Genomic DNA, 273,175 nt, shown 5'->3' on the forward strand with positions numbered 1-273,175 from the left:
CCTCATCCTCCTTAGGTCCGGGTCTCTGCCCCAAGTGCTCAGCGCTGGGGACGAGCGAGCACGATAGGAGCAGTGTGGCTTAATGGCAAGAGCAGGGGCCTGGGAGTCAGGAGGACCTGGGTTCTAATCCTGACTCTGCCACTTGTCTGCTGGGTGATCTTGGGCAAGCCACTTCACTTCTCTGTGCCTCAGTTCCTCATCAGTAAAACGGGGGTGAGTGCGCGCCCCGTGGGGGGTCAGGTACGGTGTCCAACCTGATTGACTTGCTTCTAACCCAGCGTTTAGAACAGTGTTTGGCACACAGTGCTTACCACCTACCGTAGTGACGATTATTACGACTGGTAAAATCGTGCTTGTGGGCTTTGGGGGGTTTTTTCTTTGACGGTAAGGACGGGAAGCAGCTTGGTCTAGTGGATGGGACCCGGGACCCGGGAGTCAAAAAGACCTGGGTTCTAATCCATTTGCCTGCTTAGTGATCCCGGGCAAGTCACTTCGCTTCTCAGTGCCTCAGTTCGCGCACCTGTAGAATGGGGATTGAATACCCGTTCTCCCCCCTACTGTGACTGTGAACCCCAGGTGAGCGTGATCCTCCTGTTTCTACACCAGAGCCGGGAACTGTGCTTGGCACATAGTAAGCGCTCAACAGATGTCTGCTGCGGCACCTTGGGCAAGTGGCCTGACTTTCCTGCGCTTCCGTTACCTCATCCGTAAAATGGGAATTGAGACTGTGAGCCCCACTCGGGACTGGGACTGTGTCTAACTGGATTAGCTTCTATCTACCCCAGAGCCTCGTAATAGGAGGTGTTTACCCAGTACAATAATTATCGTCACAACCCAGGAGTTGGTAGGCGTGGTTCCTGCCCTCAACTTTAGTCTGACGGATGAGGCGGACGTTCGGAAAAATCACCCAGAGGCTTGGCATCTATGACCTCTCCACCTTGGAGTGCTATGAGGATCGAAGGAGAGGAATGATGGGCAAGTCCCTTTCCCAAAAACAAGGCATGATCATTATCTCCACAGAATTATGAGCGTATTCAATTGCTCCTCTCACCACACAGCGGAGCCAATAACCGGGCTCGCCCTTGTGCCCGTCGGGAAGTTCCGAATGGGAGATCGCTCTCTAATAACCACTATAATTAGGGACCGCGCCATTCCATCGTATTTATCGAGTGCTTGCTGCGTACGAACCACTGTACCAAGTCCAACCTGATCGGTCTATTCCCCTACCTAGTAAAGGGCTTGGCCCGGCCTTAAATGCCCCAATTTTTAGGGGGTTTGGAGGGAGGGTGTCTGTTGAGGAAGCGGTGTGCTCTAGTGGATAAAACACATGCCTAGACGGGTGCCGGTCGTCTGCTGTGTGAGCATGGGCAAGCCACTTCACTTCTCCGTTGCCTCAGTCACCTCGTGTGTAAAACGGATTTTTAAAAAACCGTGAACCCCAAGTGGGACACGGACCGTGTTCGGCTTGATTGCCTCGCACCCGCCTCGGGGCTTTAGAACGGTGCCTGGCCCACAGTAAGCACTTAAATAAAACCATGAAACAGAACGAAAAAAACAGAAGCAGCAGGGCCGGCGCTAAGAACATAGGCAGCCCTGCCACGCGCCTGCCGGATGCCTTGGGTAAGTCACTTCTTTGTGTCCCTTTCCCCATTGGTAAAATGGGGATTTAATACCTGTCCTCCTTTCCCTTAGATTGGGAGCCCCCATGTGGGATGGGGATCGTGTATCTACCCCAGCGCATGGTAAGCACTTAACCAATGCCAGTTATTAACAGGGAGCACAAAGTTAGTTCTCCTTGCACCTGGGGGCTAATGAGCTGCTTGTGTGAGGCTCCTGGGTAACTCCCCCCCCCCCCCCCCAAACTGCAAGTCTTTCTTTAGCCGAGGAGTTCCGTGCCTGGGCTGGGCTTCCCAATCCTTCCCGTTCCCACACCTGGCGATCTTTCGCCGGCAGCGCCGCCCGCAGAGGGCCAGAGCGGAACCTAAGGCCACCACACCTTCTGGGCCCCAACCTGGCTCCCACCCAGCAGGGACGCAGAAAAGCAGTCTCGCGCGGCGGCTGTCGGCGATCCGTCCGGCCCCACCCTCTGCTGTCCGCCCCGCACCATGGTGTGGAGGAGATCCCGGCTCTCCCTCGAGCAGCCCATCCCCGCTCCGCCCCCCCCCCCCCCCGCCGGGACGCGGGAGCGTCAGTCACCCCGACGGGTTCACTCGGTGGGGCTCACTCCCGGTGCGGAACCCCCCCGGCCGGCCCCCTGCGTCCCCCACGCGCCCCGGGGTGCCAACCCCTCGGGCACCCGGGGCTTCGCGCGGCTCAGAGCGTCTCCCTCTCATCCGGGGTCCCGGTCTACCCCCCGGCAGAGCGACGCCGAAGCCGCTCTTCATCGGAGGCAGGTTTTAAGGACGACAGACGATTTACACGGATCGAAGAGGACTCTGATTCGCCGATGACACAAACGACGCAAATACACTCTTCTCCCCGACGACGTTTCGGAACACCGGGCGGCCCGAGACGACACGCTGCACGTTGTGAGGCGGGGTGGGGGCGCTCCCCGGTGCCAAGTCACAATTTCCGTCCAGTTTCTCAAGTTAAGGCTCTATTATAAATACTACTCTCGAGCAGCTCGTTGGCTATCATTAGCCCCATTTTAAATAAACAAAAGGGAGTTTGTTTTCTTGGCAGTTGGGAGCGAGGGCTCGCGGAAGGGTCCTCTGCCGGGGTCGGGCAGCCCCCCCGCTTCCGGCCCCGGAGGCGCGACCGGCCTCGGGGGGGGCCGGGGAGGGGCGGCTCCGACCCAGGCCAAGGGGGTAGCGACGGCCAGCTCACCTCACGCCCGTCGGCCTCCGCGGTGACCCGCGGCTGCCTGCGGGCCGGCGTGAGGGGGGAGCTCATCTGTCCGAGAGCACGATCCGATCCCCTGGGGTGGAAGGTCAAACCGGACTCGGACAGGATTTATAATTTAACCGGGAGAGCGAGAGAGACACACACACGGACACGCAGGAACACAGAGACAGAGAGACTGAGACACCTCAATGTGAGGTCTCCCCGCAGCGCTGAACCCCCTTGGCGGCTCTTCTTCTACGGCTTGGGCTTCACCCAGTACTCGCGGTACATCGAGTAGACCATTCCTAGAGCAAAGAGAAGAAGGGCCACGTTGGAGCGAAGCGGCACGGTGCAGCGGACGGAGCCCGGGGCACGGGAGTCGGAAGGTCGCGGGCTCTATCTCCGGCTCCACCGCTTGTCTGCTGTGCGACCCCGGGCAAGTCACTTAACTTCTCGGTGCTTCAGTTACCTCATCTGGAAAATGGGGCTCGGGACTGTGTCCGACCTGATTTGCTTGTATCCACCCCAGCGCTCAGTACAGTGCCTGGCACACGGAAAGCGCTTAACAAATATTATTATTATTTTTATTACTGGTCAGATGGACACTAGTTGGGGGGGAAGGGGAGAGAGGGGAAGAACCGGGGGGGGTGAGAAGCAGCTCAGCCTAGTGACCCGCAAGTCTGACCATCTGGATTCCAATCCCTGCTCCGCCACTCGCTTGTATCCGTGTGACCTCGGGTAGATCATTCGACTTCTCTGTGCTTCGGTTTTCTCGTCTGTAAAACGGGGACTCGATACCTGTTCCTCCTCCCACTTAGGCTTTGAGGCCCGTAGGGGACCGGGACTGTGTCCAACCTGATGACCTTCTATCTACCGAGTGCTCAGCCCAGTGGGTGGCACCTACTAAGCATGTAACGGCGACCACCGCGATTCTTAGTAGTATTAGATGGCTAGCGGGGGGGGGGACGGGGGGGGGGACGGGCCGGTCGCGCGAGTTTACCGAGGGTCATGGCGCCGACGACGAACCCCTGGGCGGCCACTCGCATGTGGATCAGGTGGACGGACATCTTGGTGTTCCCTCTGCTCTTCAGCTTGTAGAGGCCGTACGCCACCACCGCCATGCAGCCTGCTATCCCTGGACGGTCGAGAGCCAACGGAGCGTGAGGGCGGGTGCCCGGGGGAGCCGGCCCTCCCCGCCACCCACCGTGGGCCGACCGGGGGATCCTCCCGCTCTGGCTCCCGCGTGGGCCCGGAGACGGGGAAATGCGGGGAGGCCCTCCGACCTGAGCGACGGCTCCCCCGGCGCCCTCCCGTGTTTCCCCGGGCACTGCGGCGCCCAGGGGGTCGCCGGGATGGGGGCAACTGCCTCATCCTGTGAATCCACAGCCTCAGGGGCAGTTGGGCACAGGTGGCCCACACCTGGCTGGCTTTGGCGCAAACTCCAGGGAGGCGGTGGGGCCTAGTGGAAGGAGGCTGTATCTAGCCTCGGCTCTGCCGCTCGCCCGCCGCGGGGCCTCGGCCACGCCGTTTATCTACTCTGGGCCTCGGTTTCCTCCTCTGTCCCCTCCCCTCCCTCTCAGATTATCAGCCGCCCTTAGGACGGGGACCGTGCCCAATCCGATCCCGTCTCCCCGCACCGGAGATCAGCACCGGTACCGGTGGGTGCTGAATGAGGCCATCGCCGTTCTCGCTGCCAGCCGAGGGGCCGGCGGCCCCTCTCCCGCCTCGGCGGCCACCGGGCACTTACCCACGGGTACAAAGGGGGCCTCTTTCGCTTTGCGGATCAGTTTGGAGCCCTGGTCCTCGTCAGACTGGTAGGAAGAAAGGGCGACGTCTGCGTTGGACGACATGGTGGCTGGATCCTCCTAAACCAACATCAAAGGGGCCGGGGTCAGCCACCAGCCCAATTTGGGTTTCCAGAGACCGGTGGCGTTGCGGGGGTTTCCTGGACTGAGGCAAACGAGGAGCCCCACGGACACCGGTTCTGGGAACCACTTTCCTAGAAGAACATCCCAGGAGAGATGGCCTTTCGGGGCCCACCGGTGAGCCGGCTGCCAGGGGTGGGGGGATCACTTGAAGCCGCGCCCGCGACGCACTGCTTCCCAACCGGTTCGGCCCCCCTCCGACAGTCAGGAACCGGAGGAGAGACGCGCCCACAGAAGCGGTAGCAAATCTGGGCCGTTTCCACCCCTGTCAAGGCTTTGCCGCCCGCTTCCCCTCCTAGCCCCGACCCGCTACCCGACGGGCCCCGACCGCCTCCCGTGGTCCGAGGATGGCGCGGACGGTGCCCCCCCGAGAGGGCCTCGGAAAATCCCAATGACCACGTGAAGGCCAGAACAGGTGCACGCCCTCGTGGAGAAGGCGCGGGAGCCAAGGGGCCTGGGTTTTGCCCTGGGCCTGCCGGGTGACCTCGGGCAAGTCATTTAGCCTCTTCGGGCCTCAGTCCGTCAATCCTATTGATTGAGCATTCGGCGTGCAGAGCAGCGTACCGAGTGCTTAGGGGAGTCCAACAGTACAGGATAACAGACGCGTTCCCTGCCGACCTGCTCCTCGGCGCAATGTGGGTAAGACCCCCGTCGGCCCTCCCTCTTAGACTGGGGGTGCCGAGGGGGGACAGGACTGTGTCCCACTTGCTTATCCGGGCTAGCCGAGCGGGATGAAAACTGATTCCAGAATCCTCTCCCTTCAGCCGCCCTGCTCCCAGTGGAGGCTTGGCGAGGACCTGACTTCCTTTAGATGGACCGGGAGACGTCGTCCGTCCCAGTTGGGCAGGGGGCCTGTTCCTTGCTCCAAAGGGACGAGCCCATCTCCCCCCTACGGGCCGCCGCCGAGGTTCCACGCCCGCTCTGCCACCGGTCGGTGTTGCGCTGACCGTCTGAAGCCGCGATTTCTTGAGACCAAACCACCAGGGGCTCCAGGCCGGTGTCGGAGGCCATGCCCAACCGGGTTCTCCTTGGCCCCGACCCACGATGCCCCCCGGCCTTATCTCTCCGGTCCCCCCTTTCCTCTGTACTAAACCACCTTCCGCCTCTCTCCCCGCCTCCGATCCCGGACCTCCACTCTTGTACGTGGCCTGTACCCCAGCCTGCCAGGGGGCGTGGGTCAGGGCCGGCTCGCCCTCCCAACAGAACCCCCGGTGCTCGGCAGGGCACCGGTCGGTCGGCAATGGGGAACTGCTCCCTGTGCCCCACGGAGAGATAGCGCCCATCCCTTTTGGCATATTCACCCCCTCCGCGCCAGGGGGACCGATTCTCATCCCAAGCCCGGGGTGGTTTTGGGCCGCGGTGAGCCCCCTTCATACCCGGGTGCGGCCGCGAGCGGGCAGGGAGGCGGCCCGGTGAAGCAATGTTACCTTTACCCAACACTCCCTTCTGCTACCCTCCCCTTCCTCCTCCCTGGGTCCGATGAGTAATGCGTACAGTCGGTCGAGCGAGCGGGGTGAGGTGCCCGTTTCCTGCCCGGCCTTGGGCAGATGCGTGGGGTGGAAATAAGGTAAGACTGTGAGCCCTGTGTGGGGCGGGGACTGTGTCCAACCCCATCGCCTTGTATCTACCCCAGCACTCGGGACAATGCCCGGCACGCAGTACGCGTTTAACCACCATTATTATCGTGCGACCCGGCCTCTGAGGAAGGGACTCCAGCCTCATCTGGTCCTGACTTGCCCAAGGTCAGATGGCCCGGTGCCAGAGGGTGGAGGCTTCAGGTTCGAAATAGCGAAGCAGCAGGGCCTAGTGGAAAGAGCCCGGGCCCTGCGAGTCAGAGGCCCTGGGTTCTAATCCACTTGTTTGCTGTGTGACCTTGGGTGAGTCACTTCACTTCTCTGGGCCTCAGTTACCTCATTTGTAAATGGGGATTAAAGCGGTGAGCCCCAGGTGGGTTAGGGACCGTGCCCAACCTGAACATCTTGCATCTGCCGCAGGGGTTAGCACAGAGCTGGGCACCTAGTAACTTTTTAATAAACCCCATTTAAAAAAAAAAATACCACCCTCTGAGACTGAGGGCTGGGGAAGAGATCGGGCTCAACTCTGGGGCGTCAGAACACAAGCTGTCTTCGGGATAAGGCCACCCACCGTCCGCAGGGGTGAGTGGTCCAAGACCGCTGCCCGCTGGCATTCTCGGCACCATCGAGACCGTTGTTTTGGGCTTCGATGCCGAGTCGGACCACGATGTCTCAGTGGCTTGGGTTCTCCCGTCCCAGAGAAACTATTAATAATAACAACGGTAATTCTGGTATTTGTTAAACGCTTACTACGTGCCAGGCACCGTCCTAAGCACTGGGGTGGACAGAAGCAAATCGGGTTGGACACAGTCCCCGTCCCCGAAGGGGCTCAGTCTTTATCCCCACTTTGCAGATGAGGGAACTGAAGCGCCTTGCCCACGGCCATGCAGCAGACAAGTGGTGGAGCTGGGATTAAAACCCCATGACCTTGTGGCTACCAGGCCCTTGGTCTATTCACTACACACGCTGACCCTCCCATGACCCGGGGCACCGGCTTCCTAAAGACGGCCACACCTAACAAAGGCAGAGCAGAAAGATCCTCCGCAAAAATCACAAAGTGACCAACCGTAGCAGAGGACGCGCGCACTCAGCCCCTTAAGTCGGCCAGGGTGAAATTAGGGGCCATTCTGAGGTCACCTGGACAGTGAAAATCGTTCAAAAACCCCCCCCCCCAAAAAACCCTAAAACAATTTTTATTTAAAAGCAGCGAGGCAGAGTAGAAAAACCATGGCCAAGGAGTCGGTATACCTGGGTTCTGATACCGGCTGGGCCACTTGTCTGCTGTGACCTTGGGCAGGCCACCTAACTTCTCTGGGCCTCAGTTTCCCCATCTGGAAAATGGAGATCATACCTGCTCTTTCCCCAAGACTATGAACTCATTATGGGCCGGGCCCATAATGATTTGTACTGTCCCGACCGCTCGGTACAGTGCTCCGCACACGGTAGGTGCTCAATAAATGCCACTGACTGATTGATTAGAAGACTGTGAACCCCTTGTGGGACACGGATTGTGTCCACCATTTTTACGAGATATTCTTCCCTTTTACGAGATATTCTTCCCCTTGACTCTATTTATTGCCACTGCTCTTGTCTGTCTCCCCCGATCAGACCGTAAGCCCCTCAAACGGCAGGGACCGTCTCTATCTGTTGCCGACTTGTTCATTCCAAGCGCTTAGTACAGTGCTCTGCACATAGTAAGCGCTCAATAAATACTACTGAATGAGTGAATGAACACCCCGATCACCTTGAGCACCTCGGCGCCTAGTATAGCGTCTGGCAAAGAGTACGCACTTAAACCTGGCAATAATTGCTATCATTACCTGACCCTCACCTAAAAACCTCTGGGCTATAATCAGGAAAAGTCACCTAAGTCTAGTTACAGGCTTTGCAACTCCTTCGGGCCGCAATCCCCCGGTGCCTCCCGCTGGGAAGCAATAATAATTATTATTATTAATGAAAACGATGGCAATTGTTGAGCTCTTGCAATGTGCAAAGCCCTGTTCCGAGCGCCGCAGAGGCTACAAGGCCATCCGGTTGTGCCCCGTTTTCCGGATGAGGAAACTGAGGCACAGAGAAGTTGCGGGGGGGGGGGAGGGGGAAGGCGGGAGAGGCGGTTATTTCGGTCAGAGAAGGGCCAGGCCCCGGGGAGCGGAGGCTTCTGGGAAATAGTGGTCAAGGCATCCGGCCCCACCTGGGGGGGCCGCCTTATGGCTTCGTCCCCCTCCCCGCCCGTCACCTTCCCCCTCGACCCCCGCCACCTTCCCTTCAACCTCCCCTCGGCGGGGCTCAGCGGTCAGAGTCAGGGGTCATGAGTGCGAATCCACTTGACAGCTGTGCGACGGTGGGCGAGTCGCTTCCCTTCTCTGGGCCTCAGTTCCCTCATCTGTCAAAGGGGGGGGGGATAAAGCCTCACCTGATGACCGCCCCCCCCCCGGCGCTCAGAACAGGGCTGTGCACGTGCTAAGCGCTTAACAAATACCAACATTATTAAGTCCGCACCGACCGGTCCTTTTTTCCGCCCCCGCCCGCTTATCCGCGGCCTACCCCATCACCGTCCGGCCTGGGAGGGTGGGGAGGGGTGTTGGGGGAGGGTCCCCTCTCCCCCCCCACCCCCTTTCGCCCTCCGCCCGCTCACCGGCGCTGAAAGGAGAGCACAACGCGCAGCACAGGACGGTCACCGGCTTCTGCTCGTCGCTAGGCCCGCACCCGGCTCCCTCCCCTCCCCCCTCCCGCCCGCTGACGTCACGAGGGCGGAGTCCCCGTCCGGGAATGTCAATCACCGCCAGGGGAGCGGGGGGAGGGGGAGACGTCGAGCTCGACCAATGAGGAGAGGGCGCCTCGGGGGTGGGCGGGGACGCGCGCTAGTGCGCCTGCGCGCTGGGCGGGGGGGGAGAGGCGGCACTTCGGGCCCCTCGGCCATCGTGCGCATGCGCCGCTCGGGCGGGCCTGAGGCCTCAGGGAGGCCCCTGTCGGTCCTAGTAATAATAATAATAATGTTGGTATTTGTTAAGCGCTTACTCTGTGCCGAGCACTGTTCTAAGCGCTGGGGTAGACATAGGGGAATCGGGTTGTCCCACGTGGGGCTCACAGTCTTCATCCCCATTTTACAGAGGAGGGAACTGAGGCCCAGAGAAGTGAAGTGACTCGCCCACAGTCACACAGCCGACAAGTGGCAGAGCTGGGATTCGAATTCATGAGTCCTGACTCCAAAGCCCGTGCTCTTTCCACTGAGCCACGCTGAGTAATAATGTTGGTATTTGTTAAGCGCTTACTCTGTGCCGAGCACTGTTCTAAGCGCTGGGGGAGATCCGGGGGCATCGGGTGGTCCCACGTGAGGCTCCCAGTTAATCCCCATTCGACAGATGAGGGAACTGAGGCCCAGAGAAGGGAAGTTACTTAATAATGTTGGTATTTGTTAAGCGCTTACTCTGTGCAGAGCACTGTTCTAAGCTCTGGGGGGAGATCCTAGGGGCATCAGGTTGTCCCACGGGAGGCTCCCAGTCTTCATCCCCATTTTACAGATGAGGGAACTGAGGCCCAGAGAAGGGAAGTGACTTGTCCACAGTCACCCAGCTGACAAGTGGCAGAGCCGGGAGTAGAACTCATGACCTCTGACTCCGAAGCCCAGGCTCTTTTCCACCGAGCCACGCTGCTTGTGGTATTTGTTAAGTGCTTACTATGTGCGGAGCACCGTTCTAAGCGCTGGGGGAGATCCAGGGGCATCAGGTTGTCCCACGTGAGGCTCCCAGTTAATCCCCATTTTACAGATGAGGTCACTGAGGCCCAGAGAAGCAAAGTGACTCGCCCACAGTCACACAGCTGACAAGTGGCACAGTTGGGATTCGAACCCATGACCTCTGACTCCCAAGCCCTCTTTCCACTGAGCCACGCTGCTTCTCAAAATTTGGGTGGCCTGGGCAACGGTGCCTTTTCGTCGCCCTTGGGTCATTCATTCATTCAGTAGTATTTATTGAGCGCTTACTATGTGCAGAGCCCTGGACTGAGCGCTTGGAATGGACAGATCGGCAACAGATAGAGACAGTCCCTGCCCTTTGTCGGGCTTACGGTCTAATCGGGGGAGACGGGCAGACGAGATCACTTAGGTGATGGAGCGTGGCATTTGCCGTTTCCGACTGTCCGAGATTTCCGACCGCTGTCAGTGACCCCCACAGTTGCTTTGTTGAACGTTATCGTCAGAGTCATTGACGTTTTGGCCTTTCAAAGCAACGGGTGTTCTTTCCGAATAAGCCCCTTCCCCTGGCCGATTTCCAGTTTAACCTCACACGGGGGTCGCCCATCTAAGAGTGGTGTCTCTGTAGGAAAATTCCCCATCGTGAGGCCCATTTTAGTGGAAATGCGTCCTTCTCGATCCATCACTTGTATTGATTGAGCGCATACTGTGTGCCGAGCACTGTATTAAGTGCTTAGGAGAGTACGGTGTAATAGATTTCATGTTCCCTGCCCACAGGGAGCTTACGAGCTACACAAAAGTAATGGAAAATCTGAGCTCCTGGTCAGAAGTTGAGGGGAAAAGGGTGCTGCCCTGGGCCCCGGTGGAAGGAGCAAAGGAGACCCCCAGTTCTTAATAATAACAGTAATAATAATTATGGTTTTTGTTAAGCGCTTACTACGTGCCAGGCACTGTACCAGGTGCTGGGGTGGATACAAGCCGATTTGTTTCGTTCTGTTTTGCTCTGCCGTCTGTCTCCCCCGATTAGACTGTGAGCCCGTCATTGGGCAGGGATGACCTCTGTTGCCAAATTGTCCATTCCAAGCGCTTAGTCCAGTGCTCTGCACCTAGTAAGCGCTCAATAAATATTATTGAATGAACGAAAGAAAGGTTGGGCTGACCGTCTCGATCCCCATTTTACAGATGAGGGAATGAGGCACAGAGAAGCTACGCGATTTGCCAAGGTCACGGAGCAGACAGGTGGCGGGGCCGGGATTAGAACCCATGACCTTCTGACTCCCGAGCTCTAGCCATTTTGCCACGCTGCCTCTTATCATCATCTCTGCCCCTGTTCTGCCGGGTGACCTGGGGCAAGTCACTCAGCCTCTCTGAGGCTGCGTTTCCCTCTCTTTCAGTCAGGGTGAGATCCCTGCCCTCCCCGCCTTTGAGACTCCGAGTCCCTTGGAAGATGGAGTCGAAATCCGATCAGACTCCCCAGCGCTCAGCACGGTGCTCGGCCCGGACCAAGCGCCCTGTTCGCGTTTCGCTATAAGAATGAGACCAAGGCCAAACGGTGCAAGGCGGAATGTTCATCGCACGGGAGAAAGTCCCGTCGGAGAACACACCCGCACGCCCTTTGACGCCGCTTTGTCGGCAGAGGGTCGAGCTGCGGTTGTGGGATTCTAGAAGCTGAGCTGCTCTGTACCTTTAAGGGGTCCCCCTCCCTCTCGTCCCCCCCGCAACCCCCCGCCTCAAGCTCTCCCAAGTCTCCGAACAGTTGGAGATGTCCCCGGCCGGGTTGAACACTTAGCCAAGGACTCGCTCCCAAGCCCCGTCTGAACATTCTGATCCCTTTTCCAGCCAGAACACGAGATCGGCGTGTGGGATCTTGCCACGGGGAGCGCGTTCCCACAGCCCCCGCACCGACCCCTCCTCCGCTGACCTCGACCCCGTCCCACGGGAACTCGGGTGTCCCGGGACGAGTCCCAGCTCCACCGCCGCCGGGGTCCTTTGAGCTTTGATCTCTTTCTGGATGAAAGGCCATCCGCCCAGCTGGCCAGGGGCCCCTCGGCTACAGCTTCCTTAGTGACTTTGGGCGTCTACTCAGCGCCCGGTAGGGGTGACGGGCGAGCCGAGAGCTGAGGGGATGCAGGGTGGAGCCCCCCGGGGCTCTCGGGGGAAGGGCCTCGGAGAGCGGGGGTCTCAGCCCCCCGTCGGGAAAAAGGGAGCTTGTTGAACACTGGAGCGGACATACCCTATCTCACCTTGGCTTCACGGACTCTGTCCTCTCCTGGTTCTCCTCTTACCTCTCTGGCCGATCATTCTCGGTCTCCTTCGCTGGAGCCTCCTCCCCCTCCCATCCTTTAACTGTTGGAGTTCCTCAAGGGTCAGTTCTCGGCCCTCTTCTGTTCTCCATTTACACTCACTCCCTCGGTGAACTCATCCGCTCTCACGGCTTCGACTACCATCTCTACGCAGATGACACGCGGATCTACATCTCCGCCCCGTCCTCTCCCCCTCCCTTCGGGCTCGCATCTCCTCCCGCCTCCGGGACGTCTCCATCTGGATGTCGGCCCGCCACCTAAAACTCAACACGAGCGAGACCGAGCTCCTCATCTTCCCTCCCAAACCCGGTCCTCTCCCAGACTTCTCTATCACCGCACGACCATCCTTCCCGTCTCTCGGGCCCGCGATCTCGGTGTCATCTTTGACTCGTCCCTCTCGTTCACCCCACGCGTCCTATCCGTTACCGAGACCTGCCGGTTTCACCTCTACGATATCGCCAAGATCCGCCCTCTCCTCTCCACCCGAACGGCTACCTTACTATTACGGGCTCTCGTTATATCCCGGCTAGACTACCGTGTCGGCCTTCTCTCCGACCTCCCTTCCTCCTCTCTCTCCCCGCTCCGGTCTATTCTTCACTCCGCTGCCCGGCTCATCTTCCCGCAGAGACGATCTGGGCCTGTCACTCCCCTTCTTAAACGACTCCAGTGGTTGCCCATCGACCTCCGCTCCGAACAAAAACTCCTCACTCTAGGCTTCGAGGCTCTCCGTCACCTCGCCCCTTCCTACCTCTCCTCCCTTCTCTCTCTCTACCGCCCACCCCGCACGCTCCGCTCCTCCGCCGCCCGCCTCCTCGCCGTCCCTCGGTCTCGCCCATCCCGCCGTCGACCCCCGGGTCGCGTCCTCCCGCGGTCCCGGAACGCCCTCCCGCCTCACCTCCGCCAAACCGATTCTCTTTCCCTCTTCGAAACCCTACTTAAAAATCACCTCCTCCAAGAGGCGTTCCCAGACCGAGCTCCTCTTCCCCCTCTACTCCCTCTGCCATCCCCCCTTTACCTCTCCGCAGCTAGAGCCTCATTTTCCCCTTTTCCCTCTGCTCCTCCACCTCTCCCTTCCCATCCCCACGGCACCGTACTTGTCCGCTCGACTGTTTATATTTTCGTTACCCTATTTATTTTGTTAATGAATTGTACATCGCCTCGATTCTATTTAGTCGCCATCGTTTTTACGAGATGTTCTTCCCCTCGACGCTGTTTATCGCCATCGTTCTCGTCCGTCCGTCTCCCCCGATTAGACCGTAAGCCCGTCAAACGGCGGGGACCGTCTCTATCTGTTGCCGACTTGTTCATCCCAAGCGCTTAGTACAGTGCTCTGCACATAGTAAGCGCTCAATAAATACTATTGAATGAATGAATGACACTAGGGGAGACCAGATCAGACGCAGTCCCTGCCCACCTTGGGACTGGCCTCCCGGCGCGTCACCAGGCTTACGGCTCCGTCGATCAATCGATGGTCTGTACGCGTGTTGTCTACAGAGAGAGCACTGTACTGAGTGCTTGGGAGAGGTGAGAATGATACGGTCCTACCTGCTGGCCTCTGGGCTGGTCCAGCCACCTATTTCCATTCGAGGCCAGAGTTTCGGAGGCCTCTAGGGCTTCCCGCTGAAGACGGAGGCAGCGAGGCCCGGGAAGGAGAATGCTGGAGGGAGTCAGGAGGCCGGGTCTCATCGGCTTGCTCTGAGACCTCGTTCATTCATTCAATAGTATTCATCGAGCGCTTACTGTGTGCAGAGCACTGGACTAAGCGCTTGGAATGGACAAGTCGGCAACGGAGACAGTCCCTGCCCTTTGACGGGCTTACGGCCTAATCGGGGGAGACGGACAGACAAGAACAATGGCAATAAATAGAATCAAGGGGAAGAACATCTCATAAAAACAGTGGCAAATAGAATCAGGGTGATGTACATCTCATTAAACAAAATAAACAAAATAAATAGGGTGATGAAGATATATACAGTCGAGCGGACGAGTACAGTGCCGAGGGGGTGGGACGGGAGAGGGGGAGGAGGAGAGGGAAACGGGGGAGAAGAGGGTTTACAGCCCAGCAGAGACACTCCCGGTCCTGGGGGGAGCGCACCCAATATTCCATCGCCCGAGGAGTGAGGTGCTCTTTGCAGGTATCCCCTCGCCTGTCCGTCTCATCTCCCCCCACCACTTTCCCGCGCCGACCCGGCCCCTTCCCCTCCCCGGCACATGGGGCCTGGTCCCGGGACTTGGCCCATGAGCGATGCAATTGGGGAAGACCCCCTGGGGGAGTTGGCTCTCCAAGGGAGAGGCCCGCATTGGCCAAGTCAAGGGTCAGGGGTGTGTTTGGGCGTGTTCCAGGCAGGACCGTGGCGGGCGCCGTGGTGTTGGCTCCAGTCACGTTCCCTGGGGTGGAGGCTGCCGGCCTCTTGGGCCTCCCTCCCCGCCTCCCTCCCTTGCTTCTCCTTGACTTTTTTTTATGGTATTTGTTAAGCATTTACAGTGTGCCAGAAACTGTACCAAGTACTGAAGAAGATACAAGTTAGGTTGGACACAGTTCCTGTCGCACGTGGGGCTCACGGTCCTTATCCCCATTTGACAGAGGAGGTAACTGAGGCCCAGAGAAGTGATTCGCCCATGGTCACACGGCAGACGAGTGGCGGAGCCGGAATGAGAATCCAGGTCCTTCTGACTCCCAGGCCCGGAATCTCTCCACTGGGCCGCGCTGACTTGTATCTGAGTTGTCATCCGTCAGAGAGGCGTCGCGGACCGCCAACCTGACTGTCCGGAGGCAAGCCCTCCGGGAGCGGGGAGCGTGGGGGCTCCGACCGGAGACGGATGGCCTGTGAGCCGCTCGAGGCCCCAGGCTACGTGTGGACTCTGCCCGCTCTGTTACTCTTAACAGACCCTCTCTTCTTAATTGGCCGGCCCGATTAAGTCAGTCCTCGCCGGTTCCCAGCCCGCCTCCTGCCCGCCTCCCGAGAGCGGCAGGGATGTGAGAGGACGAGGACCGTGGCCGAGCCGGAGGGCGGGACGAGCTGATGCCTCGAGGTCCCGCGTGGTTCTGATAAAGCCACCGCCGGCTCCTTGGCTCGTCCTCCAGGCTGTAATATCCTCGTGGGCAGGGAACGTGTCTGCCGACTCTTTTTTTTTTTTTATGGTGTTTAAGTGCTTACTATGTGCCAGGCACTGAATTAAGTGCTGGGGCTAATCTGAAATGGGGATTAAGGCTCTGACTCCTATGTGGAACAGGGACTGTAGCCATCCAACCCGATTTGCTTGTATCCGTCCCAGAGCTTAGTACAGCGCCTGGCATATAGTAAGCATTGAACAAATACTACAGTAATAATTATTATTATTCAGCTCAGGGCTCTCCCCTCGAGGGCCCGTCGTCACCCAGAAGCTTTCGGCCAAGTCTCCGGTCCTTCACCGAGAGAGATTGTCGGCCGCCCGAGGGGGGACTTGGAGGAGAGGTTACTTTGCGGCCGCCGACCCAAGAGGCCAAGCCCCTCCGCCAGGCAAGACTCGTGGATCTCGGCCTCAGAGGAGGGAACAAGCCAGGAGGCGTGGCGGGCCGAGAGCGAGAGCTCCCTTCTCTCTCGTCGTCGTCTCGACGGTGAGCGGCACCCCTAGAAGAAGTTGGTATTTGTTAAGCGCTTACTATGTGCAGAGCACTGTTCTAAGCGCTGGGGTAGATACGGGGTCATCAGGTTGTCCCACGCGAGGCTCCCAGTCTTCATCCCCATTGGACAGATGAGGGAGCTGAGGCCCAGAGAAGTGAAGCGACTCGCCCACAGTCACCCAGCTGACAAGGGGCAGAGCCGGGATTCGAACCCACGACCTCTGACTCCCAAGCCCGGGCTCTTTCCACTGAGCCACGCCGCTCCTCTAAGAGAGGGGCCACCCGGCGAGCCCGCCCGGAGGCCTGGGAGGCAGTGGCCAGGGGAGAGGGGAGTTGCCTTTTACGGCCAAGCTCCGAGTTTGGCCATAAAGGCAATGGGCAACTGGGGCAAAGGGAGCGAGGCGAGGCGAGGGAGCGGCCGAATCTGTCCAGGTGGACTTGGTCGGTCAGCCTGCGCTCGCACGGCCGCGCCTAGATAAGGGATCGGGGTGAAGGTCACCCCGGATCCAGAAGGGAACAACAAGGGGGTGGGGGTGAAATCTTCAGGACCCCGGAGGGCCAAGTGGGGCGCGCTAGCTTGGGTAGGGTGAGGCCTGGATGGCCCCCCGCTCTTCATCTAATAATGTTGGTATTTGTTAAGCGCTTACCATGTGCCGAGCACTGTTCTAAGCGCTGCGGTAGACACAGGGGAATCGGGTTGTCCCACGTGGGGCTCACGGTCTTCATCCCCATTTTACAGATGAGGTCACTGAGGCACTGAGAGGTGAAGTGACTCGCCCAAAGTCACCCAGCTGACGAGTGGCCGAGCCGGGATTCGAACCCGTGACCTCTGACTCCAGAGCCCGTGCTCTTTCCGCCGAGCCACGCTGCATCTGTAAAATGGAGCTTCAATACCCGTTCTCCCTCCCCCTCAGACCGGGACCCCCATGCGGGATCGGGCCTGTGAGCTCATTGTGAGCTACCCACTCTGTTGTCTGGTACTCCCCCAAGCAGCGTGGCTCAGTGGAAAGAGCACGGGCTCGGGAGTCAGAGGTCGTGAGTTCGAATCCCGGCTCTGCCCCTTGTCAGCTGTGTGACTGTGGGCAAGCCACTTGACTTCTCTGTGCCTCAGTGACCTCATCTGTAAAACGGGGATTAACTGGGAGCCTCACGTGGGACGACCCGACGACCCCGGGTCCCCCCCAGCGCTTAGAACGGTGCTCGGCACGTAGTAAGCGCTTAACAAAAATACCAACACTTAGCACAGTGCTGTGCATGCAGTAAGCACTCAGTAAATACAGTTGATTGATTTGACCTTGATTACCGTGTGTCTCTTCCAGTGCTTACGATCCTTGCTAAGTGAGAGCGCAGTACCGGAATGATGATTACTACCAGTCAGCCGATCAATTATATTTGATTGGTATATTTATAGCACCGCTTGCTGTGCAGGGCCCTGAACTAAGCAGTGGGGAGAGCACAGGGTACTTAAAAGAGCAGCGTGGCTTAGTGGATAGAGCCCGGGCTTGGGAGTCGGAGGTGGTGGGTTCTGATCCCGGCTCCGCCACTTATCGTCTGTGTGACCCTGGGCGAGTCACTTCACTGGGCCTCAGTTACCCTATCTGTAAAATGGGGATTAAGACTGTGAGCCCCACGTGGGACAGCCTGATGACCTTGTATCTACCCCAGCGCCTAGAACAGTGCTTGGCGCATAGCAAGAGCTTAACAAATACCATCATCATCATTAGTAGTAGTAATAATACAATTGAGGTGAAAGACTCAGTACCTCCCCTCCGGGAGCTTGCGGTCTAACAGGGCGACGGGCACAGGAATGATCTGGAGGTAGGAGGAAGAAGGGAATGGAGAGACGGGCAGGTGGGCCGCTCGGCCGTGAAATGATGGAGCCCGGGGAGCCGATGCAAACGAAAGCTCTGCGGGGGTCCGGATGGGGGTGGGTGAGAGCCGAGATGCTGAGAGGGAGAAGGACCTCAACCAAGGAAGGCCTCCCAGAGGCGGGGGGGGGGGGGCTTTTAGGAGGCTTCACAGACGGGGAGAGGCGGGATCTGGCACGTTCGAAGGAGGTGGGAGTTCCAGGCTGGGGGACTGCGGGAGGAGCAGGAGAGCCGGGGAGGGGACGGAGAATGCGAGCCCATAATAATAATAATAACTGGTATTTATTAAGCGCTCACTACGTGCCAGGCATTGTACTAAGCGCCGGGTTGGATACGAGCAAATTGGGTTGGACACGGTCCCCGTCCCACGTGGGGCCCACGGTCTCAATCCCCGTTTGACGGCCTCGGTTCCCTCATCTGGAAAATGGGGATTGGGATTGTGAGCCCCACGTGGGACGGGGACTTTGTCAACCCGATTTGCTTCTCTCCACCCCAGCCATTAGTACAGTGGCTGGCACACAGTAAGGGCTGAACAAATGCTACACTTATTAGCATTAGTATTATTATTATTATTATTATTATTATTAGAGGGCAGCAGAGGGCAGCAGAGGATGGTGGAAGGCAGCCTGGGGGGAAGCAGAGGGTGACGGCAATTCCTGGAATGAAGCGGGCACCTGACGGGAGGATTTTTGAACTCCGTTGGTCGACGCAGGGGAGGAAACCAATCGGTCGTATTTATGGAGGGCTTAACCGTGTGCAGAGCACTGTACTGGGCACCTGGGAGAGTACAGCACAACAGAATTAGCGGACCCGTTCCCTGCTCATAGCGAGCTCACAGTCTAAGGGGGGAGACAGACATTAATAGGAATGAATAAGTAGTTTATAGTCAGTGATTTAAAGATGGGTACATCTAAGTGCTGTGGGTTTGGGGGTGGGGCGAAGGCCAGCGTCCAAAGGACAGGGGTCGAAGTACACAGATTACGTAAAGGGTGAGCCGGGGAAAAGAAGGCTTCACTGGGGAAGGCCTCTTGGTGACGTTAATAAAGCTCTGAAAGAGGAGAGGGTGGCGGTCTGGCGTATTTGGAGGGAGAGGGAGTTCCAGGCTAGGGGGAGGATGTGGGAAAGGGGTCGGCGACGAGATATTCGAGATCGGGGGCACGGTGGGTAAGCTGGCACAAGAGGAGCGGAGTGTGCGGGCTGGACTGTAGTCAGGAAAACCGTTTGCCCCTTTTGTTTCTTTTGCACCTTAGCCATATCGGGCCTTCTCTCGGCCCGGAGCTCTCTCCCTTCCCCCCTCACCGTCCACCCCCCTTCCCCAAGGCTCACCCCGCCCGCAAAGCCTCCCGAAAGCCAACCCCTCTCCGGGAGGTGCCGTGTCCCCGTGGAAGCATGCCCTCTCCGTTTCCCTCAGCAAACCGGCCCTCCCAGCCCCTTTTCCTATTGGACGCCATCTCTGGTGTGGCGTTCTCCCCCTTGAGACCCTGAGCGGGAGCACCGGGATCACGTCCTTTACAGTAGCAGTTTTCTGCAATCTAAGGACGCGCTGGGGTGGAATGAGGCAGGGATGTCTGGGCTGGGGGGCCTTGTCTGGGGGACGCCCCCAGGGGACCGTGAACCTCCTCCTCTAGGGAGGGAGTCTGGGGCCGGGAAAAGGATTGAAAACAGATTCGCCGGAATAGGTGCACTAAAGGGCTTTTCAAGCACTTCTCTTCCTCCTCCCCTCTTCCCCACTGCAGTGGACAGTCAATCTAGAAAGCTGGTTTCCCCACCTTAATAATAATAATAATAATGATGTCGGTATTTGTTAAGCGCTTACTATGTGCAGAGCACCGTTCTAAGCGCTGGGGTAGCTATAGGGTAATCAGGCTGTCCCACGCGAGGCTCACAGTTAATCCCCATTTTACAGATGAGGCAACTGAGGCACAGAGAAGTGAAGTGACTTGCCTAAGGTCACACAGCTGACAAGTGGCAGAGCCGGGAGTCGAACTCATGACCTCTGACCCCGAAGCCCAGGCTCTTTTCCACTGAGCCACGCTGCTTCCCACCTTCACTACCTCTCCCCCACATCGGCTCCCACGGCTACACATCTGTGACAGCCTAATATTTAATAATAATGTTGGTGTCTGTTAAGCGCTTACTATGTGCCGAGCACCGTTCTAAGCGCTGGGGTAGACACAGGGGAATCAGGTTGTCCCACATGGGGCTCACAGTCTTAATCCCCATTTTACAGATGGGGTAACTGAGGCACCGAGAAGTTAAGTGACTCGCCCAAAGTCACACAGCTGACAAGTGGCCGAGCCGGGATTTGAACCCGTGACCTCTGACTCCAAAGCCCGTGCGCTTTCCACTGAGCCACGCTGCTTCTCTGTATGCTAATATTTGCATACTTACTTCCTCCTGCCCCACATAGCAGTTGATTTTCCTGCCCGCCTCCCCCATTAGACCCGAAGCTCCTCAAGGACACAGATCAGGTCCGCTCACTTACCCAATCGTATTCTCCCAAGTGCTCATTCCGGTGTTCGGCACCCAGTAAGCGCTCACTTCTTTATTATCGATTAATTGATTGATTGAATTGAGCCGGGGCCCTAGAGAGAAATCTTTCGGGGGTGGGGGGGGATCATCCTACGGACATGCGGCCGAGGGGCTTGGCTCCGTCCTCGTTGCCCCGACCCCCTTGCGTCCCGAGAGGGGAGAATCCCTCCTCCTCTTGTGGATGACCCCAGCTAGCTGGGGTGCGGGCAGACCGGCTGGAGAGTCCTTCACAGGTCTCACTCGAATCCCACCTGCTGCGCCTCCAATCCGTCTCTTCCTCCTCTGTCCCTTGTGGGTAAAGGCCGTGCTGCTTATCAATCGGAGGTATTTACTGAGCGCTTACCGTGTGTGCAGGGTATTGTAGTAAACAGTTGGGAGAGTACGATATCAGTCAATCAGTAGGTCATATTTTTTGAGCGCTTACAGTGTGCAAGACTACGCATGTGGGAGAATACGATGCAAAAATACGTTTCCCCGCCCACAATAAGCTTAGAGGGAGACAGATGGTAATTTAAATAAATAAATTACAGATGTGGATATAAGGGCTGTGGGGCTGTTTGGGGGGTGGGGGGGAATAAAGAGAGCAAGTCAGGGTGATTGAGGAAGGGAGCGGGAGAAGAGAAGAGGAAATGAAGGCTCAGTCGGGGAAAGCCTCTTGGAGGAGATGTGTCTTCAATCAGGCTTTGAATGCGGGGAGAGCAACTGTCAGGTAGGAAAAGGGAGAGGGTTCCCAGCCAGAGGCAGGATGTGGGCAAGAAGTTGGCGACGAGATAGACGAGATCGAGGTAACAGCGAGAAGATCGGCATTAGGGGAGCCAAGCGTGCAGGCTGGGATGTAGTTGGAGAGTAACGAGGGGAGGTAGGCAGGGGCAAGCTGACTGAATGCCTTAAAGCCGCCGGTAAGGCGTTTTTCTTAGATGCGGAGGTGGATGGGCAACGGCCGGAGGCCTTTGGGGGCGGGAGCTGACACGTCCTGAACGTGTTTGTGGAAAAATGATCCGGACAGCAGAGTGAAGTACGGACCGGAGTGGGCAGAGGCAGGAGGCTGGGAAGAGGCTGATGCCCGAATCAAGGCTGGGTCGGCTAAATACTTGGATTAAGATGGTAGCCGTTCGGATGGCGGGGAAAGGGCAGATTTTAGCCGGGTCGTGAAGGGTGTCTACAGTAATAATAATGATGATGGTAATTGTTAAGCGCTTACTATGTGCCAGGCGCTGTTCTAAGCACTGCCGGGGAGATAGCAGGTAGTCAGGCTGTCCCAGGTGGGACTCACAGTCTTAATCCCCATTTTACAGATGAGGTAACTGAGGCACAGAGAAGTTAAGTGACTTGCCCAAAGTCACACAGCTGACAAGCGGCGGAGCCGGGATTAGAACCCATGCCCTCTGACTCCCAAGCCCGGGCTCTTTCCACTGAGCCACGCTGCTTCTCAGTGGAGTTGGTAGGCACAATCCCTCCCTATAAGAAACTTCCAGTCTAGCTGAAGCTCCGGGGGTGGATGGAATAGCTCCCGAGGCTCTTCTCCGGCCCCTTCTCCTCCCCCTCCGTATCCAACGGGCCACCGCTCTCCCCACCTTTAAAACCCTCCTAAAATCTCCCCCCCTTGAGACCGTAAGTTCGTTGTGGGCGGGGAATGTGTCCGTTCATTGTGATATTGAAGCTTTTAGCACAGTGCTCCGCACACAGTAAGCGCTCGGGAAATTCCGATGGAATGAATGAATCGCATCTTCCCTAAGAGGCCTTCCCTGACCAGCCCCTCATTTCCCCTCCTTCCTCTCCCTTTTTGCCTCACCTATGCAGCGTGGCTCAGTGGAAAGAGCCCGGGCTTGGGAGTCCGAGGTCATGAGTTCGAATCCCGGCCCTGCCGCTTGTCAGCTGTGTGACTGTGGGCGAGTCACTTAACTTCTCTGTGCCTCAGTGACCTCATCTGTAAAATGGGGATTAACTGTGAGCCTCACGTGGGACGACCCGATTACCCTGTATCTACCCCAGCGCTTAGAAGAGTGCTCGGCACATAGTAAGCGCTTAACAGATACCAACATTATTATTTCCTACGCACTCGCGTCGGTCCCCTCGAAGCGCCGGATGTTCACCCCACCCTCAGTTCCACAGCACTTAGGTCCGTGTCCGTAAATTATATTCATGTCTGTCTCCCCTTCTAGGCGGTAAGCTCCTGGGGGGCAGGGAACGTGTCTACCAGGTCTGTCGTGTTGTACTCTCCCGAGAGGTTAGTACGGTGCTCTGCACACAGTTAGCGCTCAGTAATACCGCCGACCGATCCGGAGCTCCTCCGTGATCCGTGACGAGAGGCTGCGGGGTGTAGTGGATGGGGCGCGGGCCTGGGAGTCAGAAGGTCGTGGGTTCTAATCCCAGCTCCGCCACTTCATCCGTCCTTTCAGTCGTATCTATTGAGCGCTTAACGTTGCCACTCGTCTGCCCCGTGACCGTGGGCGAGTCACTTCACTTCCCTGTGCCTCGGCTCATCTGGAAAGTAGGGATCGAGACCGTGGGGCCCACGAGGGACAGGGACTGTGTCCAACCCGATCTGCTCGTATCCACCCCAGCGCTTACTACTTGCCAAGCACCGTAGTAAGTGCTTAACGAATACCACAATGACGATGCTGACGGTGATGTCAAATGAAGAAACTGAGGCCCAGAAAAGTTAAATGACTTGCCTGAGGTCACAGGACAGGCGAGTGGAGAAGCCAGAATTAGAACCCAGGTCCTCTAACTCGCGGCCCCGGACTCTGGTCATTAGTCCACACTGCTCTCCAGCTCACGGTGCAACGGTACATTTTCCTCCTGCCCTTTTCCTCCCGGCCCGAAAGGGGAGCGGGGGGAGGGTGTTAACGGTCCGGGCTGTCACACAGGGAACTCCCTTTACGTGACTGCGAACTGAAGCCAACCCTATGGTCTCCCGCCTCCGCACCCGTGGTGCAGTCACTGACATCCGCTCTTCCTCCTCCTCCTCCTCCTCTTCCGCTCCTCCCTCACTCCCTCTTGTTCATGCATTCATTCATTCATTCAGTCGTAATGACTGAGCGCTTACCGTGTACAGAGAACTGAATTAAGCACTTGAGAGGGGACGGTACGACTATGAACAGACACATTCTCTGCCCACAATGAGCTCACAGTCTAGACTGGGGGAGGCGGAGAGAAATACAAATAAATGGGTTACAGAGATGGACATAAGTGTTGTGGGACTGGGGGTGGGGTCGGGGTGGGGAGAGCCAAGGGAATAAGTCAGGGGGATGCAGAAGGGAGTGGGAGAAGAGGAAAGGAAAGGAGGAGCTCAGTCTGGGAAGGCCTCACGGAGGAGATGGGGCCTTCGATAAGGCTTTAAAGTCGGGGAGAACCGTTGTCGGATTTGAGGAGGGAGGGCGATCCAGACCACACAACCTGGCCGTTAGCCAGCAGTAACCAGGGGGCTGATGGAGGGTAGGGAGTTCCGGGCTCCCCTCATGCCCTCTCAGCCCCACAGCCTTATCTGTAATTGATTTATATTAATGTCTGTCTTCCCTCTAGACTGTAAGCTCGTCGTGAGCAGGGAATGTGTCTGTTCTATTGTTCTGCCGGACCCTCCGAAGCGCTTAGTAAAGGGCTCTGCTCACACAGTAAGTGCTCAATAAATATGATCGACCGACCGACTGACTGCGGCCTCCTGCTGGCCTCCCACACTCTGGGCTGTCGTCGTAGTGAGGGGAGCTGGGGGGCCCGGCCCCCCCAGCTCCAGGATCAGCTACTGTGAGACCCTGTTGGCTCTTTTTTGGGTGCTGCTATGTCCATGACCCCCTCCCCACCCTCCCCCCCGGCATCTAGTGGGAGGGGAGAAGGTGGGGAGGAGGAGGATTGACCTTGTCACCCTAAACTGGGGAGCAGCGTGGCCTAGTAGAATCTAATACCCCCAGTGTTTAGCACAGAGTTAATCAGAACAGTCACAGGCCTGTCCGGTAGGGGACTGTCAGTCTAAATGGGGCTTGGGAGGGAAGTGTACAGTGAAGCAGCGGGGCTTAGTGGAAAGACGCCGGGCCGGGGATTAGAGGACTGGTTTCTAATCCTGGCTTTGCCACTTGTTTGCTGTGTGACCTTGGGCTAGTCGTTTGACTTTTGCAGGCCTCTGTTCCTCCTCTGTAAAATGGGGGTTAAGTACTCGTTTCGCCTCCCCCTTAGACTGCGAGCCACATGTGGAGGCGGGACGGTGTCCAGTCTGCTTATCTTGTATCCTCCCGAGAATTTAGTCGAGTGTTTGGCACATAATGAGCACTTGAATTCCACAACGATGATGAGTCGGAGCCTGTGGGGACTGGACACGGGCACTGGCTCTGGCCTGCGGTGTTTCCTCCTCTGTACACTGTAATAATAATATTGATGGTATTTGCTAAGCGCTCACTGTGTGCCGAGAGCTGTTCTAAGCGCTGGGGCGGATACAGGGTGATCGGGTTGTCCCCCGTGGGGCTCACGGTCTAAATTCCCGTTTTCCAGATGAGTTAACTGAGGCCCAGAGAAGTCAAGTGACTTGCCCAAAGTCACCCAGCTGATCAGCGGCGGAGCCGGGATTAGAACCCATGACCTCTGACTCCCAAGCCCGGGCTCTTTCCACTAAGCCACGCTGCTTCACTGTATACTTTGCTTCCCTCCCAAGCCCCATTTAGACCGAAAGTCCCCTTCCGGACAGGACTGTGACTGTTCTGATTAACTCTGTGCTAAACACTGGGGGTGTTAGATTCCCACAGATCCCTTAGTTTGTAAAATTTATTACGTTGCATCTATTGCCGGGCTCTGGGCTCTGCCCAGGAGTCCCACAGCCTGGCTCCTTCTCCTCACAGGAGAGAAGAGTCCTTGGAGAAGATTCCCATAGTTTTCCCCACCCCGTCCATCAGGGCCCCAAAGGTGAACTCCGGGGTGGACGCCGGACCCCGACAGGTAGCCCGGGGGTCTGACAGGTAGCCCGGGGTCGAGGGAGCCGGAGTTGGGTGGGGCGGGGCGGGGGGGGGAGAAGTGGCCCGCTCCTGACTCATACTTTAGAATTGGCCGGCTTCGCCATGCGGCCCTCCCGTCACCCAGGCCGGGACGGCTCTCCCTGGTTCTGGGGGAGGGGTCTGGCTGGAGCCAGAGGGGGACCAGGGCGTCCCCTGCACACCCCCAGTCTGGCGCTCGGTCAGGAAGAGCGGAAGCTCCGCCGTCTATCAGTGCAGCTGTCTACTCCCGGCCAACCTTCCGGCCGCCCCTCCCGCTCCGAACGGGGCCTTGTCATCCCCTAGAAGCCCGTGACAGACGGTTTCCTTCAGCGCCGCGGGCGAGGCAGGTGGCCGACAGCCTAGGGTGAGTTTTTCCTTTTACTCTCCCTCAGTCGGCCCGGCAGCCCCCTCCCCTGTCCCCACTGGGTTATGCTGGGCTGGGTTGGACTCTCCAGGGGAGGGAGGGCCCAAAATGGGAAGGGGCTTGTCTTTTCTGTCTAAGTAGGGGGGATGGCGGCCCCTCCCCTCCTCCGGGTCGGCGGCCCCCGTCTCCGTCCTCTCTCCCAGGCCGGTTGAGGGGCACCGGAGGGGTGGTCCGCCGGATCCCCTCGGGCCTCCGAGCCGTCCTCCGCCTTCCCACCCCCCGACAGCACCCCAGGGTCGGGCTCGACCCGCCTTCCCTCTCGCTTGGGCCCGCCCTTCCCACTCACTGCCCCACAGAACGTGGTCACTGGGTGTGGGCGGTGGGCATCGAGGGGCTCCTTCTGGGGCACCGGTCACATCCCGGCCGTGCTGCAAGCTCACCCTGGGGGCTGCACCTCCCCGTCGAGCCTCTGGTGGAAAGAGTCCCGTTAGGCCCGGCCCCAAAGTGGAAACTCCTGGGGCTTCCCAGGCTCCCTCTCCCTGTCCCTAACTCACTGGCTGTGGCCTGGCAAATCGCTGCTTCTCTCCGCCCCCTCCCCTTCCTCCGGCCCCTGCTCTGGCGGGCTGAAGGCGGAGGGGGAGCTGCTGCTAATGGAGAGGAGCGCTTCCCCGGGTGCCGCCGAACTGCGGGTGGGCCCGAGTCCAGTGGAGGCTGGGTCCAGAACGATGTCAGTTTCTCATCTGTCCGGTGCCGGGGCCTGGCTCTGCTTAAACGTCCGGTCTCCCCCCGCCCCGCGGATGGTGGAGAGGGCAAGGGGACGACCCGCTATGGGCATCGAGGGGTTTTCCCCTCACGTCGGTCCAGCCCAGATTGCTCCCAGCCCCCAGGGCGAGGGGAAGGGGATGCCACCCCAGCCTGAAAAATAGCAGTGGGAGCGACTCGGGTAGGCAGAGATAGCAGTTTGGATCCCCTCTGCCTGGCTCCCCTGGGGTGGGTGGGTGCCGGGGGTGACAATATAACAGACACGTTCCCCGCCCGCGACGAGTTTCTAGTCTAGAGGGGAGACAGACATTAATATAAATCATGAAATTATGGATGTGTACCTAAGTGCCGCGGGGTTGGGGCCAGGTGGGAGATGAAGAAAGGGAGCACGTCAGGGCGACGCAGGAGGAAGTGAGGGAAGAGGAAAGGAGGGCTGAGTCAGGGAAGACCTCTTGGAGGAGATGGGTCTTCGGTAAGGCTTTGAGGGGGGAGAGAGTCTTTGTGTGCTGTCTACCCCCACACCACCCCCGTGCCCCCCTTTAGGGAGCAGTTCTGGTCTTAGCAGCTCTCGGGGGGGGCCGTCTCCTTGGAACGGATGGGCGCGGGGTCTTACGGTAGCTGCCTTCACCGGCCTGGGCATCCCGAGGATGAACTGAGGAAATCCCGGCAGGATGGTTTTCCTCTGCTCTGGGACTGGCTCCCCATCCCAGACCGACCGAGGCCGAGGGGTCCGAGCCCCCCGGCCCGGCCAGACCCCCGAGCCTGGAGAAGAGACCCGGGACTCAGAGCTCCCTCTGCCCCGGGCCCCGGCTCCATCGGGGGCCGTGCGGTGCCCCTAGCCCGCCCCCGCTCAGTCCTGGACCCCCCGAACCCTTCCTCCCTGTCCAGACGGCAGCGGTGGCACATCCGGTGATTCTCCAGGGTCGGGGATGTTCACGCCGGCCTCGCCGCCCGCCTCCTCCCCCACCATCGGCTCCGAGAATTCCAGCCTCTACGACTACTACTATACACTGGACGAGATCGCGCCGTTCCTGCCCTGCCGGAAGGATGCCGTGCGGGCCTTCGGCGGGGTCTTCATGCCCACGCTCTTTTCCCTGGTGTCTGTGTCCGGGACGGTCGGGAACCTACTGCTGCTGGGGGCCCTGGTCAGATCCTCCCACCCCAGGGGCAGTGCCGAGGTGTACCTGCTTCACCTGGCCACCTGCAACCTCCTCTTGGCCCTCACCCTCCCGTTCTGGGCCGTCCAGGCGGCCCACGGCTGGACGTTTGGCGGCGTCCTCTGTTGCGCCGTGAGCGCCGCCTACACGGCCTCCTTCTATGGCGGCGTCTTCTTCGTCGTCTGCCTGAGCCTGGATGCCTCCCTGGGGGTGGCCCACGGCGGCCGGCGGTCCCGGCCCGGGAGCCTCCTCCTCTGCGGCGCTGTGTGGGGGGTGGCGGCCGGCCTGGCGTTGCCGGACCTGGCCTTCGCCCGCGTGCGGGAGGACCCGGGAGGCCGGCGCAGCTGTGAGCACGATTACGGCCTTGGCGGGGTCTCCTGGAGGTGGGGCCTCCAGGTCCTGCAGAACGTCCTGGGCTTCCTCTTCCCGCTCCTGTGCCTGCTGGCCTTCTGCGGCCGCTTGAGCCGCGCCCTGGCCACGCTGAGAGCCCCGGGACGTTGGCGGGCCCTGGGGACGGCGGCCGCCCCGGTGGCCGCATTCTTTGTGTTCTGGTGCCCCTACAACCTGGCCCTGTTCCTGCACTCGCTGCAGGACCTGCAGGTGATCGTGGACTGCGCGTCCAGCCGGAGCCTGGACTACGCCCTGCAGGTGACCGAGAGCCTGGCTTTCACCCACTGCAGCTTCACGCCCGTCCTGTACGCCCTCCTGAGCCGCCGCCTCCGGGCACGCCTGGGCGGGGTGTGCCGGACCGTCTGCCCGAAGGCCCAGAAAGCCCCCAGCCCCTCACGGTCCGAAGGGTCGGCCGGCGGGGAGACCACCCTGGAGGACCTGGTGTAGGGCCGGGAGCCCCGAGCGGGCCACCACCCCTGGGCCATCCCCGAGCCCCCACCCAAAGCACACACCTGGCGGACCCTCCTCTCCCCGGTTGGTTTGGGTGGGGCGGCGGGAAGTACCGGCGCTGCCCGGTGGGAGCTCGTCACCGGCGCGGCCTTCCGGCGCTGCAGGTTGTCCCAGAGCCGGCCTGCGGGCACGTGCGCTCGTCTGCCAAGACGGGGCTCCGTCCGGGCCGGGGCCGCGGCGGGTAGCGGGGCGCGCTGGAGGGGGCCTTCCTCGGGGTGCCATAGGCCACACTGCTTCTTGTTGCGGTCCCCTCCCCCAAGATGACGGGCTGCGGGAAGTGGGGGACTCCGGGGAGAAGGTGTTGTCATTTATGTGATTGATTGTCCTTGCCCCGGGCCAGGACCAGGTGTGAGCCAGGGAGGGTCGGGCAGGTGTGTGTCCTATATGCTCCAGGCTCACCTCTCTGTCTGTCTCTTTCTCTCTTCCTCTCTCTCACTGGCTCTGGCAGGGAGGCCATTCCCACCTTGGGGGATGTGGGATGTTCTTCCTGCCTTCCAGAGAGCTCGAGTCAAAACAAGTCTTCCAAGGACACAACGCCCACATATTAATTTGGAAATCTCTGCCCGCAAGTGACCTTTCTCTCCTGGGCTGATGTCCTGCTCTGAGTTTACTGATGGGGATCTGCTCCAGGCGGCAGCCCGACCAGGAGGGAGTGGGGCAGGGCAGACTCAGAATTGCCGTTCCCCAAATCTCACCCACCAGGACGAGGGGCCCCCACCGGAGCCGAAGGCCTCAGGTTCAGACCCTACCGGGAAGCGTTTCCCGGTGAGGAACCGGTTCCCGTGGAGGAGCATCGGTGCTGGGCCACAGGGGGAGTCAAGAATGAGAGGGGGCAGTCATGGGTGTGGGACGGTCTGCCCTGGCTCGTAGGGTCACTAGAGGAGAGTCAGGAATGGAGAGGGGACAGTCAGGAACAGAGAGGGGAGAGAGTCGGGTCGGGGGGTGGGGGTTGGAAGGTCCGTGCTAGGTCACTGGGGATAGGTCACTGGGGAACAGTCAGGGGTGACGCTTCTTGCTGGGTCACTGGGAGATTCAAAGGTATTGGATGGTCCATGCTGAGTCTCTGGGGGAAAGTCAGGGAAATAAAAGGAGTGTTGGTCGGGCCACGCTTGTTCACTGGCTGAGAGTCGGGTGTGTTGGATGGTCCGTGCTGGGCCACTGAGGAAGATACAGGGACAGAGAGGGATCCGACGGTCCGTGCTGCATCACCAAGGGAGAGAGGGTTGGAGAGGCAGGAGTCAGGGGCGTTGGATGGTGTGTGCTGGGTCACTGGGGGAAAGCGAGGGATGGAGAGACGAGAGCGAGGGGCGGCGGAAGGTCCGTCCTGGGTCAGTGGGGGAGAGTCAGGGATGGAGTGGGCCAAGTTGGGTGGGGGTTAGTCTGTGCCGGGTCACTGGGGAGGAGCAGTGTGGCCTAGTGAAAGGAGCACGGGCCTGGAAGTCAAAGGACCTGAATTCTCAGCTCTGCCACTTGTCTGCTGTGTGACCTTGGGCAGGTCCCTTTGCTTCTCTGTGCCTCAGTTTCCTCATATGTGAAAAGGGGCTTATGACCGTGAGCCCCATTTGGGACGGGGACTGGGTCCAACCCGATTAGTTTGTGTCTACTCCAGCGCTCAGCACAGTGCCTAACACCTGGTAAGCACCTAACCAATACCATAAAAACGGGGGGAGAACGAGGGGTGGAGTGAGGAGAGTGGGATGCTCTGTGCCGAGGCACTGGGGGAGAGTGAGGGGTGGAGAGGGGAGAGTCAGGGTGTGGGGCGGTCCATTCGTCCCTAATAAAGTGAACCGGTGGCCAGGAGGGGGGCCGATCAACATCCCTGGAGGGGCGAGCCACGGGGCCCAGCTCGGCCACCCGAGTTCTGCGGAGGGATTCCCCTCTGGGAGCTCTCCCCCTCCGGAGGATTCATTTCCCGTTGACTCGGGTTGACCCCAAAATTCAGTCCCGATTCTCTGCCCTCTCCCACCTGCACCCTGCGCATAGCCTTCCCTCCCTGCCTCAACTGGACCGGGACAGTGTCCCATCCCAGGCAGCCCCCTCCTGCAGGAAAACTGCCCCGACCCTCGGGGAGAGATTGGAACTTGTGGCCTCGTGGTCAGTGCGGGGAGGGGGGAGGCCCGGGTTCTAGTCCCAGCTCTGCCCCCGGCCTGCTGGGTGACCTGGGCCAAGTCACTCAGCCACGTGCGGCCTCAGATTCCTCCTCTCCTCGGCGGAGATGAGATGGAAGGTGAGCCCCGGTGAGGATGGGTGGTGGCTCCGTCCTCGTAACCTTGTATCTTATTGTGTTGAATAAATGCCTCGATTATTACTGGATCTTCAAAGCCCCTGAGCCCAAACCCGCCTTTTCTCTCCTCCCCGTTGGCTCGTGCCTGGGTCAGCACGGAAGGGATTGATTTCCCATACAAACCTCCCTTGGCCGGGTCCGTCCCCTAGGGAGCCTTGGAATTGCTGTGCCCGCCGCCCTGAGGCCCGGCCCCCGGGGCCCTGCTGCCAGACCCGGACCCCGAGCCCACGGGGCGGGGCGGGGGGCACCTGGCCCGTGGGGTTGGGAGGGGGTCCGGGTCCTAGCGGCTCTCGGAGGCTCAGGACACTCACCCCCCGGAGAGCCTGCCGGCAGTGATTTTTCCAGGGGCCTGAGGCCTTTGGATTGGGCGGGCAGGCTGTGGGTACCGATGTTGGCGAGGCGGGTTTTGGTCTTCGATGGATTCCCAACCTTTCCATCAGGGTGGCGGCCCTCCTGGCTGTAGTAGGCCAGCCTCAGAGCTCGGGGAGTGGGGGGGGGGGGTCCCCCTGCAGCCTACGCCCGCCAGGGCTTTTGGAGGCCGGCAGTAGGCGGAGGGTCCCCCGGGGACTTTGCAGCGGGAGCAGGAAGGAATCCCGTGCAGTGATTTTATGCAACAGCCGGTCACTCGACCCCCCGTGCACACCCCTTCCCCTTCGCCCTTCTTCTCGGCCCCGCTCCCTTCCCCTCTGGGTCTGGCTGGGCAGCCCACAGATGACCGGGGCGTGGGGGGTGGGGGGTGGGGCTCGATCTGTTTGGCCTTGGGGGACAGGAGAGGGGCGGGGTGGGCCTTGCCTCTCAAGCCCCTTCTTGGTTTGGGTCGGCGAGGGCAGGTCTGGTTTTTGGAAGGGCAGAGTAGGGAAGGGGAGGAGGCCCCCGAGGTTTGGCAACCCAGCAACCCCATTTTAGCTCCAGATTCCAACCCTCTCCCTCCCCGCGTGACTTTTGATCAGAACCACTCAGAAGGGGAATGATGTTCCCTGCCAAGAGATCATCGAACCAGCACGCCCCTTGACTCTGTCGCTCCCTCCTCCCCGCTGCTACCAAACAGAGAGTCTCTCTGTGCTTCGGTGTTGCCCCGCTCTGACCTGAGCCCTTCTTCCCTGCTTGGATCACCTCCGCTCTCCTCTCCCCAGCGATCCAATAGCAAACCCCACACTTCTGCCATCTGTATCTGACGGGGTGGTGTGCCCAGGCATGGAAGAGACTCACAAGGAGACTGCTGCTCCTACATTCATTTGTAACTGAGAGTGGAAAAAACCCAGCATGGATGAGGAATCGTTAGATTCGGCAGTAAGCGCTCAAGCGGGCCGTAGGCGGGCCGCCCCTGTTGGGCGGAAGCTTCTTGAAGGCAGGAACTTCGGCTCGGTACCCGGTTGTGTGTGTATGGTGTGTTTTGTGGGGACCCCAGGCACACAGCCCAGGGCTGTGTACACAGTAGGAGCTCAGGAAATACCACCCCCCGGGAGGAGGAGGATGGGGAGGAGGAGAGAAGGGAGGACAATCAGAGGCTGTGCTATCGGAAGGCAGCCGGAGGTCATTTAATCCATCCCACTGTCCCCACTCCAGCGCCGGGAAGGGGCCCCGGTGCCGAGCGTCTGACCCTGGTTAACGACGGGAGGAAGCCCGGGGAATGCCCGTCAGCGGCGGGCAGGTCGACGTCGCGCCGGGAGGCCCAAGACACGGCTCGCTCTCCCTCCACCGTACCCCTGGCTCTCCCGCCGGGTCCCTCCCGCTCACCCGCCGGTCTCCTCCGCCAGGCGGCGGCGAGGTCCCCTCGTCTAAAAGCGTGGCCGGTAGCGGAAGGGCACGTCGGCGGAGGGTTGCATGATGCCGAAGCCCCAGCGGCTCTTGTCGAAGTGGGGGATCTCGGTGTCGGGGTCCTCCAGCTCCAAGTCGAAGTGGGCCACCATGAGGAAGATGAACAGCTTTACCTCGTTGGTGGCGAAGTAGCGGCCGGGGCATATGGACACGCCGGCCCCCCAGGGCATGCTGTAGTACTTGACCCGCTTGCCGTGCTTAAAGAAATCCACCTTGCGGCTGCCTTCGGCGTTGAGGAAGCGGTCGTACTTGAAGGCGTGGGGCTCGGGGTGGATCTCCGGGTCCAGCTGGACGGCCACGTGGGGGAAGAGCGCCAGGCGGTCGCCCCGGCGGAGGGCGAAGGATCGTCCGTTGGCCATGTCCAGGGTCATGTCCTGCAGGACGGAGCGGATGAGGATGGGCCCGGCGGTCAGGCGCAGGGTCTCCTCCAAGACGCTGTCCAGCACGGGGGTCCGCTGCAACATGCTGTGGGTCACCTGGAACAGGGAACCCCCGCCCTGCCAGCCCGCCTCGCGGAGCACGCCATCCACCTCGGCCCGCACGGCCCTCAGCGCCTCCGGGTGCTTGAGGAGGTAGAACAGGGCCCAGAAGGAGGCCGGGCCCGTGTTGCCCTGCGAGGCCCACAGCAACATGAAGTTGAAACGACCCAACATGCTACCGGGAGTGCCCAGCTCGGTCAGCCTGCGCTGCTGGTCCCCTAACCAGTGGCTCTTGTTGGCCCACTTCTCCATCTTCTGGTACTCCAGCAGGTCCCAGAAGTGGTGCTTGAGCTGCTCGACCTGGGCCTTCTCCCACGGGGTTAGGACGGAGTAGGCGAGCCGGGGGAAGAAGCTGTCGTACTTGCGGAATTTGTAGAAGGTGCTGTCCAGCTGGGGCCCGACCCCGGTCTCCTCCTCGTAGCCGAACAGGGACAGGTAGCCGGCACGGAAGACCAGGCTGTAACTGAAATGGAAGAGCTCGTCGTGCCGCCAGCCGGCCGCTCCGGGGCCGTCCCGCCGGGGCAGGACCTTGGCCAGATTCTCCATCATGACCTGCGTCATGTGCTCCAGCCCCTGGCCCATGAGGTGTTTGACGCTGGCGTTCAGGATGATGGAGTGGTCCTCCGAAGGGCCTCGGTAGCCGAAGACGTGGAAGACCAGCTCCCGGGCGAAGAGCTCGAAGTCCAGCCGGCTGCGGCGCTCCTTGACCAGGGCCCCGAAGGAGAGCGGGTCCAAGACGAAGGTGAAGTAGCGGCCGCCGATGAGCACCGTGAAGATGTCGCCGTGCCGCCTCTTCATCCGGCTCAAGAAGGAGACCGAGTCGCGCCGGAAGTCGAGAGCGTGGCCCAGCCAGGGCACCAGGCCCCGGTCCAGGGGCGGCTCGCCGGGCCTGCGGCGGCGGAAGACCCCCAGGAGGTGCAGGGCCCCGAGGAGCCCCAGGACCAACGCACTGAGCACCACCGGCCACAGCGCCATCGCCGCCTCCTCTCCCGCCCCTCAGGCCCCGCCGCCGCCCGAAAGCAGCCCGTCTGTGGACCAGAGGTGGCCTTCCGCCTCTCCGGGTGGCGGGGGCTGGGAGTGATCGAGGCTTCGGGCCCGGGGAGGGGGGGCTGCCGTCGGGCTGGGGGTCGAGACCCGGCGCCCCGTCGGCCGAGCGAGATCACTCCGGCCAGAGAAGATCTGAAGCCGCGACTGACCTACCGGCTGGCTGATTTATGATCCTCCCTCCTCCCGCCCCCTCCCCTCCCTGCCGCTTTCCCAGCGGGGGCGGCGTCCTTCCCCAATTGCTCCATTCTCTCCTGGCTCTGTGCCTTCACTTACATCCGTCTCTCCTCTGCCCTCCACCCGGGGCCTTCTTCTCGTCCCACTGCCTCTTCCTCAGCTCCAGAGGCCCGGGCTGCCCGACACCCCTCAGTCCGGCCACCTTCCCCGCCTCCGCCTTCATCCGCGGCCTGGCCTCTCCCCGCCCTGCCGCAAGCCCACAGCACCCGGGAGCGGGGCTGCTTTGAGCACCAGTCTTGCATCTGGGGGGGTTTCCGTGGCCCCGCCCGCTCAGGGCCGGCCCTACAGTTGATCATTCGATAGGGTGTTTATCGAGTGCTCACTCTGTGCAGAGCACAGAGAAGCAGCGTGGCTTAGTGGAAAGAGCCCAGGCTTGGGAGTCAGAGGTCGTGGGTTCTGATCCCGACTCCACCACTTGCCAGCTGTGTGATTTGGGGCAAGTCACTTCGCTTCTCTGGGCCTCAGTGACCTCATCTGTAAAATGGGGATGAAGACCTTGAGCCCCACGTGAGACAACCCGAAGACCCTGTATCTATCCCAACGCTTAGAACGGTGCTCGGCACATAGTAAGTGCCATCATCGTCATTGTCGTCGTCGTTATTGAAGTGTTTGGGAAAGTCTGATACAGCAGAGCTGGTAGACGCGCTCCCTGCCCGCGAGGAGCTAACAGTCTGCAAGGGGAGGTAGACATTATGGCTAGGAGCAATTGTAGCCACTTTTTTTGCCGCTGCTGTGTGACCTTGAGCAAGTCACTTAGCTTCTCTGTACCTCAGTTCCCTAACCTGTAAAATGGGGATTTAGACTGTGAGCCCCATGTAGGACAGGGACTTGTGTCCAACCCGATTAGCCTGTATCTACGCCAGGGCTCAATACGGGGCCTGGCGTTCATTCATTAGTATTTATTGAACTCTCACTGTTTGCAGAGCACCCTACTAAGCACTTAGAAGAGTACAGGATAACAGTAAACTGACACGTTCTCTGCCCATAGTGGGGGAGACATTAACATTAACAGACGAAATCACAGATAGGGACCGTAATTGCTGTGGGCCCGGGAACGGGGGTGAACGAAGGGGGCAAATCAGGTTGACAGAGGAGGGAGTGGGAGAAGAGGAAAAGGGGGCTTAAGGAAGGCCTCTTGGAGAAGATGTGCTGCAGGAGGGAGAGGGAGGAGAGGAAGAGGGGGCTTAGGGAAGGCTACTTGGAGAAGATGTGCTTTCAGTAAGGCTTTTAAGTGCGGGGACAGTAATCGTCTCAGTAAATCCTTACTAAGCCCTTGTCTGACGCATAATAAACCCTTAAAATCCCACTGAAAAACATCAAGAAGTGGACATGAGTGGGACTGGGGTGAATATTAAAGGGCCTTATGGGATCACAGTCAAGAGCATAGGTGAAGCAGAGGGGAGGACCGGTTAGGGCAAAAGAAGACTTGGGGAAGGCCTCTTGGAGGAGATGTGCTTTTAGGAGGGTTTTGTAGGTTGCGAGAGCGGTGGACTGTCGGATGTTAAAGGGGAGGGAGTTCCAGGCAAGAGGGAGGATACGGGCGAGGGGTGGGTGGTGAGATAGACGAGATGGAGGTGCGGTGAGTAGGTTGGCGTTAGAGGAGCAGAGTCTAGAAGGGAGGGAGCTGGTTGAGTGCCTTCGAGTTGCTGGTAAGGAATTTCTTTGTGCTGCTGAGGTGGATGGGCAACCCAAGAGGTCCCTGAGGAGATGTGGACTGACAGTTTTGTAGAAAAATGACCCCGGGCAGCACGAGTGAAGTATGGACCGGAGCGGGGAGAGGCAGGAGGCAGGGAGGTCAGCGAGGAGGCTGACGCAACGGCCGAGGCGGGCAGCGGGGCTCCGACGAGAGCTCGGATCCTCGTGTCGGTCATCTGGCTGGAGAGGAGCGGGTGGATTCTAGAGCTTTCGTGAAGGTGGGACCGAAAGGACCGCTGACGACCTCCTCCCCGGACGACGGTCCGGCCCGGCTGGTGACTTGCTTGACCCACCCGCCGACCCACTTCTACAGGAAGCCGGGAACACTTGCGAGCCGGGCTCTGGGGCTGATCCATCAATAGCGGTGTTTACGAAATGCTTAGCGAACTCCAGAACATCTTCTCCCGTTGGAGAAATGCCCGCACAGCCCCATTGGCTAGCTCCCTAGCTCCCGGCCCCGACATCTCCCGGCCCGGTCCATCTCCCGGCCTCGCCGGTTGGGAGGGCGCGGGGGAGTTGGGGAGCTGTCCTTTCCTCAGGCAGACTTTCTCCACTAGCCCCCGCGCACCCAAACCCATCAACCCGGTGGACCCCCTTGAGGTGAGTGAATCGCCATCCCCTCCTGAGGGGAGGCCCAAGGGGTCTCGCTCTTTGGTGTGCTCATCCCGGCTCTGCTGTGTGACCTTGGGAGAGTTACTCCGCTTCTCTGTGCCTCAGTTCCCTCATCTGTAAAACGGTGATTGAGTCTGTGAGCCCATGCGGGACAGGGACCGGGTTCAACCGGGCTTGCTCGTATCCACCCGAGTGCTTCATACGGTGCCTGGCGCACAGTAAGCGCTTAACAAATACCGTAATTATTCAGACGCCATCGGGGTCCAGAGACTGGGCGCGGGAGAGGCAGGAGAAGATGACGTCTGAATATTCTGGGACTCCCGTCCCTGAGAGCAGCCTGCCCCAGGCCCCCGGCCCCTGGCAGCCTGACCCCTGGAAGGGAGGAAGCCACTGGCCCTCGTGGTGAACGCCGCCAGCCCCCAGAGCTGAAACCCCTAGCCACACGGGATGGTGGGTGCTTGGTGGCTCGGCACCTGGAGCGGGGCGGGGGTCGAATTAGCGGTGACCACCGCGGCCCGTGAGCACCACGTGGGACAGGCTCAGTGTCTGCCGGGGCTCGTTGGCTGCAGCCCGGTGCTGGCCAGTGGCCGCTCGCGGCCTGGCGGGGTCTCGATCGTCTCGCCCCCCCCCCCCCCCACTTTTTGGAGAAGCAACGGGCCCGAGGGCCCCACCGGCCCCCTCGGCCGAGCCTGAGGACCGTAACGGTTGTGGTATTTGTAAAGCATTCACCATGTGCCAAGCACCGTACGCGATGATCAGATTGGACACGGTTCCTTCCTCTGGTGAGGTCGGCTCACAGCGGGAAGGGAGAGCGGGTATCTGATCCCTGTTTTCCAGATGAGAAAACTGAGGTCCAGTTCCCCGGTGGGATCCGGGGCCAGCTGCTGGGAACAGCTGAGCTGGAACGATATCGGCTGGGGGAGGTTTGGCAACCACCCCCAACAGCCACTTCCCTGGCGGACCCGGTCGCAGGTCGACGCCCGCCCCCCACCCTCTTCCGCCTCCCCATCTATCTTCCCCCCCCCAACTGCAAAAAGGTCGTGGGACAGGGGAGCCGCGGGCCAGTCCGAGAATCCATTTCCCGCCTGACTTGTGCTCAGACGGGAAGGAAGGGAGGGATGGGAAGGGATTGGATGGGGCGGGGTCTCCTCTCAAAGAAACGACCCCCAAGGAATGTGAGCCCGAAGGGAGTGGGGAGGTGCTGACCCTTCGATTCCGGGCTCTGGGGCTTGGGGCTCAGAACCCGAGGGGTGGGACAGGAGGTGGAGGAGGAGGAAGGGTCACTGCCCCGGCCCGGAGGGGCCACCGGCCTCGGGGTCGGGGCGTATCTGTCACAATCTCGGCCCCCTGCAAACACCGTCCCTCGCCTCCCCGGTGGGCTGCGAGGCTCCGACCAGCTCACCCAGCCGGGCGGCCTATCCGCTCCTTTCGGTCGCCCGCTAGGCCCGGGCACCCCCTGCGGGCCTTGGAACGCTGTGCCCCATGCCCCCGCGGGCCTCGGAACACTGTGCTCTCTTCGTTGCAGCTAGGTAACCTTCCTGCTGTTCCTCACGCTGGACCCTCCCTCCTCCATCCTCCAGTCTGGAAGTCTCCGCCTCCCCGCTGCAGCCCCCAGGATCTGGCCTTCCGCTGCAGTTGCCCTACGGGACGCACGTGACCCACTGCCCTCTTTAACCTTCGCCTAGGCTGCTTCTCCTCTCCCTTTCTGTGGGTGTATTTCTGTTGATCCTTCTTTCCCTGGGGCAAGGGTGTCTCTGAGGGTGCCAGGGCAGCTGAGCCATACCTCACCCCCGCATACCCCTGGGCAGCCCCATCCAGCGTGGCCTGGGCTTTGCAATGAATGGGGCAGCTTCCTCGTACGGTAGGGGATCCCCGGGGACAAGAGCTTCGGCAGAAGCGGGCGTCCTTTCCGCGGTCCAGCCGAGGGGTCTTCTGGCCACCGCTCGTCTGCCCGGGCGGGGCACGGACCCAGTTCCCCCCGGCCGGGCCTCTGGGACCGGGGCGCTGGGCTCACCACCGTGCGTATGCGCGAGCACGACGTCCTTCCTCCCTCACTGGCCGTCCGGGCGGGAGGAGCCGCTCCCTCCTGCCTGGCCCCCGGGCGCGCCTCTTTCCCGGCTCCCAGAGGCGGGAGGAGAGGCGGAAGGAGCCGGCCCCGGCCCACGGCCCTTCGGGAGGCGCATCCCGTCGGGCACTCGCCCCTGGCCACCATCTACGCCGGGGTGGCCCCGGCCTGGCCCGGGAACTCTTCCCCCGGGGACCCCCACCAGCTCGGGCTGTCGATGACTCGATGCCAGGTGAGCCCAGCCGACGGCAGGGGAGGAGGACCGGAGCGACCGGGTGGATAGATCACGGGTCTGGGAGACAGGAGGGCCTGGGTTCTGATCCCGGCTCCGCCACTCATCTGCCGGGTGACCTCGGGCGAGTCGCTTCACTTCTCTGGGCCTCGGCTACCTCCTCTGTAAAATGGGGATTAAGGATCGAGCCCTATAACGATCTGTAAAGTGCTTACTGTTTGCCTGGCACTACGAGACAACTGGGATGGACACGATCCATGTGGGACGAGGGGGCCTGGGATATAAAAAATACCCTAAAAAAGAGGATCTGGGAAGATAGATGGGGTGAGGAAATTGAGGGGAAAAGACCTTAACTTGGCCTTAACTTGCCAGGATCCTAATGGGAGAGGGAAGGAGTGGTGATGGCGAAAGCAGTAGCCGTGGCGACGGTGATATTAACTAAGTGCCGTGTGCGTGTCTCCGCGTGCGCGTGCAGAACCCTGTTGCTGAGCGCCGGGAAGGAAAGGCTTGATCGCGAATTTGGCGCGGCGGGCCAGCGCTGCGCGGGGAGGGGAGCGCTCAGCGGGACGAGCTGCCGGGGAAGGAGCTGGGGAGTCCGTGCCCCCGGAGGGACTGTCGAGGAGGCAGGCGGAGAACCGGTCAACGCTTGACCCGCTCAGCGCTAGGGAGGCCGCGGCCAGGGCCCGCTTCCCCAGGACACCGGGGAAGCCCCCGGAGCCGTCCGGGGCACTGCTGGGTAACGGGCAGACCGCCGGGTGACTGGCCTCCGCCGGCCGTGGTGACTGGGGCCCGAGGTGTGCCCCGAGGTGCCCGCCGGGCCTAACGGGGCCCAGGGCACCACTGGGGACCGGGAACCCCCGCCCGGGGCGGAGCGGGGAGAGAGGCTCCCTGCATCCAGTGTGGCCGGAGGGGGCGGGGGCTTGTTTTCCAGCCCGCTGCCTCTCTCCGCACCCTGGGCTCCTCTCCTAACGTGGCCGACGGAGCCGAGGCCTCCCCGGGGGCCCTCGCCCCCGGCGTCGGTCGACGCTTCCGGTCGAGCCGACCCGGGGCCATCCGTCCCCGCCTCGTGGGTTGGCGCCCGCCCGCCAGGTGCCCACCCGGCCCGGATCGTCCGGGTGCCGCCTCCGCCGCCTCCCCCTCTCCGGGTCCCACACCCCAAGCCCCTCCCACCGCCCGCCGGGTCCCGGGACCAACCCCGGCCGGGTCGGTCGCCACTCCCTCCCTCCCTCCCCGCCCCCCGACCATCCCCCCCCCAGCACACACGCACAGACTGCGGTTCACTCCGATACAGGCCTGTTTATTTTACGAAACCGAATAACTCCAGGTCAGGAGGTTCAGGGCCGTTCAAAGTGTGTGCGAGGGAGAAAGACCGCACGTGTTGGGCCCGAGACCCAACGCCTGCCACGGCTCCCGGCGGCCCTCGGCGGTGGTGGGGGAGGGGGGGGCATCGCCCGAGGAGGTCGAGCCCTCACTTCCCCTTGTGGGCCGATAACGGAAACCCCCCGGTCTCTGGAACGCCCACCGTGGCCGCCGACGGATGGAAACTGGGATTCTTTACTGGCAGGGGGCGGGGGTGAGGAGGGGTGGTGGCCCTCGAGGGCAGCAGGCCGGAATCTCCCCCGACACACATTTACAAACCAGCCGGCCCGCCCCGGTCCCGGCCGCTCTCTGAAATCTGCCTCCGGTCCGGCCCTCAGTGGACGACGGCCAGGTTGTGCTTCTTGTAGAGCAGAGCCCGCTTCTTCTCCCGCTCCCTGACGAAGGCCCGGAGCCGTCTCGTCGGGAAAGCCACCGGTGGCCGCCGGCCGGGCTCCGCGCCCTCCTCGGCCAGCCACGGGCAGCGGAGACAGCTGGGCACGCAGGGCCTGCCCCTGGACCCGGGCCGGGGAGAGGGCCGTTAGGGAGCCGTAGAACAAGGACTGGGCCTGCTCTCCCGGGCCCACCCCCCTGGGGTGTTCCCACCCGGACCCCTCTCCCCACTTTCCCCAGACCCCCTCGCTGTGCCAGGGGAACCAGACGGGACGCTCCGGGGACGCCTCGGCGTCACCGGCTGCCCTCCTGGCCGCCGGGAGATCCCGCCCTCGGCCGGCTGGCCCGAACCCCGGCGCTCTCTGAGCTGGGGATCCTCCCGGCCTGAGCTCTGGCCCCGCGGGGCCCCGGCAGGTGTCTGCCTGTGGACTGTAGATCCTCTAGATTGTGAGCTCAGCGGGGTGGGGAATGTGTCTGTTATATCGTGGTGTGGTCCCCTCCCCAAGCGCCCCCGGTAATCGCTCGATAGATAGGATCGACCGATCGATGGACTGCCTGTCCGGCAGGGGTGGGGGCATCTCCTCTTACCAGGGGTTGGCGGAGAGGGTGCTCTGCAGGAAGGCCACGGCCCCCCCGGACAGGCCGGCGTAGCAGCGGCTCAGCCGGATCTTCCTTCTCCTCAGGCCCTTCTGCAGGTCGCACAGCAGCTCGTCGCCAACGGGGTAGGCGGCGCTCAGCCTGGGCGGACACCACGGCGTTGTCCGGGGGGGTCTCCGTGGGGGGCGCCCCTCCCAACCCCCCAAGAGGCCCCATCTCCCCCCCCGCCCCGCCGCCGTACCCCGTCTCCCCCGGCCCCCCATCCCGGCATCCCCGCAGAGGGCGAGCGACTCGGGGAGGACCCCGAGGCGGAACCGGGCCTCGGCCAGCGGGGAAGACCCGGAGTCCTTCCCCGGGGACCTTCTCCCCCGGGGCCTCGGGGCTAAGGCGTGTACGCGGGGGTCAGGGGGCGCTCACATGATGAAAGCCGTCACTCCCACGGCCCAGACGTCGGTCTGCGGGATCGCCCCTTGGCCCTCCAGGAGTTCGGGAGCTGGGAGATGCGGAGAGAGAGCCGGAGTCGGGGGTGGACTCGGGCTGGGGTGAGAGGTCTCGGGGGGACGGAACCCCGCCTCGCCGTCCGCGGAGCGTCCGCGGGCCGGGCCGGACTCACCCATGGTCTCTACGTAGTCCTTGAACTTCTCGGTGGGCGTGACCCCGCCTTCCGTGAGGAACTGGGCGTTGCCGAAGTCCAGGATCTTCAGCAGGTTGTACTCGGTGACCATCATGTTCTCGGACCGCAGGTCGAGATGCAGGATGCCGTGGGCGTGGAGGAAGTCCACGGCGCTGAGGATCTGCCACAGGTAGTCCTTCACCTCCTCCTCCGAGTACGTCGCCCTGGGCGGCGGAAAGGTCCCGCTGGAACCGGCTCCGTGGGACCTTCGCGCCCGGGCACCCCCCCCGCGGGCCTTAACGGTGCTGTGCCGGATGCCTCCCCGCGGGCCTCGGGACGCCGTGCCGGACGGTCCCGCGCGCCTCGGGGCCCCGGGCCGGGTGCCCCCCGTGTGCCTCAGAGAGAGCGTCGCTCTGGGACCCCCCCGTTGCCTCCCAGCGCTAGAGGTCTCCCCTGTGCTTCGCAGTCGTTTGCCGGCTGGGTGCCGGGCGCCCAAGAGGCACTGATTTCATATTCCTGTGACCACTGACTGTGATATCCGTTAAGAGCTTACCGGGTGCCCGGCGTCGTTCTAAGCGCTGAGGGAGATAGGAGGTAACGGTCGGGTGCTGTCCCGGCCTCACCCGGGGCTCACGGTGTACGGGGCAGGGAGAACGGATACCGGATCCCCGTCTTATAGATGAGGATGAGGCCAGAGGAGTCAAGCGACCGGCCCAAGGCCTCACGGCGGGCCGGTGGCAGAGCTGAGACGCGAAGCCAAGCCCCCCGGCCGGTACGGATGCCAGCTGCGCCTTGGGCAGCTGGCCCGGGACCCCGGGGGGGGGGGGCGGGGGGGAGGGCGGGCTCACCTCTGGGCCAAGCAGTGGAGCAGCTCCGGACCGGCACACAGCTCCAGGACGAGAACCAGGTGGCGCGGGCTGATGTAGGCCCCGTGCAGCCGCGCGATGTTGGCGTGGCGGACGCCCTTCAGGACCTCGTACTCTCGGACGGCGGCCAGCCTGTCCTCCGGCCGGTAGGGGATGATCTTGGCTGCCAGGGCCTGGCCGCTGGCCCTCTCCCGGCACTGCCTCACCACGCTGAAGCGGCCTCTGGAGGGAGGGGCGGGGGCAGGAGGGGGCGCCCGCTGAGGCCGGGGGACCCCACGCGCCGCCGTCGGCCCCCGCCGCCGTCCCCAGCCCGGGTTCGACAGAAGGCTCGGGTGCCCCCGTTTCACTTCCGACGGGGTCGCCTCGGGACGGTTTAGCTCAGGTTCGACTTGTTCCCCGAAAACCGCCGTCCTCGGGCCCCATCCCGGCCGGCCCCTTAACCTCGGGCACGTCCGCTCCTCTGCCGGAGCAAAAATCCCTGGCCCTGCCTGGGAAGCCCGCTTGCCGGGTAGACTTTCCCGTCTACTCTTCCCTCCTCCTTCCGGTCCCTCGGTGCTCGATGCCGGAAGCACACCACGGGCCCCGCTCGCCGCAGGGCGCGGGGGAGGCGGGCTTCTGGATAAAACCGGACGGGGGTCGGTCTCCCATCTGCTCTGGGGTGCCGGGGGGGGGGTCGGGAGCAGAGGGGCGTGCGTGTGTTTGCACGCGCGTTTGTGCCCGGGCGGCGCCCTCCTCACCTCCGGATGGCGGTCTGGAAGGCATAGGTTTGGTGGGCAGAGAGAGGCGACGGACTGGGCGTCTGTTTCCTGGACTCTTCATCCCCCCTGTCCTCCTTCCCCCCCTCTGTGGGGGTGGCGGCCCCCGGGAACATCTCGGCGATGGCTGATGGCCCTGGGAGGCGGGAAGGGGCGGGGAGACGTCCGGTCTCGGAACCCGCCCGTCCGGCCCACTGACGGCCGACCGTTCGGGATCGGTGCCCCGTGGGGGCGGGAGCCACGATGACCGTCTCGGCCCCGAGAGCCGTGAGGTGGGATATCCAGTGGCACGGGGAGGGGGCGGGCCTCTTCCTCCTCCCCTCCCCTCCCGTTGTCCCCGGCCCCCCGGGGTGGGGCAGGCTCCCCTCTTCCCCGGAAATCCTGAGCCCTCCTGCCAACCAGCCTCAAAAGTCCTGGAGCGGAGTCAGGAGGGCCCCGGCGGGGTCCCTCCTCCGCGACCCCGGGGACGGGCCTCACCCAGCCAGTCGGACTCCCCGATCAGGACCTCATCCGTCGCGCCGCTGTACGGGCCCATCCCGGCCTTGCTGACGCAGGCCGTCCGGAAGGCGTAGGCCACGCCCGGCGAGAGGCCGCCCGCCTGGTAGCAGCAGTCGGAGATGTCGGAGGCCAGGGCGGTCCACTCCCCGCCTGGGCGGCGGGCGAGAAGCGGATCCTGAAGTCCCCGGGCGGGCTGCCGACCTCGCCCGCGCCGGGGAAACCTCCCCCCCGCCTCCCGCGTCCGCCCCGGCTCTGGGGAAACGGGCCCGGGAGCCGCTCGGGGGGCAGGGCCGGGGGGCGAGCCGCGGGGGCCGGCCAGAGTCCCGTGTGGCCCGGGTAGGCGATCAGCGGGGGGCCTTCCAGGTAGTCCCCCATTTGACCGATAGCCCGGGAGCGGGTGGGAGGGAGGTCAGCCCTCAGGGTGGGCGCCCGGAAGCCCCCCGTGGGGCTGAAGGTGGCTCCGAGGTTGGGAGACTCGGGTGTGGAGGAGCGGGGGTGACGGCACCCGGGCTGGTACCTTGGGCCCTGCACTGCACGATGTAGGTCACCGGCGGGTGGGACTCGGCGGGTTTCCAGACGAGCAGCACGCCGCGCTCCTGCACCTCGCCCACGTCGGGCCGCGGGGGCGCGCCGGGGATCTCTGTCGTCGACGGGCGGGGCAGCGGGTCAGGGGCGCCGCCAGGAAGGGGCGCCGGACCCCCCGCCTCCCCCAGCTCCGCCTCGGCACACCGTGGGCGCGGGGGGCTCCTCACCCGGGAGGTGCCCCCGACCGGGCCCACCCCACAAACGCCCCGCACACTCGCCTGCCTGCCGCACGACACCCGTGCTGGACGCCGATCCCAGGGCGTTGGACACGGAGCAGGTGTAGACCCCGAGGTCTTCGGGGCCCACCACCAGGATGGTCAGGAGCTGGAAGTTCTTCAGCGTGGATGAGATCAGGACCCGGCCGCCCGTCGGAACGGGCGTCCCGTCTGGGGAGGGGAGGGGTCGGAGGTCGGGTCACTGTCGGGCCAGGGGGCGGGGCCCGACTGGGTTGTGGATCGTCTGCGGCAGACGGCTAAACTCTCGACCGGGGGCTGCCTTCCCCGTGGCCTTCTCTCGGGCCGGGGGTGCCGACGGCCCTCTCGGACCCGTCGCCGTCTCTCCCGTCACCCGGAGCGGTCCCGGACCGCCCCACCCGACCCAGGCCCCCCCGCCAACGGGACCTCATTCCCTTCCCCGGCTCATCTCGCCTCTGCCTCGGGTCAGTCCCTCTGGTCGCCCCACAGGCGACCAGAGGGCGAGCCGCCCGGCGGCTCGGTCCCGCCTCGGTGACACGTGGGGCCCGGGCTCCCGCCCTACGCCAGGAGGGGCGAACCCCAAGCCGTCCCCACGGGCCCTGGCGCGCGCCGCCGGCGATGGGATCGCGGGGCGGTATTCGGTGCCCGTCTCGGTCCCGGCAAGACTCGTCTGGGGAACGGGGGGGTGGGGGGGGGGGGGGGCGGGGCGGCCGGGGCGGGAGGGGGCGCGAGTGGGAAAGTAACAGGCGAGTCGGAAGGACGTTGCCGTCTGCACCCGGTGGGTGCTCTGGCGTGGGCACCTTTGAACCAGTGGGCCTGGGCGGCGGGGCGGGCGGAGACTTGGCAGGTCAGAGTCACGGACTGGCCCAGCACGACCGTCTCATCCCCGAGCTCCTTCACGAACGACGGCGCTGGAAGAGAGAGCCAGCGGTAGGCGCGGGGGCGGGAGAGGGAGTGGGCAGCCGCCGCGACGGGCATCCCGGGCCCCCGCGTCCGATGCCAGCCGACCGTCGGCCTGCCCGGCGGACCTTGCAGAGCGGACGGGGCCCCGGGAAACAGATGGCCCCCGGAAGGAGGCGGTGGCTGGTCCGCGCCTCCCGCCGTTTCCCCGTCCTCTGCAGAAACCCACCTGGGGCCGGAGGGGAGGGGGTGCCACCCCGCCGCCCACCAGTCCGGGGTCAGCGGTTCCGGTCCCGGGGCGGGGCCACCGGGGGCCGGAGCTCGGGGGGCCGGGGACGGGCGGGTCGTGGGCGCGGACTCGAGGGATGACCCAGGGCGACGGGCCCGGGCCACCGCTCACCTCGATCTTGGCTCTTGAGGCCAGAGAGTCCGAGCGGCGCGAGCCCCCGTTTCCGCCGTGACTCCGCCTCGCCCTCGGGACCTGCTTCGGAGACGCCAGAGTCAGCTGATGTTCCCGGGAGGGGAGGGGTGGGGTGGGGTGGGCGGGGGTCCGGGTCCCGCCCGGGGACTGGGGGCGGGGCGGGGTGGGGGTTAATCACCGGAGGGAACAGCGGGGGCCGTCGAGGGCCGGCGACTGGCTCCCCTGCCCGCCCCTCTGGCCCAGGTGGGACGCGCCTACCTCCTCTCCGCCCTCTGAGGATCCTGGAGATGTGGGCCACGGATGCTTTCACCTTCTCCTTCAGGCCAGGCCCGGCCCCGGGGGCCCCGTCCTCGTCCTCGTCCTCGTCCAGGGGCCCGTACCACCCCGGGCAGCCGAGGAGCCCGGGCGGGGAGGGCCTCCTCCTCTTCCTCCGCTCGGCGGGCTCCGGGCCCCCGACCGCCCCCGACTCCTCTCCCGCCGTCTCCGCCTCGGAGGCTTCGGCCGACTCCGGACCCGCGGGCCGCGGAGGGGCCCGGGGGGCCGCGGGGCCTGTCTCCCACGGGTCGGGCTCGGCCCCCTCGTCCTCCGGCCCCTCCCCGGCGGCGGCCCGGGGGACCCTCCTGTAGATGAGGAACTCGAAGGGGAGGTACTTGATGTCGTAGAGGTCGGACAGCTTCAGGTAGGCCGGGTCCACCTCGGAGATGTCCAGCGACTCGGTGTCGCCCGAGGCCGGGGAGCTGCCAGCCGGGGCGAGGCCCGAGAGGTCTGTGATGTGCACCAGGGACACCTCCGAGCCGCGGCCCAAGTCCTCCCACGAGGCGAACTCTCCCGAGCCACCGAGGCCGGCCCCCAAGGCCGCCCCGCCGAACGTCACCTGGGCGGCCCTGGCCTCGGCCACCCACGGCACGTAGCCTCCGAGGGCCGCGGATGGGCGGCGGCTCCCCCATGCCGCCCGGAGGACGGGCGGCCACCTCGGGTCCGTCCGGGCCGCCGCCTCGCCCCGCGTGGCCTCTGCGCCGCTTTCGGAGTGGCCGTGCTCAGAGCTGGACCCCGGGGAGCCCGGGGGGGCGGTGGCTCCCGGGAGGGAGGACCCCGCCTCGCCGGTCACGGACGGCCGTGGCTTCTTGCTGTCGGACGCGTCTCCCGTCGGCGCGGCCGAGGGGGCCGAACCGGACTGGGGCGGGGAGGACCGCAGAACGCCGGGCAGGAAGGGGTTGGCTCTCTTGCGGGGCCCCTCCGGGCGCTCCCCCGGCCGGACCGCGGCCCGGGATCCGGCGGCCCCCGCCGTGGGGCCGGGGAGAGGGTTTGAGCCGCCGGGGGCTTCGTCCCCAGAGTCCTCCGGGATGGAGGCCATGAAGAGCCCGCCCTCCGGCCGGGCGGACCCATAGAGGCCGGGGCCCCGGAGCAGGCCCGTCCGCTCCTCGCGCCACGGTTCCGCGCCCGGGCCGGCCGGCGTCTCGGCCGCCCGGGGGGCGCCCCCGTCCCGGGGCTCGGGGGAGAACCGGTCCCGCGGCCGGTCCGTACGGCTGCCCTCTGGGGCTGCCGGGGTCGGGGTTAGGGGTCGGGCCCCCTCCCGGGGGCCCTCCCCCGGCGACAGAAACGGGTTGGACTCCGCCCGGCCGCCCGCCCGGCCCGACCCCGAGGCTGCCTGAGGGCGGGGGTCCCCTCGGGCTTCTCGGCTCGGCGAGGCCCCGGGAAGCGGGGGCTTGGCCGCCGGAGACCCGCCCTCCCGCCGCCCGTCCGTCCCCGGGAAGGGGCCGGCGGTCCGTGGCTCGTGGTCATCGAGCGAGCGGCTGCGGCCGGGGCCGAGAGAGGGGGGCCCCGGCAGCCTGAGGGCCGACTCGAAGGAGGGCGCCTTGGTCAGCGCGCCGGCCTGGCCCCCGGCCCCTCTCCGGCCGTCCCCGCCGCCGGCCTCCTCCGCCTCCATCTCGAGGTGCTCGAGGAGAGGCTCCCGCAGGCCGCGCAGGGTCCCTTGGGAGTACCGGCCCCGCAGCAGGCTCTGCCGGGCACGCTCCAGGTGCCGCCTCGAGTCCCGCTCCGGGCTCTCGCCCGCCTCGCTGAAGAAGGTGCTCTGGATGACGCTGCCCCGGGGCACGCAGCCCGAGGGGAGAGGGCGGGGGCCCCCGTGCTCCCCGGCCTCGGCGCCCTCGGCGGCCCTCCCCGCCGGGCCGGCCGCTCCCTCGCCGGCGGTCGCCTCCGGGGCCCCGGCCTGCTCCTCGGGGAGGCTCGGGGAGGCCCGGAGGGGGCCGCCGCGGGGCGAGGGCCGTCCCGGCGACGCGGGCGGCTCCCCGGCCCGGGCGTAGCCGGCGAGCTCGTCGTCGGACAGGGAGCTGCCGGTGGAGCGGCTGTCCTCTCGGACCAGGTGGCGCGAGACCCCCAGGGACGGGCTGTCGGGGGCTCCCTGCAGGAGCTCGGGGATGGACCTCATGACCAGGACGGACTTGTAGCTCATCAGGGAGCGCTGGAGGGAGAGCGGCCGGGGGTGAAACCACGGCCCGGGCCCCCGGGGAACGGGGCGGGCGCGCGGGCCAGCGGAGAGAGGGGGCTCCCGGCGGAAACGAGGGGCGGGCCCCTCACCTGCCACCGGCTGCGGGCCACGGTGAACTTGAGCTGCTTGGTGTCGATGAAGCGGGCCTCTTCCGCGGGGACGTTCTCCTGGAGGGCCGAACCCCATCCCGGCCGTGAAGCCCCGCCCCACCCCACCTCCGCGGACCCTGTGGCGCGAGACCGGGACCCCCGCCGCCCACCCGGCCCGGCCCGCGCCCCGGGAGGAGGAGACGTCGCGGCTCATCGTTGGGGTCCCCCACCTGGGGCTTCCGAACCGAACCGCTCCGAGGACCAACCCCCCCCCCCGCCCCGCACATGGCGCCCTGCTCTGGGCGGGGGTAAGGGGAGAAGGCAAGTGAAATGACTCACTGCAAACCACGGGTGGGCAATGCACTGGGCAGCATCGGGTCTCTCCCTGCCAATCAAATCAGAGACCCCCCCATCGTCCCCGCACCGGGTGACCGGGTCACCTGCCAACCAAGGGAGGCCCGGGAGGGCCGAGACGCCAACGCCGCCGGAGTGGGGGGCGGCGTCCGGGTTACTGGGGCCGGGCGGAGGGGCGGCCACGGCCCGGTTCGGGGGCGGAGGGTTCGGGCAGCAAGTGGGGATTGGGGGAGTAGGGGTGGGAAGACCTCCCGCCCCCCCCCCCACCAGCCGCCCCCAAGCTTCCGGGAAGGAGAGGGGAGCTCTCCGTCCGCGGGCACACTCACCGGGGCACCAGGCGGAAGATCCCTCGGAGGAAGTCCTTGGCGGCTGGGCTCAGGTGGGCGGCACTCGGGCCGGCCCAGGAGATCTTCCCCTGCCGCACGTTCAGCAGGGTGGCCCGGTCACTCTCCCCGGCGAACGGCGATGTGCAGGTCAGGCTGGACCGGCCGGACAGAGGACAGGGAGGCGCTGCTGACCCCACGCCGCCCCAGGGCTCCAGCGGGGAAGCGGGGGAGGGAGGCAGAGCGGGGCGCACCCCGCTCCCCGCCCGGGGGACGGCCAGCTCCCGTTGCTTCTCTTTAGGCGCGGGCATTGGCGGTCCCTCCCGTGGGGCCTCAGAAGCCCCCAGCCCACCCTCCCCTGCCCGGGCAGACTCCCAGAACGGACCCTCTTCAGGAGACCGTGCTGCCTCGGTTTCTTCATCGGTAAAATGGGCCGAATAGTCCCCGCCTCCCCAGAGGTGGAGGGGGACCGAGTGAGGTCTCTGAAGTCCAAGCGTCGCTCTGGGAGCACACAAGCTCGTCTACGTTCGGGGGCGGCCGTGACCACGGTGGGCGTTAAGGGGGGGACTAGGGTGGGCGGGGCAGTGGCCGGGGCCGGTGAGGTGACGGACGAGGGCGGACGGGAACTGGCCCGGTTACCTTAGGTAGGCGATGGCACCGACGGCCCTGTGGGGAAGCGCAACGGGAGTCAGTGAGCGCAGGCCCCTCACGGCGCCGGCCGGGACGCCCGCCCACGCCAACCCCTCCGGGGTGGAGCCCGCAGTCCCGTCCGCAGCCCTTCTCCGGTCCGCTGGCTGGAGGATGGGCCGCGCTCCGGCTCCCCGCCCGCCGGGCCTCCCCACGGGAGCGGGGATCGGGACCGTGTCCCATCCCGCTCCCTCTCCCTCCCCACCCCGACCGGGCGCCCGGCACGGGATGTGGGTATACGTGTGTTGTTTTCTGTGTGCCCTGTCTCCCTGACGGACTGGCAGCTCTCCAAGGAGTCCCTCGGCCGGACTTTAACCTCCACCCTGCTCGGGTTTGGGGGTCCCGCTCGGTGGGTCTTAAGTATGAAATAGGTCCCGCTGCCAGGATAGCGGCCTGGGAGGCCTTCCTCCCGCTTTCCCCGGCCGATGGCTTCCGGCGCGTGAGGGGGCCGCGTCCCCGCCTCCCCGCGCCCCTCCGTCCACCCCTCGGGGGGCTCCTCACCAGATGTCGGAGGCAGCGGACACGGGGTTCTGCGCGACGATCTCCGGGGAGACGAACTCGGGAGCCCCGAACTGGCTGTACTGCGGCTCGGGGCCCGTGACCTTCTGGGCCAAGCCGAAGTCGCAGATCTTGAGGTCCTCGCGGCCGGGGTGCACCATGAGGATGTTCGGAGGCTGGCCGGACGGGACCGGGCACCGGGGGGGGCGGGTTAGAGGCCTCCGTGCCCGCGTCCGGCGGGCCTCGGGCACCCGGACCCCGTTCCCGAGCGCCCGGTTGGGATTTCGGGGTGACGCCCGCCCCGCTCCCTCCACCCGAGCAACGTCCCCCACCCCCGGCTCGGCTCCCGGGGCCTGGGCTCTGAGGAGGTACCTTGATGTCCAGGTGGAGGACGGCGTTGGCATGCAGGTACCGGAGCCCCTCCAAGATCTGCTTGATGTACACTTTCACCTGGAAGGAAGCACGAGGCCAGGGTGGGGCCGTCTCATCCCACCGTGCAGGGGAGGAGGCCGAGGTCCGGGCAGGGTGGGGGAAGGAGAGGAGCCACTGGCTCGCGGTCCCCCGGAGGACCGGAGCCCCACGCGCCGTCTCCGGAGCGGGGATGGGTCGCTCACCTCGGCTTCCGTCACCACGTTCTTCTGGAACAGACGGTCCAGCAGCTCCTCGGTGCAGCAGCTGGCACGAAGTCAAGGACAGGCGGGCCACCACGAGCGCCCATCCCGACTCAGTCTACCCTCGCCACTGCCGTCCGCCAGTGAAAGCATTTTGCGGAGCGCGGGGCGCCGCGACGAGCGCTTCGAAAAGCGGCCCAGAAACCCGACCGGCACCCCCACCGACACCCCCCGCCCCCCCGGTTGCCACCGCCAGCCCGGCCCCGGGGTTCGGGGACGGGGGGAGGGTGGACGGGAAGGCAGGAGGGCAGGATACAGCTCCAGGATCAGAACCAGGGTCTTCTTGGTCTCAAAGTCATCCAGCAAGCGGGTGATGCGAGGGTGGTCCAGGGGGGCGAGGACGGCCCTCTCGCGGTAGGCCTGGTCCCGCGTCCGGCTCCGCAGGGGGAGGAACTTGGCCGCGCAGGCCACCCCGTTCCCCTTGTGCGTCACTCGCCTCACGAAGCCGAACGCGCCCCTGGACCCCGGACCCGGCGCCGTCAGTCCGGCCGGGACGGTCGGGAGGGCCCGCGCTCGCCGCCGTGGGTCCCCTTCCCCCGCCCGGCCTCCCCGAGCCCCCTCACCTGCCGATCTCCTCCTGGACTTCGTAAAAGGAATGGAGCTTCCTCCGGGAACTCTGCTGCCCGGCCCCCGGGCCGGGTTCTCCTGGAGCAAACGAGATGGAAGGGGGAGTTGCACTCGGGGAGGAACCCCCCCCCACCCCCGACCCCCGACTACGGAAAGCCTGCTGTGCCGGCCCTGAGGCCCCTAGAGGCCCCTGGAGGCGAGGGCCTGGAGCAAAATGGGGGCTGTCTCTCCTGGTCTAGGAGAGGCAGGGTGGGGACCCACCTGGGGGTCCACCCGTCTTCTCACCCCCATGGACCAACAGTTCCGCTTTGCAGGCCACCTCGCCGCCCGAGTTTCTGGCCAGGCAGGTGTAGACGCCGCTGTCTTGTGGGGTGACACCGCTCAGGGTGAGAGTGTAGACGAGGCCCTCCTTCTTCTGGAGTGCCCTGGCACTGTCCGTCAGCAGATCGTTGTCCTGAAGCAGACGGGAGGTGACAGGAAACGCGCTTTCAGAAACAGCGCTGGGAGGGAGGGAGGGAGAACGGGACTCTGTTCCTCAACATCCTTTAACTGTTTTCCTTTAACTGTTGGAGTTCCTCAAGGGTCAGTTCTCGGCCCTCTTCTGTTCTCCGTTTACACTCACTCCCTCGGTGAACTCATCCGCTCTCACGGCTTCGACTACCATCTCTACGCAGATGACACGCGGATCTACATCTCCGCCCCTGTCCTCTCCCCCTCCCTTCGGGCTCGCATCTCCTCCCGCCTCCGGGACGTCTCCGCCTGGATGTCGGCCCGCCACCTAAAACTCAACACGAGCGAGACCGAGCTCCTCATCTTCCCTCCCAAACCCGGTCCTCTCCCAGACTTCTCTATCACCGTGGATGGCACGACCGTCCTTCCCGTCTCTCGGGCCCGCGATCTCGGTGTCATCCTTGACTCGTCCCTCTCGTTCACCCCACGCGTCCTATCCGTTACCGAGACCTGCCGGTTTCACCTCTACGATATCGCCAAGATCCGCCCTCTCCTCTCCACCCGAACGGTTACCTTACTATTACGGGCTCTCGTTATATCCCGGCTAGACTACCGTGTCGGCCTTCTCTCCGACCTCCCTTCCTCCTCTCTCGCCCCGCTCCGGTCTATTCTTCACTCCGCTGCCCGGCTCATCTTCCCGCAGAGACGATCTGGGCCTGTCACTCCCCTTCTTAAACGACTCCAGTGGTTGCCCGTCGACCTCCGCTCCGAACAAAAACTCCTCACTCTAGGCTTCGAGGCTCTCCGTCACCTCGCCCCTTCCTACCTCTCCTCCCTTCTCTCTCTCTACCGCCCACCCCGCACGCTCCGCTCCTCCGCCGCCCGCCTCCTCGCCGTCCCTCGGTCTCGCCCATCCCGCCGTCGACCCCCGGGTCGCGTCCTCCCGCGGTCCCGGAACGCCCTCCCTCCTCACCTCCGCCAAACCGATTCTCTTTCCCTCTTCGAAACCCTACTTAAAAATCACCTCCTCCAAGAGGCGTTCCCAGACCGAGCTCCTCTTCCCCCTCTACTCCCTCTGCCATCCCCCCTTTACCTCTCCGCAGCTAGAGCCTCATTTTCCCCTTTTCCCTCTGCTCCTCCACCTCTCCCTTCCCATCCCCACGGCACCGTACTCGTCCGCCCGACTGTATATATTTTCGTTACCCTATTTATTTTGTTAATGAATTGTACATCGCCTCGATTCTATTTAGTCGCCATCGTTTTTACGAGATGTTCTTCCCCTCGACGCTGTTTATCGCCATCGTTCTCGTCCGTCCGTCTCCCCCGATCAGACCGTAAGCCCGTCAAACGGCAGGGACCGTCTCTATCTGTTGCCGACTTGTTCATCCCAAGCGCTTAGTACAGTGCTCTGCACATAGTAAGCGCTCAATAAATACTATTGAATGAATGAATGAACGTCCAGAAGAGGAAGCGAAGGCCCTGAGTAGGGGGTGGGACTTGCCCGAGGTCAGGCGGCAGGCCCCGGGCTCCTGACTCCTGGGTTATTTCAGCCCTGGGACCCGAACCCGGGGCCAGCCGCGCCAGGGACGTCTCCGAACACCCAAAGCCGGTGCGGCGGGAGGCTCGGGGCCGGGGGGGCCGGTCGACCCGCCGGGCTGTGTGATCGTGGGTGAGCCGCTCCACCTCTCTGGGCGGGGCCCGGACCTCGCCCCACGGTGGCCGGCCGCCGACCGAGGACTCTCACGCATCACCGTGGGACCCCGGCCGCCGCCACCCCCCCCCCCCCCCAAGGAGCCTCCGGTTTAGGAGGAGAGGAGGCGGGGCCGGGACTGGGGCCGGATGGGAGCCCCCCGGGCCAGGGCTGCTTGGGGTTTGGAACCCCCTGGGGTCCGTCCTCCGGCCCGTTGCTCTGGGAGAGGACTCTCCCGGGGGGCGGCTTCTGCCCCCACCTTGAACCAGGCCACCGTCGGCTGGGGGTTCCCCTCGATGACCGTCCGGAATGTGGCCGGCTCCCCGGCGCGGGCCTTCAGGTCCTCGATGGTCACCTGCACGTAGGGAGGGACTGGCCGGGGAGAGAGGGGGCAGGTTGGCACGGCAGACCCCGCGCCAGGCTACGCCGGCACAGGGCCTCGCTGAGCACGTCTCGGTTAGCGTCGGGGAGGTCGGCCCGGCCTGGCGCACCTAGGGCCGGGACCGCCCTGTGGCACTGACCGCTTTCATCCCAGGCTGTGTGAGCGTTCGGGGTCACCCTTGCCTCGGGGAGTGCCAGGGGCCCCTCCTTGTGTTTCCCAAGAGCCACAGGGCCGGGGGTGGGGGGTGGTCGGGGAGAGGGGCGCATGGCCGGGGATGATGGTGCCGCCTCGGGACCCGGCTGGGCGGAACTTTGGACCGGTACCCTGCCTGAGACCCAGGTTCTGTGCCGGGCTGTGGGGCGCTCCCCCCGCTGCGAGGCTCAGCCCGGCCCCCGAGCAGACCTGTGAGAGGCGAGAGGCGGTGGTCCCGGGAAGCTGGGGCAAGGGAGGCCGAGGAGGTGCCCGATCCTCCCTCACCCCCTCCCTCGGGGTCCAGCCAGGCGGGCGGCGTGGGGCGGGAGTCGCGGGCCTCGCCCGGGCTGGGTCCTCCGGCCGCCGGAAACAGGCGGGTCCTCTGCACCGTCTCCACGTACACTTGGCTCTGGATATCCCAGATCACCTCGGCCTCGTTCCGAGCGGCCTGAGCCACCCCTCGCACCCTGCGCAAGGAGACGCGTGGCGCGGTCATCCCAGCAGTGCGGGGTGGGAACGGGGAGAAACTGAGGCGGGCCGCCTGCCTCGGGGGGGTGAACCCTCTGGGGCTGGAGGACAGACTGGACCACCCCCTCCCCCACCCCGATCGGCAGCCCGCGGGGCTGTCCCCTCGGGCCCTGCCTCAACCGTCCGGTGCCTCCCCCTTCTCCCCACCGGCCCTGTCCTGCCTCCCCGGCCCCCCCCGCCCCGGGCCGGCTGTTTAGGGCGCCGGCGTCCGAGGACGGCCGGGGAAGGCCAAGCAGCGGCGACGGGAGCGGTGGTGTCGGTGCTGTCAGCAGCGGGCCCAAGGGGAGGCCTAGGCCTCCTAACCGGGGAGATTTTTCACAGAGCGTCGCCGGGCGGGAGGAGCTGGGGGAGTGGGTGGCGGGGGCCCCCCGCGGACACCCCGGTCCCCCCAGGCCCGGACCCCGGCGCTCCGAAGTCCCCTCCCGCCCCGGCGCCGCCGGTCCTTACCGGATGGGGACGACGCGCTCCTGGGTCTTGGCGTCCGCCGTCGCCGCCTCCTTCTGCGTCCCGGTGGTCCCGTCCTCGCCCGGGCCCCGGCCCGAGCCGGACGGCGCCTCTCCTGGCGGAGAACACGGAGGGGGTCCTGTCAGGGCGGCGCCGGGAGGGCCGGGGGAAATACGTCCACGGAGACCCCCCGGCGCCCGCCCAGCCCTGCCCGAGACGGAGCCGTCCCTGCCTGAAGGATCCACGGGGTCTGAGGGGCCGAAGGCTCATTGGGCTGGGGTGGGGCGGGGGCCGCTCAGGCCACCCCCCCGCCTCCACGCGGGAAGCGGTTTGGAGACTGGGCGGTCGCGGCCCTCCAGGAAGTGAGGTGTGAAATTGTCTCTCCCCCGGCACCCCCGACCCCCAACCTGGGCTTTGGGTCCTGCGATTCTTCCCGTCCAAAGCACCGTTGCTTAGTGGCTAGACCACGGGCCTCAGGCGTCAGAAGGACCTGGATTCTAATCCCGGCTCCTCCGCCTGTCTTCTGTATGACCTCGGCCAAGTCACTTAACTTCTCTGGGCTTCAGTTACCTCATCTGCAAAATGGGGATTAAGAGTTTGAGCCCCATGTGGGACAGGGACTCTGTCCAACCCGATCTGGTAGCTACCTTGTGTCTGTCCCAGAGCTCGGGACAGTGCTTGGCACACGGTAAGCACTTGGCGAGTACCACAGTCATCATCATTATTATCATTAAGGGCCGTTTCAGGCCGGAGCAGGCGGGTAGGCTGGGCCGGCCAGGGCCGGGAGAAGGGGAGAGCTGAGAGTTGCGGCTCTTTGCTGAGGAGGGAGGCCAGTGGGAGGGGACCCGCCCTGGCGGAAAAGCCCAGGACCCCCCGGGGGAACCTGACAGAGCGTCAGGGCGCTGAGGTCGAGGCACGCTGGTGAGTGAGGACGGCTGCCAGGGAACAGCCGAGAACCCCGAATCCCAGACCACGGATCCCGCCTCGCCCCACGCGGCCTCGCCCGTGCTCGGGCCCGCCTTGACCCCCTCGGCTGTCCCGGTCACCGTTCGGCTTTCCCGAAACGCGTCGGGACCCTGGGGACGGCGGTGGCAGTCAGGGGGGGGGGGGTTGGGGGGAAAGAGGGGACGTGACGCTCTTCGGCCCTTCTGCCGCCGCGGCCCCGTCTTAGCCGTCGGGGCGTTTGGCGAGAGCAGAGCTCACGACCCGGCAAGGGCTGGCGAAATGGGGCCCACGGGGTGTCTGCCGTGGCTCTGTTCGCTGCCCTCGGGCGGACCCCGATTGCGCACGGTGCGGTTCGGGGAGTGGGGATGACTCCACGGAGATCCTCCCCGCCGCAGGATAAGTGCCGCCTCGGGCGGGCCACGCGTCGGGCCGGGGCAGAGGCCTTCTGGCCGGCGGCCACTGGGCGAGGAGGGGATGGCCGGCGGGACGCTAAGCGGGCCTTCCGCCCACCCCCGCGGAGACCGCCTCTCCAGTCTTAGCGCCACCCCCGCCTCCAGGGACGCGACTCCCAGGCCGCTCTGTGCTCGGCCCGAGTCCCGCCCCCCGGGCCCTTACCAGTAATGGGACCTGGCCTTGAGGGAGGCCAGGGTCCCCGAAGCCCCTCCGAGCCCGGCCACAGTCCGAGACCCCCGGCCCCTGCCGACTCCCAGAAGCCGTGGGGGCTCCACCCCGGGCGGCCCAACCTGGACCGGGGTCGCGAGGCCGGTGCCGGCGGGGGTTGGGGAGGGGTCGCCAACCTCACGCCCCCCCCTTCTCTTCTTCTCCCTCCACCCCCCCTTCCTCCCACTGCCTCTTTGCTCCCCCCCGCCCGGCCCCCACCCCAACCCTGCGGTCTCTTCCACGTCAAGAGGCGGAACCCGCTCCCAGCCCCCAGCCGCCGCCACCGCCCTCCGGCCCCCTCCGGCCCGATCCGTTCCCAGCCCCTCGGGTAGCCGCGTGACCCTGGGGACCGTAACCGAGGCCCGCTGGGAACCGCCCGTGTCTGGGGGGGGCGCGGGAGGCGGGGATGGGACGGCGGTCCGGGAGCAGTGTCGGACGACACGGACCCGAACGAAACGTGGGCGACTCGGGCGGCTTCTCCCGGCCCGGCCGGAGCCGGCCGGGGCTTTGCGGGGACGGCGTCCCCCTCCCCCAGCCCCTAGTCCCCCCTCCCGCCCCCCTCAGGGCTGTCGGGGCCTTGAGGCCGCCGGAGCCCTTCTACCGACTCCGCCGGTGTCTCCCAAGCGCCCGGGGCCAGAGCGTCTCCCACAAGCGTGCAGTCGGGACGGGCCGCCGACGGATCGACGGAAGGTTGGAATGGGACATCTAGGCGGGGGCAGACAAGGGTGAGGGAGGTAGGATGGACAGAAGCCCTTCGGAGCACGGGGCGCCGGGAGGCGAACGAGGCCAGGATGGGGGAGGCTCAGCACCCCGTCCGCAGCAGGGATGGGAGACTGCAGGGAGCGGCTTTAAATCCTTCTCGCTGCGGTTCAGGTCCGTCACCGGGCAAGCCCCCACCCCAGCCGGAGGGGCTTTTGGTTTGGGGAGGATCGGGGGAGGGGGGGCCGGCCCGTTCAACGGCCGCGCCGACCCCCCCCCGCCCAGTCCCCGAGGCCGCCGGTTGCTCTGCGGGGGAGGGAGCACGGGAAGGAGCAGGCGCAGGCGGGAGACCACGGACCAAGGCGTTTATTGGAACGGGAACCAACATCTCGGCGCACGTCCTCGCTACGGAGTCTCTGTCTCTCTCCCTCTGCCCTCCCGCCCCGGCCGCCGCCGCCATAGCCTATGCCGCCCCCTTCCCCGCCCCGTCGCCCGCGGCCTCCGGCCCGTTCGGAAACGCGGGCCGGGGCCTCCGGCAGCGGGACCGCACGGCGCGTCTCCCACCTCCCCGTCGTCGTCCCCGCCCGCCTCCCCGCCGTCAGGAGTCGCCGCCGGCCCCAACCCCTACCCGCTCTGGGCCCGCCGGGCCCGCGCCCCCAGCCGCCCCCACGCGCCGGGCAGGTGGGCCCGGACCCCGCTTCCCAGCTGGGCTCGGCAGTCCCGACGCCGGTGGGAGAGGGGGGACGGGGGCCACCAGACCCAAGTTCACCACAGATACCGTAGCCCGACTCTGACCGCGGCAGGCTAGCTGCTGTCCAGCTGGGTCGGACGCACGTACGCAAGTGTGGGGAGATACACACACACACACACACACACACACACACACACAGAGCCCACGGGCGGAAGCGGCCATCTCGTCACAGGGTGACCCGGTCGGTGGCCATAGGAGAAGAGGGGATTCGGTATGTCTGCGGTGCTTTCTCCCCGACGGTTCGATGGCCAGCTGGGAACGCCGTCCCGGAGCGGGGATCGGTCCGTGGTGGGGGCCGGGCAAGCATCTGGATGGCTCCGGGGTGTCTCGATGGAGGAGGTCTGGGGGGCGGGTACCGGGGAGATGGGTAAGCTGGTCCCCAAGGGACAGGCGAGGTGCTGAGGTCCCAAGGGGTCAGACCGAGGCCCTCCACTGGCTGCTGCCCCCTCGGCTCCCCTGGGCCCGGGAGGTCCCTTCCCCGGCCCGGCCCGGCCCGGCCCGGAATGACGTGCGCCGTCCCCGCCTCCGCTGCCCTGTTTCGTCCCGCCTGGTCCGTCCGTGGCCCCTTGCGGCCCTCAGTTTTGGGCGGGGCCTCTCTCGTCAGGGTCGAGTTGCACGGTGACCGTCTCGCCGACCGTCCCGTAGCCGACCGTCTGGGTGGAGAGTTCTGTCTTGAAGCTGGTTCGGCCGCTGTCCGCCGGGCGCCGGACCCCGGTGCGGAAGGACAGCTGGGTCTGGACCGCCGGGCCCGCCCCGGGGCCCGGGCCGCTCACACGGATGGAGACGTGGCCCGGCCCCCCGGCCTCCGCCGGGAACGCGGCTCCGGTGAGGGGCCGGCCGGGGCGGCCCGTCGGGGCCGGCCGGGGCCTCGGCCGCCCCACGTTGAGCAAGACGGGCCGTCCGACGGCGGCCTCGTTCACCTCGGTCTGCAGCACGGAGATCTCACGGGGCCGGTCCTCGGGAACGGCGGCGGCGGCCGCCCCGTCCCCGCGGCCGAAGGTCTCCCCCTCGCCGGGGACGTAATCCTCGAGGTCGGCCAGCGTGAGCGCCTGGCCGTCGCCGTGCGTCAGGATCTTGGGGTCGCGGTGACCCGGGGGCCCGGCCGCCTCACTCTCGCCGCCCTCTTCCGCCGCTGGGCCGTCTTCCCGCTCCACTTCTGGCCATCCCGGACCACAAGACTCCCCGGCGCCGCCTTCCTCCTCTCCCGGCTCGGGACCCGTCCCGGGGCCCGCCGGGGTCGGGCGGACGCTGCCCACCTCGAACTGGAAGACCAGGGGCGGGCCCAGGCCGGTGGCGGGACACCCCGGCTCGGGGTCGTCCACCGGGGCTTCTCCCAGCTTCCCGTCGAGGTCAGCGAGGCCCTCGGGGGCCGGGGGCCAGGCGCCGGGGCCCACCAGCTTGTTGTTAGAATTGTTGGTGTTGGGGTCCCCCTCGGGCGGTCGCCGGGCCCCGGCGGGCGTGACCACGCCCGAGCCCAGACCGTCCCTCTCCGGCCGGGACGGCGAGGCGCTCCGGGACCCGGCCGGGGACTTGCTCACTCGAAGCTCGATGATCTCCTCAACTTCCACCCACCGGGGCGTCTGCCGGGCCCCGGGCGCCACGCCCTGGGGCTCCCCGACCGGCGTGACCAGGACCGTGGGCACCACGGCCTCCCTCGTGGGCTCGGGTCTCGGGCTTGGCTGCCGAGCCCCGGGCGGGCAGCGGAGGGCCGACGGGGGCGGGCCGGGCCTCGGGGAGCGGGAGGGAGACTTGCCCGGCGAGGGTCGCCGCCTTCCCCTCTGGCTCTTCACCACCGTGGTGACGGTCTCCTCTCTGGCGGTGAGAACGTGGGGGGGCGGGAGGGGACGCGTCTTGGGGTGGGGCCGGAGGTGGGGCCCCTCCCCCCCGGCCGCTCGCCCCCCAGCCCCGCGCTACAGGGTTAGTCTGGTGAGCGTCAGCCTCCGGGGCGCGTTCGCGAGCCCGCACACACGCACACGCCTACCCACACGTGCCCGAATTAGACGGTTAAGACCCCCGGTGAAGATGGCAGCAGCACCACGGCCCTGGGGAGCTCAGCTCGGGTTGATCCCCAACGCTCCCGAGCGGGGACCTCCCCCGCCCCGCCCGAGACCGTGGGGTGGGTCCGGGGCCAGTCTCGGGGGGCCGGACACCCCCTCGGAGTGTCTGCCGCAGCCCGGGCCCGCACCGTGTACCCAGCGTGGCCTGGGGACGAGGGGAGTGGGGCGGCCCAGGGAGCTCCCCGGAACCCTGTGCGATGGCAGGGCCGGCGGGGGGGGGGGGGGGGGGAGGGCGGCACCCACCTCGGAGCCGCGGGCCTTGAGTTTTCTAATGTCGGCTCCACCCTGGGTGACTGCAAGGACAGGGGTGAGTCACTGGGCCTGGCGAGCTGCCCGGGAGGTCCAGTGGCCCAGCCCGGGAGCCTGGAAGCCTCATTTCCTGCCCTGAGAGGCCCCCGAGGGAAAGGGTCCAGCTCCGGTCTGCCGATGACCTTTCCGGGCCAAGCCCGGGGCCGCCGCCGGCCGCGCCTGTGCCTGCGCCTGTCCAGGGTTTGGCGGCAGAGACCGGAATTAAAACCGTGGGCTCCGTTCGGCGCTTACCGTGCGCTAAATAATGCGGTAAGCGCCCGGGTTGACGCAAGGCCTCCGGGTCGGACCCGGGCCCCGCCTCTCAAGGGGAAGCCGAAGGACAGAGCAGTGAGGTAACCGAGCCGGGGTGACCCGGGCCTTGCGACGCCCCGGGGGCCGCACGGTTTCTCGGGCAGCCCGCCGGATGCCGCCCACCTGCGGGCCCTCCAGGTCTCCCCGCTGGTCGGGGCTGTCCAGGCCAGGGCACGCCGAGTCCCCGGTGGCTTTCACCCTCGTGCCCCCTTGCCACCCCGACCGGGAATCTGTGAATTCCCCCCTTGGCCCGAAATCCCCATTTCCCAGACCAGCCCCCCAACCCCCACCCCACCCCACCAGTCCCACCAGATGGGACCGGGGAAAGGGGAGTCTCCCTCACCCACAAGAGCGTAAGATCAGGCCCCCAACCGCGGCTCCCACTGCGGGCCGGGGGGGGGGGGGGACGACACACCACGTTGGGCCGATCGGCGCCGGGGCGCTTGACCCGTGCCCTCGTGGCCCCCCCGCGGCCCGCAGCGGGCCTCCAGGGGAGAACCACGCCGCTGACGCGGGCCACCCCGGGAAAGCCGGGCGGGGGCGGGAGGAGACCCACCTCCCCGCCGCCTGGCCGGCCGGAACCCGCACCCACGGACGCTGGCCGGGCCTCGGTCCTCGGGGGTGACCCGAGTCGGCCGCCACCCTTAGGTCTGAGGTCAGAGGGCTGCCCGAGACCTCCCGGGACGACAGGGAGAAAGACGGCGGCGGAGGGCAGACCGAAGCCCTCCGGGGACCCTGGGCGGGGTGGGGGGCGGGGGGCGCGAGCGTGGGCAGAGCAGGCAGCGGGCAGGCGAGCAAAGCACACGGCAGACTGGTTACCGGCCATGCGGGAGCAGCGGGGCACAGCACACGGGTTCAGCGGGGGCCGGGCCAGCACTTACATGATGATGGTTTTCTTGGGCACCTTAGTGTCTTGCTCGGTGACTACAAAGGAAACAGTAGGAACAGCGGGGGTTACGGCCACGCCGGGGACGGGCTGGGCTCGGGCCCGGGAACCTTGGAGGGGGAGTCCGCGGGCTCTCGTCGGCGCCCGCCGCTTCCCCCGGGCCCACGGCCTGGCCTGCGGGTTCTCCCTCCGCCCTCGGGGAGTGGGTGGGGGGGTCCGCCCTGGCCCCAGGGAGCGGAGAGCTGTACTGGGGTCACTGAGGGGGAGGAGCTGGGGCCCAGAGGGGAACGAGGAAGATCACCACTTGCCGCCATCATCATCATGGGAGGAGGAGCTGGGAGAAGCGGACAGAGCGTAGGTGCATCGTGCCTACATACACAGACGTAAGCAAGCGTACGCGCACAGGGAGACGTAGGCGGGCCACCCGTTCGGCGGGTGCCGGCACATGAAGCGCTGAAGGGGCGGATGTGCCGAGCCGGGCTCTGCGCCGGGCGTCCACGGCGGGCAGGCTGAGCTGGGATCGACCCCGGGCCGGTCACGCCGTTGGCGCTCTCTGAGACACACGACCGGTGCCCCCCCCACCTCCGTCCAATTTGAAATCGCGTTTTAGCGTTCTTGGGGCAGCCTGGGGTGGGCGCGGTGGGCCAGAGGAGGACGGTCCGGTCCGGCCCGTGCCGGGCAGCTCCCGGCCAGCCCCACGCCGCGACCGCGGTCCGCCCGCCCGGCCCCGGGCTCGGCAAGCACGAGGGCAGGGCGCCGCCAGCAATGGCGCGGAAACGGGGAAGGGCCAGCCGCGGGCCTGGGGGGCTCTTGGCTGGTTATGATAATAATAATAATGGTGATATTTGCTAAGCGCTCCCTATGTGCAAAGCACTGTTCTGAGCGCTGGGAGGACCCACGTGGGGCTCACAATTTTAATCCCCATTTTACACGTGAGGTCGCTGAAGCCCCGAGGAGTTAAGTGACTCGCCCCAAGTCACACAGCTGGCAAGGGGCGGGGCCGGGATAAGAACCCACGACCTCTGACTCCCAAGCCCGGGCTCTTTCCACTGAGCCACGCTGTCTCACTTATTACGCTTCACTCGGTTAGGCGGTCTGGCCGGCATCTGCGGGGCAGCAAGTGGGCCCACCCGCCCGGGGGCCGGGCGGGGAGGACCGGGGCGGGGTCAAGCCCAGGGCACCCCCACTGTCGCACCCACAGCTGCCGCGGAGGAGTGGCGGGAAGCTTTAGGCTGGCACGGGCCTCGCGTGCAGTTGGCGGAGCTCCCAAAGCAACAGGGATCACCTCCCCCCACCACACGCATACACACACCCACCCACGACACCCCCCTCCCGCCCCCCGCCACCACCACGACCCGCCGCCTCCAAGCCCCGGCCCGCTCGCCCGAGAACGGAGATGTCTAGAAACCCTGTCGGGCCCTTAAGGGCAGGGTGGCATAACGGCCCCACTTGGGGACAGGCACCAGGGACTCAGAGCACGTGCCCTCGGTTGGGTCCACGCCTCTGATCTCGGCCCTCTCCGGCCCTCTCCGGAGGTTCTGAGGCCCGAGGACGCCCGGCGCCCACCTTGAGGGATCGGGGGTCTCCCCGGTCCCCCCCCGGCGCCCCCCACAGCTCCGTCGGAGCTCAGGAGAGGAAGGCCCGGCGAGCGCGCGACGACGGCCGGAGGGTGGCCGGGACGGCGCGCGACATCGGTGGGGACCCCCGAGATGGACGGCGCAGGCCCCTCCCCGCCCCCACGCGGGTGAAACCGTTCTCAGCCCCCGGCCCCGTACGCCCTCCCCCCGAGCGGCCCACCGTTCCACCCACCGGTGGCCGGCCGGGACGGCTCGGGCCGCACGGACCCCGCCCCCCCCCCGGGCCCCGGGGAGCGGCGGCGGTGCCGGGGTCGGGGTGAGACGCCCGAAGGTCTCGGGCTCCAACGCGGCCCCGGACTGTCGCCGCTCGCTGCGGCCGCACCGCTCCGGGCACCGGGGAACCGGCCCCGGGCCGGAGGCCCCCAGGTCACGCCTCAGTTTCCACCCCGAGGACCGTCCGTGGCACGGTTCTGCCGGCGGGAGAGGAATTTACCGACCAGAGGCGGCCCGACGTTCGCTACAGGGCGGCCGCTCCGGGTGGGCGGGACCCTGCCCCCGAGGGGCGCTCAGTACCCATCCGGGAGCTTGGGCCCGACTGGCCCGGGCTCTTCTCCCTGACCCGGAATCCTCCACCAGACACCCCACCGACAGTCCCCAGGCAGATCCACCCATCAGTTCGACCGAATCTCTTGACAACCACGTGCTCGGTGCTCCCTTCCCGGGTTCTCCGGCCCTGTTCCGCGACCGTGTTCTCCCCGTTCCCTACCCGGTTTACGCCCATGACTACTCCCCCCCCTAGAGTGGGGGGCCTCTTGCCCCTTCCGCCTTTGCAGGAACGTCCGTCCCGTCTCCCGGCCCGTCTTGCCCCCTGGCCTGCGTCTGCCTGCCTGCCTGTCTTGTGACAGCAGAACAGGGTAGAAGGGCAAGGAGGAAGCCATCCCAGTGGGCACGCTGAGGACGGAGTGTGGTGGAAAGAACTGAAGATCATCGGACTATCGACGCTGCCATTTCAGGGTCGGCCTTGTCGTCCGACCAGCCTAGAGTTCTGGCTCCAACAGCCCGTCCGACACCCTGACTGTTCTCCGGTGACCGAGCGCGGACCATCCGACCCCCGGTTCCCCGCGAGGACCCAGCACGGACCAACCGACACCCCGACGCTCCCCCCGAGGCCCGGTACGCATGGTCCGACACCCCCGACTCTCTTTCAGTGACCCACCGTGGACCATCCCCCGCCCTCGGCCCTCCCTGGATCTCCCCGAAGCTCTCGCCGCCCGCCCGGCCCCCCGTGGCAGGGGTGATCTTTCCTGCCGCGGTTTCCGAACCCACTACCCTCCAACTCCCAGGATCCTCACCCTGGCGGGGAAGGGCGGAGTTTAGAGACCAGCGGTGTCCCTCGATATACCACCTCCTCCCAGAAGCCCCCTTAGTCGGGCCCTAGGCGTCCGTGGAGCTGCGTGACCCCAAGCCTCCGGGCCCCGTGCGGGGATGACCAGTCCCTTGGCTGCCCCGGGCCGCACGATGCCAACCCAACCGGCGTCCACCCCGGGCGGGCCGCCGGCACAGATCAGGCAGACCCGGTGGCCGTGGACCTCGGGAGCAGGGGGCGGTGGGGGGGGGGGGGGGGACTCCTACCTTCTACGGTGACGGCCCGCCGGTCTCCCCTCCTCTCCTGGGCCGGCAGCACCGCGCCCTGCCTGCACAGCTCCGCTCCGCTCCGGGCCGACCCGAGCCTGTTCACCAGCTGCGGGGAACGGCGCCGGGGCGGTCAGCCTCCGGGCCCCGGCCCCCCGCCCCCCAGCCCCCGGCCGAGAACACCGCACATCTCCCGGCCCGCCCGGCGGCACCAGGCATACGCGTTACCCAACGGGCAACGCGCCTACCGCGGGTAACACGATGGCTTCCTAAGGACACCGGAAGAGACTGGCTGTGGCCCCCGGCCCAGAACTGAGACCGGATTACAGGGGGATGACCCTGACCCGGCCCCCCGACCCCCTCCCGAGTGCCCGTGAGTGCCCTCGGGGTTTGATTCGAGATGGGGGTCGGTCGGCTGGCTGAAATCCACACCGTCCCGGAGGGCGTCTCCCAAGCGGCCACCCTGCCCCGCGGACCCTTCGCTGCCCCTCCTCCGGCCCTGGAGCGGACCAGCGGGTGCTGGCGGGAGCCGGAGAGGCCGGAGAGCTTGAGGTAGCGGGGCCGGGCCAACTCTTCCAACTCCCGGTCGGGATCTGAGCCCCTGCCTGCACCTGTCTCTCCCTGTCACTACTCCCCCCGGGTATGGTAGAGCGCTCGGCCCCGAATGGGCGCTAAGGACACCCTGCTGCTGCTAACGCTAACTAGGAGTGCGGGTTGCCCCCGTGGGACAGGGAGCACAGAGCGAGGGACGAGGGGAGGCCCGGTGACGGCTCCTCTGACCGGCCAGCTGATCCCGGGAGCCCTTCTCCCACCCCCAGATTGGGACTCTGGGCGTCGGGAACATCGGGAACTCCCGGGACGCCCGCGGCCGTCGGCGAGCCTACCCCCTCGGAGCACGGGAGGCCCGGGTCGCTCACCTCACACTCGTAGCGCCCCAGGTCGGCCTCGGCCGCCTCGGTGACCACCAGCACCGCCACGCCGCTCCGCGGTTCACTGAACGCCTGGTGCTTGGTGCTCTCGGTCAGCAAGGCCCCGTCCTTGTACCACCTGCGGGGAGGCCCGTGAGGCCGGGTGCCCGCCCTATCCTCCCAACCCACTGCCTCTTCGGCCTCGTCGGCCCTCCTCCGCCATCGCACCCCGGTGTGCCCGGGCCCCCGCCCCCCCTTACCCCCGGGGAGCACCTGCCTCACGCTCCCCACTCGGTAACTCCTCGGGACGCCTCCCCACCCTGTCCTCCCCCAGCCTGTACTTTTACTCTGGGGCCCTGATTCCCCCAGCTAGACCGTCAGCTCCACGAGGGCGGGAGCTGTGTCTACTGACTCTACTGTTCTCCCCTCGGCGCTCAGCCCGGTGTCCCGCTGTCGGCCCGGTGAGGGCGGGGGCCGTGTCTGTCAACTCTGTGGTTCCCCTTCCGGCCCCCGGTTGATAATAATAACGTCGGTATCCGTTAAGCGCTTACTACGTGCCGAGCACCGTTCTAAGCGCCGGGGTAGACGCGGGGGAATCGGGTTGTCCCACGTGGGGCTCACGGTCTTAATCCCCCTTTCACAGATGAGGTGACGGAGGCACAGAGAAGTTAAGTGACTCGCCCGCAGTCACACAGCTGACGAGTGGCGGAGCAGGGATTCGAACCCGTGACCTCCGACTCCAGAGCCCGTGCTCTTTCCACTGAGCCACGCTGCTTCTCGTGCTTCCCAATTCAGTGCTGGGGTCACGGTAGGCCCTCAGCACGTCCTCTACTGATTGGTAGGCGGGAGCACGGGGTCACCATTCCTGCTTCGTCCAGGGCCGGCTGGATGGCGGACCACCCCCTCTGACTGGTGGGGGGTGGGGGGGGGTCGGGCGCCAACCTGTCAGAGAAGCCGACTTAGAAGCAGTGTGGCCTAGTGGATACAGCCCGGGCCTGGGAGTCAGAAGGATCTGTGTTCTAATCCCGCGTCTTGGACAAGTCACTTCACGTCTCTGGGGCTCATTGACCTCATCTGTAAAATGGGGTTTAAGAGTTTGAGCCCCAGGTGGGACACGGACCGTGTCCAACCTGATTACGTTGTATCTACCCCAGCGTTTAGAACGGGACCTGGGACCCAGTAAGCACTTGACAAATACCTGTAAAGCACCTGACAAATACTGATAAAAAGAAAAGGAAAGATAAAGGGCCTTTTGGATCTCTAGGTCCTGCCTCCATGGGGCTCACGGAGCAATCGATCCACCAGCGGCGTTTACTGAGCGCCTACTGTACGCAGAGAGGACAGGACAGTTCAACAGAGTCGGCAGACCCCTTCCCCGCCCGTGGCGAGCCGTCAGTCTAGTCTAGCAGGTGCGGGGGCCGGGGGCGGGCGGTTTACGAAAGGGACCGGGACCCGTGGTCGCGGCCCTCGAGGAGCTGGCGGGCTGAGAGGGCGCTGGATGGGTGGCGCCCCCAGCTTTGGCTCGGGAGGAGTCCCCGTCACTGACCGGATCTGGGGGACGGGGGCTCCCTCGACGGTACAGGTGAACTGCGCGTCCTCCCCCTCCACCAGCAGGGCGTTGCGGAGCTGGTGCACGAACCTCGGGGGTACTGAAAGCCAAGGAGGGGCAGCCGTGAGCGACGGGGGGCACCCGCGTCGGGTGGGATGGGGCGAGGGCTGGGGGTGACTGCCTCCCTGCGGATCAGAGGGACCCGGGCGGCTGGGGCAGCGGGAGAGAGGTGGGTCAGGTACGAGGCGGGCCTTCCTGACCACTAAGTCTGGACCTGCTCCCGGGGCCCGCTGGGCAGGGGGTGGCTGGGGGTGGGGAGGGTTGGGCAAAGTTGGTCGGGAGGCCTCTGCCTGCCTCGGCCCCGGGGGGCCGAGAGCCCGTCTGGACCAGCGAGGGGTACCCCGGGGCCGTCCGGCCCCCTTCCCGGCCGCGGCGGCGATGCCCGACCTTGGACGAGGATCTTCCCGAGGGAGCTGGCGTTGCCGGCCGCGCTGGCCGCGAAGCACATGTACTGGCCCGAGTCCACGCCCGCCAGGTTGTCGAGGATCAGGGTGCAGGAGCCGTCCGGGTCCTCGATGACGATGTGGTGAGGGTCCACCTCCACGGGCTTCCCGTCTGCGGGAGGGGAGAGAGCCGGGCCACGTGCCCGTCGCTCGGGGAGGGCCGAGGAGGTGGGCCACGGAGTGGGCGGCGAGGGAAGGGGAGGGGGTCCCGGGCCAAACGGCCGCGGCGAGCGGGGGCAGGCGCGCCGGGCCTCGGTGGGGGTCGTGGGGGTCGGGACCGCCGGCCCCCGAGGGTGAGCGGGCCCGGCCCCGGCTCCTACCTTTGTACCAGCTGATGATGGGCTTCGGGGTCCCAGTCACCCGGCAGGCCAGCTTGACCGTCTCGCCCAACTCGGCCGTGCAGTCGGCCAGCTCTTCCTCGAAGTCCGGGGCCCCTGGGGCAAGACGGGGGAGGGGAAGGGGGAGATCACCATTTCCCCGGGGCCCGGGGGTGGGGGGAGGGGGGGAACCGGGTCAGACAAGGTCACGCCCTGCCCCAGCCTGCCTGTCACCCGGCCGGGCTTGGCCCGAGGCGGGCCTGTGACCTCTGTAGCCTGAGGGAGAGGCAGGGATGACACCCGAGAGGAAGCGCTCATCCATCGTCCTCTTTTCCCAAGGCCGTAGGAGCCCCTGTTCCTCCTGGATGACACTGGCTACTGATGGACGGGTTGCTTATTGAGCACCCGCTGGGGGCACAGCGCTGGACTGAACGCTAAGGAGCGGGCCTCGGACCTGACTTTCCGGATCTCATTTTGCGTCGCTCTTCCGGCTGTGGAAATGCTTGCAAGGGGTCCCTCGGATGGGGGCCACGGTGCCCCTGCCCCCCGCACAGGGTCGGTGCCGGGCCGCCGCCGTCGGCCAGTTCGGCCCGAGACGGGAACGGGCGGGCCAAGAGACTCTTCCCCGCCCGGCCCACCCCGAGAGAGGGGACCCCGCGGCCGGGGCGGGGGTTGCCGGTTGCCCCCCCAGCCCCCCGGGGCGGCCCCCCCGCGCTCACTCCAGACGGGCAGCGCCAGACGCTGCTGGATGCCGCAGATCTCCTTCACCCAGGAGTTCTTGACGATGAGCGTGCGCGCCTGCAGCAGGTACTTGCGGACCGAGTCGTCCCGCTCGTGCCAGACCTCGAAGGCCCGGTCGTCCCCCTCCACCTGGTCGTTCACGTCCACGTTGCTGAGCTGCGGGGGGGGGGGGGGGGGGGAAACGGGAGTCGGCTCTCGGGGGCCCGGACGCCGGGGCGTCTATCACCCGGCCCCGCTCGGGCAGGGACCGGGAGGGACGGGCCCGAGTGCCAGCGCGGGAGCCCTCGGCGAGAGCCGGGCAGGACTTCCGGGACGGGCGGGAGAGGGGGTTCCCCCCATCTGTTTCTCCGGAGGGCTCGGGTGCTGCCCCGCCCCCACGGAGCTGCACCGGGGGGACGTGTGGTCGTGGGAGGGGGCCGAGGGGCCGGACGGATGGACGGGGTGACCCCCGGGGCGAAACGGCCGCTCTCGCGCCCGCTTTCTCGCTGCCACGTATGGGCTGGGTGAGCAGGGGAGAACAGGCCCCTGACGCTCATCCCCAGGGATCGATGGGCAACCTACTGTGCCAGGGGCCAGCCCGAGGTGAGGGGTGAGGCGGGCCAGGCCGGGGGCCGGGGGCGCGGGGAGGGTGAGTCAGAGGAGCGGCGTGGGCTGGGGAGGGCGGGAGGCAGAGGGCGCGGAGGCGGGGGCGGGCGCGCGGCCGGGCACCTTCATCATGTTTCGGAAGACGTAGCCGTAGGCGTCGGTCTTGGAGTCGCGCTTGGGCTTGCAGATGACCAGGTGGTTGGGGAAGAGGAAGACGTGCCGCTTGTGTCCTTTCCAGGGCATCCTGGCCCCCGGCGCCCCCTCCCACACGATGAACTGGCCCTGCGGGAGGGGACGGGACACAGAGGACGCTCGCGGCTCTGGGCGAGCGGGCGAGGAGCCGCCGCCGGTGAGGGGGAGGGGGACGGATCCAACTGATCCAACCGGGCGAGTCCACGCGTGCACAGTACGGGGCCATTCGAGCCGGGGCCTGGGGAGAGCGGAGTTCCCGCCCTGGGCCTTTATGGAAGCGGGTATCCCGCCCCGGTGCCCGGGCAGAGAGCTGGTTGGCCGCTGGCCGTTGGGGAGCGTCGGATGGGGCGACGGTCCCCGTCGCTCGTCCTCCCCGACACCCCAGCTTCCATTTTGAGAGGGCGGGAGGGCAGGGGTAGGAGGAAACTGAGGCCCAGAGAGGTCCAGGGGCGGGTTGGGGCTCCAAACTGGGTCTCGGGATGCCCCCAGCCTCAGGCCTCACCCACTAGGCCCCACTGCCTCCGTTGAGGACGGATTTCTTCGGCCACCCCGTCTTCACCCGGGCCGACTCGAATGCCCCCTGGGTTGGACGGCGAGCCCGGGACCGCCCCCGCCCCCACCGGCCCGGGCCCGACGGAGCAACCTGGCGAATGGGCTCTCCCAGGGCCTCCAGGGTGCCGGGGTAGTTCTCCATGAGCGACACGTGCAGGCTGTTCTCGGCTCTCTGCGAGAGGGCCGAGACCACGGCGTAGGCCTGCTCCAGCAGGGCGCAGTTCTGCCCGTTCCTCGCCTTGTTCCGGATCAGCTCCTGGGAAGGGCGGCGGTGGGCCGGGGTGGGGCGGACGCGGGCTCCCCACCCCGCCCCCGGCCCTCCCTGGGGGCCACGGCAGTCCCGGGGGCCCCTCCCGGGGACCGGGGGCCCACGACCCCCTCTTGCGGCGAGGGCCCCGGACCGGCCTCCCTTGGAAGTGGGAGGGGCGTAGAGCGGGTGCTCCCGCGGGGCAGGGGACGAGGTACCGGGTTCCTTCTGGAGCACCCGAGCACCTAGCACAGCGGACCACCCGCAGCGGGTGCCTGGTCCACGCCGCCGAGACGGCGGGGGCCGGGGGAAGCCGCTCTCCCGTCTCCCCGCCGGCCGCCTGGTGCCCCTGCCCGTCTGGTCCCCGCCCCGACCGGGTCCCCGCGCCGCTCACCTTGAGGACGGTCTGGTAGTGTTGGATGCGCAGGACGGGTCTCTCCAGGTAATGCTGCAGGGGCGGCGGCGGCGGCCGCGAGGGGTCGGCCCCGCCCGGCGTCTGCAATGGGAGCCCCGAGGTGCCGTGTGGGGAGGGGCCCGGAGCGGGCGGGGACGGACGGGCCCCCGGCCCCCCGCCCGCCGTCCCGGGCCGGCGGCGCCCACCTTGTAGAAGTCCTGCACGGCCTTGCTGACCACCACGGACTCGGCCTGCACCCGGCCCACCAGGAACTCGATGTACTTGCCGAACTCGGCCTCGTTGCGGATGAAGCAGGCGGCCACGTCGTCGTCCGTTTCGCACGCTCGCAGCTCCCGCAGGAAGTGACTGCCGGGAGAGCGGGGGCCGGGGGAGTTGGGGGAGGGGAAGGGGGTCCTCAGAAGGGCCCGAGCCCCGCCGGTCCGGCCCCGGCGGCGGACGCGGAGACAGGGGCTCGGGCGGAGCCGGCGGCCCGGGGTCGGGGAGGCGGTGCCGACGGGCGCTCCGGAGGGAGTCGCCGCCGGGGAGGAGGGGCGAGGCTCATCCCCGGGCCCGGCTCGGTGTGTGGCCCCTGGGAGGCGCTCAGCGCAGCCCACCGGCTCCCGGCACGGCCCACGGGCTGCCTGTCCTCCCGGAGCTCCCGGCACCGACGTGCCCGGTCGGGGCGGGGCAGGAGGGGGACCGGAGATAGGACGGGAAGCCGGGGGCCGTGCGGAACGGCCAAACCCATCCCCTCCCGGCCCCGCGGCCCCTCGCTCTCCCGATCCCTGGGACCCTCTGCGACCCCATCCCGGTGGACCGGCGGGTGCCGGGGACGGCCGTCGGCCGGACACGGATTCGCGATGCTGGGAATTAGTCAGGGAGGGCCTCCCGGAGGAGGGGGGGGGGCTGCCCCGACGGTGGGGAGAGCCGGGCTCCGGCGGGGTGAAGTGGGAAGGGACCACCCAGCTGGGGGATTCCCCCTTTCTCCAATTATCGCTCGGGGTGGGCCGCGTCCCGGACCCCGGCGGTCCCCGGCGCCCGCCGGTGCGGGGGGAGGCGGAGCTGGCCGACGTCTGTCCTCTCCAGGGCGGATTCGCCGTTCAGTGGGGGACACGGAGCTGAGCACCCCGACCCGCGGTGACCCTCCGGCCCCGGGGAGGGGCTCGGCCCGTGTGTGTGGGGGGGGGTGGGGCGCGGTCTAGGTCGGGGAGGGGCAGTGGAGGGTTCGGGGGAGGGGCGGGGCGCGCCTACTCCGAGTGGAAGCGTCCGATGTCGCCGACGTTCCTGAAGATGACGTGCTTCTGGCTGGCGACGGCGGCCGGGGCCGCGGGGCTGCCCTCCAGCCGCCGCACGTGGTGCCTCTGCAGGAACTGCAGGTCGCTCACGAAGTCCTCCTCCGAGCTCAGCAGCTCCCGGACGATGCCGCTGCGGGCGGGGGCGGCCGAGCCGTCGGGGTCCGGGGAGCCGCCCGCACGCGCCGAGGAGAAGGGGGCGCTCCCCCCGGCCCCCGCGCCCCCCGGCACCTTCCCCTCGCCGGCCCCTCCCCCCGCCTCACTCACCTCAGCTTCTTCTTGTACTCGTCTTCCGAGACGGCCTCCCCGGTCGTTTCCGGGACCTCGGGCGCCCCCCACTCGGGCGCGAGCTGGCGGGACGGAGAGTGAAGCGGTGAGGGGTTTACCGAACCGCAGATGCGGCTCAGGCGGAGCGGCTCCCCCGTTCTCAAGCTGTGCCCCTTCCCCGGTGTCGCCGCCGGGCCCCGGCGGACCTCTCGGGGAGGGTCCGCCGCCAGGGACCTGACGTCGGAGGGGACGGGGAGGACCGGTGGTAGGGTCGGCGGCGGGGTGGTCAGAGACATCCCGCTAGGTGGGCCCGGCCCTCGGGGAGCTTACCGTCGTCTCCTAGTTCTACCTCGTGTCCCGGGCGGCCAGCGCTCTACCCGCGGCCCAGCGCCCGGCACGGTGTTCTGCACGAGCGGGCGCCAGTCCGGCGCTCCGCGCGCAGGAGGCCCTCAACCACTGAATGGCAACTAGTGTCGAGGAAGGGAGCGCGGTTTTGCGGCAGAGGGCCGGGGCCTCGGGAAGAGGCTGTCCCCGGGAAGATCACACCCGTGGCCTCCCCGCCATCCCACCGCCTCCCGGCCCCGGAGCAGCAGGCCGCACCTTGAGTCTCTTGTCCAGGTACGCCGGGGACACCCAGCCCTGCCTGGAGGGGCCGGACTTGGTGGGCTTGGTGCGCACCAGCCACCGGAGCGGGTGGGCCGAGTCCAGGACCTCCACGTACTGCCCTGCCTTCAGGGCGATGGCGTCGCGCTCCGCCCCCAAGGGCTGGTGGTCCGCGGTCACCGTGTAGATGTCGAAGATCTGCGGGGGCCGGGGAGCCGGGGGACGGGGGCGGCTTCGGACGGCTGGCGGGGAGGCTCCGGCCCGCCCGCCCGCCCTCCCGCCGCCCCGGCCCCGGGGTCGCCGCGTAGACCGCCCCGGCCCCGAGCCCTCACCTCTCCCCTGGCGTCCCCGTCCTCGGACTCGGACGAGGACTCGTGGACGCTGGACGAGGGCCGGGAGCGTCCGTGCCGGGGGGTGGCGGAGGGGGTCTTGGACTCTTCGTCGCTCTCCCCGCCGGGGATCTGCAGGGTGGCTGCAACGGAGCCCAGCGCGGCGGTCGCGGCGGCCCACCGAGCGGGACGGCCGCTCGGCCCGCGGACGTGGGAACCCGAGGTCCCCTGGGCGTTTCCCTCCCCTCCCCGGCGGTACCTGGGCCTGTCGGCCCCGCCCCCCCCCCCCCCGGGCTCACCCTGCGAGATCTTGGCAGATACCATCTCCGTGATCTGGGAGGTGAGCCGCTGGAGGAACTCCTCCGTCCCGACCGCCGCCAGGGACACGTGGCTTCCGGCCGTGGCCTCCGCGGACCCTGGGCGGGCGAGAATGCCCCCCGTGGGGGTCTCCGGAGGGGTCCCGGGGAGCAGAGGCGGCCAGCCCGCCCCTCTGCCATCCTCGGGGGACGGGCCTCCCGTCTCCCCTCGGGCCCCGACTCCGTCCCCTCCTCTCCTATCTCCTGTCTCCCGTGAAGCGCGGGGCCTGGGAGCTTGGAGCCTCCGCACGCACGGAGGACGGGGCCTGAGGACGAGGCTCTGGGGCAGGGCGGAGGTGACCGGGGGAGGGGCGCCTGCCGGCCCTGCCCAGAATCGTACGGGTCTTTCCCGGTGTCCGGCGACAGCTGCCCGTCTCCAGGAAGGGGAAAGGAAGTGGCACCTCCGGGCAGGTCACCACCTAGATGGGGAAACGTCCACTCGGGAGCCTGGGGCCCCACGAGATACAGAGCGAATTATCGTCCTCATCAGCCTGCCCAACCCAGGGTCCACTGTGACCCACCGGGTCTTCCTCCTCTGCATTTCTTCTTCGGATTGAGAGGGCAATATGGGGGTTCTATTTCACTGGGCCAATCTAACCCACCTTCACCCGCCGAGGAGAGGCGGATCCCGTGCGGTGGCCACGGCCGCGACGAGCCGAGCCGTCCCTCTACCCGAGCTCCGGCGGGCAGGGGGATCGGGCCCCTGAGATGGGGCAACGACTCTCTAGGGCTGAACTCCACTGGCCAGAGCACAGGTGTCCCGTTTCCCCCCCCCCCCCCCGCCGTGTCCCGTCCCGGGCCCACCCCCCGCCCGGGTCGACCGGCCCGGACGTGACCCCCGTCGCTCACCCCCTCCTCGCTTTTGTCCGTCGGAATCCTTCACGGCAGAGGTGCCCGAGGCCTGGACCGAGATGGTGCTGGCCCTGCGGGCGGGGAGAGGGTGGGGGATGGGGAGGTTACTGCCGCGGGGGAGGGTCTCAGCCCCACCCCCTCCCCTCATCAATCATCACCCAGTCCAGGTTTTATGGCGTCACTTGGGGCGCCCGGGGGCCCAGCACTTAGGGGCTCAGGGGCAAATTGGAACCACAGAGAAACCCCTCTCGGGAAGATGGGAGATCCTGGGTTCCGGCCCCTGCTCCGCCCTGGTCTGTCAGGTGACCCCGGGCAAGTCATTCAACCTCTCTGGGCCTCCCTCCGCCCCTCCGTACGCCGGGGAGGAGATCCCTCGCCCTCCCACGGGGCGCATAACGGGTGGACCCTGTCAGATCCCGACCGGGTGAGCTGGGGCGGTCGCGGCCCGCCCTGGCCCTCCCTTGGGATCGACTCTGCCCGGGGGCGGGGGCCGCGGGTGGGCTGGGGGCGGCATCCCCGGGGGTGAGTCCGGCCCGAGCTCCGACTGACCCTTGGAGCAGCGTGGAGATCAAGGCTTCCTTCACCTTCTCGCTTCCCAAGCGCTCCGGCCCTGCGGGGAGGCGGCGAGCGTCGGTTCGGTGTGGGGGGCGGACAGTGACATAACCACGGTCACCACGGGGCCGCCTGGGACCACCCGGGGCCATGCTGAAAGCGGGGCGGGGGGGCGGGGGGGATGGGGGTGCGTGTCCAGCTGGAGGGCGGATAGGAGGCCGATAGCAGGCAGCCATCCGCAGGTTGGGCGGGAGGGGGGGGACGGGCAGGGGAGGTCAGCGGGGGCCTCCGGCGGTCCGCCCACTCACCTTCCAGGACGTTGAGCCTGGCGGAGCAGACGGCCTGCCCGGCCTCGTTGGTGGCGATGCAGGTGTAGGAGCCGCGGTGCCGGCTGCCCACGTCGAGGAGGACCAGGCTGTGGTGCAGGTTGGAGCCGGCCACCTTGTAGCCCGGCGTGTCCGGCCCGATCCACTGGACGTCCTCGTTGGCTTCTTCCTTCAGCCAGTTGACCGTCGGGGGTGGGTGCCCTGGGGAAGCGGCGGGGACGGGAGACACGGGGAGAGGAGGGAGTCCGGGGTCTCGGCCTTCGCTCCTTGCGACGGCAGCCCCGCGTCCTCCCTCGCCACTCCAATGGGGGTCTGGGCGTGGCCGGGCGATCCGGGGGCTCTGGCCCCCACCGCCCACCCCGGCCCAATTCCTAATTTACAATAAAAGAGCCCCGATTCGGGCGTCGTAGCTGACGGTGCTAGACTTCAGAATATACAGTCACGGTGCCGTTAGCTCGTTGCGGGCAGGGAACGTGCTTGTCGCCTCTGTGGTGCTGTTCTCTCCCAAGCGCTCAGTACAGTGCCCTGCACATAGTCAGTGCTCAGTAAATGCCACCGACTGATTTAACGTGGACTCACAGGCTTTCTGCGGATTCCGCCCGCAGATGTGGAGATTGTGATTTTTAGTTTAAAATCACCTCCTTTTAAGCTTCGAACGGCCACCCTATCTATTCCCTCTAGCGGGCACATCGCCTACATCAACGATGAATGTACCTGGATTTTACTTTCAGCTGGTTCCCCCGCCCGACCCCCGACCCCCGACCCACCTCCACATCCCAGCCTGAGCTGTAACCCCGGAAGCCCTGACGCTGAGTCCGGCCCCGCCCCGGCGGGCGGGGAATGGGCGTCACGTTCCCGTCGCTCCCTCCCTCCCGCGCTCCCCGCGAGCCCCCGCCGGTGGCTCCCCGCAGGGAGCCGAAGGCGCGGCTGACGCCCCCCCCCCCCCGAATCTCCGGCCTGTGCGGGGGCCGGGGCCGGGGTGGACAACGGACGACTGATGGGGCGGGGAGAGAGTGCCCGCCCCCGGCCGCTGGAGAGGAGCTTCTGGGCCCCCACCCCCGGGGACCCCTCTCCCGACCCTCACGGGCCCCGGCTACCTTCCACCTTGACGGAGAAGGTGATGCTGGATCCCGCCTTGACTTCCCTATCGGTGAATCTCTCCAGGAACCTGGGCGGCACCGACTGCTCCTGAGCGTCTGGGGAGTGTGGGGGTCGGAGAGTGTGGTCCGGGCTGGCGGGCGGAGACGGGGACCCTCCCCCTCCTCAGTCACCTGGCGCCTCTCACCTCTGTCCGCTGTCTCCTCCGGTTCTTCGGGGCCTGGAGGAAACCGAAACCCCGAAGGATTAAGACACCCCGGGCCGGGGAGGCCCTGGCCCCACCTGGGGCTCCCTCTGCCAGATTTTGATGCCCCATCATGGCCCGGGCCCTCCCGAAAGCCCGTCTCCAGGAGGCCCACCGCGATTCATTCTCGACACCTTGACCTCCGTCCCGTTGGCTGGCCTGAATAAGTCACTGGACCTTCCCGGGCCTGAAAGGGGATTCGATCCCTGCTCGCTCTCCCTTCCTCCCTCTTAGACCGTCCCTGGTCTGATGACTTTCCATCCGGGCCGGCCTAAGGTCCGACGCTTAGCATCGAGTGGGGGCTCAATACGGCCCCCTTTCCCAAGACCATCTGCTCACACCGCTCATCCCTTCGATCCTTAGGAGGCAGAGGGACGAAAGTCCGCAAAGGGCCACGCTCGGGACGGGAGAGGCCGGTCGGCCAGCTCCGGGGATACGGCTCCGTCTAGGCCGCCGGCCCCGGGGACCCGCCCGCAAGCTTCCGAAACAGAGCCCCGCCGACCGTTGCCCCGACCTCGGGGGTCACCGCCTCCCCGGCCCCTTCCCCGGGCCGACGGGCACCCACCCCGGACGAGCAGCCGTGCGGACGAGTAGGCGGAGCCCGCGGCGTTGCGGACGTAGGCCGAGTACTCGCCGGCGTCCTCTCGGCGGACGTTCAGGACCTCCAGGCAGTGCAGGGTCTTCTTGCTGCTCGGGCGGAGCCGGTCCGAGGGGCGGAGCGGCTGCCCGTCCTTGAACCAGGACAGGCGGGGCGCCGGGAACCCTGGGACGACAGGCCGAGACAGAGAGCGGGTCCCCGTGGGGCCCGCGCGGCCCGGCGGGGGGCGCGCGGGGTTTCGTGTCGGGAGGCGGCCGCCCGGCCCCCACGCCCGCTGAGTGGGCTCCGCTTCCTCTCCCCTCGCCCCTCCGACCCGGGCCGCGGGCCCGTGACCTATCCGCGAGGCTGAGCTGACCCCACCGCCCCCCCCCCCGGCTCCCTCCGCCGATTTTCGACCTCTGCCCTGAAGGACGGCGCTAGGGACGAAGCCGCGAGGGCTAGACTGCCGGCTCCTCGAGGGCGGGGATGGGGTCTCCCGGCTCGCCGCCGCGCTCCCGAGCCGCATCCTCACCCTTCACTTTGAGCTGGAACTTGGCCAGGCGAGTGCCGGGGGCCACCAGGACGTCCCGGAGCTCCTCCAGGACCTGGGGCAGCTGCCCCTCCTCGGCCGTCGACTCCACGCCCTCCTGCTCGCGGCTGGCCGGGCCGTCCGGGGGCAAAAGGAACGGGAAGGGGAGTCAGCTCCCGGGGCGGAGTCGGGGACGGGCTGGGCATTCCCACCCCTCCCCCGGGGGGGCGGCCCGGCCCGCGGACCCCGGCGCCCCCAGGCCGGGACTGGGGTCGGTGCCCCGGCGGGCGCCCGCACGGCGCTCCAGACCCCGCGGGCACTCAGCTCAGCGGGCACTCCGACTGACCGCTGGGCAAGGGGCCGCTGCCCCACCCCCGGGACTACTCCCCACACCACGCCGGCCGGGCGAGCGGCTGAGTCACCTGGAGACGTAGCCCTGGGCGCTGAAATAGGACGAGGTCTCGGTGGCGTCCGCCGCCGTGTCGTATTCGGTGCTCGTCACTGTTGGGAGGGAACGAAGCCCGAGGGTCTCGCGTCCCGGCCCCCTCCTCTCCGCCCCCGACGGAGTCCCGGCCGGCCGGACCACGCCGGGGAGATTTTGAGGGGGGTCTAGGTTTGGGGTTTTCCACCCGAGGCCCTCCCGCCCATCACCCCGCCCTCCGCTCCTCCCTCCAACCCCCCGGGCCCCGCCGGTCACTGACGGTCGACCCGCAGCTCGGCCTTGGTGGAGGCCACGCCCACGCTGTTCTCGGCCAGGCAGCGGTACACGCCCATGTCGGCGGGCACCACGGCGGTGATGATGAGCTGGTGGCAGCCCTGCTGGTCCTCGTTGATCATGTAGTGGTCGTCCTCCTCCAGCTGCCGCCCGTCCTTGAACCAGCGCACGCTGGGGGCCGGGCTGCCCGCCACCACGCAGTCGAAGCTGACCGGGTAGCCGTCCTGCACCTCCTGGTTCCTCAGCTCCGTCACGAAGGCCGGGGCTGGGCCGGGACCCGGGGAGAAGAGCGTCGGGGCGGGGAGGCGGCCGGCGGCGGCGGCACATCCGTCCCGCCCCTTTCCCCCCACCCCCGCCTCCCACCTCCTCCACCGAGCCTTCCCCGCCTCCTCTCCCAGCCCCCCGAGCCGACACCGGGCCTCGTGGGCCGACCGCCCCCGACCCTGGCCCTCGGGTCCGCCGGGGTCCGCTCGGGGATCGGTCTGCCCCCTTCCGCTACTAAAGACCGCCACGTCCGCATCCCTCCCTTTCCCGGCGGGCAGGGAACGGCTCGCTCGACGGTTCTGCACCTGCTAGGCACCCGGCCCCACGGGTGCTCATTACGGGCCGGGCCCGCCCCCGCTCCTAGGGCCGGGGCCGTCTGCTCTCCCTCCTCTCTCTCCCCTTCCGCCCCCCCACCGCGCCGCTCCCTCCTCCACGGCGGCCCACCTGTATCGGAGGTCGGGGGCGGTGAGCCCCGAGGGGCGGCGGCGGCGGCGGGGGCGGCCACCTTGGCGATGCGCACCTCCACGGCGCCGGACGGCCCCCGCTCCCGCACGTCCAGGTCCAGGCGGACGCCCAGGGTGGCGAACGTCTCCCGGAAGCGGGCGGATGCCTGGTGGGCCTCGGCCGCGGACTCGAAGCGCAGGTAGATGTGGCCGTCGTCCTCGCGGTAGGTCCGGCGGTCGGCGGCCCCCGCCGGGCCGCCCTCGTCGGCGCTGACGAACGGCTCCTCGTCGGTCGCCGGCTCCCCGTCGGCCGCCGGCTCCCCGCCGGCCGCCGGCTCCCCGCCGGCCGCGTCCGCGCGGAACAGCCGGCGCAGCCGCCGCGCCGCCCGGCGGATGGCGTCGTCCACCTCGCTCCCGGACGAGCTCTCGGCCTCGCTCTCGGACCCGGCCGCTCCGGGCGCCGCCACGGCCACCCGGGCGCTGTGGCTGACCAGCCCGAAGCGGTTGGAGGCCTCGCAGGTGTAGCGGCCGGCGTCCCGCTCTTCGAGCCGGGCCACGTGCAAGGAGCAGGTGCCGTCGGCCAGGCGGTCCAGGCGGCAGCGGGGCCCGGCCGTCAGCTCGGCCCCGTCCTTCAGCCAGCGGACCCGGGCCTCCGTCTTGCTCAGGACCACGCAGGCCAGGCGCAGGCCGGCCCCCGGCGGCCCCCGGAAGTCCCGGAACGTCTCCCGGAACGCGGGGCGCTCCTGCTGCCTCATCTCCTTCCTCACCTTGTAGCCCTTGAACGCCGCCTGGATCCTGACCGCCGCCTGGTCCGTCGTCGACGCGTCTTCCGGGGCCTCCCCGGCCGGGGGCCCCTCGGGGGGCGCCCGGCCCTTCCCGGCCTTCTTGAGGTAGGTGATGAGGGAGGGGGTCCCGGCCCGCGACTCGTCGTCGGAGCTGGTCAGGGAGAAGTCGGCCTCGCCGGAGCGGGCCAGCTCGTCGGTGGTGGAGTAGCCCTCGGACAGGTCCGGGGCGGGCGCCCCCCCGGCCCGCTGCTGCCGCCTCAGCCGCTCGTCCTCCTCGGGCAGCTCGCTGATGGAGTCCAGCGTCGGCTCGCGGCTCATTCGGCGTTTTTTGGCCAGGGCCTCCCAGAGCAGGTGCAGGTCGCCCTCCTGGGCCGCCTCCGGAGGCAGACCGGGCTGCCGCTGGCCGTCCGTCGGGGCCTCCTCCGCCGGGGACAGTGCCACTGCGGAGACACCCGGGGCCGGACGCCCACGGATACCGCTGCGGGCCGGGCTCTCTCGGGCCGGGGGCGGGGGAGAGGAGCGGGGCGGTGGGGGCCCGGAGTAGACAGGGGATGAGGACCCCCGAGGGCCTCGGCCTGCCCCTCCACAGTTGGGATTAGCGGCCGAACCTCCCTGAGCCTCGGTCTGCCCTCGTCCACTCCCTGACTTCCAGGAAGCCCCATGAGACCGGGAGGAGGTGGAGGAGGCCGGGGCCCACCGGCCCCGGAGAGACTCCGAGGGCCCGGCCGGGACTCGGGGCGCCTCGGGGTGGTCGGGAGGGTCGGCGGTCTCCTCGGAGGAGTCGGGGGCTCCTTGGGGACCGGGGACAGAGGGGCGGAAGGGGGGGTCCTGGACGGGGCAGGGTGGCGTGCGCCCGCAAGGCCCTCCCTCGGGGCCGGACTCGGCTCCGGAGGGAGGGGGGTCCACGAGTCCCCCCGGGGCCGCTCCGCGCAACCCCGCTGACGGGGGACCTCCCGGGCTCCTACCGTCCAGGGGGCGGCCCCGGTGGGGGGGGAGGACGTGCCCGCCCCCGCCCTGCCGTACCTTCAAAGGTGGCCGGGGCCGCCGGGGCCCCGCCGGCCACAGGAGCGCAGGTGTAGGTTCCCTGGTCCTCGGCTGCGAAGCCCTGGATGATGAGCGTCCGGGCCGCCCCCCGGGAGACGACCTGGAAGCGCCCGCCGGGCTGGATGGACTCCTGCCCCCGGTGCCAGGCTACCGCCTGGCTCTCGCTGCCCACTTCGCACGCCAGACGCACCTCCTCCCCGACCTGCACCGACTGGCTCACGGGGGCCCCGACGGCCAGCTGCGGGGGCTCTGTGGGGGCCGGGAGCGGGTCAGTCTGGACCGGGGGCCGGGACCGGGTCGGCCCACCCCCACCCCGGCGCCCCGGCGACCGGAGCCCAGAGTCGCCTCCACCCTCCAGCCGGGCCGCCCGAGGGCCGCCCCCCGGTCTGCGGACCTGCCGCCCCAGACTGCGCCCGGGAGGCGTCCGCCGCAGCGCTTTCTGCCCAATTCCATGCTCTGGACCCCGTACGGGCCTAGCACGGCGCTCTCCCCTCAACGGGTGCCGAATACGGCGCTCTGCGCAGCGCAGGTGCTCGGTACTCGGTCCCGTGGAGGCCCCCGGCTATCTCGCCTCCACCCCGGTCCGGCACCCGAGAGAACGAGCCCGAGGCCCTTCCGGGGGTCGCCCCGAGGCCGAGTTCCCGGGGGAGCAGCGGCGCCGGGGGGAAACCGGGGCTCACCGAGCTTCACGGTCTGGGGCAGGTGGACGGGCTCGCCCGATCCGGCGGCGGTGACGGCCGAGACGCGGAAGCGGTAGACCTCGCCGGGCGTCAGGTCTTCGGCCGTAAATTCGGGACCCCGGACTAGGTCGGCGTGGCACGGCTGCCAGCTGCTTCCCGCCACCGTCCTCTCCACCCTGTAGCCCAGCAGGGCGGCGCCGCCAGTACTGGCGGGCGGGGTCCAGGACAGTGTCACCGAGCGGCCAGTCTGGTCCACCACCTCGGCCTCTTCGGGGGGCTCGGGGAGCCCTTTGGGGGCTTGTCGGGGGGCGGGGAGAAACGGGGGATGAGACTCCCGGCAGCTTCCTGCAGGGGTCCGGTAAACCCCCCCGCGCCCGCGCACCCCGGCCTCGCGGACCCACGACCCACTCCGGCCCCGCCAGCCCAGCCCCTCCCCTTCCCGGCCCGCTCCCTGAGCTATGAGGGGGAGGGGGGTCTTCCTGGGTGCCGTCAGGGTGTCTCAGCTGGTACGACCGCTCTTCCCCCCCCCGACTCAGACCTTCCGGGCTGCAATCGGGCCCCCCCCCCCCCCCGGGGAACCGTGGGCTCAAGAAAGGGCGGGAGGTAAGTGGGGGCCGGGGGCTGGACGGAATGACCCCATGAGGTCGTTTCTGCCCCGAAGGCTTAGCGGAAAGAGCCCGGGCTTGGGAGTCAGAGGTCGTGGGTTCTGATCCCGGCTCCGCCTCTTGTCTACTGAGTGACCTTAGGCAAGTCGCTTCACTTCTCTGTGCCTCAGTTACCTCATCTGTAAAAATGGGGATTAAAAAATGTGAGCCCCACGTGGGGCAAGCTGATTACCCAGGATCCACCCCAGCGCTTAGAACAGTGCTCGGCACAGAGTAAGCCGCTTAACAAATACCATCGTTATTATTATTATTATTAGAGAAGCAGCGTGGCTCAGTGGAAAGAGCCCGGGCTTGGGAGTCAGAGGTCGTGGGTTCGAAGCCCGGCTCTGCCACTTGTCAGCTGTGGGACTGTGGGTAAGTCACTTCACTTCTCGGTGCCTCAGTGACCTCATCCGTAAAATGGGGATTAACTGTGAGCCTCACATGGGACAACCTGATGACCCCGTAGCTACCCCAGTGCTTAGAACAGCGCTCCGCCCGTAGTAGGCGCTTAACAAATACCAACGTTATTATTATTATTATTATTGTTACATCGGCCGGGTTTCCCCCGACCGGACCCGGGTGCCCGCTCGCGCCCTTCTGGCCGCAGGCCCGATCCCTCTCCCGGCGCGTACCGAGGACGGAGAGGCGGGCCGTGGCCACCGCCTCCCGGGCGGCGAAGGTCACCTCCCCAGCGTGGTGGTCCTGGGCCCGCCTGAGGGTCAGCGTGTAGCGGGGCCCGTCTGCCGTCAGCGCCCAATCCGGGCCGGGCTGCACCTCTGCCCCGTTCAGGTACCACGTGACCTCACCGGCGGGCACCGGCTCGCTGAGCTGGCAGCCGAAGGTCGCGCTGTCTCCGGCCCGGACCTCTGCGTCGCGCGGAGGCCGCACCAACTCCAGGCGCCATCCTGTGGCCCACGGTGCCCAGAAAGACCGTGTCGGGCCGGGGGCGGTCAGCTTCCTTCCCCGGATTGTGAGCTGCCCGCCCGGTCCGACCCCGCTGCCTCCCAGCTCAACGGTGCGCAGCGAGCGCCCCTCCGGCCCGCTCCCCACCGGCCCCCTCCCCAGTGCCGGGTTTGTCTCCCTGCGGGCGGGAGGGGGTCTCCGGCTCGCCCGCCCGGGGGGGCCCGGGAAGGCGGACCGCCCCCAGCAGCCGCTCGGTGAACGCCTTCTCGATGAGACCCCCCCCGCGGGCTGCCCGGAGCCCGTCCCGGGAAATCTGGGCGTCCGCATGGTCAACGGGAGCCGCGGGGTCGGGGGAGGGGGACGCACGTCGAGGCGGCCGGCGGGGCACGTGGGGCGTCTGGGTCCGAGGCCCGGCGGCCGCCCGCCCCCCGCGGACTGCCCCCCGCCCCGCGCTCTGCGCCGAAGCCCTCCCCTTCCCCCGGCGGTCCCCGACCGGTCACCTTTCACGGTCAGGCTGGCGGACGAGGCGACGTGGCCGGCGGCGAAGGTGACGGTGGCGCGGCGGGGCCGGGGGGCCAGGTTCTTCAGCAGCAGCACGTGCCGGCGCCCTTCCTCGAAGTAGACCATCTCCACGTCGGCGGCGGTGCTGAGGGGCTGACCGTCCATGAGCCAGTTGTGGCCGGACACCTCGGGCTGGGCCAGCAGGCACTCGAACAGCGCCTCGCCGCCCTCCGGGGCCTCCACGTCCTCCAGAGCCCGGACCACCGCGTTCTGGGCTGAGGGCACGGGACAGAGACCCAGGCAGTCAGTCAATCCTATTTATTAGCAACAGTAACAAGAATAATGATAACCGTGGTATTTGTTGAGCGCTTGCTACATGCCAGGCACTGGACTAAGCGCTGGGGGAGATATAAGGTGGTTGGGTCGGACCCGGTCCCTGTCCCACACTGAAGGTCGCCCTCGTGATCCCCATTTTACAGACGAGGCCCAGAGAAGTGAAGTGACTTGCCCAAGGTGACAGAGCTGACGCGGCAGAGCCGGGATCGGTACCCAGGCCCTTCTGGCTCCCTCGCCCGTGCTCTAACCACTGAGGCGCGTCGCTCCTCTGGAGCGGGCAGCTGGGTTGCCCCTGGGGCGCCCGCTGACCTGGAACCCACGAGTCCGTTTTCCTCCCCCTCGCCCCGCTGCTCGGACCCTCCTCCGGCTCCCCCGGGAGCCCCTCAACCTCTGGCCCCAGAACGACCCCCACGGCGCTCAAGAGGACCGCCCCATCTCCCCGGGGGTTGACCCGGCACTCCCCCGCCCCCCGCGCGGCCGCCCCTCACCCCGGACCGTGAGCGTGGCCTGCACCCTGGTGCCGCCGGCTTCGCAGCAATAGAGGCCGCCGTCCCGGGGCAGCACGGGGCTGATGGTCAGCCTGGCCACGTTCCAGTCCTGCTCGATCCTGACGCGCTTTCCGTCGGCGGCCACCTCCCGCTCGTTGACCTTCCACGTGGCCCGCACGGGCCGGGAGTACTGGCAGATCAGCTCGGCCGTGCCGTCCTCCGCCACCGTCAGATCCCGCATGGCGCTGACCACCTCGACGGCCGGATCTGTTTGCAGAGGCGGCGGGAGGACGCGGGTTAGCGGTGGGTGGCCGGGCGCCGGGTCCGAGCTCGGCGGGCGGGCCGGGCGAGGGGCGGCACACGGCGGGCGCAAGCTCGGGGGGCCGGGGAGGTGCTGCATCAGAAGCCGGCGGGGAAGGCACTGAGGGGCTGGGGGGACGGCGGACTCGGAGGACTCGGGCCGGCTCGCCGGGGGGGGGGGGGGGGTCGCGCCGCTCCTCTAGTGCCAGCTACTCACTGCCCCTCCCTCTCGTCTACCTCGCCACCAACCCCTCGCCCGCATCCTGCCTCTGGCCTGGAGCTCCCTCCCCCTTCACATCCCACCTCTCCCCCCACCTTTCAAAACCCTCCGGAAATCACACCTCCTCCAAGAGGCCTTCCCCGACTAAGCCCTCGTTTGCCCTCCTCCCTCTCCCTCGTGCGTCGTGGATGCACCGGAGTCTGTTCCCCTTAAGCACTTGGCTAAAGGGCCTCCCATCCGGCCAGCCGGCGTCTCCTTTCCCGGGAGCCGGGCTCCCCCGAGGCCGACCAGAGCTGCTCGTGGCCCGAGCCCTGGGGGACGGTCTCTCGCTGCCGTGGGTGGGTAGAGGGCTCAGGCCCCCGCTCCTCCCATCCCACCGGGTCCTCTCTGGCTCAGCCCCCCGGGTGTGTGCAGGAAGCTGGCAGCAGATACCCGGGTCAGCTGCTCGCTCCTCTGTGGCCGGCTCAGACCCGCCCAGCCGTGCACACGGCAGGGGCTCCGCGTATACCACCGGCGGGTCTAGATCTGGGCCGAGCCCGAGCCTCCTCTCTGGCAGAGATTCTGAGCGTCCAGCCTGGCACGTGGCTGGCGGAGGTGGGGGCAGTCCGGTCCGGCTGAGACCGCCGGGGGCGGGGAAGGTGACGGTGAATCTGTTTGACAACCAGAAGACCGCCTTGCCCGTTCCCCCACCCCGCTGGCATCTCGCCCACTCGCCAACTTGGATCCAGACAGAAACTTAAAACAGAAACTCGTCATCAGCGACTTTAAAGCGCTCCATCAGTTCACCCCCCCCCCCCCCAGAGCCCAGCCCGCGTGCCTCGCTCTGACGCCAACCTACTCACCGTACCTCCATCTCGTCTATCTCACCGCCGACCTCTTGCCCCCGTCCTGCCTTCCGGCCTGGAATTCCTTCCCTCTTTGCATCTGCCAGACCATGACTCTCTCCACCTTCAAAGCCTTGATGAGGGCACATCTCCCGTGAGAGGCCTTCCCTGACTCCTCGGGCGGGACTTCTGCGCCCGCTGCCTCCGCTTCCTCTCCCCCATCTCCTTTCTCGACCCTCCGTCCCCCGGCTTCTGCCCGGAGACCGCGCTCTTCGAGGTGGACGACGCCCTCCTTCTCGCCCGACCTGGCGGACTGTGTCCCGTCCAAATTCTCCTCGCCCTCTCGGTTGCCTTGGACACTGTAAGACCTCCCGTTTTCCCTGGAAATGCTATCCGACCTCAGCTTGCCCGACACTATAATAATAATAATAATATTGTTGGTATTTGGTAAGCGCTTACTATGTGCCGAGCACCGTTCTAAGCGCTGGGGTAGATACAGGGTCCTCGGGTCGTCCCACGTGAGGCTCACAGTTGATCCCCATTTTACAGATGAGGGAACTGAGGCACAGAGAAGTTAAGTGACTCGCCCACAGTCGCACAGCTGACAAGTGGCAGAGTAGGGATTCGAACTCATGACCTCGGACTCCCAAGCCGGTGCTCTTTCCACTGAGCCACGCTGCTTCACTATCCTCTCCTGGTTCTCCTCCCATCTCTCCGGCCGCTCCTTCGCAGTCTCTTTCGTGGGCTCCTCCTCTGCCTCCCACGCCTTCAACGGAGGGGGCACCCCTCGCGCCTCAGTTCTGGGTCTCTACTTTTAGGCTCCGTCCACGCCCACTGTCTCCGAGGACTCTTCCGCTCTCACGGCTTCAACTGCCATCTCTTCATGTGGATGATTCCCACATCTCCCTCTCCAGCCCTGACCTCTGTCCTTCTCCGCAGTCTCTCATTTCCTCCCGTCTTGGGGCCATCTCTACTTGGTTGTTCCGCTGACATCTCAAACTAAACATGTTCGAAACAGAACTCGTCTTCCTTCCCTGACCTCTCGTCTTTCCTGTCACTCTAGACAACACCACCATCCTCCCCGACTCAGAGAAGCCCGTAACCACGGCATTATTCTGGACTCCCATCGTCCAATCCCCATAATCGGTCAATCCATCACCAAATCCCGTCGGGTCTTTCTTCCACACCTCTAGAATCTGCCTTTTCCCTTCCATCCGCACTGCCGTCACGAGACCAAGCATTTATTAATAACACCGATTATTATTATAGCATTTGTCAATCGCATACCGTGTCAAGCACCGTTCTAAGCACCGGAGTAGAGACAAGTTCGTCAGGTCAGACACAGTCCTCTCCCCTACATGGGCCCGACCTCTACTGAATCCCCGTTTTACGGTTGAGGAAACTGAGGCACCAAGAAGTGAAATGATTTGCCCAAGCTCACCCAGCAAACAAGCGGCAGAGCCAGGATTAGGAACCGGTCCTCCGACTCCCAGACGAGTGCTTTCTTCCACTAGGTCACACGTATCTAGACCCGACTCCCGCTTCGGGTCCCGACCCCTCGGGCCTCTACCCTCTCCGGTCCATACTTCTGCTGCCCGGGTTATTTTTTCTAAAAGACCCTTCTGTGCATTCCCCCCACAGCCAACCTCCAGTGGTCACCCATCCCCCTCCACATCCAGCAGAAATAAGTCCACCTCCTCCAGGAGGCCCTTCCGGAACGCCCCCCCCCGGCCAGGTCACAGCCGGCCCACGGCCGGTTGAACCCTCGGGGACCGCCGGCTCCACCTCTCCACTCACACGGCCCACGGACGATTTAGGAAGGAGGGAAGGGAGACACTGACTCAATCTCTAGATCTTTTTCCATCCCCTCTCTTCTACCGGGCCGATCGATTTGAGCGTCCGTCTCTCCCGCTGGACTGTCGGTAACTTGAGGGCGGGGAACCCACCTGCTAACCCCTTTGGACACTCCAAGGGCACGGTACAGTGCTTGGCACACAGTAGGTGCGCCGTCAATGCTACCGACTGACAGTTGGACCCATTTCCCAGGCAGGGCACCCGGCCTCCAGGAGGAGCGGGGGCGGGGGGGCTGTTGGGGAGGGTTCCGCAGGCCCTGGACTTCCCGGGGGAAAGGGGCCGGGGGCCAGCTCTGGGCAGAGGCCTCAGAGTAGAGACCACCCAGGGGGAGGATGGGGAAAGGGGTCCCTCCTCCAGAGCCTAGCCATCGGACTATAAGGGCTCCCTCTTGCCCCTCTGTGGGAGCCAAGGATGGAGCCGGGGCGGGGGGAGACCGACGCAGCTGGCCCCGTTGGCGCCGGTTGGTTTTCACATCCCTGGCCGGCCAGGGCGACCTCGCGGGCCCGCCCCGTTTGCCACATGGGGAGCGGCGGGCAGAAGCACAAGCGGACCGAGCCGTTCGGGGGCCGGGGGGGGGGGGGGCGTGGCGGCGGCGGGCGAGCGACGGATATGGGGAAGGAACAGGGAGGCGGGGCAGGGGAAGAACAGGGACAACGGGACGCCGGCGGCCGGAGCGAGCGGGAGGCGGGGAGAGGCAGGTGGGCCAGGCCCGCCACCACCCCCGCCCCCGCCCCGGTACCTTTGATTAACAATTTAGCCGAAGAGTGGAGGGCCCCGGCCTTGAAGGTGACCATCCCCGAGTCCTCGGGCCCCAGCCCGTGGAGCGTCAGGGAGTGGACACGGCCTTCCTGTACCGAGATGCGGCTCAGCGGCCCGTCCTGGAGGGCCGTGCCGTCCAGCCACCACTGCGCCCCGCGCACGCCCCGGCGGGTCAGCTCGCAGGAGAAGGTGGCCGCCTCGCCCGCAAACACGTCCACGTGCTGCAGCCCACGCGCTATCTGCGCCTCCTCTTCTGCGGGACAGAGCGAGAATGAGGGAGGGCAGCGCGGGGGAGCCGGCGCCCGGGCCCGGTCGGAACGAGAGCGGGACGACCCCCGGCCCGGGACAAGGCGGGGACGAGGGGAAGCCGGCGCCTGGCGGGCCGGGGAAGCCGAGGGATTGGTTTCCCCGAGGCGGCCGGCTGCGCCGTGTGAGTGTCGTTTGGGTTCTCCACGGCTGGCCTGGCCGGCCCCGCCCAGGGCCGGGAAAGGGTCAAGGATGACGGCGGCGCGGGGCACCACCGGGCGCTAGGTAGCCAGGACAGGAATTCCCCCTGGGCCCTCTCCCGGGAGGGCAGTCCTGGGGCTCGTGGCTGCTTTTTATGAAATGCACGTGCCCCTCGCGGAGAGCGGTGAATTGGCCCACGGGGACAGGAGGTACCGCTGTTTTCCCTCCGGTTGCCCCCAGCCCTTCTGCCCGGCCCCACATCCCTCATGCCCCGAGTGCCTCAGAGGGAGGCAGGGAGGCCAGCAGCGGGCTGGGCAAGAGCCCAGGCTGGGCCCCTGGGGCTGGCTCGGGACCTTGGCCCAGAGACTGCGGGGTGGGCGGGGCGGGGCCTGAGGGCTTAGTGGGTAGCGGGGGTGCTGTCATTTGGCTGGAGTGGACCGCGGGGGTGGTCTTGAGGAGGCGGGGCCGGCGCGGTCCGGAGGAGGCAGGGTGGGCTGGGAGCCCGGAGACCCGAGGGCCGGTCCCGGCTCTCGCCGTGGCCTGCTGGGCAGTATCACCCACTCTGGGCCTCGTTTTCCTCCTCTGTACAATGGGGGTGAAAGCTCCCTGCCCTTCTCTACCCCACGACAAGGTTGTGAGAGTGAGGAGCTGACGGATAAGGAACTGCTCTGGGAAAATCAAAGCAGGGAGACACACACACGCTCACTCACTCACTCACTGAAGCTCTCCCTCTCTCGCTCTGTTCTCCCTCGCCGGGACGGGGGACCCGGGCCACGCCGACGGCCTTTCCGAACTGACCCCCAGCTTGTCCTCGTCACCACTCGCGTTCGTCCCTCTCCCTTCTCCCTTCCGATTCCCGCCCGTCTCCTCTGCTGGACCGGCAGGTCCTCCAGGGCAGGGGCCAGGTCAGCTAACTCTCCCGGACTCTCCCGAGCGCTCGGTCCGGGGCCCTGCCCCCAGGAGACCGTCAGCCCCTCGAGGGCGGGGATCGTGACCGCTGGATGTGACCGAGCGCTGTCCCCCGGGACCCTTCTCCTCAGACAGGGAGGTGCCCGGGGCATTTGAAGGTTGAGGCCCGGCAAGGGGCGTCCTAGACACCAACCAACGGGAGCAGGGTCCGGACGAGTCTCTACGGCTGGACCGCCCTCTCCCTCGCGTTCAACCTCTCTAGCCCCCGGGCGGCCCTGGGATGCCGAGCGGCTGCCTTGTGCCCTGACCGCCCTCGGCCCCCCCCGGGCCCCTGACCTTGGACGTGGACCGAGGCGGTGCACTGTTGGTCTCCGGCCCTGCAGGTGTAGACGCCGCCGTCCCCGGCCTCCACGTGGTGGATGAGCAGCTCGGCGCGGGCGCCCTCCTGGCGGATCTCGTATTTGGCGCCGGGCCGCAGGGGCAGCCCCTCCTTCGTCCACTCCACGGGGGCGCCGGGCCCGGACAGCCGGCAGCTCAGGACGGCCGTGCCCTCCTCTGCCGCCTCCACGTCCTGCGGCACTTCCCGGAAATGCACCGGCGGGGCTGTGGGACGGGGCCGGGGGTGGGGGGGGGAGGGTGCGTCACAGCCAGCTGCCTCGGTCTCCCCACGGGGACCGTTCTCTCCCTCCTCCCCCATCCCGCCGCTCCTCCGCGGCCCCCGTGGGGACCGACGACTGGCCGTGCGGAGCCCGGTGGGGCCCCGTCTAGACCTCCTCGGGGCAGGGAACGCGTTTACCGTTGAACTGTACTCTCCCAAGGCAGTCAGTACAGTGCTCCGCACATAAATACGACCGACCGAAGGACCGGAGGAGTGGCCGGGGGTCACGGTCGGGGGCAACGTGGGGAGGACTCACATTTGACGCGGAGCCGGGCGCTGCTGCTGACGTCTCCGGCGTGGCAGGTGTACTCGGCGGCGTCGGCGGGCACCACGCCCAGGATGCGCAGCTCGTGGACGGCCCCGTCCCGGCTGAGGCGGAACTTCTCGCCTGCCACGACGGTGGCGTCGTCGACGCCCCCGGTCCAGCGCACGGGCAGGTCGGGCTGGGAGAGTTGGCAGCGCAGGGTGGCCGCCCCGCCCTCCTCCACCTCCAGGTCCTCCAGGGCCTGGACGAAGGCCAGGGGGGCGGCCGCCGCTGGAAGGAACGGCCAGGGGTCAGGTGGCCCCGACCCGGTCCTTCCCGCGGATCGCTCGCCTCCCGTCTTGTGTGGCTTGTGTGGCCCTTGTGAGTTTTTTATGGTCTTTGTTAAGTGCTTACTACGTGCCGGGACTTAGGGAGCAGCGCGGCTCAGTGGAAAGAGTACGGGCGTGGGAGTCAGGGTCGTGGGTTCTAATCCCGGCTCCGCCACTTAGCAGCTGCGTGACTCTGGCCAAGTCGCTTGACTTCTCTGTGCCTCAGTTACCTCATCTGTAAAACGGGGAGTAAGGCTGTGAGCCCCACATGGGACAAGCTGATTACCTTGTATCTACCCCGGTGCTTAGAAAAGTGCCTGGCGCATAGTAAGCGCTTAACAGATACCATAATTACTAAGCGTGGGGATAGATACAAGCCAATCGGGTTGGACAGAGTCCCTGTCTCACACGGGGCTCCCGGACTGAGTCCCCATTTTACAGATGAGGGAGCTGAGGCTCAGAGAAGTGAAGTGACTCCGCCCGGGGTCACCCGGCAGACAAGGGGCAGAGGCGGGATTAGAACCCAGGTCCTTCCGACTCCCAGGCCCAAGCGCTAACGCGCTAGGCCGCGCTGCTTCTCCTGGCGTGTGTGGCCATTTTGTTCCCACCGACCCTCGCCTTCGCCACATCTTCCCCCCAAATTCCCCTCACCTCCTGACCCCAGGGAGCCACTCCGCCGCCAAGCCTGTGCCTCGGCCGCTGGCTCCTGCCCCCCGCCGCCCTCCCTTCTCCTCTCCCGGTCACCCCCTTCCTTCTGCCAAGGATCTAGAACACACGGGGGTGGGCTCGGGCAGATCCACCGACAAATATCCGTGCTGTATCACTGGGGAGAGTCGAGATGGGGAGGGGAGCCGGGGCGGGGGGTTGGACGGTCCGTCCCGAGTCACCGGGGGAGTCGGCGACGGCGAGGGGCGGAGAGTCGGGGATGTTGGATGTCGCGTGCGGAGTCACTGGGGGAGAGGCAGGGATGGAGAGGGGAGAGTCAGGGATGTCGGAAGGTCTGTCCTGGGTCACCGAGAGAGAGTCGGGGGGTCAGACGGTCTGTGCTGAGCCACTGGCGGGTCAGGGATGGAGAGGGGAGGAGAATCAGGGGGGTCAGATGGTCCACGTTGGGTCACCGGAGGAGAGTCAAGGACGGAGAGGGGAGAGTCGGGGGTGTGATGGTCCGTACTGGGTCACCGGGATGGAGAGCAGAAGGTCAGAAATGAGGGCTGGTCCATCCCTAACCACGAGGTTGGGTGTCCAGGGGGGTGGTCAGCACACAGCTCCTCAGAGTCCCGCGGTCCCTCTAGGGGAGACAGTCCCGGACTGGGCCGTGACCCGCCGATCTCGGCGCCCCGTCTGAAGCTCCGGAGAAACGCTGCCTCTCCTCACGGAGCCTTCCCACACCAATCCGAGGGGCTGGGGAGAGGCCACCCCACCCGGGTTGGGGGCGCCCGGGGCGTCGCGTGACTCACCGCCGACGCTGAGCCGGGCCTCGGAGGTGCTGGGCCCCGCGCGGAAGCTGACCGTGCCGGAGTCCTCCGGGGTGACCTTCCTCAGGGTGAGGATGTGGACGGTCCCCTGCTGCTGCACGGAGATCTCGTTCATCTCGTTGGACTGGAGGGGCACCCCGCCCAGGCTCCACTGCACGTCCGGCCCCGGCGCCCGTGACAGCCGGCACGTGAACTGGGCATCTTCCCCCTCGCTCAGACGCACGTCCCGCAGCCCCACCACGACGCTCACCTCCGGGGCTGTGGACGACGCAGCGTATGGGCACCTCGGGGAAGTGCCCGGGAGGCAGGGCCGGGCCAACCGGGCGCACCCCCCAAACTCCCAGTCATCTGCTCTGAGGATTATGGTTATCGGACGGCTGGTGGCTTTTCCCTTTCTCAGCGCGCCAGGATCGTAGGCTGCTTCTCCTGCCACCCGACCTCCCCCCAAATTGTCTGCCTGGTCCGGTTTTCTGCGTCCCCTCCGGCGGGGCTTCCCGGGAGGACTCCAAAGGCCGAACTGACCGGGAGTGGAGAACAGCGGGAGGAGAAGCGGGGCCTTGGGGAGGGATGGGGTCTCCCGGGGAGAGGGCACGGCGTGGTGTTAATTCCTCCACTCCACCGCCGTCCCGGCCTTGCCCAGTTCGCATCGCGGGACGGCCGAGCCGCCCTCCTGACCTTAACCCTGCCCCAACGCCCGAGGCCCCGGTTGGAGAAGAGCGTGGCTTCTGCCACGGCGTCTGTCCACCGGCCCCCGGTGGCCCAGTTAGCCACCTGGATCTCTTGGCTGTCCAGTGTGGGGGCAGGGAGGGGCAGCCGGAGCTGCCCTCCCCCACCCCAACCAACGTCTCCAGGGCCGCAACGGAGATGAGAGCCTGGAAGCCCCGACCCTGCCCTGCCGGGGGCCTTCAGACAAGTCGCTCACCCTCTCTGGTACCCCCTTTCCTTCCCCCTTCTCTCTCTCCCAGTCCTCAAGCCCCAAAGACAAAGGGATGGTGTCCCCTCTGACTGTCCCGGGGCAGCCCCAGCACTCAGCGCGGTGCTCGGCACACAGCGAGTGCTCAGTCGACCCCGTCGTTGAGATGAGACCGAGCAGGAGCCACTCCCCACTCCATCCCTCCGCCCCCGCGGCGACTGCCCGCCCTCCTCCTCCTGTGCCTCTCCGCTTCCGTGGGCGGGGGGTCGGAGAGCAGAGCGAGGGCTAGAGAGGGAGAGGCCGGGCGTGGGGAGAGAGAAGGCTCGTCGAGGGACCGTGACCCCGAGCACGCGAGGGACCGGGCCCCGACGACCGGGTCCCCGCCCCGTACCTCGGACGGTCAGCTGGGCGGTGGAGGTGTGTCGTCCGACCCGGAAAGCGACAGTGCCCGAGTCCTCCGGCGTGACCCGACGCAGGCGCAGGACGTGGCGCGTGCCCTGCTCCACCGTGATCTCGTTCACCTCGTTGCTCTGGAGCGCCAGGCCCTGCAGGCGCCACTCCACGTCGCGGGCATTCGCGTGGGACACCTCGCAGGACAGCTCCACGTCCGCGTCGGCGCTCACCGCCACGTCCTCTAGGCCCCGCACCACCGTCACCTCTGGCTCTGCGGGGAGGGACCAGCGGGGTGCCGCCCGACTCAGAGACGGACCGTCTCCGCCATCGGTCCCCCGCCCGCCCGCTCACCGACTCGCCCAGCCGGGTACGCCGCCGTCACTCCCCCGACCGGGAATGCCCACCCCGCGCCTCTTCCAACTCTCCTTCCCCCCGATCTCCAAGACCCCTCCGGACTCCCACCTCCTCCCAGATGAGCGGCGACGGCCTCACCCCCGGGGCGGACCGGGCACGTGCCCGGCGGCGGCCGGCCCTCTCCGCCCGCCTCACCTTTGACCTTGAGCGTGGCGGCGGTCTTCTGGTCACCGGCGACGCAGGCGTACTCGCCCGTGTCCTTGGGCTCCACGTGGTGGATCACCAGCTCCTGGACCGTCCCCTGCCGCCTCATCTCGTACTTGGAGCCGGATGCGAGGACCTCACCCTCTTTGGTCCAGTGCACGGCGGCCTGGGCCGTGGTCATCTCGCAGCGCAGTACGGTGGTCCCCCCCTCCTCCGTCTCCTCGCTCCGCAGGCGCTTCTTGAACTTGGGCCTGGGGGCTGCGGGGACCGAGATGCCGACGGCACCCGCCTCGTCATCCCTGACGGGATTCTGGGCGCGGAGCGCTGAACCGGGCGCCTGCTGCCGGGCCCGGACTGAGCGGAGCTCTTCACTCGGCCCCACCTCCTCCCTCCCGTGAGCCCCCCGGGGGGCGCGGGGGACGACCCGGGGCTCCCCCCGCTCCCGGGCCGCGGCGGGCGGACCCTCACCGTTGACGGTCAGGGTGGCGGTGGTCTGCCGGTCTCCCGCGTCGCACGTGTACTCGGCCGAGTCCTCCTGCTCGGCGTCCCTGACGGTCAGCTCGGCCACCCGGCCCTCCAGCCGCATGGCATACTTGGCGCAGGGGAACAGCTGCACGCCGCCCTTCCTCCACTCCACCGCCGCCCCGGCCTTGCTCAGCTCGCAACGCAGGACGGCCGAGCCGCCCTCCTCCACGCCCTGGGGCTGCAGCGGCTTCTCGAACACCACCGGCTGGGCTGTCCCCGGGAAGGAGGACAGGGCCACGGGGTCACCGGGGGTACCTGTGCCCTCCCCCCCGGCCCCACCCCGGAAGGAATCCGATTCCCACGGTGACGGGAAGAGTGCACGCCTGAGGGCTGGGGGAGAAGCGGGATCCGGGGAAGCCAAAGGGTGCAACGGGGAAGACCCCCCCCCCCGCCCCCCGCCCCCGGCATCCCGGATGCCTCGGCCTCGAGGGAGGGGTTGGTGAGATTCCCCTGCCCTGGGGAATGGTCTGAGATGCCGGACCCTCCGGTCTGGCCCCGCCCACCGAGGCCCGGTCCGGGTCTTCCCCCACCTCCCCGCGTCCTCCGGCGTCCCCTACGGCCCCCGACCTGTGACGGTGAGGGTGGCCGTGGTGCCGGGGCCCCCGGGCACGTCGCAGCTGTAGGGGCCGGCGTCGTCCAGCCGCAGGTCGTGGACCAGCAGCTCGGCCACGGCCCCGACCAGCCGCATCTCGTGTCGGGCACCCGCCCGCAGCTCCAGGCCGCCTTTGCTCCAGGTCACGGCGGTGGTCGGCGCCGAGAGCTCGCAGCGCAGAGTGGCCGTGGCCCCCTCCTGGACCACCTGCGCCTCCAGGGGCCGGGCGAACGCCACCGACCGGGCTGCGGGGGGACGGGAGAGAAGGGGTGAGATCGTCGGAGGCGAGAAGGTGAGGTGGCCCGTCCGCGGCCGGCACCGGCCCGGGCCGCCCGGACCCGAGGACCGGCTCTCGGCCCCGCTCCGTCCATCCGGCCGTTGACCGAGCACCTGCCGGGCGCAGACCGCCGGTACTGGCTGCCCTCTGTGTGTCGGAGGACCCGGGTGCTAATCCCGGCTGCGTGACCTTGGTCAGGTCGCTTCACTTCTCTGGGCCTAGGTTTCCCGAAGCTTAAAATGGGGATTCGATACCTGTTCTCCCTCCCATTTCGAAAAACCGTAAGCCCCGTGTGGGACGGGGACCGCAGCTGGCCTGACGATCGTGCATCTCCCCCAGGGCTCGGCACAGAGCTCGGCGCACAGAGAGAGCGGAACGACCCCGGCGCGGCCGAGGCCGACCCTTACCGAGGACGGTCAGGACGGCGGTGGTCTCCTGGCCGCCGCACGCGCAGGTGTAGGGGCCGGAGTCCCCCGGGCCCAGGTCCCGGACCCGCAGCTCGGCCACGACCCCCTCCTGCCTCATCCTGAACCTGGCCCCCGCGGGGAGGGTCTCGGAGCCCCTGCTCCACGTGACGGGGGCTGGCCTGGTCAGCGTGCAGCGCAGCGTCACCGTGCCGCCCTCCTCCGCCTCCTGGCTCGTCAGCTCCTCGCAGAACAGGGCGGGCGAGGCTGGGATGGGGCGGGGGAGGGAAGGAGAGACGGGGAGACGGAGAGAGGGAGAGACGGCGATAGAGAGATACACACCCCTTCGGGGCCCTCGCGGGGCCTAACTCCTACGTCCCCCTGTTTAGACTTGTGAGCCCCAAGCGGGACGGGGACTAGATTCAACGTAGGCTCTATCTACCCCAGCACTAAGCGCTTAGCAAAGTCGAAAACACTCAACGAGGTTGCGTGTGGCTAGAGCACGGTCCTGGGAATGAGAAGGACCTGGGTTCTAATCCTGGCTCTGCCACCTGTCCGTTGTGCGACCGTAGCAAGTCACTTCACCTCTCCGGGCCTCCGTTACTTCAACCGTAAAAGGCGGTGAGCCCCACGGGGGACGGGGACCTCGTCCAACCCGATTTGCTTGGCTCCACCCCGGCGCTTAGTCCAGCGACTGGCGCGTTGTAGGCGCTTAAATGCCACCATTTTATTATTATTATTACTAACAAGGGCAACAACAGCAGCAAAGCCACCTGGATCAGACCTGCCCGATACCCTGTCTCCGACGACGACACCAGGACGCCGGGAAGAACCATGTGCTGGTCACTGTCCTGGACCCCTGCCCTCACGGTTAGGGACAGACCACCCCACGTACCCGACTCATCCTTCTTCATCCCTGACTGCCCACCCCGCCGTGGCCCAGCACGGACCGTCCCGCGCCCCCGGCTCTCCCCGCTCCTACCCCGAGTCCCCCAGGGAGCCAGCACGGGCCACCCAGTTACCTCCGTCTCTTCCCCCAGTGAGCCCGACCGGACCCGTACTGACCCCCAGCACTTCCATACCGCTCCTCCCCTGCGGCAAGGGGTGACGGGGGAAGCCCGGTCGGGACAGGGGTCCCCGGCCGGCTGTGCCCCGGATGGGACGCCTGCCCGGCGCCGATCCCGCAACCCAGTCGCTCCGGGGAGTTGGGGCTGGCCTCTGGACCCAGAACCCAACGGGGACGGTGCCCGAACCCGGCCACGAAGCCAGCGGGGCCCGGTCGCCGAGCTCCCGGGTGAAGCAACCCGGCAGGCTTGGGAGGGTGAGCCCCCCGCGGCCGGATGGGATGAGCCCCAGTGCGGGGGGGTGGGCGAGCTGCTCAGTTACGGAGCTTGGCCCGCGGCTCACGCTGGCCCCGGACGCTCGGGGTGGACGTGGCCCTGCCCCCGGAGACTCTCAGGCTCATGGGGGGGGAGAGAGAAAGGGCAGGGGCCTCCCCGACGTTGCCCAGAGGGAGGACAGAGGTCTAGAGAGGGTGAGTGACTTGCTGCAGGCCACCCGGTAGACGGCCCCATCCGCTAGGCTATCCTGCCCGGTGGGGGAAAAGGGGAGAGGCTGACCGATGACGGCCAGCGGCGCCGTGGTCTTCTGGTCCCCGCAGAGGCAGGTGTAGTCTCCCGCGTCGCCGGGCTCCACGTCGGCGATCTGCAGCTCGGCCCGGGCGCCGTCCTGCCGCAGCCGGAGGCGGCCGCCCGGCCTCAGGGTCCGCGACCCCTTCTTCCAGGTGACCGGCGCCGCCCGCGTCAGCTCACAGCGCAGCGTGACCGAGCTCCCCTCCGGGGCCTCCCGGCGCCGCAGCCCCTCACGGAAGCCCAGCGGCGAGGCTGTGGGGCGGAACCCGCGAGGGGCGGTCGGACGCTGCCGACCCCCTCGGCCCCGTGGGAAGGCCGAGGGGAGACGTCCCTGCGTAGAGGGACGCGGCCCTACCCTCCAACTACCGGGCCCCGCGCCCGCGTCCACCCGCACAGCCGGGACGAGGAAACCGCCGCCGCTTCGAGGCTCCGGGGACCCCGAGGGCCGGACTGCAAAAACCCCCGGGCCGACGAGGCCTCCCCCGGCCCCCGATCGCACCCAGCCGGACGCCTGCTCCCCCGTGCTCCCCCACCGGCGGCTGCGGCGCGCGGGGCTACCTTTGACCGTGAGGACGGCCGTGGAGGTCTGGTCCCCGCACACGCAGGTGTAAGGCCCGCCGTCCCCCAGCTCCAGGTCCCGGACCACCAGCTCGGCCCGCCGGCCCTCCTGCCGCATGGCGTACTTGGGGCCGGGCGCCAGGACCGTCCGCTCCCTGTGCCACTCCAGCCGGGCCCCGGCCCGCGCCAGCTCGCACCGCAGCGTGGCCGAGCCCCTCTCCGGGGCCTCCGCGGCCCGCAGCTCCTCCGTGAAATGCCTGGCGGGGGCTGGTGGGTGGAAGGACGGAAGAGATGGGGGTCGGGGGAGGCCTGGCCCAGAGAGGCGGGACAATCTCTAATCCCACAGGCACTCGGTGAAGGCGGAAAGAAAGCGCTGGGGCGGCCAGCACGATCGGTAGAACCGAGCCCCCCCCCCCCCCCCCCCCGTCTCCCCCGCCAGGCCTTCCCAGACCCGCCCCTCCCGCGCTCCGGCCCGGCCGCACGACCGCCCCCACCCCCCGCCCCGCCCACGAATGGTCCCCGCGTCGGCCGGAGCCCGCGGACATCGGACCCGGAGGTGTGCCGGCCTCTCTACGCGACGGCTCGGGGCTGTCCCGGGCCCCGGCCCGGCCGGGCAGGGGGGAGGGTTTGGGGCGGGACTCTACCGGTCACGGCCACGTTGGCCGTGGTGTCCTGGTCCCCGCAGACGCAGCTGTACCGCCCAGCGTCCCGCGCATCCAGCTCCCGGATCACCAGCTCAGCCACGGCCCCGTCCCGCCTCAGCTGGTACTTGGGGCCGGGCTCCAGCAGGCGGCCGCCCTTCCTCCACTCCACGGGGGCGGCCGCGGCGACGGCGGCCGCGCTCAGCTGGCAGCGCAGGGTGACCGCCGCGCCCTCCTCCGCCGCCGCGTCCCGCAGGCCCTCCTGGAACTGCAGCCGCACGCCTGCCGGGGACAGAGACGCCGAGGTGGGGAGGGGGCGGGCGGGCTCGACGCGGGGACTCCGGGCCGGGCCTCGGTGGGGGCCGGGGGCCGGAGCCGCGGAGCCGAGCGGGGCGGGGGCCGGGGAACGGCGTTGTTGGCCGGCTCGGCTCGCTGGGAGAACTCGGGCAAGCCACTCGACCCGCCCCGCTCCTCCTCTGCTCCTCTATAGCCAACCTACTCGCTGTATCTCCGCCTTCTGCCTCTCTCTCTGTCTCTCAACAGCTTGCTCACATCCTCCCTCGGGCCCGAAACTCCCTCACCCTTCACACCCGCCAGACGGCCGCTCTCCCCGTCTCCAAAGTCCTCCGAAAGTCACATCTCTTCCGAGAGGCCTTCCCCAACTGAGCTCTCACCCCTCCACCCTATCTGCCCTCTCTTCTGAACCGTCTGTGCACCTGAGTCTGTACCCCTTCGGCGCTTGATACCCTCTCCACCCTGACGGCACCTACGCGCCGATCTATCCGGCACGGCCCAGGGGAAGGAGTCCGGGCCTGGGAGGCGGAGGCCCTGGGTTCTAATCCCAGCTCTGCCCCCGTCTGCTGGGTGAACCGGGCAAGTGGCTGGGGGGAAGCCGGAACCGGCCCAGATGTGCCCGCGGGTGGCCGTGATTTGCCACGAGGGGCGACCCCTTGGGTGAGTTTGACTGCTCCAACCGCTGGCGCCTCCTCCCAGAGGCCCCTTGGACACCTCCTCTCCTACCGGACAGCGGTCCCCAGCCGGACCGGAGGAGGATTTAGACGGGGCTTTACCGGTCACGTCCACCACATCACCCGGCGGGATGGGGATGGGGAGGACGGCTGAGGTTCCGCCCCGCCCCGCCACCTGGCTTTCTCTGGGGGTCTCCCCCTCGCTCCCCCCCCCCCCCCCCCCCGCCTCCTACCTCTGACCACCAGATGGGCCTCGGCCTGCTGCTCTCCCGCCCGGACGCTGACGGTGCCCGAGTTGCCGGGCTGCCGGATGGTCAGCACGTGGCACCCGTCCGGCCGGGTCTGGATGTCAGTACGGCCGTCGGCGAGGAGCGGGGTCCCGTCCAGGGCCCACAGTACCGGGCCGAAGTCGGCCGGGGAGACGCGGCACCGGAACGTAGCCGCCTCCCCTTCGCCCACCTCCACGTCCTCTGGGCCCTCGCCGATGACGACCTTCCGGGCTGGAAGAGGGTGGGGAACCGTCGGACCCCGGCTCCGGGTTCGCGGCCCCGCGCCCGGGCGCCCCGCCCTCCCCCGCACGCACCGAGCACCACCAGGTTGGCGCGGGTCTGGGCGTCCCCCACGTCGCAGGTGTAGGTGTCGCCGTCGCTCTGATCCAGCGCCCGGATGGTCAGCGTGAGCACGGTGCCCGCCTGGCTGGGCACGTGCCTCCGCGAGACCCGCAGCTCCGCGTCGCCCTTGCGCCAGGTTGCGGCCGGGGCGGGCCTCTCCGTCTCGCACTCCAGCACTGCCACGCCCCGCTCCTCCGCCTTCAGGTCCGCCAGCTCCTTGGTGAAGCGGTTGGGCTGGTCTGGGGCCGCGGAGACGGGGGCCGTGAGAGTCGGGAAAGCCCCCGCCCCGCGCTCTCCGCCCACACCCCCGCCTCGGCTTCACGATCCCATACTCTCGGCACAGTGCTCGGCACGTAGCGGATGTTGAAGAAACGCCGCCGTTCTGCTCACGGCGCCTTGGCCGAGCCTCCCGGAGGACGCTTCAGCCGGTGGCTCGTCGGGGCCGGGAGGGCGATCTGGGGTCTCAGCTTTGCGGACCACCCCCCCCCCCCCCCCCCCGTCACCCCGGGGTGGCCCGCGGGAGTCGGGAGCAGCAGAGCCGGACCCCTCCTTCTCGCTGCTGCCCATGAAGAGCCGGGGGCTCGAGCATCTCCCCGTGGAGGCAGGGCACCCGAGCAGACAGCGGAGGGCTGGGGGGTGGGAGAATGGGGATCTGGGACCCGGCCCCCCCGGCTGAAGGCCTTCCGCGGGCCGCCTCGGTCCGTACCCTTCACGCCGAGCGCGGCGGTGGTCCGGGCGGTGGGGGTCTGGCACGTGTAATGGCCCGCGTCCTGGGGGCCGGCACGGTGGATGATCAAGACGGCCCGGGTGCCCTCGCTCCGCAGGTCATACTTGAGGCTCTTGCGGATGGCCTTGCCGTCCTTGGACCAGCGCAGGTCCGCCTCGGGCCTGGACACCTCGCAGCTCAGCTGGACGTCTTCCCCGGCGACCACCGTCCGGTCCTCCAGGGGCTTGGTGAAGGCCGCTGGCTTCTCTGCAGGTGGGATGAGGACGGGAAGGGCTCGGAGGCAGGGTCTGGGTCAGGGAGCCCGGGCGGGGGAGGGAGGGGGCCATCCCCGACTGACAGGGGTCCAGTGAACCCACACCCCGGAGACGAGGTGGAGGGGTCTTCCGGAGGTCGGGCCGGGAGCGGATCGAAACCGAGATGCCATCGCCTCCCGGCCATCACCGCCACGACCGATACGGAGGCCCTCCCCTGCCCGTCCTGGCTGCCGCCCTCAGGGTCCTGTCACTCCTAGGCAGCAGCTGGCAAGTATTAAGAAGCGATCTCCTACGGGGGGCCGGGGAGGTCCGGCGTGTACAGCCTCGGGGTACGGGCCCTTCAGCCCACGTCTGGCGGGCATCCGGACGGCAGTTCTAGGCCGCAGATCCTCCCCGGATGGCCGGCTCCTGGGCCCGAGGGTCAGGCGGGCTTGGCCAGATTGTAATCCTAATCATAATTATTATGATGTTTGCTAAGCGCTTAGTAAGGCCCAAGCACTGTTCTGAGCACTAGGGTAGATACAAGATAATCAGATCGGACACAGTTCCTGTCCCACTTGGGGCTCACAGTCTTAATCCTCATCTAAATAATAATGATCAAAATGATCACTGTGGTATTTGTTAAGTGCTTACAGCGTGCCAGGCACAGTACTAAAGGCGGGGGTGGATACGAACAGATCGGGTCGGCCAGTCACGATCTTAATCCCCATCTTACCGACGAGGTGGCCGAGGCACAGAGATCTGCCCGAGGTGGCACGGCGGACGAGTGGAGGAGCCGGGATTAGAACCCGGATCCTCTGACTCCCAGGCCCGGGCTCTACCCAATTTGATGTGAGACGAGACGGGCCCGGGTGAGGCTCAGGAAACCGCCCCAGGATAAAGTTGCCGCCGACGGGCGACTAGGCCGGGCCGGGCCCCAGAGCACGACTAGCTGGGGGCCGGGCGGGACCCCCGCCCCTCACCTGTGACAACGAGGGAAGCCTTGGAGCGGAGGTCCCGCACGGCGAACACCACCTCGCCGCCGTCGGCCAGGGCCGCATCCCGGATGCTCAGGGTGTATTTCCGCCCCTGGCGCGAGGCCTGGAAGCGGCCGGACCCGCCCACGTCCTGGCCGTTGACCGTCCACACCCCGGCGTCGCCGGCGCTCTCGTGGGAGAGGATGCACTCGAAGCTGCAGCTCTCCCCCTCCTGGACCTCCGTGGTCTTGAGGCGTTTAGTGATGCCGACGTTCAGGTCTGCGCGGGGAGGAGAGCGAGGGGTCGGCGGGGCCGGAGGGGCCGGGGGCGGCGACGTGGGCAAGACGAGAGCCCTGGCTGGTGGGCGGCATGGAAACCGGGAGGCTGGGGGAACGAAAACCCGGCTGCGGGGTGAAAGGAATGGAATCTCCACCCACCGTCGCCTTTCTGTTCCGGGCCTCCTCGGCAGTCGGGGTTGGGGGAGCGGAGGGAGTCGGGGGGGACGCGGCCCCTCTGACTGAGGGGGTGGCTGGCAGTGCCGAGGTCCCGGTGGGACGGGCGGGAGAGCGGAGAAGACCGAGAGGGAAGGGAGAAGGGGAAGGCGGAGGGAAGGGGGAGGGAGTGAGGATGAGAAGGCGAAGGGGAGACGGTGCGGGGAGGAAGGGCAGGATTCCCCCCCAGTTCTCTGCCACGCCCGGCACGGGGGTCCGTGGGGGTGGGAGGACCGGGGCGGGGGTGGGGGCCCCTACCGTGCACGGCGACCCGGGCCTGGGTGCGGTCGGACCCGATGTCACAGGAGTAGAGTCCGGCGTCGTCCCGGCCGAGGTCGTGCACGAGCAGGCCCAGGGTGCAGCCTGCGTGCAGGATGTCGTACTTGTCGCTGGGCCCCAGCTCCACGCCGTCCTTGTGCCAGGCGGCCCGCACCGACGCCCGCGACACCTCGCACTGCAGCGCCAGCGTGCACCGCTCCTGGCTGCTCACGTCCTCCAGGGGCTTCAGGAACATCGCCGGCTTCTCTGGAGGGGGCGAGGGCCACGCGGGGCCGGACCCGCTGACCGACCGGCCGACCGGTCGGCCCCGCGGCCGGCGACCCCGCCGGCTTGGGCACGGTCCGAGCTGGGGATCGCCCCGGCCCTCTCGGTCCCTGGCCCCCGCCGCGGTGAACTCCCTGAGGGGCGGGGAAGGGGCCCGGCCCATCCCGGGACACCCACCTACCTCCCCTCCGTCCCTCCCCCCCGGGCCCCGGGAAAGTCTAGAAGGAGCCCAGTGTCCGCAGTCTTCGCAGCAGGGTCGAGCCGGGGCACCTCTGGCTTCCAAGGGACTTGCCGGGGAGAGCGGGCCAGGTAATTGTTATTATTGTCAGCAGGAACGATAATAATAACAACGCTAATGGTATTTGTTAAGTGCTTGCCGTACGCACTTAACAAGCAAAGTGGAGACAAGCGAATTGGGTTGGACACAATCCCTGTCCCACATGGGCCTCGCCCTCTTAATCGCCATTTTACAGTTGAGGGAAATGAGGCCCAGAGAAGTGAGGTGATTTGCCCAAGGTCACGCAGCGGACAAGCGGTGGAGCCCCGATGAGAACCCGGGTCCTTCTGACTCCCAGGCCCGGGAGTCACCAGGCCGCACCAGTAATGGGATTCTCGGTTAGCGTTTACTACGCGGTCCCGTGGGATCCGGTCCCCGTCCCTCCTACCCCACGTGGACCGCCCGCTCTAAGGGGGAGGGAGAGCCGGTATTTCATCCCCATTTTCCAGAGGAGGAAACTGAGGCGCCAGAGAAGTGACGTGGCTCGCCCAAGGTACCCCAGCAGGCCGGCGGCGGAGCCGGGGTTAGGACGCCGGTGTCCGGGTTGCCCGGACGTCTACGGGGCGGGGCGGGGGAGAGGGGAGCGGGGTGGCGGGGTCTCACCTTTCACCGTCAGCTGCGCCGATTCGGAGATCTTGCCCGACTTGAGGAGCACCGTGCCGGCGTCGGCCAGGGCCACCCGCTTCAGCAGCAGGGTGTGGCGGCCGCCCGTGTGGCGGAGCTCGTGGAAGCTGTCGTCGAACAGCAGGACCCCGTTCAGGAACCACTCCACCTCCTCGTCCTCGTCGGACAGCTCGCACGAGAAGGCCGCGCTGCCCTCCTCCACCGCCTCCACGGCCTCCATGGGGCTGGTGACCGTCACCTCACGCGCTGCGGGACAGGGCGGGCACCCGCGGAGTCAGCGCGGGGCCCGGGGCCACCGGGACGCGGGCGGCGGGCCCTCGGGGAAGCCGGGCACCGGGGAAGCTCCCAGAAGGGCGAGTCACCTGATAGAGACCCAGCTGGTACCTCATCTGGAGTGGTCACTGGCGAGAGGCCCCGAAGGGTAGGGAAGGGCCTGAAGACGAAGGGGGCGGAGACCGCGGGCACGGGCTCTGTGAGGCACTGATGCCATCCGATACCCGTCCGCATCAGGAGGGCGGTGGTCGGTGCGCAGAGGGCGGGGCCGGCGAGGGACGGGGCAGGGGAAGGGTGAGGGGGGGGGGAGCTCCCACTCACCCTCCACGAGAAGAGCGTGTGCACACGACGCTCAGGTGGGCCGTCGGAGGGGAAGCAACCCCTGGGATAATATGGACCTGGAGGGGGGCCTGGGCCCTAGTTAGGATTCTAGGGGGAGGGGACCCAAATGGAATCTGAGGGGGACCCCTCGGAGGACGCCGGGGCACCGCCGCAGGAGAGAAGGTTGCAGAAAAAAGCGGGTTCGGAGATGTAGGGAGCTCAGAAATCCCCCAAGGACAATCCACCCAACAGGAAAGCCACGCCGCAGACCATCTACGACGACGTCCGCGACGGCGACAACCCGGATCGCGGATGACCCTCACTGTGGACGACCCACGGGGAAGCCGCCGCGGATCGCGGGTGAGGCGCGGGGCAGATGATCCCGCCACGCGGGTGATCTGCCGCGGGACGGAAGACCTTCCGGCCGAGAGCCGGGGCCCATCCGTGGCGAGCCGGGCGCGGCGGTGGCCGGACGGGGCGGCGTGGCGTGGCAGGGCTCACTCACCTTCCACGGTGACCGTGGCGCCGGTCTGGGCGTTCCCGGCCTGGCAGCGGTAGAGGCCGGCGTCCTCGGGGGCCGCGCGGAGGATGCGCAGTTCCGCCATGTGGTTGTCCAGGTTCATCCGATACTTGTCCGAGGGCACCAGGGGCGTCTCGTCCTTGTACCACTGCACGGCCTTGGGCGCCGGCTTGAAGTCGCACGACAGGATGACCGACTGCTGCTCCCTCACATGCTTGTCCTCCAGCTTCCTGGTCAGCAGCATGGGGATGTCTGCCGGGGACACCGGGGCCCCGCGGGTCAGGGGGGGTGGGCGGCGCACCACCCCAAGGGGAGGGACGTGCCCGCCCGCATATGCGCGCTCTGGGGGGGACGGCGGGGGGATGGTTCGGTGATGGGTTCGTACCCCGCGGGCACTGATACGGCCGCGGCCCTCTCCCGTCCCCGGGGCGGGCTGGGGAAGGGGCGTCACCTGTGACGAGGAGGCGGGCCGTGGAGCGGGACTTGCCGATGGTGAAGTGGACGGGCCCGCTCATGGTGGAGCAGGTCTTCCGCAGCGCCAGCCGGTGCACCGTCCCGTCCTGTTCGATGCCCACGTCCCGCCCCGCCTGCAGCACCGTCTTTCCCAGCAGCCACTTGGGGGGGCGCACGGACGGGATGGAGGTCTCGCACTCGAACCAGGCCGGGGCCGGCTCCATCACCTCCACGTCCCGCAGCTCCCGCACGATGGCGATGGACTGCTCTGTCGCCGGGGGCGGCGGGCGGCGCGCAGAGAGACGGACGCGGGACCGGGCAGAGGCGCCCGGAGAAAGACACCGCAGTGGGGAGAACCGGAGAAAGGGAGAGACAGAGAGGCACACGGTCAGGCAGAGATAGAGGCCCAGAGATAGAAACGCAAGGACAGAGAGGGACGTGGAGAAAGACACCAAGATAGACTCAAAACCGGGGAGACGGAGCCAGAGCCAGGCAGAGATGTAGAGGCGCGGAGACCCAGACAGGAGCCAAGACGGGACGAGATTGGGAGGCCCAGAAGGCAGATGAAGAGATAGGGAGACACGGAGAGACAAAGATAGAGCGAGGTTTCAGAGAGAGATTTGGGAGCCATCCCCGATTAGGTTTGGGGGAAACCGCCCACCGGGAGCACGTGCCTCGGCTTCTCCCGACCGCGGCACGGGCTCGGACTCTGGGATCGGCACGGGACCAGACCGGGGGAAAGAGGGAGGGTCCCGCGTCCCCCTCTCCCCACCTTCTCTGAGAGGCTTCGGGCCAGGCTGGGGCAGCCGCTCCGGGCTTCTGGCACTACAGTTCCCAGCGGCCTCCGGGGCAGCCACATCCACAGTGCCCAATTCTGGACCCCAGAGCGTGGGAAGTTCATTCCGCCCCCCCCCCCCCCCCCGCCACCGTGACCCCACCCGGGCCGTCCGGGGCGGCGAGCGCCGGGGCCCCGCGGGCGCGGGAATCGTCCGCGGCCCGGACCCCGGGCCGGAAGGGTGCCCCGTCCGACCGTCGCGGCGGTACCTTCGACGAAGAACTGGGCGGAGGTTCGGGCATCGCCGGCGTCGCAGGTGTAGGTGTCCTCGTCGGCCGGCTCGGCGTTCTGGATGACCAGCTTGCGGAACAGCCCGTCGCTCACCATCTCGTACTTGGGCCCGGGGAGCAGCTCCGTCCGCTGCTTGTACCAGCGGACCCGGGCGCTGGCCCGAGACACCTGACACTCCAGCACGCCGCGGTGCTTCTCCATGGCGATCTTGTCCCGCAGCGGCTTCAGGATCTTCACCGGGAGCTCTGGGGGCAGGCGGGGGGTCGGGGGGAAGGGGTTCCGTCAGCATCCTGCCCACCCTGAGTCCCCGCTGGCTCCTCCTCAGATCGGCGGGCCCTCGAGGGCAGGGCCCGTGTCGCCTCCTCCTCGCTCTGACCCCCGGGATCCGGTGAGAGACGATGTGTGTGTGTAGCGGGTGCGTGTGAGGGGGATCTCTCCGTTAGACGGGCAGCCCCTTGGGGGCAGGGGCCGTGTCTCCTTCTCCTTCTGCCCTACCCCCAGCACCCAGCCCAGTGAGCGTGTGAGCACGTTCCCCCCGCCCCGGCCACGGCGGACCGGCGGACCGTGACTCCCCCTCCCCGTCGCCCCTCGCACGGATCCGAAACGCCGACCGGTTTGGGCCCGCGGCTCTGGCCTCCCCTCACCTTTCACTCGCAGCTGAGCTCGGGACTCGGCGTTTTCGGCCACAAATCTGATCTCGGCGGCGTCTTGGACCTGGACTTGGCGGTAGAGCAGGGCGAACGCTCTCCCTGCGGACGGGGATGGGGACGGAGGCGGGGTCCGGCGGGGGCCGGGCAGGGCCCCCCGGCCTCCTCTTTGGGCCCGGGTCCCAGCCGCCTCCTCCCTCCTTCCTGATGCTCTGGCTCCCTGCTTCGCCCCCGCCCCCCGTCCCGGCTCGCCTCTGGGGAGGGTCCATCGCCCCGTCGCCCGCCACATCCCGGGCGGTGGCCGAGGGTCCGGCTCCCGGCCCCGCGCCCGGCCGCCCGGCCCGGCGCGCCCCTCGCCCCCGCCTGCTTACCGTCCTGCCGCATCTTTATGTTTTCTCCTGCCTTCAGCTTGCTGTCGTTCTTGAACCACTGCGCCTGCACCTCGTCGTGCGAGATCTCGCAGCTGAAGGCCGCGCTCTCCTTCTCCATCACTTCCACATCCTCCAGGGGCTTCACGATCCGGATGTTCCGGCCTGAGGAGGGGGAGGAGGGGGAAGAGGAGGAGGGCGATCACGGCCCCGTGAGTTGGCTGATCCGTAAGTCTTCCCAGGCCCCGCTCTCACTTTCTCCCCACGACACCCCAGGGCGGTCGGTCTGCGCCACGCAACAGGCGAGTGGCTCGGGGCACTCGCTGCCCGTAGCAGGGGCCCAGGAGAGCGCTCTGCACTTGGCCAGTGCCTGGTCCGGCGCTCTGTGTACAGGTGGTGCCCGGTGGGCGCTCTGCTAGATCCTGGTAGAGTTAATCGATGAGCCAATGGCCCCCGGGCCCCCACGTGCCACGCGGCAGAAGGGCGCCCTCCCCCTTCCCCCAGCCTGGCGCCCACGTACCGGTCACCTGCAGGCTGGCCGCGGTCTCGGCGTCGCCGGCGTCGCACACGAAGTTGCCCTGGTCTGAGAACTCACAGTGGTGGATGACGAGGGTCCTCTTCCTGCCGTGGGCAAAGATGCCCACCCTCTTCCCCGGCCGCTGTTCCGTGCCATCCTGGGAGAAGTCGGCAGGGAGGGGAGGGACTGAGACGGGATGGGAACTGGAGGCCCCGAGGCGGGGACCCCGGGGGGACGGTTCGGGGTCCAGTCCGGCGAGGGAAGGCGGGGGCCGGCGGAGGGTGGGGACCTCCGAGAACAGGGCCACGAAAGAAACCGGCCGGCCCCCGGGGGAACCGGGCCCCGGAGAGAGAAGCGGCCGCCCCCTCCCCGCCGCACCACGGGGGCTGACATACTGGGGGGAGGGGGAGGGAGGGGGACTGACCCCCGGCCCCCACCCTACCTTGAACCACTTGACGTCCACATTCTCTCTGGACAGCTCACACTCGAACGTCACCTTGTCCTTCTCCGTAACAGTGATGCTCCGCAGGGGCTGGGTGATCTTCACAGGCAACTCTGCGAAAAGAAGAAGGGGGTCAAGGCCGGGGTCGAGGGAAGGTCCCTGGGCGCTCGGGGCCAGGAGAGTCTACAGAGAATCCCCCCCCGTCTCCCCTACGTCACGTGCTAACCCCAAAAGGGTTCACCGATGGGGAGGCCACGGCAGTCCCGGGTCCAGGGCAAAGAAGGGGCAACGGGGGCCACCAGGCTGGAGGATGGGGAGGGGTCCGGGCGGGATAAGGGGAAGATGACCCTCCGCGTCCCGGGTGGCGAAGAGCGGACGCTATCCCCAGGCACCCCCACCCGATCCGTACCGGTCACCGTGACCGTCCCCGACGTGTTGACACCCTCAGCCCGGAAGGTGACTTGGCCCGTGTCCTCCAGGCGGAGGCCGGAGAGGGTGAGCGTGTGCGCGGGGCCACGGCTGGACAGGCGACAGTTCTCCCCGGGCTGGAGCCGCAGGCCGTCTTTGGTCCAGATGCCCTCCACGTCCCCGTGCGACAGTTCCACCTCGAACGTGGCCGCGTCCCCCTCCTGGACCGTCACCGCCCGCAGCCCCCGCACCAGCCGGATCTGCCGCACTGCCGGGGCGGAGGAGGAGGACGGGGATGTCGGCGCCGGGCGGGAGGCCCACGACCCACCACCGCTCCGGGCGTACCGGGACACGGCTCCCCTCCTCGTGCCCTCCCCTCTGGCCTTCCCCAGAACCCTCCCTCCGATTCCTCCTCGGCCCCCGGCCCCGCCACCCCTGCCCCGACTCCGTAATAGTGAGGGCGGTGCTGATGTACGTCCCCACCCCCCGGGCCCGCTCGCGGGAACTCACTCTCCACGTTGAGCTTGGCCTGGGTCTTGTCGTCAAGGGTCTCGCAGACGTAGAAGCCGCGGTCGGAGAAGCTGAGGTCGCGGATGATCAGGCGGTGGCGGGCGCCCTCGGCCTGCACCTCCACTTTCGGGCCGGGGCTCAGCACGGCACCGTTGCGCAGCCACTTAACTTCCGTGGACGGCTTGGTCAGCTCCGCCTCCAGGACGGCCGTGCCCTTCTCCTCCACCGTCTGAGCCTCCAGCTTCTTCCGGAACAGCACCGGCGCCTCTGGGAGCGGGGCCGGGGCGAGAGGGCCCGGGGTTAAACCTCGCTCGGTCAGGCCTTCGGGCCCCAGACCTCCAGGAAGCCGAGGGGGCCCTGCAGCCGCGTCCAGTCCGCCCCGTCCCCCCGGGCCATCGTGCAGGGAGGACGCCGCGCGCCGGACCGAGGTGGGGGGGGGGGGTCTTTCCCGCGGCCGGTCCCTCTCACCTCGGACCTTGAGGCCGGCTTGGGTCCGCACCCCTTCGGCCTCGGCCGCGATCTCGCCGGCGTCCGCCAGGGTCAGGCTGGTGACGGTCAGGCTGTGGCTGGCGCCTTGCCGGACGACGACAAACTTCTCCCCGGCCTCGAGGGGGGTGCCGTTCCGCTGCCAGGTGACTGCGGCATCGTCGGGGCACACCACACACTTGAACGTAGCCTCCCGCCCTTCCTCCGACACCACGGGGCTCAGCTCCGTCGTGAACCTCACCACGCGGGGCACTGTGGCGGCGGGAGAGCGGAGAGGACGTGCGGCCGGACCTCCCCCACGGGAGCGACCCGTCCCCCCTCGCGGGTCGGGGGCCACCCCGGGGCCCCGACTGGCCGAGATCTCAGGGGCCGGGAGCCACCGTTGTGGAAAGGTCAGAACCGCGGAGAGCCGGGTTCCGATCTGGGCCCCGACGACCGACTCCCACCACGCACCTACCCGTCTACCCCCGGGGTGCCCCCTCCCCCACCCCCGCGGCCCCCGCAGCCTCTCCCCAGCTCAGCTCCCCCGCCCCCCCGTGGTGGGCGGACCTGCGGGGGCGAGCCGGACGCTGGTCTTGTCGTCCCGGGTCCGGCAGGAATACTCCCCTCCGTCTTCCACCCGCAGGCCCGAGACGGTGAGGGAGCGCCGGGCCCCGTCCACTCGCATCTGGAACCGCTTGCCGGCCCTGACTTCCGTGCCGTCCCGGTACCACACCACGGCGCCCTCCGCCCCGCTCAGCTCACACGATAGGGTCACCGAGCCGCCCACCTCCCCGCCGACCACCTCCAGCTGCTTGACAAACTTGACTGGGACCTCTGCAACCAATCAGAAGATAGGCGGGGGGAAATCGAGGAGGTGGGAAAACGTGTCTGGAGGGCGCCCCCAAATGGAAGGCCCCCGAGGGTGGGGCCGACAGTCCTCCACGGAGACCTCTCTGGGCCTCAGTTTCCCCATCTGTAGACTGGGAGACGCCAGTGGCGGAACGGGGCTCATCCCGGAGGGCCGGGCTGGACGGGGCCAGAGAACGGTCGGCCTCGTCTGAGGAAGAAGCACTGTGGCCTAGTAGACGGGGCAAGGGCCCGGGAGTCGGAAGGACACGGGTTCCGAGCCCAGCTCCGCCGTTTATCTGCCGGGAGACCTCGGACAAGCCACTTCACTTCTCTGTGCCTCACTTACCTCACCTGTAAAATGGGGATTAAGACGGCGAGCCCCATGTGAGGCAGGGACTGTGTCCAACCTGATTAACTTGTACCTACCCCAGTGCTCAGTACAGCGACTGGCACACGGTAAACCCTAAACCAAATTAAAAAAAAAAAATTAGCGCGGAAGGAGGCCGGAAGGATCCCAGAGGCTCGGGCCCAAACCGGGGCAAGGTAAACGGGAGAGACGGCAACGGGAGGGTCCACTGTGGACAGTGGAACCGAACACTGGAGGGCGTTTGTCGTCGTCCCCGACGCCGGGTAACTAACGGCTCCGTTCGCTAGGCGCAGTCTGGACTGTCCATGGTCTGTTTGCGAGACCTCGCCGCCCCCGGGCCCGCCTTCCCGATCGATCGATCGATCTCGGACCTTCTCCCCGCTTGCGGCCTCCGCGGGCTGCACAACGGGGGCTCGTTTCCGGCTGGGTTGACCCGAGGCCTTGGAGGACCTAAGGGTGGCTTCCCTTGGATGCCCAGGTCTGCCCCCGTTCTACGGGATCCGTCTGACTCCTCGGACCCCTCCAGTTGGGCAGAGAATCGTCGAGCGATGGGAATCTTGGAATCTGTCGAGCCTCTGCCGCTCTGCCGGGCTGGGTTCCCGTCTTTTAAATCCCATGGCTCCCTCCTAGCATCTCTACCCCCTGCTATATGAGTCAGAGTTCGTGGGTTCGAATCCCGGCTCTGCCACTCGTCAGCTGTGTGACTGTGGGCAAGTCACCTCACTTCTCTGTGCCTCAGTTCCCTCCTCCGTAGAATGGGGATTAACTGGGAGCCTCACGTGGGACGACCTGATTCCCCTGCATCGGCCCCAGCGCTCAGAACAGTGCTCTGCACATAGTAAGCGCTTAACCAATACCAACATTATTATTATTATATCGTACGCTTCTACCGGGAGCTGCCAGAATCTACCTTGAGCGGCCTTTCCCAAGAACGTGTTAGAGGGCTCTGCCCAAAGCCGACCGTAAGCAAGCTTCTTGAGGGGAGGGATCGTGTCCTCTAACTCTACTGTCCTCTTGTCCTTCCCCAAGCTCCTCATAGAGTGCTCCGCACGAAGTAAATGCTCAGTGACTACCACTGGGTGCCTGACTGACTGGTCGGTTGTTTAGGGGAAATAGGGTCCAGAATTATGAGCAAAATGACCTTTAGGGAAGGGGTCAGTAGATGATGGGACCCCGAGGAAAGGGAGGAAGCTCGGGGACCGGAGGGGAGGAGTCGCCGGTCCCCCGGGGGGCGGCTGACTCACCTTGGACCTGCACCAGGAACTCCTCACGCTCCCTGTTGGCCTTGCAGGTGTATATGGCCGTGTCCTTGGACCCCGCCCCCCTGATGGTCAGGGTGTGGACGCAGCCCTCGCTCGTCATCTCGTGCCTCTTGCTCCGCCGGATCTCCAGCCCGTCCTTGAGCCAGACCACAGAGGCGGTGGTCGAGGTGACGGCGGCGGACAGGACGACGGTCTCGTGCTCTCGGACCACGAGGGGCTCGCGCCTGGCCGGACGCTCGGGGGCTTTGGCTTCTGGTTCTGAAAGGGGGAGGGGGACGTGGGAGAGAGAGGGAGAAGTCGCCATGAGCGGCACTGGCCGGGACCTGGGCACGTCCGGCGGGAGGAGGAGGGGAGCAGAGGCCGCCGAGCTGAGGGGCTAGGAAACCCGCCGGAGGGATGGGCCCACCGATCGGGCCCACTCTACCCCAGAACTCTAGCCACAGGTCATACTCCCAACAGCCTGGGCGGGCAGAGGAGGGCGGAAGGAACGGTCCATACGGAAAACGTCCCCCTCGTTCAGGTCCACTGGCGATCCCGTTCTCGATCGACAGCGAGTGGGACTGCCACCTCACCTGCCACGTCCAGCCGGAAGGCGAGCCTCTGTCCGCCCGCCTCGCAGGCGTACTCCCCGGCGTCGGCCGGCCCGGCCCCCTGCACCACCAGCTTCCGCTCCCGGCCCTGGGCCTCCACGCGCACCCTCTGGCCGGAGCTCAGCGCTTTCCCGTCCTTGAACCACCGCACGGCCGTCTGGTCCTGGGCCACCCGGCAGCTCAGCGTGGCCGTCTCCGTGGCCGCCACCTGCACCGTGCGCTGCGCCGGCTCCTCCTCGCCAAATACCGCCGGGGCCTCTGGCAGAGACGGGTGGGAGGAAGAGGTGAGATGAGGAGGGAAGGAGCTGAGAGGCATGCCAACCAACGGCAACCAAAACCAGCCCGTGAAGCAGATTTGCTAGTCCGCAGCCCGGACAAGGGGCGTCGAGGAGAGTGGGCGAAATCCGGCACGATCTCATCCTGGCTAGGAGCGGGGAGGGACAGACAGTGGGTGTCCATCGGTGAACGTGGCGGCCAAAACCCTCTGTGACAACCTGGACCAGACTCTGTCCAACCAGGGGAGCCTCACGGAGCCCGGAGAGAACCTGAGGCAGGTCAGTCTAAGGGTGAACTGAACTGTGGGGACCAGAGCTCGGGGAGCTGAGCCCAGGGGAACTGTACCTGATGGGGAGCGGAACCCACGGGGCCGGAGCAAGGGGGGAATTGAGTCGAGGGGAGCTGAGATGGGACAGCCGAGCCTGGGGACCTGAGTTGGGGGAGCCCACTGTGTGGGAGTGTAAGCTTCTTGCGGGCTGGGAACGCGTCTACCAACTCTGCTGTGCTGTACTCTCCCGATCACTTAGTACAGTGCCCTGCACTGATTCACTGACGGAGTGAAGCCCGAGCGGCTGACTGGCCAGAAATGCAGTCCTGGGGGAGAGCCAGAGAGGGATGTGGGGAAATCAGAAAACTGTGAGGGGAAATCAGAGACGCTGGGGAATAGGGATCGGAGGTCAGAGCTGAGCCGGGGGAGGAGGTGACGGCAGAGGCTGAGGAGGGAAAATGACTGTGATGGACAGAAATGGCCGGGAGCACTGGAACAGGTCACTGGGGGACTACGGAGACTCTTCCCACCCCAGAAGGAGACCCACGTGGGAATGTTGGGCGTGAGGGCTCGAAGCAGGGCACGGAATACGATGACCCGGGAAGGAGCTGACCTGCCACGTCCAGCCGGAAGGCGAGCCTCTGTCCGCCCGCCTCGCAGGCGTACTCCCCGGCGTCGGCCGGCCCGGCCCCCTGCACCACCAGCTTCCGCTCCCGGCCCTGGGCCTCCACGCGCACCCTCTGGCCGGAGCTCAGCGGTTTCCCGTCCTTGAACCACCGCACGGCCGTCTGGGCCTGGGCCACCCGGCAGCTCAGCGTGGCCGTCTCCGTGGCCGTCACCTGCATCGTGCGCTGTGCCGGCTCCTCCTCGGCAAATACCGCCGGGGCCTCTGGGGGAGATGGGTGAGGGGGCAAGGCTGAGGTGAGTGGGGGAAGGAACTGACAACCGACAAGACAAACCACCATCCCGTGAAGGAAACTTGCTAGCCCATAGTTCCGAGAAGGGCCTGTGATGGGAGATGCTGAAACCCGGCAAGATCTCCTGCTGGCCAGGAAAGGGGAGGGGCAGACACTGGGGCAACATCAATAAACCTTGGGGCCAAATCCCTCCGTGGCAGCCTGGAGCAGGGTCTTCCTATATAAAGGAGCCTTGCGGAGCCCGGGGAACTGAACTTGGATGACTTGAACCCAGGGGAGCCGGACCCTGGCGAGCTGAGCCCCTGTAGCTGAGCCTGGGGACCTGATCTCAAGGGAGAGAAGAGTGAGGTACTGGAAGTGCAACAGTGGGAAAGAGTCAGAGGGGGATGTGGGAAGTCAGAGAGCTGGAAGGAATTGGGATTGGGAGCCCAAGGCTGAGGAATCGGCAGAGGCCGGGGAGGGAAAATGACTCAGATGATCAGGAAGGACTGGGGGCAGTGGAATAGGGCACTGGGGGAGGATGGAGATTCTTTCCACCCCAGAACGAGACACAATCCGGGACGGTTTGGCGTCAGGGCTGGAAGTAGGGGAGGGGATAGGATGACCCGGGAAGGTCCTGACCTGCCACGTCCAGCCGGAAGGCGAGCCTCTGTCCGCCCGCCTCGCAGGCGTACTCCCCGGCGTCGGCCGGCCCGGCCCCCTGCACCACCAGCTTCCGCTCCCGGCCCTGGGCCTCCACGCGCACCCTCTGGCCGGAGCTCAGCGGTTTCCCGTCCTTGAACCACCGCACGGCCGTCTGGGCCTGGGCCACCCGGCAGCTCAGCGTGGCCGTCTCCGTGGCCGCCGCCTTCACCGTGCGCTGCGCCGGCTCTTCCTTGGCAAATACCACCTGGGGCTCTGGTAGAGATGGGCGGGAGGAAGAGGTGAGATGAACGGGGAAGGAACTGACGACCGTACAGACAAACTGCCCATAACCAGCGCATGAAGGAGATTTGCTAGCCCACAATCCCGAGAAGGGCCATCGAGGAAGGATGGATGAAATCCAGTAAGATCTCTTCCTGGTCAGGAGCGAGGATGAGGGGACACTAGGGGAGCATCGGGGAACGTTGTGGCCAAAACCCTGCGTGACATCCCGGACCAGGGTCTGCCCGTCCACAAGCCCGGAGAGCTCTACCCGGGGAGTTGAACCTGGAGGGGCTGAGTCTGAATGAGCCGAGCCCCAGGGAGCGGAGCCTGTGGAGCTGAGCCTGGAGACCTGATCTCGAGGAGCTGAGACCAGGTAGCTGAGCCTGGTGAACTGACCTCAGGGAACTGAGCCCAGGGGAGCTGAGCCTGGGGACCTGGTCTTGAGGGAGCAGAGCCTGAGGAACTGACCAGCCTGAAGCTCAAAAATGGGGCAGGGTCAGAAGGGGACGGGGGGAAATCAGAGAGCTAGAGGGGAAAGGGGAGGAGAGGGAGGAAACCAGAGGCAAGAGGGAAATTGGGATTAAGGGCTCAGAGCTGAGCTGGGAGAGAAGGTGAAGGCAGAGGCTGGGGAGGGAAAACGACCCTGATGGACAGGAAGGACCGGGAGCACTGGAACAGGTCACTAGGGAAGGCCGGAGCATCTTTCTGCCCCAGAACGAGACACAACCTGAGAAGGTTTTGCATCAGGACTCGACGCAGGGGAGTTTTGCTGACCCGAGAAGTTCCTGACCTGCCACGTCCAGCCGGAAGGCGAGCTTCTGTCCGTCCGCCTCGCAGGCGTACTCCCCGGCGTCGGCCGGCCCGGCCCCCTGCACCACCAGCTTCCGGTCCCGGCCCTGGGCCTCCACGTGCACCCTCTGGCTGGAGCTCAGCAGTTTCCCGTCCTTGTACCACTGCACGGCCGTCTGCGCCTGGGCCACCCGGCAGCTCAGCGTGGCCGTCTCCGTGGCCGCCGCCTTCACCGTGCGCTGAGCCGGCTCCTCCTTGGCAAATACCACCGGGGGCTCTACGGGGAGGAGAGGCAGGAGGAAGAGATGAGCAGGGAAAGGAACCGACAACTGTACAGACAAACCGCAACCATAACTATCCCGCATGGATTTGCTAGCCTACGTTCCAGAGATTGGCTATCAAGGAGAGATAAGTGAAAGCCCGCATGATCTCCTCCTGCCCAGGGGCAGGGTTTGGTGGACACGGGAGGAGCATCAGTGAACGTTGTGGCCAAACCCCTCCGTGACAGCCCGGACCAGGGTCCGCCTGTCCATGGAAAGCTAACAGAGCCGGGGAAGCTGAGCACGGGGAAGCTGAGCCAGCGGAGAGGAATCTGGGGGAGCTGAGCCCAAGGACCCAGACCTAGAGATCTGAGCCCCAAGAGTTGAGTCCATGAGGGCTGAGCCTGGGTTGGGTCGGGGGTGAGTGCTAGGTCTGGGGCAGGTGAACCTTAGGGGTAACTGAGGGGCGGAGGGGGGCGAAGCCCCGCGGAAGCAACCTGGAGGGAGTTAATCGCAAGAGGACCTGAGCTGAGGGAGCTGAGCCCAGCAAGATGAACCAAAGGGAACTGAGTCCAAGAAAGGTGAACTGAGGAAAACTGAGCTCAGAAGAATTGCATCCAGGAGACTGAAGGGGGGGGACCAGACCCCAGGGAGTTGAACACGGGGAGCTGATCCCAGGAAGGCTAATCTAGGGGAGTTGAGCCTGTGGAATCTGAGCCTGGGAGACGGGTCCGAGAGTGCTGAGCCTGAGGGAAGGGTCTGAGGTAGGTGAAACTGAGGAACCGAGTCATCGGGGGTGGGGGGAGCCTGATGTGCTGATGGGCTGGAATCACAATACTGGGCAAAGTCACAGGAGGATGTTGGGAAATCAGAGAGCTGGAGGGGCAAAGGGAGAGATGGGAGGATACTGGAGTCATGGGGGAATTGGAACTGGGGACTCAGAGCTGAGCTGAGATAGACAGGAAAGACTGGGGGCAGCAACAGAACAGCTCATTGGTGGAGGCTGGAGACTCTTCCCGCCCCACAGCTAGACATATCCAGGGAAGATGTCTCATCAGGACTCGAAGCAGGGGAGGGGATTTGATGACCCGGGATGGTCCTGACCTGCCACGTCCAGCCGGAAGGCGAGTCTCTGTCCGTCCGCCTCGCAGGCGTACTCCCCGGCGTCGGCCGGCCCGGCCCCCTGCACCACCAGCTTCCGCTCCCGGCCCTGGGCCTCCACGCGCACCCTCTGGCCGGAGCTCAGCGGTTTCCCGTCCTTGTACCACCGCACGGTCGTCTGGGCCTGGGCCACCAGGCAGCTCAGCGTGGCCGTCTCCGTGGCCGCCGCCTTCACCGTGCGCCGCGCCGGCTCCTCCTTGGCAAATGCCACTGGGGGTTCTGGGAGTGGTGGGGCAGGAGGAGGAAGAGAGGTGAGCGGAGACGGAACCGATGACCATAACCAGCCCGTAAAGGCCATCTGCTAGCCCACATCCCAGAAACGGGCTGTAAAGGAGAGACGGGTGAAACCCAACACACTCTCTTCCCGGTCAGGAGCGGGGAGGGACGCATATGCGGTAGCGTCATGAATTGTCCCTAACCCTCCATGGCAACCTGGAGCAGGGTCGGCCTGTCCACGGGAACCTCACAGAGGCCAGGGAGCTAAGTCCCAGCTGAGGTCAGAGCCATGGGGGAACTGGGATTGGAGTCTCAGAGTTGAGCTGAGGGAGGAGATGGGAAGCAGTGCGGCCTGGTGGAGAGGGTCCGGGCCTGGAAATCACAAGGATGTGGGTTCTAATGCCGGCTCCGCCACCCGTCTGCTGTGTGACCTTGGGCAAGTCATTTCACGCCTCTGCGCCTCAGTTCCCTCATCTTCAAAGTGGGGATTCGAATCCTGTCTCCTCGGCTCCCTCCTATTCAGACGGTGAGCCCCTTGAGGGATTTCATTATCTTGCATCTACTCCAGTGCTTACTACAGTGCTTGGCATCCAGTGAGTGGTTAACAAATGACACAGTTATTATTATTATGATGGGAGGCTGGGAACGGAAGACAATACTGTTGGACAGGTGGGTCTGTGGGCACTGCTCACTGCGGGAGACAGGAGACTCTTCCCGCCCCAGAACTAGACACACCCCAGGAAGGTTTGGCATCAGAGCTCGACGCAGGGGAGGGGATACGATGACCCGGGAAGGAGCTGACCTGAGACGTCCAACTGGAAGGCGAGCCTCTGTCCCCCCGCCTCGCAGGCGTACTCCCCGGCGTCGGCCGGCCCGGCCCCCTGCACCACCAGCTTCCGCTCCCGGCCCTGGGCCTCCACGCGCACCCTCTGGCCGGAGCTCAGCATTTTCCCGTCCTTGTACCACTGTACGGTCGTCTGGGCCTCGGCCACCTGGCAGCTCAGCGTGGCCGTCTTTGTGGCCGCCGCCTTCACCGTGCGCTGCGCCGGCTCCTCCTTGGCAAATACCACTTGAGCCTCTGGTGGAGACGGGAGGGAGAAAGAGGTGAGATGAGCGGGGAAGGAACTGACAACCGTAACCAGCCCGTGAAAGAGATCTGCTAGGCTGCGGACCCCAGAAGGGCCACGAAGGAGAGATGGGGGAAACCCGGCACGGTCTCTTCCTGACCAGGAGTGGGGAGGGGTGGACACCCGGGCAGCATCAGCAGACGTGGTGACCAAAGCTCTCTCTGAAAACGTGGAGCAGGGTCTACCCATCCGTGACAGCCTCGCAGACCTCAGGGAGCTGAAGCCCAGGGAAACCGAGACTGTGGAGCTGAGCTGGAGGAGCTGAGCCTGGGGAAGAGCAACCTGGGGGAGCTGAGTTCAAGAACCTTAGCACCCATCCCCCGGCTCAGCTCCCCCTCAGGCTCACGTCCTCAACGCTAAGTCTGGGGCAGGTGAACCTGAGGGGCAACTGAGCTTTGGGTGAGCAGAACCCAGGGAAAGTGGGAGCTGAACCCAGGGGATCTACGCCAGGGGAGCTGAGCTCAGCACAGTGCGCTTGGGGGAACTGAGTCCAAGGAAGCTGAACTGGAGAGAACTGGGCTTGAAGCAGGGCATGGGATACGATGACCTTGGAAGGTCCTGACCTGTCACGTCCAGCCGGAAGGCGAGCCTCTGTCCGCCCGCCTCGCAGGCGTACTCCCCGGCGTCGGCCGGCCCGGCCCCCTGCACCACCAGCTTCCGCTCCCGGCCCTGGGCCTCCACGCGCACCCTCTGCCCGGAGCTCAGCGGTTTCCCGTCCTTGAACCACCGCACGGCCGTCTGGTCCTGGGCCACCCGGCAGCTCAGCGTGGCCATCTCCATAGCTGCCACCTTCACTGTGCGCTGAGCCGGCTCCTCTTTGGCAAATGCCAACGAGGGTTCTGGGAGAAATGGGCGGGAGGAAGAAGTGAGATGAGTGGGGAGGGAACAGGCAACCCTAAAGAAAAAACCCTCATAGCCACAATGAGAATATTTGCTAGCCCAGCCTAGAGAAGGGCCATCAGTGAGAGCCGGGTGAAACCCGGCACGATCTCTTCCTCACCAGGAGGAGGGAAGGGCAGACCCTGGAGCTCCAGTGGCTTATGTTGTGGCCAAAACCCTGGACCAGAGTTTGCCCTTCCGTAAGAAGGAAGGTCGGGTGAAAGTGAGCCCAGTCTTCAGGAGCTGAGTCTAATGAACGGCAGGTGGGGAGCTGAGCCCAGGTACGTGACTGGGAAGAGCTGAGCTTAGAGTGTTGAGGTTGGGAAATCTGAGCTTGGTTGAGTAGGGCCCCAGGGGAAGCTGGCACTAGAAGACCGGAGCCTGGAGGAGGGAAGCCGAGAGGAGCCTAGGGCAGGGAATTGAGTCTGGAGGAACCGAACTGCGGTAGCTGAGTCCGGGGGAGCCAAGCCTGGGGAAAGCTGAACCTAGGGGAGGCCAGCTGGGGGACCAGAGCGGAGGAATTGAGCCGGGGGAGCTCATCTCGGAGGAGCGCAGCCTGAGGGATTGATCGGCCAGAGAGTAGAACTGGGGGAGGGCCAGAGGGCACGTGGGGAAATCAGAGACCTGGAGGGAGGAAGGGAGAGAAGGGAGGAAACCGGAGTCACGGGGGAATCGGGATTGGGGGCTCGGAGCTGAGCTGGGGGAAGAGGTGACGGCCGAGGACGGGGAGGGAAAATGACTCTGACGGGAAGGACTTGGGGCACTGGAACGGGACACTGCAGGAGGCTGGAGACTCTTCCCATCCAGAATAGACAAGCACCTGGAAAGCTTCACATTAGGGCTCGATGCAGGGGAGGGGATACGATGACCCGGGAAGGAGCTGACCTGAAACGTCCAGTTGGAAGGCGAGCCTCTGTCCGCCCGCCTCGCAGGCGTACTCCCCGGCGTCGGCCGGCCCGGCCCCCTGCACCACCAGCTTCCGCTCCCGGCCCTGGGCCTCCACGCGCACCCTCTGGCCGGAGCTCAGCGGTTTCCCGTCCTTGTACCACTGCACCGTCGTCTGGGCCTGGGCCACCCGGCAGCTCAGCGTGGCCGTCTCCGTGGCCGCCGCCTTCACCGTGCGCCGAGCCGGCTCCTCTTTGGCAAATGCCACCGGAGGCTCTGGGTGAGCGGGGGAAGGAAGAAGATAAATGATGAGCGGGGAGGGAACTGGTGATTGTACAGAGAAACCGTAACCATAACCAGCCCCAGTCAAGGCAAATGCTAGCCTGCAGCCCCGAGAAGTGTCATCAGTGGGAGATGGGTGGAAACCGGCGAGATCACCTCCTGGCCAGGGGCGGAGAGAGGTGGGCACTGAGAGCATCCGGGAACGATGTGGCCGGAAGAGCCTCACAGAGCTCGGGAAGCTAAGTCCGGGGCACCTCTTTCTGGAGGAGCTGAGCTTGGGCGAGCTGAGCCCGTGTAGCTGAGCCTGGTGACCCGATCTTGGGGCGGTGAGACCAGCTAGCTGAGCCTGGGATGCTGAGCCCACGTGAGCTGAGCCCTTGGAAGCAGCGTGGCTCAGTGGAAAGAGCCCGGGCTTTGGAGTCAGAGGTCACGGGTTCGAATCCCGGCTCTGCCACTTGTCAGCTGTGTGACTGTGGGCGAGTCACTTCACTTCTCTGGGCCTCAGTTACCTCATCTGTCAAATGGGGATTAAGACCGTGAGCCCCACGTGGGACAACCTGATTCCCCTGTGTCTACCCCAGCGCTAGAACAGTGCTCTGCACATAATAAGCGCTTAACAAATACCAACATTATTATTATTATTATTATTATTAATCTCTGGAAGCTGAGCTTGGAGGACCTGAACCCCAGGGAGCTGGGCCTGGGGACCTGTTCTCAAGGGAAAGGAATCTGAGAAACTGACTGACCGACATCAGAACAATCGGGGAGAGTCACAGAGGGGACATGGGAAAATCGGAGACCTTGGGAGGGAAAGGGAGGGAAGGGAGGAAGGTGATGTCACAGATGAAATTAGGACTGGGGACTCAAAGCTGAGCTGGGGGAGGAGGTGATGGCAGAGGCTGGAGAAGGAAAATGACTCTGATGGACAGGAAGGACCTGGGCCGCTGGAACAGGTCATAGGGTGAGGATGGAGATTCTTCCCTTCCCAGAACAAGACACCCCAGGAAGGCTCTGTATCGGGGCTTGATGCTGGGGAGGGGATACGATGACCCGGGAAGGAGCTGACCTGCCACGTCCAGTTGGAAGGCGATCCTCTGTCCGCCCGCCTCGCAGGCGTACTCCCCGGCGTCGGCCGGCCCGGCCCCCTGCACCACCAGCTTCCGCTCCCGGCCCTGGGCCTCCACGTGCACCTTCTGGCTCGAGCTCAGCAGTTTCCCATCTTTGTACCACTGCACGGTCGTCTGAGCCTGGGCCACCTGGCAGCTCAGGGTGACCGTCTCCGTGGCCGCCGCGTTCACCGTGCGCCGCGCCGGCTCCTCCTTGGCGAACGCGACCGGGGCCTCTGTGGTGGGGGGGAGGGAAGGAGATGGAAGATGAACCTGGGAGGAACTGATGGACCGCCACCACAACCAGCCCGTGAAGCCGATTTGCTTGCCCATAGCCCAGAGAAGGACCATCGAGGAGAAACGGGTGAAGCCCGGCACCATCTTTTTGGCCACGGGTTTGGAAGGGAGGACGCTGGGGCTACACTGGCCAACGGTGTGGTTGAAACCCTGCGTGACAGCCTGGATGTGAGTCTGACCGTTCATAGGGGTCTTGTAGGTCCGGCAGAACCGGCTGGAGCCGAGACCAGCGATCTGAGTCTAGACGACTTTATCTGGGGAGCTGAGCCCAGGTCCCCGAGTGGGAAGAGCTGAGCTTATCGCTCTCAGCCCGGGAAAGCTGAGCTTGGATGAGCAGAGTGCAGGGGAGCTGAGCTTGGGAATCTTGAGCCTGGAGGACTCGAGTGCAGAGGAACCTAGTCGAGGGAACTAAGCTCAGAGGAGCCGAGCTGGGGTTGCTGAGCCCGGGGGAGGCCATCCGGGAGAACTGAGCAAGGGGAAAGGAGCTGGGGAAGCTTATCTCAGAGGACTCGAGCCTGAAATACTAACAGGCCAGAAGCAGAATACGGAGGGAGAGTCAGGGGGAACACGGGAAATCAAAGAGCTAGAGGGGGAAAGGGAGAGAAGGGAGGAAGCCACAATCGTGGGGGAAATTTGGACTGGGGGCTTAGAGTTGAGTTGGAGAAGGAGGTGACGGCAGAGGCTGGAAAGGGAAAATGCTTCTGATGGGCAGGAAGGCCTAGGGACACTGGAACAGGACACTCCAGGAGGCTGGAGACTCTTCCCGAACCAGAACTAGACCGACACTGGGAAGGTTTTGCATCAAAGCTCGACACAGGAGGGGGATATGATGACCCGGGAAGGTCCCGACCTGCCACGTCCAGCCGGAAGGCGAGCTTCTGTCCGTCCGCCTCGCAGGTATACTCCCCGGCGTCGGCCGGTCCGGCCCCCTGCACCACCAGCTTCCGGTCCCGGCCCTGGGCCTCCACGCGCACCCTCTGGCCGGAGCTCAGCAGTTTCCCGTCCTTGTACCACTGCACCGTCGTCTGGGCCTGGGCCACCCGGCAGCTCAGCGTGGCCGTCTCCGTGGCCGCCGCCTTCACCGTGCGCTGCGCCGGCTCCTCCTTGGCAAATACCACCGGGGCCTCTGGTTGGAGAGAGGCAGAAGAAGGAGGAGAGATGAGCATGGAAAGACCAGAAAACCATACACAAACCACAACTATAACCAGTCTGCAAGGATTTGTTAGCCTGAAGCCCCAAGAAAGGCCACTGAGGAGAGATGGGTGAAACCCAGCACGATCTCTTCCTGGCCGGGAGCGGGGACGGGTGGACGTTGGGGAGCATCAGGGCATGTTGTGGGTAAAAACCCGTGTGACAGACTGAATCGGGGTCTGCTGGTCCACGGGATCTTCACAGAGCCGGTGGAGCTAAGTCCGGGTATCTCAACGGAACTTGAACCTGGGAGAGCTGAGCTTGGATGAACTGAGCCCAGGGGAGCTGGGCCCCAGGAGGTTGAACTCACATCCTTGGGTCTCATAAACAGAGGTCGGGGACCTGTTGAGAGGAGGCAGCTGAATCTGGGGTGCTGAGCCTGGGGGTGCTGAACCCAGAGGAACTGGGCACAGGAGAGCTGAGGGTTAAGCTGAGTCTGGGGTGCTTATTCTGGAGGGACCTAAACTTGGGGAGCTGAGCCCAGAGAGTGGAGTCTGACAGTGCTGGGCCCAGTGGAGATGTGCCCGGGGTAGATGGGTCTTGGGGAGCTGAGCTGGGGAGAGGTGCGCTGGGAGAGTCGAGATCGGGAACCTGAACTAATGACCGGACGGAAGCACAACACTGGGGAAAAGTTGAAAGGGAATTGGGGGAATCAGCAAAATAGAGGAAGAGGAAGAAGGGAGGAGATCAGAGTCATAGGGAAATCGGTATTGAGGATCAGAGTTGAGCTGAGGAGAAGGTGATGGCAGAAGCTTGGGAGGGAAAATGACTCTGGTGGTCAGGAAGGGCTGCAGACACTGGACTGGATCACTGGGGGAGGATGGAAACTCTTCCCGCCGAAGAATGAGACCCACACCCAGGAGGTTTGGAGTCAGAATTCGACAGGGGAGAGGATGCGATGACCCGGGAAGGAGCTGACCTGCCACGTCCAGCCGGAAGGCGAGCCTCTGTCCGCCCGCCTCGCAGGCGTACTCCCCGGCGTCGGCCGGCCCGGCCCCCTGCACCACCAGCTTCCGCTCCCGGCCCTGGGCCTCCACGCGCACCCTCTGGCCGGAGCTCAGCGGTTTCCCGTCCTTGTACCACTGCACGGTCGTCTGGGCCTGGGCCACCAGGCAGCTCAGCGTGATGGTCTCCGTGGCCGCCGCCTTCACGGTGCGCTGAGTCGGCTCCTCTTCAGCAAATACCACCGGGGGCTCTGGAGATGGGCGGGAGAAAGAGGGGAGATGAAACGGGGAGGAGGAGCTGACGACCTTACAGACAAACCACCTATAACCAGCCTGTGAAGGAAACTTGAGCCCACGGTCCCGAGAAGGGCCGTCAAGGGGAGATGGGTGAAACCCAGCAAGATCTTTTCCCAGCCAGGAAAGGGGAGGAGCGGACAGTGGGGCAACGTGAATCACTGCTGTGGCTAAACCACTCCGTGGCAGCCCGCAGTAGGGTCTGCCCATCTAAGGAAGCCTAGTAGAGTTCGGGGAGCTGAAACCGGGGGAGCTGAGCCTGTGCAGGTGAACCTCACGAACTATCTGGGGGGACTGAGACCAGGCAGCTGAGCCCAGGGTGCTGAGTCTGGACGGGTCGGGCCGGAAAAACCGCACCCGGGATGCTGAGCTTCGGGGAGCTGAGCCGAGGAGAGCTGGGCCCAGGACAGCTGAGCCTGGGCTGCTCGTTCCCGAGGATCCTGAAGCTGGGGAGCCGAGCCCGAAGGCGCGGGGCCCGGCGGGGGGGTGAGGGGGGACAGCCGAGCCTGGGGACCTGAGCTGGGGGGGCTGATCTCGGTGGGAGCGGAACTTGAGCAACCGGCCGGCTGGAAGTACAATACTGAGGGAGAGCCAGAGGGGGATGTGGAGAAATCAGAGAAATGAAGGGGGAAAGAGGGAGAAGACAAATGGGGGAATCGGTATTGGGGGATCGGAGGTGAGCCTGGGGAAGATATTATATTGTTATTGTTATACTGTACTCTCCCAAGCACCTAGTACAGTGCTTTGCACCCGGTAAGCACTCAATAAATACGACTGACTGACTGAATGAATGAATGAATGAGGAGGTGATGGGAGAGGCTGATGGACAGGAAGAACTGGGGACACAGGAACCCCTCACTGTGGGAGACTGGAGATTCTTCCCGCCCAGAACTAGACACATCCAGGGAAGATCTGCCATCAGGGCTCGATGCAGGGGAGGGGATACGATGATCCGGGAAGGTCCTGACCTGCCACGTCCAGCCGGAAGGCGAGCCTCTGTCCGCCCGCCTCGCAGGCGTACTCCCCGGCGTCGGCCGGCCCGGCCCCCTGCACCACCAGCTTCCGCTCCCGGCCCTGGGCCTCCACGCGCACCCTCTGGCCGGAGCTCAGCGCTTTCCCGTCCTTGTACCACCGCACCGTCGTCTGGGCCTGGGCCACCCGGCAGCTCAGCGTGACCGTCTCCGTGGCCGCCGCCTTCACCGTGCGCCGAGCCGGCTCCTCCTTGGAGAATGCCGCCGAAGGCTCTGAGGGGTGAGGGGTGAGAGAAAGAGGCCGGCGGTCAGTTGGGCTGTCCCGGAGGGATCAGGCTGGCCCAAGGCCCACAGACACAGACAGCAACCCCCAGCCTGACCGACGGGCCAAGGAGAATTTGAGCGTAAGCTCCTTGTGGGCACAGACCATGTCCAGTGCACTGGCTCCGACCCTTGAAGATCAGCAAGGTGCGGTCCCGCTGAAAGACGCCAGGCCAGCGCTAACACCGGACTCTGGAACCCCGTGTCCGCCCGCCTCACGGCCCCTCGCCAGGGAGCCCGCGCAGCCGGTGGCGGCCAGAGCAGCGGCCAAATGGTCTTGGGCTGGAGCCAGTGAGGGGCGGACTTGCCACAACTCCCCTGCAGCGGGGTCGGTCCCCTTCGGCTGCGGTTCCAACCAGCTGAGGACCCTTGGGAGGCGGGTCAAGGGTGACCCTTCTCCGGGGCCTTGGGTGGCAGAGAGAGGGCCGCTGTCACGTGAGCCTGGGGGGGGCGGGGACTGGAAAGTCCCAACCCTGACCCCGGGGCCCTCTCACCAGTGACCTGAACCCTTACTGGGGAGGGCGAGGTTGGGGGACGGCCCTCCTGTCCGAGTCACCGAGTGGCCGCCCAGTGCAGGCGAAGAGGGAGGGCCCCGGGATCCGGGCAGGAGCAGGGTGACCCCGCCCGGCGGGCACGTGGCCCGGGCCGGGGAACGACGCCGTGGGAAATCTGGGGCTTGGACAAGTAATAGCCGCCTTGGAAAGTGCGGCGAGAAGCTGTCCCCACTTTCCCGGAAGGGTCGGACCACAGGGGGACCACCTGAAACCCAACCCCCAACAACAGCACACCGGACGCCACCAACCCCCCGCCCTTCCCCGTGAAGCCCCCACCCATGGGAGCTTCACCCACGCAAGCCCCTTCCAGCGCCCCGGGCATCACGGGGTCTGGAGGCGGTGCTACTCCGGCCTCGGTTCCGCCCCGCCCGGCCCCGGCCCTTACTGAGGTGGACGGTGCCGGGGAACTCGAGGTAGGGACTTCGGCCGAAGCTGTTGACGGCACAGACGCGGAACTGGTAGTCGCCCTCCTCGTCCGGGCCGCTGACCACGAGCTCGGGGCCGGGCACCGGGTCCGCCGCGTGGCACCGCTGCCAGGTGTGGCCCGACAGCACCTTGCGCTCCACCAGGTAGCCATCGACGGCCGCGGGCCGCTCCGTCTCCGGCGGGGACCAGGTCAGGGTCACTGAGGTTTCCGTTTTATCTCTCACCAGGGGGTGGCCGGGAGGGTGGGCGGGGGGCTTCCGTGGGGCTGTGAGAGAGATGGGGGAGGGGAGAGGGACGGGGACCCGGAGAGGGACAGTCATCAGGAGAGATGCAATCGTTCAATAGGCTTTATCGAGCGCTTACTACGTGCAGAGCACTGTACTAAGCGCTTGGAATGGACAATTGGGCAACAGATAGAGACGATCCCTGCCCACTGACGGGCTTACAGTCTAATCGAAGCCGGGACGCCCTCCCCCTGCTGACCCCGGGGGTTGGGGACCCTGCGATTGGTTCAGGGGCGTTTATTTGACATGGACCGGGTGCCCACTCAGGACGCGGAACCGTGCTCTGCCCCCAGCCGGTGGTCAGTACAGTGCCCAGTCGAGCTCTCTGGCACGCAGCGGACGCCCAGTACGGCGCTCTGCAGAGCACACGGCAGGGGCTCCGTAAATACTCCGGAGTGAATGAGGAACCTCCCCCAGGGGTTAGTCATTCGTTCATTCATTCCGTCGTGTTTACCGAGCGCTTACCGTGTGCAGGGCACTGAACTAAGCGCTTGGAAAGTACGATCGGCAACAGATAGAGACAATCCCTACCCAAAGGCGGGCTCACAGTCCGGGTTACCGAGGAGCCCGTCGAAACTCCCCAGAGAGATCCCCTCCAGTTGCGCCCTAGGCCCCCCCCCCGGGGGGTCCCAAGCCCTGTCCAGACTCTTGTGGATTGACCTGATCCCCTCAGCAGTCATGGGACCCCCCAAAACTGCTACAGCCTTCAGGGTGAAGGGCAGGGCGGATAATACTAATAATGTTGGTATTTGTTAAGCGCTTACTACGTGCAGAGCACCGTTCTAAGCGCTGGGGTAGATCCGGGGTCATCGGGTTGTCCCACGTGAGGCTCACGGTTAATCCCCATTTTACAGATGAGGGAACTGAGGCCCAGAGAAGCGAAGTGACTCGCCCACAGTCACCCAGCTGACAAGTGGCAGAGCCGGGAGTCGAATCCATGACCTCTGACTCCGAAGCCCTGGCTCTTTCCACTGAGCCACTCTGCTTCCGAATCAAAACAGAGGTGTGTGGAAAGCGCTCTGGATGGCTCGTACTGTTGTACCGCACTCTCCCAACTGCTTGGTGTACACGGTAAGCGCTCAATAAATACGACTGACCGACTGTGCCGAGCGTCGTGCTCAGCACTGGGGTGATAATAATAATAACTGGGGGATTTGCTAAGCGCTTACTAGGTGCCCAGCACTGTTCTAAGCACTGGGGGAGCTACAAGGTAATCAAGTTTCGAGAAGCAGCGAGGCTCAGTGGAAAGAGCCCGGCCTTGGGAGTCAGAGGTCATGGGTTCGACTCCCGGCTCTGCCACTTGTCAGCTGTGGGACTGTGAGCGAGTCACTTCACTTCTCTGGGCCTCAGTGACCTCATCTGTAAGATGGGGGTTAAAACTGTGAGCCTCACGTGGGACAAACTGCTGACCCTGTATCTCCCCCATCGCTTAGAACAGTGCTCTGCACATAGTACGCGCTTAACAAATACCAACATTATTAAGTCGGACACAGTGCCCGTCCCACATGGGGCTCACGGTCTCGGTCCCCATTTTACAGATGAGGTCACTGGGGTACAGAGAAGGGAAGGCTATTGCCCAAGGTCACACGGCAGACACGTGGCAGAGCCGGGATTAGCACCCACGTCCTCTGACTCCCAGGCCCGGGCTCTTTCCGCCAGACCTCACAGGAGAATCAGACCGGACCCATCCCTTTCCGGGACTTCCAGTCTGAGGCGGAGACGGGGCGGGCAGGAACCCCACCCCCATCGTACAGGTGGGGAAACAGAGGCCCAGAGCGGGTTGAGCAACCTGCCCAAGGTCACCCAGCGGGCCGGGGGCGGAGCCGGGACTCGGACCCGGGTGTCCTGACTCACAGGCTCGGGCCGGGCCGCGCGTCAATCGGTCGCAACGCTGCCGTGCCGGAGAGAGCGTCTCAAGGTCAGCGGCTCCCACTGCCCGCACCCGTGACGTGAGGGCCGGGGCAGCTGGGCGCCATCTGATATGCCCACAGAAAAGCCTCTGCCCCGCGCCCGGGGCCCGGGGCCAGATACCCGGTCCGCAGTAAACTCCACCTCCACTCTGACTCAGCACCCCGCCCCCCTGGCCCCCGGCCCCGCATTTCCCTCCACCCGGGGCCGGAGTCCTCTCCGATGGCGGCCGCCACTGCCGCTGACGGTACAGGGCCAGCTGGGAAGCCGAGAGGATCCGCTGGGATTTGGGGGGGGGGGGCGAAGGGGGAGACGCTTCCTGCCGCTGTGCCTCAATTTCTCCAATCGTCCTTCCCACCCTCCCGGGGTTCATGAGACTGCCATAGGTTTGAGGGGTCCCCCAGGGCGGGATCATATGTGCTGCTTCCCAGGGCTGGGTTCAGGACGATCCCGGGGAGACCGGGACGGACCTCCCGGGTGGCAACACGCTGCGGGCGGCGATCCGGGGCTCGGGACGCCCTCCCCCGCCAGAAAACGATCCCGGGGACCTCGGCTCCGTCCTCTGCGGGGGTCACCTGACCGCGGCCCGGATGACCCTTGGGTCTCCGTGGGAGTGGACGTGTCGGGCTGGGGTCACGGCGTTTACGGGGTGCCCGCCGGCCACACAGAGTGGTCTGATGGGATAGGTGACAGTTGGGCACCAGGAGGCCCAAGCCTCAGTCCTTGTCCCACCCTGGCATTGCCGGGTGACCCCGACTGATCGCTTAACCTCTCTGAGCCCATTTCCCCACCAAGAATGAGCCAGGGAGGCCGGGGCCGGGAACTGCTTTGAGTTTTCAGAGAGACGGGACAGGGAGAGAGAGAGAGAGAGAGAGAGAGATCCCGGGACCTTTGGGGCCCAAGAGGTGGCTGACCCTGCTGGTCTGGGAGCGGTCGGGGTGGCACAGGGCACCAGGACGGGGCGGGGGGGGCCCTGAGAAGTGAGGCCACTGAGAAATGAGGGGCCCTGAGAAGGGGGGGGGGCCCTGAGGCATGGGGGTGCTGAGATGGGGGGCCCTGAGACTCGGGAGACCTGAGAGGCGGGGGGGCTAAGACGGGGGCCCTAAGACCCAGGACAGTGAGACGCAGGGGGCCTGAGACGTGGGGGTGTTGAGACACCGGGGCACTGAGACACGGGCGCCCTGCGACGTGACGGTGCGGAGATCCCGGGGCGCTGAGACCCAGGAACCCTGCGAGGCGGAGACCCTTAGAGGCGGGAAGGTGAGAGGGGGCCGTGAGAGGTGGAGACACGAGAGGAAGGGGACGGGGCAGAGGACACGCCCCGGCCCGGTCTTGCCGCCCGCAGGATTTCCAAGTAGCCGGAGCAGCCCCGTGCCCAGGGGACACTTAAGCACGAGGCGACAGGAGGGATAAAAATAGGAAGCTTCGGCGGGCCGGGCCCCCGGCCCCCGCCCCCGCCCATCTGGCTCATGCCATCGACGCCTTCCCGCCTCGCCCCGGCCACCCGCGGGGATCGGCGCCGGAGACCCCCGATCCGGGAACCCCGCTCCTGGAGGCGAGCCACGGACAGGGACTGGGCCTTCGCCCCCAAGGGGAAAAGATAAGCCTCTGGACCGCCGGGGGGGGGGGGTGACCCCCCGGGGGGGCGTTCACACTCACGCCTAGCCTTAAGCTCTCCGCCACGGGCCCGAGCCCTCGGCACGGGACCCAGAAGCAGACCCACACTCAAGGAGCTACCGTCCAACAGCTCCCTGCTCCCTCCGGCCCCACGGCAGAGCAGGGTGGCTACTTCCTCCAGGAAGCCCTTTTGCCCTCAGCTCCTCTCCACACCCCACAGACCACCCCAGCCTACTCTTCCCCTCCTCGCGCCCCGGCCCGAGACCGCCCCAAGCCGGCCCCCTCGGTGGACCTACTGGACACCGTGAACTGAGTCGTCGTCCTGTCGTCGTCGGCCAGGAAGGCGATCTCGCCCGCGTCCTCGTGGAGGCACCTGCGGATGGTCAGGGTGTGCCGCGTGCCGGCGGCGGTGACGGTGACGCGGTCGTCGGGGGTCACTTCCTCCTGGTTCTTCAGCCAGCGGACGTGGCGGCTCTCCCGCTCCAGGTCCACGCAGAAGATGGCCGTGTCGTCGGCCAGGACCGCCGTTCTGCGTGGCAGTTTCTTGGTGATGTTACCTGAGGGGGGAGGTCAGAGGTCAGGGTGCCCACTCACCGAGGCAGAAATCTCCCTGGAATCCAACAGGCTCAGGTGGAACCCCCTGCCTCCGATCGGGGCCGTGCCTAGAGGCCCCCAGAGAACCCACCACCTCTCCAGTCGGCGGGTCTGGTGCTGAATAACCCCGACCGCCTGGACATCCTCCTCTGAATCGGGCTGAAATCCCTCCCGCTGCACCCGTAGCCTCTAGTCTGCCTGGTCCGTGTCTTCACAACAGTCCCATTTCAAAGCTGGAAGGCAGCAATATGGCGCCCCCCATCCCTTCAGCCTCCTCTTTGCCAGGCTGGACACCCCGATCCCTTTTTTTCCTTCTTTACGGTATCTGTTACAGTGCCAAGCGCTGTACTAAGCACCACAGTAGATACAAGACAATCAGTTGGACACAGCACCTGCCCGGTATGGGGGGTCACAGTCCAAGTAGGAGGGAGTACGATTTACTCCCCACTTTGCAGGTGAGGTAACTGAAGCTGGATAGGTGAAACGACTTGCACGCCGTCACACGGCGGACGAGTGGAGGGGCAGGATTAGAACCCAGGTCTTCTGACTGCCAGGCCAGGGCTCTTTCCGCTAGGCCAAGCCGCTCCCCTCCCAGGACCTATTCCCATTCTGACACTTCTCCCAGACCCCTCTGCGGGGTCACCCCCACCCCGTCCGGCACATTATTATGGCATTTGTTAAGTGCTCACTATGTGCCGGGCACTGAACTAAGCGCCGGATACCAAGGCCCAACCCAGGCCTGTCCAGGGCGGACCGGACGGGGTCGGGGGGCACCCCTGCCCGACACCCACTCGGACTGCCCAGCACCGGGAGGCTCTGCGAGGCCCGTGAGACGGGTGGGTCCGCTCGGCTTCTCCTCCGACATCTCCCTGATGTCTTCTGACCCCGCCAACCTCCACCCCGGCTCCTGCTCACCTTCCTTGAGGCACAGTAAGTGCTTAACAGATAACCAGGAATAAAAAAAGAGGTGCCAACCGGGTCCCGTGCCCCGGGCCCAGCTCCCACGACCGGAGGCTCGGGGAGGGGTGGTCCAAGAGCCCCGCCAGTGACGGGAGGCCACGGGGGTCGAGCCACGTCTGCCCAGCCGGGTCTCTAGCCTTTAAGCTCGTTGAGGGCGGGGGATGTGTCTGTTATTGTTATACTGTAATCTCCCAAGCATTTAGTACAGTGCTTTGCACACGGTAAGTGCTCGATGAATGAATGAACGGGTCACGCCCTAGGCCTGTGAATAGAGGGTCCCCCGAACCCTCATTCGGGCCCCCTTCCGCCGGGCCCCGGCTCACCCATCGCCCAGCATCCGCCCCCCAGGACGACCCGGTGGGGAACTAGAGGGAGAGATGGGGTCTCCCGGGCCGCAAGCTGGCGCTCCCCCCTTCTCCCTTCCCCGCCGGCCTCCCCGCCCCGGGACCCCCCCCCCCGGCCCGGCGACCTCGGACGGAGAGCTCGGCGACGGTCCGGCTGCCCTCGTACGTCTCGCAGACGTAGACGGCGTCGTCGTCGGTGGTGACGCTGTGCACGGTGAGCCGCCGCAGGGTGCCGTCCTCCTCCATGCGGTACTTGGAGCTCTGCCGGAGGCGCGTCTCCTCCTTGAACCAGGCGGCCTCCGTGGCGGCCAGCGGCACCTCGCACTGGAAGGTGGCCGACTCCTTCTCCCGCACCTCCACGTCCTCCAGCTTCTTCTTGAAGGGCACCGGCGGCTCTGGAGGGGGGAGAGCGGGGCCGACCAGAGATCCGGCGGCGGGAGGGATTTGGGTTAGACATCCAACCGGCCCCACGGCGGGGCGCAGGGGGCGACAGATTCAGCAGTGGGAAGGATTTGGGTTAGAGGTCCCAAGGGTACCACGGAGGGGGGGAGGTCGACCCCTGGCTCTAGGGAAACGCCGCCGGGATGAGCCCCCTGCTCACCGGAGCTGAAATGTAGGGACCCGGTGCACGGACACCTGAAGCCCAGTGGCTAAGAGCACGGGCCTGGGAGTCCGAAGGCCGTGGGTTCTAATCCCGGCTCTGACACCTGTCAGCCGCGTGACCTTGGGCGATAATAACGACGACGACGATCACGACATCTGTTAAGCGCTTACCGTGCGCCAGGCGCTGTCTTTAGCGCTGGGGTCCAGTTCGGTCTGGACACAGTCCCCGTCCCACGTGGGACTCTCCGTCTCCGGCCCAGTTTTACAGATGAGGTAACTGAGGCACAGAGAAGCTAAGTGACTGCCCGAGGTCACACAGCAGACAGGTGGCGGAGCCGGGATTCGGACCCAGGTGCCTCATTACCTCATCCGTAAATTGGGGATGAAGACGGCGAGCCCCTTGAGGGCCAGGGACTGCGTCCAACCCGATTAGCTCGTATCTACCCCAGCGCTTACAAGAGTGCTTGACGCATACTGAGCGCTTAACGAATAGCATCATCGTTATCATTATCATCATCATCATCGTTATCCTCCCAGGCCCGGGGCCTCCGGAACCTCCCGACGCGGCGGCCGGGCTCAGGACCAAATTGGCGGCCGGGCGGGGGTCCCGGCAGGGGCCGGGGTCTGTGGGGCTGCTGCCCTACAAGGCAGAAACTCCCAGGCGCCCGGGACCACCCTCTGCCCCTGGCAGACGCCCTGCACAGGGCCCAGCGCAGTGCTGTGCCCCAGGGAGGCATCCGGCAGGGCTCTTCACGCAAAATGCGCCCAAGTATGGTGCTCTGAGTCACTGGGGGAGAGTCAGAGATGGAGAGGGGAGGGTCGGGGATGTCGGGCGGCCCGCGGTGGGTCGCCGGGGAAGAGTCGGGGACGGAGAGGGAAGGGTCGGGGAGTCGGGCGGTCCACGTCGGGTAACACGGGGACAGGAGAGAGTCAGGAATGTTGGATGGTCACTGGGGGAGAGTCAGGGATGGAGAAGGGAGAGTCGGGGGGGGGGGGGACGGTTTGCACTGCGTCACCGGGGGGACTCAGAGACAGAAGGGGACGAGGTAGGGGTATCTGCCCCGTCACCCAGCCGACTCACACTCCGGATCTGACCTGGCGGCGACCGACTGAGGTCACGGACTCCAAAGAGTCCCAAGAAGAGGTCAGCCGGTCCATCCCCCCGCCTCCGGGGAAGCCCGAATCTACACTCCGGCGACCCGGAAGGGGTCTGTCCCGAGCGCCACGGTGCCTGGGCCAGAGACCCCCGCAGATCCCAGCGTGAGAACGCCGACGGGGATGAAGGGCGCGCGTGGGGGCGCGCGCGGGGGCGCGGGGGGCGGGACGGAGGAGCCCGGAGGTGCGGGGTCACCCCGTGGGGCCGCAGAGTCAGCCGGGGGGGCCGCGCCGGCCGCCCTCTCCCCCCCACCCCCCGCCCCGGGGAGCCGCCCACCTCGGACGATGAGGCGCACGGAGCTGTAGGTCTGCCCCACCAGGTTGGAGGCGGCGCAGGTGTAGAGGCCGTCGTCCTCCGGCCGGCAGTAGAGGACCTTGAGCACCGAGTTCCCCTGCTCGTCCTCGTAGGCCAGGTGCCGCCGGCCCTCGGCCAACTCCCGGCCATCCTTCCTCCACACCGTCTCGGGCTTGGGCTCGCCGCTCACGAAGCAGCTCAGCTTGGCGTGCTTGCCCTCGGTCACGGCGAAGGTCCGGCCGGGGGCGGGCGGGGACGGGGCCGGGGGGCCGGGGGCCTCCCGCCGCATCTCCTCCCGCCGCTTCTGCAGGTGGGACAGCAGGCCGCCGGCCCGGCTCCCGCCGCCGCCGCCCTCCTCCACCACCAGGTCGGCGGCGGCGCTGGCGGCGCCCAGCGGGTTCTCCGCCCGGACCGTGTAGGTGCCCCCGTCCTGCTGGCGGGCCGCCCGGATGTGCAGGGCGTTGGACTCGACGCGGACCCTCTGGGCGTCGGGAGAGAGGCCGCCCAGGGGCCGGCCGTCCTTGTCCCAGTGCAGGGCGAGCGGGGGGCTGCCCCGGACGCAGCAGCGGAAGGTGGCGTCCTCGCCCTCGCTGACCCGGATGGACGAGGGCTTGAGCAGGAAGTAGGGGGCCAGCTGGGTCACGGCGGCGTCGGAGCCCACACGCAGGCTGACGGCGGCGAAGGCCTCGCCGATGGAGTTGCGGGCCCGGCAGACGTACTGGCCGCTGTCCTCCAGGGTCAGGTCCAGGATGGTCAGGCGGTACTGCTCGCCCTCCTCCAGCGTCTGGAACCGGCCGCCCGCCGCCAGCGGGGCCCGGTCCTTCTCCCAGCTGACCAGCGGGACCGGGTTGCCCACGATCTGGCAGCTGAGCGTGGCGTCCTTGCCCACGGACACCACGAAGGCCTTGGGCCGCGTCAGAAAGCGGGGGGCCCCGCCGAACGAGCCGTAGTTCATCGCCGCTTCCTGGAGGGACGGAGGGAGAGACGGGGGAGGGTCAGGGAAGTGGCGGGGGGGCGGACGCCCAAGGTCCCGGGGGAGGTGAGGAGGCGGGGGCTCCCCTCTTTTCGCCCAGCTGCGGGATGACTGTCTCTGCCTCGGTTTCCCCAGGTGGGCCGGACCACATCCATCCACCGGACCGGGGGTCCCCGAGGGCGGGACGGAATCTGCTCTCCGTGGGGGTGCCCAGCGCCCAGAAGTGGCGAGTCCCCCCGCTTCGAGAGGGCCCGGCATTGGGGGGGGGGGGGTGTGCCGGGAAGGAGCAGGATAATAATAATGTTGGTATTCGTTAAGCGCTTACTACGTGCAGAGCACCGTCCTAAGCGCTGGGGTAGACACAGGGGAGTCGGGTTGTCCCACGTGGGGCTCACGGTCTTAATCCCCATTTTCCAGATGAGGGAACTGAGGCACGGGGAAGTGAAGTGACTCGCCCGCAGTCACACAGCTGACAAGTGGCAGAGCCGGGATTCGAACTCACGACCTCGGACTCCAAAGCCCGTGCTTCTTCCACTGAGGATAACAACTGTGGCATTCGTTAAGCTCTTCCCGTGTTCCAAGCGCTGCGCTGAGCACTGGGGCAAGGACAAGATAATCAAGAGGGACTCGGTCCCAGTCCCATACGGTCTGAGGGGGAGGGAGGGCAGCTGTGAATCCCCATTGGGCAGAAACAGAGGCCCAGAGAAGTGAAGTGACTCTGCCCAAGGTCCCCAAGGAGGCAAGTGGCAGAGCGGGGACTCGAATCCAGATCCTCCTTGGGATTCCCAGGCCCGGGCTCTTTCCACGAGGCCACGCTGCGTCTCCAGGGACCCGGCAAGGTCCCCACAAGGTGGCAGGGAGGAGGAGGGTGGGAAGGAGGGGCGGGAGAAACCACGAGGATCCCAGGGGAGCCAGAGAGGCCCCCCCCCAACCTCCACCCCGGCCTGGCCGCCGTCTGACTCCCCGCAACCCGTCCGGGGGGGGGGGGGGGGGAGCGGGGCTGGTTCCGTGGATCCTTTTCTTCCCATTCTGCCCCCCAGTGCCAACCCGCAGCCGTCCCGCCCTCTCCTCCCTCTCCTCGGCCCACTCTTTCTGACCAGCTCCTGCCCGCCCTTCTCCCCGACCGCTCTGTGGGCCCTCAGTAGAAGCGGAGCGGCCTAGCGGCTGCGGCCCGGACCTGGGAGTCGAAAGGGCCCGGGTTCTAATCCCGGCTCCGTCATCCGTCCGCAGGGTGACCTTAGGCGAGTGGCTTTGCTTCTCTGTGCCTTAGTTACCTCATCTGCAAAATGGGGGTGAAGACCGTGAGCCCCACGTGGGGCACGGAATGCGTTCGACCTGATCTGCTCGTATCTTAGTACGGTGCCTGGCGCATAGTGAGCGCTTTACAAATACCGTTAAAAAGCCCCAACTCAGTAGGTGAGCACACAGTGGCTGCCCAGTTCGGCTCTGCCTACGAAGGGCACCCAGTACAGCTCTGGGCACGCAGGGGGACTCAGCCCAGCTCTCTACACACAGGGGGCACCCGGGACAGCCCTCAGCACACAGTGGGCCCCCAGCACAGCACTCCGCGCACGTCAGGCGCCCGGGACGGTGGTCCGCACCCACCGGGCACTCGCGGCCTGACTCCGGCCCCCGGCGGGTGCTCAATAAATTCCGCCGCGGCCGCCGCCGTCCGCCCCACGCTGCCCGGGCTGAGCCGGTGGAGGGACGGAGGGACAGAGGGACAGAGGGGGAGAGGAGAAATCTCCCCCGCAGAGTTTGGCGGCCCGGCCGCCGGGGAGAGGCGGGGAGGGACGGGGCGGGCGGCCGGCAGTGGGGAGGGGGAGATGCCTGCCCGGAGTCGGGTGTCAAACGGTCCCATTTCCACCCCCTCCCTGCCCTCGGTGAGCTATCGCTCCTGAAATAGCCTCAGCTGTCGGGGCCCGTCTCCCCCGCCCCCTCCTCACGGGCCGGCCGTGGCCACTGGGAGCCGACACCGGGCCGGGGCCTCTCGGCCACGGAGACGTGATGGGGGCCCGGGGGAGGGTGGGCGGGGGTAACCCCCACCCCGTGAATGACCCATCTCGGGGGCCTCTCCCGCCCCACGGGGCAAACATCAGCCCCTTCGCTCCCCCAAACTCACCCACACCAGTGAGTCTGGATCAGGGTTGGTGGCATGGGAGCCCCACCCCAAATCTGGGGGGCCCGGAGCGGGGACCTGGGGGGGAGGGGTCAAGGGGCCGAGCACGTGGGGACCCTCCGGGCACCCCGGAGCCCGGGGCCAGCGGCTCGACCCTCCGGGGGGGTCCCGGGCCAGGAGTCACCTTCGGCTGCCCCGGTCGGGGTGGGCCACCCGTCCCAACGGGGACCCCGGACCCTCCGCCTGCCCCCCCCCCGCCCCCCGGCTGAGGGCTGACCCCTCTCCCTACCCCACCCCGGACTGCCACGCCAACAACCTTACCTCGGGTTGGGTCTGCTGGGCTCGGTGGGAGGCCGGGGGCCGCCGGGGGTCTTCACCGGGGCCCGGAGGAGGAGGAGGAGCAGCAGCGGGAGGTGGAGAAGGGGGGGACCTTTGGGAAGCAGAGGGTGGGGTCAGGAGAGAGGGGGTCGTAGAAAGCCCCCCGAGGGCGGGGGGCCCGGAGAAGTTCTAGGCCCCCCTCTCTCCTGGAGTCAACCAGGAGGCCAGCCGGCGAGCTGGGGCCCTCTCGCACTCTCTCCCGGACCGGCCCAGAGGGGACACCGACGCTGTCTCCGCTGTTGTCCCTGCTGCTGCTGCTGCTGCTGCTGCTGCGAGCCCAAACCCCTCTCCACCCCCGGGCCCTCCCTCTCCCCTCCTCCTCCTCCCCCGACCCTTCCTCCCTCACCTCACCTTCCCAACCCCACCACCCCTCCCGCCTCCCGGCTCCAAAATAGCCGCACGGGTGTCGCTTACCGGAGAGATTCGGTTTCACCGGAGGGGGGGGGGGGGGCCCGAGGAGGCAGACCGAGGGGCGGGGAGGGGGGAGGGGGCTCGGAGAGAGGAGAGCACCGCGGAGCCAGCGCGGAGGGGTCGGCCCAAGGAGGGTGGAGAAGAAAGAAGTCGGAGGGGTGATGGCCTCTCCTCTCCAGGCCTCGCACCTGATTCATATTTCCCAGGCCCCGGTGAGGGGAGTGAGGGGGTCCCGAACTGAGCATGGTTAGGGGCGAGGGGGAGCACTGTCCGGGGGAATGGGGGAGTGAGGGAGCACCGTCAGGGGGAGAAAGGGAGCCCTGCCCGGTGGGGAGGAAAGAGTCGGTCAACTGCTTTTACTGAGCACCTACTGTATGCAGAGCACTGTTGTGAGCGCTTGGGAGAGTACACATTCCCTGTCCACAAGGAGCTCGAAGTCTAGAGGAAGGGGCACCGTGTAACGGATAGAGCCCGGGCCTGGGAGTCAGAAGGTCATGGGTTCGAATCCCAGCTCCACCGCGTGTCTGTTGTGTGACCTTGGGCGAGTCACTTCACTTCTCTGGGCCTCAGTTCCCTCATCTGGAAAATGGGGATTAAGACCGCGAGCCCAGTGTGGGACAGGGGCTGCGCCCGACCCGATTCGCTTGGGTCCGTCCCAGGGCTTAGTTCGGTGGCTGGCACACGGTGAGCGCTTCACACATACCAAAATTATTATTATTATTAGACTGGGAGCTCCTCGAAGGGAACTTGTCCACACACCCGATTGTACTTTCCCCTGTCAAGCGTTTACCACAGTGCTCCGCACCCGGTAAAAGCTCAAGAGATACCAGTGATGGATGTGGAGAGTGTGGTGAAGATTTTTAGGTCTGGCTCCCCGTTTCAAATGGAAGCTCCTTGGTTATTCTGGACTTCTGGGGATGGAAAACCGGTCTCGGAACGCCCGGTCCGGTGCCCCCACCCACGGAGGTGTGTCGCCAGCCGGCTCCACGCCCATCACAGCATTGCTAAAATCCGCCTCTTCCTCTCCATCCAAATGGCTACCGTGTTACTCCCAGCATTTACTATCCCGCCTCCGTTCCCGCGTCGGCCTCCTTGCTGATCTCCCAGCCTCTCTCCACCCTGTCCATGCTTCGCTCCGCGGCCCGGATCATTTTTCTACAAGCGTTCAGTCCGTGTTTCCCACTTCTTAAGACCCTCCAGGGGTCGCCCATCCGACATCCTCACGCAACAGAAACTCTTCGCCACTGGCTTTAAAGCGCTCCATCACCTCGCTCCCTCCAACCTCACCTCGTTACCCTCCTTCTACCACCCAGCCCTCACACTTTGTTCACTCCTTCTCATCTATTTCACACTGACCTCTCACCCACGTCCCGCCAAGAGCTGTCAGTTTCCCTCTTCATATCGGACGACGACTCTCCCCACCTTCAAAGCCTTATCTAAGGCCCGCCTCCTCCAAGAGGCCTTCCCTGACTAAGCCCCTCCTTTCCTCTTCTCTCGCTCCCTTCTGCGTCACCCAGACCTGCCCCCTTTATTCATCCCCCATCCACCCCCACAGCATGTATATCCCTATCTGTCATTTCTGTATTTATACGAATATCTGTCTCCCCCTCCAGCCTGTGAGCTCGTTGTGGGCGCGGATCACGCCCACGTTGTGCTGTAACAATAATGTTGGTATCTGTTAAGCGCTTACTACGTGCAGAGCACTGTTCTAAGCGCTGGGGGGAGATACAGGGTCATCCGGTTGGTATTTGTTAAGCGCTTACTATGTGCCGGGCACTGTTCTAAGCGCTGGGGTAGACATAGGGGAATCGGGTTGCCCCACGTGAGGCTCGCAGTTAATCCCCATTTTACAGATGAGGTCACTGAGGCACCGAGAAGCGAAGTGACTCGCCCACGGTCACGCGGCAGAGCCGGGAGTCGAACTCACGACCCCTGACTCCGAAGCCCGGGCTCTTTTCCACTGAGCCACGCTGCTTTACTCTTCCAAGCGTTGGGTACGGCGCTCGGCACGCAGTAAGCGTTCAGTAAACACCACCGAGCGACTGGGACGAACTGCTGTCGAAATATTCAATTAGGCTCGTTAATGTCCTTTCGGGGATTAGTCCTCCCACTCACCTTCCGGGTCCCTGAGCGTGCTCATCGGGGCACGCGGCCAGAGGTGCCGGTCTTCCGTCGAGGCGCCGGCCGGTGCCCGCGGAGCGGAGTGGGGCACGGTCGTTCGCCCCGGCCCGCGCTGCCCGCGCGCCTTGGTCCCACCTGCCGTGTGGCCGCCGGGCACCGAGGGCCCTGGACGAGCCGGCGGGCCGGGGTCGCGGGGGGACGGGGAGCGGCGGGAGGCCGAGGTGGAAGCGGGAGGCCCGGGGAGGACGGCGTGAGGTCAGAGGGCAACGGGAAGCCCAGAGGGGCAGCATAAGGCCCGGGGGGAGGCACGAGGCCTGGAAATTCGGGGCCAACGGGAGGCCCGGGAGGGGAGACAGCCGGATCTGGGTTGGTGAGAGGGCAGCTCAATATTCCCGTGTCTCCCCCAGCGCTTAGAACAGTGCTCTGCACATAGTAAGCGCTTAACAAATACCAACATTATTATTAACGCCGACCCACGGTGAGCCGTCGGACGCCAGGCCGGACCCGGGCTGTTCTTCGGCTGCCGCCGCGGCCCCGGGAATCTCCCCGCTCGGGATGGCGGGGCCTGGCGGGCGGGGGCCGGCCGGCCTTCGCCTCCCCACGTGCCCTCGGACCTAAAATGCCCGCCGCCTCCTCCCTTCGACGCCCTGCCGGCCCTTCTCCCCTCTCGGGCCTTTCCCGGGGGGGGGGGGGGGGGGGGGGCAGAAACCGAGGGGGCACCGAATCGGGAGGAAGGGTCCCGACGCCTGAAGCGACGGTGACCCTCGCACCTCGACCCGGGGGGTGGGGAGGGAGTGCTTAGTGCAGTGCTCTGCACACAGTAAGCGCTCAGTACAGTGGGCTGCCCACAGGAAGTGCTCAATAAATACGATGGAGTGAGTGAGTGAATGAATGAATGAATGAATGAGTGGGGGGTGGGTCTCCCCGTGGCCAGGCAGGGGACAGGAAGAGGAGAGCGGGAGGGGGAGGGGCTTCCGGTACGACCACCCGGGCCTCGAGGAGGAAGGAGGAGAGACGCAGCTTGTAGTCAGAGGCCATGGGTTCAAATCCCGGCTCCGCCGCTTGTCAGCCGTGTGACTTTGGGCGACTCACTTCACTCCCTGGGCCTCAGTTGCCCCATCTGTAAAATGGGGATTAAGACCGGGGGACAACCTGATCACCTCGTACCCTCCCCGGCGCCTAGAACAGTGCTTGGCACATAGCAGGCGCTTAACAGATGCTACCATCATTATTTAGTGGGTTGAGCACGAGGGTTGAAGTCAGAAGGACCTGAGTTCTAAGCCCGCCTCCACCCCTTATAACGACAGTGGCATTTGTAAAGCGCTCACTATGTGCCAAGCACTGTTCTAAGCGCCGAAGGAAGTGTACATCCCCTTGATACGATTTATTTGCTATTGTTTGAGATGTTCATCCCCTCGATTTTATCTATTGCTATTCTTGTCCGTCTCCCCCGATTAGACCGCGAGCCCGTCAAAGGGCAGGGACTGTCTCTGTTACCGATTTGTCCATCCCAAGCGCTTAGTCCAGTGCCCTGCACCTAGTAAGCGCTCAATAAATACGACTGAGTGAATGAATGAATACGGGGTCATCAGGTTGTCCCACGGGGCGGCTCCCAGTCTTCATCCCCATTTTACAGATGAGGCGACTGAGGCTCAGAGATGTGAAGCGACTTGCCCAAAGTCACCCAGCTGACAAGCGGCGGAGTCGGGATATGAACCCGCGACCTCCGCCTCCCCCAGCCCGGGCTCCTTCCACTGAGCTGGGCACTTCTCCCCTCTGGACCTTGGGCAAGTCACCTCACCGCTCTGGACCTCAGGTCCCTCATCTGCAAAACCGCGGGGGTTAATCCTGTGATTTATTCCTCTTAATAATGGTAGCATTTGTTAAGCGCTTACTAGGTGCCAAGCACTGTTCTAAGCGCTGGGGGGAGGGTACAAGCCCTGCAGCGGGGCTCAGTGGAAAGAGCCCGGGCTTTGGAGTCAGAGGTCATGAGTTCGAATCCCGGCTCCGCCCCTTGTCAGCGGGGTGACTTTGGGCGAGTCACTTCACTTCCCTGTGCCTCAGTTACCTCATCTGTAAAATGGGGATGAAGACCGGGAGCCCCAGGTGGGACAAAACCTGACTACCTTGTATCTCCCCCAGCGCTTAGAACGGTGCTCGGCACCTAGTAAGCGCTTAACGAATACCAACATTATTATTACAAGGGGATCAGGTTGTCCCCCCGTCCTAATCCCCCATTTTACAGATGGGGCAACTGAGGCCCAGTGAAGTGACCCGCCCAAAGTCACCCAGCTGACAAGGGGCGGAGCGGGGATTCGAACCCATGACCTCTGACTCCCAAGCCCGGGCGGTTTCCACTGAGCCACGCTGCCCCTCTTATTACCATCTGCCTCCTCCTCTAGACCATAAACTCGTTGAGGGCGGGGGATGTGTCTGTTGATTGTTGGCTCCCAGGCGCTTAGTACAGTGCTTGGCACATAGTAAGCGCTCAGTAGAGACCGACCGAATGAACGAACGAGCAGGGATTGATCGCGGGAGTTCGATTCCCTTTACGACTGCCTCATTTTGGTATATTTTTATTTTTCCCAAAGGTCCCACAGGTACCTGGTATTTCTGGTAGACTTAAAATCCAAACCTGGGGTGCGCTAAGAAAACCCGATTGGCTTGTATCATTCATTCAATCGTATTTATTGAGCGCTTACTAGGTGCACAGCACTGGACTAAGCGCTTGGAATGGACAAATCGGCAACAGATAGAGACCGTCCCTGCCCCTTGACGGGCTTACGGTCTAATCGATCCCAGCACTTGCTAAGCGCTTAATAAAGACCATCGTTATTATCATTATTATTATTATTGCAGAACGACAAATGATGATGGAAGACGCCCTTAATAATAATGTTGGTATTCGTTAAGCGCTTACTAGGTGCCGAGCACCGTTCTAAGCGCTGGGGGAGATACAGGGTCATCGGGGTTGTCCCACGTGGGGCTCACGCACTTTTAATCCCCATTTTACAGAAGAGGGAACTGAGGCACAGAGAAGTTAAGTGACACGCCCACGGTCACACAGCTGACAAGGGGCAGAGCCGGGAGTCGAACTCATGCCCTCTGACTCCGAAGCCCGGGCTCTTTCCACTGAGCCGCGCTGCTTCTCCTTAGAGTTCCTGTAAATCTGCAGGAGGTAGAGATATCCAGACTTCGGTCGTCGACAGGCCATCCGCAGGATCCCAGATGAGGAGGAAGGGAGATTGATGATAATGATGATGATGATGGTATTTGTCAAGCGCTTACTATGTGCCAAGCACTGTTCTAAGCGCTGGAGAGGCCACAAGGCGATCAGGTTGTCCCACGTGGGGCTCACAGTCTTCATCCCCATTTTACAGTTGAGGTCACTGAGGCCCAGAGAAGTGCAGTGACTTGCCCTCAGTCACACAGCTGACAAGCGACGGAGCCGGGATTAGAACCCATGACCTCTGACTCCCAAGCCCGGGCTCTTTCCACTGAGCCACGCTGATCGATGTTCACGTCGACAGCTGCTTGGGTGTCCCGTCTAGCGAACGGTTAATGCTTGGTGACTAAAAACTGACACGGGTTTATTTATTTTTTTTTAGTGTTCCATTTCCACTGTTGCATCCAAAGCGAAATTTGGGATTTTTGTTTTTTATGATATTTCTTAAGCTCGTATTGCGAGAGGGCCGAGATCCCTCCTCTTCCAACTTCTCCCCTTCCACATTCACCTTAGCACGGGCTGCTTCCGACTTCCAAAGTCACGGGACGACGGTTCGTGCCAGCAGCGACCTTTGGGAATTTCTCTCAGGCTTAAACGCGTCAGTTCGCTGGCTTTGGACACCCAGGAGAAGCAGCGTGGCTCAGTGGAAAGAGCCCGGGCTTGGGAGTCGGAGGTCATGGGTTCGACTCCCGGCTCTGCCACTCGTCAGCTGGGTGACTGTGGGCGAGTCACTTCCCTCCTCTGGGCCTCAGTGACCTCATCTGTCTAATGGGGCTGAAGACCGTGAGCCTCACGTGGGACGACCCGATGACCCTGTACCTACCCCAGCGCTTAGGACAGTGCTCCGCACACAGTAAGCGTTTAACAAATACCAATCCGAGTAAAGAATTAGTCGGAGATGTCCAGCCCCCCCCCGCCCCAAGAAAACCCTTTCTAGAGTATGAGATGGAGGTGTCATGTTTATATACCTTAAAAGTGTTTTGTCTGAGTGTTACTTGCCAAAATACATATTTCCTAAATTACAAAATTTAATTAGGATGATTTGACCAAAAAAAAAAAAAAAAAAACGAAAAAGACCCCACACGTTACTACACCAACTTTAAAAACACATTTAATTCAACTCTTCCAGTGTGACTGTTTCTGAAAACTGAGATCCTGTAAATTCCGTATGGATAACCCCTAATTTGGGCCGAGTGCCCACCCGCTAAGTGAAACGTGACCGGTTTCGACCCCGCCAAGTTAAACGTGATCCCCTCGTAAATCTAATCTCTCCTCCCGAGGGACGATTCGCGCCCGCTTGCCAAGATGCTCTCGCCTATCACGATTCCCACCGAAATCCGGAAGACCCTCTGGTGAGTCGCCCCCGCGGAGCGCCCGGGGGATAATCCGGACGGCAACGCCCGACCCGACGGCCGGTCCGGACTAGACCCCGGATGGACCCGGCCGGCCGAAGCCTCGCGGTTGCCGGTGCTCGTGAGCGTCCGCCCGCCGGAGCCCCAAAACCCGGAGCCCCCGACTGCCCGCGTTTGCCCGCGGGTCCCTTTCTTGGAGAACCTCTCGGGGGAAATAATATCCCCAACCGCCTCGTGTGGCCCTCGCCGGGAAACTGGGCTTCCCGTGGCTTTTCCGCGGTGCCACGGGAGACCCCGACACGAATCCCCAATCTTGGCAGGAGTCCCCCACCCCCGACCCTGGCACGAGTCTCCGACCCTGGCGGGCGACTGCCACCTGTCCGCTCGACACCGGCCGACGGGCAGACGCTTGGAACCCCAGCACGAGCCCGCGGCCGCCAGTTCCTCCGGTGCTTCCGGGGAGCCCGACCGCCCGCTCGGTGGGGGTCCGGCTGTCCGCTCGGGGGGAGCTCGATCGCTCATTCCGGGGGGGGGGGGGGGGGCGGCGCACCTGGCCGCTCCGGCCTTCTGCTTGGGAGGGAACTCGGCCGCCCGCTTAGGAGGGAATTGGGTCACCCACTCGGAGGGGACCCGGACTGCCCGTTCTAGGGAAACGGGGCCATCCTTTCAGGGGGTGCCCAGCGCCCGCTCGGGGGTAGTCCGGCCGCCCCCCCGGGAGGGCGGGGGGTGGGGAGAGAAACGGGGTCATCCGCTCGGAGGCAGCCGGACCGCCCACTCTGAGGGAACCGGGCCGTCAGCTTGGTGGAAACCTGCTCGGCGGGGAGCCCGGCCGCCCGCTTTGGGATCATCGGGCCGCCCGCTCCGGGAGAACCAGACCATCCGTTCTGGGGGAACCGGGCCGCCCGCTCCGTGAGAGAGCCCGGCCGCCCGCTCGGGAGGAAGCCCGGCCACCCGCTCGGGGAACTCACACACCTGGGGAAGAAATGGGTCCTTCACCCCCTCCTCCCGGCTTGAGTCAGACGGTTCCTCGCTGAGGCCGGGGCGGCGGCTCTCCGGGCCCGGGAAGTCTCAGGGTCCAAGTCCCTGCAGCTCCCTCTCCGTCTCCTCCTCGTTCGCGGGGACGTCGGAGGGGGACTCGGACAGAGTCATCTGCAGGGCACACCACAGCGAGGTGCGGGCCTGGCGGGTGGACGTGGCCAGCTCTTTGACGGCCCCCGCCAGAGTCAAGTCACCTGGAACGGAGAGGGGACGGAGTCCGGTCGTAAGGCCGCTCGAGACGGTCTCGCGGCCGCGATACGGCGGGACCCGACATCCCCTGCTCCCGAGGACGACGCCCGGGGGTCTGGGGGAGCTCGAGCGGCGAGAGATTCCCCCTGGCACAGGGGCCCGGGTTCACGATCACAGTGTGGCGGCTCGGGGTGGAGCCCCCGTGTTGTGATGGTGTCACTGGACCGTGCCGACGCCCTGACCTCTCCATCGTACAGAAGAAATCCCTGGTCACGATCCGGGAATAAGAAGCCTGACTCCCAAATGTGGCTCCCCGTAGGCCGGGAGGGTGGACGGCCACCCGCCCTTCCGCCCCGGAAACCCACTTGCGCCCGGGACGCGCCTGCCTCGGTGTGGAGGGGGAGAGGAGGAGGCCCCGGCCGGGGGGATGGCCCGAGCCACGGGACGGAGGTGAGTCGAGAACGAGGCCCCGCTGCAAGGGGGGCTGGGAGGAGAGGGTCGTGAGGGAACGGGGGGCCAGATGGCCCAGGCCTCCCCCCGTGCCCTCCGGCAAAGAATGCCCCGGGAGGCTTTCCCCGCTTCTGGTGGCGCCCGAGCGGGGGAGAACGGGTCACTGTCGAGACCAGGTTTACTCCGGGACGGGCCACGGGCCACCGGCTGGGAGCACTCGCCGATTCGTTCACTCACCTCTGGGGTCCCTGGACCGCGAAGCGCCCGGCCTCGGGGCACCGGCGGCTTGGCCGGCGGGTCCAGCGGCGTGGTCCGCTTCCGTGTCGTGCTGGATGACTTCCAGGTGGCGTTCCAGCATCCGTGTGACGCTGCCATGGACGGGGCTGCCCCGGAGCCCTTCCGTCTCCCCGACCAAGGTGAGAACCTGAAGCGGACCCCGCCCCCCCCCCCACACACCCGGCGTCGGGGGGTCGGAGGGGGCGGCTCTGCCCACCGCCTGCAAGAGGCAGCGCCGAGGCGACCCGTGGCCGCCGGCGGTCAGCGCGCGCTTCGGGGACCCGCCGCCCCACCGCCCGGCCCCACGAGGCGGGACCGGCCCTTACCCTGGCTCGCTCCGTGAGCTGGTCGGCCATCAGGCGGTCCACGTGCGACGGGTTGGCGGGAAGCCGGGTGCCCGGAGCGCTGTCGGAACCGGGATCTCTCTTCCCCGGAAAGATGATCGCCAGCGCCGCTTCCGGCTGGCCAGGGACCCTTAAACTCCGCCCGTCTGCCCGCCCCGGCCCGCCGCCGGCCCCTCGCCCGCCGGTTTCGGGGGCCTCTGCGGCGCCCCTACGGCCCAGTGCCCGCGGGCCCCGCCACCTTACCTTTCTCCGTTCCCGCTCCAGCGCTCGCCGCTGCTCCGAGCACGGCTCCGGGGGGGCGTCGAGCTCGCAGTCGGGCCCTCTGCGATCACGCGGGGGGCGATCCTTGACGAACGGCACCGGGAAGGCCCGGGGCGGGGCCCACGTTTCCCCACCCACCGGGCCTTTGGGGAGGGGGCACGGGACACGAAAGATGAAGGGGCAGAAAAAGTCGAGGTTGTAGACTGGAAACTGCGGGCAACGGATGAGCAGGTTTGCCGCCGCTGTGAAGGGGGGCACGACGAAGCCACTGGGATGGTCCCGGGGGAGCCCAGACACCAGCGGGAAGGGAAGGAGGAAGGGGGAGTTGACCGAGTCGGGCACCGGACCACCGAGGTACCCCAGATTGCTCTGCCAGGTCGGGCCCCGGGACCCGGAGGGGGGCAGCGCCCGGCCCCGCCCCTCTCGCCACTCGGCTCTGGCGCGGCCGGGGAGGCTCGGCTTCGGCTGGGGCTGGGGCTTCGGTCCGGCCTCCTCCTGGGCCGCCTTCCGCCTCCCGGACTGGCCGGGGAAGGGGGCGATGGCCCCCAGGCACCGCTGGCCTTCCCTGGAGGCCGAGGGGTCCCTACGGACATGCCTGGGGGACTCGGGGGGCTTCCGACGCCCGGGGACGGAGCCGGAAAGCCCCAAACCGTCAGGCTTGCCGGTGGGGAGGGGCGGCCTTCTTGCCCCGGGGAGGGGATTGAGGGGGGCTCTCGGGGGTGACCCGAGGGAGGGGCGACGGGCAGCTGAGCAGGAGAGCCGCCGGACACCGTCGAAACGCCCAGAGATGAGTCGGGGCGCGCGGCCACTCTCCTCGGCTTCCTAAAGGCCCGACCCGTAGCCGCCGGCCCCGGGGCCGCCCCACCCAACCGCTCGCGTTGGCCGCCTGCGTCGTGAGGAGCGGGGTCTGGGGACCGGTCGGACCCGGCCAGCCGAAAGGAGGCGGTCACTCTGGGTGCCGGAAGGAATCTGCTCTTGGGGTCCCCGCGGGGTCCCCCGCGGCCGAGGTCGGCAGGGCCGGGGGGCCGGCCGGCTCCCCGGGACATCCCATTCCCCGCAGCGGGGAAGGCCGGCCGGCCCGGCGGCCGGGGCCCGGGCCCCGGGGCTTCCCCACTCTGAGGAGACCAACGGTTCCGCCGGCGTGCCGTGGCCCACGGGTCCGCGCCGGGGTCGGCAGGCCCCCGCCGGGGCTTCCCTCGCTCCAGTCGGGGGCCCGTCGCCGCCCCCCGCCTCCCTCGGCCGGCCGGCCCATCCTCTGTCCCGAGACGGGCGGCCTGCTCCGCTCGGGCCCGTGGCTCGAGCCGGTGGCTGGGCCTCGCGGCGCCGTTCCCGGAGCGGCGGCTGGATTTCCGGTCCTCCCGGGGCCCCCGGCCCCGATTCGCCTGCGGGTGGGACCCGGAGAACCCACCCGGCCGAGCCGCGGAGGTGGAGGCGACCGCGTCTGCGCTCCGGGCTGAATCTTCGGGGTCGATCCTTTGGCGGCTATCGTCGGGGGGCCGGCCGGAACCGGAGACGGGGAGGCCGAGTTCCTCCGAGCTCCTCTGCAGGTCGGCCATGGCGGGCGAGTCCTCGGCCTGGCCTGGACGGGAGGTCTGCATCGCCGGAGCCGTCGAGCAGGCGCCCCGCCCGCTCCCTGGGCGAGAGCCCACACTGGATCACACACTGGGCGAAGAGAGACCCTGCAACAAATCGGGTGGCCGTGAAAGAGAGACCCCCGGACTGGCGGGGTCGTGCCCTGCAACACCGCTCACTTTTCACCCTCCGGCATCTGCTATCGCCCCTACCTGTAAGTCATTTCAATGTCTATCTCCCCCGATACCACCGATGGACCGACAATCAGGCCGTAGAGAATAATAATAGTAATAATGTCGGTGTTTGTTAAGCGCTTACTATGTGCAGAGCGCTGTTCTAAGCGCTGGGGTAGATACAGCGTCATCAGGTTGTCCCACGTGAGGCTCACAGTTGATCCCCATTTTACAGATGAGGGAACTGAGGCATAGAGAAGCGAAGTGACTTGCCCACAGTCACCCAGCTGACAAGTGGCAGAGCCGGGATTCGATCCCATGACCTCTGACTCCGAAGCCCGGGCCCTTCCCCCTGAGCCACGCTGCTACCCTGGCGGCTCTCTTCTTATTGTCTTATCCTGGTATCGCTCAAACGCTGTGACGAAGGGACGGGACGGGACAAGGGCTTGGACCAGCATGGCGGCAGTTTGGAACGGCGACAGGAAGGGGAGGATTCTGGAGATGCGAAGGAAAAGCGTCTCCTCCCCGCGCTTCCTTTTTAATAAAGAAGATTCTCTTCCCTCAGCAAGGCCGGAACATTTAAGAGTGTCCTGGCAGAGAGCTCCCAAATGGTCGCGCTGGAAAGGCGAGCTTCTGTACACGGCCAGTTTACAATCCCTTAATGTGCCTTGCTTTCTTTTCGTTCGCCTGTTCTTTTGGGGCAAAAGAAGTGGCCACGAGAGACCCGGTGGTCCAGCTCCCTGCAGGCTAGAAGATCTCCAGGGATGGAGTCTTCCTCAGCCACCTGGTCCGGCATCCTTTCACCCATTTTTCCTTTCATTCCTCTGATTCATATGTTCTTTTATTCACACTGTACGTTATGTTGGAATCAGAGGACCTGGGTTCAGGTCCCCAACCTGCTGCTCTGACTTTTTTAATGGCATCTGTTCAGTGCTTACTATACTCCAGACACTGTAGTAGATATAAGGGAATAATCAACTTGGACCAAGTCCCAGATCCCACATCCGGCTCACAGTCTTAATGCCCATGTTACGGATGAGGGAAGTGGGGCACAAGCGGGGTGGAGCCGGGATTAGAATCCAAGTCCTCTGACTCCCAGACCCGTGTTCTATCCACTGGGCCACAACGCTTCTCACTGTTAGAGAGAGAGCACCGAATAATAATGTTGGGATTTGTTAAGCGCTTACTACGTGCAGAGCACCGTACTAAGCGCTGAGGGAGATACAGGGTCATCAGCTGGTCCCACGTGAGGCTCCCAGTTAATCCCCATTTGACAGATGAGGTAAGTGAGGCCGAGAGAAGCGAAATGACTTGCCCACAGTCACCCGGCTGACAAGGGGCAGGGCCGGGATTCGAACCCATGACCTCAGACTCCCAAGCCCGGGCTCTTTCCACTGAGCCGCGCTGCTTCCTCTAACAAATTCCACGTTTTCCAGCTACTTTGTTGAGGAAGGCTCTCAAGGCCAGATGCTCCCGCTCCTGTCCTGGGCTAGTACCGTAAGCTCGTCGTGGGCAGGGAACGGATCTACCACCTCCGCGGCGATGTTAGATTATACTCTCCTAAGGTCTCACTACAGTGCTCCTCACACGGTAGGCGCTCAGGAAATATATTCATTCATTCAATCGTATTTATTGAGCGCTTACCATGTGCAGAGCACTGGACTTGGAATGGACAATTCGGCAACAGATAGCGACCGTCCCTGCCCCGTGACGGGCTCATCTAATCGGGGGAGACGGACAAAAGCAATATAATCACGATAAATAGAATCAAGGGGATGGACACCTCATCAACAAAATAAATAGGGTCATATAAATATACACCAATGAGCACATTTGTCCTCATCAAATACCATTGATTGATTAGTTCCGGGCACCTCCCACTCCTACCTGGGGCTAGTTCATAAGTGCGTTGTAGGCATCGACCAATTCTCTTATAATTCTCCTCAGCTCTTACCACAGTGCTCTTCGCACGGAAAGCGCTCAGTAAATAGGACCGATTGATAAGTCCCGGGCGACTCCCACTCCTGCCCCGGGCTAGCAGCGCGGCTTAAGTGGGAAGAGCCCGGGTTGGGGAGTCAGAGGATGTGGGTTTGAATCCCGGCTCCGCCACCTGTCAGCTGTGTGACTGTGGGCCAGTCACTTCGCTTCTCTGTGCCTCAGTGACCTCATCTGTCAAATGGGGATGAAGACTGGAAGCCCCACGGGGGACAACCTGATGACCCTGCATCTCCCCCAGCGCTTAGAACAGTGCTCTGCACAGAGTAAGCGCTTAACAAATACCAATGTTATTATTATTTAGACTGTGAGGCCCTTACTGGGCAGGGATGGTCTCTATCTGCGCCCCGACTGTCTGTTCCAAGTGCTTAGCCCAGTGCTCTGCACATAGTAAGCGCTCAATCAATACTAGTGAATGAATGAAAGATTATCATTATCATTATTATTATTATTTAGGCTGTGAGGCCCTTACTGGGCAGGGATGGTCTCTATCTGCGCCCCGACTGTACGGTCCAAGTGCTTAGCCCAGTGTTCTGCACATAGTAAGCGCTCAATCATTACTATTGAATGAATTATTATTATTATTATTATTTAGAGTGTGAGGCCCTTTTACTGGGCAGGGATGGTCTCTATCTGTGCCTCGACTGTATGTTCCAAGCGCTTAGCCCAGTGCTCTGCACATAGTAAGCGCTCAATCATTACTATTGAATGAATGAATGATGATCATTATCATTATTATTTAGACTGTGAGGCCCTTTTACTGGGCAGGGATGGTCTCTATCTGTGCCTCGACTGTATGTTCCAAGTGCTTAGCCCAGTGCTCTGCGCATAGTAAGCGCTCAATCACTACTATTCAATGAATGCTTATCATTATTATTATTATTATTTAGAGTGTGAGCCCCTTTTCCTGGTCAGGGATGGTCTCTATCTGCGCCCCGACTGTACGGTCCAAGCGCTTAGCCCAGTGCTCTGCACATAGCAAGTGCTCAATCATTACTATTGAATGAATTATTATTACTATTATTATTATTTAGAGTGTGAGCCCCTTTTCCTGGTCAGGGATGGTCTCTACCTGCGCCCCGACTGTCTGTTCCAAGCGCTTAGCCCAGTGCTCTGCACATAGTAAGTGCTCAATCAGTACTATTCAGTGAATGAATTATTACCATCATTATTATGATTTAGAGTGTGAGCCCCTTTTCCTGGTCAGGGATGGTCTCTACCTGCGCCCCGACTGTCCGTTCCAAGCGCTTAGCCCCGTGCTCTGCACATAGTAAGCGCTCAATCATTACTATTCAATGAATGAATGATTATCATCATCATTATTATTATTTAGAGTGTGAGGCCCTTTTCCTGAGCAGGGATGGTCTCTACCTGTGCCTCGACTGTCCGTTCCAAACGCTTAGCCCAGTGCTCTGTACATAGTAAGCGCTCAATCATTACTATTCAATGAATGAATTATTATCATCATCATTATTATTATTTAGCGTGTGAGGCCCTTTTCCTGGTCAGGGATGGTCTCTACCTGCACCTCGACTGTCCGTTCCAAGCGCTTAGCCCCGTGCTCTGCACATAGTAAGCGCTCAATCATTACTATTCAATGAATGAATGATTACCATTATCATTATTATTTAGAGTGTGAGCCCCTTTCCCTGAGCAGGGATGGTCTCTACCTGCGCCCCGACTGTCCGTTCCAAGCGCTTAGCCCCGTGCTCTGCATAAAATAAGCGCTCAATCATTACTATTCCATGAATGAAGGATTTTTATCATTATTATTTAGAGCGTGAGGCCCTTTCCCTGGGCAGGGATGGTCTCTACCTGCGCCCCGCCTGTCCGTTCCAAGCGCTTAGGATGGATCCCACCAACCCACGTCATTATTATAAGTATTATTATTGGCATTCTGATGATTATCGATTAGTCCCGGGGTCCTCCTGTCAGGTCGCTGGGGGCGGGGTGCCCGTGGTCTCCTCAGCGCCTGGCGCAGGGCCGGGGGGCCTGAGGGAGAAGAACGAGGGACGGCTGTCCGTCTGTCCGTGTGCCTGTGTCCTCCCCTCCTGGTCCCCGTGTCCCCCGGCTCCCTGTCCCTACCTGCGCGGGTCCCGGCGGGCTCCCCTTCCCCTCCCTCCCTCCCTCTTCCTCCCCCTTCGGCCGTCGAGCGAAGGCGGGAAAGGAGCAATGGCGTCGCCGTCGCCTCAGGCGGCCCGCCCGAGGGCGAAGGACTGCGCAGGCGCGCGCCGCCGGGCCAATCACCGAGCGAGTTCGACCCCGGGGGGGGGGAGGGGGAGAAGGGGCGGGGCGAGGCACGCGGCCGCCGCGACCGTTGGGCGGGTGCGCGCGCGCGACCGTTGGGCGGGGCCGCGCGCGCCGGAGAGGGGCGGGGCCGCGCGCGCGCCGGAGAGGGGCGGGGCCGCGCGCGCCGGTGGTGGGCGGGGCCGTTGGGCGGGGCTGCGCGCGCCGGCGGTGGGCGGGGCTGCGCGCGCCGGCGGTGGGCGGGGCTGCGCATGCGCCGTAGAGGGGCGGGCGCGCCCGCAGCGACCGTTGGGCGGCGCATGCGCCGGCCCACCGAAAAAGGGGGGGGGGGGGGGCGAGGCCCGCACTGGTTAAACCCTCTTTTTTTGAAAAGAATAATAATGATGGTATTGGTTAAGCGCTTACTACGTGCAGGGCACTGTTCTAAGCGCTGGGGAGCGTCCAAGGTGGTCCCCCGTGGGGCTCCCAGTCTTCATCCTAAGCCATTAATAATCCTAATTCATCCTAATCCATCCTAATCCATTAATAATCACATTATTATTATTATCCCCATTTGACAGATGAGGGAACTGAGGCCCAGGGAAGTGACTTGCCCCAGGTCACCCAGCTGACAATTATAATAATAATGTCGGTATTTGTTAAGCGCCTACTATGTGCAGAGCACTGTTCGAAAGCGCCGGGGAGATACGGGGTCATCGGGTGGTCCCATGTGGGGCTCCCAGTCTTCATCCCCATTTGACAGATGAGGGAACTGAGGCCCAGAGAAGTGAAGGGACTTGCCCCAAGTCACCCAGCTGACAAGCGGAAGAGCTGGGATTCGAACCCATGACCTCTGACTCCCAAGCCCGGGCCCTTTCCACTGAGCCACAAGTGTCGGTATTTGTGTGCGCTTATTACGTGCAGAGCACTGTTCTAAGCGTTGGGGTCGATACAAGGTCATCAGGTTGTCCCACTTGGGGCTCACCGTCTTCATCCCCATTTTCCAGGTGAGGGAACCGAGGCCCAGAGGAGTGAAGCGACAGGGCCGCAGTCACCCAGCTGACAAGCGGTGGAGTCAGGATTAGAACTCACGACCACTGACTCCCAGGCCCTGGCTCTTTCCACTAAGCAAGTGGTGGAGGTGGGATTAGAACCCATGACCTTCTGACTCCCAGGCCCGGGCTCGAGCCAGGCACTGTTCTAAGCGCTGGGGTAGATGGGAGCGAATGAGGTTGGACACAGTCCATGTTCCACGTGGGGCTCACCGTCTTCATCCCATTTTACAGATGAGGTAGGTGAGGCCCAGAGACGTGAAATGCCTTGCCCAAGATCACGCAGTAGACAAGCAGCAGAGGCAGAATTAGAACCCAGGTCCTTCCTGACTCCCAGGTCCAGACTTCATCCACGCTGCTCTTTCCCCTCAGCCCCGGAGTCTCATCTGGGACAGAGACTATGTCTGTTGGCTTCGTACTGTGCAGGGAAGGTGTCGGTTTGTTTTAGTCTAGTCTCCCAAGTGCTTAGTACAGCGCTTTGCGCAGAATTAAGTGCTCAAGAAATAGGATTGAGTGAATGAATTCCACACACTGTTCTAGGCGCTGGGACAAGCTAATCCGGTGGGACAGAGTCCATGATCCACATGGGTTTTATGGTCTTAATTCCTATTTTACAGATGAGGTAAGGACGGCACAGAGAAGTGAAGTGACTCATCCAAGGTCACACAGCAGACCAGGCCTTCCCCGACTAAATCCTCCTTTCCTCTTCTCCCACTCCCTTCTGCGTCAACCTGACTCATTCGCTTTACTCATCCCAGCCCCACACCACTTAGGTCAGTATCTCTCATTTATTTTTTTCTTATTTATGTCTGTCTCACCCTCTAGACCGTCAGCTCGTTGTAGGCAGGGAGTGCGTCTGTTTATTGTTATTAAATAAAACCCACGTCCTTCTGGCTCCCAGGCTCCACGCGCTAGGCCGTGCTGCCTCTGTTTCAGTGTTTAATGCAGTGTTTACAACCGCAATTATTATTAGTGGCATTGTAAAATGCTATCCTTTGTCTCACAGCATTGATATAATAATAACGGTGGTATTTGTTAAGCGCTCACTACGTGCCGAGCGCTGTTCTAAGCGCTGGGGTAGATACAGGGTCATCGGGTTGTCCCACGTGAGGCTCACCGTCTTCATCCCCATTTTACAGATGAGGTCAGTGAGGCCCAGAGAAGTGAAGTGACTCGCCCACAGTCACACAGCTGACAAGTGGCGGAGCCGAGATTCGAACCCGCGACCTCTGACTCCCAAGCCCGGGCTCCTTCCACTGAACCACGATATAATAATAAAAATAATGACGGTACTTGTTACTGTGTGCCAAGCACTGTTCTAAGCGCTGGAGTAGATACAAGGTAGTCAGGTTGTCCCACGCGGGGCTCACAGTCTTCCTCCCCATTTTCCAGACGAGGTGACCGAGGCACAGAGGAGTGAAGCGACTTGCCCCAAGTCACCCAGCTGACAAATGGTGGAGCCGGGATGAGAACCCACGGCCTCGGACTCCCAAGCCCGGGCTCTTTCCACTGAGCCACGCTGCTTCTCTGTACCAAGAGAAAGAAAAAAAAAATGAAAAAGATCTGAAAAATAGAAGAAATGCAAAATTTGAAAATTTTTATAAGCACCATTCTTATTATTATTGGTGTAGGGCTTCGATCACGGGCCAAAAATGCGTCACGTACATCCAATTTATCGATCAGTGTTATTTGCTGAACGCTTACTGTCCCTTTTCCACTAAACGATAGAGTTCAAAATCTCCCTTTGTACTTAAAGCCACTATTACACTTGACAGCACACACCGTCGGGTGTAATTTTCCTTATCCCTACTTTATTTTATTGTCCGTCTGCCCCTCTGGACTGTAAACTCGTTGTGGGCAGGGGCCGTGCCCGCCAACTCTGTTGTACATCCTCTCCCAAGCAGTCGGTAGAGTGCTTTGCATACAGTAAGCGCTCAATAAATATCACCGATGTGGACGGTGATGGTTACTGATAGGTCAAAGCCGCAGCAGCGGACACAAGTCAGGAAAGAAACAGCTGAACGGGTAGTTGAACGAACAGATAAATACGTATATCTTTATTCATTTATTAGATTGTTTTAAGCAGCAAAGGTACGAGGCTCGACTCTCCCACCGGACTCTATTTTAATTCGACTTGCCAAAGGGCCGATTTCTCTGCTGGTGATGGCAACGGTCTGGCCCTGAAAGGCTCCAAAGAACCGATTTTTCCAGGTGCTCGAGGAAGACGAGCGGGAGAGCCGACGATCCGTTTGCGTCGGCTGCGGTGATCCCCGGGTCCTCTCGATGCGGACGCTACAGAAGCCGGGAGCCACGCGAGATGAGGTACTCGAAGCGACAACAAACAAATCCTTTCCTTCCCGGGTGCGGGCCCTCCTCTGCGGGGGCTGTCCGTCTCTGTTTTTCCCCAGACTGGCCCCCCGCGAGATGTCGGACTGTAAGAGCGCGGCCACCCCCGACCCCGGCCCTTCTGGAGCGCCGGCACGTCCGGACCCTGGGTGTCCGAAAAGCAGGCCGTCCTCCCCCCCTCCCCGCCGGGCCCCCAAATCGAGCATCCCGGACCTCGAGGACGAGGTCCGGCAGCCCGGGTCGGGACGACGACGTCGTCGTGGCCGCAGAACCCGTGCCCGACGGTGAGCCTGACCTCCGAACCCTGACCCCGTGACCTTTCGGTCCCTCCCCCCCCCCCCACGCACACACCGCTGGCTCGTGACCTAACGACCACCTGGTGCCCGCTCAGTGGCCCGTTTTCCACCTGACAAGAAGGTGGGGAAGGAGGAGTGTCGTCGTGCCCCCCGGTATTCGGAGCAGGAGCCCGGGGAGGTTCAGTGACTCACCGGGCATCGGCCAGCAGGCCGGGAGCGGAGCCGGGGCTCCAACCGGGGACAGCGGCCCCCCGTCCCCGCGCTTCCGCCCGCCCCCGCCGGGACGGGGCGGCACCCACCGGGCGTCCGCGCCCGGGCAGGGCGGCGAGGGCACGGGCCGGCGTCACTTGCCGGCCCGGGGCCACCAGTCGGGCACGGAAGGCGTCAGCCCCAGGCGGGAGCCGTCATCCAGCCGTACGTGCAGGGCTTCCCTGACGTTTTCCGATCGCAGCAGGGCCAGGCCCACCTGGCCCTCCCCGGCCCGGAACTTCCCGGCGGGCTTCCCGGCCGCGGTGTGGACGGCGGCCCCGGGCGGCAGCCCCCCGGGCGGCGGGGCCTTCTCCAGGCGCACGGGGAAGAGGCGCTTGCGGATGACGCCCGTGTGGTGGGTGCGGGCCGTCAGCTCCTGGCCCACGTAGCAGCCCTTGGTGAAGCTGACGCCGTTCATGAAGGCCAGGTTGGACTCCAGGGGCAGGGCCGCGCCGGGGGGAAGGTCTCTCACCCCTTCGGGAATTCCTGCCGAGACAAGGGGGCGTCGAGGGGGGTACGGAGCCCCCGAGGCGCGAGTCCCGGAGCCCCCCTCCTCCGCCGTCACTCCACCTGGGCTCTAGACCCCATCCGCACACTTGGCTTCCTCTAATGCCAACCTTCTCCCGGTCCCTCGATCTCGTCTATCTCATCACCCACCTCTTGCCCGCGTCCCGCCTCTGGCACGGAATGCCCTCCCTCTTCCGCCATCACTCTCTCCTCTCCACCGTCTTAATCCCCATTTTACAGGCAACCGAGGCGCAGGGAAGTGAAGTGACTGGCCCGAGGTCACCTAAGAGAGAAGGGGCGGAGCCGGGATTAGAACCCAGGTCCTTGTGACTCCCGGGCCCGGGCTCTCTCCGCCAGGCCACGCTGTCTCCCTTGATGGATTCACTCAATCGTATTTATTGAGCGCTTACACTGTGCAAGCGCTCCTCCTGAGAGCGCACCTCCTCCAGGAGGCCTTCCCAGACTGAGCCCCCCTTTCCCTCTGCTCCCCCTCCTCTTCCCTCCTCCCGCCCTCCGCTCTTCCCCCCTTCCCCTCCGGCCTGTGCTCATCTGTACATATTATTTATTACTCTATTTATTTTGCTAATGAGGTGTACACCCCCACGATTCTATTTATCTCGATGACGCTGTCTTGTTCTTATGTTCTGCTTCGCTCCGCTGTCCGTCTCCCCCGTTTACACCGCGAGGGATGGTCTCTCTCTGCCGCCGAATTGTCCGTTCCAAGCGCTTGGCCCAGTGCTCTGCACACAGTAAGCGCTCAGTCAATACTCCTGAATGAATGACCGCGTGCCAAGCACTGTAGAGAAGCAGCGTGGCTCAGAGAAGCAGCGTGGCTCAGTGGAAAGAGCCCGGGCTTTGGAGTCAGCGGTCATGGGTTCGAACCCCAGCTCGGCCACTTGCCAGCCGTGTGACTTGGGGCGAGTCACTTCACTTCTCGGCGCCTCAGTGACCTCATCTGTAAAACGGGGATGAAGACTGGGACGCCCCACGTGGGACAACCCGTGTCTACCCCAGCGCTTCGAACGGTGCTCGGCACATAGTAAGCGCTTAACAAATACCAACATTATTACCGCCGATCCTTACCATTCCGGTAGCGGTGCTCCCGGTACTCCCGGGCGCTGCCCAGCCGGCCGCCGGCCACCACCTCCCCGCCGGCTTCTTCCTTCCCGGTGACCAGCCTCCAGCCCATGCACGGCGCCCGGGGGTCCGGGGTCCACAGCAGAGCCCCCGGGGGCCGCTGCGGCCCGTCGCCCCCCGCCTCGCCCCCGGGCAGGACGGCCCACAGGGAGACGTCGGGGCAGGGGGAGACGGCCACCTTCCTGCGGATCCGGTAGCCCAGCAGGTGCTTCTGCAGCGCGGTCAGCACGGTCCGGTCGCCCTCTAGCAGGAAGTGAGGCTCCTCGTCCGGACGCTCGTGGACTCTGGGAGGACCGGGCCCGGCCGGGGACAAACCGGGTCACCGAGGGGTGCCGCGGCCCCACCTCATTCTCCCTGGCCGCTCGCCCTCTTCACAGCCGGCACCCCCATCCCGGGGGGCGCGCCGCACACCGAGCTCTGAAGGGCGCCCCAGACCCCACCCCCGGGGTCCCCGGGTCAGTGTCCAGTCACCTGTATTTTATTCATACTACTAATAATCCAGGCGGTCAGTTGGGTTTGATTATTAATCATGGTGGTATCTGTTAAGCGCTTACTATGTGTAAAGCACTCTTCTAAGCACTGGGGGGGATACGAGGTCAGCAGGTCGTCCCACGGTGGGGCTCCCGGTCTTCATCCCCATTTGACAGACGAGGTCACGGAGGCCCAGGGAAGTGACTCGCCCCAAGTCACCCAGCTGCCGAGCGGCGGAGCCGGGATTAGAACTCGTGACCTCTGACTCCCGAGCCCGGGCTCTCTCCACTGAGCCACGCCGCTCCTCTGATAGTAATAATAACAGTGGTATCTGTTAAGCCCTTACTACGTGCCAAGCGCTGTTCTGAGCACTGGGGTAGATACAAGTTCATCAGGTCAGACACAGTGCCGGTCCCACATTCTTATCCCCATTTTACAGATGAGGAAATCAAGGCACAGAGAAGTGAAGTGACCCCCCCCCCCCCCCCCACGGCAGACGTGTAGCGGAGCCGGGACTGGAAGCCAGGTCCCTCCGACGCCCAGGCCCGTGCTCCATCCACCGAGCCGCACTGCTTCTGTGTGCACAGCACTGGACTAAACCCTTGGGAGAGGAAAACGGCAGAGATGCATTCCCTGGCCACAACTAGCTGACAGCCTGGAGACGGGGATTAGAACCCAGACCCCTCTGTCTCCCGGGGCCCCGGGTGGGTTTATTGGCTGACCCGGGGGGCTGGTGAGTCGTCGTCGCCCCGGTGGCCCCACGAACCCAGTCCTGGTGGGTTATCCGAATACTAATGTTGGTATTTGTTAAGCGCTTACTATGTGCACAGCGCTGTTCTAAGCGCTGGGGGAGATACAGGGTCACCCCACGTGAGGCTCACAGTTAATCCCCATTTTACAGACGAGGTCACTGAGGCCCAGAGAAGTGAAGTGACTCGCCCACAGTCACACGGCTGACAAGTGGCAGAGCCGGGATTCGAACCCATGATCTCTGACTCCCAAGCCCGGGCTCTTTCCACTGAGCCACGCTGCTGGTCAGTCAAGGTAATTTATCGCGCGCTTACTGTGTGCACAGAACAGTACTAAACGCTTGGGAGAGCGCAATATGACAATTATCATATTCCTTTTATTATTTTATTTTGTTAATGAGATGTACATCCCCTTGATTCTATTTATTGCTGTTGTTTTAATGAGATGTCCAGCCCCTTCACTCGATTTATTGCGATTGTTTTTGTCTGTCTCCCCCGATTAGACCGTAAGCCCGTCAGTGGGCAGGGACCGTCTCTATCTGTTGCCGATCTGTCCATTCCAAGCGCTTAGTCCAGGGCTCTGCACCTAGTAAGCGCTCAATAAATACTATGGAATGAATGAACATTCCCTGCCTGAGCTGGCTGCGGGCAGGGCTTGTCTCCCTTTATTGCCGAATCGTACTTTCCAAGGCCTCAGTACAGTGCTCTGCACACAGTAGGCGCTCAATAAATACGACCGAATGACGGCCTTTCCTTAGAAGGCTCCACGACAATCCTCCAGGAGCCCATTGTGAGCAGGGAATGTGTCTGTTTATTGCAATATTGTATTTTCCCAAGCGCTTAGCACGGTGTTCGGCCCAGGGTAAGCGCTCAGTACGACTGAATGAAAGGACATTTGTCAGCTCCTAACTGCAGTGGTCCCGCCCGGGCTCCTAGGCCTGCTCTTCCCTGATAAGAGCAGATAAGAGAAAGCAGCGTGGACCAGTAGATAGAGCAGGAGCCCTGGAGTCAGAAGGACCTGGGTTCTAATCCCAGCGCGGCCAACTGTCTGCTGTGTTCCCTCGGGGAAGTCACTTCACTTAATAATAATAATACTGTTGGTATTTGTTAAGCGCTTACTATGTGCCGAGCGCTGTCCTGAGCGCTGGGGGGATACAAGGTGATCAGATTGTCCCCCGTGGGGCTCCCGGTCTTCATCCCCATTTTCCAGATGAGGGAACTGAGGCCCAGAGAAGTGAAGTGACTCGCCCACCGTCACCCGGCTGACAAGGGGCAGAGCAGGGATTCGAACCTATGACCTCTGACTCCCAAGTCCGGGCTCTTTCCACTGAGCCACGCTGGAAAGGGCACAGGTTTAGGAGTCAGGGGTCCTGGGTTCGAATCCCAGCCCTACCACTCGTCAGCTGGGTGACGGTGGGCGAGTCACTTCACTTCTCTGGGCCTCCGGGACCTCATCTGTCAAATGGGGATGAATAATAATAATAATGGTGGTATTTGTTAAGCGCTGACTATGTGCAGAGCGCTGTCCTAAGCGCTGGGGGGATACAAGGTGATCAGATTGTCCCACGTGGGGCTCCCGGTCTTCATCCCCATTTTCCAGATGAGGGAACTGAGGCCCAGAGAGGTCAAGCGACTTGCCCACCGTCACCCAGCTGACAAGCTGAGAAGCAGTGTGGCTCAGTGGAAAGAGCGCAGGCTTTGGAGTCAGAGGTCATGGGTTCGAATCCCAGCTCGGCCACTTGTCAGCTGTGTGACTTTGGGCAAGTCACTTGACTTCTCGGTGCCTCAGTTACCTCGTCTGTAAAATGGGGATTAAGACTGTGAGCCCCACGTGGGACAACCTGATTCCCCTGTGTCTACCCCAGCGCTTAGAACAGTGCTCGGCACATAGTAAGCGCTCAACAAATACCAACATTATTATTATTATTATTATTATTAAGGGGCAGAGTCGGGATCTCTGTTACCTTAACTGAAAGAAGGGGATTAAGACTGTGAGTCTTATAGGGAACGGGGACTGGGTCCAACCTGATTAATTTGTACCTACCCCAGCGCTGAGTACAGTGACTGGCACGTAGTAAGCGCTTAATAAATAGCATTAAAAAAAAAAAAGAGTGGCCAGGTCATGGGACATGACTCGGGGCCATGGAGTGGCCAAGTTGGGGTGGCTGGGCCCGAGAGGCAGCGGTCCCGGGCTAATAACGGTGGTTTGTGTTACGTGCTTACCCTGTGCTAAGCACTGTACTGAACACTGGGGTAGATCCAAGATCATCAGGTCCCCGTCCCTCAGTTGGACTCGCAGTCAAAGTACGAGGAAGAACTGGCAGTGAATCCCCATTTTGCAGATGAGGGAACCGAGGCCCAGTGAAGTGACTAGCCCAAGGTCACACACCAAGCAAGTGGAGAAGCAGCCTGGCTAAGCGGCGAGAGCCCGGGCTGGGGAGTCCGAGGTCATGGGTTCGAATCCAGGCCCTGCCACTTGTCAGTTGGGTGACTGTGGGCGAGTCACTTCACTTCTCTGGGCTTCAGTGACCTCATCTGGAAAATGGGGATGAAGACTGGGAGCCCCACGTGGGACAACCTGATGACCCTGCATCTCCCCCAGCTCTCAGCACAGTGCTCTGCACATAGTAAGCGCTTAACAAATACCAACATCATTATTATTATTAGGACAATGCTCTGCACATCGTAAGCGCTTAACAAGTGCCAACATTATTATTATTAGGACAGCGCTTGGCAAAGAGTAAGCGCTTAAGAAATGGGGCTCAGTGGAAAGGGCCTGGGCTGGGGAGTCAGAGGTCATGGGTTCGACTCCCGTCTCTGCCCCTTGTCAGCTGTGTGACTGTGGGCAAGTCACTTCACTTCTCTGGGCCTCAGTTCCCTCATCTGTCAAATGGGGATGAAGACTGGGAGCCTCACGTGGGACAACCTGATGACCCTGTCTCTCCCCCAGCGCTTAGAACAGTGCTCTGCACATAGTAAGCGCTCAACAAATACCAACATCATCATCATTATTATTACCCCAGCGCTTAGAACAGCGCTCTGCACATAATAAGTGCTCAACAAATGCCAACATCATCATCATTATTATTACCCCTGCGCTTAGAACAGCGCTCTGCACATAGTAAGCGCTCAACAAATACCAACATCATCATTATTACTACCCCAGTGCTTAGAACAGCGCTCTGCACATAGTAAGCGCTCAACAAATACCAACATCGTCATTATTATTATTACCCCTGCGCTGAGAACAGCGCTCTGCACATAGTAAGCGCTTAATAATAATGTTGGCATTTGTTAAGCGCTTACTACGTGCAGAGCACGCACATAGTAAAGGCTTTGGAATCAGAGGTCATGGGTTCGAATCCCGGCTCGGCCACTTGTCAGCTGTGGGACTGTGGGCAAGTCACTTCACTTCTCGGGGCCTCAGTGACCTCATTTGTAAAATGGGGATGAAGACTGGGAGCCCCACGTGGGACGACCCGATTCCCCTGTGTCTACCCCAGCGCTTAGAACAGTGCTCGGCACATAGTGAGCGCTTAACAGATACCAACATTATAATAATAATAATTAATAATTGTTAATAATTATAATATAACATATACCATATTATATATTATATTATATATAATATAGTATGTATTATGTTATAATTATTATATAAGAGCACTCCACCATTATTTTATTTATGATGATTTCGATTAAAACCTCCTCCAGCGCCCGGGGGGGGGGGGAGGGGGGGGTGTACCTGTAGAGGATGACGTCATAGAGGCTGCGGCCCTGCACGTTGAGGCAGTGGGCGTAGCGGGCGCGCGGGGCGTCGGTGACGTCAGGGCCCAGGCGCGGCAGCTCATTGGTCAGCAGCCCCTGGAGGAAGGGCTCGGCGTCGGGGCCGCGCACGCGCAGCGCCGCGCGCTCGCTGAGGGCGAAGCACGACCAGCCCCGCGCGCCCGGACCGGCCCCGACCCCCACCCCGACCCCGACCCCGACCCCGACCGTCCGCAGCCACCCGGCGCCGGGGAACGGGGCCGCCCGCCGCAGCCCAGCCCCGAGGCCTCCCGCCGCCGCCATCTTGGAGAAGGGCAGCGACCCGCGGGCCCGGCCTCGTCACGGCGCCCCCTGCCGGCCCAACGGCCGTGCGCATGCGCGAGTGTGCTTCCCTGGGAGGGTGCGCATGCGCGAGTGTGCGGGCGCCCCCCCCGGGAGAGTGCGCATGCGCAAATGTGCGCCCTTGGGAGGGTGCGCATGCGTGAGCTCCCTCCCTCCCCCCCTCCCTCCCTCCCTCCCTCCCCCCCTTTCATTCATCCTTGCAATCGTATTGATTGAGCGATGATTGAATTTTTTTATTACTATTATTATTCAGTCGTTATTATTGAGCGCCCCGCACACAGAAAGCGCTGGATAAGTATGACTGAACGACCGACTAGGAGTAGGAGCAAAGGATAGGCTGCCTATTGAGAAGCAGCGTGGCACAGGAAAGAGCACAGGTTTAGGAGTCAGGGGTCATGGGTTCGAATCCCAGCTCTGCCACTTAATAATGATAATAATAATGTTGGTATGTGTTAAGCGCTTACTATGTGCAGAGCACTGTTCTAAGCGCTGGGGCAGAGACAGGGTCATCAGACTGTCCCACGTGAGGCTCCCAGTCTTCATCCCCATTTGACAGATGAGGGAACTGAGGCCCAGAGAAGTGAAGTGACTCGCCCACGGTCACACAGCTGACAAGTGGCGGAGCCAGGATTCGAATCCATGACCTCTGACTCCCAAGCCCAGGCTCTTTTCACTGAGCCACAATGGAAAGAGCACAGGTTTAGGAGTCCGGAGTCCTGGGTTCGAATCCCAGCCCTACCACTCGTCAGCTGGGTGACGGTGGGCGAGTCACTTCACTTCTCTGGGCCTCCGGGACCTCATCTGTCAAATGGGGCTGAATAATAATAATAATGGTGGAATTTGTTAAGCGCTTACTATGTGCAGAGCGCTGTTCTAAGCGCTGGGGGATACGAGGCGATAAGGTGGTCCCACGTGGGGCTCCCGGTCTTCATCCCCATTTTCCAGATGAGGTCACTGAGGCCCAGAGAAGTGAAGTGACTTGCCCAAAGTCCCACAGCTGTCAAGTGGCCGAGCGGAGATTCGAACGCATGACCTCTGACACCCAAGCCGGGGCTCTTTCCGACTGTGAGCCTCCCGTGGGACAACCTGATGACCCTGGATCTCCCCCAGCGCTTAGAACAGTGCTCTGCACACAGTAAGCACTTGTCAGCTGCGTGACTGTGGGCGAGTCACTTCCCTTCTCTGTGCCTCAGTTCCCTCATCTGTCAAATGGGAATGAAGACCGGGAGCCTCACGTGGGACAGCCTGATGACCCTGGATCTCCCCCAGCGCTTAGAACCGTGCTCTGCACATAGTAAGTGCTTAACGAATACCAACATTATTATTATTCCCTTCTCTGTGCCTCAGTTCCCTCATCTGTCAAATGGGGATGAAGACTGGGAGCCTCGGGTGGGACAACCTGATGACCCCGGGTCTCCCCCAGCGCTTAGAACCGTGCTCTGCACATAGTGAGCGCTTAACAAATACCACCATCATTATTAACAAATACCAACGTCATTACTGAGGCGGGGAAGGGAGCAGCAGCTTCCAACCTCCCAGCCCTGACACCGGAATTCCAGGTTGGGAGCCCGACTTTTTTCCCTCCAGTTGCAAAGTTTCCCAGGGCTCCCTGACCCTCTCCCGGGCTTCCGCTTCCCACCGCCGGGCCCGGCTCCCGACCTGGAATTCCGGTGTCAGGTGTTCTCCGACGGCCCCGTGCCCCAAGCCGGGCGGGCCGGGGGAGGCCGCGTTCCTCCGCCGCATTCTTGGCAGCTCTTTAGACGGGGGGCACCGGGGAGAGGAAATCTCCCCGCACCCCCTGCCCCCTGCCATGGGAAGGAGCCGGCAGGAAACTGCCAAGGCAGGAAACCCCACGGCCTCGCCCCCACACCCACCCGGCGTCACGGCTATCTACTGAGCGCCTGACGGGTGCCGAGCGCTGCGCCGAGCCCTTGGGAAAATTCCAAAGAATAAGACGACAACTCAAGACTCAGAGCCGCGGGGCCTAGGGGAGAGAGCCCGGGGACCTCACCGTGGGCAGTTTATTGACAGACTGTGCTCTCCCAACCGCCGAGTTCAGTGCTCTGCATACGGTAAGTGTTCAGCAAATACAACTGAACGAAGGAAGGGACCTGGGTTCTAATCCCGGCTCCCGTCGCTCGTCTGCTGAGGTGAGTCACTTCACTTCTCCGGGCCTCAGTTCTAGTCGCCCGAGTCCTCTTCTCCCTCTCCCTTCCGCGCCGCCCTGACGTGCTCCTTCGTTCGTCCGCCCTCCCGTCCCCACAGCACCTAAGTGTAGAGCGGGAATTTATGCTCAGAACAGCGCTTGGCACATAGTAGGCGCCTAACAAATACCAACATTAGTATTATCTCATTATTTAGATTAATGTCTGCCTCCCCCTGTAGACTGTGAGCTCGTTGTGGGCGGGGAATGGGGCTGTTGGTGGTTGTATTGGCCTCTCCCAAGCGCTTAGGACAGGTGCTTTGCACAGGGTAAGCGCTCAATAAGCACCAGGGGGTTTAGCTCACCAAAGGTAGACCATTCGAATGCAGATCAAGAGGTCCCCGTTTCAAATCCGGGGGCCCCGCGCTAACATTTTGAGAAGCAGCGTGGCGCAGTGGGTAGAGCACGGGATGCAAAGGTCATGGGTTCTAATGCCGCTCCGCCATATGTCCTGAGCCCGGCATCGGGCAGGGATTGTCTCTATCTGTGGCCGAATTGTCCATTCCAAGCGCTTAGTACAGTGCTCTGCACATAGTAAGCGCTCAGTACATACTATTGAATACGTCCGCTGGGTGATCTAGGGTGAGTCACTTCACTTCTCTGGGCCTCGGTTCCCTCAGCTGTAAAATGGGGATGAAGACCGGGAGCCCCACGTGGGCCGACCCGATTCCCCTGCGTCTCCCCCAGCGCTGAGAACGGCGCTCGGCACATAGTAAGCGCTTAACAAATACCGACATTATTATTATTATATCTCATTTTATTTATTTCTATTCCTGTCTCCCCCTCTGGACCGTCGACCCGTTATGGGCGGGCAATGTGTCGGTTATATTATGTCGTACTCTCCCAAGCGCTTAGTACAGGGGTCTGCACACAGTAAGCGCTCAGTAGAGACGATGGACTGACGGATTGAGGAAGCGGTGGAGCCGGGATGAGAACCCAGGTCCCCTGACTCCCAGGCCCATCCAATTCCCACCAGGCCAGGGTATTTCTCATCCCGTCCATCCCCCTGTCTCCAGGCGAGGCTCAGCCCCCGTTTTGTGGTGAAGGACTGGGGAGGGTCACTGCTTCTCCCTCCCCCACCAGCCCTTCCTTCTTCCACCATTCCCATTTATTCCTTCATTCGATCAAATTAATCATCACGATGATGGTATTTGTTAAGTGCTTACTTTGTGCCAGGGTGGATACAAGCTAAACATGTTGGACCCGATCCCTGTCCCACCCGGGGCCTAGGCTCTCAATCCCCATTTTCCAGATGGGGTAACTGAGGCACGGAAAAGTGAAGGGATTTGCCCAAGGTGACAGAGCAGAGAAGTGGCGGAGCTGGGATTAGAACCCGGATCCGGGGAAGCAGCGTGGCTCAGTGGAAAGAGCCCGGGCTTCGGAGTCAGAGGTCACGAGTTCGACTCCCGGCTCTGCCACTTGTCAGCCGGGTGACTGTGGGCGAGTCGCTTCGCTTCTCTGTGCCTCAGTCGCCTCATCTGGAAAACGGGGATCAACCGTGAGCCTCACGTGGGACGACCCGATGACCCCGTATCTCCCCCGGCGCTTAGAACGGTGCTCGGCACACAGTCAGCGCTTAACAAATACAAATACCAACGTTATCATCCTTCTGACTTCCAGGCCCACGCTAGGCCGTGCTGTGAGTGCGCAGAGCACTGAGCTGAGCGCTTAGGAGAGGACGATAATACACCCTGACACCTTCCCTGCCCGCAGTGAGCCGAGGGTCTATCCCCTTCGCCCCCGCAATCGTCTCCCCCTCATCCCCTCGCCCGCCCGGTCAGCTAGAGGTACAGACTCCACCACTCTGGGCGTTATTGTAAATAAAAAGAAAGTTTTATTTTGGTTTGGTTAGTGTCGGGAACCGAGAGGAGGGGAGGGGGGCATCGCCGGAACATAGGTGGCACGGGAAAAACGGTGGAGAGTTCTCCACCCGCCCGACACCGAGGGGACCCGAGCCCGGACGCCAGCTCACACCCCTTTTGCCAAGGCCAGTTGGGAACTTCAAGTATTTTCCAGGGGTCGGACAGCAAGGAGGACCCCCCCGAGGGCGGCGGTGGGGTGTGTTCTGGACGCCCGCTTCGGGGAGAGCACGGTACCGGGTGCTGCCTCGGGGCGGACTACTGTCCTGGGCACCCGTCGCGTGCAGAGTACTGTACCGGGCGCCTGCCGCGTGCAGAGAGCCGTCCTAGCCGTCCGCCGCGGGGAGAACGCTCTTCTGGGTGCTCGCCGGCGCAGGGCCCCGTCCTGAGTGCAGAGTGCCGTACTGAGCGCCTGCTGCACGCCCTGAGCTGCCCTAGCTGCCCGCTCTCTGCGGAGCGCTTTGGGGGGGGCACCCCTATGGGTAGGGCGCTGGACTGGGCGCCCACTGTGTTCAGAACGCTGTACCGGGCGCCCTCCGAGTACGAATCGCCGGCCTGGGCGGAATCCAAAGGAGAGATGAGGGAGCAGGATGTTGGAAAGTGGGGTGGCCTATCATGGGCTGGGGGGCGGGGGAGGGGGCGGCCAGTAGCCCTCCCCCCCCCCCGTTCCCCAGCCCACCCACCCCTCTCCCCAGCGGCCTGCTGACCCCCGGGGACCCCCGGGCCGCTCCTCCCCAGCCTCGGAGAAACTCGCCAAGCCCCGCACGAGGAGGAAGGACGGGGGACCCCCACCGGGAAACCCAAAATTGCGGCCCTGCCCCCCCGGCCACGGGGCCCCGCTGCATCCTCCTCGACCGTCCAACACGTGCTCTCCGGCCATGGCCTTTGACCCCCAAGGAGCCCCCTCCTCCCCTTCGCCCGCCGCACCGATGGAGGCCCGTCCCCCCCCCATCCCACAGGAGGGGCTTGGGTTCCCCGCCACCCAGGGGACCCCCCTTCCCCTCCCTCGGACGGCTGGCAGGCCAGGCCCGCCCCACGAGGGAGTGGGGATGGCGCCCCGCCGACCCTCCCCGGCTCCCCCCGCCAACCCAGGGAGGAGAGGGGGAGGAATCCCACAGGCCAAGAAGAGTGGCGACGGCCGGTAGCCCACCCGGACTCCGGACCCGCGCCCGCTTCTCCTTTTCTGGCTGACTCGATGGACACGAGAGTGAGTCTGGGGTGGGGAGGGCCCCGTGCGGTGCGGGGGGGGGGGACCCCGACGGGTCCCGGGACCCTCTCCCACCCCCCGGGCCCCTGCTTCGGCCGTGCCCAAGACCGCCCGCCCCGGCGCTGCGCCCCACCACCCCCGGGGACCCCTGTTAATATGGCTTTAGTGGTTCGGAGAAGGGCAGCCCTCCCCCCCCCCCGCCCCAGGGACCCTCCCCCCCCCAGAAAAAGACCGGCACGGGGGGGCACCGGCCGCCTCCGCCCCCCGCCCCAACGCCCACCCCTCCGCCAGACCCGGGGGACCGCCGGGCTCGGGGAAGAGGGGAGGGGTCCGTCGAGGCCCGGACCGTCGGTCGCAACCGTGGCGTTCGCCGAGCGCTCGTTACGGGCCGAGCGCCGCGCTAGACGCCGCGAGCCCCACGGCGAGCCCCCCGGGCCCCGACCCCGGCCTGCCGGGTGACCCCGGGCCAGTCACCTGGCTCCTCGGGGCCTCGGCGTCCCTCTCCGTCCGACGGGGCCGGGAGCCCGCGCGCCCCACGGGGGGACGTGCTCGACGCCGTCGGCCGGCCTCCGCCCCGGCCTCCGGTCCGGCGCTTGGCACCGAGGGAGCGCCGAGCGAGTAGCCCGATTCCGGGTCTCGTCGCTATGGGGGGTTTCCCCTCCGTCGGGCGGAGGGGGCCCGGCAAGGCGGCGGCCCCCGGGTCCGGGGTTCGAGGGGAGGAGGCGGGGGGGGAAAGGGGGCGCCCCCTCGACGGTCAGATCCACACCGAGGTCTTCCCGTCCCTGCTGCTGGAGCTGCCGGGCTCGGGGCCGCGGGGGAGGCCCGGCGGGACGGGGACGGGGACGGGCCCAGGGCGCGGGGGCTTCTCGGCCCGGACCACCAGGTCGTAGTCGGGGGGCCCGGGGGAGGCGGGGGGCCCGGACGGCCCGGGGGCCCGGCGGAGGCGCACGGCGTCGCGCAGGGCGCCGCAGCCCAGGTGGGCCATCTCGCCCAGGTTGAGCAGGAGGCAGAGGCAGCTGACGAGGTACATGGCCAGCAGGAAGACGGTCTTCTCGGTGGGCCGGGAGACGAAGCAGTCGACCAGGTGGGGGCAGGGGGCCCGGCCGCAGCGGAAGAAGGGCCGCACCTCGAAGCCGTACAGCAGGTACTGGCCCACCAGGAAGCCCACCTCCAGCCCGGCCCGGGCCACCAGCTGCGCCACGTAGACGCGCATCAACCCCGCGCGCACGATGCGCCGCCGCCCGTCGGCCCGCCGCCGCGAGGGGCCGCCGGGGACCGCCGGGGTCGCCCCGCCGCCCCCCCCGCCTCCCGCTCGTCGTCCTCGTCGTCCTCGTCGCCGGCGGCGCCGGCCTGGCGCCCGTCGCGGGGGTGGCCCGTCGCCGTCGCGCGCCCCTTGGCCGCCGCCCGTCCAGCATCGGCCGCTCCTCGTCGGGGGCCCGGCCGGTCCTGCGGGGCGCGGGGGCGCCGGCGGCCCGACCCCCGGCGGCGGGGGCGGCGGGGGGGCCCCCGCGGCCGGGGGTCGGCGGCCCGGGCCAGCCGGTGCACGGCGTAGCCCAGGTAGACCACGGCCGGCGTGGAGATGAGGACGATCTGGAAGACCCAGAAGCGCACGTGCGACAGGGGCGCGAAGGCGTCGTAGCAGACGTTGTCGCAGCCCGGCTGCTTGGTGTTGCAGGTGAACTTGCTCTGCTCGTCCGAGTAGATGGACTCGCCGCCCACGGCCGTCAGCACGATGCGGAAGACCACCAGCACCGTCAGCCACACCTTGCCCACGAAGGTGGAGTGGTGGTGGATCTCCTCCAGCAGCCGCGTCAGGAAGCTCCAGCTCATGTTGGGCATAGGGGCCGGTCACTCGGGGGCTGCGGGGGCGGACGGGGGACCCCGTCAGCCGGAGGGCCGCCCCATCCGCCCCCGCCCCCCGGCCCCCCCTCCGCCCCCCCGCGAGAGAGAACCTGCGAGGCCGAGCGGCGCGCGACGCGGGGGACGGGGGCTCCGGTCCCGGCTCCGCCCTCGTGACCTCGGGCCGGTCACTCCGCCTCTCGGGGCCTCGGTGACCTCGTCTGGAAAAGGGGGATGGAGACCGTGAGCCCCCCACGCGGGACCACCGCACGACCCCGTATCTCCCCCCCCCCCCCCCCCCCCCCCCGGCGCTCCGAACGGCCGTCGGTGCGTGGCGAGCGCTTCGCGAATACCGGCACGATTAGTGTCTGCCGTGCGACCTCGGGCCAGTCACTTGGCTTCTCTGGGCCTCAGTGACCTCCTCTGTAACGTGGGGATGGAGACCGTGGGCCAGTCCCAACGCGGGACGACCTGGTGACCCTGTACCTCCCCCAGCGCTGAAAACAGTGCTTGGCGCAGAGTGAGCGCTTAGGGAAGCAGCGTGGCTGGGGAGTCAGAGGTCATGGGTTCGAATCCCGGATCGGCCGCTTGTCAGCCGGGTGACTTTGGGCCAGTCGCTTCTCTGGGCCTCAGTGACCCCATCTGTAAAATGGGGATGAGGACCGTGAGCCCCACGGGAGACGACCTGATCACCTCGCGTCCTCCCCAGCGCGTAGAACAGTGCTTGGCACATAGTAGGCGCTTAACAAATGCCCTGGTTATTATTATTAACAGATACCGTCATTCTTCTTATTGTCTGCCATGTGACCTCGAGCCAGTCATTTCCCTTCTCTGGACCTCAGTGACCTCATCTGTAAAAGGGGCATTGAGACCGGGAGCCCCACGTGGGACGACCTGATGACCCTGCATCTACCTCGGCGCTTGGAACGGTGCTTGGCACACAGTAAGCGCTTAAATACCATCGTTATAATGCTGGTACGCGTTCAGCGCTTGCCGTGGGCCGGGCCCCGGACTGAGCGCCGGGGCGGAAACAACCACGTGGGGTTGGACCCGGTCCCTGGCCCACGTGGGGCTCACGGTCTCCGTCCCCCTTTCACAGACGAGGGGACTGAGGCGCAGAGAAGTCAAATCCAACGTCACACAGCAGACAAGTGGCGGAGTGGGGATTAGAAGGCGGGATTTTGTTAAGCGGTTACCTCGGGTCACACACCGTTCTGAGCCCCGGCGAAGATACGAGCGAATTAGTAAGTCGGAGGGAGTCCCTGTCCCGCGTGGGACTCCCGGGCTAAGTGGGAAGGGGAACCGAGGCACGGAGAGGTGAAGTGACTCGCCCACGGTCGGCAGACGATACTGCTACTGACGACGGTATCCGTTAAGCGCTCACTATGGGCCGAGCACCGTTCCGAGCGCCGGGGTAGACGGAAGGTCATCAGGTTGTCCCACGTGGGGCTCGCAGACACCCTCCCCGTTTTACAGAGGAGGGAACCGAGGCACGGAGAAGTGAGGCGACCGGTCCAGCCGATGAGCGGCGGGGCCGGGATTAGAACCCACGACCCGTGACTCCCCAGCCCGGCCTCTTTCCGCTAAGCCACGCTGCTTCTCCAATGGTGGAGGCGGGATCGGAACCCAGACGCCTCCCCGCCCCCCCTACCCTGCCCTGGAGCCGAGCTCCCGCTCTAGACCGGAACCCGCCGTGGGCAGGGACTATATCTTCCAACTCCGTTGGACCGTACTCTCCCAGGCGCCTAGTACAGAGCTCCGCATGCGCTAAGCGCTCGATAGATACCATCGACTGACCGAGAAGGGGCAGCTCCGCCCCGGCAGGTTTTCCGGGGAGCCGACCTAGCGCGGGGGGAGTCCCCGCTCGGGGCGGAACCAGAGGAAATAAGCCAGGCTGCAACAGGAGGGAGTGAGGTTAGACTGATGGAGGCAGTTCCCGGCAGGGAGGGCTGGAAGGGCCTTCGTGTCCGAGCCGCCCCGGAGCCTCTAGGTGCGGCCGGCGGCCAGGAAAGGCAGGAAGTAGTTGAGGAAGATGTAGTCGTATCCTTAAGGACCCCCGGGTCCGTGCGGAGACACGGAACGTTTTGACCTCTGCTCCAAGACACGGGTCCGGGGCGGCGGCCCTCCCTCTGCCTGACAGGCTGCAGGGCCACCATTTAGAAACCGGACCCCCCCCCCCCAGTCCCCTCGCACCCCGCTCTCTGAGGTCCTCCCTTGGCTCTAACCTAAATCCCTCCGGCTGCGTCCGCAGGGCGCCGGGCTGGAGGCCTGGGGAGGACCCGCTGGGGTAGAGGCGAGGGGCCCCGTCCTCGAGGGTGTACGGGCCCGGGGTCCCGGGACCCCAAGGTCCCTGGGGCGGTCCCGAGGGGCGGGACGGCCCGCGGACCGGGCCGCGGGACCTCGGGGGGCAAAAGCCGGCGGTTGGTTCATTCATCGGTTCGTTGAGCACTTACGGTGTGCGGAGCACCGTACTAAGCGCTTGGGAGGGGACAAAACAGTCGACAGACACGTCCCCTGCTGACGGTCCAGGCCGTTCTGAGGCTTTCCGGCCGCCTCCCCCGGGACCCTCTCCCGTCCCTCAGCTCCGTCATCTGTAAAATGGGGGCCTCTGCCCTCTCTCCGCCCCCCGAGGTGGGGGGGTCACCGTCCTGCAGGAAGGAGAGCGGTGGAGGGAGGCGGGGGGGGGGGGGGGTGTCAGGGAGTTTTTCCCTCCAGGACCCTGTTCCACCCCCCGCCCCCGGGCTCCAGAATCCACTTTCTTCCCACTCCAGTTGGGGTTCCTCCTGGGGGTGGTCAACGAGGGTGTCGGGTCCCCTCCCCCCAAGCCCCCCAGCCAGCCCATTTCGTGACAGGGAGGGCCCAGGTTCGTTCATTCGTTCGATCGTATTAATTGTAGTATTTTTTTTAAGCGCTCACTATGTGCCAAGCACTGTTCTAAGCGCTGGGGTAGATACAGAGAAGCTCAGTGGAAAGAGCACGGGTTTGGGAGTCAGAGGCCATGGTTTTGAATCCCGGCCCTGCCACTTGTCAGCTGGGTGACTGTGGGCGAGTCACTTCACTTCTCGGTGCCTCAGTGACCTCATCTGGAAAATGGGGCTTAACTGGGAGCCTCACGTGGGACGACCCGATGACCCCGTATCTCCCCCAGCGCTTAGAACGGCGCTCTGCGCATAGTAAGCGCTTAACAGATACCAACATTATTATTATTATTCACTTCTCTGTGCCTCAGTGACCGCATCTGTAAAATGGGGATTAAGACTGTGAGCCTCACGTGGGACAACCTGATGACCCTTGATCTACCCCAGCACTTAGAACAGTGCTCTGCACATAGTAAGCACTTAAATTTGTTCTCGTCTGTCCGTCTCCCCCGATCAGACCGTAAGCCCGTCAAACGGCAGGGACCGTCTCTATCTGTTGCCGACTTGTTCATCCCAAGCGCTTAGTCTGGTGCTCTGCACATAGTAAGCGCTCAATAAATACTATTGAATGAATGAATGAATGAAATACCAACATTATTATTATTATTATTATTATACAGGGTCAACGGGTTCTCCCCCGTGAGGCTCCCAGTCTTCATCCCCATTTGACAGACGAGGTCACTGAGGCCCAGAGAAGTGAAGCGACTCGCCCAAAGTCACACAGCTGACAAGCGGCGGAGCGGGGATTAGAACCCGTGACCTCTGACTCCCAAGCCCGGGCTCTTGCCACTAAGCCACGCTGCTTCTCTACTGAGCGCTTAGCCTGTGCCGAGCGCTGTACTAAGCGCGCGGGAGAGAACGATCAAATAATAAGCCGCCACATTCCCCGCCGCCAACGAGCTCGCGGTCAAGAGGGACCGGGCTGGGGCAGGAATCCAGGACCCTCGGCCCCTGCTCCCCGGAACTCCTAGGGGTCATCCAGTCCGTCCCCCTGCCTCCAGGAAGACCGCAGATTCGTCAACGGAGAGCCCGGGCTTGGGAGTCAGAGGTCATGAGTTCGAATCCCGGCTCTGCCATTTGTCAGCTGGGTGACCGTGGGCGGGTCGCTTCACTTCTCTGCGCCTCAGTTACCTCATCTGTCAAATGGGGATTAACTGTGAGCCTCACGTGGGACGACCCGTTGACCCTGGATCTCCCCCAGCGCTTAGAACGGCGCTCTGCACATGGTAAGCGCTTAACAAATACCAACATTATCATTATTATTATTCCCTGGATTAAGACCGTGAGCCCCATGTCAGGGACCGTGTCCCACCCGATTACCTCGTATCTACTCCAGCGTCTAATACGGTGCCTGGCGCGTAGTAAACGCTTAACAAACACCCCAGTTATGACGATCATTCCCTCCGCCCTGCTGGGCCCGCGTCCCGAATGGCAAACACACCCACACATGCGTGAAAACGGATGACGGCATTTGCTAAGCGCTTCCTGTGGCGTCGAGCGCCGTTCTGAGCGCCGGGGTAGATCCGAGCTGATCGGTCCCTGTCCCGCCTGGGGCTCCCGGTCTTCGTTCCCATTTACCGGATGAGGTCACTGAGGCCCAGAGGAGTGGCTTGCCCAAGGTGACACAAACACATGCTCACGCCTGGTCATTCCTAGTCACTCCGCCCAGCTTCCCAGCGCTGAGAGAAGATGAAAAGCCAGGCCAGAGTCATCGGTAAGTCCTGCCTTTACTCCGACCTAAGTCCCTCTTGCTGCAGCTTCGGCCCCCACCCCCCCCCCCCCCCCCCCCGGCCTCCAGGAAGCCCCGGGATCAGGGAGGGGACCCTCCAGAGACGAGACCCTCCCTCGGTCCGGGCCTGCATCCCGTTGTCTAGTGGGTCTGGGGGTCAGAGGGACCTGGGTTCTAATCCCCCCCCCACCACTTGTCTGCTGTGGGACCTTGGGCAGGTCGTTTCACTTTTCTGGGTCTCACTTCCCTCATCTGTAAAATGGGGATTTACGAGCGTGAGCCCCAGGTGGGACAGGGACCGTGTCCCATCCGCTTGGCTTGTAGAGGAGCAGCGTGGCTCCGTGGAAAGAGCCCGGGCTGGGGAGTCAGAGGTCATGGGTTCGAATCCCGGCTCTGCCACTCGTCAGCCGGGTGACCGTGGGCGAGTCGCTTCACTTCTCCGGGCCTCAGTGACCTCATCTGGAAAATGGGGATGAAGACCGTGAGCCCCACTGGGACGACCTGACGCCCCCGTCTCCCCCAGCGCTTAGAACAGTGCTCTGCACCTAGTAAGCGCTTAACAGATACCAACATGATTATCTACCCCGGTGCTCAGTACAGGGCCCGGCACCTAGCGAGCGCCTGACAGATACCATCGTTTATTATTATTATTATCCTGCTGCCCGCCGGGAAGTCCTTCCTTCCGTCTACCCCCGCTCCCTCGCGCTGCAGGCAAAAACCCGACCCCTCCCGCGCCATCCCCGCCCAGCCCCTCGTTCCTCCCGTCGATGGTATCTACTGAGCGCCTAACTGTGCGCAGAGCACCGTCCTAAGAGGTCACCTCCCCTGGCTGGGCAATCCCCCCCACCCCCACCAACCGGTTGGCCGACGGGGCCCGGGGCGGAGGGGCCCCCTGGGTCCGGCCTCGGGGACCCTCCAGAGCTGGGGGGGAAGGGTGTGATGGCCGCCCCCCGGGGGGTGTACCTGCTCCCGGCGGGATGCGGGGGGGTGGAAAGGGACCCCCGGCCCCCCAACCTGGCCGCTGCTCCCTCCGGGTGGGATGGATGGATGGATGGATGGGGGGGACGGGCCGCCCCGTCCCTATTTACGGGGCCGCCCCCCGGGGGGGAGGAGCCCTGGGCTCGGCCCCACCCCCCCACCCCCCCTCCCCCCCCATCTGGACCCCCCCCCCCGAACCTCCCCCGGCCCACAAGCCCCTCCCGCGGGGGGGCTCCCCCATGTCCTCCTCCCTCACCGGCCCCAACCCCAGCCCGCACCCCCCATTCACCCCTCCGTTCATTCAGTGGTATTTACTGAGCGCCGACTGTGTGCGCAGCACTGGACTGAGCGTTTGGGACGGACAGTTGGACCCCCAGAGAGACCATCCCTGCCCAACAACGGGCTCAACCGGACCCCGGACCAACCGGTGACCCATCGCACCACCCCCCGGGCGGGGCACCCCCCAAACCATCCCCCGCGGAAGGAAACTCTGCCAACTCGGGGCTCCTCCTCGCCCCAATCACTCCCAACACTTTCTGCGGTCTAATCATAATAATGTTGGTATTTGTTAAGCGCTTACTATGTGCAGAGCACTGTTCTAAGCGCTGGGGTAAACACAGGGGAATCGGGTCGTCCCACGTGGGGTTCCCGGTCTTCATCCCCATTTTACAGATGAGGGAACTGAGGCACAGAGAAGTGAAGTAACTCGCCCACAGTCACACAGCTGACAAGTGGCAGAGCTGGGATTCGAACTCATGAGCCCTGACTCCAAAGCCCGTGCTCTTTCCACTGCCGCTACGCTGCTTCGTAAGGATGATGACGGTATTTCCTGAGCGCTTACTAGGTGCCAAGCACTCTTCTAAGCGCTGGGGGACATACGGGGTCGTCAGGTTTACAGGGTCATCAGGTTGTCCCACGTGGGGCTCAGTCTTTATCCCCATTTTGCAGAGGAGGTCGCTGAGGCTCGGAGAAGTGAAGTGACTTGCCCAAAATCACAGAGCTGACAAGGGGCGGAGCTGGGATTAGAACCCACGTCCTCTGACTCCCCAGCCCGGGCCCTTGCCCATGAGCCACGCCGCTCATCGGTCTAATTCAACTCCCTCCTGCTGCAGTTGTGGGGCTGCTCCCCACCCCAACCCCGTTATCCCCAAGCCTCCTGGTGGGGACAGGGTCTGGGACCATTAGACTGTTTCTTCCCCAGCGCTTAGCCCAGTGTTTGCCACATAGTAGACACCTAGCAAGAAGCAGCATGGCATAGTGCTTAGAACACAGGCCTGGGCGTCGGAAGGCCACGGGTTCTAATCCCGGCTCCCCCACAGTGGCAGTGATGATAATAATGGCATTCATTAAACGCTTACTCTGTGCGAAGCACTGTTCTAAGCGCTGGGGAGGATACGGGCGATCAGGTTGTCCCACGTGGGGCTCACCGTCTTCATCCCCGTTTTACAGGTGAGGTCGCTGAGGCCCCGAGAAGCGAAGTGACTCGCCCCCGGTCACCCAGCTGACGGGTGGCAATGGGAACAAGTCACACGGCGGACCCTGGGCCGCGTCACTCGGTCTTATCCTACCGAGCCCTCACCGTGTGCCGAGTACTGTACTGAACGCTTGGGAGAGGACGATAGAACAGACATTCCCTGCCCACAGCGTGTCTAGAGGGGGAGGCAGACATGGATGGAAATCAATATATGAGAGACAGGGACCTAAGCGGTGTGGGGCTGGGTGGGGGGATGAAGAAAGGGAGCGAGTCGGGGCGACGCCGAAGGGAGCGGGAGAGGAGGAGAGGGGGCCTTGGGCGGGGAAGGCTTCTTGGAGGAGATGGGCCTTCGATGAGGCTTCGGGCTTTGGTGCGTCTCATAGTCGGTAGCCCTCGCGGAGGGGAGCGAGCCGCCATCGGGGGCCGGGGGGGGGGGGCCCGGCGGGTGCGGCCCGGCCCGGGCGCTCCTTCCTTCCGAACCGGACCCGGGGCGAGGGGCTCCCTCGCTCCCGCCCCCTGGACTTCTCCCCACGGGAGCCGGTCCACCCGCCCGGCCATCCGCCCGAATGCGGGCGGCCCCCCCGGGGCGTGGAGGCGGCAGGACGCGTACCCGGGCCCCTTGACCCCCACACACAATGACCGCCCGTGGGCAAACATTTTCTTTGGCCGGGAGTATCCCCAGGGCGGAGTCTTCGGCGGGAACCGGGGTCCACCCTGCGTGCCGGGCGGCTGCACCCGACCGGGGAGCCGGCCGGCCGGTTTACCGGGCGCCCGGTCCACCCCGGCCTGGCGCCGGGGGCGGGGGGGCGGGCGTTCTGGGGGGCAGGGGCACTGGGGGGAAGGGCTGGGGTACTGGGAACACTGGGCCTGGCTTCGTATCCCGGGGTCTTCCCCCGCCGGGACCTCCCTGGACCTAGTTCGGATCCCGGCCCGCCATCGGGCTGCTTCCCCTGCGGCAACCGTCCCCCCACCGGTCCCCCAAACTGACCCCCGCTTGCCTGGGCCGTGGGCCCCCTCCCCTCCTCTCCCGGCCTCCAGCCTACCCGGGACTCTCCGGCCTGCCCGTGAGATTTCCAGGGCTTGTCCCGGAGGTCATTCCATCCAGTCCACTGCCTCCGGGCCTCCCGGCCCCTCAAGTGGCTCGGAACGATCTGGAGCGGGGAGCGGGAGGAAAACTGGCCCTGAAGGAACTAATAATAATAATGATAACGATGATGGTGGTATCTGTCGAGTGCTTACTCTGTGTCAAGCACTGTTCTAAGCGCCGGAGTAGATATAATCAGGTTGGACACAGTCCCCGTCTCACATGAAGATCACAGTCTTAATCCCCATTTTACAGATGAGGGTAACTGAGGCACGGAGAAGTGAAGTGACTTGTCCAAGGCCACCGGGCATACGAGTGGAAGAACCGGGATTAGAACCCGGTTCCTTATAATAATGATGATGATGGCATTTGTTAAGCGCTTACTAGGTGCAAAGCACTGTCCTCAGCGTCGGGGAGGATACAAGGTCATCATGTTTGTCCCGCGTGGGGCTCACAGTCTTCATCCCCATTTTACAGTTGAGGCACAGAGAAGGGAAGTGACTTGCCCAAAGTCACACAGCTGACAAGCGGCAGAGCTGGGATTTGAACCCATGACCTCTGAGTCCCCAGCCCGGGCCCTTGCCACTGCGCCACGCTGCTCCCAGGCCCACGCTCTACCCACTAGGCCATGCTGCTTCCCTGACCTGGGTCCTGAGGACACACGCAGGGGCTAGAGGAGACCCACCCCGGCCCCCGTTGCTGGGGAGGGGTCTGGAGAGGCAGGGTCCCGCCCCGGTGGGGAACCGGAAACCCCAGCCAACTGCATGGTGCACCTGCGGACCCGACGCATCGAACCCCCCCGGCTAACCGAGGTCTAGAGATCACCGGGAATAAACCCGTTGACCCGAAATATCCCAAAATATCCAAATAATTCAGGGCTCAGAGGGTTTGGGAGCCCGGATCCTTTGCACGTAGAGACTCTGCCAACGGACCGGCTCGGCCCGGCCCGTTGCCGTGATCCCGCTCTGCCCCCGGCCCCTCCCTCCAGGCCCCCACGGACGCCGGGTGGGGAGCAGGGCACGTTTCGGGCAAGGAAACGTCTGGGGGTGGGGGTCCCGCCCGGGCCGGGCCAGACCCCCTCCGCCGGCTGAGCTCAGAGGAAATAGCTGGGCGGAATAACAAGCCATTTCATTGTCCCCGGCAGGAAAAGGGGCGATCGTAAAAACGGGGTCACCGGGGGGGGCCCCGGCGGACACGTCGGCTTCCTCCCTCCCCAACCCGCCACCAGTGACATCCCCTGGGGTTTCCAGAAGACTGAGAAGAAAGGGTTTACCCGGGGGACCCCCCCCCCCAGACTGGGAATGTCCGAGCCGGAAAGGGCACGGACCTGGGAGTGGGAGGACGTGGGTTCTAATCCCAGGTCCGCCACACGTCAGCCGGGTGAGCTCGGGCAAGTCGCTTCACTCCTCCGGGCCTCGGTGACCTCGTCGGGAAAATGGGGATTAAGACCGTGAGCCCCACGTATCCTTATATCCACCCCGGCATCTAGTACAGTAGCTGGCACGTAGCAACTGCTTCCCAGATATCACGATGATCATTATCGTTACTCCCAATGAAAGGGTGATCTCTCTGGTCCCCATCCGATAGTTCAAGGTGGCTCCTGAGTTATTGATCGATCGATTGAAGCACACAGCAACTGCTTCCCAGATATCACGATGATCATTATCGTTACTCCCAGTGAAAGGGTGATCTCTCTGGTCCCCATCCGATAGTTCAAGGCGGCTCCTGAGTTATCGGTCGGTCGACTGATTATCAGCCGCTGCTGTTCCTCTCTAGGCCGGTAGCCCTGGTTTGCCTTCCCTGGTTTCAGCTTCTCCCCCATTACCACCTCACGCCTGCCTCTTCATCTCTTCACCTCCCCAGGACCTGTCACCTCTCCACGCATTTTAATTTCTTTGGGGGGGTGGGGGAGACAGAGAACTGGGAACCCAAGGTGCCCAGAGAGCATCGGCAGGAGGTCCGGAGTCCCCACAGCCTCCCTTGATCACCCCTTCCTCTATCTCCCACCCTTCCAGACAGGAGGCGCTTCCTTCGGTCTAACCTCCATCCCTCCTGCTGCAGCCGAAGCCCATTTCCTTCTGTTCCTCTCAATCTCTCCTTCTTCACCTCAGTATCCATCGACGGATCAATCGGTCGTTTTACCCGAGCTCTTACTGGGTGCAGAGCTCTGTCCTGAGCGCTCGGGAGAGTCCCCTATAACCAAGTTGGTAGACACATTCCCGGCCAACAGCGAGTTAACAGTGCAGGCGGGAATACGGACATTAATACAAATAAATAAATTACGGATGTGTACCCAAGTGCCGAGGGGCTGAGGGAGGGGTGAACAAATCCGAGGGCGAGGGAGCGGGGGAAGGGGGAATGAGGGCTTAGTCGGGGAAGGCCTCTCGGAGGAGATGGGCCTTCGATAAGATCTTGAAGAGGGGGGAAGAGTGACGGGCTGTCGGATATGAGGAGGGAGGGCGTTCCGGGCCAGAGGCGGGACGTGGGCGAAAGGTCGGCGTCGAGGTAGAGGAGATGGAGGGACGGGGAGTAGGTTGGAGTCAGAGGATCGAAACGTGCGGGCCGGGTTGGGGTAGGAGAGTGGCGAGGTGAGGGAGGAGGGGACGAGGGGATTGAGGGCTTTAAAGGCCGAGGGTGACGAGTCTCTGTTGGTTGCGGCGACGGATGGGCAACCGCCGGAGGTCCTTGCGGAGCGGGGAGACCCGGACCCAACGTTTCTGTAGAAAGACGACCGGGGAAGCGGAGGGAAGCGTGCATTGGAGTGGGGAGAGACGGGAGGCGGGGAGGTCGGCGAGGAGGCTCATACGGTAATCCGGGCGGGATGGGATAAGTGCTCCACAGTCTGGCTGGGGAGGAGAGGGTGGAATGTGGCGATGTTCCTAAGGTGGGACCGACAGGATTTGTGGGTTGACGGAGAGAGAGGAGTCTTTCCCTTCTCCTCGTCACCGGGTCTCTCCTCCGGCCCCTTTTCCTACCGGGCCACAGCCGCAGCGGACCCGGGACCCGGGACTAAGTCTGCCAGGCCGGGGCCGACGGCTCCTCTGCTCCTCCTCCCCTCCCCATCGCCCCGACGCCCTCCCTCGGCTCTACCCGCCTCCCCGTCCCCCAGCACTTGTGCCTCTATGTTCGTCTTGATTATTCTATTTATTGTATGAATGATGTGTATCTATCTATAATTCTATTTATATTGACGCCATTGATCCCTGTCCACTTGTTTTATGAGAAGCGGCGTGGCTCAGCGGGAAGAGCCCGGGCTAGGGAGTCAGAGGTCACGGGTTCGAATGCCGGCCCTGCCACTTGGCAGCTGTGTGACTGTGGGCGAGTCGCTTCACTTCTCTGGGCCTCAGTTCCCTCCTCTGTAAAATGGGGATGAAGACTGTGAGCCTCACGTGGGATCAACCTGATGACCCTGTATCCACCCCAGCGCTTAGAACGGTGCTCTGCACGTTAGAGAAGCAGCGTGGCTCAGTGGAAAGCGCCCGGGCTTGGGAGTCAGAGGTCATGGGTTCGAATCCCGGCTCTGCCACTTGGCAGCTGGGGGACTGTGGGCAAGTCACTTCACTTCTCTGGGCCTCAGTGACCTCATCTGTAAAATGGGGATTAAAAAACTGTGAGCCCCACGTGGGACAACCTGATGACCCTGTATCTCCCCCAGCGCTTAGAACAGTGCACTGCACTTAGTAAGTGCTTAACAAACACCAACATTATTATCAGTAAGCGCTTAACAAATACCAACATCATTTTATTGTCTGCCTCCCCACTTCTAGACTGTGAGCCTGTTGTTGGGTAGGGATGGTCTCCATCTGTTGCCTAATTCTACTTTCCAAGCGCTTAGTACAGTGCTTTGCACCCAGGAAGCGCTCAATAAATAAGATTGAATGAATGAATGAATGAAATGCGGCCCCTCCCGGACTACAACTCCCAGAAGCCTCTGCGCGCCCACTCCCCGGACGCGCCCCCTTCTGGGAACGGAGGGAACTGCAGCTTAGGGCAGGGCTGGGTCGGCGGGCCAGAGATTGCCTCCGCCCTAATAATAATGATAATGATAATGATAATGATAATAAATAATGATGGCATTTGTTAAGCGCTTACTATGTGCCAAGCACTGTTCTAAGCGCTGGGGGAGATACTCTGCCACTTGTCAGCTGTGTGACTGTGGGCAAGTCACTTAACTTCTCGGTGCCTCAGTGACCTCATCTGTAAAATGGGGATTAAGACTTGTGAGCCTCCCGTGGGACAACCTGATTACCCTGTATCTACCCCAGCGCTTAGAACAGTGCTCGGCACATAGTAAGGGTTTAACAAACAATGAAATGTACATCGCCTTGATTCTATTTAGTTGCCATTGTTTTTACGAGATGTTCTTCCCCTTGACTCTATTTATCGCCATTGTTCTCGTCTGTCCGTCTCCCCCGATTAGACCGTAAACCCGTCAAACGGCAGGGACTGTCTCTATCTGTTGCCGACTTGTTCATTCCAAGCGCTTAGTACAGTGCTCTGCACATAGTAAGCGCTCAATAAATACTATTGAATGAATGAATGAATGAACAAATACCAACATTATTATTATTATTACAAGGTCATCAAGTTGACCCATGTGGAGCTCACAGTCTCAATCCCCATTTTGCAGATGAAGTAACTGAGGCCCAGAGAAGTGAAGTGACTCGCCCAAGGCCACACAGCCGACAAGTGGCAGAGTCTGGATTAGAACCCACGACCTCTGACTCCCCAGCCCGTGCTCTTTCCACTAAGCCACTCGGCTTCTCATTATTATTATTATTGTTATTATTATTGTTATCAACATTCATTCAGTCGTATTTATGAAGCGCTTACTGTGCGCAAAGCACTGTACTAAGCACCTAAGCGTTTGGAAGAGGACGATAGAACAACAAAGAGGCACATTCCCTGCCCACAACGAGCTTACAGTCTAGAGATCCGTCCCCCAGCTCCCCCACCCGCCCGCCCCAGCGCTCGGCTCATAGTAGGTGCTCCACGAATTCCCCCGATAACTCAAGATGTTACTGTTGTTTTGTGGTTGTTCTTATTAATGATAACGATACTAACGGTAGTAGTCTTTGTTAAGCGCTTACTACGTGTCAAGCGCTGTACCGAGCGCTGGAGAAGATAGAAGATAAGCAGTGTCCACAAGGAGAAGGGAGAATCCCCATTTTACAGATGAGGGAGCTGAGGCACAGGGAAGCGAAGCGACCTGCCCCAAGTCACACGGCAGACGAGTGGTGGAGCCGGGATTTGTCCTGTCTGCCGGAAAGGGCATGAGAACTCGCGGAAAGAGCCCGGGGCTGGGAGTCAGAGGACCTGGGTTCTAATCCCGACCCTGCCACTTATCTGCTGGGTGACCTTGGACACATCACTTCCACTTCTCTGGGCCTCGGTGACCTCAAAGGAGACGAAGCCCGCGATCCCCGTGCGGGGCAGGGACCTTGTTCGTTCATTCAGTAGTACTTATTGAGCGCTTACTATGTGTAGAGCACTGCACTGAGCGCTTGGAATGGACCATTCGGCCACAGGTAGAGACGATCCTTGCCCAGAGACGGGCTCACAGTCTAACCGGGGGAGAGAGCAAAGCAAAACAGACCTTGTCCAACCCAATCAGCTTGTACCGACCCCAGCACTGAGCGCTCGCCCTTAATAAGTGCTTAACGGGTACCATCTTTTACAAAATAAAGGACAGCACAGCAGAGTTGGCACCTGGAGCTTACGGTCCACACCGGGGGAAATTAGGGAGGGGAGAAAGAGTGGAGTGTTTAGCAGGGGGCCTGGTGGGCAGGAGTAACGGCCCTGGGAAAGTTCCCTGATCCCATTCTGGGAGAGTGGAGCCGGCTCCTAAATCCCCGTTCTTTCTCCCTCCCTCCCACCCTGCTGGCACTGTTCTCCCTCTCCCACTCTTCAGTAGTATTTATTGAGCGCTTACTATGTGCACAGCACTGGACTAAGCGCTTGGGATGAACAGGTCGGCAACAGATAGAGACGGTCCCTGCCGTTCGACGGGCTTACGGTCTAATCGGGGGAGACGGACAGACGAGAACGATGGTGATAAATAGGGTCGAGGGGAAGAACATCTGGTAAAAACCGATGGCAACTAAATAGAATCGAGGCGATGTACGATTCATTAACAAAATAAATAGGGTAATGGAAATACCCCCCTACCTCTAACCCTTCGGTCCGGCCACTTCTCCCCTCCCACTCCGACTCCTGCCAGCTCTGGCTCTGGGCCTGTCCATCTCTCCATCCCCCCGACCCCTGAACCCCCCCACCCCCGAGTCCTGCCACTAGAAATCCCCCCACCCACCACCTCCCGTGTCTTCCAGCTCCCAGAGCCGAACCAGCTGCTCCAGGACGGGACGAGACAGGAGACAGAGACAGAGCGCAAGAGTGTGTGTATGTATCTATGAGCAAAACAGACCGAAGCAAACGTGGCTTAGGGGGTAGAGCCCGGGCCTGGGAGTCAGAAGGATCTGGGTTCTAATCCCGACCCCGCCACTCATCAGCTGTGAGACTCTGGGCGAGTCACTTCACTTCTCTGGGCGAGTCACTTCACTTCTCTGGGCCTCAGTTCCCTCATCCGGCAAATGGGGATGAAGACTGGGAGCCCCATCTGGGCCAGCCTGATGACCCTGTTATCTCCCCCCCCCGGTGCTTAGGAGAGGGTTTGGCACAGAGTGAGCGCTTACTAAATTCCATCATCCTCACAACAGACCTCGTCCCCGGTCGAAGCCGACATTTCAGAAATGTAAAAGCCGCCCCGGGGATCCCCGCGACCCCTCCCCACGACCCGCCGCTGCCCAGGGCGGCCTCAGTGGGCCCAGCGCTGCCCCGCGACTCCGACTCCCCCCCACCGAAGACCCTCGCTCGGGATAAACAATCGATGCTATCTATTGAGCGTCTGCAGAGCGCTAAGCACTTGGGAGCGTCCACTACAACACGTACGGGACGGGGCCGGGGTCGGCTTGGGGTCTAGGGGGGATGGGGCGGTGGGGAGGGTCTCCTCTCCGCGGGGCTTCCCTCCCACCAGGCCCCTCTCCCGAGGATCCCCCTTCCCCCCAAATTCCTGCCGGGCCCTGGGACCGCCTCCCCACCCACCCCCCCAAAAAGGGGGTTTTTCCACGAGCTGGACCTTCCCCCATCCACCCTCCCAGTCCCAAGACAAGGTACGGGGAGGTGGGGGCGGCGAGGACAGGGGAGGGGAGGGGGCTTGGAGAGAGGGGAGGATTGGGGGAGGGGGCTGAGAAAGGGAGGGGGCTGGAGGAAGGTGAGGGCGATGGAGGGAGGGGGCGGGAGAGGATTTGAGGAGGGGGCTGAGGGAGGGCCTGGAGGAAGGGGAGGGAGATGGAGGGAGCTGGGGAGGATTTGGGGAGGGGGCTGAGGGAGGGAAGGCCTGGAGGAAGGTGAGGGAGATGGAGGGAGGGGGCTGGGGAAGGTGAGGGAGATGGTAGGAAGGGGCTGGGGATTTGGGGAGGGGGCTGAGAAGGAGGGGGCGGAGAGGAGGCAGGGAGAAGGAGAAGGTGGGAGGGGGCTGGGGAGGATTTGGGGAGGGGGCTGAGGGAGGGATGGGCTGGAGGAAGGTGAAGGAGGAGGAGGGAGGGGGCCGGGGAGGATTCGAGGAGGGGGCTGAGGGGGGAGGGGGCTGGGGGAAGGTGAAGGAGAGAGGGGGCGGGGGAGGATCTGGGGAGGGGGCTGAGGGAAGGAGGGGCTGGAGGAAAGTGAAGGAGAAGGAGGGAGAGGGCTGGGGGGGGGGGATTTGAGGAGGGGGCTGAGGGAGGGAGGGGGCCGGGGGAAGGTGAGGGAGACGGAAGGAAGGGGCTGGGGATTTGGGGAGGGGGCTGGGGGAGGTCTGGGATGAGGGAGAGGCCCCGGAGCGCGAACCTACTGCGAATGTGTCCGGACCCGTCCGCCTCCGGCCCCGCGCCCCCCGGGACCCCCGACCCTCCGTGCCGGGGGCCATCAGCCACCTGGGCCCGGGGCCGGGGGGGGCTGCAGAGGCCGCCGCCCCAAACGGCCCCTTCCTTCCCCCGAGCGAGGGAGCGAGCGAGCGAGCGAGCCAGCCGGCCAGCCAGCCGGCCAGCCGGCCAGCCAGCCCGCCCGAACGGGCCCGGCCCCGGCCCGGACACCCCTCCCCTTCGCCCCCGGGGAGCCGGGGTGGACACGGGCCAGTCCCCGGGAAGGGACACCCACCCTCACCGGCGGGACACGGCCGGGATGGACGCCAGTTCCCATTCGGGAAAAGCAGCGCGGCCCAGGGGGGAGAGCCCGGGGCCCCGCGGGGCCCGGGGGCCTGGGTTCTAATCCCCCCGCCGCCACTTGTCTCCTCTGCGACCCTCGCTCCTCTGGGCCTCGGCTCCCTCCTCGGTGGAAGGGGGATGAACGATGGTAATAATAACGATCAGGTATCTGTTAAGCGCTCACTAGGTGCCGAGCGCCGTTCTAAGGGCTGGGGGAGATACGGGGTCATCAGGCGGTCCCCCGTGAGGCTCCCAGTTAATCCCCATTTGACGGAGGAGGTCACTGAGGCCCAGAGAAGCGAAGTGACTGGCCCACAGTCACCCAGCTGACGAGGGGCAGGGCAGATAGAAGGTCATCGGGTCGTCCCCCGTGGGGCTCTCGCGGTCTTCGTCCCCATTTGACGGAGGAGGTCACTGAGGCGCAGAGAAGCGAAGCGGCGTGGCTCAGTGGAAAGAGCCCGGGTTTAGGAGTCAGAGGTCACGGGTTCTAATCCCGGGCTCCGCCAACTGTCAGCTGGGTGACTGGGGGCAAGTCACTTCACTTCTCTGGGCCTCGGTTCGCTCATCTGTCAGATGGCGATGAAGACCGGGAGCCTCACGTGGGACAGCCCGATGCCCCTGGATCTCCCCCAGCGCTTAGAACGGTGTTCGGCACGTAGTAAGCGCTTAACAAATGCCAACGTTAGCGTTAGGTGACTTGCCCAAAGTCACCCAGCTGACAAGCGGCGGAGCAGGGATTAGAACCCAGGACCTCTGACTGCCAAGCCCGGGCTCTTTCCACTGAGCCACGCTGCTTCTCTAGATGGTGAGCCCCATGTGGGACGGGGACTGGGCCCCCACCCCCCGATCATCTCGTAACTACCCCGGCGCTTAGTACGGTGCCCGGCCCATAGTAAGTGCTTAACAGATACCATCGTTATTATTATGAACTTCCAGGCTGTCAGTACACGAGCCTGGCGCCTTTCACCCTCAGTGGTGGCTTCAAATCGCACATAGTAAGCGCTTAACAAGTACCGTCATTATTATTATTCTTATTGAATAGGAGGGAAAAAATCCCACTCTTCCCGATGAATCCCGAGATGGGGAGGAGACTTGGGGAGAATAAGATGGGAGGGGGAGTCGAGGGGGATTGGGGAGTCGATGGGTGGGGACGTGACTTTGGTAGGGTCTCCACGTCCCCCATCTCCGCCTCCTGTTGCTCTTCCCCGTCACCCGCCTGGTTGAGAAGATCGGGAGACCCTCCCCACCACCGAGGTCTGAGTTCATCGTTATTTATTGAGCGCTTACTGTGTGCAGAGCACTCTACTGAGCGCTTGGAAAGTCCGTCAGCGGGGCTGGAGAAAGGGGACGGGGAGGGTCTCGGTTCTGCTGGGCTGAGGGCCTGCAAGACTCTCCCCGAGACCCTCCCCCGCCGGGCCTTCCCCTTCAAATCCACCTTCCCTCGGTCCGCCCCAACTCCCCTCACTCCCACGCCCCCGGAGAAATGACCCCCAGCACCCCCACCCCGGCCCCCCGACCCAGATTCGGCGCCACCGTCCCCCGACGCCAGTGTCGGGGCTCAGAAGGGGCGGACCGGCGGGTGCCCCTCAGTACGGCGCTCCGCGCACCGCGGGCGCTCCACAAATACCATCGACCGACCGACGGACCGATCCGTCACCCACCTCGTCTCTGCCACCGGCGATGAAGGGTGCCCTGGGTGAGCACGCGGTCCCCCGGCCCGGAGGGGAGAGAGCGCCGCGGGGAGCGGGCCGGCGGGAGGACACAATCCATTATTCTGCGGACGGACACAGGGCGACCTCTCTCCGCCAAGCACAATGGGGCGTCACCCCCGCCACCGCCGCAATGGGGCTCATTGTTCCGGCCCGACCCCGGCTCTGTCAATCGGAGGGTTTGTCTCCCGGGCCTCGACGGCAGGCCAACGGGTCCCGTGACTCTGCGGTACTCCCCGCCAGCGCCCAGTACGCTGTCCCGCGCACAGTAGACGCTCGGCGCGCCCTCTCGATGGACGGGGAACCCTAACCCCCTCACAGACTCCCCCGCCTCCCCGGCCACGCGCGACACCTTTCCGTCCGAGTGACGCGGCCTGGCGGAAAGGGCGCGGGCCTGGGAATCCGAGGGCCCGGGTCGGCCACGTCCTCTTTTTTTAAAAGGGTATTCGGTAAGCGCTTACCATGTGGCAGGGACTGTACTAAGCGCCGGGGAAGATACAAGTTAATCAGGTCGGACACGGTCTCTGTCCCACGTGGGGCTCACCGTCTTAAACCCCAACGAACAGATCAGGGAACTGAAGTACAGAGAAGCGAAGCGACTTGCCCAAGGCCGCCGGGCAGCCGAGCGGTGGAGCTGAGATTAGAACCCAGGCCCGTGCTCCTTCTGCACTGGTCGGCCGGGTGGCCTTGGGCAAGTCGCTTAACTTCTCTATGCCTCGGTTACCTCATCTGTAAAATGGGGACTGGATACCTACTCTCTCTCCTGCTTCCCCATGTGGAACGGGGACTGTGGCCAACCTGATTAACTTCCATCTTCCCCAGCGCTTAGTTCAGTGTCTGGCACGTGGTAAGTGCTTAACGGGTAGCATAAGAAGAAAAAAAAAGCAATTGTTCAGACGGGGCCCCCCAACTGTCATCTGAAATCCCGCCTATTCCAAGAAGCCCTCCCGGTTCTTCGGACTTCCAATTATAATAACGATGGTATTTCTTAAACACTCACTGTGTGCACAGCACTGTTCTGAGCGCTGGAATGTGAACTTGCTACTAGGCTTTGTTGCTTCTCTATTAATTCCAGATGAATGAATCTCATTAATTACTAATCTAACCCCTCCCACCAATCTAATGCCCATGACCCTCATTTCTCCTATTTGTTCCCACCCCCTTCCATGTCGCCTGTGCTCTTGGATCTGTACCCCGTAGGGAAGCCGGGTGGCCTCATGGAAAGAGCCTAGGCGTCGGAGGACCTGGGTTCTAATCCCGGCTCCGTCACTTGCCTGCCGAGTGTCCTTGGGCAAGACGCTTCACTTCTCCGTGCTTCAGTTACCTCAACTCTAAAATGGGAATTAAGACTGTGAACCCCACGTGGGACAACCTGATTACCTTCGATCCACCCCGGTGCTTAGAAGAGTGGTTGGCACATAGTAAGCGCTTAACAGATACCAATTATCATTATTATTATTCTCTGGGCCTTGGTTACCTCGCCTGTAAAGCGGGGATTAAATCCTACTCCCTTCTCCTTTGTCTATAAGCCCTGTTTGGGACAGGGATTGCGTTCACCTCGATCGATTGATTGATATCATATTTATTGAATGCTTAACCGTGTGCTAAGCACTGATCATCTTGTATCCACCCCGGTGCTTAGGACAGTGTTTGACGCATAGCAAGTGCCTAATATTATCATCCTAATAATGCTCTCCCCAACTCCCAGTGCATAAAGTGCTCGATAAATGCCCCGGTGGATAGCATCATCTGAATGTTCTGCTCTCGGCCTTTGAGGTTGAACTAATGCCCCGAGTTTTTATAGCTGTGCCCCCTCAAGCTGGCAGCCCCCCGCCACGGGCAGGGACCCAGGGTCTGGTGTCCACATCTGTAATTTATTTACTTCTATTAATGTCTGTCTCCTCCTCTCGACTGTAAGCTCACTGTGGCGGGGAATGTGGCTGTTTCTCCTTCTACTGTCCCTTCCCAAGTGCTTAGGGCAGAGCTCCGCACACCGTAAGCGCTCAGTAAATACGACTGACTGGTGTGGGAGGGCGGGAAGGGGGGAGCGAGGGGCAAGGAAGGGCAGAGCAACGGTCTCTGCGAAAAGTCTGGGGTAGGGTCACTGCACGGTGCCTGGGGGTCCAGCTGCCTCCGGCCCCCAACCAGGGACTGTTTTGACCGCCCGCTCCCCTCGCGGGCCTTGGCCGGACCAGAAGAAACGAGCCAGCTGGTCTGACTGGTCTGGCTGGTTCCCGCTGCTTCCTGAGAAGAAGCAGAGACATTTTCAGAACAGGACATCCGTTCTCCCCTCGGCCTGGGGCCTGGGAGCGAGGCCTGCCCCCGCTCCTCTCCTCCCGTCCCAGTCCGGCCCCAGCGTAGTGGTTAGAGCCCCGGCCTGGGGGTCAGAAGGTCACGGGTTCTAATCCCTGCTCCGCCACTTCTCTGCTGTGTGACCTGGGGCAAGTCTCTGGGCCTCGGTGACCTCATCTGTAAAATGGGGATTTGAGACCGGGAGCCCCACAGGGGACGGGGACTCCGTCCAAGCCCATTTGCCTGCGTCCGCCCCGGTGCTCCGTGCGGTACCTGGCACACGGTAAGCGCTTAACGGATACCGTAATCGATTCATTTATTATCCGTCCCTCTCTTCCGACCCAGCCCCCGCCCCTCTCCTCATTCGGCCTCCGTCTGGGCCTCGGTCCACCTCTCCCGACTCGGGACCGTCCCCGGGCGGATCCGGATACGTGGCCCCCCTCTCCGTCCGGGCCCAGCTGGGCCGGACGGCGACGCCCCGGCCTCCGCGCGCACGATCCGCCGCGGCACGTGCCTTCCCCGGCCCTCCCCTCCTCCGCTTCCGTGGAGGTGGAGGCAGAAACACAGGGTCAGAGAGGGCAGGCGCCGGGCCCCGGGACGCACGGCCGGCGGGTCATCTCCCCTTGGAGCTCGCCTCCTGCCTTCTGGTGGACCCGGGCAACTGCCAAGGGCAGGGGGCCAACCCCGGCCTGACGGGGGCCCCTGCCTCATGGAGCCGTGGGAAGGGAGATCCAAGAGTCGGAGCGCTTAGCGGGTAGACCTTCAGGAGACCCCCTTGGGGGCCAAGGCCGGCCCAGCCCACAGCCAAAAGAACACCAGGCGGCGGGTTCAAGAAAACCAGGCGGTGGGGGCTCTCCCCGCCTCTGTCCTGCTCGGTGGAAGCGGCGGGCTGGAGCGGGCCCGGCCCGAGACTTGCCCGGTGCGGGCGGTGGGGAGGACCGGGCACGGCGTGGAACTCGAGAAGAAACTCTCCCCGCCGCAGGGCTTTAAGTTCGTTGTGGGCAGGGGATGTGTCTGTGAGATTGTTCTACTGTCCTCTCCCAAGCGCTTAGCACAGTGCTCTGCACACAGGAGGCGCTCAATACATAGCATGGACGGGCTGAGCTGGGGCCGTGGCTCCCCCTGGCGGCCGACGGTGGGGCTGCAGCTGCGGTGGCCGTGTGACATTGGGCGTCTCTCCCAGCCCGGGGGGCCTTCAGCCCTTTCCATTCATTCATTAAACCGTATTTATTGGACGCCTAATGGGTGCGGACCGCTGTTCTAGGCGCTCGGGGGAGGACAGTATAACAATAAAGCAGAAATGTTCCCTGCCCACAGTGAGATTCCAGTCTAGAGGGTGTGTGAGAAGAGCTGGTGGACGGGCGGAGCGGGCAGAGCGGGCGGCACTGGCCCGGGCCCTGCCGCGTGTCGTTGGAAAACAGATGAGAGGTGCCCGTTCTGCTGCAACCAATGGGTTCTTTATTACCGTGACCCGCCGGGCCCGGGCTCCGGTGCCGGCTCTATTCCCGACACCGCCACTGCCCCTCCGGGCCCACCCCGGTGGCCAACGGGCACAGCCCGGCCCCTCCCCGACCCCCGGGGGGCTGAGAGGGACCGGGCCGGGGGGTCCCGGGGGCGAGGACCGTGGACTCCGGGGCCGGCGCGGACGGTCCGGGGCTCTCCCTGCCGTTACCTGGTTCTAACCTGTCCGTGCCCCGGCCCGGGCGGCCACCCCGGGGCCTCGGGCCAAGCTAGTCCCCCCCGGCCCCCCCCGTCCGTCCGGACCCCACCCCAGGCCAGGAGCGGTCAGGTCCGTGGGCGCGGGCGGCCGGGGGCCCGAAGCCGCGGTCCGCCGAGCCCCCGGGGGGCCCTGGGCTACGCCAAGGAGGGAGTGGGCAGCGTTCGGGGGAACGTGACTCTTGGAATGAGGGGCTGGGAAGCCGGGACGCGGGGGTCCCCGCTCAGGAGGCGGCGCGCTGGGCCTTCTGGATCTCCTGCGGGATGAGGTGGCACCGCCACCGGCCGGGTCAGGGCCGTCGGCGTCCCGGCACGGGCCCCGGGCGGGGAGAGGGGCACTGCCCCACCCTCCCCATCCCCTCCCCGCGGCCCAAAAGGGGAAAAAGGTGGAGGCGAAAGCCCGGCGCCAGACCTGGGGCCCAGGTTGGCATTCGGTCAACCTCGGCCAAGGGCGGATGGGAAGGGGGAGCGTTCGGGGCGCGGGGAGGGATCGAGAGAGGCGCGGGAGGGCGGCGGCGGGGAGAGGGGTGGGAAGGGGAAGGGACGGCCCCTCACCTCAGCCAGGACCCCTCTGAGGGAACAGTAAGCTTCCTCCACGTCGTCGTTGATGATTATCAGATCGAAGAGATTGGGCTCCTTGCCTGTGGACCCGCGGGAGGGTGGCAGGGAGGGAAGGAGGGACAGTCGTGAGAAGCAGCGTGGCCTAGCGGCTAGAGCCCGGGCGTCGGAAGGTCACGGCTTCTAATCCCGACTCCTTCCCTTGTCTGCCGTGGGACCTTGGGCGAGTCGCTTCACTTCTCTGCGTTTCGGTTACCCCAGCTGGAAAACGGGGATTGGGACCGTGAGCCCCTCGTGGGACGGGGACCGTGGCCAACTCCATTTGCTCGCAACCACCCTGGTACAGTGCGAGGCACACGGTAAGTGCTTAGATACCCTCGTCGTCATCATCATCATCATTATTATTATTAGGTAGGGCACGCTTGCCCGGGAAAACCTCCATCTGAGGGCGAGGTGGTCGGGGAGAGGGGGGACCCGGGGGGCGACGCTCAAAGCCGGACACTCACTGCTCTCCATGTCGGCCCGAGCGGCGGCCAGCCTCTTCTGTAAGCTCTCCTCCGTTTCCGTCTTCCTGTCCCTCAGCCGCTTTTCCTACGGCAGCGGGAGCCGGGGAGGGAGGGGGGTATCCATCAATCGACGGTATTTAATGGGCGCTTACTAGTGCGGAGCACCGCCCGCAGCGCTTGGGGGAGTCCAATACGGCCGAGTCGGTGGACACATTCCTAAGCTCCATGTGGGCAGGGAACGGGTCTACCAACTCGGTCGTATTGGACTCTCCCAAGCGCTTAGTACGGTGCTCTGCACACAGGAGTTTGCAGTCTAGAGGGGCATGAAACCCCCCAATGGGGGCAACGCTGCTCTAGGGGCAGTTGGGAGTTTAACGGGGTGGGGAAGAGCAGCCCCCCACCCCCAAAATGTTGGAACCTTGTGCTTGGGGCTTGGAGCATGCGCGGGGGGGGGGTGGTTTGGGGAGGGCAGGTGGTCTCCAACACCCCCTCCCTAGCCCGGGGACTTAAAGCCAGGTCCCATCCACCGCCCCCGCCGCTCGCCCAATGACCCAGGCCCCGGGGGAGTTGGGGCGGGGGAAGGGGGCTCTCGGGGTGGAGACCCACCAGGACGTCCAGGGAGGGGGCCTGGATGGAGATGTAGATGGGCCGCAGGTCGGTCTTCTTGATGCTGCGCACGCCCTGCAGGTCGACATCCAGGACGCAGATGCGATTCGCGGCCTGCACCGCCTGCACCGCCGCTTTGCTGGTGGGGGGGACGGGAGGGTGGGAGATGGACGGGGGCCGGGCAGGCGGCCCGCTGCGGGCGGGACCTCGGGGGTCCCGCGTGCCCCGAGACCCCCACCTCCGTCCGCGGGCTCGGACCCCCCGGGTCAAACCTGAACCCGGGGGGGCGCGGGGCCATCCTGACCCAGCGGTTGCTGGGACCACAAGTCCCGGCTGCGAGCAGGCCCCGGCCCCGTCCTCCCCCTCATCCCCCGATGCTTTTATCGCATCCCACGAGGGTCAGTCTTGACCGGGTCCCGGGGAGAAAACCACAGAAGCGGGACACGCTTCCCCACAGAGCTGCCGGTCGCAGGACATCTGTAACCGGCCCCGGTCGGAGGGCCGGGCGACCGCGGAAAGCCCATCGCTCCGACGCCGGTTCCAGGGTGACGGGGTAAACTGAGGCGCTCCTCCGGCCCGGCAGGCCGAGAAGGGGGCTAGGCCCGACTCCCGGCCCCCGCCCTCGCCTCAGCGGGTCTCAGCCCCAACGACTGGGTGGCCACACTTCCCCCAGAGATGGGCCGCCGGCTCCGCGGCCAGAGCCAGATCTCTGGAGGTCGCGGGCGGGCGTGACCGGACGCGCCAGGTGTGGGGCCGCGGTGACGATGGCAGGTGGTGACCTGTCTCTGGTGACCCGGCTGGGTCCGCCCAGGAAAAAGGACAGCCCTCCCCCACCCCGGCCTCTCTGTTCTCCCTCAGCCCCCGGGACCCAACGAGCCCCGCTCATCAGCACCCGCCGCCCCCACCCCGTAGCTCGGTGGCCATGGCGATGTGGAAACACGGCGGCGAGGTGCAAAAGCGGAGGGGAGGGGCGACCCACAGCTCCAGGGGTGGGCGAGATCGGCGCCGGCCTCCGCCTCCCCCGCCCCGGCTTCGTGGGGACTTCCATTTTGCACACAAATATCACTTTTCAGAAAAGAGGGAGATTCGGGGATGGAGAGGGGACAGTCAGAGGGGTTGGAGGGTCCGCGCTGGGTCGCTGGGGGACAGTCAGGGACGGAGAGGGGGACAGTCGGGGGTGTGGGACGGTCCGTGCTGAGTCACCGGGGGTCATTCAGGGAGGGAAAGGGGACAGTCAGAGGGGTTGGAGGGTCCACGCTGGGTCACAAGGACCAGGGCTGGGCCCCAAGGGTCCCCCCCCGGATGCTCCTCTTGGGCCAGCGAGCCCCGTTTCCCAAGGGTCGTCCCCAAGCTGTGGGCTCCCCGCTCCCCGCCGTGACCTCGTGCCGCACCTCGTGCCGTACATGTTCCCGGAGAACTCCGCGTGCTCGATGAACTCGTTGGCCTCAATGTCTCGCAGCATGGCTTCGCGGCTCACGAAGTGGTAATCTGCAACGGGCGCCGGGGCCGGGGCCGGGTCAGCGCCGGCCGCCTCCTCCCCGCCCCTCCTCCAGCTCCCCCCGCGGTCCGGCCGGTCTTCCGGGGACGTCGCTCGGCGCGCGTCTCCCCACCCCGTCCTCCAACACCGCCCCCGGCCCCGAACCCCTAACCCGGGCACCAAGCGGGACCTACCGAGTCTCGGCTTCCGGTCCCGGTCCCGGCCCCACGCTCTTCCCGGGCTTCCCCTCCCCCGGGACCGACCCCACCCCCCAGCTCACTCTCTCCCCTCTCCCGAGCTCCCTTCCGTCCTGGGCCTCGCCCTCCACTCTCCCCCCGCCCCGTCACACCATCCCCGGCCGAGAAGCAGGGTGGCGCAGTGGCTAGAGCCCGGGCCCGGGAGCCAGGAGGACCTGGGTTCCAATCCCGGCTCCGCCACATGTCTGCTGGGGGACCTTGGGCAAGTCACTTCAATTCTCTGGGCCTCGGCTACTTCGTCTGTGAAATGGGGATAAAGAGTGCGAACCCTGACTTTCAAAGCCCTACTGAAGGCTCACCTCCTCCAGGAGACCTTCCCAGACGAAGCCCCCCTTTTCCTCGCCTCCCCCTCCCAGCGCCCCGACTCGCCTCCTCTGCTCTTCCCCGCCCTCTGCCCCACAGCACTTGTGTATATATGTACATATCTATAATTCGATTTATTTCTATTAATGCCTGTTTACTTGTTCTGATGTGTATCTCTCTCTATATCTATAATTCTATTTATTTCTATCGATGCCTGTATATCGTCTCCCCCCTTCTAGACTGTGAGCCCGTGGTTGGATAGGGATCGTCCCTATCTGTTGCCCAACTGTACTTTCCAAGTGCTCAGTACAGTGCTCTGCACACAGTAAGCCCTCCATAAATCATGGCTCAGTGGAAAGAGCGTGGGCTTGGGAGTCAGAGGTCATGGGTTCAAATCCCAGCTCCGCCACTTGTCAGCTGGGTGACAGCGGGCGAGTCACTTCACTTCTCTGCGCCTCGGTTCCCTCATCTGTAAAGGGGGATGAAGACTGGGAGCCTCACGTGGGACGACCCGATGACCCCGTATCTCCCCCAGCGCTTAGAACGGTGCTCTGCACATAGTCGGCGCTTAACAAATACCAACATCATTATTATTATTATTATAAATACAATTGAATGAATGAATGAACCCCATGTGGATCAGGGACTGTGTCCAACCTGATAAGCTACCTCAGCCCTTAGAGCAGTGCTTAACACATAGTAAGCGCTTAAAAAGTATCGTAATTATCATCACCCCCGACCCCCGGTCCGCTGACCTTTGCCGTTCTCCTCTCCGGGCCTGGGGCTCCTTGTGGTGTCTGCAACGAGAGGGGTCCGTGGGTCTCTGAGGTGCCACGCACGGGCCCGGGGGGGGGGCGGGAACCAGGGGCGAGGCTGAAGGAAGCCATCCCGGAGCGGGAGAGGGGGGAGCCGCCACCTCGGGGCGTCGCCCCCGGAGCCGGTGGCGGGCGGCGGGCACCGGCCCGAAACCCCGGGGCCGCCCACCCCGTCCCCCTCCGGGGGCCCTCGCGGACTCACGGGAGACGCTGAAGCCGAAGACGTTGCCGTATTCTTGGAAGAGCTTGCGGAGCAGCGTGCTCTTCCCCGCGCCCGAGGGGCCGCTCAGGACCACGGGTCGGGGCCTGGCCGCCATGGCTGTAGGGGCCGGAGAGCGGACGATGGAGGACAGAACACCCACCTCTCGGGACCCCCCCCCCCGGGACAGCGATGCCCCCCGTGGGCTTCGAAGAGCAGGCCCGTGGGCGTCCAGTGGGGTGGAGGAGGGGGTCGGTGTGCCCGGAGGGGTCCGGCAGCCTGGCTTTTCCCATCCGCCCCCTCCTCCGACCCCACGGCAATTCCGGAGGCCGTCGCACCGCCGAGCGGCCGACCCCGTCCGCGCCCACGCCGACCCATCTCCCACCGGAGCGGGGCTGAGCGGCTGACCCCTCGCGCCCTCCGCCTCCCCCCGGCCCGCCGCCCACCCCCACCCCCGCCCCTCCTCTCACCCGGACCCCCGCCCCTCCGGCCGAGGTCTGGGGTGCCCAGGCCGGGCCAGAGGACGGGAGGCTCTGGGAGGAGGTGGCGGCTTTATACGCTGCCCCGCCGGGGTGGGGCGGGGGGGAGGCCGATGACGGAGCCTCCCTCGGCCCTAATCCCACCCGCCTCCCCCCCTTACACCAGCCGGAGCCGGGGCGCGGAGGGAGGGAGCGGGGAGGGACGGAGGGACAGATGGACGGAGGGAGGAGCCACCTACGGATCGGGGAGGACAAATCCATCGACGCTTGGCTCAGATAAGCAGGGGCACAGGGAGGGGTTCCTTGGCCTCCCTCTCCACCCCCAGGCCTCGAGACTGTGAGCCCGTCTGATGCTCTCTATCTGGTGCCCGACTGTCCATTCCAAGCGCTTAGTACAGTGCTCTGCACATAGTAAGCGCTCAATAAATACCACTGAATGATATATAGGAAGCCCCCCCACCTCAAATCGTCCAAGTGCCCCCTCCGGGGCTTTGACTCTATTTTGATCCTCTCGACTCAAAGCTGGTTATGGGCAGGGAACGCGTCCACCAACTCTGTTGGATTAAATGAGGATTAACCGTGAGCCTCACGTGGGACAACCTGATGACCCTCCCAGTGCTTAGAACAGCGCTCTGCACGGAGTGAGCGCTTAACAAATACCAACACTGTTATTATCATCATTGTCTTCTCCCGTGCGCTCAGTACAGAGCTCCGCACACAGTCGGCGCTCAATAAATACGACCGATTGAGCCTTACGCTCGCCTTTTAGGTTCATTTTGTGTTTTCGACTTTATTCCGTCCTCCCGCGCCCGTCCCCGGCCCTGAATTCCTGGATCGCGAGCCCCTCGGGGGACCAGAGACCGTGTCTAATTCTCACCGGGGATTCCTTCCCAATCGAGTCATCTGAGCCTCTCCCGTATGCAGACCGCCGTACTAAGCGCCTGGGAGAGCGCAACGTGACCATATCACAGACACGCTCCCCGTCCACAACAAACCTACAGTCTAGAGGGGGGAGACGCGCGTTAATATAAGTCGGCAAATTACAGAGACGGACCTAAGTGGGGTGGGGCAGAGGCAGAGTGACGCGGAAGGGAGGAGGGGGGCGTAATCAGGGAAGGCCTCTTGGAGGAGGTGGGCTTTCAGAGAGGCCTCGGAGAATCCCGGTCGGGCGGACGCGGGGGAGGAGGGAGGGCCAGAGGCGGGACGGGGGCGAGGGGCGGGCGCCGTCGAGATAGACGAGATCGAGGTACAGCGAGTAGGTTGGCGTTAGAAGAGCAAAGTGCGCGGGCCGGGCCGGCGGCTCCCGGAAGGCGCTCAGTAAGTACTTTTCTCCTCCTCCTCCTCCTCCCCGCCCTCAGGTGCGCGTCACACCCCGCCAAGGGGCTGCTCCCCACGGGCAGGACCGGCCGGGGCAAACGCCGGACTCCGGCCCCGGAGGGCCCCTCTGCCCCGGCCGCGCCAGGAGCCAAAACCCCGGCCCCGCGGGGCTGAGCTGACGGCAGGCCCGGCGCCAAGTCACCCAGCAGCGTGGCCGGGCGGAAAGAGTCCGGGCCTGGGAGTCAGAGGACCTGCGTTCGAATCCCGCCTCGGCCAATTTTTTTTTTTTTAAACGGTATTCGTTAAGCGCTCACTCCGTGCCAGGCCCTGTACTGAGCCGTTCATTCAATCGTATTTATCGAGCGCTTACACTGTGCAGAGCAGTGTACTAAGCGCTTGAAGTGGACAATTCGGCAACGGAGACAGTCCCTGCCCGACGACGGGCTCACGGTCTTATCTTGTTCACGGGGTGGATACGAGCAGATCGGGTTGGACGCGGTCCCCGTCCCCCATGGGGTTTAACGGTCTTAATCCCCATTTTACAGAGGAGGTAACGGAAGCCCGGAGAAGTGAAGTGACTCGTCCAAGGTCACACAGCAGAGAAGGGGCAGAGCCGGGATGAGAACCCACGTCCTTCCTACTCCCAGGCCAGGGCTCTTTCCACTAGGCCACGCCACTTCTCTAGCCTGGAAGCACTTTTTGGGGGAGGGAATGTGCCTACCAACTCGACTGCGTGGTCCTCTCCCAAGCGCTTAGTACAGTGCTCCGCCCCAAACCCCGGACACGCTCAATATAATCCACTGACCGTGGTGTCCGAGGGTCAGACGACAGGTCGGGGGCACCTGAAGCAGCGTGGCTCAGTGGAAAGAGCCCGGACTTTGGAGTCGGAGGTCATGGGTTCGAGTCCCGGCTCTGCCACTTGTCAGCTGTGTGACGGTGGGCGAGTCACTTCACTTCTCTGGGCCTCAGTGACCTCATCTGGAAAATGGGGATTAACTGGGACCCTCATGGGGGACAACCTGACTACCCTGTATATCCCAGCGCTTAGAACAGTGCTCTGCACATAGTAAGGGCTTAACAAATACCAACATTATTTTTATTATTATTCTCTGTGCCTCAGTTACCTCATCTGTAAAACGGGGATGAAGACTGTGAGCCTCACGTAGGACAACCTGATGCCCCTGTGTCTACCCCAGCGCTTAGAACAGTGCTCGGCACATAGTAAGCGCTTAACAAATACCAACATCATTATTATTATTACCCTTAGCCCCCATTTCTGAACCTGGGCACGTACCCTTCTCCCCTCCTGCCCGCTGGGAATAAGAGAGAGCGAATAATAACAATAATCGTGGAGCTTGTTAAGTGCTTACTATGTGCCAAGCACTGTTCTAAGCGCTGGGGACAAGGTAGTCAGATTGGACACGGTCCCTGTCTCACACTGGGCTCACGCTCTGAAGCCCCGTTTTACAGATGAGGTCACTGAGGCCCAGAGAAGTCAAGTGACTTTTCCAAGGTCACCCAGCAGACGTGTGGGGGAGCCGGAATTAGAACCCACGACCTTCTGACTCCCGGGCCCGCGCTCTATCCACTGAGCCGCGCTCCTTGTGGTCCGTGGAGGTCGAAGGCATCAGTCGTATTTGTTGAGTGCTTACTGTGTGCAGGGCACTGTACTAAGCGCTTGGGGGAGTCCAGTACTTCAGACACAGTCCCTGCCCACAGGGAGCATCCCGTGCTGAGGGTGGAGGTGGGAGAAGGCGGGCGGATCGTCCAGGGACGCAAGCGATCGCCCCGGGCGGCGCCCGCCCGCCCTCCCTGTCAGCTATTTATTGAGCGCTTACTGCGTGCACAGCGCCAAACTACGTCCTCTGCCGTCGGGAACCACCCCACCCCCAGACATCCAACAGGGATCGTATGTAGAAGCAGCGCGGCTCAGTGGAAAGAGCACAGGTTTAGGAGTCAAAGGTCACGGGTTCTAATCTCGGCTCCGCCGTGGGACTTTGGGCAAGTCACTTCACTCCTCGGTGCCTCAGTGACCTCATAATAATAATGTTGGTATTTGTTAAGCGCTTACTCTGTGCCGGGCACCGTTCTAAGCGCTGGGGGAGATCCAGGGTCTTCGGGTCGTCCCACGTGAGGCTCACGGTTATTCCCCATTTTACAGATGAGGGAACTGAGGCACAGAGAAGTTAAGTGACTCGCCCACAGTCACACAGCTGCTGTAAAATGGGGATGAAGACCGTGAGCCTCACGTGGGACAACACAGTGCTTGGCACACGGTGAACCCAAAGCTTTGCAGACACGGGGATCAGGTCTAGGGCCAGGGGCTGGGTACAGCGCTCCGCACCCAGCAGAATGTAAGCGACTCGAGGACAGGGATTCATTCATTCAATGGTATTTATTGAGCGCTTACTATGTGCAGAGCACTGGACTAAGCGCTTGGAATGGACAATTCGGCAACAGATAGAGACCGTCCCTGCCCAACGAGGGGCTCACAGTCTAAACGATGCCTGAGAAGCGGCATGGCTCGGTGGGAAGAGCCCGGGCTTGGGAGTCAGAGGTCACGGGTTCTAATCCCGGCTCCGCCACTTGTCAGCCGTGTGACTTTGGGCGAGTCACTTCGCTTCTCTTGGCCTCGGGGAACTCGTCTGGAAAATGGGAATGAAGACCGTGTGAGCCCCCCCCCCCCGTGGGACAACCCGATGACTCTGTATCAACCCCAGCGCTTAGAACAGCGCCTGGCACATAGTAAGCGCTTAACAGATGCCATCATCATTGCCTGTTGTGTGACCTTGGGCAAGTCACTTCACTTCTCTGGGCCTCCGTTCCCTCATCCTGAAAATGGGGATTAAGACTGTGAGCCCCCCGTGGGGCAACCTGATTACCCTGCATTGACCCCGGCGCTTAGAACAGGGCTTAGCACATAGTAAGCGCTTAACAGATTCCATTGCTATTATTATTACCGTATACCTCCCCCAGTGTTTCGAACAGCGCTTAGCATCCGGGAAATGCTTAACCAATCCCACATTCTTAAAACTGGAGGGTGACGACGAAGCCTCTCTGCTAGACCTGGCGTCCTCTCCCAGGCGCTCAGCACAGTGCTGAGGTCCTAGGAAGGCATCAATACAGAGCAGATGAGGAAGCCTTTCTGCTAGGCCTAGTGTTGTCTCCCAAGCGCTCAGCACAGTGCTGAGGCCCAAGGAAGGCGTCAATACAGAGCAGACGAGGAAGCTTCTCTGCTAAACCTAGTGCCCTCTCCCAAGCGCTCAGTACAGTGCTAAGGCCTTAGGAAGGCGTCAATACACAGCAGACGAGGAAGCCTCTCTGCTAAACCTGGCGCCCTCTCCCAAGCGCTCAGCACAGGGCTGCGGCCCTAGGAAGGTGTCAATACACAGCGGACGAGGAAGCCTCTCTGCTAAACCCAGTGTCGTCTCCCAAGCGTTGAGCACAGTGCTGCGGCCCTAGGAAGGCGTCAATACAGAGCAGACGAGGAAGCCTCTCTGCTAAACCTAGTGCCCTCTCCCAAGCGCTCAGCACAGTGCTAAGGCCTTAGGAAGGCGTCAATACAGAGCAGACGAGGAAGCCTCTCTGCTAAACCTAGTGCCCTCTCCCAAGCGTTGAGCACAGTGCTGTGGCCCTAGAAAGGCGTCAATACAGAGCAGATGAGGAAGCTTCTCTGCTAAACCTAGTGCCCTGTCCCAAGCGCTCAGCACAGTGCTAAGGCCTTAGGAAGGCGTCAATACAGAGCAGACGAGGAAGCCTCTCTGCTAACCCTGGCGCCCTGTCCCAAGCGCTTAGCACAGGGCTGCGGCCCTGGGAAGGCGTCAAAACAGCGCATGGATGGAGGGAAGCCTCGCCTCAGAGGGCAGGCGCACGCGCTGGCCCACGTGACCCCCCCCCCCCGCCCCGGCGCGAGGACCACGTGTCCCCTCCCGGCCGCCGTCCCAGGGCGAGGGGCTCGCGCGGCCGCCACGCGCCTCACCTGCCGCCGCTCTGGGGAGCGAACACCAGCTCATGGGGGCCACGCCGCGCGCGCGCGCCGCCGTCCCACCTGGGCGCATGCGCGCTCTGCCCTCTTTCCTCCCCGCCTACGTCATCCCTCAGCGCGCGCCGCGGAGCCTGGCCACGCCCCCTCTGACGTCACCGGCCGCCCTTGGCGGGAGGGGGGGAGGCAGGGAGGCCGGCGCATGCGCGCGGCGTCGGACCAGACTGGGCCTCGGGTCAGGTAACCCAGAGGGGCAGCCACGGGGGGGGCTGCTTATTAATAATGATAATAGCAATAATAAAATAATGATGGGATTGGTTAAGCGCTTGCTACGTGCGAAGCACTGTTGCTAAGAGCTGGGAGGGGGGTGCAAGGTCATCAGGCGGCCCCACGTGGGACCACCTGATGACCCTGGATCTCCCCCAGCGCTTAGTACAGTGCTCTGCACATAGTAAGCGCTTAACAAATACTATTATTATTATTATTACTCCTCTGTCAAATAGGGATTGAGACTGTGCGCCCCACGTGGGACCACCTGATGATCCTGGAACAGTGCTCGGCACAGAGTAAGCGCTTAACAAATACCAACATTGTTATTATTATTAACCCCATTTCGAAGAGGAGCTCACCGAGGCCCAGAGAATAATAATGATGTTGGTATTTGTTAAGCGCTCACTATGTGCAGAGCACTGTTCTAAGCGCTGGGGGAGATCTGGGGTCATCAGGTGGTCCCACGTGAGGCTCCCAGTGTTCGTCCCCATTTTACAGATGAGGTCACTGAGGCCTCACAGTCACCCAACTGACAAGTGGCAGAGCCGGGATTCGAACCCATGACCTCTGACTCCCCAGCCCGGGCTCTTTCCACTGAGCCACGCTGCTTCTCTGTGAAGTGAAGGGGCTGGCCCAAGGTCACACAGCAGACACGTAGCGGAGGTGGGATTCGAACCCAGGTCCTCTGACTCCCAGGCCCGGGCTTTTCCCACAGAGCCACGCCGCTTCTCGAAGTGACGTGACCTGCCCAAGGCCGTGCAGCAGGCAAGGGGCGGAGGCTGGATTAGAACCCATGACCTTCTGGCTCCCAGGCCCCGGGCTGTAATAATAATACTAATAATAATGATGATGGCATTTGTAAAGCGCTTACTAGGTGCCAAGTACTGTTCTAAGCGCTAGGGTAAATACCGTGGCTCAGTGGGAAGAGCCCGGGCTTGGGAGTCAGAGGTCGTGGGTTCAAATCCCAGTTCTGCCACTTATCAGCTGTGTGACTTTGGGCAAGTCACTTCTCTGGGCCTCAGTTCCCTCATCTGGAAAATGGGGATGAAGACTGGGAGCCCCACATGGGACAACCCGATGACCTTATATCTACCCAGTGCTTAGAACAGGGCCTGGCACATAGTAAGCGCTTAACAAATACCGAAATTATTATTATTATTATTACAAGATCATCAGGGTGTCCCCCGTGGGGCTCGCAGTCTTCATCCCCATTTTCCAGATGAGGTCACTGAGAAGTGGAATGACTGGCCCAAAGTCACCCAGCTGACAAGCGACGGAGTGGGGATTTGAACCCATGACCTCCGACTCCCCAGCCCGGGCTCTTTCCACTGAGCCTCGCTGCTTCTCAAGCCACTAGGCCACACTGCTTTCCTACCAGAGCTTGGAGGGGAGGGACGGGCTCCTGCCAGGTCACCTGCCTCCTCCAAGCAGCCTTCCACCTCCCTCAGTTGCCATTTCTGCTGCCCTCCTCCTCCAGGCAGCCTTCTATAATAATGTTGGTAGTTGTTAAGCGCTTACTATGTGCAGAACACTGTTCTAAGCGCTGGGGGAGATACAGGGGAATCCGGTTGTCCCACGTGAGGCTCACGGTTAATCCCCATTTGACAGATGAGGTCACTGAGGCACAGAGAAGTCAAGCGACTCGCCCACAGTCACACAGCTGACGAGTGGCAGAGCCGGGATTCGAACTCATGACCTCTGACTCCCAAGCCCGGGCTCTTTCCACTGAGCCGCGCTGCTTCTCTACCTCCTCTGGGCCTCCGTTACCCCAGCTCTAAAATGGGGATTATGAGCGTGAGTCCTATATGGGACAGGGACTGGATCCAACCTATCTTATATCTACCCCCGCGCTTAGACCAGTGCTTGGCACGTAGTAAGCGCGCAACAGGTACCATAATTATTTTCTTCTTTCACTTTCGGCAAAGGTCATTCGAAGAGGCGCCCATTTTAGGTCGGTCGGCGGCATCAGCAAGCGCGGGGCCGCGCGACGCCTCGCCGGTCGCCCGGACCGGCGACAGACGTGGTTTGGCCGCCTCCCGGCGCTAGGGCTGCGTCGGTGCCGTGGGAAACCATGTCCACCCTGTGCGGAACGCTCCGGTAAGTCTGATCACCGTCCTCTTCCCCTTCCTCCTGCGATCCTGAGGGCGGAGCTGGCTCATCTAATAATAATAATAATAACGTCGGTATTTGTTAAGCGCTTACTATGTGCGGAGCACCGTTCTAAGCGCTGGGGGAGATACAGGGTCATCGGGTTGTCCCACGCGAGGCTCACAGTTAATCCCCATTTGACAGATGAGGGAACTGAGGCACAGAGAAGTGAAGTGACTTGCCTAAGGTCACACAGCTGACAAGTGGCAGAGCCGGGAGTCGAACTCATGACCTCTGACTCCGAAGCCCAGGCTCTTTCCACTGAGCCACGCTGCTTCTAACTGTCTTCGGGTTTCCCGGGCATCTAATATTCATTCGTTCATTTAATTGTATGTATTGAGCGCTTACTGTGGGCAAAGCACTGTGCTAGACGCTTGGGGGAGGACAATATAGCACCAGACACAGTCCTGCCCACAGAGAGCTCACAGTTTGGAGGGGGAGGCAGACGTTAATATAAATAAATCAAACAAATAGATTATAGATATTAACGGATATTTATATCATGATGATTACGATGCCGTTGATCTCCAGGCACCGCTTCCCACCGCGCCCTGGGAAGCAACACGGTGTAGCGGCTAGAGCCCGGGCCTGGGAGTCAGAAGGTCATGGGTTCTAATCCCGGCTCCGCCACTTGTCTGCCGGGTGGCCTGGGGCAAGTCACGTCACTTCCCTGGGCCTCAGTTCCCTCATCTGGAAAATGAGGATTAAGGGTGTGAGCCCCACGTGGGACAGGGACTGTGTCCAACCCGATTTTGCTGGTGGCCACCCCAGGGCTTAGTTCAGTGCTTGGCACGTAGTAAACGCTTAACAAACCCCATAATTTTTCAAAATTATTAGCGGAAAGAGCCCAGGCCTGGGACCAGAGTCAGTCGTATTTAATAACGATGGCATTTGTTAAGCGCTTACTAGGTGCCAAGCCCTGTTCTAAGCGCTGGGGGGGGGGATACAAGGTGACCAGGTTGTCCCACGTGGGGCTCCCGGTCTTCATCCCCATTTTCCAGATGAGGTCACTGAGGCATAAAGAAGTGACTGGCCCAAAGTCTCACAGCTGACAAGCGGCAGAGCGGGGATTTGAACCCACGACCTCTGACTCCCTAGCCCACGCTCTTTCCACTGAGCCATGCTGCTTCAATCTATTCAATTTATTATTCAATTTATTCAATTTATTGAGCGCCTGCTGTTTTCAGAGCACTGGACTAAGCGCGTTGTTTGGACTATGACAGACACATTCCCTGCCCCTAATGATCGGAGGGCCTGGGTTCTACCCCGGCCCTGCGGCGTGTCTGCTGGGTGACCTCGGGCAAGTCACATCACTTCTCTGTGCCTTCGTGCTTCCTCGCGAGCCCCGGGTGGGAGGGGGGACTGCGTCCAACCTGATCACCTTGCACCTCTCCCAGCGCTTGGCGCAGAGTAAACGCTTCACAAGTACTACTATTATTAGTAGTTGTTCAGTGCTCCGATTGATTGATTATTATTATTAGGTGTCGGGGTGGGAAGCAGCGTGGCCCAGTGGAAAGAGCACGGGCTTTGGAGTCCGAGGTCATGGGTTCGAATCCCCGCTCTGCCACTTGTCAGCCGGGTGACCGTGGGCGAGGCACTTCACTTCTCTGGGCCTCAGTTCCCTCATCTGTAAAATGGGGATGAAGACCGGGAGCCCCACGTGGGACAACCCGATTCCCCTGTGTCTACTCCAGCGTTTAGAACAGTGCTCGGCACATAGTAAGCGCCAGCTCTGCCACTTGTCGGCTGTGTGACTGTGGGCAAGTCACTTAACTTCTCTGGGCCTCAGTTCCCTCATCTGTAAAATGGGGATTAAGACTGTGAGCCCCACGTGGGACAACCTGATTCCCCTATGTCTACCCCAGCGCTTAGAACAGTGCTCGGCACATAGTAAGCGCTTAACAAATACCAACATTATTATTATTATTATTATTAACAGATACCAACATTATTATTACATGATAATCAGGTCGGATAGAGTCCCTGACCTCACAGGCTAAGGGGGTCACATCTCCCCCGATTAGACCGTAAGCCCGTCAAAGGGCAGGACCGTCTCTATCTGTTGCCGACTCGTTCATTCCAAGCGCTTAGTACAGTGCTCTGCACATAGTAAGCGCTCAATAAAAATACTATTGAATGAATCAATCAATTAATCGGTGCTATTTATTGAGCAGAGGACTGTACTGAGGGCTGAATACCGTCATCCCCGTATACACTCTGAACCGTAAACGTGCCTCCCGATTCTGCTGTATGGTCCTCTCCCAAGCACTTAGTACAGTGCTCGGCACACGGTTCAGCGCTCAGTAAGTAGCGTCGATGATGCTTTACAGTTGAAACCGAGGCCCAGCGAGCGACTAAGCTCTTGGTGGGCAGGGATCGTGCCTGCTAACTCGGTTGTAAGCGCGTAGTACAGCGCTCAGAGAAGCAGCGTGGCTGTGTGGAAAGAACCCGGGCTTGGGAGTCAGAGGTCATGGGTTCTAATCCCGGCTCCACCACCTGTCAGCTGTGGGACTCTGGGCAAGTCACTTCACTTCTCTGGGCCTCGGTTCCCTCATCTGTAAAATGGGGATGGAGACTGCGAGCCCCACGTGGGACAACCCGCTTACCGCGTATCTGAAGCAGCGTGGCTCAGCGGAAAGAGCCCGGGCTTGGGAGTCAGAGGTCATGGGTTCGACTCCCGGCTCTGCCACTCGTCAGCCGTGGGACCGTGGGCGAGTCACTTCACTTCTCTGGGCCTCAGTTACCTCATCTGTAAAACGGGGATGAAGACCGGGAGCCTCACGTGGGACAACCTGATGACCCTGGATCTCCCCCAGCGCTTAGAACGGTGCTCGGCGCAAAATAAGCACTTAACAAATACCAACGTTATTATTATTAAATCCCCCCCGATTGATTAGTTGATCGCTCGGCTTGCCTGAGGTCCCAGAGCGGACCCGAGCCGGGACTAGAACCTGGGCGTCCTGACTCCCAGCCCTGGGCTCCGACCTTTAGTCCACCCTCCTCTCTGGGCCCAGTGCCCCGTGCCGAGCGCTGCCGTGCTAATGCGGGGCTTAGAGTCTATCTTACGGGCTACTTAACCGATTATGGACAAGAAAGCCGTGGGGATTTTGATTCTCCTCGTCCGCCGTTAGGCGCGGGAACGAAAGTCAGTCGCAGCCGGCTCCTGGGGAGGCCCGTCTCCGGAGGGTCTTCCGTGCCGTTTTCCCTCCTCCGTCCGGGGGCCACCGGACGCCGCGGTCTCACCCGATCCCGAGGTAATACTCTCGGCCCCGGGGGATTCGCTCCGAGCCCACCGAAATAGCTCCCCTGGCCGGAGTCCCAGCGACCGACTGCCGTGTGGACGCCCCTCCTCCCAATCCCCCCCCAGGAGCAGCTGGGGTGCCGAGAGGCTAATCTGAGGCAGGGGTCAGCGGCTCATCTCCGGCCGCGGTCGATCCATCTCGGGTCACGCCAGACCTTCCCGAGGGCCGCGTCTTGCTGATAGTGACGACGACGGCGTTCGTTCAGCGCTCACGACGTACCAGGCGCCGGACGCAGGCAGATCGAGTCGGACACGGCCCCCCCGTCCCGTGTGGGGCTCCCGGTCTCCGTCCCCATTTTACAGATGAAACCCCATCTCCGTCGATTTTCCGGGAAAAGCCGGCTCTCCCTGGGGGACGGGGGTGGGAACAGGGTCCCGTCTGGTTCTCCCACCCCATCACGGCGCTCAGCGCAGTGCCCGGCCTAGAGACAGCGCGAGTCAGTGCCCCAACAATAATAGGAAGGATTTAAAAAAAAACGAAATAAACGTCCTCGTAGGGAGGATGGAACAAAATCTGCCCGTCCCACCGCAGGATTCCTGCCCTACCCTCGGGTCCGGGCCCAGGCCGTGTCATCTGCCGCGTGTGTGTTCGTTCTGTAGTATTTACTGAGCGCTGTCCCCCATGGGGCTCACAGTCGAAGAAGGAGAGGGGCTTGTGATCTCAGCTCAAGGTATTGCCCTCCACTTCCTGACTGGACTGAACGCTCGCCCTTCTAGACGGTAAGCTCGTTGTGGGCGGGGACTGTGTCTGTTGTTACATTGCCCTCTGCCAAGCGCTCAGTACAGTGCCTCGCCCACAATCGGCGCTCGATAAATATTATTGAACGAGTAGGATTTAATCCCCGTTGTCCAGTTGGAGGAAACCGAGGCCCGGAGAAGGGAAGCGACTGGCCCGGGGTCACCCAGCAGACGGGCGGCGGAGCCGGGATTAGAACCCGGGGCCTCCGACGCTCCAGCCGTTAGGCCGCGTTGTCTCTCGGGGGGGCGGCGCGGCCGTCCACTCGGTCGTCGCGTCCTCCCGTCCGGGACCTGACCGCCCCGGGGGTTTCGTTCCAGCTTCGTGCAGCGGGCGTCGGCCAGGAGGCTCCTCCACGGCTCCCCGGCCCTGCCCAACTCCAACCGGGCGGCCCTGACCCGCGTCCGCCGCGCGGTCTACGCCCGCCTCTACCCGGTGCTGCTCGTGCGGGAGGACGGCTCCACCGTCCACATCCGCTACCGGGAGCCCCGGCGCCTGCTGGCCGTAAGTGCCCCCGGCCCCCTCGCCCCCCCGGCCCCCGGGGACAGATACGGCGGCGTCCGTCGGTCAGTGGTATTTTCTGAGCGCTTACCAGGGGCAGAACACCGCAGTAAGAGTCGGTTGACACGTTCCTCGCCCGCAGTGAGCTCACAGGTTAGAGAAGCACAGAGAAGCAGCACGGCTCAGTGGAAAGAGCCCGGGCTGGGGAGTCGGAGGTCAGGGGTTCGAATCCCGGCTCTGCCGCCTGTCAGCTGTGCGACCGTGGGCAAGTCATTTCACTTCTCTGTGCCTCAGTTTCCTCATCTGTCAAAGGGGGATGAAGACTGTGAGCCCCACATGGGACAACCCGATGACCCTGTATCTCCCCCAGCGCTTAGAACGGTGCTCTGCACATAGTAAGCGCTTAACAAATATCACCGTTATTATTATTATTATTTAGAGGGTTTTGGACCCTCCGTCCCTTCCTTCATTCCATTTTTGTATTTATCGAATGCTTAGTACATTTTGTCTGGTGTTTTTATCATCCGCTTCCAAGCGCTTAGTACAGCGCTTTGCACTCCGTAAGCGCTCGGTAAACGCGATTGCATGAATGAATTAAAGTACGGTACCTGTCACATAGTAAGCGTTTAACAGATGCCGTCGTCATTCCCATTATTACCTCTTCTTTTCAAACATATTTACTGAGTGCCTACTGTGTGCAAAGCACTGTACTGAGCAGTCGGGAGAGGACAGTGTAGCGGTAGACCAAGCTAGAGAACGTTATCTAGTTTCCTATCCCCTGCCCCTTTCCAGAAGGGGAAACCGGAGGCCCAGAGATGTGCGGGCGGTCGCCCCACGGCCCCGCGACGCTCAGCGGAGAGGGGCCCGGTGGTCCGATCCCGCCCCGGGGTAGCCGCCAGGGCGGGAGAAGGGCAGGAGCCCCAAGGTCGGGTGGGGCTCGGTCTCCCTCTCACATGGGGCTCACGGATGCGGAATCCCGGCTCCTCCTCATTCGGTCGTTCGGTCAGTTTAATCGTATTTATTGAGCGCTTCGTGCAAAGCACTGTCCTAAGCGCTTGGGAGAGGACCGGACGGCAAGAGAGGGACGCATTCCCTTCCTCGCCCTCACTCCTTCGGGGGTCCCGTCCGCTTCCGCAGATGCCGGTAGACGTGGACACCCTGTCCCCGGAGGAGAGGAAGGCCAGGCTGCGGAGGCGGGACTCCAGGCTGGTCGAGAAGAAGGAGGAGGAGCCCGAGGTCCTGGACGACTTCCAGCTGGACCGCTACCAGAAGTTCTGGAAGAAGAAATGAGCCCGAGGCCGGAGCCGGTGGGGGACGGGCGGGGGGGCCGTCCGGCCCTCCCGACCCCCGTCTCCCAGCCGGGTCGGGTGCCCGGGGAGCTGGGGGTGGGAGAGCCCCAGCTCTTCACTTCTCCATCGTCGTCGTCACCGCCGGTAGTATTTACTGAGCACCCCCCCCCCCGGGTGTGCAGAACGTGGGGCACGGGTCGACAGAGTCGGAAGATCCAGTCCCCGTGCCCGAGGGGCATCCGTTTTTGGCTTCCTGCCCCCGGGCAGCCCCACTTACCCCTCAGTGCCTCCCACCGGCCCCCCTCAGATGTCTGAAAAAGGTGAATTTCTCCCCCCCCCCCCCGCCCAGGTCACTGCAGCCCACCCACACTGCTTGCAGTTTTTCCGCGCAGAGCTCTGTACTAAGCGCTTGGGAGAGTACCGTATAGCAGGCTTGGTAGGTTACGTTCCCTGCCCACAAGGAAGGCCGGGGACTGTGTCCAACCCGGTTTGCTCGTCTCCGCCCCAGCGCTTAGCGCTGTGCCTGGCACACGCTTGTCAGCCGTGTGACTGTGGGCAGGTCACTTCTCGGTGCCTCAGTGACCTCATCTGTCAAATGGGGATTAACCGTGAGCCTCCCGTGGGACAACCTGATGACCCCGGATCTCCCCCAGCGCTTAGAACAGTGCTCTGCACATAGTAAGCGCTTAACAAATACCGACATTATTATTACATAGTAAGCGCTTGACAAATGCTGTAATCATCGTCATCGTTCCGTCCAGGGGGGAGACGGACATCAGAATAAATGACGGTTATGGATTGACGCGCGGTAGGGCTGAGGGTGGGGTTAAATAAAGTATCGAAAGAGTCAAGAACCCTTAAGGGCCTTCTGGTGGACGGACTTTTGTTTAGAAGGGGGGACGGGGAGACGGTCCGCGTGCCATGTCCGGGTTCCCTGGGTCCCACGCTCCTCTGGTACTGCGTGTTGGTACGTGTGTGTGTGTGTCTGTGTGTGGTGGGGGGCTGGGGGGGGTCCCAAACAAGGGACTTTGGAGAAGAGTGCTTCTGTCTCTTAAAGTGAGAGGGTGGGCAGCAGACTGGTGATCGCGGGCATCGCCCGCTCCCCAATGTCGGCGTGAGGAGCTCTGGACAGCCCGTCCCCCACTTCGGATGTCTCCAGCCACGTACGCGTCATTTCCAAACCATCACGGGTATTTACTGAGCGCTTACCGTGTGCAGAGAACCGTGCTGAGCGCTTGGGAGAGTGCAGTGAAGTCCGGCGCGATCCGTCCTCGAGAGGTTTGCGATCCAGAGGGGGGATCCAAGCTTTAAAGTAACAATAGTTGTCATATTTGTCAAGTTATGTGCCAAGCACCGTACTACGAACTTACTATGTGCCAAGCATATTTATATTAATGGCTTGTCTCCCCCTCCAGACTAAGGTCGTGGTGGGCAGGGAACGTGTCTGTTTATTGTCGCATTGTCCTCTCCGGAGCGCTCAGTCTGTGCTCTGCGTGCCATAGTCGCTCAGTAAATACGATTCAGCGAATGAGTTGATTTTAAATCATTCGGTCGTATTTATTGAGCGCTTACTGTGTGCAGAGCGCTGGACCAAGCGCTCGGGAAAGTACAACACAAAAATAAACAGTGACCTTTCCTGCCCAGAGTGAGCTTATAGGCTAGGGGAAGGGGAGACATCAAGTCAGGTAAAAGGACGGCTAGGATCGTAAGGGGGGAAGAGCAAAGGGGGCGAGTCGGGGCGACGCAGAAGAGGAAAAGCGAGGCTGAGTCAGGGAAGGCGTCTTGGAGGAGGTGGGCCTCGGGTAAGGCTTCGAAGGCGGAGGAGAGGGACGGCGTGGGGGGTTTGAGGAGGGACGGCCTTCAGGGCCGGAGGCGGGCCGGGGGCCGGGGGCCGGCGGCGAGACGGGCGAGCTGGAGGCCCGGGCGCAGGGTTGGCCCCGGAGGAGCCGGGTGCGAGGACCGTGAGCCCCTTAGTGGGCGGGGATTGTCTCTATCTCTTGCCAAATTGTATTTGGCAAGCGCTCAGTCCAGCCTCTGCACATAGCGCTCAATAAATACCATTGAACGAGTGAAGGAGAGAAGGGAGGCGAGGTAGGAGGGGCGGACGGCTTCGAAGCCGACGGTGACGAGGTTCCGTTCGATCCGGAGGCGGACGGTCGACCGCGGGAGGTCGGCGAGGAGGAGGGGCGACGGGTCCTCGACGTTTCCGTAGAGAGACGATCGGGGCGGCGGCGGGAAGGACCCACCGGAGTGGGAAGAGGCGGGAGGCCGACGCGCTCATCCAGCCGGGCTACCACGAGGGATCGTTTTAACGTGGTAGCCGTCGGGACGGAGAGCCAACGGCCGATTTTAGCAGTGACGCCAAGGTGGGACCGACGGGATGTGGTGACGGATCGTGGGTTGAATGGCAGAGAGGAGTCCTGGATAAGGCCAAGGTTAGGGGCTTGTGAGAGGGGAAGAAGGATGGGGGTGCCTTCTACAGTCATGGCAAAGTCGGGGGAGGACAGGGCTTGGAAGTTAAGGAGCTCTGTTTGGGACAAGTTAAGTTTGAGGTGACGGGAGGACATCCAGGTAGAGGTGTCTCGAAGGCAGGAGGAGATGCCAGCCCGGAGAGAGATGAGGGCTGGAGCTGGAGATCTGCGCATCGTCCGCGTAGAGGTGGGAGTTGAAGCCGTGGGAGCGGACGAGTTCTCCGAGGGAGTGGGTGTAGCCGGTGAACCTAAAGTTCAGTTAACCGGGGCCCTGGGCCTCAGTTTCCCCAGCGGTAAAAGCACGCGGTAAGTGTTGCGTGGCCAGGTAGGGGTGTCTCATCCGTCTTCTGATTCCGTGAAAGTCGGCCGCCCTTTGGTGGAGCCCCCCTTTACCGGGGCTACGATTCTCTAGCACCGCCCGAGAGCCCAATTTCGGATCATTCGGGGGGGAAACTGGGCGGGGGGCGGCCCTGCCCTGGATCGGGAGCCTGTCCCAACACTGTGTGACACTCCGCGAGCAGGAGGTGCCCCGAGCTCCCTGTGGGTGGCATTTCCTAAGCGCTTACTAAGTGCCAGGCCCTGTACTAAACGCTGGGGTGGATCCAAGCAAATGGGGTTGGACACAGTCCCTGTCCCACGTGGGGCTCACAGTCTCCATCTCCATTTTCCAGATGAGGGAACTGAGGCCCAGAGAAGTGAAGTGACTCACCCGAGGCCACACAGCGGACCGGTGGCCCAGCCGGGATTAGAACCTGCGACCCGACACCCGGGCCCGGGCTCTAGCCATTCGGCCACGTCGCCTCTCGGCTTCTGCTTCTGTGGGTGCTCAGTACGTATTCCTGGGCCGACGGATGGGTGCCAAAGTAGCGTGGCCTAGCGGAAAGAGCACCGGCCTAGGAGTCGGAGGACCTGGGTTCTGATCCCGACCTCGCCTAATTATAATGATGATGGTACTTGTTAAGCGCTTACTACGTGCCAAGCGCTGTTCTAAGTGCTAGGGTAGATACAAGGTGATGAGCTGGTCCCGCGTGGGGCTCCCGGTCTTTATCCCCATTTTCCAGATGAGGGAACTGAGGCCCAGAGAAGTGAAGTGACTGGCCCAAAGGCACCCAGCTGACAAGTGGCGGAGCTCGGGATTCGAACCCACCACCTCCGCTAGGCCACGCTGCTTCTCCCTAGTGTCTGCTGTGCGACCTTGGGCAAATCACTTAATCTCCCTGGGCCTCAGTGACCTTGATGGGGATTTAAGAACGGGAGGCCCATGGGGGACGGGGACTGTGCCCGACCCCATTAACTTGTTTCTAGAGAAGCAGCGGGGCTCAGTGGAAAGAGCCCGGGCTGGGGATTCAGAGGTCCTGGGTTCAAATCCCAGCTCCGTCGCTTATCAGCTGGGTGACTTTGGGCCAGTCACTTTGCTTCTCTGTGCCTCAGTTGTGCTTCATCTGTCAAATGGGGATGAAGACTGTGAGCCCCACGTGGGACAAAACCTGACTACCTTGTATCTCCCCCAGCGCTTAGAACAGTGCTTGGCACCTAGTAAGCGCTTCACAAATGCCATCATTATTACTATTATTATCACCTTTATCCTTCCCAGCGCTTAGAACAGTGCTTGGCACCTAATAAGCGCTTAACAAATGCCATCATTATTATTACTTCTTATTCTACCCAGTGTTAAAAGCAGGGCTTAGCACCTAGTGAGCGCTTAACAAGCAGCGAGGCTCAGTGGAAAGAGCCCGGGCTCGGGAGTCAGACGTCATGAGTTCGAATCCCGGCTCTGCTACTCGTCAGCTGGGTGACTGTGGGCGAGTCACTTCACTTCTCTGGGCCTCAGTTCCCTCCTCTGTCAAATGGGGATGAAGACTGGGAGCCTCACGTGGGACCACCTGATGACCCTGTATCTCCCCCAGCGCTTAGAACAGTGCTGGGCACATAGTAAGCGCTTAACACATACCAACATTATTATTATTATTACTATTATTAACACCTTTATCCTCCCCAGCGCTTAGAACAGTGCTTGGCACCTAGTAACCGTTTAACAAATGCCATCATTATTATTATTTTTTATTCTACCGAGAGTTAAAAGCGGGGCTTAGCACCTAGCGAGCGCTTAACAAGTACCTGGTTATGTATTAGAGGGAAAGGAGGAAGGTGGGCCGGACTTGGTGGGGGGGGGGCTCGCCCGAGGTCGCGCAGGTCCTCGGCCGCCCACGCGGGGGCGCCGGAGGGCCGCCTCCCGCGGGCGGCACGTGACGCCAGCGGCCGCCGGCCCCGCCCCCTCCGCCCCCTCGGCCAATGGGGAGCCGCCGGCTCCGCCCCCTCGGCCAATGGGGAGCCGCGGACGGCTGCGGCCTCCCCCCCCCCCGCCGTCGGCCGGAGTGGTTCGGTCCGCGCCGCCCCCTCCCGGCTTCAGTGGTCTCTCCCAGGACCGGTCCTTTCCGCGCGGGCGCCTGCGCGCGCTCCCGAGGACGCCCCTCCCCCCCCCAGCCCGGGGCACGCGGACAGCCCGGGGACCCCCCCCCCCATCATCGACCCCCCCCCACCCGGGGGAGGGGGCCTGGTAAGCCGGGGGGGGGGAGGGGGGCCGGAGGGTAAACTGAGGCCCGGGGGGGGAGGGGGCCCTGCACTCGGCCTCAGTTTCCCCATCTGTAAAATGGTTGCTAAGCGCCCACTCTGTGCTAGGCGCTGTGCTGAGCGCCGGCAAGGGAGTCACGTGAGAGCACTGTGGGTGGGGAAGGCGTCGACTGAGCCCCTGGTTTGGCCCTCTCCCTAGCGCCCAGTACAGTGCCCGCGTCTAGTAGGCGCCCAGTAAATACCCTTAATAATAATGTCGGTATTGGTTAAGCGCTTACTCTGTGCGCAGCACTGTTCTAAGCGCAACTGTGTCTAAACCAGCGCCTAGGACAGCTTTGGTCATATAGGAAGTGCGGGTTGTGTCCTTTTATTAATTGTTATAAAGTTCGTGGTGGGCAGGGAATGGATCTGCTTTTTGTTCTGCTGCACGCTCCCGAGCACTTAATAATGTGGGTATTGGTTAAGCGCCTACTAGGTGCCGAGCACTGTTCTAAGCGCTGGGGGAGACACGGGGTCATCAGGTGGTCCCACGCGGGGCTCCCAGTCTTCATCCCCATTTGACAGATGAGGTCAGTGAGGCCCAGAGAAGTGACTCGCCCACGGTCACCCAGCTGACAAGTGGCAGAGCGGGGATTCGAACCCATGACCTCGGACTCCCAAGCCCGGGCTCTTTCCACTTAGTACAGTGCTTGGCACGTAGCGTCCTATAAATACCATTAATTGATTGATTGCATCGAACCTTGTGCCTGATACTGTTTTTGGCAAATATGAAGTGATGAATACGTGCTATTATTATTATTATTATTACTGTGGTTGATGATGGTGTTTCTTAAGTGCTTACTGTGTGCCAAGCGCTGTTCTAAGCACTGGGGGGGGGGGGCGATACAAGGTCATCAGGTTGTCCCACGTGGGGCTTATAGTCTTCATCCCCATTTTCCAGATGAGGTCACCGAGGCCCAGTCCCGTCAAACGGCAGGGACCGTCTCTATCTGTTGCCGACTTGTTCATTCCAAGCGCTTAGTACAGTGCTCTGCACATAGTAAGCGCTCAATAAATACTATTGAATGAATGACTGGCCCGGAGTCACACAGCTGACCAGTGGCGGAGCTGGGATTCGAACCCACGACCTCTGACTCCCAAGCCCGGGCTCTTGCCACTAAGCCACACCGCTTCTCTTGTTCTGTTCTCTTGTTCTCGCTTCTAATTGGTCATGGGTTCAAAACCCGACTCGGCCGCTTGTCAGCCGTGTGGCTTCGGGCAAGTCACTTCACTTCTGGGCCTCAGTTGCCTCATCTGTAAAATGGGGATGAAGACTGGGAGCCCCCAGTGGGACACCCTGATGGCCTTGTATCCTCTCCAGCGCTTTAGAACGGTGCCTTGCACATAGTAAGCGCTTAACGAATGCCATCATCATTACTATTATTATTATTATTATTAAGTTCTTCGTGGATGGGGAATGTGTCTGTTTTTTGTTCTACTGTGCTCTCCCAAGCGTTTGGTACAGTGCTCGGCACCCAGTCCGGGCTCCGTAAATACGACCCACTGAAACGGATGGACGTTCCTCGGGAGAAGCAGCGTGGCTCCGCGGAGGGGAGTCAGAGGTCGTGGGTTCTAATCCCGCCTCTGCCCCTTGGCGGCTGGGTGACCTTGGGCGAGCCACCTCACTTCTCTGGGCCTCAGTGACCTCATCTGTCAAATGGGGATGAAGACTGGGAGCCCCCCCACAGGACAACCAGATCACCTTGTATCCCCCCAGCGCTTAGAACAGGACTTGGCACATAGGAAGCGCTTATCAGGTACCATCGTTATTATTATTATTGTTCGCAGCGGCCGTCACAATGTTCGGCTCCTCTCGCGGGGGCGTGCGAGGCGGCCAAGACCAGTTCAACTGGGAGGATGTGAAGACGGACAAGCAGAGGGAGAACTACCTGGGTGAGATGGGGCGGGCAGGGGCGGCGCCCCACGGGGTTTATCAAGCGCTTACTGCGCGCGCGGGGCGCCGGACGAGACGCTTCCACGTGGCCCAGTGGGTAGAGCGCGGGCCTCGGGCTCAGAAGGTCCCGGGTTCTAATCCCCGGCCGCACCGCCGGACGGCCGGCTGCCCTCGGGCCAGTCGCTTCACTTCCCCGGGCCTCCGCTCCCTCGTCCGTAGAACGGGGATTTGAGAGCGCGAGCCCGACGGGGGCCGCGTCCACCCCCGACGGGCTCGGGTCCACCCCGGCGCCCCGGCCGGCCCGGAGTCGGTTATTATTCTTCCTGCGCGCAGGCAACTCGCTGATGGCTCCGGTGGGCCGCTGGCAGAAGGGCAGAGACCTGACGTGGTACGCCAAGGGCAAGGTGGGAGCCCCCGGGACGCTGAGCCGCGAGGAGGAGCTGGCCGCCGTGCGCCAGGCCGAGCAGGAGGCCCTGATGGCCGCCCTGTGAGTCCGGCGGGGGACGGAGGGCCGGGGGGTGGAGGGAGGCTGCGGATCCCCTGGCGTCCCCGCCCCCCCCATCCCTGGACCCCGGCTGGGAATCCCAGGGACCTGGGTTCTGATCACAGCTCCGCCGCTTGCCCGCCGGGCAAGGCGCCTCTGAGCCTCGGTTTCCTCAACTGTAAAACGGGGATTCGTCATTAATGATGATGGCATTGGTAAAGCGCTTACTACGTGCCCAGCACCGGAGAGGATCCCAGGTCGTGGGGCGGTCCCACCTGGGGCTCACGGTCTCCCTCCTCATTTGACAGAGGAGGCAACTGAGGCGCAGAGAAGTGAAGTGACCGGCCCAAAGTCACCCAGCTGACGAGCGGCGGAGGCGGGATTTGAACCCACGACCTCCGACTCCCCAGCCCGGGCTCTCTCCGCTGAGCCAGGCCGGATTCAATCCCCTCTCTCGTCTGGGCTGGTCGTGGGCGGGAAACGTCGGCCAACTCTGTTATCGTGTAATCATGATAATAATAATAATGGTATTTGTTAAGCGCTTACTATGTGCAGAGCACTGTTCTAAGCGCTGGGGTAGACACAGGGGAATCAGGTGGTCCCACGTGGGGGTGGGGCTCACAGTCTTCATCCTCATTTTCCAGATGAGGTAACTGAGGCGCAGAGAAGTGAAGTGACTCGCCCACAGTCACACAGCTGACAGGTGGCAGAGCTGGGATTCGAACTCATGAGCTCTGACTCACTGTAGTCTCCCGAGCGCTTAGTACAGTGCTCCGCGCACAGTAAGCGCTCGGTAAATAGGACCGAGTGATCTGCGTTTGCATAGGGCTGCGGTGCCTCCTTGACGCCCAGGGCCCGGTGGCAGGTGACCCCGGGGGAGGTCCCCGAGGCTTCCGGGACTTGGCCTCTTCTCCCCGACAGACTCAGTTTCCCCCTCCCGGCTCGCCCCCAGCCGACCCCGCCCCGTCAGAGGGGGCGGGAGGCGGGCGGGCAAGCGGTGGACCCCGTCTCCTGTCCACGCCCTCCGGGCGGTCCTGCCGCGCCGGGTGACCTCGGGCAGGCGGCTTCGCCTCTCCGGGGCCTCTGGCGTGCGAGGCGGAGGACGGGCGCCCCGGTGGGGATCGGAAGCGGGGATCGGACGCCGTCTGCGGCCCCGGACGCCGGGCATCTGCCCGGGGGTCCCGTCGGGGTCAGTGGGCCCCTCTGCCCCCGCCCTCCCCCCTCACGGTGGTCTCTCCGGCCTCCCCCCAGGGGCTACAAGAGCGCGCTGAAGCAGCCCACGGGACTGAGCAAAGAGGTGAGCTGGCGCGGAGGAGGGCGGGGGGGTCCTGGTCCCGGAAAGGTGGGCGTAAGGGGGCTCCCCGGGGCTCAGTGCCTCCCCCCTCCCTGAAGGACTTCAGCGAGATCTGCAAGCGGGAAGGAGGCGAGCGGGAAGACAAGGACGTGGACCGGCTCCTGGGGCTGGGGAGCTCCGGGTAGGATGGGCCGGGTTGTGGCCGGGGCGGGGGGCCGGGCCGGGACGCCCCCTTAGCACCTCACCCGCCCCTTCCCCTCCCCCCCCCCATCCCGGGCGTCTCGGGCTCCTTTCCAGGATGTGTTTTCTGCTTTCCGAATCTCAGCGCGTCCCCAAGTACGCGGGGGTCTCCCGCCTCGCGGCGGCCGGCCCCCTTCCCTGGGTGGGGTCGGGACGGGGGGCGAGGCCGGGGTCGGCCGTGAGCCCCCCCCCCCCAACCTCGGGGGTAACCGTGCGGTCCGCAGGGGCACGGCGGGCAGGATGACCATGTCCAAGCTGGATCGAGAAGCGGCTAAACTGGGGCTGTCGGTCTTCACGGTAGGGCCCCCTCCCCGCCACCCCGGGGCGCGTCTCCGCGGTGGGGTCGGGGGCGGCCGGGCCCAGGTGGGAGGGGGGCCCCGGGGGGGGGCGGCGGGGAGGAGAGGGGGCGATCCCGGGGGGCGGCCGGGTCCGAACGACCCGCGGTCCCCCTGCCCAGCACCACAGGGTGGAGCCCAGCGCGGCGGGGGCGGCCCCCGGACCGGCGCGGAAACCGGAGCTGGAAGAGAAGGCCGAGACCCCGAGGTGAGCACTGGTCACCCGCGGTAACGAACCACTGAGTCGGGTCCAGAGCTGGCGGGGTGGGGGAGGGGGGGGGCGCATTTTGATTTGGTATTTGTTAAGCGCTTACTATGGGCCGAGCACTGTTCTAAGCGCCGGGGTAGACATAGGGGAATCGGGTTGTCCCACGTGGGGCTCACAGTCTTAATCCCCATTTTACAGATGAGGGAACTGAGGCACAGAGAAGTTAAGTGACTTGCCCACAGTCACCCAGCCGACAAGTGGCAGATTTCTAGGCATCCTTGCCCGCAGCCTGATTTCTCCTGGGCCCCGGGAGCCCCTAAGCCCGGGAGGAGCAGAACTCGGGCAGAGGGTGCAGGGCCCCGAGATTTCCCCCAGGCCCGGGCTCGTCCTCCTGGTGGCTCCTCTCCAGGCGACGTGTTCTGCCCCTGGTCGCCCCGGGGGGCAGGACGGGGGCAGGGGTGTGGGGACCCCCCCCCCCATCTCCACATTGCCGTTTTGCACGTTCCGAGCGCTTTGTACAGTGCTCTGCAAGTAGTAGACCCCCCCCATTTCCACATTGCCCTATTGTACATTCCGGGCGCTTTATACAGTGCTCTGCACGTAGTAAGCACTCAATAAATACTACTGAATGAATTCCCCCCCCCCTTCCCCTCCTTCCCCCAGGGCCGAGGGTCGCAAGAGAGCGAAGAAGGAAAAGAAGAAGAAAAAGAAGAAAAAGCACAAGAAGAAAGAGCGGCATCTCAGGAAAGAAACGGCGCCCTCCTCTTCCTCCTCCTCCTCCTCCTCCTCCTCGTCCTCCTCCTCCTCCCCCTCTCCGGATCGGCGGGACAGGTGAGGGCGATGGGGGGACAAGGGGGGGCTCCCCCCCAGATTAGTCTCTAGCCTTTCTTTTTCTCAGTCCCCCCCCCCCCCCCGCCTGCTTTCTTTTTCCGTCGCCCGGCCGCCCCCACAGCCCGCCGTCCCCAGCCTGCGCTGGGGGCCGAGGGTCCCGGCTGGAGCGGGGGGAGGGGGGCGGAGCCCCCCGGGTTCCGCCCCCCTCACCGTGCCCGCCCCCACTCCCGTCCCACAGGCACGGAGCGGCGGCGGCGCCCCCCGGCCCGGCCCGGGCCCGGCACGACACGGACTCCTCGGCCCCCGGCTCCCCCCGCCGCCGGCCCCGGCGGCCCCCCGAGCCGGGGGGCCGGGGACAGGCCCGCCCCCCCTCCTCGCCGGGAAGGAGAGCCGGGGAGAGGAGCGGGAAGAAGAGGAGGAGGAGGAGGAGGGAGAGCCGCTCCCGCTCCCCGGACCGCCGGGCCCCCAGGCGCCGGCACGACACGGACTCGGATGACTGAGCCGGTTGCCGCAGCCGGGCGGGAGGGGAGCGAGGGGGACCCACGGCGACGGGTGGGCGGATGGGGGCTGGGGCGGCCGTCGCCACGCCGCGGTCCCCTTCTCCGCTGCGTGCTCCGCCCGGCTGCCTGGTCTCCTGCCCACCCCCCCAATAAAGCGTGGCGGCGGCTCTCCACCGGTCGGTAGCGTCTCAGCGCTCACTCTGTGCGGAGCACCGCGCTGATCATCTGGGGCGGCCCACCCCACCCCGGCCGGGGCTCAGGCCAGGCAGGTGTGTCTCTCTCGGCTCCCTCCGTGGGCAGAGGGGCGGCCGGCTATTGGGGAGGGGGTGGGGGGCCGCGGGACCCCCTCCCCACCGTCGCCCAGCCATCTCCCTTCCCCCTCCGCCGACCACCTAGAGGGACGGGGGAGAGGCGGGGTCCCGGAGCCCTTGGGCTGGCCACCGCGGTCGACTCATCCAGCCCCCTGCCTTGGCCTCCCAGATGAGGTTTTTTTTGGTTAAATGTTGTCTCTCAAGTGCTCCCTATGTGCCCGGCACTGCACTAAGCGCCGGTGTAGCTCCAGGCTAATGGTTGGACCCCGCCCCCGCCCCCCACGGGGCTCCCGGTCTCGATCCCCACGTGACAGCGGAGGTCACCGAGGTCCAGGGAAGTGAAGCGACCCGGCCGAGGTCGCTCGGCGGACGGGTGGCGGGGCCGGGATTAGAACCCGGGTCCTCCTGCCTCCCAGGCCCTGGCTCCATCCGCCGGACCGTCGTCTTTCCCCAGCCCGGCGGCACCGGATCCGGGAAGCCCAGCCGAGGGGAGAGTCGGGGGCCGGGAGGCAGGCGGGAAGGCCGCTTTCCCCGCTCCTCCAGGCCGCCGTCGCCTTCTCTGGGCCTCGGCCTCTCGGGCCGGACACTGGGGCCGCAGGGCCGGGGGGTGGGGGGCAGCGCGCCGTCGGAGTTTGGCCGCCGCGGCTTTGGGGGGGCTTCCCAGGTGGTCGGTTTATCCCCCGCCCCTCGGCTAGGAGCGGCAGCGCGGCCTAGGTGATAGAGCCCGGGCCCGGGAGTCGGAAGGACCCGGGTCCTGATTCCGGCCCCGCCGCTCGTCTGCTCCCGGGTTCGGGGCCGGTCACTCGGCTTCCCTGTGCCTCGGTTTCCTCACCCGTCAAGCGGGGATGAAGACGGCGTCCGACCGGGTCCGTCTCCGCCCCGCCGCTCGGTACGGTGTCCGGCCCGCAGCGAGGGCCTGACACGTACCACGAGGATCGTAAAGAGCGGCTTGCCTGGTGGAGTCGAGGGCCATTCACCTGACCGCCGAAGAGAATCGAAACTCTAGAGAGGTGGTAGCCGCGGGGTTCGGTGGAAAGAGCCCGGGTTGGGGAGACAGAGGTCGTGGGTTCGAATCCCGGCACCACCGCCGGTCAGCTGGGTGACTTTGGGCCAGTCACTTCACTCCTCTGGGCCTCAGTTCCCTCCTCTGTCGAATGGGGATGAAGACGGTGAGCCCACGTGGGATCCTCCCCAGCGCTCAGAACAGTGCTTGGCACATAGTAAGCGCTTAAGAAATGCCGTCGTCATTATTGGATAACAATAGAAGAAATAGCCCGTCGGCGGGCAGGGATGGTCTCTATCGGCTGCCGAATTGTACGTTCCAAGCGCTTAGTACGGGGCTGTGCACCCAGCAAGCGCTCAATAAATACGACTGAATGAATAATCCGGGCCCACCTGCCAGGGAAGAAAAATAATGATGGTATTAAGCGCTTACAACGCGTCAGGCACTGCGCTTAAGGGCTGGGGTGGATAGGAGCGAATCGGGTGTGGGACAGTCCCTGCCCAGCTTAGGACTCACCGGCTCGGTCTCCATTTTCCAGATGAGGTCACTGAGGCCCGGAGAAGCTTAGTGACTCGCCCAGGGTCACCCGGCGGACGAGTGGCGGAGCCGGATTAGCACCCGTGACCTTTCGGCTCCCAGGCCGGCGCTCCGGCCACCACGCCTCGCTGGGCTCTCGGCGGGCGCGGCCCCCGCCGGAGGGAGGAGGGCTGGGCGACCGGGGCAAACCCAGAGAAGCCGGCTGCGGAAGCTCCATCCGTCCGCCCCTATTTCCCGAGCGCTCACTGAGCGCGGAGCACCGTACTGAGCGCTTGGGAGAGGAGGATGTAAGAGACGCCCGGGGTTCCCGGACAAAACGCCAGCCACCGGAGGCGGCTCTTTGGCCGCGGGGCTCAACCTGGGCAAGCCGGGCCAACCCCTGCAGACCCCCGAGGGGGTCGGGGTCAGACGGTCGGGGTAACCGGGAGGAGTCGGGGAATGGATCCGTGAGAGGCGGCGAGGCGGCAGGAAGTCCTGGGTTCTAATCCCCGCTCTGCCATGGGGCCGCTGGGCGACCTCGGCCGAGTCGCTTCCCTTCTCCGCGCCTCGGTTCCGACTGTCAGATGGGGGATTGAGACGGCGAGCCCCCCCGGGGGACAGGGACGGCGTCCGGTTCCATTTGCTCGGATCCCCCCGGGGCGCTCAGCACGGTGCCCGGTACCCAGGGAGCGCTCAACGGATACCATCCTACTTATCATCCACCGACTCCGTCGGATGGTATCTCCCAAGCGCTTTAGGCCGGCGCGCTGCACCCGGTCAAGTGCTCAATAAATACCGGCGATCGGTTGACGGAGGGGGCCCGTCAGGGGAGTCGGTCTGTACGGGGTCATTTGGGGAGAGGGAGGACCGAGGGGACAGACAGGTTTTCGGGTTGGGGGAGGGGGGTGGGTAGGCGCAGGGCACGCCACTAGCGGGGCCGAATGCCCTTTCCCCCGGGCTCCGAGGCTCAAACTCGGGGGACATCGGGAGAGATGGGGGAGGCGGGCACGGAGGGGAGCGGGCGACAGCACCCCCTTTCCCGTAGCAGCCCTCCGCCCTCGGCTGCCCGGCCGGAGGGCGAGGAGGGCGTTGGCCGAGGAGATCCGGCCCTGGGAGCGGCCGGCCCGGGGTAAGAATGACCGTGTTGGTTCGGCACTTACTGTGGGTCCGAAATGACCCCAGCGCTTAGCGCAGGGCGGGGATTCCAGAGGCCCCCCCCCCGACAAGGGGGGCAGGCATTTTCCCCGCGGTGGTCAGCGGGCGCCCGCCTCGGCTCCAGGCGATGCGCGGTGGGAGCCCCTGCGGGCACGGCCGGCGGGGAAGCGGCACTTCTGCCCGCCGGGGTGCCAGGCTGGGAGGGTGGGCAGCGTGAAGTAGTAAAGGCCGGGGTCACCCCCGGGAAAGGAAGGCCAAGTCGGCCCGTGCCCCCTGGGGTGGGGGGGGGCTCTCCCCCACAGCCCCCGGGCTCGCTCCGGCGGACGGAACCGGGCACGCGTGGAATAGTTAAGAGGTTTTATTCTAACAGCTTTAATTACAGTGCTTGTTTGTCGAAATGAAAACTGAAAACAAGTATACAAAACAGTTGATTACGAATCGTGAGTCGAAAGCGATGCGGGCTCCACAACACCAAACCAACCAGCTCTGATTCTGGAGACTTCAGTCGGACGGTTCCGGCTTCTTCAGTGTTTTATCAAAATACAAAAGGTGGGGAGGGGGACGGGCGCGAGGGAGGGGGACAGGGGGCAGAGGGGGAGGGCGGGGACCCCCACAAGAAGCCGAAGGAAAGAGGGCGTGGTAGACGCAGGCCCGCCTCCCGCGCTCTGAGTGGCGCCTGCGGGGGGCACGGAGGGGTCGGCGAGGGGGACGGGGACGTCCCCCCGTCTGCCCCCCGGGCCGGCCGGTGCCCGCTTCTCCCCCGGGGGCAGCGGGCCCTGGTCCCGGCTGGGCTTCCCGTGGGACGGGACTGGAGTTGGTCTCTGGAGCGGGCGCCGGGGGGAGCGTCGGTCCCCGGCTCCCCGGGGGGGGGGGGAAGAAGCGGCTGGCTGTTTTCTCCCACGGACCCCGGCCTGCCACCCGCGACCCACCGGGGACCCCGCCCGGTCCGGCGGGGGCGCGTCGGGGCGGAAGGTTGGGGGTTGGCAAGCCCCCGGCCCCTCCCACCGGCGGGGTTTCAAGTGTCCTCCTGTTTTCAGCTTTTTAAAAAAATACAGAGTTCAGGTTAAAAGCCAAGCCAGAGCGGGCCACCCCTCCCCTCCCCCCCCCCCCAAGCGCGGTGGGCATGGTGGGTGCGGCGGGCGGGCCGGCGGCCCGGCCCGGGGGGCCGTTCCCTCGCGCCCCCGTCGACGCTCGGCTCGGGCCCCTCCCCGGGACGAACGGCGAGTTGATTTTTTTTTTTTTCCTCTTTTTTTTTTTTTTACAATAAAAAAAGCCGAGTAAGATTGCATAGGAGTGCCGGAAACTGCCTCGTTGGAAACGAAAACTATTTACATTAAATAAGAGATCCCCGGCGGGGCGGGGGCTGGGGGGCCGGCGGCCGGCCGGACCGGGAGGGGATGAGGGACGGCTTCCGGCACTCGAGACCACAAAGTAGCACAGTCTGCCACAGTAGAGGACAGCAGAGGGGGGCGCGGGGCAGGGCGGCCGAGAGAGGAGGAGGAAGAGGGGACGGGGTGGCGGCGGGCAGAGAAGAGAGGAGGAGGAGGAGGAGGAAGGGGAAGGGGAAGGGGGGGGGCCGAGGAGGAGCAGCTCATTTCTGGTTCCGGAGCTGATTGGACAGCCAGTCCAGTCCCTCGTAGAGCCCGTCGCCGCTGGTGGCGCAGGTGGCCTGGATGTACCAGTTGCGATGGCGCAGGGAGTGCAGTCCCAGTTTGTCCGTGATTTCCGCCGCGTTCATGGCGTTGGGCAGGTCCTGGGCGGGAAGAAGGGGGACGTCGAGGGGTCGGCGGGCGCCGCCCGCCCGGCCCCGCCGCCACGCCACCGCCCCCCCGGGGCCCCGGGTCCCCCCGCCGCGCCGCCCGCCCCGGGGCCAGACCTGCTTGTTGGCGAACACTAGTAGGACGGCGTCCCGCAGCTCGTCCTCGGCCAGCATCCTCATGAGCTCCTCCCGGGCCTCGTTGACGCGTTCCCGGTCGTTACTGTCCACCACGAAGATCAGGCCTGCCACGCGAACCGACCCGGCTCAGACCCCGTGGGGGAACCCCCCGCCGCCCCCCCGGACCCGCGTGCGCGCCCCACCCCCCGCCGCCGACCCACCTTGCGTGTTCTGGAAGTAGTGTCGCCAGAGCGGCCGGATCTTGTCCTGGCCGCCCACGTCCCACACCGTGAAGCTGATGTTCTTGTACTCCACCGTTTCCACGTTGAAGCCTGGGGGGACGGGGAGGGGGCCGGGTCGGGGAGGGGGTCGGCCGGGAGCACCCGGGGGAGAGGCGGGGACGGGGCGGGAGCCCGCGGAGCCCCAAGGACCTCGGCCTCGCCCGCGCCGGCCCCCCGCCCCCGGGGCGGGACCACCGCTCGGGGCTCCCGGGCGGGCCGAGGGGAGGAGCGGGCCGGGCCCTCACCGATGGTGGGGATGGTGGTCACGATTTCCCCGAGCTTCAGCTTGTACAGGATGGTGGTCTTCCCGGCGGCGTCCAGACCCACCATCAGGATCCGCATCTCTTTTTTGCCGAACAGGCCCTTGAAGAGGTTGGCGAAGATGTTCCCCATGGCTGGCGGCGGGCGGGCGGCACTGGCCAAGACAACCTGTCCGGGACAGAGGGAGGTGAGACGGGCGGGCCGGGGGCCGGACGGCGGCGGCGGCGGATGGGCGGGGGGACGCGGACGGCGGCGGGCCTCCCCGGGCACCACCCGCCACTCCCTCGGGGGGGGGGAGAGGAGGAGCGGGGGGCTCGCCGGAGAGCCCCCCCGGGCCGCGGGTGGTTCGAGGGGCTCCGGCGGGACCCGCCGCCGCCCGAGTCCTCACCCGCCCTCTGCCCGGAGCAGGAGGGACGGACGGGGCGGCCGGCCCCGAGGCGGAAACCCGGCCCGACCGGTCCAACCGGCCGGCGGCTCCCGTGGCCGGGCCGACCGCTTCCAGGGAGCCTCTGGGGCGGGATGCGTGGGCCCTTCTGCTTCCTCTTCCTCCCGGCCGCCCCCGCGGAGAGGGCGCGGGGACGATGAGCGCGGCGGGCGGCTGGGCACGGGGGTGAGGCACTCGACGAGCGGGACCCACTCGACGAGCGGGACCCGCTCTCCGCCCGGACGGCCTTGGGCAGGATGCGGAGGCGACGGGCATCTCGAAGCGACGTCTCTCGGAGCGGTGGCGGCACGAAGGGCTCTCCGGGGTCCCGGGCGGGGGGCGGCCCGACCGCTCCCCCTCGCCATCCCACCTTCTCTGTACGGGCCGCCCCTGCCAGCTGGAGAGGTCGGGGCACGGGACCAGGGTTCAAGGGTCACCGGGGCGGCCCCGGTGGCGTGTGACGCGGGGCGCCGGGCAAAACCGGACCTCGGTCGGCCTCCGTGGCCCCACTTACCCGAACGAGGGACCGTCGACCCCCAAGCCCCCCGGGGGGTGGGGGGACCCCTCCGGGTGACCTTGGGCTTCCCTTCTCCCCGCCCGCCCGGGCGCTGGGGTGGTGGGTGCGAATCCCGGCCCGGCCAGCCGGGGGACGGTGGGCGTGTCGCCGCTCTGGGCCTCAGTGACCTCGTCTGTAGAGTGGGGCTCAACGGGGAGCCGACCCCGACCCCCCCCCACCGCCTCCCCCCGGATGCAGAACGGCGCTCTGCGCCGGACGGAGGCATCGGGCTGGTCCCTTGCAGGCCGAACTCGTGTCCCCCGCATAACGCGTCGTCCCGGTGCCTTTTTTCCTTTCGCAGCGGCTCCCCTGCCCGGGTGCAGGACGGCCCCGGGCGCCCCGAAACCCGCATTGGGGGGGGGGGGGCGGGGAGGGGCCCCACGCTCCCCGTTCCGGAGGAGGGCTATAAATAGCCGGCGGGGAACGGGCCCGTCCCAACGGTCCCCGCCCGCGGGAGGCGCTCGGTACAGCGCCGTGGCGGCGGGAGGAGACGGGACTGACCCGTCGACGGCCGCGAAGGGAGGCCGGTCCTGGGGCCCACCCCGGGCGGGGGCGCAAGGGCGGGAGGACGGGGGCGGGCGGGGGCGGGGAGGCTCGAGGACCATCGCCGGCGCCCCCGGACACCCACCGGGGCCCGGTCCTTACCCCGGGCGGCGGCGGCGGCGGCGTCTCCGGGCGGTGGGGCGGGCTGGTCCCCGGGCTGGGGCTGGCACAAGATGGCGGCTCCGCTCCGCCGCCGGCCACGTCAGTGCCAGCCGCCGCGAAGGGCTCTGGGTAATCAGGCCCGGCCGCCCCCGCCCCGCGCAGGCGCGCCCGCCCCGCCGGCCGCCGCCCGGCCGCGCGCCTGCGCAACGCCGGGCGGGGAGCGGGAGGGCGCATGCGCCTCGGAAGGCGGGGGGCGGCAGGGGCCGCTTGAAACCGCCGCGGAGCCCCAAGGCCGCCCCGGGGAGCGCGCCCCCTGCCGGGCTACGGCTTTACGGCAGCGGGGAAGCGCTTGGGAAAGGAGGAGAGTAATAACGTTGGCATGTGTTAAGCGCTTCCTACTACTACTACTAATAATAATAATGTGGGTATTTGTTAAGCGCTTACTTAACAAACTCTACTCTACGGTGGGGGTAGACACAGGGGAATGCGTGGCTCAGTGGAAAGAGCGCGGGCTTTGGAGTCAGAGATCATGGGTTCGAATCCCGGCTCGGCCACTGGTCAGCTGGGTGACTTTGGGCAAGTCACTTCACTTCTCGGTGCCTCAGTTCCCTCATCTGGAAAATGGGGATGAAGACTGGGAGCCCCACGTGGGACCACCTGATTCCCCGGTGTCTACCCCAGCGCTTAGAACAGTGCTCGGCACCTAGTCAGCGCTTAACAAATACCAACATTATTAGGTTGTCCCACGTGGGGCTCACAGTCTTCATCCTCATTTTCCAGATGAGGGAACTGAGGCCCAGAGAAGTGAAGTGACTTGCCCACAGTCACACAGCTGACAGGTGGCAGAGCTGGGATTCGAACTCATGAGCTCTGACTCCAAAGGCCAGGCTCTTTCCACTGAGCCACGCTGCTTCTCAGGGGAGAGACAGGGTCATCAGGTGGTCCCAGGGGAGGTTCATTCACTCAATAGTGTTTATTGAGCGCTTACTAATAATGAGGTTGGTATTTGTTAAGCGCTTACGCTGTGCAGAGCACTGTTCTAAGCGCTGGGGGAGATCCAGGGTCATCAGGTGGTCCCACGTGAGGCTCCCAGTCTTCATCCCCATTTGACAGAGGAGGGAACTGAGGCCCAGAGAAGTCAAGTGACTTGCCCACGGTCACACGGGAATAATAATGTTGGGATGTGTTAAGCGCTTACTAGGCGCAGGGCGCCGTGCTGAGCGCTGGGGGAGAGACGGGGTCATCAGGTGGTCCCAGGGGAGGTTCATTCACTCAATAGTGTTTATTGAGCGCTTACTAATAATGATGTTGGTATTTGTTAAGCGCTTACGCTGTGCAGAGCACTGTTCTAAGTGCTGGGGGAGATCCAGGGTCATCAGGTGGTCCCACGTGAGGCTCCTAGTCTTCAGCCCCATTTTAATAATAATAATAATAATAATGTTGGTATTTGTTAAGCACTTACTATGTGCCAAGCACTGTTCTAAGCACTGGGGCAGATCCAGGTAATCAGGTGGTCCCATGTGAGGCTCCCAGTCTTCATCCCCATTTTACAGAGGAGGGAACTGAGGCCCAGAGAAGTCAAGTGACTTGCCCACAGTCACACAGCTGCCAAGTGGCAGAGCCTGGATTTGAACCCATGACCTCGGACTCCCCAGGCCGGGCTCTTTCCACTGAGCCGCGCTGCTTCTCTATGTGCCGAGCACTGGACCGAGCGCTGGGAATGGACAAATCGGTTCCCAGGCTTCATCCCCATGCTACAGATGAGGACCACCTGATGACCTCGTGTCCGCCCCCGCGCTTAGCGCAGTGCTTGGCCCGTAGCAAGCGCTTAACACGTATGGCCCTATGGCTCAGTGGAAAGAGCCCGGGCTGGGGAGTCAGAGGTCATGGGTTCGAATCCCGACTCTGCCACTTGTCAGCTGGGTGACTGTGGGTGAGTCTCTTCACTGGGCCTCGGTTCCCTCATCTGTAAAATGGGGATGAAGACTGGGAGCCTCACGTGGGACAACCTGATTCCCCCACCACAGCGCTCGGAACAGTGCTCTGCACATAGTAAGCGCTTAACAAATACCAATATTATCATTATTTATTTTGACTGACCCTATTATTTTGTTAACGAGGTGACATCCCCTCGATTCTATTTATCGTGATGATGTTGTTTTTTTTGTCCGTCCGTCTCCCCCGATTAGACTTGGAGCCCATCAGTGGGGAGGGATGGTCTCTACCTGTTGCCGAATTGGCCATTCCAAGCCCTTAATCCAGTGCTCTGCACATAGTAAGCGCTCAATAAATACTATTGAAGGAAGGAAGGAATGAAATACTATCGTTATTACTTATTATTATTGGAACACAGCAATGAAGAGTGACGATCCCTGCCCACAGCGAGCTCACAGGCTGGGGGCAAGGGGAGACAGTCATCAATACAAATCGATAAAATTAAAGATATATATACAAGTGTTGTGGGGAGGGGGGGGAAGGGCAAAGCGTCAGGGCGAGGCAGAAGGGAAGGGGAGATGAGGAAAAGCGAGGCTGAGTCAGGGAAGGCCTCTTGGAGGAGGTGGGCCTCGGGTAAGGCTTCGAAGGCGGAGGAGAGGGACGGCGTGGGGGGTTTGAGGAGGGACGGCCTTCAGGGCCGGAGGCGGGCCGGGGGCCGGGGGTCGGCGGCGAGACGGGCGAGCTGGAGGCCCGGGCGCAGGGTTGGCCCCGGAGGAGCCGGGTGCGAGGACCGTGAGCCCCTTAGTGGGCGGGGATTGTCTCTATCTCTTGCCAAATTGTATTTTGCAAGCGCTAAGTCCAGCCTCTGCACATAGCGCTCAATAAATACCATTGAACGAGTGAAGGAGAGAAGGGAGGCGAGGTAGGAGGGGCGGACGGCTTCGAAGCCGACGGTGACGAGGTTCCGTTCGATCCGGAGGCGGACGGTCGACCGCGGGAGGTCGGCGAGGAGGAGGGGCGACGGGTCCTCGACGTTTCCGTAGAGAGACGATCGGGGCGGCGGCGGGAAGGACCCACCGGAGTGGGAAGAGGCGGGAGGCCGACGCGCTCATCCAGCCGGGCTACCACGAGGGATCGTTTTAACGTGGTAGCCGTCGGGACGGAGAGCCAACGGCCGATTTTAGCAGTGACGCCAAGGTGGGACCGACGGGATGTGGTGACGGATTGACTAGGTTTGTTAAGTCTGTTTGTGAAGCGTTTACTAGGGGCCAGTCACTGTACTAAGCGCTGAAATGATGATGATGATGGTATTTGTTAAGTGCTTACTCTGGGCCAGGCACTGTACTGAGCATTCATTCATTCGATCGTATTTATTGAGCGCTCACTATGTGCACAGCACTGTACCGAGCGCTTGGAATGGACGATTCGGCAACAGTTAGAGACCATCCCTGCCCAGTGACGGGAGCACCGGAGCGGATACAAGATCATCGGTTTGGACACGATCCCTGGCCAACGTGGGGCTCACACTCGTAATCCCCATTTTAATAATAATAATAATACTAATGTTGGTATTGGTTAAGCGCTTACTATGTGCCGAGCTCTGTTCTAAGCGCTGGGGTAGACATAGGGGAATCAGGTCGTCCCACGTGGGGCTCCCGGTCTTCATCCCCATTTTACAGAAGAGGGAACTGAGGCCCAGAGAAGTGAAGTGACTCGCCCACAGTCACCCAGCCGACGAGGGGCAGAGCTGGGATTCGAACTCATGAGCCCTGACTCCAAAGCCCATGCTCTTTCCACTGAGCCACGCTGCTTCTCCATTTCAGGGATGAGGGAACCGACACCTAGAGAATAATAATAACGTTGGTGTTTGTTAAGCGCTTGCTATGTGCCGAGCACTGTTCTAAGCGCTGGGGAAGAGTCAGGTAATCAGGGTGTCCCACGTGAGGCTCACAGTCTTCATCCCCATTTTACAGAGGAGGTCACCGAGGCACCGAGAAGTGAAGTGACTCACCCAACGTCACACAGCTGACTGGTGGCGGAGCCGGGATTAGAACCCGTGGCCCCTGACTCCTAAACCCTGCTCTCTCCACTGAGGTGCCCCAGGTCACACAATCAGACAAGTGGCAGAGCCGGGATTAGAACCCACGACCTCCTGACTCCCGCTGGGCCACGTCGGTTCTCTCCCAGGCCCTTAGAACGGGGCTCTGCACCTACGAGAGGCTCAATAAATACCACCGGCTCGTCGACTGTACTAGCCAAGTGGCTAGTACAGCGTTCTGCACAGCGTAAGCGCTCAACGGGGGCAGCGACCTTCCGGGAACATGCAAGAAAGTACATCGATGGGAGCCCGTGCGAGGATCTGTCATGGCAAACGGGGAAGGACATCGATAAACGTGATAATAATAATAATGATAGCATTTTTTAAGCACTTACTACACGCCGAGCACTCACTGAGCACGTGCAAGAGCAGATCATGAGCAAGTGCAAGAGTATATCGTCCAGTAGGTCCAGGTCCTGGAAGTCCCCCTTCTTTTTTCTGTGGTATCTGTTAAGTGCTTACTCTGTGCCGGACGCCGTATTAAGCGCTGGGGTGGAGACAAGATAATCGGACTGGACACAGTCCCTGTCCCACATGGGGCTCGCAGTCTTAATCCCCGTTTAATCGGTGAGGTAAGCGAGGCCCAGAGAATGATCATGATAATACTAATTATTTGTAAAGCGCCGACTATGTGCCAAGCACTGCTCTAAGCGCTGGGGGAGATTCAAGGTCATCAGGTTGTCCCGCTTGGAGCCTCGCGCCCTTAATCCCCATTTTCCAGATGAGGGAACTGAGGACCAGAGAAGTGGCTGGTCACGCAGCTGACCAGTGGCGGGGCTGGGATTAGAACCCACGACCTGCAGCGTGGCTCAGTGGAAAGAGCCCGGGTTTGGGAGTCAGAGGTCATGGGTTCGAATTCAGGCTCTGCCATTTGTCAGCTGGGTGACTGTGGGCAAGTCGCTTCACTTCTCTGTGCCTCAGTTCCCTCATCTGTCAAATGGGGATTAACTGTGAGCCTCACGTGGGACAACCTGATGACCCTGTATCACCCCCAGTGCTTAAAACAGTGCTCTGCACATACTAAGCGCTTAACAAATACCAACAGTATTATTATTATTATTATTATTGTTATTCTGACTCCCAAACCCGGCCTCTTTTCCACTAAACCACGCTGAGGGACTCGCCCTAGGTCACAGAGCAGACAATAATAATAATAATAATAATGTTGGTATTTGTTAAGCGCTTACTATGTGCAGAGCACTGTTCTAAGCGCTGGGGTAGACATAGGGGAATCGGGTTGTCCCACGTGGGGCTCCCGGTCTTCATCCCCATTTTACAGATGAGGAAACGGAGGCCCAGAGAAGTGAAGTGACTCGCCCACAGTCCCACAGCTGACAAGCGGCAGAGCCGGGATTCGAACTCATGATCTCTGACTCCAAAGCCCGGGCTCTTTCCACTGAGCCACACTGTGGCGGAGCGGGGATTAGAACCCAGGCCCTCCGACTCCCAGGCCCAGGCTCTGCCCACTAGGAGAGCTCACCTCCTCCAAGAGGCCTTCCCAGACTGAGCTGCCCCCTTTTCCCTCTGCTCCTCCCCCTTCCCCTTCCCCTCCCCTCAGCACTGTGCTCATTTGTCTATATTATTTATTACCCTATTCATTTTGTTGATGAGGTGTACATCCCCTTCATTCTATTTATCTCAATGATTTTTTGTTTCGTTCCGTTTCGCTCTGCCGTCCGTCTCCCCCGATTAGACCGTGAGCCCGTCACTGGGCAGGGATGGTCTCTATCTGGTGCCCAATTGGACATTCCAAGCGCTTAGGACAGTGCTCTGCACATAGTAAGAAGCAGCGCGGCTCAGTGGAAAGAGCCCGGGCTTGGGAGTCAGAGGTCATGGGTTCGAATCCCGGCTCTGCCACTCGTCAGCTGGGTGACTGCGGGCGAGTCACTTCGCTTCTCTGGGCCTCAGCGACCTCATCTGTAAAATGGGGATTAACCGTGAGCCTCACGTGGGACAACCTGATTCCCCTGTGTCTCCCCCAGCGCTTAGAACAGTGCACCGCACATAGTAAGCGCTTAACAAATACCAGCATCATTATTATTATTATTAAGTCACTTCACTTCTCTGGGCCTCAGTGACCTCATCTGGAAAATGGGGATGAAGACTGTGAACCTCACGTGAGACACCTGATTCCCCTCTGTCTCCCCCAGCGCTGAGAACAGTGCTCCGGACATAGTAAGCGCTTAACAAATACCAGCATCATTATTATTATTATTAAGTCACTTCACTTCTCTGGGCCTCAGTGACCTCATCTGGAAAATGGGGATGAAGACTGTGAGCCTCACGTGGGACAACCTGATCACCCTGTCTCTCCTCCAGCGCTTAGAACAGTGCTCGGCACATAGTAAGCCCTTAACAAATACCAACATTAGTATTGTAGTAAGCGCTCAGTAAATACGATCGAATGAATGAAAGAATGAACTAGGCCACGCTGCTCCCCCGGGGAGGCCTTCAGTCACCTGGCTCTGGATGCGGGTCACGTCCGTGGCTCAGCTTGACCGGCCGGTTGGCCGAAGACCTACTCACACCGGAGACGGACGGGGGGGGGTGAAAAGCAGGGTGGCCTAGCGGCTAGATCCCTGGCCTGGGAGTCAGAAGGACCTGGGTTCTAATCCCGGCTTTGCCGCTTGTCAGCTGTGTGACCGTGGGCAAGTCACTTCACTTCCCTGGGCCTCGGTTCCCTCATCTGTCAAATGGGGATGGAGACTGGGAGCCCCACGGGGGACCACCTGATCACCTTGTATCCACCAGTCCTTACTATCCACATAGTAAGCGCTTAATAAAAGCCATCGTCGTTATTGTTATTATTACAGTGCCCTGCACCCGGTAAGCATTTAATAAATATGATTGAATGAACGGTCTATTGGGTGACCTTGGGCGTGTCGCTTCACTTCCCTGAGCCTCCGTGACCTCATCTGTCAAATGGGGATGAAGACCGGGAGCCCCACGGGGGACGACCCCATGACCTTCTACCTACCTCGGTGCTCAGAACAGTGTCTGGCACATAGTAAGCGCTGACCAAATACCGTAAACCGCCCCCCCAACCCCCCCTCCCCCCCCAAAATGAAGATGACCTCTGGAGTGTCCTTCCAGGTGGCGGAGCCCGTGACCGTATCCCGGCCCCATCCAGCCCGTCGCCCCTCCTTGTTGGGCGGTTTGAAGATCAGAGGAGCTGGGGTCGGGGTTGCCATGGCAACCGTTGCAGCGCGGTGCTTGGCTTGGGGGTGGGAGGGTGTTGGGGGGAAGGAAAGGCGTATTTTTGGGATTATTAGGGGCCCGGCTGAGGGGCTGGGGAATTCCCCAAAGGCAAGGAGAGGCCTGCAGATCAGGGAGCTGCACTGGGCTCTTGTGGGTTGTTGCTGGGTTATTTTTTTTTATGGTATTTGTTAAGCGCTTACTCGGTGGCAGGCACTGTGCTAAACGCCGGGGTAGGTACAGGCTCCCCCCCACCGCCCCACAGCACTTTTGTATGGATCTCTAAGTCTATTTATTTATATCGATGCCCGTTTACTGGTTTCGACGTCTGTCTCCCCTCCTCTAGATTGTGAGCCCGGTGTGGGCAGGGATTGTCTCTTTTTTATTTGCTGTACTGTATTTTCCGAGCGCTTAGTATGGTGCTCTGCCCCCAGAAAGAGCTCATGCGACTGAATGAATGAATGAACACAAGCTAGTGACTCCTTGTGAGCCGGGATTGTCCCTCTTTACTGCTGTATCGTACTTTCCCAAGCGCTTGGTATGGTGCTCTGCACACAGTGAGCGCCTAATATGCACTGCACATAGTAAGCACTCAATAGATACTATTGAATGAATATTGTTGAATGAATGAACGAATCAACACCACCGATGGATTGATTGCGTCCTCCCCGACTTTCCCAGGCGCTTCGTACAGTGCTCTGCACATGGTAAGCGCTCAGTAGAGCCTACTGAATGAATACTAGTGAATGAGTGAATGAATCAACACCACCGATGGATTGATTGCGTCCTCCCTGACCTTCCCAGGCGCTTCATACAGTGCTCTGCACATAATAAGCGCTCAATAGATCCTACTGAATGAACACTAGCGAATGAATGAATAAACACTACCGATGGATTGATTGCGTCCTCCCCGACTTTCTCAGGCGCTTCGTACCGTGCTCTGCACATAGTAAGCGCTCAGTAGATCCTATTGAATGAATACTAGTGAATGAACGAATAAACACCACCGATGGATCGATTGCATCCTCCCCGACTTTCCCGGGCGCTTCGTACAGTGCTCTGCACCTAGTAAGCGCTCAATAGAGCCTACTGAATGAATACTAGTGAATGAGTGAATGAATCAACACCACCGATGGATTGATAGCCTCCTCCCCGACTTTCCCAGGCGCTTCGTACAGTGCTCTGCACACAGTAAGCGTTCAGGAGATCCTATTGAATGAATACTAGTGAATGAAATAAACACCGCCGATGGATTGATTGCGTCCGCCCCATTAGATGGTTGCCCACCCACCTCCACATCCAACAGAAACCCGTCCCCGGCGGCTTTAAAGCCGTCCGTCCCCTCGCCCCCTCTTACCTCACCTGGCCGCTCGCCTACGCCCGCCCGGCCCGCGGGCTTCGCCCCTCTGATGCCAACCTGCTCCCTGGGCCTCCGTGTCGCCGCCGCCCCCTCGCCCTCGTCCCGCCTCCGGCCCGGGACGACATCCCCCTCCTCAGATCCCACAGACGATGACTCTCCCCGCCTTCAAAACCTTATCGAAGGCCCGTCTCCTCCAAGAAGCCTTCCCTGACTGCGCCCTCCTCTCCCCTTCTCCCCGTCCCTTCACCTGGCTCCTCCATCCTCCCTCCCAGCCCCACGGCGAATATGCACAGATCTGAATAGATCTGCCATTTCTTTCTTTGTGGGCACCGATGCCTGTCTCCCCCTCTAGTCTGCGAGCCCGTCGAGGGCGGGAATGAGCCCGTTGGTTGTTGTAGCGTGCTCTCCCAAGCGCTTAGAACAGTGCTCTGCACACAGTAAGGGCTCAATAAATACAAATATACGATTGAAAGGCCGTTGGGCTTTGAGAGGAGTCTGGGCTCGAGGTGGGGGGCTGCAGGCCGAGCTCGGGGCGGGACCGTGGGGTGGAGGGAGCCAACAGCCTCTGGGGAACGACGGGGGATACCGAGGCCCAGAGAGGCTGAGCGTCAAACAAAAACCCCTCTCCGTTGGCTTTACCGACCGTGAGCTCGTTGCGGGCAGGGAATGACCCTGTTGGTTCGTTCATTCAGTCAGCCGTATTTATTGAGCGCCTACTGTGTGCCGAGCACTGTAATAATAATGTTGGTATTTGTTGGTATTTGTTAAGCGCTTACTCTGTGCAGAGCACTGTTCTAAGCCCTGGGGGAGATACAGGGTCATCGGGTTGTCCCACGTGAGGCTCACAGTCTTGATCCCCAAGATTAAGATTGTATATTTTAATCCCTGTTAATTATCTGTTATATCTTAATCCCTGTTTATCTCTCTCTCTCTCTCTCTCTCTCTCTATCTCTCTCTCTCTCTCTCTCTCTCTCTCTCTCTATTTTAATCCCTGTTATATCTTAATCCCTGTTTTCTATCTATCTATCTATCTATCTATCTATCTATCTATCTATCTATCTATCTATCTATCTATCTAGCAGAGAAGATATCTATCTTCTCTGCTAGATAGATATCTATCTATCTAGCAGAGAAGATATCTAGAGAAGCAGCGTGGCTCATTGGAAAGAGCACGGGCTCTGGAGTCAGGGATCATGAGTTCGAATCCCAGCTCTGCCACTTGTCAGCTGTGTGACTGTGGGCAAGTCACTTAACTTCTCTGTGCCTCAGTTCCCTCATCTGTAAAATGGGGATTAAGACTGTGAGCCCCACGTGGGACGACCTGATTCCCCTGTGTCTACCCCAGCGCTTAGAACAGTGCTCGGCACATAGTAAGCGCTTAACAAATACCAACATTATTATTATTATTATTATCTATCATCTATCTATCTATCTATCTATCTATCTATCTATCTATCTATCATCTATCTATCTATCTATCTATCTATCTATCTATCTATCTATCTATCTATCTATCTATCATATCTCTCTCTCTTTTTTAATCCCTGTTATATCTTAATCCCTGTTATCTATCTATCTCTTTATCTCTCTATATATCTATATTTTAAATCCCTGTTATATCTTAATCCCTGTGAATCCCCACTGTACTAAAGGCTTGGAAAGCATTAAAGAAATAGAAGACCCCCCCCGCCCACAACGGGCTTACGGTCTAGAAGGGGGACGGACCTCAAAAGAAGTGAACAGGCTTCCCAAACGCTTAGTACAGCGCTCCGCACCCAGATTCACCGAATCAGTGAAGGACTCGGCCCAGGTCACCCAGCGGTCACGGCGGCCCGCGGCTGGCGACCCTCGCCCTCCGGCCAGCGGACCTGGGGAGGCAAGGGGGGTCCGGTTGGAGAGACCCCCGCCCCGTCCCCCCGCAACGGCCGCCCGGGCCTGACCCTCGCCCCACCCCGGCCTCCCCCGCCGCCTTCCCCCCCGGGCCGTCCGTCATCGGGACCTCATTTCTCCCCTCCCGACGCAGCTGTCCCCGGGACCACGGGATCCCGCCGGGCCACGGGAGGGAGGACCCCGGGCCGCCAAGCCAAGAATGGCCACCATTGTTCCCGGGGCGAGCCCGGCCCCGGACACCTGGGCCCCTGGGAGAAGGCAGCCGGCGGGAGGCGGGGGGCCGGGGGGCGGACCAGGCCCCGAGGCCTACCTTGAAGGGCAGGCCGACAGCCTCCATCCCCGTCTGCCCGTCTATCTCCCTATCTCTCTCCGGCTCTCCGGGCCTCTCCCTGTCCCCTCGGAAGCCCGCGCGGACGCGGGTACACGCGCTCCAGTGCCGGCGCACAAAAAAAGCACGTGCACCGTCCCCTGCCCCCCACCCCGCCAATCGCTCACCCAGCAACGTTGGCTCACGGGCAGGTGGCACCATCTCCCCTCCCCTCTAATCATAACGTTGGTATTGGTTAAGCGCTTACTATGTGCCGAGCACTGTCCTAAGCGCTGGGGTAGACACAGGGGAATCAGGTCGTCCCACGTGGGGCTCCCGGTCTTCATCCCCATTTTACCGATGAGGGAACTGAGGCCCAGAGAAGTGAAGTGACTCGCCCGCGGTCACACAGCTGACAGGTGGCAGAGCTGGGATTCGAACTCACGAGCCCCGACTCCAAAGCCCGGGCTCTTTCCACTGAGCCGCGCTGCTTCTCTGCTAAGGACAAATGGGACGAATGTGGTATTTGCCAGACGCTTGGCATTTGCCGAGCGCTTACTACACGCCAAGCACTGTTCTAAGCGCTGGGGGAGATGCAAGGTCATCAGGGTGTCCCACGCGGGGCTCACGGTCATCGTCCCCATTTTCCAGAGGAGGGCCAGGGAAGCCAAGTGACTTGCCCACAGTCACCCAGCAGACAAGCGGTGGAGGCCGGATTAGAACCCAGGACCTCTGACTCCCAAGCCCGGGCTCTTTCCACTGAACCACGCTGCTTCCGTAACGATGATATTTGTGAAGTGCTTATTATGTGCCAAACGCTGTTCTAAGCGCAGTGGGGGAGATAAGAGGTCCATCAGGTTGTCCCACGCGGGGCTCACCCTCTTCATCCCCATTTGACAGATGAGGGAACTGAGGCACCGAGAAGTTAGGTGACTTGCCCAAAGTCACACAGCTGAAATAAATCTGTAAATAAAATTACAGATATGGACCTAAGTGCTCTGGGGATGGGGGAGGGGACGAGCAAAGGGATAAATACAGTAAAATGGGTTCTAATAATAATAATGTTGGTATTTGTTAAGCGCTTCCTACGTGCAGAGCACTGCTCTAAGCGCTGGGGGAGATACAGGGTCATCAGGTCGTCCCACATGAAGCTCCCAGTCTTCATCCCCATTTTACAGATGAGGGAACTGAGGCCCAGAGAAGTGAAGTGACTTGCCCCCAGTCACCCAGCTGACAAGTGGCAGAGTGGGGATTCGAACCCATGACCTCTGACTCCCCAGCCCGGGCTCTTTCCACTGAGCCACGCTGCTTCCTTAGAGTACAGTGCTCTGCCCCATAGTAAGCTCTCGATAAATTCGTTCATTCATTCATTCGATCGTATCTATTGAGCGCTTCCTATGTGCAGAACACTGTACTAAGCGCTTGGAATGCTTAGAGAAGCAGCGTGGCTCAGGGGAAAGAGCCTGGCTTTGGGAGTCAGGGGTCGTGGGTTCGAATCCCAGCTCTGCCACTTGTCAGCTGTGCGACTGTGGGCAAGTCACTTCACTTCTCTGTGCCTCAGTTACCTCACCTGTAAAATGGGGATGAAGACTGTGAGCCTCACGTGGGACAACCTGATGATCCTCTATCTCCCCCAGCGCTTAGAACAGTGCTCTGCACATAGTAAGTGCTTAACAAATACCAACATTATTATTATTATTATTATTATTAATGGACAATTGGGCAACAGAGAGAGACCATCCCTGCCCAACGACGGGCTCATGGTCTAAACCGGGGAGACGGATGGCAAAGCATCACAGAACAAAAGAAAATCGATTCACTCATCCCTACCCCAGCGCTTAGTACAGCACCTGGCACATAGCTGCTTAACAAACGTCACAGTCATTATTATTGAGAAGCGGCGCGGCTCAGTGGAAAGACCCCGGGCTGGGGAGTCAGAGGTGTTGGGTTCAAATCCCGGCTGCGCCGCCTGTCAGCTGGGTGACTTTGGGCCAGTCCCTTCACTTCTCTGTGCCTCGGTTCCCTCATCTGTCAAATGGGGATGAAGACTGGGAGCCCCCCGTGGGATAACCTGACGACCTTGGATCCTCCCCAGCGTTTAGAACAGTGCTTGGCACATAGTCAGTGCTTAACAGATGCCATCATCAGACTGTAAGCCCGTCAACGGGCAGGGATTGTCTCTGTCGGTTTCCCAAATTGTACATTCCAAGCGCTTATTCTGCACCTAGTAAGCGCTCGATAAATACGATCGAAGAAATAATAACGAATAATTATGGTATTTGTTAAGCGCCGACTTTGCGCCAGGCGCCGTACGAAGCGCTGGATTGACCGAGGGGATCAGGGGCCCGCCGGGTGAGGAGCCCGCCGGACAGTCACAGAGATTGCCCCAAGGTGATAATAATAACAACGTTGGTGTTTGTTAAGCGCTTACTAGGTGCCGAGCACTGTTCTAAGCGCTGGGGGAGATACGGGGTCATCAGGTTGTCCCACGTGGGGCTCACGCACTTTTAATCCCCATTTTCCAGATGAGGGAACTGAGGCCCGGAGAAGTGAAGCGACTCGCCCACGGTCACCCAGCTGACAAGCGGCAGAGCCGGGAGTCCAACTCCTGACCTCTGACTCCGAAGCCCGGGCTCTTGCCACTGAGCCACGCTGCTTCCCCCCAAGTCCTGCTCCCCGAGAAGGCTTCTGCCCCCCAGGCCAGGGGACTTATTGAGCACTTGGGGGGGCGCAGAGCACTGTGTTGAGCTCAGACACCGGGAGGCGCAACGGGCCGGGGCCTCCGGGCCGCCCCGCCACTCCAGGCCCGCCCGGCCACTCGGGCCCGATGCCCCCGTCCCCCGATTCCTCCTCTCCCCCTCTCCCGCTCAGCCAGTTGTGGCGGGGGGGGGCTGCCCGGGAGTGCTCAACAATCCTAGGTGCCCCCCGCGAGGTCACCCGGGCCATCCCCCTGCCCCCGGCCTCTCCCGCCGGACCCTACCAAGCGCCCCGGACGGCGCTCTGCCCTCCGTTAGCGCTCAATAAACACCCCCCCCCCCCCGATTGAGAAGCGGCGTGGCACGGTGGAAAGAGCCCGGGGTTAGGAGTCAGAGGTCATGGGTTCTAATCCCGGCTCCGCCACCTGTCAGTTGTGTGACCTTGGGCAAGTCACTTAACTACTCGGCGCCTCAGTGACCTCATCTGGAAAATGGGGATTAAGATCGTGAGCCTCACGTGGGACGACCTGATGACCCTGTATCTACCCCGGCGCTTAGAACGGTGCTCGGCACATAGTAAGCACTTAAATGCCAACATCATCATTATTATTATTATTATTATTAAAAGACTTCGAGGGTCGGGGCTCACCCGAGCGGCTTAGTGGCGACAGCCAGCGGTAGTGGGTTCCAATCCCGGCTTCGCCACTTGCCCGTTGTGCGACTTTGGGCCACTCACTTAATCTTCTCTGTGCCTCAGTTCCCTCATCTGTAAAAGGGGGATGAAGACGGTGAGCCCCCCGTGGGACCACCCGATGACCTTCTATCTACCCTCGCGATTAGAACGGCGCTCGGCCCGTAGTGAGCGCTTGCCAAATACCATCGTGGTGATGACGATCATCCCGATCCAGGGATAGAATCCCACCCCGTCACCACGAGGAAACGAGTCTAACCGGGCTCCCTCCTGCTGCGGTCCGAGCGGAAAAGGCCCTGACTCGCTCCCTTTATTCACCCCCGCTCCCGGTCCCGCAGCCCTTATGGCCGGATCTCTCATTTATTGATTTCTATTAGCGTCTATCTTCCCCTCTGGACGGTCGGCTCGTCGCGGACAGGGAACGTGTCCGCTTATTGTTCTGTCGTCCTCTCCCCACCGCTCAGTCCAGTGCTCCGCACACAGTAGACGCTCAATCGATCCGATCGACCGACTACCGTCGATCACCCGGAAGTCCCTTCTTCCATCTAACCGGGCTCCCTCCTGCTGCAGCTCCATCCCGCCGACGGCCACCGAAGGTGCGAGGGGTGACTTTGAGCTCGCCGCATCGATGCACCGGGCTCTCGGTACGGCGCCCCGCACGCGGTAAGCGCTCAGTAAATACCGGCGGCTGAGCGATGGACGACGCCGGCCGAGGCGCCGGGCGTCGTAAGCTAAGCCCCTCGGCCGGGAAGCGAAGGAGCCCAGGGGCCGGGAAGGCCGGGAGAAGGACGGGCCGGGGTGACGGTCGGGTCACTTCCTCCGGGGCCGGACGACTCCCGGCCGCCGCGCGGGAGGTCAGAGGTCAAGGGTTACAGGGCAGAGGGAGAGAGGGGGACCACCGGGCTGGGGGGGGGCGCGGTGCCCCCTCCCCGTCCCACCCACCCTCCCCCCGCCTCCGACCCACCCGACCCCTCGCTGAGCAGCCGGGGCCTGAATGAAACGAGGCGGCGGGACCCGGAGAAGCCAGGCCGAGGGGAAGCGGTGCCTCTCGGGGTCGGGGGGCGGCGGCGGCGTGGGGTGGCCCACTCCGACCCCTCCCCGGTCGGGCGGGACCCCTCCCGCCCCTGTTTAAAGCAACCACTCCTCCGCTACCGCGGTCTCGTCGAAGGCGGGGAACGTGGCGGCCGACTCTGTCGTCGCGTCTCAGTACGGTGCTCTGCCCGCGGTAGGCGCTCAGTAAATAACATCAACTGATTCCGAGCTGGGCCCTCCGGGGGATGCTCGCCCGGCGTGAGCACCAGGCCAAGCGGAGAAGGGAGTCAAGAGGTCACGGGTTCCAATCCCGGCGCCGCCACGCTTCTGCCGGGTGACCTCGGGCCGGTCACTTCGCTTCTCTGGGCCTCGGTTCCCTCACCTGGGAAATGGGGATGGAGACCGCGGGCCCCACGTCGGACGGGGACCGGGTCCGACCCGCTCAGCCCGTATCCACCCCAGCGTTCAGTCCGGTGCCCGGCACCTGATGAGCCCCGAACAAATACCACAGTGATTATTATCGTTGTTATTATCGAGGCCTCGAGCCCGTGCGCGTCCGGGTGGACCGCGTGTCCCCCGACTCGATTCCCAGGGCGGTAGGGGGAAGGGAGCCCGGAGGGGAACCCGGATCGGGGTGTGGGGTGCGGGTGTTCCCCCCAGCCCGGGGCCAGAGCGCGCCTTATCAGCCGGCCCGCGCACGGCGGGCGCATTGTCCGCCTCTCGGGACGGAAAATCAAGTGGGTTTGTACAAGCCCCTGCCCCCCGGCCCGGCCCGCCCCGGCCCGGCCCCGGCCGGCCCGGGAATGTGTCTTATCTGATTCTCCCCTTACGGCCCCAAGGCCCCCCTCCCCGCCTCCCCCCCCCCCCTTCCCACTCCCACCCCCATCCCCCGGCCTTCCGCCCCCTCCCACCTCATCCTCCGGGCCCCGGGCGGGAGGGGGGGGGTCTACACCGCCTCCCCCACTCCCTGCTCTCCCCCCACCCCCTCCCGGGGCCAAGCGTCTACCTCCAGGAGCCTCCCCCCACAAGCCTTACTGAAGGCCCACCTCCTCCAAGAGGCCCTCCCAGACTACGTCCTCCTTTCCTCTTCTCCCGCTCCCTTCTGCGTCGCCCGGCCTCGCTCCCTTATTCACCCCCCTCCCCGTCCCAGCCCCACACCACTTATGTCCCTTCCTCTCATTTCTTTATTATTTTCTTTCCATATTCTAATGTCCGTAGACTGAGGGGGAGGGAATGTGACTGCTTATGGCTGCAGCGTACTCCCCCAGATGCTTAGGATGGTGCTTTGCACACCGAAAGCGCTCAATAAATACAACTGAACGAAGGGAGAATGATGAATACAATACAATAAATACAATCGAAGGATGGTTGGATGGATGGATCGAGGATCGATCGATAGGTCCTTCTAAAGCGCTTAGTCAAGGCCGCGGTCAACAGAGGAAAAATCCATCAATCCGTGGTATTTAGTGAGCACTTACTATGTGCAGAGCGCTCCGCTAAGCCCTTGGAAGAGTCCAATACAACAGAGGTGGTAAACACATTCCCCGCCCACGATAATAATCGTAATAATGATGATGGTATTTGTTAAGCGCTTACTCTGTGCCCAGCACTGTTCTCAGAGCTGGGGTAGATAGAAGGTGATCAGGTCGTCCCACGTGAGGCTCACGGTCCTCATCCCCGTTTGACAGATGAGGTCACTGAGGCCCAGAGAAGTGCAGCGACTTGCCCAAAGTCACCCAGCTGACAAGGGGCGGAGGCGGGATTAGAACCCACGACCTCTGACTCCCCAGCCCGGGCCCTTTCCGCTAAACCACGCTGCCTCTCGGTCGGGGGGGGGGTCCTCTCTCGGGAAGACGGGGGACTGGTCAAGTTATATGACGGTATTTGTCGAGCGCTTACTATGTGCCCAGCACTGTGCTAAGCGCTGAACTGTAGTAAGGTGACCTCCCGGGCTCCCTCCAGCCCTTAGAGTCCGAGGTTCTAGCTGGAACGATCCTTTCCCAGCTGTTTCTCCTCCTCTTGACCGCCCGATCTCACAAAATTTAAGTTCCCTGCAGGCGGGGAACGCGGCCCGTGGCCCGGTGGACGGAGCGCGGGGCTGGATGTCCGGGGACCCGGGTTCGGGTCTCTGGCCCGCTAGGTGACCTCGACCAAGTCATTCCACCACCCTGGACGACAGCTTCCTCCTCTCTACGACGACGAGAAGCAGGATGGCGTAGTGGGGGGAGCCCGGGGCCCGGGAGTCGGAAGGTCGTGGGTTCTAATCCCGGCTCCGTGACGCGGGACCCGGGGCAAGTCGCTCAACTCCGCTGCGCCTCAGTGACCTCATCCGTAAAATGGGGATTCAGCCCGTGAGCCCCACGGGGGACTGCGTCCGAGCCGAGTTGCTTGCGTCGACCCCGGTGCTTCGTGGCACGTAACGAGCGCTCAGCGAAACGGGGCGATTGCGATTATTAGCGCGTCGACGGCACCTGATAACCGCAGCGATAAGTTCCTCGATGGCGGGGATGGCGTTTCCCCACTCTCTCGTCCTCCCCCGAGAGCGCCCGGCGGGGGCCTCGCTGGCCACGAGCGCTCAGTAAGTGGCATCAATCGCCCCGGTCCCGGCGGGGAGCCGGGGGAAGGGGAGGTGGGGGCGACGGGAGATATCAGGAGCCGGTGACGGATGAATCAGGGAGCCCCGGTGTGTTTCGACTTGACACCGTGGGCCCGGCCCACACCCCCGCCCGCCCGGCCAGGAATCCGCCGATGAAGTCATAGCTGCCATGTCGATCTTTCTGTGGCCCGGAGACACTCATTCTTCTCGGGAGCTCTCTCCCGGCTCTGCCGTGACGAGGGGGGCGGTGGGGCGTGCCCACGCAACCATGCATGTTGTGCATGACCATAGGCAGGGATGTGTGCAAACACGCGTGTGCGTCGGTATGTAGGCCCGTCAGTCAATCGCACTCCTCGGGGGCTGGAGCGCGGGGCCCGGCGAAGCTCGTCGCGGGCAGGGAAGGCGTCCCTTTATTGTGGCGTCGTCCTCTCCCCGGCGCGAAGGGCAGGGCCCCGCGCACGGTGAGCGCTCGATGGGTAGGACCGGGTGAACATCGCGGCAGACGGGTTCCCTGCCCACAGCGAGCTTACCGGCGTAGGGGGGACAAGGGGGTCCGCGCCGGGGTTCGTCCGGGCGTACCAACGTGCGTGAGCGTCAGCGCGCGGCGACCCGAGGGTCGGCGTCGTGGACAGGGACGCGCACGTGTGAAAGTGGATGTGCCCGTGTACGTGGGTGTTTGTGCCCCCTCGCTACCCGAGCGGCGGGGAGACGGGGGTCTTTGATTCTCTCCAGGATCCCCAGGCTGAAAGGGCCCCGGAGGGGTCTTCCGGGCAGGGTGCGTTCATTCGGTCGTATTTATTGAGCGCGCAAAGCACTGCACTGAGCAGTTGGGAGAGGACAACATAGCAACCGACATTCACATTCCTGCATCCCGGCGAAGGCCGCTCCCTGGTGTCTGAGCTAAATCCTTCTTACTGCAGGGCAGACACAGACACACACACGCACTGTGCTGGGCACTGGGGCAAGAACAGAGAGAGGAGGCGTCTCCGCGGGAGGGCGGAGCCGCCAGGTGAGGTGGGATTTTAGAAGCGGGAATCATTCATTCATTCCTTCGTACTTTGAGTCGTTCGATCGTATTTATTGAGCGCTTTCTGTGTGCAGAGCACTGTACTAGGCGCTCGGGAGAGGACAGTAGAGGAACAAAGACGCATCCCCTGCCCGCAGTGAGCTGACGGACTAGGATCCCCAATTCTCCGTTGAACGGTCCTGAAACCGCCCCCCTCCCATCCCACTTTTGCCGTGCCAGAGGGTGGGTAGGGGGGCTTCTCCCCTGTGCTAGATAATGCCCCCCACCCTTTTTTTGGGGAAGCGGTATCTGCCAAGTGCTTACTCCGCCGGGCCCTGTACTAAGCCCTGCCGTAGATACTTTCCCAAGCGCTTAGTACAGTGCCCTGCACAAAGTAAACGCCAGTAAATATGATCGAATGAACAAATACAAGTCCCTGTCCCACACGGGGGTCACAGTCTCCATCCCCGTTTTACAGATAATCATAATGAGGATGGCATTGGTTAAGCGCTCACTATGTGCCGAGCACTGTTCTAAGCCCTGGGGTGCATACGAGGTGATCAGGTTGTCCCACGTGGGGCTCACAGTCTTCATCCCCATTTTACAGAGGAGGGAACTGAGGCCCAAAGAAGTGACCGGCCCAGCTGACCAGCGGTGGAGGCGGGATTAGAACCCACCACTTCGGACTCCCAGGCCCGGGCTCTTGCCACTGAGCCCCGCTGCTTTGAAGTGACTCGCACGGGGTCACCCAGCAGACGAGCGGCGGGGCCTGGATTAGAACCCAGGTCCTTCTGCCTCCTCTTTCCATTAGGCCACCAGGAACATCCCAAAGAATGACGACCCACCCAACCTCCTGTGCCCCCCGCCCTGCCCTCGATTTCCAGATCGGGAGGTTACATAATCGCCCCCTCCGGTCTCTCCCCTCCCCCCAGGACCCCCCCGGGGATGGGGGCGAGGGGGGGTGGAAGAGAGTCGTCCCCTCACCTCCCCCCGACCCCTACCTGGAGTGCCAGCTGCATAACTGCGGTTTGGAACGCGGTCGGGAGATAAAACTCATAGCTGTGGTTTCACTGGCTATTTGTGGGCAGGGGGTGCCACCCCAATCTCCCCCGCCCAGGCGCTCCGGAGAGCTGGGCGGCGGCGGGCCTCGGCCCCGGGCGCCACGCGCCCTCGGGAGCGGAGAGGGCCGGACGGGGGGCACCCCCTGCCCACCTGCCCCCCCACCGCCCTCCGCCCCCGAGCTTCCCCAATCCGTCGGGCCGGGAATGGCGCCGGGAGTCGGAGAATCCACCTTTATTGTCATCAGCATCTGCGGCGTGCCCTCCGTGGGCACCTGACGATAATAACTGGGGTGTTTGTCTAGCGCTTGCTTGGGGCCAAGCACTGCTCTAAGCGCTGGGGTAGACACAGGGCCATCCGGTCTTCCCACGTGGGGCTCACGGTCTTGATCCCCGTTTTCCCGATGAGGGAACTGAGGCCCAGAGAAGCAAAGTGACTTACCCAGGGTCACCCAGCAGACCGTGGGCAAGTCACTTCACTTCTCTGGGCCTCAGTTACCTCATCTGTCAAATGGGGATTAACTGGGAGCCTCAAGTGGGACAACCTGATGACCCTGTATCTCCCCCAGGGCTTAGAACAGTGCTCTGCACATAGTAAGCGCTTAACAGATACCAACATTATTATTATTACAAGCGGCGGAGCGGGATTAGAACCCAAGTCCTCTGACTCCCAAGACCGTGTTCCTGCCGCTAGGCCCCGCTGCTCCTCACGCTTCTCACCTCCAGCAAGCAGGGCACCCGACTGACCACCTACCGTGTGCAGAGCACTGTGCCAAAAGCCAGGCGTGAGCGGAGAGCTGTACCGAGCATCTGTTGTGCGCGGAGCGCCATCCCGAAGCGCAGTGTCAAGCCCCTGTTGTGTGCCGTTTTGCAGAGCACTGTGCTGGATGCCTACTCTGTGCAGAGCATTTTAGGGGGTGCTTACTTTGTGCAAAGAGCTATACTGGGTACCCGCTCTGTGCGTGGAACCGCACTGGGCTCCCACCACTTGCAAAGCACTGTAATAATAATAATGATGATGGTATTTGTTAAACGTTTCCTATAATAATGTTGGTATTTGTTAAGCGCTTACTCTGTGCAGAGCACTGTTCTAAGCGCTGGGGGAGATACAGGGTCGTCGGGTTGGCCCACGTGAGGCTCACAGTCCCCATTTTCCGGATGAGGTAACTGAGGCACAGAGAAGTGAAGTGACTCGCCCACAGTCACACAGCTGACAAGTGGCGGAGCCCGGATTCGAACCCATGACCTCTGACTCCCAAGCCCGGGCTCTTTCCACTGAGCCACGCTGCTTCTCTTCCTATGTGCCAGGTACTGTACTAAGCGGTGGGGTGGACGCAAGCCGACGGGGTTGGACGCAGTCCCCGTCCCGCGTGGGGCTCACGGATTTAATCCCCATTTTACGGATGAGGTAACTGAGACACAGAGGAGTGAAATGATTTGCCCAAGGCCACGCAGCAGACGAAGCCGGGATCGGAGCCCATGACCTTCCGACCTCCCAGGCCGCCGTGCGGGGCGCCTACTGTCTACAGAACGCTGTGCTGGTCGCCTCCTGGGCGCTACACGCCGTGCTGGGCGCCTCCTGTGTGCAGAACGCCGTCTTGGGCACTTAGGATCATGCCAGAGCAGTCCAAAACCCGGTCGTGCCCTGGAGGAGATTTTACTGTTTAATTGGGGAGAGGAGCAAAACACAAATTGGAAACACAGGGGAGGTGGAGGAGTGAGGCCCAGATAGACAAGATAAAGGAAAAATAAACAATGAGATGAATAAATAAGTCGACAGGTGCGGGCTCCCGACGGCTGAGGAGCCGGAGGCTGGGCCGGTCCGGCTGGCGGGGCGAACCGAGGAGGGCTTCCCGGAGGGGGTGAGCTTTTGGTATTTTTGAAGAGGCAGGGCGAGGAGGAGGAGGCGGGACGGGGGCACTAAGGTGAAGCGGGAGGAAAGCCCGAGAGGCCCAGCCCCGACCCGTCAGTTCCACCGGGGTATCTATTGGGCACCTACTCAGGGCGGAGCCCTGTACCGAGCGCTCGGGGCAGAGCAGGTCACTTACCCTCTCTGAGCCTCAGCTTCCTCCTCTGCGAAGGGGGGGGGGGGATTGTGAGCCCCCAAAGCCCGCGGTCGCCACCGAATCCGAGAAAGAAATCATCCGCTCGTTACCGGAGCTGGGAGGGAAAATTACGAGAAACGACGGAATCTAAAAGCCGGGTTGGGAGCACAAGTCTTCCCATTGTTAGTTGTCTGGGGGAGGATTTCTGGGAGACCCCCCGCCCCCATCCCTCGCCCGCCTTTCTCTTCCCCGTCCAGCAGATAAATTGAGGTGTTGCCTGTAGACCACTTGGAGAAGCAGCGTGGCTCAGTGGAAAGAGCCCGGGCTTCGGAGTCAGAGGTCACGGGTTCGACTCCCGGCTCTGCCGCTTGTCAGCTGGGTGACCGTGGGCGAGTCGCTTCACTTCTCCGGGCCTCAGTTCCCTCATCTGTAAAATGGGGATTAAAAGTGCGTGAGCCCCACGTGGGACAACCTGATGACCCCGGATCTCCCCCAGCGCTTAGAACAGTGCTCGGCACCTAGTAAGCGCTTAACGAATACCAACATTATTATTATTATTATTAGACAAGCCACGAGAGACGTGTCTTCGGGGGGCCGGAGACGGGCCTCCGGCTGGGATGCCCACCGAGACGAGAACCCTCCCGCCGAGAAGCCGCGGCCTGGTCTGGCGGCAGAGACGGGCGTTCATTCATTCCTTCACTCAGTCGTATTTACTGAGCGCTTACTGTGTGCAGAGCACCGTACTGAGCGCTTGGGGAAGTACCGTTCAGCCACAAATAGAGACCATCCCTGCCCACGAGGGGCTCACAGTCTAGAAGGGGGAAGGGACATCTAAACAAGTGCTCTGTGAGCCACGCTGCAACTATAACTCTATTGGACGCTCCCAGTACTCTGCACCCAGTAGGTGCTCCGTAAATATAGGTGATCCATCGACTGATGCGGTCGGTGGATTGACGGGCCAGGCTGGACCGGCCGGGGTGACGGGGAGGGGCCGTGGAATCCCCCTCCTCAAGGGGCTGGAACCGCCCCGGGTGGCGAGGGTCCGGCTGACCGAATTCCGGAATTTGGTGACCTTCCCCGCCCCGTCCCGGGAGCGGGGGGAAGTGGCAGAAAGGGTGGGGGTGGAAGGCTCCAGTTTTACTGGAAATGCCACTCCAGCTTCGAGTACGTCTGCCTCCGAGTGGGTACACACAGCGCCCGCCGCCGCCCCGGCGAGCACAAGTTCAGAGTAAAGTGCTCCCGGCCGGGAGGGACCAGGAAGTGCCCCCCGCCCCAACCATTCATTCATTCAATAGTATTTAATAATAATAATAATAATGATGTTGGTATTTGTTAAGCGCTTACTATGTGCAGAGCACTGTTCTAAGCGCTGGGGTAGTTACAGGGTAATTAGGTTGTCCCACGTGAGGCTCACACTTAATCCACATTTTACAGATGAGGTAACTGAGGCACAGAGAAGTGAGCGCTTACTATGTGCAGAACACTGGACTAAGCGCTTGCCAGCACCGGGCCCTCCGTCTGGGCCGGGGGGATGGAAGTGAGTTATTTCACCTGGACACCTTCCCGCCCCCTGCCCCCTGAGAGACTGGTTTCTAATCCCCGCTCCGCCACTCGTCCGCTGTGTGACCTTGGGTGAGTCACTTCACTTCTCCGGGCCTCAGTTCCCTCATGGAGGAGGAAGACCGTGAGCCGCACCCGGGACAGGGATCGGGTCCGACCCGATTTGCTTCTATCTGCCCCAGCTCTTAGTAAGAATAACAGTTAATGATTACGGTATTTATTAAGCGCTTACTAGGTGCCAGGCACCGTACTAAGCGCCGGGGTGGATATAAGCAAATTGGGTTGGACACAGTCTCATTCCCCGTTTTACAGATGAGGCAACTGAGGCCCAGGGAAGTGAAGTGACTGGCCCAAGGTCACCCAGCAGACAAGTGGCGGAGCCAGCATTAGAACCCATGACCTTCTGCCTCCCAGGCCCGGGCTCTCTCCACTACGCCATGCTGTTTCTCCTAGTACAGCGCTTGGCACATAGTAAGCACCTAACAGATGCCACGATTACTATTATTATTATCATCTCGCTGCCTAGGACCACAGAGAGGGAGAATCAGACTGTGAGCCCGTTGCGGGCAGGGATTGTCCCTCTTTATTGCTGTATTGTGCTTTCCAAGCGCTTAGTACAGTGCTCTGCGCCCAGTAAGCGCTCCATAAATACGATTGAATGACTGAATTAGTTTACAGTGGGCTCCCGTTACCCGTGACGGCACCGGGGAGAGAGCGAGACCCCCCTCAAGAGCGGGGGCCGAAGCGGGGAGAGGTCTCGGGGGGGGGGGGCAGGAGCAGGTGGGCAGGTTTACGGGGGGACAGGCAGGCCGCACATCCATCATCAGTGGTATTTATTGAGCGCTTACCGTGGGCAAAGCCCTGTACTAAGCGCTTGGGAAAGTATAATATACTCTGCACACGGTAAGCGCTCAGTAGATAGGATTCATTCATTCATTCAGTGGTATTTACTGCAAACAGGTCAGTGACCCCAGGTCCGATGGCTCCGGGCCCGGGGGAGAAGGGGGGCAGGGCCGGAGTCCGGCCCGGGCAGCAGTGTGGTAGACGGCGGCTCCCCTCCGACCACCGGGACCCCAGCCAGGACCCGGGGGCACCGGCCCCACGGCCGCCCCCTCCTCCCCCTCCAGACCTGGCACCTCATGCTCGCACCGGGTAATAAAACTTCAACTTTCTCAACCTCACAAATGAGGCCAAATGAGATCATGTATGTCAAAGTGCTCCGAGGTCCCCAGGCGAAAGGCGTCTATAATTCCGAGACCCAGTAAAATCCTGTCTCCTTCCAGAACTGAGAGGGCTTTGCTGCCCCTCCTCTTTCTTCCCGTCGTCGTCTTCCTCCTCCTCTCCCTCGGCCCCCCGTGGGGGAGGAAGGGCTGGTGCGTCCAGTTTCCTTTTCTAGATAAGGGCGAAGAAGCCCAGAGAGGGTTAGCACGTTCCACAAAGTCACACAGCAAGTTGGGAGCATTGGGAGCAGAGGGGAGATCAGACTCTATTTACCGCCTCACCTCATAGGTCTCCCGGGGAAGCTTGTTGCAGACCTGGCTTGGGCCCGAGGAGGGGGTGGTAACCCGGCCCTGAGCCTCCCCCAAACCGCCCAGGCATCTGGGGGGCACCCTGCAGCGCGGCTCAGCGGAAAGCGCCCGGGCTTGGCAGTCAGAGGTCACGGGTTCGAATCCCGGCTCGGCCACTTGGCAGCTGTGTGATTGTGGGCAAGTCACTTAACTTCTCTGTGCCTCAGTTCCCTCATCGGTAAAATGGGGATCACCTGTGAGCCTCACCTGGGACAACCTGATGACCCTGTATCTACCCCAGCGCTTAGAACAGTGCTCTGCACAAGTAAGCGCTTAGCAAATACCAACATTATTATTATTATTGTTATTATTATTACCCTCTCTCCTCCCCTCCCCCAGGCCCAGCCACCCTGGTTGCGGCCTGTCGGAGGGTCTCCAGGGCAGGGGTTCCCGTGTCTGAGAGTAGCCCCGCGGCCCGGTGGGGGAGACCAGTCAGTCAGCCAGTCATTCCTATCTATTGAGCGCTTACTGTGCGCGGAGCACTGTCCTAAGCGCTTGGGAGAGGATGCTGGGATAAACAGACGGACACATTCCCTGCCCGTAAGGAGCTTCCAGTCTAGAAGACCAGAGAGACGCCCCTGACGAGCCCACGGACAGGTAGCCTGGGGGGAAGGCGAGTGAGCTTTTTTTGAAGGAGGAGGGCAGGGAGGGCTTCCTGGAGGTGACCAGGCCGGGAATTCAAGATGGGGAGGGTGTGGGGCTGGGTGGGTGGGGTGCCTAAGGGTCGCAGCCCCCTCCCCCCTATAGTGGAAGGACCCTTGGGGGGATTGAAACAAAAGAAGAGAGTGTGGAGGGTGGGGGGACTCACATTCCCTTCCCCCAAGGCTTCGACCCTCACAGACACCCTCCTCCCCTGTCCACTGCCAGCTCAATCCCCAATCCCTTCAGGCAGTCGGTCGTATTTATTGAGCGCTGACTATGTGCTGAACACTGTTCGAAGCGGCTGGGAGAGTCCACTACAACGATAAGCAGACACGTACCCTGCCCACAAGAGGGTCGGGGGTGGGAAGGAGGAGACAGACATGAATATCAATAAATGACAGATCAGTCAAGAGGAGGCCCAGGCCTCCTCCCCAAGCCAGGCGGGGAGGTGCTGCCCCTCTCTCTAATTGCCCCGGCCTCGCCTGGGGGGGTAGAATGAGAGGAAGAGAGAGAGACAGAAAGAGAGAGAAGGAGAAAGAGAGAGGGAGAGAGACACAAAAAGAGAGGGAGAGACAGAGAAGGAGAGAGAGGCAGAAAGAAAGGAGAGACATTCATTCATTCATTCAATCGTATTTATCGAGCGCTTACTATGTGCAGAGCACTGCACTAAGCACTTGGAATGAACGATTCGGCACCAGATAGAGACAGTCCCTGCCCAACAATGGGCTCACAGTCTGAACGAGACAGAGAAAGACAGACAGGGAGAGAAAGAGAGACAGAGAAAGAGACAGAGAGAGAAAGAGAGGCAGAGAAAGAGAGAGAGAAAAAAATGAAAAAGCAAGACTGGGGCTGCTACAAACATCTGTATTTTGAGCAGAGGGGCCCGGCCCTGCCCTGCCCTGCCCTGCCCTGGGAAGTCCCCCTCCCCTGCCCCTGCCCCTCGGGCCCTCTCCCCTGGGTTCCCCTCCCCCTGGCCCTGCCAGGCCCGGCCCGGTGGAGCTCACACCTGTCTAGCTCAGGGCGAAATCCTGGGCGCCAGGAGAAGCAGGCCGAGGAGCAGGAGGAGCAGGCCGAGGACTGGGCCCGGGAGCGGGCCCGGGAGCGGGCCCGGGAGCGGGCCCGGGAGCCGGCCGGGAGCCGGCCGGGAGCAGGAGGAGGAGCCGGCGGGGGGAATCTCTCCCCCAAAACCGGCTACTGGAGGCGAAGATTTCCAAAGAAATGTCAGCCGGCTTTATTGGATCTTACTGAAAACTTGCCTGACAGCCGCCCGGCCCGCTGCGGCAGGAGGAGGAGGGTTGAAAAGGGCACCCAAGCCCGGGCCTCGAAGGCTGCGGGGACCCATCCCACCCCCTGACCGCAATCCTGCTCGTCTCCCTCCGGGGTGGAGACCGACCTAATAAGAGTGATAATAATGACGGTATTTGTTAAGCGCTTACTACGTGCCAGGCCCTGGGCTGAGCGCCGGGGTGGAGACAAGCAGGTCGGGTTGGACGCGGGCCCCGTCCCACGTGGGGCTCGCCGTCTCAATCCCCGGTCGACAGATGGGGTCACTGAGGCCCAGAGGAGTGAAGTGACTTGCCCAAGATCACATAGCAGACAAGGGGCGGAGTTGGGATGATAATAATAATAATGATGGTAATCGTCGTGGTATCTGTTAAGCGCTTACTCTGCACCAGGCACTGGACTAAGCGTTGGGGTGGACGTGAGCAAATCGGGTTGGACGCAGTCTCTGTCCCACGTGGGGCTCACAGTCTCAGTCCCCATTTGACAGATCAGGGAACTGAGGCACAGAGAAGTGACTTGCCCAGTGCCACACAGCAGACAAGGGGCAGAACTGTGGGGTCCCGAGGGGGGTCTCTGGCAGGGGGGGCAGGGCCTGAATCCTGCTTCTCCATTCCCCCGCCACCCTCCCCACCCCATTTTTCTTAAAATTGGTATTTGTTAAGCCTTTACTTTGTACTAGACTTTTGAAACAGTATTTGTTTCCTACGTACTAGACACTGGGAAAGCAGTATGGCAGAGTGAAGAGAGCCCGGGCCCAGGAGCCGGAAAGTCGTGAGTTCTAATCCCGGCCCCGCCACCTGTCTGCTGGGTGACCTGGGCCCAGTCCCTTCACTTCTCTGGGCCTCAGTTCCCTCATCTGGAAAATGGGGATGGAAACGGTGAGCCCCACATGGGACGGGGACCGTGTCTAACCCCCTTTGCTTGTCTCCACCCCAGCGCTTAGTACCGTGAGCCCCACGTGGGACGGGGACTGTGCCCAACCTGATTAGCTTGTATCCCCCCGCCCCCAGCGCTTAGTACAGTGCCTGGCACACAGTAAGCGCTTAACAAATACCACAGTGATGATCATTATTCTTCATTCAGTCGTATTTATTGAGCGCTTACTATGTGCTGAGCACTAAGCGCGGGGGTCGATGCCCGGTAATCAGGTTAGAGAAGCAGCGTGGTTCAGTGGAAAGAGCATGGGCTTTGGAGTCAGAGGTCATGAGTTCGAATCCCAGCTCTGCCACTTGTCAGCTGTGTGACTGTGGGCAAGTCACTTCACTTCTCTGGGCCTCAGTGACCTCATCTGTAAAATGAGGATTAAGACTGTGAGCCCCATGTGGGACAACCTGATTCCCCTGTGTCTCCCCCGGCGCTTAGAACAGTGCTCTGCACATAGTAAGCGCTTAACAAATACCAACATTATTATTATTATTAGGTTAGATACAGTCCCTGTCCCACATGGGGCTGACAGTCTTCATCTCCCACCCGCCACCCCGGACCCCCACTGTGGTCTCCCTCCTTCTCGTGGCCACCCCCTCCCCCCCCACTAGCCCCCAACTAGCCCCCCACTAGCCACCACTAAGCCACTGGCCACCAGCAGGGGGAGACAGGAGCCCAAAGGGGCTGGGCCCTACCGTATTTCCTGTAGAATTGCCCCCTCTTCTCCTCCAAGCCTCCCCCAAGAGGCTGAGGTCGGCTCCCTAGTAGCCCCGGCAGGACCTACTCCGACCCCCAAACCTCACCCCCACCCCGGATCTACCCCCACTCCCCTTTCATTCGGTCGTACCTATTGAGCGCTCACTGTGTGCGGAGCACTGGACTAATCCGCAGGCCGGTAGAGGTAATAATAAAAATTATGGTACTTGTTAATAATATTGATGGTATTTGTTAAGCGCTGACTATGTGCCAAGCGCCGTTCTGAGCCCTGGGGTAGAGACAGGGTCATCAGGTCGTCTCACGTGGGGCTCACAGCCTCCATCCCCATTTTCCAGGTGAGGTCACTGAGGCGCAGAGGAGTGAAGTGACTCGCCCAAAGTCACAAGGCTGACAAGTGGCGGAGCCGGGACTAGAACCCACGACCTCTGACTCCCAAGCCCGGGCTCTCTCCACTAACACAGTCGGCTTCCACGAGAAGAGTGTTCTTAAGCTTACTATGTGTCGAGCACTGCGCTAAGCGGTGGGGTAGATGGAAGCTAATCGGGTCGGATCCAGGCCCTGTCCCACTTGGAGCTCACTCTCTTAATCCCCGTTGAGGGAACGGAGGCCCAGGGAAGCGAAGTGACTCGCCCAGGGTCACACAAGAGCCGTGTGGCGGAGCGGGGATTAGAACTCAGGTCCTTCTGACTCCCAGGCCGTGCTGTTTCTCATTAAGCCACGCCACAGCTGATACAGGAGTCAGCTGCTCCCCGCTCCTCTTATCCCAGAGAGCCCCCACGCAGGATAATAGGGTGGGAGAGGAAGCCACGGTAGCGTAGCCGGGGTGTGACCCCGGGCCTGGGATTCAGGGAGTTTAAAAATAATAATGAAAATGATAGTGTGATAGTACTTGCTAAGTGCTTACTATGTGCCAGGCACTGTACTAAGTGCTGGGCTGGATAGAAGATCATCAGGTTGGACACAGACCCTGTCCCACCTGGGCCTCGCAGTCCAAGTAGAAGGGAGTAGGATTTAATCCCCATTTACAGATGGAGAAACTGAGGCACAGAGAAGTGAAACGATTTGCCCAAGGTCCCATAGCAGACAGATGATGGAGGCAAGATTAGAACCCGGCTGCTCTGACGCCCAGATCCTTGCACTTTCCACTAGGTCAAGCTGCTTCCTGTGAACCGGGGTTCTAATTCTGCTCTTCCCCTTGCCACTTTTGATCTTGGATGAGTCACTTGACAGTTTTCTCCTCCGAAAAATGGGGATTCGATACCTGTTCGCCCTCCTACTTAGACTATGAGCCCCAGCGCTCAGTACCCTTCCTGGGCTATAGTAAGTGCTTAGCAAAAAAACACAATTTATTTTTCTTTTTTTGTAGGATCTGCCCCAGCGCTTCGTACACTGCCTGGGCTATAGTAAGTGCTTAGCAAAAAAACACAATTTATTTTTTCATTTTTTGCAGGATCTGCCCCAGCGCTTAGTACACTGCCTGGGTCATAGTAAGTGCTTAACAAAAAACACAATTTATTTTTCATTTTTTGCAGTCCCTCCGGGATCAGACAGCTAGTCGGCATTCCCAAATTCCAGTAGAATTCCCAGAGGTCCACAGAACCTAGAGCAATGCTCAGCGCCTAGGACAGTGGTTGGCACATACTAAGCACCTAATGAATATTTTATATATAAGAAAAGCAAAACAGGGGTTTTCTAGACTGTGGGGAAAAAAAAAATCGCACCCTCAACTCCCAGGCTCACTCCTCTGGGGTCTCTGACCAGACAAAATCCCAGATCAATCAGTGCTCCGTACTGAGTGCCTTCTGAGGGCGGAGCAATCAATAAATCAGTCTGTGGTATGTACTGAGTGCCTACTGATTGCAGAGCGCTGGGCGAAGCACACGGGAAAGCATCGCAGGAGCATGCGATTGATTCCCTGCCCACAGCGAGTTTGCCGTCCGATGGGCGGGGAAGACGGACACAAATAATTTACAAACGGTGGAGCTGGAGGATGACAGGAACAGAACAGGTAGTAGAAGTAGGCGAATAGATCATTGAAAGCTTAATTCAATTCAAATTAATTTCTATTAAATTAATTTATTCCAGCCAACGTCGGTCTCCAGGCTGTCAGCTCATCGTGGGCAGGGAGCGTGTCTGTTCTATTGTTCCGTTGTCCTCTCCCAAGTGCTCAGTCCAGTGCTCTGCACGCCGTGAGCGCTCAGTAAATGCGATTGACTGATTGAATGACCCCCCCCCCCCCCCAACCCTCCTGACTCTCCCCTCTCCATCCCTGACTCTCCCGCAGGGACCCGGCACAGGCCCTTTAGACCATCAGCTAGTTGTGGGTAGGGAGTGTCTGTTCTGCTGTTGTCTCCCGAACGCTTAGTACAGTGCTCTGCACACAGTAAGCACTCGACAAATACGTTTGATCGATGGAGCGAGTGACTGACTGACCACCCAGGCCCCCCGAGTCTCCCCTCTCCATCCCTGACTCTCCAGCACTGACCCCTGTCCCCTCCCCAGCCCCCTTTCCCCCCTTCCCCCCAGCCCCCAGCCCCCGACCAGGGCCGGGGGGTGGGTGGGGGGCGGTTTACAATCCCTCACTAAAACCTCTTTGCACCTGTCCGAGGAAGGCCGGACAAAGGCCGGGAGATCTCACCCCGCTGCCGAAATGAGGTTTCTCTTTTGTCACCGGGGTTGGGGGGGTGGTGGAGGGGTGGGGGGGCTTTCGTAAGCCCCCGCGAGGTCCCCTCCACCTTCCCCCTTCTCTGATCGTGGCATTGACGCCCCGCCGAGCCAAGGATTACTAGGATGGAAGCCCCGCCGGCTTTATGGCGGATAATTCCGGCCAAATTCCACCGGCCAGGCCCAGGCCGGACGGGCCGGACGGGCCCCGGCGGCGGGGAGGCTCCTGGAGACCGGGGGAGGGGGCCGGAGGGGGCGTCCTGGACCTCCCCCCCCCCAAACTCCCGGGAGTCACGGACCCTTGGGGCCTGGGGTCCCCCCAACCCGCTCTGGCCCGCGAGGGGAGCGGGAATCACACCGTTCCGTGGGAAAGTGCTGCCTTCTCGGGTCCGGCCCAAGTTTCCCCTGCCGGGTGTTTGAAAACCTGGGAGGGAATTTAGGGGTGCAGTTTTCATGTTTCCATCCCGTGGTGGTTGAGGGGGGTCAGGAAACTGTCAGCCTGTCGGTGAGTGCACCACCCACCTCGGGATCCTCATCCCGACCGGTCCACGGAATGGACTCCGGAAATTCCAAAGCAGGAAAGGGGCAGGCTGGGGAGGTGGACTGTGGCATTTCTGGCCTCCAGGTCCCTCCTATTCTGGGTCCCCGGGGGTTGGTGGGGGGAGAGGCAGGGGTGCGAAGTGGTTCGGGCTGGGTCGTTGGGGGACAGTCGGGATGGAGAGGGGAGAATCGGGGGGTTGGGTGGTCCATGCTGGGTCACTGGGGGACAGTCAGTGGAGTGGGATCATTAATCCCTAGCCACTTCTCCAGGCCTCAATTCCCTCATGGAAAATGGGGATTAAGACTGTGAGCCCCATGTGGGACAGGGATTGCGTCCAACCCGATTAGCTCTTATCGACCCAGCGTTTAGAACAGTGCCTGGCCCTGTACTAAGCACTTAACAAATACCATAAAAAAAAATCCTGGAGCTGGAAAGGACCTCCTGGGGCATCTTGTCCAGGCCCAACACCGATCTTCCCTCCTTTGACCACTCCAGGGTTGCATCCCTCCAAGCGTTAGATAGCCCTTTCCTAGTCCCCAGAGAAGCAGTGTGGCTTAATGGCTAGAGCAAGGTACTGGGAGTCAGAATGTCCTGAGTTCTAATCCTAACTCCGCCTCTTATCTGCTTTGTGACGCTCTAGACTCTAAGCTCGTTGGGGGCAGGAAATGTGCCCACCAACTCTGTCATCTTGTAGAGATAATAATAATAATAATAACGATGATGATGGTATTTGTTAAGCGCTTACTACGTGCCGGGTCGTAGTACGGTGCTTTACGCTTAGGAAGCACTCCATAAATATCATCGGTTGATTGATGAAACCCGGGCAAGTTACATAACTACTCCGTGCCTCAGTTTCCTCATGTGTAAAGTGGGGATTAAGATCGAGCCCCACGTGGGCCGTGGACTGGGTCCAACCTGATTAGCTCGTATCTACCCCGGCTCTTAGGACAGCGCCTGGCACACAGAGAAGCGCGTAACAGATACCAGTTTTAAAAAGGTCTATCCACACTCTCTCTTGCTGCAATGTAAGCCGTTTCCTCTTGCCCAAACCCCTGGGGAAATGGATTAGCCAGCGGCTGTTTCATCAAGGGGGCTCCGGGGTCCCCTGGCTATAGGGAGGAAGCTGGATTTCTCTGGGTCTTCCCCTAATCCCTTGCGTAGTGTTGTTGCGCAGGTTGGCACCAACGCCCAGAAGCCCCACCCCCAGGTATGTGCCAGCAGGCTCGTCGGGGGGCTCCTGCCCCATCCCACAGACCCCGGGAATATGGGGGTGCCCGTCCCCAACCCCGATTTGCTGGCTGGGTCAGCTCTCGGTACGGTCGGCCCCTCTGAAACCCCAACGGGAGGGCCTTCTGGGGGCAGACGGGATGGGGAGGGGGTGTGTCCAGGCTTCCAGCAGGAACTGTCGGTCTTTGCCCCCTGGGTAGCCCCCTCAAACCCCACTGTCCCCCACCCCAGAATCCAGGGTCCGCGGGACCGACGCCTGCATCGCCCAAGGCCGGGGTGATTCGGGGCCTAGCGGTCTCCAGGGGTCAACTGGTCCACTGCCTTTGGGCGGGTCTGCCCCCAGTCCACCCCTCCCCACCCCAGGACTGCTCCCCAAGATGACCTGGGACCCCCCGACTCTCCCCTACCACATGGCCGTGGACCGTCCACACTTCAGACCTCCAGAGGGCCATCAAGGCCCCGGGAAGGGAGGGAGGGGAGGGGAGGGAAGGGGAGGCCTTTTAATTATCCAATTATTCTGTTTCAAGTGACAACTCCTGATAGGTGAAGACTGCCGGGCTTTGCTCACTCTTTGTTGAGGAGGAATCGAGGATCAAAGCCTTCCCCTTCTGAGTTCTGCATTCTTATTTTCCTCCTCCTTGATCTCCTTCCCATCCCCCTCCCCACCCCTTCTTCCACCTCCCCCACTCCTCCTCTCCCTCTCTGCCCCTTCCTACTCCTTCCCCCGACTTCATTTGCTCTGTCGACCTTGGGCGAGTCACTTATCCTCTCCGGGCCTCGGTCTCTTCATCTGTATGTTGGGTACAAGATACCCGAATAAATCCCAAAGCTAAGGAAGTCAAGATAATAATAATGGTGTCGATTAATAAGCGCTTACTATGTACCAAGCACTGTTCTAAGCGCTGGGGGAGATACAAGGTCACCAGGTTGTCCCACTTGGGGCTCACAGTCTTAATCCCCATTTTGCAGAGGCGGTAACTGAGGCCCAGAGAAGTCAAGTGACTTGCCCAAAGTCACCCAGCTGACAAGTGGCGGAGCCGGGATTAGAACCCACGACCGCCGACTCCCAAGCCCGGGCTCTTTCCACTGAGCCACGCTTCTTCTCTAAGATAAGTAACCAAGTATAAGGTATCCTATGTCAAGAATACCTGTAAGGACTAAATATTTATATATCTATAATTCTATTTATTTCTACTGATGCCCGTTGACTTGTTTCGATGTCTGTCTCCCCCCTTCTAGACTGTAAGCCCGGATCGTCTCTCTTTACTGCTAAATTGTACTTTCCAAGCGCTTAGCACAGCGCCGTGCACACAGTAAGCGCTCGATAAATGAATACGATTGAACCAACGCTAAGGCGGGAGCTCTTTGAAGGCAGGGATAGTGTCTGCTAACTGCTGCATTCTCCCAAGGGCTCAATCCAGTGCTCGGTTCACTATAGATTGGAAAATTCTCGAGGGTAGGGATTGTGTCTGCTACGTGTAATTTAGTCTCCCCAGACTCTTCTAATATTAATAAGATTCATGGTGTTTGTTAAGCGCTTACTATGTGCCAAGCACTGTTCTAAGCACTGGGGCAGATACGAGGTAATTCAGTTCAATTCAGTCGTATCTGTTGAGCGCTTACTGGGTGCAGAGCACTGTACTAACCGCTTGGGAAGTACAATTCAGCAACAGAGAGAGACAATCCCTGCCCACGCCGGGCTCACAGTCTAGAAGCGGGGAGACAGACGTCAAAATAAACAGGCTACAGTAACATCATTAGAAAGAAATAGAATTATAGCTAGTTACACATCCTTAATAAAAAATAAATGGAATTATAATTATAAATATGTAGACAAGTGCCGTGGGACGGGGAAGAGGGAGCGAGTCGGGGCGATGGGGAGGGGAGGGGAAGCAGAGGAAAAGGGGGGCTCAGTCTGGGAAGGCCTCCTGGAGGAGGTGAACTTTCGGTAGGGCTTTGAACGGGGGAGGTGATCAGGTTGTCCCACGTGGGGCTCACGGTCTTAATCCCCATTTTACAGATGGAGTAACTGAGGCACAGAGACACGAAGCGACCTGCCCGAGGACACCCAGCAGACGAGTGGCGGAGCCGCGATTAGAACCCACATCCTCTGACTCCCAAGCCCGTGTCCTGGCCACTGGGCCACGCTGCTTCTGCTCACGGTAAACGGGGACTCGCTCAAGGGCTTGGGATCGTGTCTAGGAACTATCTCGTTCTCTCGAGTGCTCAGAAAAGGGCTCTGCTTAAAATTGATGCTCAGTAAATAGGATTTATAGGTGGAAAGATCGTGTCTACCAACTCTACTGTACTCTCCCAAGGGCTCAGTACAGTGCTCTGCACGGAGTAAGTAGACAGGAAATTCTCCTGGTGGATCGATGATTGATGGACTGAGCCTGGTTGTCCAAGACCGTCATCTGGGGGGAAGATCTAAAACTTCCCAACCCCCATGCGTGTGGAAAATTTGCTGCTGGGGCTGCGGGCTGGGCCAGGCCCTCCGAAAGGGCCCCGTGGTCTCTTCCTGTGCGAGACCCTCCCCCCCCGACCCCAGCTCTCCCCCGCCTGTGCCCCACGACCCAGGGTTTGAGGGCATCTACCACCACCCCCCGACTTCTCACCGAGGGGACGGTCCCGTGTCCGGCCCGTCTGCCCCCCGTCAGCCCAGATCTGGGGCTGGACGCCTCCCGGCCTGAAGTGGTCAGCTACCGGCCTCGTGCTCCGGTGGCTTAGAGCTGGGGGTGGGGGTCAGTCGGGGCACCCCACCACCCCCCAGCCCAGGAAAGACTCAGGGAACTGAGTCCGCTTATCGTTATACTGTCCTCTCCCAAACAGCATGGCCTGGTGGTTGAGCCTGGGCCGGGTCACGGGTTCCAATCTCAGCTCCTCCACTTTGTCTGCTGTGTGACCTAGGGTGAGTCGCTTCATTTCTCTGTGCCTCCGTTACCTCATCTGTAAAATGGCGGTTAAGACTGTGAGCCCCATATAGGACAGGGACCGTGCCCAAACTGATTATTTTATACCTACCTCAGTGCTTAGTACAGTGCCTGGCACATAGTAAGTGCTTAATAAATACCATAATAATAATAATTATTATCAGTAGTAGTAATACAGTAGTCTGCACACAGTAAGCGCTCAATAAATACGGTCGAATGAACGAATGAATGAATGGCATCTCTACAGTGTGTCCTGTCTGGGGAAATGTCCAGCATCACGGTGGGATTAATAACAATAATGATAATAATAATGATAGTATTTGTTAAGTGTTTACTGTGTGCCAGACACTGTACTAAACGCTGGGGTGGATACAAGCAAATCGAGTTGGACACAGTCCCCGTCCCACGTGGGGCTCACAGTCTCCATCCCCTTTTAACGGATGAGGGAACTAAGGCCCAGAGAAGTAAAGGGAAGTGGGGTGTGTGTCCGTGTGTGGGGGTCTCAGGAATTCCTCCCCCTAGATTATAAGCTCATTGTGGGCAGGGAATGTGTCTGTTTATTGCTGCATTGTCCTCTCCCAACCGCTTAGTACAGTGCACCGCACACAGTGAGCGCTCAATCAATAGGATAGAATGAATGAATCCCCTTAAATTCTGCCCCTTCTCCACCAGGGCTGGGGGGGAGGGGCGGGTGGCCCTGGGGAGGGAGGGGAATCCAGATTCTCACCTGGATCCGCAGAATGATTGAAAAATTCTACTTTGGAGTTTTGGCCTAGGTCCTGGGACCGGATTCCCAGAGGCCCAGAGACGGGGGGATGGACGCGATGACCTCCGGGATGCCCTTCCAGCTCAGGAGACTAAGAGCTCCTTGTGCATTTGCCCCTATGAGGCTGTTTCCTGGTGGGGGGCGGGTGGACAGTGGCTTCACCCCCTGCCAAGCCCCCTGCCCCTATCTCTCCCCACTCCCTCCCCTCGGGGTCTCCCCTGCTCTCGTCCCCCATCTCCACACTCCCACCCCTCTCTCCCCGCCTCCCACCTTTCCCCCCTCCTCCAGGCCTCACCTCGGTGCCAATTACATTTGGCGGGGAGTTGTGGCTAGTGTCCGGCCAGGCCCGCTTTCCTCCCTGGGGAAATTGCCGGCTTTATGGGCTCGGACTTCAAAAGGAAAACCCTCCTGGGGGGGGAGAGGGCGGAGGTGGGCGGGGAGGGCGCTGGGGGGACAGACCGGACGGACGGACGGACAGTCCGGGGGTTGGGGGGCGGCAGTTCCGGGACGTGGGAAAAGAACCCGAAATCAAGACGTCGAAGTCCTTCTCATCCCCGCTGCCCCTTCCCTTCTCCCCCGTCGCCGGCCTGTCTGGCCGGGTGGAAGATGGGGAGAGAGAGGTCCGTTCCGGGGGAGACCGACGGACGGACGCGGCCTCGTCCTTAAGGGGAGAAAGGACGGACGGACAGACAACCCCAGCTGGACGGAGATGGGGACGGGGGCTGGAAAACCGAGGAAAGACCAGAGCCCCCGATAGGGCCGGTTGGCGGGGAAAACACAACTCCCCGTTCCCTCGGCCCGGCTCCCGCGGTCTGGAAGACAGCGGGCGGCGGGCCCGGAAGAAATCAGGCAGAGAGTTTGGGCGTGTGAAAAGTTAAACCCGCTACCTTCTCCTTGTATTCCGTGTATTTCCCAGAACTGGGTCTCTGGGTGGGTGCAGGGTCACGGCGGAGGGGTCACTGAGGATAGGGGTGTGGGGAGATGGCGCAGGGGGCTCTGAGGGTGTGGGTGCAGGATGGGGAATAATAATAATGATGGTATTTGTTAAGCGCTTACTATGTGCCAAGCGCCGTTCTAAGCACTGGGGGGGGGGATACAAGGTCATCAGGTTGCCCCACGTGGGGTTCACAGTCTTAATCCCCATCTTGCTGATGAGGTAACTGAGGCATGGAGAAGTGAAGTGGCTTTCCCAGAGGGGGAACGGGAGAGGGAGAGGAAGGGGCCGACCAGCTGGGGGAGGGAAGCAGGGTGGCCTAAAGGTAAGAGCACAGGGCTGGGAGTCAGGCCACCTGGGTTCTAATCCCCGCTCTGCCATTTGACAGCTCAGTGACAGGTCTCTATCTGTTGCTGAATTGTACCTTCCAAGCAGTTAGTACAGTGCTCTGCACGCAGTCAGCGCTCGATAAATACGACTGAGTGAATGAATGAAAAGCGTTAGCCACGTACTCTGTGCAAAGCACTGTGGTAAGCGCTGGGGAAGGTGCAAGACCAATAGGCCTCACATGGGACTCCCAGTCTAAGCCAGAGGGAGAACAGTTTTTCCATCCCCGTTTTGCAGATGAGGGAACTGAGGCCCTGAGGAGTGAAGTGACTGGCCCAAAGCCACACAGCAGGCGAGTGACAGAGCCAGGATTAGAATCCAAGTCCCTTGATCCCAGGCCCATCTCTTTAATAATAATAATAATTATAATGATGGTATTTGTTAAAGGCTTACTACACGTCAAACACTGTTCTAAGCACTGGGGTAGCCACAAGTTAATCAGGTTGGACACACGTGAGACTCAAGGTCATCATCCCCATTTTACAGACGAGGTTACTGAGGCACAGAGAAGTGAAGTGACTCGCCCGGGGTCACACAGCATAGTACAGTGCTTAATACAGTGCATAAACGCTCAATAAATACGCTTGAATGATTGAATGAACAGCAGACCAGTGGCGGAGCTGGGCTTAGAACCAAGGTCCTTCTGACTCCCGGGCCCGGGTTCTTTCCATTAGGCCCCGCTGCTCCTCTGAAACGAGGGCGACCCGTCCCGGGATGGGGGGATTGTCCGGGGCGCCGGTCGCCGGGGTGGGAGAAGCCCCCGCGGGGCCTCCGTCGGTCTTCCCCTACAATCCCGCCACTCCCCCCTCCCATCTCTCCCCCGGCCTCAGACCCAGGCGCATCCGAGTCGGGAAACCCAGACTCCTCTGGATCCCTGCACCCCAGATCTGGCAATTATTAAATAAACAAGCCAGCCACGTTTGATCTAAGATGCTAATTCTAGTTCCAGAGAGACTTCAAACGGGCCTCTTCGGCCCTCCCCCCCCCCCCCCCCCGCTCCCCCCCCCAACTCATCCGTCGGATCGGCAAATATGAAATTATCAAGTTCACAAGTTGAGCGTGGAGAGAGGGAGAGCCAACCCTTTGATGGCAGGTTCTGCTGGCAGCCGTCCACGACCGTGAACGAGGAGCAAAATTAATTTGCAGCGGCAAGATGGCAGCCCTCGGAATTTCGGCTTGCCACCGGCGGGCCCGGGGAACCAGGGGAACCAGGGGAACCGGGGGAAGAGATGATTAACCTTAATTAACCTCCTGCACCGTCGGAGCCACCGAGCCTGTCGGGGCTGGGGGCGCGGGCGAGGGGGTGCCTCCGTACGGACTTGCCTCCCCTCTGCCAAGCTGGGTGGCGGGGTGCCAGGCCCCGTCTCTCCGGGGGGGCAACGTCTCTGGGGCTCGCGTCTGAGGAGCAGCTGGGCTCGGGGGTTTTCTGGTGGGGAGTCTGGGGGCCGCCGCCTCCCTTGGGGCGTGGGTTCCCGACCCGTCTCCGCCGCTCTCTTCATTTCGCTGGGCCTCGGTTCCCTCATCTGGAAGAGGGGGACCGAGCCTGTGAGCCCCACGCGGGACGGGGACCGTGTCCAGCCCGGTCGGCGCTTAGTACAGTGCCCGGCACGTAGTAAGCGCCCAACAGATACCGTAATCACTATCATCACTTGGGACCCTGCCTTGGGTGGAGGGGCACGGAAACTGGGAAACAGTGTGACCGTCATAATGGTGAGGATGAGGATGACGGAGGAGGGCCGGTGCGGGGGTGAAGATGGGGATTAATGCGATAAGAATAATCATGATGATGATGGTATTTGTTAAGCGCTTATTACGTGCCAAGCACTGTTCTAAGCGCTGGGATGAATACAAGGTTATCGGGTCGTCCCACGCGGGACTCACGGTCTCAATCCCCATTTTACAGATGAGGTAACGGAGGCCCAGAGGAATGAAGTGACTCGCCCAAAGTCACACAGCTGCCAAGTGGCGGAGCCGGGATTCGAACCCATGACCTCTGACTCCCAAGCCCGGGCTCTTTCCACTAAGCCACGCTGCTCCTCCTTGGCCATCGTTAGCCAATTCTGACCTGGCTAGACTGGAAGCTCCTTGACGGCGAGGATCGTGCTCGACAATTATTCCTGACCGTCAGCTCGTCGTGGGCAGGGAGTGTGACTGTCTACTGTATCGTCCTCTCCCAAGCGCTTAGTACAGCGCCCTGCACACGGTAAGCACTCAATAAATACGACTGAATGAATGGATGAGTTGATGGATCGATTCCCCATTAGGTTGTAAAATCCTGGCGGGCAGGATTCGTGTTTGCTGTATTTACTGGACTCCCTCAGTAAGGTGTTCTGCACACTGCAGGCACAAGGTAGATCTACTGAGCAATTTTTGGGTGGAGAACGTTGTACTGAGCGCTTGGGAGGGGACGATAAACCGTACAAAATAAAACTACGTACAATAGCGCGTGGACGGGATTCCTGCCTTGGAGGACTCGACGGTCTACTACGCGCCGAGAGCTGTACTGAGCACTTGGGAGAGTCCAATAGAGTCGGCAGACGCTATTCCCGCTCTCAAGGAGCTTCCGGTTTACTCTGCACAGAGCACTGTGCTGAATGCTTGGGAGAGCACTACACAGTAATAATGATAATAATCATGACGATGGTATTTGTTAAGCGCTTACTGAAATGACCCCTGGCCTGGAGGAGCTGGCAATTGTTGGGGTGGTTAGGTTGGGATGCCGAAGATGGGTGGGGAGAGATGATAGTCATAATAATAATAATAATAATAATAATAATAATAATAATGACTGTGGCATTTGTTAAGCTTTTACTATGTGCCGGGCATTGTACTGAGCGCTGGGGTAAATCCAAGCTAATCAGGTTGGACGCAGTCCCCGTCCCACGCTGGGCTCGCAGTCTTCATCCCCATTTTTCAGATGAGGGAACCGAGGCTCACTATGCGAAGTGATTGCCCAAGGTTAACCAACTAATAATAGTACTGGTATTAAGCGCTTACTCTGTGTAAAGCACTGTTCTAGGCGCTGGGGTAGATAGAAAGTAGTCAGGTTGGACGCAGTAGCTGTCCCACATGGGGCTCGCAGTCTTCATCTCCATTTTACAGATGAGGAAACTGAGGCGCAGAGAAGCGAAGTGACTTGCCCGAGGTCACACAGCAGACAAGTGGCGGAGCCGGGATGAGGACCCTCGTCCTCTGGCTCCGAAGCCCGGGCCCGGCCGGTCCCCCACACCCCGAGGACGGCCGGAGTCCCGGGTCCGTCCGTCCGACCGT

At 63.3% G+C, this 273,175-nt stretch overlaps 13 protein-coding genes across 16 annotated transcripts; 3 read left to right on the plus strand and 10 right to left on the minus strand.

Moving 5' to 3' along the window:
- Window positions 1–2,413: 2,413 nt before the first annotated feature.
- On the minus strand, window positions 2,414–9,065 carry HIGD1A (HIG1 hypoxia inducible domain family member 1A). The gene is made up of 4 exons (XM_029077261.1): window positions 8,958–9,065; window positions 4,571–4,688; window positions 3,824–3,958; window positions 2,414–3,128 (listed from the first exon to the last, which is right to left on the minus strand). The coding sequence occupies exons 2-4, from the start codon at window positions 4,671–4,673 to the stop codon at window positions 3,079–3,081; spliced, it is 288 nt and encodes a 95-aa protein (XP_028933094.1). The 5' UTR covers window positions 4,674–4,688; window positions 8,958–9,065; the 3' UTR covers window positions 2,414–3,078.
- Window positions 9,066–27,297: 18,232 nt separating this feature from the next.
- ACKR2 (atypical chemokine receptor 2) lies at window positions 27,298–28,620 on the plus strand. The gene has a single exon (XM_029078067.2). The coding sequence runs from the start codon at window positions 27,334–27,336 to the stop codon at window positions 28,396–28,398; it is 1,065 nt and encodes a 354-aa protein (XP_028933900.1). The 5' UTR covers window positions 27,298–27,333; the 3' UTR covers window positions 28,399–28,620.
- Window positions 28,621–32,259: 3,639 nt separating this feature from the next.
- On the minus strand, window positions 32,260–34,242 carry LOC103166427 (7-alpha-hydroxycholest-4-en-3-one 12-alpha-hydroxylase). Its single transcript, XM_029077299.2, has one exon. It carries the CDS (start codon window positions 34,015–34,017, stop codon window positions 32,524–32,526), a length of 1,494 nt encoding a protein of 497 aa, XP_028933132.1. The 5' UTR covers window positions 34,018–34,242; the 3' UTR covers window positions 32,260–32,523.
- Window positions 34,243–40,203: 5,961 nt separating this feature from the next.
- On the minus strand, window positions 40,204–43,665 carry LOC120638769 (obscurin-like). Its single transcript, XM_039913909.1, has 6 exons — window positions 43,490–43,665; window positions 42,735–42,974; window positions 41,887–42,110; window positions 41,691–41,766; window positions 41,265–41,414; window positions 40,204–40,798 (listed from the first exon to the last, which is right to left on the minus strand). The coding sequence occupies exons 1-6, from the start codon at window positions 43,621–43,623 to the stop codon at window positions 40,621–40,623; spliced, it is 1,002 nt and encodes a 333-aa protein (XP_039769843.1). The 5' UTR covers window positions 43,624–43,665; the 3' UTR covers window positions 40,204–40,620.
- A 78-nt stretch (window positions 43,666–43,743) lies between these two features.
- Window positions 43,744–58,160, minus strand: LOC103167810 (obscurin-like). Its single transcript, XM_039913968.1, has 21 exons — window positions 58,131–58,160; window positions 56,352–56,544; window positions 55,472–55,583; window positions 54,782–54,963; window positions 54,189–54,294; window positions 52,044–52,282; window positions 51,779–51,860; window positions 51,472–51,672; window positions 51,159–51,219; window positions 50,917–50,994; window positions 50,548–50,720; window positions 49,999–50,025; window positions 49,363–49,515; window positions 49,022–49,067; window positions 48,683–48,760; window positions 46,364–48,566; window positions 46,085–46,168; window positions 45,585–45,695; window positions 44,809–44,976; window positions 44,523–44,645; window positions 43,744–44,155 (listed from the first exon to the last, which is right to left on the minus strand). Exons 1-21 carry the CDS (start codon window positions 58,158–58,160, stop codon window positions 43,932–43,934), a joined length of 4,674 nt encoding a protein of 1,557 aa, XP_039769902.1. The 3' UTR covers window positions 43,744–43,931.
- Window positions 58,161–58,392: 232 nt separating this feature from the next.
- On the minus strand, window positions 58,393–139,683 carry OBSCN (obscurin, cytoskeletal calmodulin and titin-interacting RhoGEF). The gene is made up of 80 exons (XM_029078229.2): window positions 139,361–139,683; window positions 135,930–136,911; window positions 134,020–134,289; window positions 132,293–132,553; window positions 128,147–128,452; window positions 126,884–127,159; window positions 125,597–125,872; window positions 124,337–124,612; window positions 123,150–123,425; window positions 121,802–122,077; window positions 120,601–120,876; window positions 119,713–119,988; window positions 118,638–118,913; window positions 117,275–117,550; window positions 116,200–116,475; window positions 115,275–115,550; window positions 114,100–114,375; window positions 113,510–113,785; window positions 111,617–111,883; window positions 111,050–111,319; window positions 110,582–110,848; window positions 110,073–110,339; window positions 109,664–109,776; window positions 109,225–109,378; window positions 108,708–108,869; window positions 108,334–108,438; window positions 107,668–107,934; window positions 106,622–106,891; window positions 106,156–106,422; window positions 105,036–105,302; window positions 103,871–104,137; window positions 103,128–103,400; window positions 101,891–102,157; window positions 101,157–101,423; window positions 100,807–101,073; window positions 99,609–99,887; window positions 98,965–99,231; window positions 98,395–98,658; window positions 96,779–97,042; window positions 96,070–96,339; window positions 95,446–95,712; window positions 94,969–95,235; window positions 94,418–94,690; window positions 93,096–93,371; window positions 91,322–91,600; window positions 90,744–91,010; window positions 89,032–89,304; window positions 85,095–85,361; window positions 84,270–84,545; window positions 83,499–83,771; window positions 82,220–82,516; window positions 81,519–81,788; window positions 80,058–80,935; window positions 79,712–80,009; window positions 78,990–79,268; window positions 78,711–78,789; window positions 78,292–78,416; window positions 77,748–77,945; window positions 77,126–77,158; window positions 76,938–77,036; window positions 75,823–76,041; window positions 75,512–75,572; window positions 74,960–75,033; window positions 74,054–74,170; window positions 73,758–73,897; window positions 73,423–73,623; window positions 72,823–72,905; window positions 72,515–72,688; window positions 71,470–71,629; window positions 71,264–71,365; window positions 70,714–70,878; window positions 70,002–70,160; window positions 69,272–69,449; window positions 68,556–68,669; window positions 68,180–68,347; window positions 67,730–67,832; window positions 66,193–66,322; window positions 65,276–65,384; window positions 62,062–62,104; window positions 58,393–60,335 (listed from the first exon to the last, which is right to left on the minus strand). Exons 2-80 carry the CDS (start codon window positions 136,900–136,902, stop codon window positions 59,099–59,101), a joined length of 19,770 nt encoding a protein of 6,589 aa, XP_028934062.1. The 5' UTR covers window positions 136,903–136,911; window positions 139,361–139,683; the 3' UTR covers window positions 58,393–59,098.
- A 6,587-nt stretch (window positions 139,684–146,270) lies between these two features.
- On the minus strand, window positions 146,271–150,641 carry LOC114816142 (collagen alpha-1(I) chain-like). Its single transcript, XM_029078070.1, has 5 exons — window positions 150,036–150,641; window positions 149,068–149,907; window positions 148,807–148,941; window positions 148,442–148,628; window positions 146,271–147,759 (listed from the first exon to the last, which is right to left on the minus strand). Exons 1-5 carry the CDS (start codon window positions 150,639–150,641, stop codon window positions 147,596–147,598), a joined length of 1,932 nt encoding a protein of 643 aa, XP_028933903.1. The 3' UTR covers window positions 146,271–147,595.
- A 7,491-nt stretch (window positions 150,642–158,132) lies between these two features.
- IBA57 (iron-sulfur cluster assembly factor IBA57) lies at window positions 158,133–166,065 on the minus strand. The gene is made up of 3 exons (XM_029077238.2): window positions 165,604–166,065; window positions 160,585–160,922; window positions 158,133–159,480 (listed from the first exon to the last, which is right to left on the minus strand). The coding sequence occupies exons 1-3, from the start codon at window positions 165,924–165,926 to the stop codon at window positions 159,089–159,091; spliced, it is 1,053 nt and encodes a 350-aa protein (XP_028933071.1). The 5' UTR covers window positions 165,927–166,065; the 3' UTR covers window positions 158,133–159,088.
- A 5,457-nt stretch (window positions 166,066–171,522) lies between these two features.
- GJC2 (gap junction protein gamma 2) lies at window positions 171,523–191,335 on the minus strand. Its single transcript, XM_029078237.2, is given in 4 exon segments — window positions 171,523–172,542; window positions 172,545–173,093; window positions 173,187–173,294; window positions 191,158–191,335. Coding segments are annotated over 2 exon segments (1,083 nt in total). The 5' UTR covers window positions 173,074–173,093; window positions 173,187–173,294; window positions 191,158–191,335; the 3' UTR covers window positions 171,523–171,988.
- Window positions 191,336–194,932: 3,597 nt separating this feature from the next.
- Window positions 194,933–205,803, minus strand: GUK1 (guanylate kinase 1). Of its 3 annotated transcripts, none has more exons than XM_029078238.1 (8): window positions 205,710–205,803; window positions 199,938–200,054; window positions 199,676–199,717; window positions 198,275–198,371; window positions 196,884–197,022; window positions 196,278–196,362; window positions 195,769–195,854; window positions 194,933–195,470 (listed from the first exon to the last, which is right to left on the minus strand). In XM_029078238.1, the coding sequence occupies exons 1-8, from the start codon at window positions 205,786–205,788 to the stop codon at window positions 195,438–195,440; spliced, it is 678 nt and encodes a 225-aa protein (XP_028934071.1). In that variant the 5' UTR covers window positions 205,789–205,803; the 3' UTR covers window positions 194,933–195,437. The 3 variants fall into 3 exon arrangements, with proteins under 3 accessions (XP_028934071.1, XP_039769914.1, XP_028934073.1); XM_039913980.1 differs by lacking the exon at window positions 205,710–205,803 and adding an exon at window positions 201,291–201,311; XM_029078240.2 differs by lacking the exon at window positions 205,710–205,803 and adding an exon at window positions 200,405–200,506.
- Window positions 205,804–205,852: 49 nt separating this feature from the next.
- MRPL55 (mitochondrial ribosomal protein L55) lies at window positions 205,853–214,419 on the plus strand. 2 transcript variants are annotated; one of them, XM_007656903.3, is made up of 4 exons: window positions 205,853–205,952; window positions 207,908–208,079; window positions 212,488–212,671; window positions 213,806–214,419. In XM_007656903.3, the coding sequence occupies exons 2-4, from the start codon at window positions 208,054–208,056 to the stop codon at window positions 213,956–213,958; spliced, it is 363 nt and encodes a 120-aa protein (XP_007655093.2). In that variant the 5' UTR covers window positions 205,853–205,952; window positions 207,908–208,053; the 3' UTR covers window positions 213,959–214,419. The 2 variants fall into 2 exon arrangements, with proteins under 2 accessions (XP_007655093.2, XP_028934075.1); XM_029078242.2 differs by lacking the exons at window positions 205,853–205,952; window positions 207,908–208,079 and adding an exon at window positions 211,996–212,151.
- Window positions 214,420–218,956: 4,537 nt separating this feature from the next.
- C13H1orf35 (chromosome 13 C1orf35 homolog) lies at window positions 218,957–227,787 on the plus strand. The gene is made up of 9 exons (XM_029078071.1): window positions 218,957–218,985; window positions 220,827–220,931; window positions 221,266–221,419; window positions 222,668–222,713; window positions 222,809–222,891; window positions 223,175–223,247; window positions 223,408–223,493; window positions 224,157–224,324; window positions 227,700–227,787. The coding sequence occupies exons 2-9, from the start codon at window positions 220,838–220,840 to the stop codon at window positions 227,785–227,787; spliced, it is 792 nt and encodes a 263-aa protein (XP_028933904.1). The 5' UTR covers window positions 218,957–218,985; window positions 220,827–220,837.
- A 364-nt stretch (window positions 227,788–228,151) lies between these two features.
- ARF1 (ADP ribosylation factor 1) lies at window positions 228,152–231,944 on the minus strand. The gene is made up of 5 exons (XM_029078331.2): window positions 231,853–231,944; window positions 230,212–230,395; window positions 229,907–230,017; window positions 229,686–229,810; window positions 228,152–229,562 (listed from the first exon to the last, which is right to left on the minus strand). Exons 2-5 carry the CDS (start codon window positions 230,357–230,359, stop codon window positions 229,401–229,403), a joined length of 546 nt encoding a protein of 181 aa, XP_028934164.1. The 5' UTR covers window positions 230,360–230,395; window positions 231,853–231,944; the 3' UTR covers window positions 228,152–229,400.
- Between the last annotated feature and the right edge of the window lie 41,231 nt (window positions 231,945–273,175).

This window comes from Ornithorhynchus anatinus, chromosome 13, assembly GCF_004115215.2.
Source record: "Ornithorhynchus anatinus isolate Pmale09 chromosome 13, mOrnAna1.pri.v4, whole genome shotgun sequence".
NCBI lineage: Eukaryota > Metazoa > Chordata > Mammalia > Monotremata > Ornithorhynchidae > Ornithorhynchus > Ornithorhynchus anatinus.

Bases quoted from the DNA above. Each gene is read 5' to 3' on its own strand.
- HIGD1A (XM_029077261.1), bottom strand. From the start codon at position 4,673: ATGTCGTCCAACGCAGACGTCGCCCTTTCTTCCTACCAGTCTGACGAG. The intron at 3,959-4,570 runs GTAAGTGCCCGG...TCGACCGTCCAG, and splicing joins GGCCCCCTTTGTACCCGTGG to GGATAGCAGGCTGCATGGCG. The intron at 3,129-3,823 runs GTAAACTCGCGC...TCTTTGCTCTAG, and splicing joins CGTCGGCGCCATGACCCTCG to GAATGGTCTACTCGATGTAC.
- ACKR2 (XM_029078067.2), top strand. From the start codon at position 27,334: ATGTTCACGCCGGCCTCGCCGCCCGCCTCCTCCCCCACCATCGGCTCC.
- LOC103166427 (XM_029077299.2), bottom strand. From the start codon at position 34,017: ATGGCGCTGTGGCCGGTGGTGCTCAGTGCGTTGGTCCTGGGGCTCCTC.
- LOC120638769 (XM_039913909.1), bottom strand. From the start codon at position 43,623: ATGTTCCCGGGGGCCGCCACCCCCACAGAGGGGGGGAAGGAGGACAGG. The intron at 42,111-42,734 runs GTGAGCCCGCCC...TCCGCCGCCCAG, and splicing joins CTCCACTGCTTGGCCCAGAG to GGCGACGTACTCGGAGGAGG. The intron at 41,415-41,690 runs GTGAGCGCCCCC...GTGTCCGCCCAG, and splicing joins GGAGTGACGGCTTTCATCAT to GCTGAGCGCCGCCTACCCCG.
- LOC103167810 (XM_039913968.1), bottom strand. From the start codon at position 58,160: ATGTTGGTTCCCGTTCCAATAAACGCCTTG. The intron at 56,545-58,130 runs GTCCGTGGTCTC...CGCCGTCCCCAG, and splicing joins CCGTTCCAATAAACGCCTTG to GGTCCCGACGCGTTTCGGGA. The intron at 44,977-45,584 runs GTGCCCACGCCA...TCCCCTCCCCAG, and splicing joins CCAGGCCCACTGGTTCAAAG to ACGGGACGCCCGTTCCGACG.
- OBSCN (XM_029078229.2), bottom strand. From the start codon at position 136,902: ATGAACTACGGCTCGTTCGGCGGGGCCCCCCGCTTTCTGACGCGGCCC. The intron at 97,043-98,394 runs GTCAGCCTCTCC...GCCCCATCCCAG, and splicing joins GGCGCCGCTGGCCGTCATCG to CCTCGCCCGCCCTGTTCTGC. The intron at 91,011-91,321 runs GTGAGTCCTCCC...CCCGTCCCACAG, and splicing joins CGCCCGGCTCCGCGTCAAAT to CCCCGCCGGTGCATTTCCGG.
- LOC114816142 (XM_029078070.1), bottom strand. From the start codon at position 150,641: ATGGCCGACCTGCAGAGGAGCTCGGAGGAACTCGGCCTCCCCGTCTCC. The intron at 148,942-149,067 runs GTAAGGTGGCGG...GTCCCTGGCCAG, and splicing joins TGGAGCGGGAACGGAGAAAG to CCGGAAGCGGCGCTGGCGAT. The intron at 147,760-148,441 runs GTGAGTGAACGA...TCTCCGTTCCAG, and splicing joins GCGGTCCAGGGACCCCAGAG to GTGACTTGACTCTGGCGGGG.
- IBA57 (XM_029077238.2), bottom strand. From the start codon at position 165,926: ATGGCGGCGGCGGGAGGCCTCGGGGCTGGGCTGCGGCGGGCGGCCCCG. The intron at 160,923-165,603 runs GTACACCCCCCC...CGGTCCTCCCAG, and splicing joins TATGACGTCATCCTCTACAG to AGTCCACGAGCGTCCGGACG. The intron at 159,481-160,584 runs GTAAGGATCGGC...TTGTCTCGGCAG, and splicing joins GGAGCACCGCTACCGGAATG to GAATTCCCGAAGGGGTGAGA.
- GUK1 (XM_029078238.1), bottom strand. From the start codon at position 205,788: ATGCGCCCAGGTGGGACGGCGGCGCGCGCGCGCGGCGTGGCCCCCATG. The intron at 200,055-205,709 runs GTGAGGCGCGTG...CGGCCCCTACAG, and splicing joins GCTCCCCAGAGCGGCGGCAG to CCATGGCGGCCAGGCCCCGA. The intron at 195,855-196,277 runs GTGAGTGTCCGG...GCGGGTCCACAG, and splicing joins TCGGGCCGACATGGAGAGCA to GCAAGGAGCCCAATCTCTTC.
- MRPL55 (XM_029078242.2), top strand. From the start codon at position 212,054: ATGGGGCTCACAGTCGAAGAAGGAGAGGGGCTTGTGATCTCAGCTCAA. The intron at 212,152-212,487 runs GTAAGCTCGTTG...GTTTCGTTCCAG, and splicing joins AACGCTCGCCCTTCTAGACG to CTTCGTGCAGCGGGCGTCGG. The intron at 212,672-213,805 runs GTAAGTGCCCCC...CCGCTTCCGCAG, and splicing joins AGCCCCGGCGCCTGCTGGCC to ATGCCGGTAGACGTGGACAC.
- C13H1orf35 (XM_029078071.1), top strand. From the start codon at position 220,838: ATGTTCGGCTCCTCTCGCGGGGGCGTGCGAGGCGGCCAAGACCAGTTC. The intron at 221,420-222,667 runs GTGAGTCCGGCG...GCCTCCCCCCAG, and splicing joins GAGGCCCTGATGGCCGCCCT to GGGCTACAAGAGCGCGCTGA. The intron at 223,494-224,156 runs GTGAGCACTGGT...TCCTTCCCCCAG, and splicing joins GAGAAGGCCGAGACCCCGAG to GGCCGAGGGTCGCAAGAGAG.
- ARF1 (XM_029078331.2), bottom strand. From the start codon at position 230,359: ATGGGGAACATCTTCGCCAACCTCTTCAAGGGCCTGTTCGGCAAAAAA. The intron at 230,018-230,211 runs GTGAGGGCCCGG...CCGTCCCCCCAG, and splicing joins GACCACCATCCCCACCATCG to GCTTCAACGTGGAAACGGTG. The intron at 229,563-229,685 runs GTCTGGCCCCGG...CTTCCCGCCCAG, and splicing joins TAGTGTTCGCCAACAAGCAG to GACCTGCCCAACGCCATGAA.